General features: G+C 41.8%; 4 protein-coding genes across 4 annotated transcripts; 1 reads left to right on the top strand and 3 right to left on the bottom strand.

Annotated features, from left to right (window-relative positions):
- Positions 1-4,113: 4,113 nt before the first annotated feature.
- On the bottom strand, positions 4,114-5,053 carry FOXD4L3 (forkhead box D4 like 3). The gene has a single exon (XM_045020250.1). The coding sequence runs from the start codon at positions 5,029-5,031 to the stop codon at positions 4,114-4,116; it is 918 nt and encodes a 305-aa protein (XP_044876185.1). The 5' UTR covers positions 5,032-5,053.
- Positions 5,054-13,792: 8,739 nt separating this feature from the next.
- Positions 13,793-65,205, bottom strand: CBWD3 (COBW domain containing 3). The gene is given in 17 exon segments (XM_045020498.1): positions 13,793-14,871; positions 14,874-14,926; positions 16,245-16,374; positions 18,776-18,841; positions 18,944-19,012; positions 28,910-28,961; positions 39,568-39,624; positions 46,767-46,811; positions 47,636-47,722; positions 49,079-49,125; positions 53,114-53,151; positions 54,586-54,645; positions 58,089-58,180; positions 61,108-61,204; positions 62,401-62,487; positions 64,470-64,629; positions 65,097-65,205. Coding segments are annotated over 16 exon segments (1,197 nt in total). The 5' UTR covers positions 64,603-64,629; positions 65,097-65,205; the 3' UTR covers positions 13,793-14,787.
- A 2,259-nt stretch (positions 65,206-67,464) lies between these two features.
- On the top strand, positions 67,465-211,471 carry DOCK8 (dedicator of cytokinesis 8). The gene is made up of 51 exons (XM_045020497.1): positions 67,465-67,585; positions 74,658-74,764; positions 77,570-77,715; positions 79,106-79,961; positions 99,247-99,343; positions 105,734-105,909; positions 111,366-111,437; positions 121,303-121,426; positions 123,290-123,502; positions 124,565-124,650; positions 125,829-125,895; positions 126,759-126,908; positions 127,619-127,699; positions 129,491-129,650; positions 130,323-130,462; positions 130,695-130,788; positions 133,039-133,201; positions 154,930-155,047; positions 155,935-156,005; positions 157,724-157,862; positions 158,496-158,597; positions 159,311-159,406; positions 159,648-159,882; positions 160,725-160,889; positions 162,475-162,650; positions 164,247-164,342; positions 165,664-165,759; positions 167,553-167,702; positions 170,212-170,325; positions 171,664-171,819; positions 173,999-174,138; positions 175,352-175,521; positions 177,563-177,711; positions 179,155-179,337; positions 180,456-180,591; positions 182,261-182,348; positions 187,630-187,726; positions 188,782-188,916; positions 190,786-190,938; positions 191,635-191,793; positions 193,012-193,112; positions 193,436-193,628; positions 198,115-198,258; positions 199,012-199,143; positions 200,084-200,218; positions 201,497-201,586; positions 203,122-203,358; positions 204,831-204,974; positions 206,712-206,818; positions 208,092-208,262; positions 208,800-211,471. The coding sequence occupies exons 4-51, from the start codon at positions 79,909-79,911 to the stop codon at positions 208,858-208,860; spliced, it is 6,315 nt and encodes a 2,104-aa protein (XP_044876432.1). The 5' UTR covers positions 67,465-67,585; positions 74,658-74,764; positions 77,570-77,715; positions 79,106-79,908; the 3' UTR covers positions 208,861-211,471.
- LOC123372425 (angiopoietin-related protein 3-like) lies at positions 137,966-143,675 on the bottom strand. Its single transcript, XM_045020499.1, has 3 exons — positions 143,155-143,675; positions 142,465-142,575; positions 137,966-141,767 (listed from the first exon to the last, which is right to left on the bottom strand). Exons 1-3 carry the CDS (start codon positions 143,647-143,649, stop codon positions 141,654-141,656), a joined length of 720 nt encoding a protein of 239 aa, XP_044876434.1. The 5' UTR covers positions 143,650-143,675; the 3' UTR covers positions 137,966-141,653.
- Positions 211,472-236,850: the final 25,379 nt, after the last annotated feature.

Here is a 236,850-nt window from a genome sequence, read left to right as displayed (position 1 = left end):
TCTTGCAATTTCACGGCCCGATCCTGCAGTCCAAAGAGTTTGAGCGAGTTAGGACTGCAGGGTCGGGCTCAAACACCGCTGATGGCTACTTTGGCCTTTTATATTTTAAAAACACGAAACAAATGTTAATGATGACGAATTACAGTTTTAAAAACCGGTTACTTCCCTAGGCAGAGGTTTTGTCACGATACACCTACTCATACATAAGAGGAACACTGCAAACGTGTAATCCCAGTGTACGTGATCTTTATAATGTGGTATTATTGTCTCGTTCAGAATACGGCTCATATATGCCGGGATTGGGGATTAAAGAGACTATGAAAACCATGGTTTCTCTTGATTGGGTTCGTCGAACGTGAAAACCCTTACGTACTATATAGTTTTTCCGTTTATTTTTTTAAAGAAAAATGTTTGTATAAAGTCAAAGAAAAGTATTATGAGCAATAACACATACTTCTCTGTATGAACCCAACTAGTCATATAGTAAAAGCAATGAAATAAAAATTCGTTTCTGTTTCACCTGAGGAGATGCCATAAGTATCAAGTTAACAGTGTGAGGCGTTTTCCAGTGCCTGCGGACCATCCCGTAGAGGCACTTATCTTTACATTTTTACATGGCCTCATCTCAGAGCCGCCCCCGCGAAGTTTAAGCACATGGAGGTGGGTTAGAGATGAATTTTCAAGGGAAGTCAGAATGAACGCTGCCTTTTTGGATGTAATACATTAACTGCATAGCCTCCCGTGTGAGTTAACATTAGGAGGTTTCGGGGGAGGGGGGATATTTGATTTTAAAAAGGAAGAGAAAAATTATTTAGGTGAAACTTCAAATGTGTCCAGTTTGAGTGAGACGGTTCATCTGTTAACTGTAAACAAAAAAAAACGGACGGGTCAAAACGATTCACTGACTGTCCATTTACTAGTCACCGGGCAGCAAGGCGCAGGAGAAGAGCACTGTTGGGTGCCAGGCTGAAATAGCCAAAGCAAAGTAGTAACTGCTGATGGTTTCAAATTGCACAGCAAATTCTGAATCTCTTGTCAATTCCTCAGTGCCTCACCACTTCAGTGCGACCCACTTTCCTTTGCTATTTGCCCTCATCCACCACAGCCCACTGAAGTCTGCAGCAAGACTCCCATTGACTCATGGGTTTTGGGTCAGGCCTAGAGACCCGCTGTTTACTCCACAATTATCCGAGTCCAGAAGTGTAGGATCGTTCAGATTTCTCTGTGCATTTGACTGATTTAGAGGAAATGTCATTTTGATTGTTTTAAATAAATATGCAGCTTCCTCGTCGTTTATGTACATTGTATATATTTTTAATTCACGGATTAAAGTAAAAATGACCAGGACAAAGTGGAGTGTTTTATGCAATTATTGCCGATTGTCTAAACTGGTTTGAGATTTAAAATAAATTCCTCCCACTCCCCCCAGAAAAATCAATGGAAAAAGGAAAAAACTCAGATCAATGCTCTGATTAAGCCAAGGAGTTACCTGCTGGAAGAGTTTGTTCCGATTGACTTCCGAGGGGGAAGGAGGGAGCTAGCCCTATTTCAGAGAGGAAGAAACTTCCCTTTCCTTAGGCAGTTAGAAATTCTCTGAAATAGGACAGACCATTAACTAGGTTTGTTACACACTATGGGGCCGATCCTGCATCTAGTCCAAAGGCAAAATTCAAACGCTCAAATAAGATTCAAGGATCTAGCTCGTAAAGGGAACAGAGCCTAAACATCAACCTAAACTACCAAAAACCACTTCCACACGAAGTTTTTCCTTCCGGACACAGGACCTGCTCCAGCTCTTGCTATACTGAATGGGAGCAGAATCGGGTCCTTAGCAGATCACTACCTATTTTCTTCCTTTAAATCGTCTTGCTCCGTGCAGCCTGCCAGGCCGGATTATTAGCCACGTGGGGAGAAGCATATTAAGCATGGAGCAAAGGGAGGGTTGCACTGTGTGGGTCCTGTTTTAATAATCAGAGAACTGCAGCACGGAAAAAGAAAAAAGTTGCCGTGAACAGGCTCAGGAATCCTTAACTTTGTTTTCAGACAAAAGGTGACCACGCGTTACAAAGCGAATAAAACACCCCAGTGCCGCTCAGAGATGATCAGACAATTGCAGGCGGACTGTGACATACAGCTAGGCGCCTACGAAAAAAATGTCACTTTTCGCGAGCCTAGTAGAATTTTGTAACACTCCATCTCCCTCTTTAAATGGCAATCCCACTAAACAAACAACGCAGGTTGTGCGGGAGGGGAAAGCTACATTCATTTTTGATGAGGAGACCATACCTTTTTGAGCTCACCTCTCTACCGGCTCTCCTGTGACCGGCCAGCAGCCTGTACACGGGGGGCGCATTCGGGTTCTCAGGAGCAATGGGCATTTTTGCTGAAAAAGGCAAGAGGCAAGCACACTGCGCAGACCGCACTGGGATGGGATCATATAGTGTTTAATCTCCTCGCCGCCCGGTAACTAAACAAGTCTGAACGCGTATGAAGTGTTGGCTATAAGGAGTGAAAGGGAACAAGGGTTTTGCAATGTTCCAGGGGAGGTACTTTCCCTGGGAACTGTAATTAATAATACATGTACATATTGGTTGAGCGGGACCCGGTAACCCCTACCCAAGACCTTGGCTTCTACTGCACTCTTCCCTCCTTTTATACGTCAGCTCCATTCACCGAGTTCCTTTCAAGACACTGCTATTGGTTAAAAGAACAGGAGTACTTGTGGCACCTTAGAGACTAACAAATTTCAGCATGCGCTTTCGTGAGCTACAGCTCACTTCTTCGGATGCTATTGGTTAGACACCTAAAACAGCCGTGAGCTTCGCAAGAATGTTCTTTCTGGTGGTATCCCTCTTTGCGGGTTGAGAGGGGGAAATTACACATGTAAAGGTAGATTTAATACAAATACAGTTAATACATTCGCCTACCGCTAAGAATCAGAGAAACGAGTGACATTTCTTTTCCACCTCCTAATTTGTTCTCATTGCCCAGTGTGGGGAGGAAGATGACACCTATTATCCCAATGTACGGTTCCGATTCTGCTCCCAGTGACGCCACTGGCAATTCGGATCTCAATTTAAATCAGACCTCTGATTTTATGTGCAGTCAAATAACATAGAAATAAACCCTAAATCTAAATACGCGAAACACTCGGAAATACCTTAAATACTCACCATAGAGGGACTTCGAAATTATCCTTTTGTCCCCATTAAAACATAAAAGCGAAAAGGTCTCTTTGGAAAGTTAGCCAGCGGCATTTTATATACATTATGATGAGCATATGCTTAGCTGTGTTATTCTCTATAACTGACTTCAGAAAAAGGACAAGCACTATACTGCTTTTTTATTTAGCTATACACAAGTTTTTATGTTAACATTTGCCCACGGCAGCTGCACAGATCACAGGCAATAAATATTCAGCTGCATGTCTATTTATATTGCAAACCCGTTACAAGAGGAAACACAGGATACATAAGTATTGTACGCTTGGCATTTTGAAAAGTTTCTCGTTCAAAGGAGGAGAAAAGGAAACGTGTTATAGCGGAAGTTGTCCAGTGTTTGAAGTTATGTTTGAATCCCACAAGTTACCCACTTAGTTCATTTCTCACTCACATAATGCAGACCGGATGCGCTTTTGACGTTGCACAGGGAGAAAAACAGCAACACTCACGATAGCGCCCGGTGACCTGTTCCTTAAAAAAACAACCCTCATAAAGTCCTTCGCTTTGTAAACATCTTACAGACAACGCACATCCGTGAGGGGACTATTTGCTGCATGATCGCTACACGCCAGAAACGGGGAGAAAAACTCTCTGTCCCCCTGAGAGCCGGAGCCGCTGCAAACTTAGCAGGGTCGGTCAGTGTCAGCTCGCAGCATAAAGTCAGGCGCCCCTTGACAATCGCCACCCAGAGACGGATGGAAGGCCGGGTGGGGTTCAGAAGTCCCCCGCCGACGGCAAAGGCGGAGCAGTGCCGGGCCGGGCAGTGGCCGATCGGAGCATGACGTTGTTTGAGGCACTAACGCCACCCACCAGGGTGTCCGCGCAACGACCCCGGCAGGAGTGGCCGGAGGTTGGGACCGGGGTGGCGGTGCCAGGCCGGTCCCCTCTGGCGCTAGAAGGCGGCCGGCAATCCCCCCGCAGCCGCTCCAAGGGGCAGCAGCCTGGCGGGGCCCGGCCCGGGCTGGCAGCCCAGCACCGCCGCCGCCCCAGGGCTGGGCCGGAGGAGGCGGGCGCCCTTCCCGGCCCCCGGGGCGCAGCAGGCGGCGTCCCACGGCGAGGCCAGGCCGAGCAGGGCGGCGGGCAGCAGGCAGGGGGCGCGGGGCAGGAGCTGGGGCCCGCAAGGCCAGGCGGCGGCCGGCGGCGGCAGCGGGCTGGGGGCCGGCTCGCTGCCCATCAGGATGCTCTCGATGCTGAAGGAGCAGCCGCGGCCGGGGGGAGCGGCCGCCTGCTGCGCCCCGGCCGCCTCCTGCTCGCGCAGCAGCAGCACCCCCAGCTGCAGGGCGCGGCGCGGCAGGGGGCAGGCGGGGTGCAGCGGGAGCCCGGAGCGCAGGGGCTCGGCGGGCAGCAGGGCGCAGGGCGGGCAGAGCGGGGCCGGGGCCGGGGCGGGCGGCGGCGGCGGGGGGCGCTTGAAGCGCTTCCTGCGGCGGAGGAAGCTGCCGTTGTCGAACATGCCCTGCGAGGCCGGGTCCAGGCCCCAGTAGCTGCCCTTGCCCGGGCTGCCCGGCTCCCGCGGCAGCTTGACGAAGCAGTCGTTGAGCGAGAGGTTGTGGCGGATGCTGTTCTGCCAGGCGGGGAAGCGCCGCCGGTAGTAGGGGAAGCGGCCGCGGATGAAGGCGCAGATGCCGCTCAGCGGCAGCTTCTGCTGCGGGCTCTGCAGGATGGCCATGGTGATGAGCGCGATGTAGGAGTAAGGCGGCTTCCCCTCGGGCTCCCCCTGCCGGCGGGGCTGCCCCGGGACGCCCCTGCCCCCTTCCACCTCCTCCTCCTCGTCCTCCCCATCCGAGCCCCGCACGCCCAGCTGCCGGCTCATGGGGCCGCTCGCCCACGGACGCTGGTGCAGCCCTGGCCGCCGCCTCGCCGTGTGGCTGGGAAAGCCGCGTCCGAGCCCTTCTTATACCCCTCCCCACGGCAGCGCGGGGAGAGGGGCGGCTGGTCCCTGCTACAGCCCAATGGGTTCCCTGCTGCAGCGAGGTGCCTGGGTCCTGCCCACCACCGAGGGGGAGGACGCTGAGTCCTTGGGATGCGTTTGCCATTGATCGGGCAGTGGGCGAGCGCAGGACCCTGGCGGAGCCCCCAGGAAGCAGCTCGGGGTGGGGGGCATGGCCCCCTGGGCTACAACCCTCAGGCTCTTCGGCCATTTCTCCCTCCACTTGTAGCGGGTGAGAGGCAGGTGGCCATGGAGAAAGCGCATTTGCAGCCTTTAGCGACGGAAAGACACGTCTGGTGTTAGTCAAAATTTGAATGAGCAAGGTTATAATCATAGTAAGCTTCGCCCCGTCCGTCACTAAGCCGTGGACTAGAGTTACCAGCCCCTGCTCGGCGCTGCCTGCTGAAATGTGCTGCTTGTACAGCAAGGACACAAAGACTCTCCAGCGTCGCTTCTCAGCGCTACTGAACTGTAAGCAGGAGATTAACATCCTTACGGATTCGGGGATTTTAACGGGGCTGGCACTGGAAATCCGCGCGTGTGGTTCCGCTCCTTACAAAAACCAAACGCTTAGATACTCCAAAAATGAAACCTCACCACTATTTACGCCATAAAACGTCTGCAATCAAATAGTTACAATAATTATAGCTCCTCCCGATAAAAGGCACCTAACAGCACTACGAGCTGATCCACATGGCCCAGGGTTTGTACTGAATGACCATGTGCACATAACACAAAAGGTCAAATTTTCAAACTAGAGAGGAGAGAAAACGCTTTATTTGAGATTCTTGAAACTCATCACAGTTAAATTGAATCTGCATAGCAATGAGGCGCTATCTGCGGGCGACAGTCAGATCGGGCGTGGTAACTTAACGGCGTTAAAAGCTGAACTAATGAACAGCAATTTGGAGAATAAAATAAACTGATCACAGCGCAGAGCTACTTTGGGGAAAGGCGTTTCTGTGAGGTTTGGATGCTGGTGGGTTAGGAGAGGATTTCCTATTGCAGTTCTGAACGAATTCCCACTTCCCCTCCGCTATTACAGTGGTGAAGGCTAGACGCTACCTTCTGCTAATAGGCTAACTACGCCGGGCATTAAACAGCTGGGGCAAAAGGTCCGGACGACAGCTGGGCAGCTTGGCTTTTGTAAACTTCAGCTCGTTTGCAGGTGGATTTGGCCATGAAAATGGCAAGTGACACCGCACATGAGGTTACTATTTACCTCCCAGATCTCCACATGAACACAGTAGGAAATAGCACAGCGGCAGTGGGTTTAGAGAAGAAAAATCAGGAAGAACTGTACAATTCTCCTTCTGTGTATTTGTCTTCCGCTCTGAAGGCTGTTGCATGCTGATCCTAGTTTTTGAGATAGAGAATTCAGAATAAGGACATTTTCACCCTCTTCTCACATATCATCAGAGAAACCCTGGGCAAACTGAAGTTTACTTGGGGACACAGAAGCTAGCCTGCAGTTCAATGCTTTCTTCTTGCCAGCATTTCCATGAACAAACGCACACAGGATATCTATTCAAATGTTTACTTTCTTCCTTAATAGCTGCTACGTTTTATTTACACATATACAGCTTTATCTCTGTGTACTCGTTTGCAAGAACCTTAGCGCTTTTTCGTTGTACCTGAAGCAATGTCCCTAATATACAAAGACAACTCTGGAAAATACTCAAAATACAAAATGAAAATAAATTCATCCAGGCTCAGTGATTCATAAATATGAACGGAGTAATTTCTCTTCCGAGAAAATATAGACATGCAAGGAGGAACAATAGAATGAATTTACTATTAGGCTGCTGAGGCATGCCATAGCTTTTTCTTGATGTTAGCACGCCCAATAACATTACTTGTAAGAAATTTAAACAATATGGGGGAGAAATTTCCTCTTGTTCATTAGATCGCTATAAAAGGTCTCAAGACACGTACATCACTGCGCAATTGCTGTTATATCGGTAATAATTTTAAAGGTTAAATCAAACCGACTTTTCTTTAAAAAAACAACCGTTTGGGTTTCTTCTTTCTGCATACAACGGTCTGATTACCTTTCGATGGCTGGCTCGGACGTTTAAACCACCACGCTGGGGGTGCTGCACGGCCTCCACTAATGAAATGTAATTTGTTTTGTTTTCCAGCCAGGCAGTTTATCATCATCAGAAAATAAAGCTGCAATTTTAGCTTAAAGGGTAGGTCTCCCCCGTCTTCCCCTAACTTCGCAAAACAAAAGTAACACCCACCTCTACAAAGTTCAGCAGTTGTTAAATCAATGACAGTGGAAAATAGCATCGCTTTGCAGCGAAGCAGAAGCGGAACCAGACACTTCAGCCTGGGTTTTCTAGCTTTAAACAGTTTTGCCCATATCTTTTTATGATAATGTAGCAAACAAATGGAGTAGGATATAAAAGAGAGCAGGCAGCGCCTTGCTTTCCCTCCGGCGGGTATAATTAGCCACCCCTCTTCTGGGATCATCTTCATACCAATTAGAATTAGAAAAGGTATAGAACAGCTTCTCTAGGAGGAGAGATTACTAAGACTGGGACTTTTCAGCTCAGAAAAGAGGCAACTGGGGGGGATGTGATAGAGGTCTATAAAATCATGAGTGGTATAGAGAAAGTAAACAAGGCAGTGTTATTTACTCCTTCTCATAATACAAGAACAAGGGGCCACCAAATGAAATTAATAGGTAGCAGGTTTAAAACAAACCCAAGAAAGTATTTTTTTCACACAACACACAGTCAGCCTGTGGAACTCCTTGCCAGAGGGTGTTGTGAACACCAATACTATAACAGGATTCAAAAGGGAGCTAGACAGATTCATGGAAGATAGGTCTATCAATAAGCATAATGGTGTCCCTAGCCTCTGTTTGCCAGAAGCTGGGATTGGATGATAGGGCATGGATCACTTGATAACCTGTCTGTTCATTCCCTTGGGGGCACCTGCCATTGGCTACTGTCAGAGGACAGGATACTGGGCTTGATGAACCTTTGGTCTGACCAGGGTGGCCGTTCTTATGAATTGGACCCTCTAAGGAGAGCCCCAATGAACGGGATGCTGCTAATCCAGGCAGTGTCTAGGGGATGAGAACATTCAGCACCGTTGGGACCTGTGCACAAATTGATTCTAAAGGCTGCAGTGCAAATTTGTTCTCACTTAACAGGTACAGGCTCTGCCTCACCAATTTAGAGAGGCCAGACTCACATCAGAGTTTTAGCTCTCCAAAAACCTGAACATTTCCTTACCAGCTGATCATCAAAGTTAAACTCACATAGGTCTTCTGTGCCCTCCTGGGTTGTTTTTGGAAGAGGGGACAAGAAGTCAAAATCGATTCTTCTTTACCCATGGAATTTTTTCCAAGGTGAACAATGATAAGCAAATTCTGGCAGAATGAAATTTCCCCTATCACGATAGAAGACTCCATTTTGATCACCAGCTCTGGAACTTTTATCTATAGAGATACCGAACTTCCCCATCTTTGGGCTAGAAATAAGTTAACTATTTTTTTCCCCCTAAGGAAAGATGTCTGATCACTGGAGTGTGTCCTGGCAGGCAATCCTGCATTCCTTTCATACCTGCACAATTTGCTTTGACTCTGGCTGGAATCTGGGGTGAGTTCTAAAGGGAGATCACTGGCCAATAGCTGTTTCTTAATACTGCAGGATCCTTCCCAGAATCAAACTGTTCCAAGAAGAGTTGTGGTGGCAGCAGACGGGAACTAATATTTAAACACTTCCCCTTGTTTGTAACTACAGGGCTAACAAGTCATCTCTTCCTGATCCCTCTGCTAAATATCTTCACATTATACTGTACTAGCATAGTATTATGGCTACTCCATAAATCAGAGGATTATGTCACAAATGCTTGAAATGAAGTGGAGAGAAAATATCATGTGATCTTCACTTGAAATAGAAGATAACATCTTTTCAGTAATATTTGTGGTCCTGATCCTTATCCTCTCAAGGAAAACACCAATTAACTTCAATCAGTGCAGTAGAATCCCTGCTAAATTATCCCAGAATAAGGAGTGTGGGTTAAACGGGAGGTCAGTCTATTATAATCTTCTTTTGAACAATATACTGAATGAAAAAAAAAATCAACCCAACCCACTCTACATTATGACAAGTTAAGGTTGCACAGTTAAAGAATTAAAATGAATGCAAGATGCATGTCTTAATTCCCAAGGAGGCTTAGAAAACCTCAGCCAGGATTCTTTGAGCAGTAGTAGCATTCATCTTTATATGTACATTTTCTTCTCGTGCCTCCATCCTCCCCAACAGACAGATCCAGATGCTTAATACCTCAGTTTGATCCCAATTTATGCAGAGTGTGTTGCAAGATCAGGCACTTAAAGTGAATGTTAATGACATAAAATGTCTACCGAAAAATAGGGGTTGTGCAGTACATCAAGCCAACCCGGGGTCCTAACCTTCGCAATCCCTTTCCTTTTTGTTTCCACATAAGAGCAGGAGAGGCAGGAGTGAAGTGGCCCATAAAGCTGGATACATGGAAAGGACACCAAACAGTCTGTGAATAAATATCTCATTTAAATACAGTGGCACCTTGTTGCCTTACTTGGAAGCAAGAGTAAAAAGGGGGTATCACTAGCTGCTTCTGCCAAGGTCATATGGGCAAAGGTAGAAGGGTGCAGGGGATTGACAGGGGCTGAGAAAGGGAGACACAGAATAGAGCAACTGCTCCCTACCTTCTCCAATTCTTGGCATAAGACCTTAGCTGCAGCAACCTCAGGCCAGCTGATGGCAGGCCAGCAAAATCGCAGACCAGAGGAGCTGAGTACAATCACCCCAGAGAATGTAGATCCAGTCCAAGAGGGGTGGAGGAATATGGAAATAACTGCAAGTGGCGATCAGGCTGCACAAGCCACTTTACTGAATCTGGTGGTCCCTGCTGAAAAGTGCCTTCTGTGCCACTATTTCTGTGGAAGAAAGGGTACATAATAAGATGTGAGCAGCCAGCTGAGACAGATGGCATAGGGCTGATTGGTTGACACTAGCTTAGTTGCTCTAGAGAGACAGGCGCAAATGATGAGGAGAGTCCCAATAGCAGAGAACTAAAAACAAGCAAGGTTAGGGAGAACAGAGAGCAGGAGCACAGGCTGCAGCTCCTAGCTGTGGAGGTAGGAGATGGGGGGAGATTGTACCTAAAAAACCTGAAAAGGCTGGTGCTATGCATAAAAACAAGATTCTGCTTAGTCCTGACTCTTCAGCTTCAGTGGGCCACCAGCACCCAGGACTGACAAATGGACAGAGACTCATAGAACTCATAGAATATCAGGGTTGGAAGGGACCTCAGGAGGTCATCTAGTCCAACCCCCTGCTCAAAGCAGGACCAATCCCCAGACAGATTTTTGCCCCAGACACATTTAAGAATTGATGTAATTGTAGAGGTTAATTCTGTTATCTTCTCAGTAATCCGATTCAATCTAGTTGAAGTTGTATATGTAACTGGGCTCTGTGAAAGGAGGCATCTGAATAGGTAGGAGCTTCTCCTGCTAATATCTTGGATTTTTGTGGCTACTCTCCCCATTCAAAGAAGGGAAAGGATGACAGCGTAGTACAGGGAATGGACAGGGCACCCATCGGTTGACCTGTTCCTCAGGGACTGCTGTCTGAAGTAATATTGTATGTGCTTTTTGTTTGAACCCATATAGGTTTTTCCCAAATTGGAAAATGAATGATCCAGAATTGGGCAATTCAAGAACACTGATTGGCTCTGAAGGTATCAGTGTCTTCCTCAACCAGATGGAGTGTCTTTATAACATAAGGTAGCTGAAGGCAAAGAAAGCAAAGGGTAAAAACCAAGGCTGCAAGGAATAAGGGAAAAATGTGGACAATACTGTATACATCTTCTATTTCATTTGCACAATCAGGCACATCCCACTTAAATATTTGTATCATTCCATAAACTGCATCACAGGCAATCTCCCAACTAAGTATTTTTTTAAAAAAAAGTGTCCTCTACTGATGCCTCAGTTTGGTAAATACCATCTAAAAATGCAAATTGCACTGTCAATTTTCTCTACTGTCGAACAAAAATGTACACTCACATCAAATCTATCAATCCATTCCACTAATAACTCAGATGTGATCCAGTCAGATGCCACTTGCTGCCCACCAACAGGAAGCAGCAGCAGTTTAACTTCAGTTTAACTAAAGCAAGGTAAGAAAAAGTGTACCAAATATAAACAGTTCATAACCGGAAACTTAATATTTTATATTTTGTAGAAGGGATTTAGCAAAAGGGAACATGTCAGAGCTGATTACATCCCAACTGAAGCTACAAGGAGCTCTTACAAGACACACATTCTTCCATACTATCCTGAGTCAAACCAGATGAAGGCTACTGTGAAAGATTAATAAGCAATGCTTTCCTTACTGTACTTAATTCCTTGGAAATGAACTGTATTTCCTTAAAAATATTGTATTCCATTATACACAGAGAGAAGACATTTGTTTATCATCATAGGGCTGCTTCTCTCAATGGATAGTCTATTTTGTTTTTAACTGAGCATTAACACCTAACTTTCATTCTAAAATGAATGTAGTGTTCATGAAAGATGCCACATCCACAGTATTGAAAACTGAAATCCTATTTGTCCACAGGCAGATATAGCACAGGAAAATGCAGCACAAATTTCCCTATGGTGGTGTAGCGAGTCGGTGTGGCTTCCCTCCTGCCCAGCAGAGGGCGCTCCCTCCCAGAAGCCCAGCTGGGCTGAGCCACCACTTCCTGTCCCCGCCCCCCGGAAGTCAAGGGGCGGGACAGGAAGTAGAAAAGGAGGACGCCAAAGCTTAGTCAGGAGCCAGCCACCGCCGGGAGCAGACGTTCCGGCGGGGGCTCCAGACTGGGAGCCCTCTAGGACCCGAGGCAGCGATCCGGACTGGCCCCCACTACCCCGCGCCCGGTATGATGAGGAACCCGCGGAACTTCCCCGGGATCGGATCCCGGAGCAGCCGCTAGGACTTCCCCGCGCCCGGTACGAGGAGGAGCCGCTGCTGCCGCCCTGCTGTTATCCAGAGGAACCACCGGAGCCAGCCTGGCCGGACTTCCAGCAGGAGTTGCCTGACTTGCCCCCAAGCCCTGGTCCTGCAGATCCCATGCCGGTGGACTGGCCCGAACCCATGGTGACCGAGGAGCAGGTACCTATAGAGGGGGAAATGGAATGTAGCCCGGGGATAGCCGACCCCTGTCAGGCTATAGGCACCGAGGTGCCCATGTCAGTGTGTTTCGGTCAGGACCCCACTGACCAGCGGCAGTGCTAGCCGCTAATAGGGCCCCGGGCTGGGACACAGTGGAGTGGGTGGGCCTGTGTCCCCCCTGCCACCCCACTCACGGGTGGTAGTCTCCCCCTCACCCCAGCGCAGACAGAGACGCCTGCACTAAGCTGAGTTGCTGTCATTGCCCAGCTCCTGACCCCAGGACTTGAGTCCTGTGGACTATGGTTTGTTGCCCTGACCAGAGGGTCTGGGCTTACTGACTTTGTAGTTGCTCAGCTCCTGCTCCAGAGGGCCTGGGCCTATATAAACTGCTGTTGCCCAGCCCCCTGCTCCAGAGGGCCCGGGCCTATATAAACTGCTGTTGCCCAGCCCCCTGCTCCAGAGGGCCCAGCCCCCTGCTCCAGAGGGCCCAGCCCCCTGCTCCAGAGGGCCCAGCCCCCTGCTCCAGAGGGCCGGGGCTTCTATTGAACTGCTGTGGCCCCGCCCCTGCTCCAGAGGGCCGGGGTTTATATTGAACTGCTGTGGCCCCGCCCTGACCGAGGGCCTGGGCTTACACTAATTGACTGTGTGCCTTGTGGTCAGCCCCTGCCTGAGGGTCTGCACCTGTGAACCTTCATGAGACTGATCGCTGTAAAAATCTGAGACTGATTGTTGTTCAGCCCCCCTGATCTAGGGGGCCTGAAGGCGCTGAGACTGATTGTTGGTCAGCCCCCCTGATCCAGAGGGCCTGACTCCTGAGACGGTGCTAACCTTGACTTCTTGCCGCCCACCAGTTAGAGGGGACAAGGAGCGAGTCGGTGTGGCTCCCCTCCCGCCAGCTGGAGGGTTGAGCCCCGACCACCAGCTTACAGGTGACCATTCAACATATTTTAATACTGACATACAGGATGTATTTATTCAGGTCAGAGAGATGTTAAATTTCTATATCCATTCAGTCTCTGGACTTGGTGGCTCTCTGACAGTTTTGGCAACCTGTGAAGATAGTTGGAGGATATGAACAGCTGTCCATTAGGAAGTGGACTGAGATGACCAATTTGTTCCACATATACCACTGAACAACTGTCAGCCACCAAAACTTCCATATCTCATTACAAATCCTCTGAACTATCCAGTCTCAGAATTTGTCTTGGGGGAAATCAGATAAAAAGAATTGCATGGAATTTGAAAACAGATACAGTATAACAAGAATGGTAAAATTTTAGACTTACCAAAAGTCTTAATGCTCACTGCTAGGAAATTCAATGAACACTTTTCTTTACTGATAAAAAGAAGCATGTTGTTTTTGGAGTGTGAAGCATGAAAGTTTCCATTTCATTACTCTGTGAAAATCACAGAAGCTTTAACATTCATCCAAGCATCAATGATGCACTAAAGCAAAACCCTCAATTCTACAGACTATTTATTGGATGAGAAGTAACCTTTTGAAAATTAACAACCATTTTTAACATCTACACGTATTTTCTTTTGCATATTTATCTGCCCAATTATATTTTATAAATCCCACTGAAACTAATAAGTATAGTTCTTCTTAGGAGTCATACAAAGCTGGAGGAAGAATTTAATTTTGTGAAGATCATAGATAAAAACCTTATTTTAAGTTCCCCTCACAGCAACAATATGCACTGCCAGAAAAAAAAAGTAGTCATACAATCTCACAAAAAAAGGGAAGAAATTGCAGTGGACATCCTGGATAATACAACAGAAAATACCCTGTATAGAAGAATTCAATACTGACAGGGTCATAGCCTTGAAGATCTAAGAGGTCATTTACAGATCTCAACTCTATGAAAATGTGATTGATGGTGTAGTTATGTATGTGTCGATATTATCCTTTACCTAACTTTGTACATCTGTCATTAAGGTATTTTTAGTTTTACTTATACAATCATTTTAAAGCTATTTGAAAAGGTGACTGATCATCTTTACTTTAGATCTAAAAAAGGTACGAAAGAGAAAGGTAATATGGAGCTAAACAACATGATTACCTGACTCTCTCTTTACTATGATTGCCTCACTGGGAATAATCAATGATGTTTTTTAATTATTTTTTTATTAAAAGAACCAACAGGATGGAGCAGTAGCCTCAGAATTGTTTTGGGAAGCTCTAAATTTCTCTCGTGTGTGCACCAGATATCCTCAATCATAATACTACATGACCCATACACAAACATCAGAAAAAAACCTTATCCTTAACTATTTCTATGAATATATTTATTATTATTACATCATTTAAACACATGCCAAAATTTTAGGAACATGAATTTACTCTATTTTATTCTGTAACATAAATGCAAATATTTAAACAATAGATGATTTGGAATTCATAACAGGAGTAATGTCAAATTCAGAGTTTAACAATTGTATAAATTGCAAGAGCAAAATGAAGCTACTGTACTGCATGTCATCCATTATTATAAAAGTTTGCAGTGCTAAGGACAGATTTTTCTTCTTCTTTGTGGTGTGATGTCAACTGTTTTCCTGTTTCTCTGTCATGGTAGCTATAAATACTTGTTTAAGGATATCCTTATCCAAGTTCCTGCCTGTAAACAGACAAAAATTCATATTTTCCAGCATATCACAAAATAATCCATACATAAATGAAAACCAACAAGTATACAAACACCTATTACATACTAATGAGTTAAAACACAGGCTTATTATAATGACCGTAAGTAGCAACTTTAAGCTGTAGATTTCCAAATAGGCTACAATAAGTATAAAATAAGAGAAATGGGGAAGAAATGCTGGATTAATCTTCATTAAAACTGCAGAGTCAACCTGGAGTTTAGATAAAAAACAACTAAAAATCCTAAGAGGTGTGTAGTTTCAACATTAATTATGAACATTTCTGAAAGAAAACATGAGATCAGCCTTTAATATTACATATACCTAAAAGGTAATAACACCTTTTCCTTATGGAGACTTATCAAATCTTTTATTATAATAAATTCCCACAAGCATGTTTTTAATCCTAGATTTTTTTTAAGTTATATATACAACTCTACCCCGCTATAACATGACCCCATATAACATGGGTTTGCGTATAGCACGGTAGCAGCGGGGCTCTGGTGGCGCTATAAAGGGTCCGGGGCTCCAGCTGCTGCGGGGAGCCCCAGGCCCTTTAAATCTCACTGGAGTCCTGCCGCCTCACCCCAATATAACAGGGTTTCAGCTATAACATGGTAGGGATTTCTGGCTCCCCACAACCGCGTTATAGTGGGGTAGAGGTGTATATATAGGCTTGGAAGGATTAGATTTTTAAATCGGTAAATAGTCAGTAAACATCAATGTCACTGTACACACAAAAAACAAAATATTTCCATCAATCACAATTTATACATAGGCCAAAAAAAAAAAAAAGAGTGCCACTTGAGAACTTAAGAGTTTGATTTAAGGATATTTACTTGGGTACACTTTGACAGGTGATGTTGACAATTTGCGTTTTAACTGCTATGAAGCTTTAACTTTTTGAATATCAGTGTCTTCTACTGTCATTAAATACTGTCTGACCCCCTTATCTCCATAATGTCCCATAATTGTGAAAATTTAAAATTGATAAAAACTGAAAGGCTTAAAACCCATAATTTTGTGCCACTATGAAAATGTAAATAAGAAAAATGCTTAAAAATAAACTCATTATCCATCAAAATTATAAAAAACTGAATTCTGCTAATCCTACATATATAATAAATAAAACATACATACACATATTTTAATTACACACACTCCATATATACATACAATTTATGGACAGTTGTATTTTATTTACTTTGTTTTACCGTTGAAGAATTATAGTCTGACTTTGGTCAGCTGTTTCTCACAACAGGCAAAACTAAGAAACGTGTAATTTCCTCTTACCTATTAGAACCAATCTGTTTGTTCTTTCATCATCCTCTTTCCAGCTTACCATGGTGTCTTCTAGATCATACAGTTCATGGACACCTTGGACAATCACCTGGTGAGATTTGTCTTTAATAGATACCAACCCCTGATCAGGAGGACAGTTATTGTTAGTATCACAATAGAGCCTAGAGCAGTGGTTCTCAAACTTTTGTATTGGTGACCCCTTTCACGTAGCAAGTCTCTGAGTGTGACTTCCCTTATAAATTTAAAAACACATTTTTATATATTTAACATCATTATAAATGCTGGAGGCAAAGTGTGGTTTGGGGTGGAGGCTGACAGTTCGCGATCCCCCATGTAATAACCTCACGACCCCCCGAGAGGTCCCGACCCCCAGTTTGAGAACCTGGAGGCTGCAATCTGAATAGGAACCACATTGTGCTAGGCACTGTACAAACAGAATACAATAATTTGAATACAAGACAACACAACCCGTAGGCTTAACAAATAAGAGGAGAAAGGACAGATGAGAGAAATGCTGGTCAGATTATATTACATAGTCTAGCTAGTGCAATACATGTTTTCTGATTCAACTGGAAAGTTTCCAGGATTTTTAAATTTTCATTTTTCGCCTAGGCATTTCAATTTTTTAAAAAGCTAATTTATTTAATAGAATGTATGTGTGAATGAGAACACCACACCGTTGCCTATCACAGTAGGTAGACAGTACAACACACTGTTTTCTGGTTATAGATAATTATGATTAAGTTGTTGACACCCTTAGCTTTTTTACTATTCTAAAACAAAAAGATATATGAATGTGTGTGACTGTCAACATTTTAAAAAGGCTCAGCAGCATAATGAAGCGATTAGAGCCAACACAAAGAGACCAGCAACTAAGTGCCAAAAACTCCCGTTGGAAAGATCCATTAACACTTCATAGAAAACCTTGTAAAACTTTCTAGTTACATACAATTCTGATTATCCAATACATTCTGTATCTCTTCAGGAGGATGGGAGAGGTTTTAATTTAATTTTTTTTATTTACACACACACACACACACACACACACACAGTCATTTGCATTAAAGTAGGATCTTGTCAGTCAGTTCCTTTCTGCTTATTCCTCATCTGAAATCCTGAAGTCCTAATCCTCTGTTTGACAAATTAAATGGTGTTAAAATGACTAGTGTCAAACAGGATTATAACTTAAAGTGGGACATAAGCAAAAAAAGACAAAACTGTGCCACCCATCCTACAACTGACTGGGACACATCTGCATGGAGCCCCATGTATTTCAGTGAGGTTTAGTGCACAGACAGTCGCAGGACAGAGGCCTACCTTATAAATTTTGCTTTGATTCAAGTGCTCAGTATAGTAAAATGTGGGGAAAATGCAGAACATATATTGATACATATCAACATTATTTCCTCCCAGACTATATTTTTCAAGCAATATCAGTGGGTTTTTACATTTTAGGGAGGAGGAGGAGGATTGAAGACAAACAAAAGTGCCCTGATTTTCTTGTAGCAGGACCACACACATATATAACCACTACTGAAAGTTCAAGTAAAAATAATTATGTCACTCAACTGTGCACCATTGCAAATGCTGTTCTCATTAAGCAATAATAAACCTGAGCACATTTTTTCTCTTTACTGTACTCTGTTAAAGCACTGACAGAGTTTTGAATGTCCATATTTTCTGTATCACCTTTTTAACTGTTTGTTTGTAGGGGAGTAGGTAATATACACTGAAATAGAAGCTACTTATAAACTCTTTGCAAATACAGGACAATATTTTCCTGAGAAATTTCACTTATTATTTGCATATCCATTGATTGCTTCTTTAAAAATATCAATCTGAGGTTCGTAGAGAATGTTAAGTGTTGACTTTGACAGGTCTCCCCTTCCCGAATTGTATGGTGCATTTAAATTTCTGCAAGTTATGTTGAGAAGTATAATTACAACCCTAGGCAGATTTTCCAAGTGAATTGGCCATTTTGGATGTGGGTGGGATGGGATCTTTCAGAGGAATGACAACACACAGAAGTAAGATTTCAAGGACTATATAACATTAAAGAGCTGGCAACAAGGGCTTCTGCAAAGAAAACTCAACATTTATACAACTGATCATCATGGAATAGCTTGTGACTAGCCCTACAGTAGCAATACAGGGGAATAAGGATTCTCCCACCCTTGCACAGCGGGCTGACCGTAATTCCAGCCTTGGTGCTTGGGGCTTCCTCCCACTAAATCCAGAGCAAGTGGGCTGAGAGTAAAGGGAACAATGTATGGGTCTCCTCCCCCTATATGCTGGCCAGCAGAGCTCGCTAGCCACGTGGGAGGAGTGAAGCGGTGGGAAAGAACTGAATCCTGAAAATCAAGTTATTACTGCCTTTCCCCGAGCTCAAATGAAGTGATCCAGGAATGGGGCAACTATGAACATTCAAGGATGTAGCTAGACTGTTTTATCCTTAACAGGAGTAAAGGAGTTAAAAAACAGAAGTTTTTTTATAATAAGTTAGGTAAATTTAAAAGCTGAACCTTGAGTCTTATGACCTCCATGGGACGACCAGCCTTGTCTTTCACACTCCTCTCCCACAGAAGATTCTACAAATAGGAATATGTTTTAAAAAACAGAAGCTTTACACAAGTGATAATTTTCTCAAGTGGTGCAGTACACATTTTTCTGGTAAGTTATGCAGCACTCACCTGAATAAATTCATTTAGATTTTCTTCAGTTATGTTTCCTAATATTTCAAATGTAATCGTAACAATACTCTGCAAATAGAAAAATCTAAATATTAATATTCAGTTATTCTAAATTAATTAGAGACAAATAAACTAAACAGTTCAATACCTTATTTAAAACAAATGTTTGTGCACTTAACAGTATAAATCAGGAATTGTAACAAAAACCCCCAAAGGAAAAGATATCTACACTACTGGTTCTACTCTAATATAGTATATTACTCTGGTCAATTCAGTTGTTTTTATAATGTCAGTTTAAGGAATATATGATTCCCTACAGTCAATACTTTTGGGTATTTTGATGCCATAACATTTCATATTGTAGAACTCTTTGCACTAATTGATATTTAGTCCTTATCAACAATTGTTAATATGACTAGGCTGTTAATACTGGTATCTTTTAAAAGGTGTTTAATAAAGTTACTTCCCTTAGCTATTTTTTTTTTGTATCTTCATAGTTGTTCCCATTCACCAGCACAGTTTCACTGGGCTGATACACACGTGTCACAATAAGGGGGTTCTCTTTTAATGCACCAGACTTTATCCTGCCATTGCTGTACACTTTTTATGCTATGAAAAAATAAAGATTTATAAATAGATCCCTAAATAAAAACACAAAATGCTGTATTTTACCCAAAAGTGAACAGCAGATTATTTCTTAGAGTCTGATCATAGATAAGGGGAAAAAAAATCCATGTGCCAATGTCCTGTTTAGAACTGCTGAAATTAATTTCAAAATACATTAAGAACCATATTTTAAAGTTCAACATACAAAATTACCATCTCAGTGGGGTGAGATAAGGTGGGTGAGGTGATATTTTGTATTGGACCATCTTTTGTTGGTGAGAGAGACAAGCTTTCAAGCTTACACAGAGCTTACTTGAAAGCTTGTCTCTCTCACTAACAGAAGTTGGTCTAATAAAATATATTACCTCACCCACCTTGTCTCTCCAACTGGTCATAAATATTTGGAGAAAAATAAAATGATTAAAGCAGCAATTCTACGAGTTTACTCAATGACAGAGTAATTCACAAAATAAAATACAATAAACCAACCCTCAAAAGAGGGACCAATCCAAGTCTATTATGCTTCACACATATTGCAGCTATCCTTCTATCAACAATCGACATGAAGTCAATAAGCACCCTTTCTCCTCCAGAAGAACTTGTAGCCAACTGTGAGAAAACTTCCTGCTCTCATTTACACCTCATACATCTCAATAGTTTTTTGTTTTATAAACCATTGTTAAACAATGAACTCATACTGCTTCCTAGTGGGAAATGGGCTGCTGGTTAAACAGTACCACACTACATAAACAATAATCACTTCCTTAATAATATCAAGTTGCTACCTCCCACATAAAAGTCAGGAAGTATTACACTTCACCTCTTTCCACTAGGTATTCATTTAGGTTTTTATACAATTGTATTTTAAGAGAGACTTAACACACAGATTAGTATGAACATGAATCTGAATTATGAGAAAAATGTTGAACTCACTCTTAGGCAGTGGCCACAAAAATCAAATCTAAGTATAATGTAACTTAAGTTTAAGTATTAATTATCCATCACTCTCTGCTGAACAATTTTAATTATGGATGTGTCGATAGCAACTCCAATAATCAAGGTCACATTGAGATTTGAGCTAAAGCAGTGGTTCCCAATCTTTTTTCTGCAAAGGAGCCCTTTGGCATCTGACTAAATTTCTAAGGCCCCTTTCATTTTTACATTTAGTTTCCTGTTGCAGTTATTGTATTAGTTAGGTTACTTTATTATTAAAACAACACACACAAAGGAACCAAAAGTAAACAGTCTGCAATTATAACAAGTTTATTTATTATAGCAACCATTAAACTGTATATCAAAGTATAGGTAGGTATCAAAGAACATTATGGAAATACAGTCATCAAACATGGTATGACAATTAAGAAATCATAGGTACTGATATAAAATAACTATGGTAGTTTTGTTAAAACTCATTTAAATTTAAAACTGAAATCAAAGAAACGTATTGTGTTACTCGGTGTGATGGAGTGGGCCCGCCTTTGTGAACACAATCTTGATATATTTTGCACAATATTTGAAAGTTTCAGCCTAAAGATCTTGCTTTGTATCCAGTTTGTATCTATATCCTGATTTTAATGAGATGAGTGCTGAGAAATCACTTTCATGCAAATGCAGCAAAAAGAGTCTTGTGGCACCTTATAGACTAACAGACGTTTGGGAGCATGAGCTTTCGTGGGTGAATACCTACTTCGTCGGATGCATGCAAATGAGTAACAGCAAATGGAATTAAAAAAACACCACAGCTCTGTTTGACAGCGTTGGATACTTTGATTTCTGTTGCAGCCAAAACTGGATCAATGAATGCTTTGTAAAGTCCATCTTCAAATCTCCATCACACAACAATTCCATTAGTTCCTCCTGTCTTCAATATTCAAATCCTTTGATGGTTTTGCTTTTATAGCAAAGAGGTGTTGAATCCAATTGTTGGCTTCTTCACAGGAAAATATTCTTGGAAATTGCCCTTGAGGTTTATCAAATGCCAAAAAATGTTATGTTTTGCATTTTTCATCTAACATAAATCTAAAATATAATCAGAATTGTCATTTGTCACACACCACCACAACTGAAGCTTTATCATCATTGTTTCTCCTTAGTCTTGATCATCAAACATGGTTATTGATATTCCTTCCCTGGAGACCTAAATTCAGTTAAATTAACAGAGAAAATATGTCCTTCAAGTATGCCAGCTGTGATTGTCTACAAGGTAGAATTTGTCTCTCTGAAAATTCAAAAGGATAATCCATGGAAAACTACGTCTCTGAACAAACAGGCCAATATCTTCCCTCGGGGGAGAACCAATGGACTTCGGTTTGTAGAAGTAATGAAGAGTGTTCACTTCCCAGGTTACTGCAGAGTGCTAAATATGTACAAATTCATAGTACATGACAAAAAAAATCATGATTTTAACATCATTTAACACTGCCTTTAATTCTGCTGATTTTTTTGCCCCCAATGATTCACATCATATGCTAGAATGGTACCACTGCATTTTTGGTGACACGTGACATACTCGAGTGATAATTCCACTCAATATACACCCACCATAGCTTGAGCTTCATCAGTACACAGACCAACACAACGCTTCCGTAATAAAAGTTATTCAAAAACTATCTTCTGCTGTTATGCATGTGGGCAAAGGGTGATGACAAATCAAGTCTTCAGCCACCTCATCAAAAAAATACCAAAAATATGCAAGAAGATTAGCAACATCTGCTGATTTGCAAGGCAATATACAGACTCAACTGCAAGCGTAACACCAGTTTTTCCACATTATCACTCATATTCTGCTAGATATTGTATTGTTCAACAGGGGAATAATCTCTAATTGCTTTCCTTGCTTCTCTCCTAGCATTATGTTTAACATGTCCTTCACTGCTGGAAGAATCAGTTCTTCAGCAATTATGTGTGGTTTTCCAACTTTAGCAATTCTATAGCTAACTTTATATGAAACTCCAAGAGCTTTATGATTGACATGGTTTGTGTTAATAACACGCTGTTTTCCAGCCTATAAGTCGCTTAATGTTTGTTTGAAAAATTCTACAGGCTAATCTATGTACAGAACATGTTTTGTAACTAAATGTCAGCAGAGTTTGGCTAGTTTTAAACACTAATTAGAAAGCATTTTGTAACATAAAAAACTGTGTGGCAACTATATATCTTCATCTATGACGCAGGTAAAGCCAAATGTAATGTAAAGCTCATCATACTTTCTCCTCTTCTTTGTTCTAAAGTTTGTCACCTTCCATATTTTCACATTTCACACCAATGACATGTGTCAATGATGTTTCCTTATTACTAGTTACACTTCTGTTGTCACTTTGATCCTCGTTGATTTCATGTTTGTTCAATAGCAGATATCTTTTTTCTTCTTATTGGTTCCGTTTTTTAACACTTGTCCATTTTTGTAACAAAACAGTTATTTTCATTTTAACTAACATTATTTTCAGTAAGCTTAGCTATGGAGTGGTTTAAAGCCTCCGAAAATACACATATATACTAATATACAGAGTTTAGTTTAGTGGTCTCAGGATCCCCTGAAAACCTATACATGTCACTTTATCTGTATTTCTGTTTCCCCTAAATGGGGCTATTACTGTCTGAGGTTTGAGAGTCTTGAAATGCATGGCAGAAAGAGTACTTCTAAATGCTCACAAGGGGGTTTAGTCCTGAATGTGCAAAAATTGGTACTACCGGAATGCCCCACCAGCATGACCTCCCATACATTGTGCATATGACATCACAGTGTGTGGAGAACGCCATTTTGTTCTCACAGTGGCATCATCTGTGCAGCAAAAGTGCTGGAATGCAGTTTCAGTGAGTTCTGGCCCAGGTTCAAGGGATGGACCCGACATAACCCATGGCGGACCCCACTTTGGGAACCACTGAGTTAAAGTATTAAAGTCCCACTATTTCTCATTTTAATATTTTGAGTTTAGTTTCCAGGTTTAAGACAACTGGGTAGTGTCAAAATGCGACTAACTTTGCTGATCTCCCTTTTTAAAATTTAGGCCCAGTATAACCTTTTTGCAGAACTACCAGAGTCCACGAACTTCTCTCTCACTCACACACAGACACACGCTCTAACATATTCGCAAAAAGCACTTTCTGTTTAACTTGCAAAAACAACTATTCCTCTAGTTCATCACAGTGTCTTAATAACCACCAATGGAACAGTGCACCCAACACCTATTTCAACTATGTGATATAACCTCTTTGGTTCCGTTAACAGGCTGCCTCCATTTCACACAGCTATTGACTTTATGCCTCCCCTACATCCTGCCACTACTCTAATTTTCAGAACTTCTGGGGAAATGCTAACGTTCACCAGTGAAAGTCCTGATCTGACCAATCTTCCATGGTTTCATGGAACATGGCTTCCTCTGTGGTGAGCCATGGAAAATTAGACAGAAAAACTGCTTCAATAACAGAGGCAAGAGCTCTGCAAGGTTCCCCACTCCCTCTTAATACAATACACCGAATAACCAAAAAAGATGGTCTAATTAGACTCTCAGAACAAATGTGTAACAAGATGACCTGTTGCAGACACAGGAAAAAGAATGGGTAACACAATAATTCAGAACAGAATATAATCAAAATATTTTGAAATCTGTGGTCAGCAGAAGGGGATAGCAATAGTTTTATTAGAAAGATTTCTAGACTCTTGAAGTGATCATAAATAAGGGAGCTGTCTTTCATCAGGAGAGTGATGAACCCCCAACAGTCAAAAGCCATCTAGCATGAAAACCCCCATCCCTGCAGCCAGCTCTCATCCCATGGTTGCTTCCCCCTCCTCCCTTTAAATATATTTTCATGAAGTCCAAGTTGGGCCTTTCCTTCTCCACCTGCTGGGATTGTGGCCTCAGGTGAGGGAAGTGGCATGGAGTTCGTTTATGTGAGCCTTCCCTCATGCCCTGACATACAGCTACCGAGCACAAAGCAAGTATTTTTTGCCTTTTATGCACTACCCTACATTTCGATCAGCCCAGATTGCGAGATATGCAGACAACAGAGATCTGAATAAGGCTCTTTATATTAACCTGAAACATTTCTAAAACACTTTCTTAAACCATTTATACAATTTATTTACTGTATTTCACTCAGCTTAGAGAGAAAAATTGAATATTGGTTTTAGTTTCCAATAATCCATTTCACTCTCTGGTTCTCCAGAACTAGCACAATGTTGTTCTGTTGAAGTTTGCAACTATTCCGGGAAATGTTTATATCAAAGTTTTTCATTATATTAAAAAATTATTTAAAAAACTGTTGTAAGTTACAGGTTTTAGGAAGTTCCTTTCCCTCACTTCATCTAGCAGTGGTTGCCATTAAAGCACTGACTGCCAACAGTTACTAAACAGACCAGTTAACTTTATGCTTAGGTTTAGGAAACTTGTAATATCTGTTGGCAAATTATAACTTAATACAAATTATAACTTAATATAATTCAATTAACTTGACAGTGCCCCTTTAAAATGTATCTGTCACCCATATTACTGCTTATATTAGTTCAAAGTTTTTTGTTTTTATTTGAAGGTTACTTTAAAAAACCCTGGATAGTTTTGAATTGCTCACTGAAGACAAATTTGAGAAAGCATTCTCATTCAGTGTCTAATGAAGCATTCATATGTTAAAATCACAACTTCCACCACAATGTATTTACCCTCTCCCCCACCACCCTCACCAGTGCTTTCATTGTTCATTTACATTGCATGTTTGGGTTCTAAATAAAGTGTCAAACTACATACGGAGGAAGTCCCACTCTCCCCCTTTTAAGCAGCAAAACAAAATTAGTGCTCTTGAAATGAAAAGAGCAATTTAGAGTAGGGCAACAAGGGGTCTTGTAAGTTCCAAACAGAGAAAGAAGATGCCACAATTACAAGGCTCTCACATAGAAACAAATCTTCTCACTATTTAAATAAAAGAACGTTTTAAATACAGTGATCCCTATATGGCCAGCAGCATCTTACAAGAAACAGATAAAAATGGTCCAAGAGTGAATATTAAAGCAAAAATCTATTTAGAATCAGAGCATAAATTTTGAAATGCATTTATGAACTAATCCAAAAAAAGAAAAACATATGCAAGACATTTTATATAAGTGTCAGTGTCTTTAATCCTGTCAGAAAGAAATATTTTGTGCCTCACTAAACCGGAGGACACCAGAGTCAATATTTTTGAATAAATATATCCTTAGTACACATAATGTGATTTTGTTCCCTGGGTTTCAAGTAAATTTAATTTTGTAATCCACTAGTATTTTGTAACCCTGGTTACTCATACTGGTGGAATACCAGTATATTCATGTGATATGTCTGAATGAAGAAGCACCTGTTTTATGTCTCCCCACTCCATTAAATGTTGTAAACAGCACAATGGAAACAAGAACGTATTAGAACTAAAATACACAAATAATGTTTACACAGATTAATAGTTTTTCTTTTAAAATGCTAAAAATATGCTATGTATATTTTAGATGGTTACAATCCTCCAATTTTCCACATTTACCAGCATTAACAAATTGGACTGTAAAGCTTTCATATGAAAACAGGCACCTAAATACTACCTTTCCCCACATGGTATTTCATTGATGAACAGCATTTTATACCATTTGTGCTACACTTCTAGGTGAGAGGGACAGGGTGTACAGAAGTATTTGGGGGAAGATAAGTAGTAAATATTGAGAGGGGAGTATTACTTATGACAAGGGAATTTTAATGCCTATAGTGAAGTTATTTTTTTTAAACAAAGCTTTCAATAAGGTTTTTATATCAGACAATGATTAGTAGAGTCATGGAGCAGAAAGTAAATGGCAGGCTAGACAGAAAACTAGTTTGGAAACAGGAGGCAGAGGGGAATTACAGATGGGAACTTCATGTTGGAAAATGGTTGAAGGTGGGGTCCATAAGCATTACAGCAGAACCCCCTTTATCCAATTTAACTGGGACAGGGGCCAGATCAAATGATCAAAAATTCAGACAATTTGGAGAATGGGAAAGTATGAGGCTGCAGCTCCATTTAGCGGCCAAAGGAGAGATCGTCAACTTCTGGACCTGCGTGCACTGGTTGTTTGGTTAACGCACAGAGCTGTATAATGGCGGGTTGGATAAATGGGATTCTACTGTACTTTTAAGTTCTTTGCTGTTCATAATACATGGGTTAGATAAGAGTATTGATGACAAAAACTCCAAGCAAGATGGTACTGAAGTTGGAGTTCCATCAATCAGCCAGCCAGATTCCAAAGGATTTGACTGATGTAGGTGAAAGAACTGCATTTGCCATCTGCTGCCCAATGTAGAAAAAGGTAGAGCAATTAGTCTAAGGACAAAAGACCAATTTTATCAGCTTAATACAGGGGTGGGCAAACTACGCCCTGTGGGTCAGATCTGGCCCGCAAGCCATTTTAAGCTGCCCATGAACTCTAGCTGCGGCAGGGGCCGCACCACACGGCTTGGCCCCGCTCCAGCTGGGGCGCCGGGTCAGGGGCCGCACCATAGACTCCGAGGGTTGGGGGCCGCTCCATGCATAGGAGCTGGAGAAGGGACATGCCACTGCTTCTGGGAGCCGCTTGAGGTAAGCGCCACACGGAGCCTGCACCCCTGAGCCTCTCCCCACACCCCAACCCTCTACCCCAGCCCTGATCCCCCTCCCGTCCTCCGCACCCCTTGGTCCCAGCCCAGAGCACTCTCCTACACCCCAGACTCCTCATCCCCAACCAGAGCCCTCACTCCCTCCCAGACCCCAACCCCAATTTTGTGAGCATTCATGGCCCACCATACAATTTCTATTCCCCGATGTGGTCCTCAGACCAAAAAGTTTGCCCACTCCTGGCTTAATACGTGTTCTTCTGCTGATATGAAAAGAAAGCAGCCCTCTAGAAGAGTCTGCTGCCTCTGCTTCCTTATGCAACAAGCAGAGGATATGCAAATTAGGAGTTCTGGACTTGTTTTTCTATAAATTTTAGTGGATAATTTTGAGCACAGGCTCAAGGGTTATGCTTAGCTCAGAACCCTATTATATTTTATATGATCTTACTTGGATGTCTCCATGATATCCACAAGATTCTCTGGGGAACATGTCCACATACTCAACAAACAAAAAATTCTCAGCTTTCACTCTTCTCTGTGACTTCACACTGCAAGCTACTTTTGCGCTGTATAGCACCAAGCACATTGTCAGTGCTTATCAACATTACACATAGGTCTATTTCTGTAACAGTGATAAACTGGGCTTCTCCCCCATACCCCCCAATTTGATTTTTAGTTTAGGAATGTTTAAGAAAGAAAACAACACTATATTTTCCATTAATCAAGTAAAAGAAAAATTTAAGACAGTGGTTCTCAAACTGGGATCGGGACCCCTCAAGGGGTCTCAAGAATATTACATGGGGGGTCGCGAGCTGTCAGCCTCCACCCAAACCCCGCTTTGCCTCCAGCATTTATAATAGCGTTAAATACATAAATAGTGTTTTTAATTTATAAGGGGGTGGGTTGCAATCAGAAGCTTGCTATGTGAAAGGGGTCACCAGTACAAAAGTTTGAGAACCACTGATCTAAGAGGTAATAATGAACCACTTCCTATTGTTAAAAATGCAACAATGACAATTCTAACTGTGTACTAGACAGAGGGTCAAATTCTGCCCTGACTTACACGCCAAAAAGTAAAGCCTTGATCCTACAAACTCTATATGTGCTTAGTTTTACTAATGTGAATAGTCCATTAAGCACATGCTTAGTTTTACTACCATGAGCAATCCTATTAACTTCAATGGAAGTACTCATAATAGTTAAATAATCATGTACATAAGTGTTGGCAGGATGAAGACCTAAATTAGGGCAGATTCTAGTCCAGAGTTATAAATGCACAATTATACAGTTTTTCCTTGTAAAACAAATTGCAAGCATCTATGTAAGAAAATTTACACATATTGGGCTAATATGTCAGCTGTAACCAAGATTCTAAATGTATACGTGCATAACTTGGTGCCCAACTACCCCAATTTATACTGTTTGGGTGCACAAAATACGCATGTGAAAAATAATTACTACAACCTAGGGCCCAGTCCTGCACATGAGTAATTTTATTCATGAGTCATTTATTTCAATGAGGCTACTCATGTGAGTAAAAGTTATTTACATGATTGTTTGCAAGCCACTTTTGAAAATATGGCCCACTGTATATATTTAGTTCAATATAATAAAGCACATCCATGCAGAACAATGCATGTATATTCAAATTATTCCTTAATACATTATCACTTAGTTAATACCCACTATAGATCATTTGATTAGTATGCAATGCCTAACATGCAGCAATTACTCCAATGGATTTGGTTAGAAAGTTTAATGTAGCAGGTTTAGAAGTTACCTTATCTAGGTGTGGGTGTGTAGTCTGCACATGCTGCAGCTTTTTCTGCAAACTGAAAACAAGTAAACTTGAACCTTGCATTGTCTTAGAGTACCAGAGTCAAACACTTAGCTACTTTGTGTTACTAAAGTATCAAAAGGACTACAAGGAACATAAATGAAGCATTATCTAGTACAGACTGAATTTTACACTAACAAGTAGGACAAAATAGTAAAAATTATATTTAAAATATTGTCGTACTTAGTTTTACTTTGAGATATATATGCAATTCTACAGTAATGTGCACCTATAAAACTTATCTCAAAGTGTGTTTTGATCACCTATACATATACATAAACCCATACACACATTTTATAATACATAGCAGCAGGCATGGAAATTACTTTAATTACAGCACACTGAACAGATGTGATGAGAGTCATATGAGAATCAGGGAGACCAGAGAAGAAAAGGTAGTAGTAATCTATGCAAAAGATGGCCAGAGTATGGTCAAGCATGCTGGAGAAGCAACAATTGAATGAAAGAGACAATTTTTTGAGATACAGCATAGAAAAAGCCAGGGGGGAAAAAAAGTAACAGTCTTGCCATCACCATTCTGACTGAGAATTGGATCAGTGATCACTAATACAGATCATGTAAACAATGATTTGATGATATATACAGAATTTTTCATAGGCAAAAAATACTTCCTCCATCAAGTGCCTTCTTTATACATCTTGGCTTTCCTAAATCTTATTTTAAGAAAAATATTGCCTATATATTTATATCTACCTACACTTTCAGAATGCTTCACGTGGGGTGGAGGGAAATTGTAAAAGGCACTGCTGTTACGCTGTGAGACAGAATGCAGATAAACATTTTCCAGCAGATTATGTCTTCAACAATTGTAGCATATATATTCAACTACAGGGAGGCCAAGGACTTCAAAACAAAACATCTGCAAAGTTTTAAGAACAGTGAGGGGTAAATAGGTAAGAGTGAGTTTAAAAGAGGGGAGGGGGAAAGTTTGTGTGTAGACAAGCTGTTGGAGTGAATTAGTCACCCCAGGGGTCATGATATGGAGGGTGTCAAGTTTAATCCTTCCCAGCTGGTTAATCTTTGAAGGATTTTCTCTGTTTTGCAACTATACAATACATCTAATGTAAAAGGAGGAATCAAGTACCAATAATTCAATTTTACTTGTTTATAGCTATGAAATTATGTTTGGCAGTGTCGTTTCCATAACCCGAACACAGTAAATGGAAAGGATCTTTTGATTACTTGATGACATTTGCTACTGTAAATAAAAACAAAAGGGACAAAGACTAAAAAAGGGACTCATTCTTAAAATAAATCAAAGCATTAAACTACTATACAAGTTAAATTTATGCTCAAATGGCAAAATACATGGAGAGTTTACATATCTTAGTTCTAACATATGCACAGACAGCTAACAAAAATACAGTTATTTCAAAACCATTATTATTATTTGCAACAAGTGTTCACTTTAGTACTCTAAAAATGCAATAAATCAACTCTCAGCCAACTTTTATGTCAAAATGAAGGGCAAACTGAGTCATCCAAACAGTATCACTAAGAACACAAGGCAAAAAAATCAATGTAGTCCTTTCTCTACTTTAAATCATGTTTTTAAAGTTATTAGGGCACGGGGCAGGAGAAAGGACCTGTAGCATTTACTAAAACAAGATATACTATGTGCCAGCTCCCTTCCGGCTCTGCTAATCAAATTAATTCGTGTAGACGAGCCCTTCCTCACTTGTGGTACAACTTGTGGAGACCAGTCTTTTGCAAACTCCAGTGCCTTTTATTTCCCTGTGTGCATTTCCACCACCATCTATATGCAGTTATGTACACTTCAATACTACTCAGGTAGCCACCTGGGGGATAGCTAGCTCCTGTAGCTAGGTGGAAACAGTGATCCCTAACTCCTCCCTTTCCTGTCCCCCTTTCCTGTTTCTTCCTGCTAGCTTTATAGGCCTCCTCCCCATAAAGCTCACAGGTGATTACCTTGCAGCCCTTTAATGAGCCATACTCTGCCAGCTCCAATTACTCCCCTTAATGGGAGCTGAGGTAGCAGGAGCTGAGCTAACGGGGGCTGGTTCAGTGCCTCTTAGGCCAGCACCTTGTTACAATTCCTAACATGAGACACCTCTGTTACTTCAGTCCCAGTCCTTTCAAACACAGAACATCAAATTGTATGTTTTGTGGTGCAGGATAATCCAATAAGGACTAATGTAGGTTCAAATGTAGAGTCTTTGGCCATAGTAAAAATTTATGTTGTGGCCTCACATCTCCAGGAAAGATGGGTCAGAACAACCCCAAATTTTGGGGGGTTCAAAATTTGAATTGGACTTTTGTGGCTCAGACTCATTTCTAACCCAACAGAGAAAAGGCTTATGCAGTAATTTACTGTGCTTAGAGCCCTCAATGGTCTCTCACTTTAGATTTAAGTTTACCTGTAAAATCTATTCTCACTTGATTATAAATTATTTAAAGGAGGAGAAGTGCTGAATGGGGCAAAGAAGGTATAAGAAAACCATGTTAAATAAATAAAATATTTTTACACATCTTGCACTTTTGCTTTTCTTGTGTCATTTTTTCGTCTTCATCCACATTGTGTATTACAGGGGAAAGAGGTACAACTGTATTACTTGTCAACTCAGTGTATGAAAATAAAAACAAATGCTGATCACTCAGATGCATTACCAAATAACATGGCTTGTTAGAATTGTGACTTAAATGTCACAATTTTAATTGTAGAAGAAATATTCAAAATGAAGTACAGTATGATTTTAACACAAAGCCTTAGTTCGGGTTCAGGCTTATATCAGTAGTTTGAGTACACATTTTACTTTTCAAGAATGCTAGAGGTAAAAACACACTTTCAAACATTAGAAACTCAGGAAATTCAGAACGAATGTCTCAAATAAAGTAATCCATGCTCCCTCAACTCTGTCCCTATACAAATGTCAGTTTGCCATCACCTACTTTGCATGTAGCTTACCTAAAATGCACAACTCAGAAACTGGTTCTATGGTTTCATGCATATGTCTCCAATATAAAGTGTGGTAATTTGTCATTGTACACTTTTGTTCTTTGCGTGCAAGTGCTCTAATGTGTCTAATTATAGATTGTGTGCTTTACAAAAAAAATACAAATGTAAGAACACAAAGAAAGCTGTAACACAGCGTAACTCAATGGGCTCAATTCTGAGCCCAGCTATGAACCTTCAAAGAGTAAATGGGTGTAAGGATCTACACCCTGTATGGAAGGAGAGCAGCTGCCAGTGGGCTGCTATTCCTCCCTTCCATGCAGGTGCAAGGAATGGACTGAATCCTGGCTTCCACCCCCACAAGATGCTGGCCAGCTAAGCAGTGGTGGAGAGAGAGTAAGCTGTGTCAGGAAAAGGACTCTTGCAGTTTTACTTCCTCAATGGAGTAAGCAAGGGCAGCTCTAGGGATTTTGCCGCCCCAAGCACGGCAGGCAGGCTGCCTCCGGTGGTTTGCCTGCGGAGGGTCCACTGGTCCCGCGGCTTCGGTGAACCTCCCAAAGCCGCAGGACCAGCGGACCCTCCGCAGGCAAGCCGCCGAAGGCAACCTGCTTGCTGCCCTCACGGCGCCGGCAGAGCGCCCCCCCCACCCCGCGGCTTGCCGCCCCAAGCACACGCTTGGCATGCTGGGGCCTGGAGCCACCCCTGGGAACAAGTGGGTCGCAGGATCTTAATCATAACTCAGTATCACAGCTTGATCCCTGCCTTGTTCCTGGGGCAGCACAGGTATATGCTGTCTCTTACTTGGGCTGGGCTACACTGCAAGATGCCAATCCGACCTTATGATTAAGGCTATGTTTTTTTCCCACGGAGATTGCAGAAGTCATGGAATCTGTGACTTCAGACCTGGTCGCTGGGAGCTGCAGGGTCCCAACGCCTCCTGCAGCGGCAGGGAGCTGTGAGGTACCCCTGCCACCTGAGGTAGCAGTCCCTAAGCTAGTGGCCCCTAAGCTCTCAGCTGCCATGGGGAGCGGGAGTACCCTGCAGCTCCCAGCCGCCTCCCTGCTTCCACCACGTGAGGGGACCCCTGCAGCCCCCGGCCCACCCTATGGTGGCAGGAGGACCCTGCAGCTCCCCACTGCAGTGGTTGCAGTGGGTTTCCTGCAGCTCCCCGCCGCTGGGGGGGGGGTGAGGGGGAGGTAAGGGGATCCCGTAGCTTCCCTCTGTCACTGGTGACAGGGTGGGGACCCTGTAGCTCTCAGACCCCACAGATGGTGGGGCCCCAGAACCCCCAGCAATCCCGCAGCTGCCCAATCCCTACTCATTTTATCATGAATATTTTTAGTAAAAGTCAGGGACAGGTCACAGGCTTCCCTGAATTTTTCTTTATTGCCTGGGACCTGTGACTTTTTCTAAAAATATCCATGACAAAAATCTTAGCCTTAATTATATTCAGACAATCTAGTTAATTAAGACAACCTAATTGTGAGCACTGATAAAATTAAACTTTATTTTATGGATAGGTAAGGTAATATAGTCTGATTTTCTGTAGGCATTATTATGTGGGAGCAGAGTTAAGGTAATTTGAGAGCCTTATTTGAGAAGTACTTGTAACGCCTTAGAGACTAACATTTATTTGAGCATAAGCTTTTGTGGGCTAAAACCCAGTTCATCGGATGCATGCAGTGGAAAATACAGTAGGAAGATTATATATATATATATATATATATACATACACACACACACACACACACACACAGAGAGAGAACATGAAAAAATGGGTGTTGCCATACCAACTATAAAAAATGGTTACTCACCTTTCTGTAACTGTTGTTCTTCGAGATGTGTTGCTCATATCATATCCAGTTAGGTGTGTGCGCACGCCATGTGCACGGATGTCGGAAACTTTTTCCCTAGCAGATACCCGTCGGGCCGGCTGGGGAGCCCCCTGGAGTGGCGCCTGGCGTAGTGGGACGTGAAGGTGTGCACCGAGGCCCACGTGGCAGCCCTGCAGATTTCCTGGAGAGGAATGTTTGCTAGAAAGGCTGATGATGATGCCTGAGCTCTCATGGAGTGAGCCATGACAGCAGGCGGAGGGACGTTTGCCAAGTTGTAGCAGGTACGGATACGCGCAGTGAACCATGAAGATATCTGCCAGGAGGAGACCGGTGTGCCTTTCATCCGCTCCACAATGGCAAAGAACAACTGGGTTGTCTTACAGAATGGCTTTGTTCGGTCTATATAGAAGGTGAGCGCCCTCCTAACATCCAGCGAATGGAGGTGTTGTTCCCGAAGGTCGGCATGTGGTTTTGGGTAAAAAACAGCAGGAAAATATCCTGACTTACATGGAAACGGGACACCACTTTTGGCAGGAAAGCTGGGTGAGGTCTCAGCTGAACTTTATCTTTATGAAAAATGGTATAAGGTGGTTCACACGTGAGGGCCTGTAGCTCAGACACCCGACGTGCCGAAGTGATGGCCACTAGGAAGGCAACCTTCCAGGAAAGATAGAGACGTGAGCAGGAGGCCAGTGGCTCAAAAGGAGGGCCCATAGGGCAGGAAAGAACCAAGGTAAGGTCCCAGGCAGGCACAGACAGCTTCGTTGGAGGATGGATTTTTTCCCAAGCCTTTGAGGAAACGCTGCACAACCGGGTGTGCAAACACAGAGCGCCTAGACGCTCTGGGTGGAATGCAGAAATGGCTGCAAGGTGAACCTTAAGGGATCCAAAAGCTAGGTGCTGGTCCTTCAAGAACATGAGGTTGTCTAGGATGCATGGGATTGAAGCCTGGAGAGGGGACACCTGCCTCTGAGTGCACCAACTGGAAAACCTTTTCCATTTAGCTTTGTACGTAAGTCTAGTCGAAGGCGTGTGACTTTCCAGGAGCACCCATCTTACCGAGTCCGAACAGACATGCTCAGCCTGGTTCAATCATGAGGCCGTGAAGTGGAGCAACTGAAGGTCCGGGTGTAGGAGACGACCGTAGCTCCGCAAAATGAGGTCGGAGCTGAGAGGTAGACGTAGGGGAGCTCGGAATTGACAGGTCCAGCAGGATAAGGTACCAACACCGGCGTGGCCAGGCAGGGACCACCAGTATGACGTCCGCCTTGTCCTGGTGGACCTTGAGGAGCACCTTGTGGACCAGCAGAAATGGCGGGAAGGCGTAAAGCAGTTGGTCCAACCACGTGATCAGGAAGGCATCTGCAATTGAGCCCGGGCTGTGACCCTGGAAGGAGCAGAAGGCTGGGCACTTCCTGTTGGTCCATGAAGCAAACAAGTTGATTCGGGGAAACTCCCAAATGCGGAAAACAGAGTGAATGATGTCCAGGGGAATCGACCATTCATGCGTGAGAAAACGCCTGCTCAAGCTGTCCGTCATACGTTCTGGACACCCAGCAGGTATGAGGCCTGAAGGGTGATGGAGTGGGCTAAACAGAATTCCCACAGAAGGGGGGCTTCTTGGCAGGGCAGCGATGACCGGGCTCCGCCTTGTTTGTTTAGGCAGAACATGGCCGTGGTGATGTCTGTTAGGACTGCTACACAACAGTTTTGTAAGCGGGGAAGGAATGCTTGGCACGCAAGGTGAATCACCTTCAACTCCTTGATATTGATGTGCAGGGACAGCTCTTTTTCGTGCCATACACCCTGCGTTGTCAGACTCCCGAGGTGCACCCCCCATCCCAGAGCAGATGCGTCTGTAACCAGGGTCAGGGTGGGTTGAGGGGGACGAAACAGGACCCCGGCACCCACCATACGGGGATCCAGCCACCAACATAGGGGGTCGCGTATGCATCTTGGGACCGTGAGCACGATTATCCAGATTGTTGCGGTCTGGTCGATATACCGACGCCTGGAGAAGCCTAAGTCTTAGTCTGGCATGTTGCACTATGTAGGACAGGATGCCATGTGACCCAGCAACCTGAGACACTGCCTTGCTGTGGTGGTGGGAAACCTGCAGAGGCTGGTAACTATGCTTGCTATAGCCAGGCGCCAGGCCTCCGGGAGGAAAGCTTGCGCTTGGTTTGCGTCCAGGACTGCCCCGATGAACTCTACTGTCTGGGTAGGGAAGAGGACAGATTTGCTGACGTTTAGCATGATGCCCAAGCAACTGAACTTGTCCACGACCAGTTGCACTTGAGACCAGACTTGTTGGTGAGACCAGCCCCATATAAGCCAGTTGTCGAGGTACGGGAGACGTGCACGTGGTGTCGGCGAAGAAAGGCTGCCATGACCGCCATACACTTGATGAAGACGTGAGGGGTTGTGCACAAGCCCAAAAGGAGGGCTGTGAACTGATAGTGTGTCTTGTTCATCACGAAATGGAGAAAACATCTGTGGGGCTGGGTAATCGAAATGTGAAAGTAAGCGTCTTTCATATCATATCCTTTTGCCTTGGGGACGAGGAAGTAGCGGGAGTAGAATCCCTTGCCCCATTACTCGAGGCACTTCCTCTACTGCCCCTAGGGCAAGGAGGGGTTGTACCTCCTGGATGAGGAGTTGCTTGTGAGAAGGGTCCCTGAAGAGGGACGGGGAGGGGTCTGTGTGGAACAGAAATGGATAGAATATCCCGCCTGTACTGTGCGGAGGACCGAACGGTCCAATGTAATGAGGGACCAGGCATGCTAGAAATGGGACAGATGGTTCAGAAAGGGTTAATTGTCCGGGATGTGAGCTGGTAGTCCGTCCTCGAGTGTACCTTCAAAATGGATGCTTAGGGCCCAGAGGTGGCTTGGATTGCCCTTGACCCTGCCGGGGGGGGGGGGAGGGGGAGGGGGGCGGATGGGACGTGGGGACGTGATGGTCTATGCTGAGGGTACCTGCTTCTCCGACATGAGAAGTCCTGCCTGGGTCTAGGTGGGAAGGGGCACTGTTGCATGGTCTGGGGCTTAAACGGCTTTCTTTAAGTAGCCAGGATATGCATGCCCAAGGATTTAATAGTATTTCTTGTATCCTTCAGGGTATGCAGGTGGGAATCTGTTTGCTCTGCAAACAGGCCCTAGCCATCAAAGGGGAGATCTTGTATGGTGTGTTGCACCTCAGGCAGAAGACCTGAAGACTAGAGCCAGGCATACTGACGCATGGCGATGTCGTATGCCAGAGTGTGTGCAGCTGCGTCTGTAGCATCGAGGGAACCCTGAAGGGAGGTTCAAGCTACTAACTTGCCCTCCTCGGCAAAATGGCCCTCAGTTCTGTATGAGCCTCTGCAGGGAGAAAGTCTTGGAACTTAAAAGGACCACAGACCACGAGTTGAAATTATATCTACTGAGGATCGCAAGCTGGTTCGTGATCCGTAGTGAAAGGCCACCAGATCTTCCTGGTCGCCTGGGGTAGCCCCTACCACAGGTGCTGACTCCACGGGTTGCTCCAGGTCTGGAGGAGGGTGGCTAAGGGTCACCTCAGGAGGCCGGGCGTCTGATTGTGTTGAAGGGCGGGCCACGGGAGGGGCGCCATGGGCCTGATGATATGCCCAGGGGGTCCAAAATTGCTACTGGGGTTGCCAGTGGGTCATGACCAAGGCTTCTTGGGCCTGACTGGGGAATGTCCGAGGCCCCTGAAGCTACTGGAAGGGGATTGGGAGTGTGACGGCCAAGGGGGAGCGGTGTGTGAATGGAGCGAGGGGGGCACCGAGTCCCTTGACGGATGAGGGCCGTCCGGTGATCGGCGTCAATGCTGACTGTGACCACGACCGGTGCCATGTTGAAGAGCAGTGCCGTGTCGGGGAGCGGTGCTGTGAAGAGGATTGGTGCCGCGAGGTTGGCGAGCACGATCTGGACCTCGAGCGGGACCATGTTCTGGCAGTCGACGACAACCTTGAGCGTGAACGGTTCCGAAGGTCATGGCTGCGGGACAAGCGCCGCGAGTTTAACCGGTGTCTTGAATCAGACCGGTAGGTGGAGCGGTGCGGGGACTCAGAACGATGCCGGGAACTCAGGGTGGGGTGGAGATGCTGGTCTGAGAGCTAAAAGTCCGAACATCGCCGGTTTGCCCCCAAACAGTACCAGGACTCGGGCCGGAGCCAGTGCTTGAATCGGGAACACCGGTGCTGTCATTTCGATGAGCCCTCTGGCGGCCTCAAAAGTATCTGGAGTGGAAGGCAATATAACCTCTTCCACTTGTAAGGTCCCTTGTGGTGCGGGACTGGCATGAGCAGACTGAGGTCTAGTGGCTTTGTCAAGTATACAGGCCTGGTCCAAAGTTTGCTCGGCTGGGGCCGCAGCAACCGCTTCGGGCCCAATGGAGGGTCCTTCCAAGGCTTACTTTTTTCAAGCGACCGGGGAGTGGGAGTGGTGCCAGGGTGGATGTTTTTGGGGCCCAGAAGACCGTTGGTCCCGAGGCGGGCGCAGGATCTTTTGCGATGTGGCTGGTACCATTGGGGGAACACTGCGCAACGAGGCGCTTGGTCCCGTGTCTTGGGAGGGACGCAATGCAGACTCCATGAGGAGTTGCTTAGGCAGATTTCCCTCTTTTCTTTGTTTGGGGCTTGAATGCTTTCCAGATCTTATACTTGTCAGCCTTATAGCCCTCCCCCAGACACCTAAGGCAGGAGTCGTGGGGATTGCCCGTGGGCATTGGTTTGTTACAAGAACTGCTGGGTTTGAAGCCGTGGGACGGCATGCCCCAGAGCCCTGCAGGGCAGTTGTTGAAGGGTGGAACTGCCCCCAACTACTAAACTACACTTAACACTAAGATAGCTATCAACAATTAACTAACACAGGTAACTACTAAGAGAAAGCTAGGGATTAGTGGAACACTTGATAAACAAAAGGCCTCTGTTCCAACAACCATCAAGGGCGGTAAGAAGGAACTGAATGGGGGTCGGGCCGGCAGGGTCTTATATAGGGCCATATCGGCGCCACTCCAGGGGCTCCCCAGCCGGCCCAACGGGTAGCTGCTAGGGAAAAAGTTTCTGACATCCGTGCACATGGTGCATGCACACACCTAACTGGAATTGATATGAGCAAGCAGTCGAAGAAGAACAAGAGTAATCAATTACGGTGGGCTATTATCTGCAGGAGAAAAAAACCAAAAACTTTTGTAGTGATAATCAGGGTGGCCCATTTCCAACAATTGACAAGCAAGTGTGAGTAACAGTAGGGGGGAAATTTTAGCATGGGGAAATATTTTTACTGTGTGTAATGACCCATCCACACGCAGTCTTTATTCAAGCCTAATTTAATGGTGTCCAGTTTGCAAATTAATTCCAGTTCTGCAGTTTCTTCTTAGAGTCTGTTTTTGAAGTTTTTTTGTTGGAGTATTGCGACTTTGATGTCTGTAATTGAGTGACCAGGGAGGCTGACATGTTCTCTGAATGGTTTTTGAATGTTATAATTCTTGACGTCTGATTTGTGTCACTACGCAAATGAATAAATGGACACAAATCAGACGTCAAGAATTATAACATTTGGCTGTAGTTAACTTTTAGGTTCTCTAAATATAACATCTCCTTGTTCAATTCACTTCAAAATGTTTTTTTTTTTTAAAAAAATGTACCTCACTCCTAGGTTATTAAAGTGAAGATCAACTAAGCATTTTAGACAAGAGGCCAAAATCTGGTTTATAACGGAAACTCAGTTGCAACCTTAAAGTGATAGCATCTATTTAGTGCAACCATTTCTTATGATTTCCTGTGTAATCAATTGCTAAAATAAAGATTTTAAGTTATACTGTACCTTATCCCAGATAAGCTGTCAAAAGCATGCAGGTCTAAAACTTCACAGAGATCAACTCTAAAAGAAAAAAAATAAACCCATAAAAAACAGTCTTCATACTTTTCTCAACTTAAATATTTTATAGTAGTAAACAATAATGCAAAAAGTTCAACTACAACACAGGCTTGTGATGTTTGACAGACACAAAGCTATTTGAATGACTTCATTCACCAGATGTAAAGGTATTAGATAATTGTCTCAAAGCAGGCTATTGCTATGATTCTTTTGTTGCATTTTTAAATAGGTTTCCAGTGGAAAAAATAGTATTAAATCACGTAATTAAAGACTTATCATAATATAAATGAACAAGGGGCCTGACTTGACTTTTCAACCATAACATACTTTCCATATATTTTTTGCATGTTGTTTCCCAGATTTTTAAAAACACAAAGTGAAAACTAAAAACAAAACAATCTGCATCATGTGGAAACATAATCCCACATGGGTCAGCTGCTGGGCTGGAACCTTTAGATCTTCTATGTGCTCTAGTCACTAAAGGGAGATGAGGCAAACATTTTAACGAGTTTCACAGCTGTTTGCTGACAGCACAGGAATGCTGAAATTCAGGAATCCTCAAGTTCTATTCCAGGTTCTCAGAGGAGTTTATCTAGTGGTTTCAAACCCTTCAGCCCTTATTTTCCTCTACCCCCAAGATTGACAGACCCTTTCTGCCCCAGACTTCTCCAGCCTGTTCTTACCCCATGTCCCAGGACCTCAGGTCTTCGTTCCTGTCTCCAGCACATCAAGCCCTGGTGTGGAGCCAGGAAGAACAACTGTAGGGAAAGTCCTACTCAGACTCTGCAGCTATGGCCTAGAGCATACTCACTAGAATTGGATTCTGAAGAATTTAGTTGCCAAACTAACAAATCTGTCCTGAGCATGTGAAAACAGATTTTCAAAAGGTTCATAACTTGGCCAAATTTGGGTGGAATTTCATGAGGACAGCAAAAGGCACACCCCCAAGCCAAGGCAACTCCTCTTCCAAACTTGAGGTCCTGGCTTGAAAGTGTGGTGCTAGAGCTTCTCAACAACACAGCTGCAAAAGTGGTTTGTTTGTTTTGTTTGGTAAAAACAGGGGCAAATCTATGGATTATCCCTAACTTTGTTCTGAGAAATAGCTGAACAATTTTTGCAGAAATTCTTGATCTCCGCAACCCCCACCCTCCCAAATTCAGCCTGAGGCAGACACCTAGCATGGAAAATTTCAGCCCAAATAGTTCAAGTCTGGCAAAATAACAACTGCATACAGGGTCTTATAACAGATAGTGTTGGACAACCTTAACTATAAAAGTGTTTCTACCTAGGCCTCCTATCACACACACACCCCTTTTCAGAAAAGTACAATATACATTCCCTTACATTCCAGTTCAGGTGTCACTGCTAGGACAAAAGGTTGGCTTTACAGAACTGGTTATTTTGTTATTGAAAATATGAAAGCAAAGATATGGTTAAAAGGAAAAATCCACAGGCCTCTGGGTCTTGGCCAACTATTATTATTAAACATGCACCCACCAACAAGTATACAAAGCTGTTTCTAGGGTGAAAGATTTTTAAGGTACAATGCATAGCATACATACACTTCTTCTTTAGTTTATGACCAGCTGTGTCTGAATTGTCTGTTCTCAGTAGTACTCCATAAACTCATACTAAGGTCGCAGAAACACTCAGGCAGATTGTAAATGCTCCTACCTCTTGCATAATATTGACTGGGAATGGACAGAAAAAAATCTTATTTAAAGGATGTGCGCTCTCAAGTACCATGCTAATAAGCTAATTTTACTATTAATATAACTGTGTCACTATTTCAAGTTTTGGACAGACAGTGCAAGATAGAGAAACAGTGTCAATCTCTGAAGAGTATTTAACTAGGAACATAGGAGTTATAGATTCATAGACTTTAAGGTCAGAAGGGACCATTACGATCATTTAGTCTGACCTCCTGCACAATGCAGGCCACAGAATCTCACCCATCCACTTCAATAACAAACCTCTAACCTATGTCTGAGTTACTGAAGTCCTCAAATTGTGGTTTGAAGACCTCAAGATGCAGACTCTCCTCCAGCAAGTGACCCGTGACCCATGCTGCAGAGGAAGGCAAAAAACCTCCAGGGCCTCTGCCAATCTGCCCTGGAGGAAAATTCCTTCCCAACCCCAAATATGGGCAAGACTCACCAGCCAGCACCCAGGAAAGAATTCTCTGTAGTAACTCAGATCCCATCCCATCTAACATCCCATCACAGACCACTGGGCATACTTACCTGCTGATAATCAAAGATCAATTGCCAGATTAATTGCCAAAATTAGGCTATCCCATCATAGCATCCCCTCCATAAACGTATCGAGTTTAGTCTTAAAGCCAGATATGTCTTTTGCCCCCACTACTCCCCTTGGAAGGCTGTTCCAGAACTTCACTCCTCTAATGGTTAGAAACCTTCATCTAATTTCAAGTCTAAACTTCCTAGTGTCCAGTTTATATCCATTTGTTCTTGTGTCCACATTGGTACTAAGCTTAAATAAATTCCTCTCCCTCCCTAATATTTATCCCTCTGATATATTTATAAAGAGCAATCATATCCCCCCTCAACCTTCTTTTGGTTAGGCTAAACAAGCCAAGCGCTTTGTGTCTCCTTTCACAAGACAGGTTTTCCATTCCTCGGATCATCCTAGTAGCCCTTCTCTGTACCTGTTCCAGTTTGAATTCATCCTTCTTAAACATGGGAGCCCAGAACTGCACACAGTATTCCAGATGAGGTCTCACCAGTGCCTTGTATAACGGTACTAACACCTCCTTATCTTTGCTGGAAATACCTCACCTGATGCATCCTAAAACTGCATTAGCTTTTTTAAATGGCTATATCACATTGGCAGCTCATAGTCATCCTGTGATCAACCAATACTCTGAGGTCCTTCTCCTCCTCCGTTACTTCCAGCTGATGTGTCCCCAATTTATAACTAAAATTCTTTTATTAATCCCTAAATGAATGACCTTGCACTTTTCACTATTAAATTTCATCCTATTACTATTACTCCAGTTTACAAGGTCATCCAGATCTTCCTGAAGGATATCCCAGTCCTTCTCTGTGTTAGCAATACCTCCCAGCTTTGTGTCATCGGCAAACTTTATTAGCACATTCCCACTTTTTGTGCCAAAGTCAGTAATAAAAAGATTAAATAAGATTGGTCCCAAAACTGATCCCTGAGGAACTGCACTAGTAACCTCCTTCCAGCCTGACAGTTCACCTTTCAGTACGACCCGTTGTAGTCTCCCCTTTAACCAGTTCCTTATCCACCTTTCAATTTTCATATTGATCCCCATCTTTTCCAATTTAGCTAATAATTCCCCATGTGGAACCGTATCAAATGCCTTACTGAAATTGAGGTAAGTTATATCCACTGCACTTCCTTTGTCTAAAAAAATCTGTTACTTTCTCAAAGAAGATCAGGTTGGTTTGGCACGATTTCCCTCTTGTAAAACCATGTGGTATTTTGTCCCAATTACCGTTGACCTCAATGTTCTTAACTATTTTCTCCTTCAAAATTTTTTCCAAGACCTTACATACTACAGATGTCAAACTAACATGCCTATAGTTACCCGGATCTTCTTCGTTAGAAGACAAAGATGACAAAAGCTCCTGATCTACCATTACTATATATACTTTTATCGTGTCCCCTCTTATTTGTCTCCTTTCTAAGACAAGCAATCCCAACATTTTCAATATAATTTCATGAGTTTTTCCAGGTCCTAATCATTTCTGTGGCCCATCTCTGAACCCCCTCTAATTCAGCATTCGATTAAATTGAGGAAGACTGAAATATAGCTACACTTCCCTCTCCTAAAAGCTATTTAGCGGGCAATATGATCCATGTAATGTTTTAGATTATATATTACTCCTCTTCCCTGATATAACGCGACCCAATATAACACAGTAAAGCAGTGCTCCGGGGGGCGGGGCTGCGCACTCCGGTGGATCAAAGCAAGTTTAATATGATGCGCTTTCACCTATAACATGGTAAGATTTTTTGGCTCCTGAGGACAGCGTTATATCGAGGTAGAGGTGTATTATGTTTCCTTCTTCATAAAGGAATTTGAAGTTGAAAGATGTTGCAACAGTGACTGCAGAGCATCTCTTCCGCCACTATGCAACAAAGGGCTGATTGCTTTCTACTGCTTTTCCCTCTTATACCCTGCGTACAGGGTGTATGCATGGAATTTAGGATTTGTCTTATTGTATGGATGTCATGATAAGTATGACCAGATCAGCACAAACATAGATACCCAGACTTTAGTATTGTCCAGCTAATATGCCAAGTTTATCATCATCATCAAATCATGTACAAACTGTGAGAATAGTCTTCCCCCCCCCCCCAACACACACTTTTCCCCCCCCAACTGAACTTGGAGTCAAGATTGTATTCTCAGACATTTTTCTCCCTGTCTACATGGTCACCTGTTTCAATAAGAATCACATATGCCAACACACATACCATTACCAAGGTTACAGTCTCTAGATTCATGGTACTAGCAATAGTTAATGGAATCTATAGTTTTGCTGCAGAAGTCTACAAAATATTGCAGAAACTTTTAAAACCAAAGCTGCATAAGAACAAAGGAACTACTGTAAAGAGCCAGATTTATAAAAGCACTCAGCATCCATAAAAGGGGATGATTTTCAAAGAAGCTCAGCTCCCATTTAGACAAGTAAATGAAGTGGCCAGATTTTCAAGAGTGCTCAGCATCCAGCAACTCCCCCTGTTGCCTATGGTAACTGGTGGATGCAGAAGAATTTTGAAAATCTAGCCCTAAATGTTAAAAAGCCCACTGACTATTTTTTGTTATAAAGAGAGACATGCTGATTTAACAAAAATTATTTAGTTAAGATCACCAGAAAAAGCAATAAATGAGCAATCGGAAACACTCCATAATTGAGTTTATGATTAAGGGCCCTCTGTAGCATTGTTTATTCTTGTTCCAAGTATTCTTCAGCAGAATTTAAAAGTTAATAAGAAAGGAGTGTGAAGTTGTAGAAGCTTCTTAAACACATTTCACCTTCCTAGTTGAACAAAGAAACAAAAACAATATGAGGGTAATCCGTATAAACTAACATGACAGTCACTGCAGAGAAGACTTTTAATAGTACAACTGTTTAGCAGCAGGACAGAAAACTTCCAGCAAGGAGCAGCTTGCAAGCAGAATTTCAAATAAGTTAAATCAATGGACATGTTAACAAGATTAACATTATTGGAAATGTAAAGCATCCAAACACTGACCATCAGATAAACTCAGACACACTACCATCTGAAAATTTCTTTAATAAAATTCCATGGCGCTATCAAAAAAAAGCAGGCCTTTCTACCTATCTTCCTATATTGGCACCGGCCATAGTCTTATCGGAGCACCTCTCGTGAGTAAGAATGGCAACAACCTCTCTTCCCCTTCCCTGTTAGTAAGGGGCAAGCTTCGGGGTTTGTGTTTTGGTTTTAATAATTACTGAACACACAAGAGAAGACTGTTGGTGCAAGTAAGGGTACTATCGTGGGAGAGTGTGGGAAAAAGGTGTATGTTTTGTATTTAGTTCTGAATGCTGGGAGGTTAGCCATTCTTATTTCATCTGGCAATCTTGGGCCAGCTCCTGTCTGCTACACCCACAATTCTCCCCCTATCGAGCAACAGTTTCCTTGTTCCACTGACAAAAGTCATCACTATTAAATTTCATCCTATTACTATTACTCCAGTTTACAAGGTCATCCAGATCTTCCTGTAGAATATCCCAGTCCTTCTCTGTATTAGCAATACCTCCCAGCTTTGTGTCATCCGCAAACTTTATTAGCACATTCCCACTTTTTGTGCCAAAGTCAGTAATAAGAAGATTAAATAAGATTGGTCCCAAAACCGATCCCTGAGGAACTCCACTAGTAACCTCCTTCCAGCCTGACAGTTCACCTTTAAGTACTACTACCGTTGTAGTCTCCCCTTTAACCAGTTCCTTATCCACCTTTCAATTTTCATATTGATCCCCATCTTTTCCAATTTAGCTAATAATTCCCCACGTGGAACCGTATCAAATGCCTTACTGAAATCGAGGTAAATTAGATCCACTGTGTTTCCTTTGTCTAAAAAAAAATCTGTTACCTTCTCAAAGAAGGAAATCAGGTTGGTTTGGCACGATCTCCCTTTTGTAAAACCATGTTGTATTTTGTCCCAATTACCATTGACCTCAATGTCCTTAAATACTTGTTCCTTAAATTTTTTTTCCCCAAGACCTTGCATACTACAGATGTCAAACTAACAGGCTATAGTTATTTGGATCACTTTTTTTCCTTTCTTAAAAATAGGAACTATGTTAGCAATTCTCCAGTTGTATGGTAGAACCCGAGTTTACGGATTCATTAAAAATTCTTGCTAACGGGCTTGCAATTTCATGTGCCAAGTCCTTTAATATTCTTGGATGGAGATTATCCCCCCGATTTAGTCCCATTAAGCTGTTTGAGTTTGGCTTCTACCTCGGATGTGGTAATATCTACCTCCATACCCTCATTCCCATTTGTCATCCTACCATTATCCAACTGGTACCACATCACTGAAAAGCTATGTAAATGACCTAGAGATTTCTACATATAAGCCTCAATTACAGCAAGATTGCCAGCTGCTTCAATGTATCAGAGCCATCTTGGCTGTGTCTACCCTAGAACTTTTCCAACCAGTGATGCTCCTCCAATGGCACTGCTAGTGCAGACAGTCTCAATAACTGAAAGCCACTGTCAGGTCAAATTTAGCCCAAAAAAATTAATTAAGTTTTTGCAAAATCTAAACCCAATACAAGTATAATAAGGGATTTATTTTTTTAGTATTCCAGTGTTGATTAAAAACTCCTAATTTTCTTTGAATGTATGCATTTAAACCTTACTAAGTCTGGAAATGACTAACTGGAAACTGATAGTATATTTTCAATTTCTAAGCTGAAATGTAAAGAGAAAGCGAACAGCATAAGACTTCTTTTTAAAAGTGTTAGTTTTAATCTAAAGTGCTGATAGTAAAATAGGCAAGGAGTTATTTAATTAGTTTTCCTTTAAAATGAATAGAACTAAAAAAATATACAGCAATTTGTCACAACAGAAATAGGAAGTGGCAGCAAGTGATACTGCCCAATACTAAATATTACCTTGATCTCTGAGTTTCTAAAATTTTGACAAGTCCATTTATTGACCTGAAAAAGGGTGGGGAAAAAAAGGAGAAATTAGATGTGACTAAAAACTGAATTCTATAATGTAGTGAACTAAGCAGGGAAATGAGAACCAGGAACTCCCGAGTAATAATTCAACTCTGTTATTAAATTGTTGTACAACCCTATAGCAATCTCAGTTTTTATTTCTCTCTCAGCTTGCCAGGGGATTCATTATCCATGACAGAGGACTACTGTTACAGAGGACAGATTTTATTTAAGCAAAATTTCTCCCCTTAGTACATGTTGCTGGGCCTAAACATTTTTACTTTTATTTAGGACATTTTTTTAGTTAAAGTGGTGAAATGGGATAAGACTTTTTCAAACTCAGTTTTTGGTGTGTGTTTTTTCATTCCTCACACAGGATGTGGGGGTTTTGTGCTGGCAGCAGAAGACATTTTTGCCTACACCTATAACCACTAATCTTGTCCAGGTTATTTGTTTATTTACTCACAAATGATAATTATTCCTTGCCTCCACAGATATCTATTAATTATTTGTAAAGGTATCTTTAGAAATATTTCTAAGTATTTTACAAAAAATCTGAAGTCTGAAAAGTTAAAAAGGGGTTATACAGTTACTAGATAAGGATGGTGCACAGCAATCACCACATGAAAAACACCAAGATTTGTGGAAGTACGTAATTGTATTGGAACACTATTTAATCTCTCTCTCTCATGTGAGCAAATAATTTGTGTCATGGTAATCATGCAATCTCCAATCCCTGTGCCAGTCATAAGAAGCAGAAGTCTTTACATAAACAAAAAACTGTCAGTCAGTATAACTTATTCATACTATCAGTTTCATACCTGACAGCTGTTCTTATTTTATTCAGTTCTTCTTGTGAAATCAAATCTGTTTTATTGATGATTATTAGATCAGCTAGTGCAACCTGCCTACACAGGAAGACAAAATAAAAGAAGACTAAAATGTATACATTCATTTTCCACAATGCAAAGTTACCACACTTCCCATGCCCTCAAAAAAAAAAAAAGGGGGGGGGGCATATCATGACCAAAGCAAGAAAGTCTGTATTGAATTAGGAGACCAATCAATATATCAGTTGGACCATGTAGCACTTTCTGATATACTGCATTGTTGACAGGGTCAGGGAGTGTTCTGCTACTAAAAACATTTCTTGCAACTTCTTTGTAAAATTATTGCATTAAAACAATTCATTTTAGATTACAGTGTTAAGGACAAAGCTTTTTTCATTAAGACTGTACTCGTAAATTCTGTATATCTTACTCTTCATAAACTATGAATCCACTAGCATTTTTTCCCCAAATTTCCTACTGATGATATCACCAGCAAAGTCAGATCATCAGCATTTTAATAACCATGTTGTCTGACTCTGTGCAAAACAGGTCAAGATTAGATAGTGATTAAAATACCAGTGGCCTGTCTACACTAGTGATCCCACTGTTACCACCACTACTGGAGCTGCACTGGTATGTTACAAGAAAAAAGCAACGGCAGATGAGGCCATGCAAAATAACGCTCACTCCAGTGTAGAGGATTAAACTGAGATCTTTTAGATCTCTAGTACTTTGGGATAGGCAATCTATGAACCACTTAGTCCCTCTTACAGTCTGAATTCAAGATATTAAGCAACATAAAAAAATTCTAAAGCTGTTTTTAAAGTAAACCTCTTAAATTTATTTCTTTACTTTTCAGTTTACTTTGGGCATCTGACAAAACTTTGTACATAGCCTATTTAACTATATAGGCAGTTCCCCCTGCCATTTACACGGAACTTTTTTTTTTAAAAAAAGAAGAAGATAGGATTGTAAAATCCAGATGCTGGAAGGGGGACTAAAGTGCAAGTGCAGCACTTGAAACTACTTTTGTGTGTGGGGTGGGGGTGGTGTTTGGGTTTTTTAAACAAACTGACTAGATCTTAAGGTGTATGCAGTGTTTTTGTAGCCATGTTGGTCCTAGGATATTAGAGAGACAAGGTGGGTGAGGTATATCTTTCACTGACCAACTTCCATTGGTGAGAGACACAAGCTTTTGAGTTTACACAGAGCTCTTCTTCAAGATCTGGGAAATACTCTGTGTAAGCTCGAAAGCTTGTGTCTCTCACTACCAGAAGCTAGCCCAATAAAAGATATTGCCTCACCCACCTTGTCTCTAGATCCTAAGTCGACAGTGAACAAATGCACTGGGATAACTTTCACTTCCTATGAACATTTACACACTGAAGTTGCTAACTTTTACCAATTTTATATTAATAGTTTTTATACCGATACCTAGTTGCTTCATTGATAAGGCCATCAGGTTTTTCCTCTGTCAAATGCTGAACAAAGATTAAAAACAATTATTACATCAAGAGTATTCATGTAACAAATACCCACTTAAACATACATCAAAATCAAGGTAAAAATCAGTTTTAGATACATTATTAAAGAAATTAAGGGGGGGTGATATCTAGAGTATTAGAAAGCCCCAACTCATCTTTATTATTTATATAAACAAAGTGATGATAAAAACCAGACATCCACTCTTTCCTTAAGTTCAAATCTGTTTCTTTACCAACATTTTTCTTTTGTTTATTATCGCAGGATTGCTGTAGAATGCTGAGCTGTTAACAGTTTTTGTTTAAATGTTTAGGTTTATTGTGAGGTAAAAAAAGCATTAGAACCCATGTTGTGCATTAGTTTACAGAGAAAAATTAGGTATTTTAAGATCAAAAGCTAAATAAAAAGAGTAATGTATATTTCAAACAAATAGTAAGTTATTTATCGAGGTAACTGCAAGATGCCTAAGGGTTATTAAACTAGTTTGGGGGAAATCACGCATTAGAATCTACCACTTTACTTTTTTGTTTTAATTACATTTTGCTTATCAGGTGACAAGTTATATCTTTAACTTTTGCCCCAGGTCTGCATGGGTAGGCCACCATCACCCAGTAAACCTGTCATAATTTCTGTTTCAAAGGATTGGGGTGCACAAGAGTTCATGTCTGATGAGCCTATGATAGTTACACAGGATTGTGATTATCCCATTATCTGTGCTCTCCGCTGACCCAACAATCAACTATACTATTTTAAAATTGATTTGGTTTTAAAAAACCTGCTGATTTAAGGTGGAAATAAATTCCATGGCATGCACATCAATTTAAAAAAATATAGAAAACTACTCGTTCAAATAGATTGGTTAGACATCCAACATGACTTGGTCCTAAAAAAATCCTATTGCATAATGTCAGTCTATTTTTTTCCCTAGCTTTTAAAGTCAAAACTGTTTTCTAACTGAATTGTTTAAACAGGCTATGCAATAACAGGAGGACTAGAATGAAACCTCTCTTCTGACCTTTTCTCTGTAACTCGCTACTCATTGATTCTATTGCATTAAATGCTGTCAGATTTGTAGCTCTGAAAAGAACAATGTCAGTGGCCTGAGTGTCAGGTCCTGAGAGTAGAGAACTGTCATTTCAAGTTGTCCAATCGTTTGCCCATGATTAAAAAATGAATATTTCAGATTGCTGGGTGACAATCCCATTAGAGTGATAGCCCATGATATCAATTACCACTTCAGTTTCAATTTGGCTGGCTGGCCACAGGGTACTATTTCTTAGCTCTGCTTGTGATGGGTTGGGTCTGTGAAGCATGACACCCTTAAATTGCTGCCTATTATCCCAGTGTCATTACTTGTATTGCCTTCAGAATTCTTTGAATCACAAGTAGCTGCTGAGGTCAGGCTTTGCAACCAAAAGAAATGGACAAGTTAGCAAATTCTCTATACAAAGCAAAAGTTATTTATCTGGCGTATGACTGAGAAAATTTAAAGTTTCTATTATCCTGACAGTATGTCAGTTTTGCGCCGGTTTATTGATTTAATAATGTAAGAAGTTTCTTTGGGCTAGCACAGATGTTAAACATTTACTATGTATTATTTCAAAACTTCTTACTGTTGTTAGCCCTGTACTCAACAAATGTAAGAACATCCACTAAACCCAGAAATTAAACAATTATAGTATTCAGGTATACACGACTCTGCTCTGTGCAATTAAATTAGTTTTGCTTCAATATAAAGGAAAACGAAAAATCAGCATTTTGCAACTAACAAAACGTCCAGCATAATGGATTGAAAACAAGTGTGGGAATCAAAAGGTACTAATTCTTGCTCTGCCACTTCTTGTATGGCCTTGGGCAAATCATATAATCTCTCTGTCTCAGTTTCTTCTTTAGTAAAAAGACTAAAACTTATCTCATAGCAATGTTATAAAGATTAATTGGCTAGTGTGCGTAAAGGCTTTTGAAGATGTATAACATTTATAGTGCTTTACATCAGTGCTTCTCAAAGCTGGGCCCCCGCTTGTTCAGGGAAAGCTTTTGTGGTCCAGGCCAGTTTATTTACCTGCCGCGTCCGCAGGTTCGGCCAATCGTGGCTCCCACTGGCTGCTGTTCACCGCTCCAGGCCAATGTGGGCTGCGGGAAGTGGCGCAGGCCGAGGGATGTGCTGGCCACCCTTCCCGCAGCCCCCATTGGCCTGGAGCGGTGAACAGCAGCCAGTGGGAGCTGCAATCAGCCAAACCTGCGGACGCGGCAGGTAAACAAACCGGCCCAGACCACCAGGGGCTTTCCCTGAACAAGCGGCGGACAGACTTTGAGAAGGACTGCTTTACATTATTCTATTTGGATAATAAAACGCTTTTGCAATGCAAAGCAATGCAATCTAAAGATCGTGTCCTGAACACTGTGCCTTACTGAAACAGAATGTGATGTCCGAGCACTTCTGATCATCTAGAATTCTCTATCAGAATTATCAGAGAGATTATAAACTTCCACTCTGGGTACCTCTAACTCCCTTGCGTAAAATGTATCTAATGTTAGGAACGTTTAAAACAAGTTTTCAACTTCCCTCCTTCTGATGCCTCACTATTCTTGAAGCTATCCAGAAAACAGAACTAATGACAAATGGCATGCTTTAATTAATCCTTTACAGATAGTGTTAAACGTTTAAGTACTCTAGCTATTTTGCCAATTATTTGCAATTTTATTTTCATTTCACTGTTCTACATTTCTCCCTCACCAATTGTATTTTGAAAGCACTGAAAAAAACTTCCACAGAATTTTGTAAACTTTACAGCTAGTATATTTTATCACAGTTTTTTCCATTGTTTTACCTCAATGTTTCATATTTGTCTCCCTCACACATGCTTTGTCCATATTAGATCTTTTCTAACCAGATTTTGGAATATTAATAAAAACACTCAAAGGTCACAAAAATGTAGACATAACACCCTAAGGAGCATAGATCAAACAAGGATATCAATGAAAGAATTCTCTCTTAATATTTTTATTTCTCTTTATACACCATCCTTCAGTTTACCTAGAATATTAAGTATCTAGATGTTAAAATCAGGGAAACAAACATTTTCATAGTGTAGATCACATCTTAATTGCATCTGGTTTCATTTTATGATAATAGTGGGCCACCTCTCATTTCACTCAATCTCACAATATCCCTGTGACAATTACGCTAATTGTCTGAAATTGAAAACATGTATTTTTAGCTCTCTAATTTCAAAAAGGCTAAAACTTTTTGGATAGTCACAGCACCTACTGTTCTCATTTCAGTTCTCTTTCCTATCTCCTCTGGTCCTCTCTCCCGACACATACATGTTTTCCTGCCACCTGGTCCTCGCCTCCATTTTCTTGCTGTACAGTCCTCCATTAAACTGAATATATGCCTGGCATCCTGGCTCTCTTCACCTTTGTACATACTGTCTTGCTCCCTTCTTCCTAGCCCTCCTAGATACTCTTTTTCTAATAGCAGTTCTAATTCCACTGATGACTGCCTATTCCAGTTCCTGAGATCAGCTCCTCTTTCCTTTAAAAGTAGCACTGATTGTTGGTTGGGACCAAAGAGAATCTTCATCTTTCCAGCCAATTTTACAGTCATCTAAGCACCTGTTTGCAATGAAGAGCCTGGGTATCTGTATAAATTGCTAGAGACTAAGAGGAACAAGTACCACCTGACCTAACAGTTCTCAGCAGAGAAGTGCTCTGCAGACAACAGCTTGCGAACTACTGTATAACGCTATTTCTTCTTCACCTACAAAGCATTACATTCAAGGGAAAGAAGAGGCTTTTTAACACCTCGTGATTATCTGGATGAAACAATGCTGCAATTTGTTATGAAACTGCAATTGTAATATAGCTTCACACACCACAAGAATTAGCATATTAGAAGTTAGCCCATAAACAAAACATGTAAAAGACCATCACGTCTATCTACTGTTTTGGTTTACAGTATTTTTTTAAATATTACTATCTTACCTGCAATCCATACTTAGCATCAACAACAGACACAATACCTGGGGAAAAAAAGTTTGTAAGTGACATCTAGAATGAAGAGTACTGATTAAGAAATAAACTGAAAACTGCTAAGAGTATGTTAGCTTCTTGAATAATTACAGGGGCAGCAGCAACCTCAATAGTTAAGGTTACACAAGAGTTTTTATTCTAATCCCACTTTCAGTTACTTATAACCTCGCAAAACTCTCACCAATCTGGTTGAAAATATTGTAACTGATTCCTAATTATCTAGGTTCTTATATAGTGCTCATCTACTGTGGTATGTGAGTGCCTACCAAAATGGTGAGGTGTACACATAATACAGATGCATCTTTCTCCTTGTTCCAGTCCGCAGTGATGTGGGGAAAGGTGTTGTGGTGGTGTTATAGGAGTAGTATTCTGAAGGAACTGAGGAGCATGGTCATTCTGATCATTTCTGGGAGCAACTTCCAGATACACAGCCACTTGCCAAGAGAACCATCGCCTGCCACACACAAGCGTCACTCAAGTCTGGCGGTGGAACACAGCTGGCAAAGGAGGTAAACAAGAACAGAAGGTGTGGTGGTCCCTCATGTAACATGGACCAATCCCAAAGTGGACCAAAACTATGCATTTGAATCAGTATTCAATGAGAGAGCCAGTTAAGAGAAAAGACAATGGAAGGCACTGTCTTTTTGGTGGCTTATGTTATTGAGCAGACAGGCTCTCTCAGACCGCCTAAAAGAAATATATATTTTTAAGAAGAAAATAAGTAAAAATGTGAACAAAATAAGCCCAACTACAACACACTAAATATTTCTGAGAGGCTCACCAATTGGTGCAAGAGAAAGAAAGGGGTACAGAGAACAAGAGTGCTAAAGAAAGAGATTGAGAGGAGGAAAAAACCAAACCAACCAAAGATGGGATATATAGATAAGTAACAAGTTTCAGAATTTCCTACTCTATCCAGATCCAGAAATTCTTTAAGTGAAAAGTACTGTGGAATAGTTTCAATGATGCAATTGATACCAAAGAAAGTGAATTCCACCAATACAACCAGATTTTGTAATGGCAAGAAGAAATTCCATAAATCATATCGTTAGTGACTGTTTTACATGCTTCTATACAGTGTTACAGGTATCTGCTCACACACATTGTTTTCAGCTTACGGACAGTTTATCATGATGAAAAGTAGTGCCAATGTAATTAAGAGTCATCACTACCTTTGACTTCAGAATTTGGCGTGTTTGCACAAGTCCAGTAAAAAAAATTTCTAAGGTTTAAATATATTTCATTGAGAAAATAATGAACACGAGGTTACCCGTACATAAATAATAGCAAATAAGTTTTCACCATGCCTCTGCAATCAAGCTACTTGTTTATTTCTTGAAAAGAAATTGTCCTATTAACTCACACTAAAGTGAGAGAAAATCCCTCACAAGTATTATAGAAGATAAACACACACTTTTTCTTACCATCAAGATATATGTCACTTCCGAGTTCAGCATCAACCCAAAACATGGAGGCCACAGCACCTAACAAGCAAGACATTTAGTTGCAAGATGGATGATGTACCAGAAAACACTCATCTCTAAGCAGTTTTTAAATCACACCTGTTCACAGTTGCTAGTCTTCAACTTTCCAGTTGATGCCAGAAGAAAACGAAATCAAGTATTAAAAATGTTGGTTCTCCAACCATATATTTGATGCAATGATGCTGCTGTGAGTCCTGAAAGCAGTGATAGCAACACCTAAGATGTGTGAGCTCTAACAGGTGCATCATAAAAATAAAAAAATTCAAAACAAAAGAAACCCCTCAACATGACTCTACCACCATGTCAGCAACCGCATTTCTTAATTCCAAATTCTTTATAGTTCTCTTCTTGTGTGTTTTTTTTTCCCTCCCTTGGATCCCTGTCATTTCACTAAAACTGATCCATCCTTTTGTTCAAAGGGCCTGTGCTCATCCTCCACACTATTTTCTACACAGTCTCGCACTTCTTCCTCTTCTCCGCATATACTCCTGACTACACTTTCATGATTCTGCTCTCTTACCTCTCGCCAACCATGCATTTAGCATCAGCTTGCCTTGTTGCTCCTTTTCCCTGATCCATTATCTAGGGGAATGTCATTAGTTCCCCCTTCCTCTGCTCTCCCTGGGTGAGCTTATCTACTCCAAGTTTCCGGTACCCCTCTATGTAGTAGCAGAGAGAAAGGAGGGATTTACAGTGAGAGGAAAAAAGGTTGGATCATGACTTCTGAGAGGAGCTAGTTCCTAACGCAGTCTGCTAGGAACCTCTTTCTTCCCTAATACCCTGCCCAGTTCTTCACATGAGAAAGCAGCGTAGGACATAGATGAAGATAACCCAATACAGCACGCTGGGTTCCATACTAGAAAAGTGCAGCAGTTTAATAAAATCAATTTAGATGCATTTAAACCAGTGTAATACTAGTTCATAGCAACATATCTTAAATTGGTAACTGAAGCTTAATTGATACAAGCAAGACTAACTGGTTTAGTGCGTCTAGTAGAGGTTTGCAGAGGTTTCACTACATCCATTTTTAAACTGATTTCATTACACCAGTGCACTTTTCAGGTACAGACAAGGCCTGACCAAAAAAAATTCCAGAGGCTGACAGCACTTCAGAAAAGCTGCATCCATTTCTTCCTCAACCAACAGTATGTAAGTTAATAGAATAAGAATTTTTTGACACCATTAGTAATTTTTTAAAAATAATTAAATTTGGTATTATTTCTGAGCCTGGTACTGGAGCCAAATATCTTTCTGAAATGTCATTTGTAAAATAACTTTGGAAGAGAATGAACTGGTTTCCAAACTGATTTTATAACAGTTAATTATAAAAATCAATATTAAACAAAATGTTTAATTATTGAAGATTAAAGCTTTCCTTTGAACTAGTAATATTTTGTTGAGTTGATACCAAACACTATCTTTTTGAAGACTTCAGAAATTTCAATATTTAACAATGACATTTTACTTCATTACTGATGGTTAAACATTGAAATGAAAAAAACGCTGTATTAAACGTCTAAGGTACTTTTTGTAAGAGTAAAGGTGTTAGCACTAGTGGACTGGCCCAATTCTGACTCAGGTTTATATTTATATTCATTTGTATTCCCACAGCAGTTTATGTTGGCTATGGCATTTTTCATATTTCCTTTCACATACATGTGTGTACATCATGTCGCTGGAACTAATTAGCTGTTGCTATTTCCACCCCAGAAGAGGTTGCTCTTCAGTGATAGGTAGTGTTATACAGCTACAAGAGCTAGATTATCTACTGCCTTGCACCTTGTTTGGTCGCTTATACTCTGCAAAGCATACAATGGTGTCAGTGGAGAATTCTGACTTGGCAACATTTCACAATGCTATTTAATTACAAAGTATTTTCATTTCCTTGAAGGAAAAAATAAGCGTGGGAAGGTAGGCTTTATATGTGCCTCTGAAATAATATGTTCAACCTGTGCGTAAAAAGCAGTCCTGAAAACATGTAGACTAAGATCAGCCAATAAAAGTTAACAAGTCAAAGCCTTTGCAAAAGATATCTGCTCTGAGAGGAAAAAGGTAGAGGGGTATAATATTCATGGTTATTCCTGAAAAGCCCTAGTACAAAAAGGGGCCTAGTGTCTTCAGGATAAATGTTATACATTTATAAATAAGACATCATAATTTGTTTTGACATGAACTGATTTAACATGTAACAGTGCCACAACATGAAGAGGAGAAGCTGACAGCAATGAAAGTATTCTATTTTTCAAAGCATCATGGCTCTAGTTAGTGACAGGGCTGTCTAAAAGAATGAAACATATAGGGAAAAACAATGATAACCGAACTCATTCCAATGTCTAAAGCCATCCAACTGAACTGACAAGATGTGGTCCCCCAAGCATCACTTTGTGTCAACTCTGAAATACCTGTCAGATGTTTACAGTGATTACTCATGCAAGATATAGCAAGGGCCACAAGATCTAATGGTTTCCTGATATCTATTGATTTTTTCCCCTAAAATCTTAATAGTTTTCCAATTTGACTGAAATAGGATGTGTGTGTAACAGGGGCTGAATCAATGTCCTTTCTTTTAAAGAAAATTACTTTACCATGACAATTATTTAGCTTTGGACTGAAGAATGTCAGTCTCCTAAATGGGAAATAAGAATTTCCTTCACTTTCCTGGCTAACAACAGGTTTTTAATTAACAGAGGTCAGGGCAGACTGATTTTAAATAGTTTTCCTTAATTTTAAAATCAACATAAACATGTCATTTTTGTATAGTAAAATATAAACAGCACCCACTGAATCATTGACATCTTTTATTACTGGACTGGAAAAAATAAATAATTAACTATATATGTACATTCAGTATGAGAGATTGTCTACAAATTCAGCAATATTTAACTGTGTGCAACCAGCTGTGAACTGGAAGCTTCTGTATATTCATCTGATTCACACATTTAGATAATATATTTGCCTGTTTGACAGTATGCTCTGTGCCTTAACAAAATACAAGTCCATCATTGACAATCCCCATAATCCATGTACATAATATATATAATTAAAGCATAATAATAGTCCGAAAATGTTACATAAAAATAGCACCTCCTTACTCAGAGCCATCAGTTTTTATACCACACTTCTCACTGCCATGTCTAATATTTGCTGCCTGCATCTTCTGAGCCACACTGAAAAATATTTTATCATCATTTTTTACTCCTGTTAGCCTTCAGAGCTCATATTGCTGCAGGAGAGAATGCTGGATTCTATTCTGGCTTGTGCAACAAAATCTTTAACTGATCCAATTTCATAATTTGTACTGCAGTCAGGCATGTGAACACACACCACACTATCACACATTCAAAATAAAAATGCATACTATGCAAGCAAATAAAAAATGATTTCTAACCTTCTCACAAAAACAGGATATTCACCATGGCTATCATGAATATATAATTATCTACCTGGATCTGCCAATCCAGTGGTTTCTAGTAGTATGTAGTCAAACTTTCCCTTCTTCTGCATCAGGTTCTCAATAGCCTTCAAGCCATTGTCCCTGTTTAAAAAAAAAAAAAAAAAAAGTTTTCAACTAGAGCAGCCTTTACAAGAGCTACAATAGATATGAATATGTTTTATGTTTTTTATTCATATGGAAGGTAATGTGGTTTAATCCTTAAAGCAAGGGACTGGTAGTTAGAATTTGTAGTTTATACTCAGAACTGCCAACTCACTGGCCAACCTTAGACAAATCACTTAACCTCTATCTTATTTTAACTATCTGGTAATAATATATTTTATTGGACCAACTTCTGTTGGTGAGACAGACAAGCTTTGGAGCTACACAGAGCTCTTTTTCAGCTCTGGGAAACCTACTCAGAGTGTCACAGCTAAATACAAGGTGGAACACATTGTTTAGCACAGGGGTTCTCAGACTTTTGTACTGGTGACCCCTTTCACCCAGAAAGCCTCTGAGTGCGACCCCCCCTTACACATTAAAAACACTTTTGTATCTATTTAACACCATTATAAATGCTGGAGGCAAAGTGGGGCTTGGGATGGAGGCTGACAGCTCGTGACCCCCCATGTAATAACCTCACAACCCCCTGAGGGGTCCAGAACCCCAGTCTGAGAACCTCTGGTTTAGCATAACTAGATAATATATATGTCAAGGGACTTTCAAGGTGAAGTGGCCCATTAACACCCCTCCAGTTATAGGGAAAGGAAGGGAGGAGGGGAAGCAGCTTGGGGGAGGGGGAGCTTGTTAGTGGGTTATAAATTGTTGTAATAAGCCATAAATCCAGTGTCTGTATTCCCTCCATGATTTTTAGTATCTAGCAAAGTTATGAATTTAAGGTCCCAGGTTCATCTTTTGAAAGTGTTGTGCAGGTTTCCTTTGAGGATGAGAACTGATAGGTCAGATAGACAGTGATTCCTTTGTGAAAAGTATTCACCCACAGATAATGTGGTGGTTGTCTTTTATTGTTTTCCTGTGTGAGTTCATTTGAGAGCGTAGTGATTGTCTGATTTCACCCACACAGTTGTTGTTGGGGCACTTAGTTCACTAGATGAGGCGCACCACGCATTGTGACAGGCGTGCATATGACCTATGGATCTTGAAAGGTGTGTTGTGGGGAGTGTTGATCATTGTAGCAGTGGAAATGTGTCTGCAGGTTTTGCATCTGTTGTTCTGGCAGGGTTTGGTGCCGCTTTGAGTTGGTGTGGTATTATTAGTGACTCAACAAAAGTGTTACTGTACATCCCAATTAGTGTTATGAAAGGAATCCAACATGTTAATTACATGCATCAGCATTCATAGTGTGACATATTAAAAAAGGAAAAGACCTAGTAGGTTATCCAGTCTGTCTCCCTGTCAATACAAGATGTGACTTACAGTACCTTTTCTACTGCTTTGTCCAAGCAAGTTTAAAATGTTCCAAGTGTTAAACCTTATACAATTTCCACTGGGACACTACTCTACAGCCTAACAGGTCTCTCTGTCAGAAAGTTCTTACTAATTGGGGTCTATATTTCTGACCATAATTTTACCCCTTTATTTAATACTACCCTTAATTTCTCGCCCTTTACTTTACTCTCTTCAAATATTTGTAGAGTTATGTCTCCATCACAGTAATCTTCGGCAAGTTACACTAATATATTCTTCTCTCTTAAAACTCTCTTCAAATCAATCCCTCCAGCCCCTGATCATTTTCGTTCTCTTAACTCTCTCCAATAGGTTCCTCATGTTTCTGGACAGTAGATGCCCAAAACTGAACACAGTATTATTAGTATTGCAGTAGTGCCAACAATCCCCAGTCATGAGCCAGGGCCCCATTGTGCTAGATGCTGTAAACAGAACAAAAAGATGGGAATATTGCGGATGTGGTCACTATTCCTGCTACTTGATGTGATGTCTCCATATAGAAATGGCCAAAACTACGTTTAGGCAATGTAAACCAAAAATCCTCCACATTGCAAACTCACATATAATTTGCTGTCCACTATCATTCCTGTGTCTTTTTCAGGATTACTGATTTCCAGGTTTCTGCCTATCAAGTATCTGTATTTTGGATTCCCCAACCCTATTTCACATAGATTATCTTGTATTCCTCCCACATTGTATTAATTAGTTATTCTATTTTATATGTTATTGACCTCTGATAAACCACTGTGCTCAGTTTCTGTGATACTATCAGTAGAACATACATTCCTTTTGAGTGAGAGAGTTTGCCTTTCTGTAGTTGTTTATAGATATTCAACTATTCTTCCCCTCCAATAAGTCAGTCAACATTTGATGCAAGTATGTGAAACAATTATGATACAAAGTAATAAAATACCAAAATAGAAAACAAGTTAATTCAAGGATTCTGGCTTTAAAAAAATATATAGAACAGTAAGAAATTCAACATCATTTAGCTTTTTTTTTTTTTTTAAAAACACTGTAGATGATGCATCTAATGCCTATCAAATATCCAGGTATACATGATGGGACTGTGGAAAAAATGAAATTTAAAGAGAGCAAATCCCAAGCTTACTCCTAATGCAACGGTGGCCAACCTGAGCCTAAGAAGGAGCCAGAATTTACCAATATACATTGCCAAAGAGCCACAGTAATAAGTCAGCAGCCCCCCATCAGCTCCCCCCTCGCCCCCTGCTCCCAGTGCCTCCCGCCCACCGGCAGCCCCACCAATCAGTACTTCCCAACCAGCTGTTACGTGGCGTGCAGGAAGAGCACGGGCATGGCAGGCTCAGAGGAGGGGGTGCAAAGGGGTGGAGTGGGGGCAGGGCCTGTGGCAGAGCCAGGGGTTGAGCAGTGAGCACCTCCGGGACATTGGAAAGTTGGCACCTGTAGCTCCATCCCAGGAGTCGGTGCCTATACAAGGAGCTGCATATTAACTTCTGAAGAGCCACATGTGGCTCCAGACCCACAGGTTGGCCACCCATGTCCTAATGTTTATATAAACCACCCCACAAAATATTCCTTACTTTACTGAACAGCACAGGCAACCATTTCTGAGCTCTAGCCATTCTTCATAGAGTTCTCCACCTTGACTTATAGCCAAGGATTTTTCCAAGGCACTTCCTAGAAATACAGGAAGAGCATAAGTAACACATTTTAAACCTACAAACTTGCAACAATACCTGAAAAATAAGACGAGAAAAATTCAAATGGGGTAGATTTCTGAGCTTTATTTGTGTTCCATGTTCTCATCAAACCTTCCTGACAAATTCTTTAGACATTATACTTAGTTTAAGCAACCATTTTTATATTAGGCGAATTTAAGGTCTAAGGGCCAAATCACCCTATGAAAAACAAAAAATAATCTTGCAAAAGTCGAAGTATTACCCATTTATTTGAATGCGTAGGTGGAATGGATGTAAGGCATTCAAAGTGGTATGATAGTCATTTATGATGCAGACAAATTGAATTTATATACGAGACAAAGGAAAATGGTTTAATACTTAACTCTTACACATTTTTAAAACTGCAGACATTAACTGAGAGGTTGTGTGACTTGCTTAAGGCCAATTAGCAAGTCATTGGCAGTACTAAATTTAGAACTCAGTGCTTTGTCTACTACTCCTGGAAATAATCTTCTCTCGACTCCACTTACAGATTATGAATTGAGTTGTCCATAGCAAGAATTTTTATAATGAAGATGGAAACTTGCCAACATCATTATAGTAGGGTGGGGGACTGCACAGGTTCCCAATACTATATTTCTTCATCAACAGCCATATAAAAGCAGAGCAAAGTAATCAGTTAAAATTTAAAAAAAATTAGCACTAAGTTACTGGAAAAAGTGAAGGAATCTCATCGTCCAGCTTCAATAGTTGCAAGCTCTATTACAGTCATTTGACATACTTCTTGCTAGGGAAGCTTGATTTATTACACTAGTAATCTTCTCTTTAGTTTGGTCTTGTGCCAGTTCTTTATATTCAATGTTAGTTGAACAGCAATGTCTACTAGAATTCTTTTGAACAAAAGGGAACTGACACATCCCAAATCTATAAGCAAACTTTTGAATGTTTATTGTAGTGTTCATCTCACATGTACAAGCTTATTGAGGACATGGTCTCAATTTTACACTGCTGAGAAACTGCATAAACCACTCAGATAGCCTTAGCTTGGGGAACAATCAATTTAGATATCAATCCATGCACCATTATACCATTTGTCTGCTTTTAATAGTTTACTTTCCTAAAGCATTTCTTAACAAAACAGGAAAATGCTTATGTATTCCAATTTCTATGCAATATTTCTGTAGCATTACATACCTTCTCCAAACTCATTTAGAATAACTGCTATTCTTTTGCTGTGTTGTTCTGTCAAAATATAGTTAAGAAGAGTTGTCTTCCCAGCACCTAAAAAACAGCACAAATTTCAGCAGATGAAAAATAAAGTATAAGGAGAATTTTCAAATTCAATGTTACCACCATGCTCCTGAAATATACTTTTTAGCAATTAACACCCAATGGTGTGCTAGTACTCATTCTCTCATCTAATACCTTCAGAAGCATTACATTTTATTTTGATATTTGTAATTAAATTATGCCCCTCATTTTTTAAAAATTATTTGTAGTACTTGGAAGATAACCCAGGGGATTATTGTAGCACTTCACACAAATCTTAGAAGCCTTACTGAGTTCCCTCCATGCCCTACAAATCTTAAGGGGCTCACCAGTCTCTTCCCACCCATGGCAAATCTTCTGATATAAAATTCTCTCTTTCCCCATTTGATAAGCCTTCTTAACAATGAGATTACATTTATATCTATTTTTGCAATGAACTGGGCTGAAAACTTTTTTTTTTTTTCAAATGAAAGTTTAGGTTCCCAGCAATAATTTGTTATTCTATATCAATACTGCTGGAGTAGATGTTTTATAGCATTGTTTCTAAAGAAATGTTAATAATTTCATACTAATCAACTAAATGTTAGTCTTAGGCATGAGACAGCTAGGCAAGTTCAGTATAGTTTTGTCTTTTTTTGGGAGGGTGGGGGGCTATAAAGGTGTCAAAAATCTTCCATGGATTTTTGGAATTGTGATACCCATTGTCACTTCAATTTTACAGAAATATTTTACCTCAGCCCTGGATCTAATCTAAGTTTTGAGCCCTGTATGGATTTCTGTGAATCTGAGAGTGAGAGGCCAAAATTGGGCTTATAAACATAAACTGAGTTGTAACTTAACTATGGAGCAACTGTCACCTCTCTAGGTCACTATGCTTTGGGAAAAAAAACAAATATAATTATCATATTTAAGGTGGCTGGTGAAGAATTAGAGCAGCGGGGCATTCTGCCGCTTCTGCAGCTGGGCTGAAAGGCTGTCAGTTTCACTGACTCTGACAATACCCTTCTCTAAGAAAAAATTTTTGTACTGGCTCTCTTGAAACAGATTTTTTTTAAAATGTCCTTTCTGTGATTTTTATACCAATCTCAGTTTGTGGGGAACCTAACTCAGGATTTTTTTTAATGCTTTGGTTTGGCAATACTGCATTCATACAATTTTTCAGGGCACTTTTTCAAAGGGTGTCAAAAGCGTTTGGTCAGTTATACAATCAGTCATGCAAGACATCCATTTAAACACTAGCATCACATTTTGAGTGCTTACTCATGTAATCTTAGCACTCATCTTTTGATGGAAGAAAATGGACTGATTGCTATGGCTGGAAAACCAATTCAGGGTTTGCCTATATAGCAAATTACTGCACAGCAAGCCAGGATGTGCACCAGCTTGCAGCACAGTAATGTTGCATGTGGACACTCCTACACCACACTGAAAGTCCCAGAGGGCAGCTTGGCTGTAGATTCACACTCTGAGCTTGCGATACAGTGACTTGCTGTGTACACAAGCCCTAACTGTGCAGGTCAGGATTTATGAGCTATTTTATAGGAGAACCACAGAAGCTCATTTAACTCTCCAAAATGATTCTGCAAGCACATTGTGACAGAAGTATTTTCTATAGAGAGTGGTGTCATGAGACCAAGTTTGTACTGAAAACATGACAACAACAGCTAAGAGCATCATCAGAACTGATGTTAGATACGAAGTTATACACTCTTTTTGTCATGAAATATAGAATACTAGGAAGATGGCTGCATGGTTTGTTTGGAGTAGTGCTCCTCTAATTCCACAGATTGTTCTAGTCAAGAAGAATATGAACAGTCAAATTCCACCCCATACACCCAACTGAAGTCACTATGCAATGCATAAAACAAGGCAAATGGTGGTTTTGCATGGAACGCTGTTAGGGCAGCGGTAAAAAGCACAAAATGGGGCGGGTTTGCTTTGTAAAGACCCCGGAGAGGAAGCTCAAGGTAAGTGCTGCTAGGTGAGCTGGTTACCTAAATAGCCTGTGATGATAGTGACTGGGATCTTGGTGCCGCGGCTGAGTTCAGCCTCTTCTCCCACCACCTCCTGATCCTCTATGGGAATCAGCTCGGGGCACTCCTCCTCCTCCATGGGATTCTGGGCCATCGCCAGCCACTGCCAGCACGGAGCAGCCTGGAGAGAGAAACAACGTGCGGCAGGGGAGCCCGGGTGGGACCAAACTCACACACGCCCCCATACTACCCCCCCCATTTACCCCACGCCCCCATACGCACCTTCCCCCCACCCCCGCTGCGCGCCCCGGGCGGCGAGGGGGAGCGGCTCCCAGTCCCTCCCTCCTCCCCATTAGCGCAGGAGTCCCGGGGCCCCCCACTCACCTGCGGTCTCTCCGCCCCTCTCCCGGCGGCGTCACGCCCACGTGATGGCGGGCCGAAGCCGCAGCATCAGAACGCGCCACCAGTACCACTAACCGCGCCGACTCGGCGGCGCCCGGCACAGGAAGAGTTAAAGAAGAGAGCGTTTCTCTTGCACGCTCCCCCCCTCCTGCGACTCCAGATGCGCATGCGCAAGGTGGACCCCCTCCGCCCGATTCTAGATGCGCATGCGCAGCTCTGTGGCCTTTTTGTAGCACATGCGCCTACCCCACTATGCGGATTCCCGACACGCGTGCGCAACCCGTCGTTTCGGATGCCGTTTTCTCCGTCAGAGTCACGGGGTGAATGTCGGCTCGGCCGTTGGAGCGGGCACGTGTGTAGGGGTGTGGGGCGGAGTTAGCCACGCGCCCCGGGCGGGGGGGGGGGGGGCAGCGGCTTGTCCAGGTGCGGCTGCGTGTAACGCGAGGCGGGGCCAGTAGTGCGGCAGCCGTTGCTAGTAAGGGGTCGTGCTGAGCCGGCCGCCAGAGGCCCTGCCCTAGGGCGGGCCATGCGGCTACTGTACGGGCCAGTTTGCAGCCAGGCCTGGCCCGAAGGCGCGGCGGGCTGGAGCGACGTCAGCTACTAGGGGAGGGGGCGTTAGTGTCAACGAAGCACCGGGAAATCCACGCGCAGCTCTCAGCGCAGCTCTGTGTTCAGCCCTAGTCCCACGTGCAAAGGGCTCACTCCAGTCGGATGCTGGAAACACTTTGGCCTGGCTAATAAGTAGGGCTGGGGTGGGGGGCGGTTTATATTTTTGCGTATATGCTGATGGAGCATATTTTAGGGTGACCAGACAGTAAGTGTGAAAAATCGGGGTGGGGGGTAATAGGAGCCTATATAAGAAAAAGACCCAAAAATCAGGACTGACCCTATAAAATTGGGACATCTGGTCACCCTAGCATATTTTGGTCCAAGGAAATAATGACCACTTCAAGGCACAGTAGACTGAGTGTCCGTGAGAAGTATCAAAAATGCTGTATGCACTTAAAAGGCTGAGGATGAACCCTGCTTTTTAGTGGTATAATAATAATAATGATACCTGTTAGGGTTGCCAATTTTGTTTGGACTGTATTCCTGGAGGTTTCTTCACATGACATCTTTAATTAAAGATTAATATTTAATTCATGGAGATTCTAGGCCAATCCTGGAGGGTTGGTAGCCCTATAGCACCTTTCATCCTTGGATCTCAAAGTGCTTTCCAAAGGTGGATGACTCCTTTGCAGGTCGGAAAACTGAGGCACAAACTGGTGAAATGACTTGCCTAATGTCTCCTTGCAGGTTTGTGGCAGAGCTGCGAATAGAACCCAGATCTAGTCAGTGTTCTACTAGATGTCACTTCCTTTCATATAGCCCTTGGGTATAGATACTGTTTTTAGTCACAGAATGCTAATGATGACTAAAAAAGGTGCTGTGTCACAGGTCCATTCAGTCTCTTGTTCATGCATTCATTTATATGTGTACATATATAATCTTGAATCCTGTAAGGGATTTAGTTATACAGATAACTAAACTATGCAACCTTGTGTTCTTAATACTGTTAACCAGGTTATCCCTCTCGCACAATATTTGTATCTCACCCATTCCATTTTTATTTTATATAAACTATAAAATGAGGTCTCTGGGGCCAGGACTGTATTATATGTATTGTTACATAGCACCCAGCACAGTTATTTGATAAATAAAGCTGTTGGAAATCCATCATGCTCTCTCACAGTGCACCACTTTGTAACTCAAAATCCACTAATGATACCACCTCCTCTTGCTAGCCCTCCACTTAACACTGTTTGATTTTCAAAATGTTTTGTTATGCTGACAACTAGGATAGGACTCTGAATCCCGAGTGGTATAGGGCCATAGTCTGAGGATCATTGCCCTCTTGACTAAAAGAATTCAAAATTAAATTTGGGTTTATACAGTTAAATTTGGGCTTATACAAGTGTTCCTTTAATATCAATTATACTGTTAATCAGTGCTTCTAATTTGATTACAAAAGTTGTTTACATTTTAGTTACTGCTTTTATTAACAGGAACATATAGACAAATGTTATTCTGAAAATCTTCAAATACGGTGGGCTCTGTTATGATACTCGTATAGTTTATCCTAGAATAGATAACAGTTTGGATTTCAACATAAATATCTAAGATTACATGATTTTATAGGTACAAAGGGAAACTCTGTAAGAACGCCAAAGCTAATTATAAAATCCTTTATTTACTAACAGTTTTCTTTTTGGCTTTGGTTACTATTCAGCATTGATTAAGTTAAGTACTATCTAATGTTGTCCCACTCCATAAATCTTGTGCTCACTCCATTTGTGAAAGGCCAAAAGAGTTGCAAAGTGTATACTTTTTGCTTCTAACTGGATGCCAGACTCAGAGGTCTTGGATAAACAATCTGGAACAGTAGACAAGCCAGTTCCGGACCTGCAGTTCTTTGTGACCACAAAAAATAGTGAATCGAGTCCATTTATTGCACAGTAGACGTGCACAGTCTCTGCTATTTGAAGGATTTTTTGGTTGGTTCATGGTAAAACACAACTTTTAACATTCTTGTTTTCAGCAGACAAGACATCATATTGTGTGATATGGGTGTTGCCTTCATGCTGGTTACTTTTCTGAAGGAACATTTCTACTTCCAAACTAGAACGGCTGATGTGTCAATAAAATTTGATTATACAGATTCAGAAGGAAGGGTTGTCCCAAAACTGGTCTGTAGGGTAAGTACTAAAAGCTTCAGAAGGACCTATGAACTGCTTTTTGATACTCCAGCTCTCAAAGCTTTATACGGTACAACGCTTCAAATTAGAAGGCATTATTCCAGTACTAAGAGCCCGGTCCTGCAACTCTTATTCAGCCAAGTAGTCAATGGGACTACTCATGTGAGAAGTGATTGCAGAATCAGAAGCTATGTGGCACACCACTGGGATTCAAATCAGTAAGTCTATTTCTCCAAGAAGGAACCAATATGCCTGTGTTTTTATTATTATTATTATTATTATCATTATATTCCTTGTATTAATAACAGGCTTAAATGAGTGCCTGATTAAGAACAATTTTAAATTATTAGAAGAGATTTTTCTCAGTTTGTGCATAGTGAAAAGGGCTGGGGTGCTGGAACAATTTTTATAGTGGGGGTGCTGAGAGCCATTTAACCAGACTAAACCATGTACAAAATGGAAACCACTTCAACCCAGGGGGTGTGGTAGCATCCCTAGTTCCAGCGCCTATGGAAAAGGGGGAGGGTATGGGAAGCTGTTGGGAACTGCAGGCTAGAATAAATGAGTATGTGAAAGCCTATAAATCCTCTTTCAAAATCAGACTGGATATAATGCTGAAGTTTCTGCTTTATGGAGATGAGACACCTTGTATAAACCTTGCCCAGGTTAGATAAGGCAATGGACAGCCCACAGCTATTAGAAAGGAAGAAGGTGAAAATCCAATGTATTGGCTGTTTACACTATTTGTTTCCCATAAATAATAAATTAAAAATACTTCAGACCACACTGTTCATTATTTTTCATTAGGACAATAAAAACATTTGCTTTGGGGCTTTCTGCTGGCCTCTAAATTTAATACCCAAACATAAGAACCTTACTTTGTACTGAAAGTCTTTGACTTGGATTGTGCTGTACTGGCTGCTGCAGCTTTTGATACACCTAAACTGAAAAGTTGACAAGGTAGAGCATGAAAAAAATCCTCATTTTCCTGTGACTGTGCATTGTGAATACAGAGACTATTAAAGTTTCAAATGTATTGCATGATATTTACCCTAGCAAGCTAGAATGAACATAAATAAAACATGCATGTTTACTAGTGCAGATAATTAAAGCAAACATAGCAGAACTGAAGTCCTTTCCCCAAACAATACAGCTGAAGTATTTATTTTAGCATACTAGAAAGCCAGATACATCACACACACTTGATTTCAAAAGAACAGCAGGGTTGAAGATGCCAGAGTTCATTATTAATGGTTATTTATCTAGATTGTGGTAGCACTCAAACTGTGTTAGGAACTTTCTAAATGCAGAGACAGGGGCGGCTATAGGCATTTTGCCGCCCCAAGCATGGCAGGCAGGCTGCCTTCGGTAGCTTGCCTGTGGAGGGTCCACTGATCCCAGGACCAGCGCTCCCCATGGCTTGCCGCCCCAAGCATGCACTTGGCATGCTGGGGCCTGGAGCCGCCCCTGTGCAGAGAAGACATGATCCCTGCCCTGAAGATCATACAGTCTGGAAAAGACAAAAATACTGAAAGGATGGAGAAAACAGATAAAATGTACAAGCAAAGAGATTGGGGGTGGGGGAAAGAGAAGTCTAAGCAAAATCAAATAATATACAAGTTCTTTTTCATCATTCAACCTTCGTGGATCAGCTCAGAATGGGCAGTGGATGCATGGTGGCAACTTGGAAGAAAGTGTGTGGGACTGGGAGAGATAGACAAATGGGTTGTTGAGACTGGCACCATAGGTGGGGGAGAAAGGGATAATGGGGAAATAAGCAAGAGGTAGTTCAGAAGAGCTTTGAAAGTGATCACAAATTGCTTGACTGATGTGGTGGAGAATGGAGAGCCAGTGGAGGGATGACATGGATGGAACAATGGATGATATGGTTAGAACAATGGGAAAGAAAGATTAATTTAGCAGCTGAATTTAGTAGTGAAAAGGTTACTTCTTGTAATGGCTCTTGCTAGAAGACACAATATAATGAAGTTCAAAGTCATTGAGAGAGGAGTCAGACTAAAACCTACCACTGTAATGACAAACTTTTGAAAAGGGAACTTAAAAAACAAACTGAGGAAGCTAGTTGAAGAGATCCTACAGTAAAAGAACAAGGAAATTAAAATTGTTAGGCTCAGTCAATATAGAAGCTTTTAAAGCATATCATAATAGAATCACAGTAGGCAGGCCTACTAAACAAAAACTGGTTAAATGAGTAAGTTAATTATAATTTACATGCCTTATGCCAGAAAATTCTGACAATCATAACAATGGTCTTACAACTGCAATATATTTATTGCTCCTTTTTTCTGTTCCTGTTTTTTCTTTGTTTACTTAAATGTCTCTACAGTGTGAACTTCTCAGACCAGCAATTGTGTGTATTCTATATTTGGAAAGCACCCAGCACACACAATGTGGGTACTATTGGAAATAACAAATACATTGCCAGGCTCAAGAGTTGATTTGAGCCAAGTGGTTATCCTTCAGAAAATGGAATTCAACCCTCATTAAACCAATAGATAGGCAGGTGAACTCTAAAATGGAAATTACGGTCTAGATCCTGCAAACATATAAGCATATGCTTAATTTTACCCATGAGTAACCCCACTGAGGTTAAGGGAACTACTGACATATAAACTTAAGTATGTACATAGTGTTTGCAGCATCAAATAACGGACAACACGAAGGCTGAATTGTTTCAATTTTTTTACTTTAGTTTTCACTAAAAAGATTAACTGTGGTTAGGTATTTAATACAATTAATATTAACAACAAAGGAGAAGTATCTTGGACCAGAATAGGGAAAGAACAGAATAAAGAATACTTAGACAAGTTAGATGTATTCAAGTTGGTAAGGCCTGATGAAATACACCATAGGGTACTTAAGGAACTAGCTGAAGCAATACCTGAATCATTGGCAATTATCTTTGAGAACTCATGGAGGATGGGAGAGGTCCACCAGAGGACTGGAGAAGGGAAAACATAGTACCTATTTTTAAAAGGGGGGGGGGGAGGAGGACCTGTGGATTTATAGATAAGACAGTCTAACTTTGATACCTACAAAGATACTGGAACAAATTATTAAACAATCAATTTGTTCAAATCTGGAGGATAATAAGGTGATAAGTAATAGCCAACATGGAATTGTCAAGAACAAAACATGCCAAACCAATCTAATTTCCTTCTTTGAGAAGGTTACTGGCCTAGCCTATGAGGGGAAGATATGATATATCTTGATTTTAGTAAGGCTTTTGACACAGTCTGACATGACATTCTCATAAGCAAACTAGGGAAATAATAGTCTTGAGATTAAGTTACCATGAGGTGGGTACACAAATGATTGAAAGACGCTACTCAGAGCGTGCAATAATTCCCAGTCTTCCTGGGAGGAGTATCTTGGTGGGTGTGTTTTGGGTCTGATACTATTAAATATTTTCATTAGTTACTTGGATGATGGTATGCTTGTAAGATTTGTAGATGACAAAACACTTCAGAAGACAGGATTAGAATTTGAGTGATCTTGATAATTTGGAGAATTGGTCTGAAATCAATAAGATGAAATTCAATGAAGATAAGTGCAAAGTACTATACTCAAGATGGAAAAATCAAATGCACAAATACAACATGGAGAATAACTGACTAAGCAGCAGTACTGCTGAAACGGATTTGTAGGTTATAGTGGCTCACAAATTGAATGTGAGTCAACAGTGTAATGCTGCTGCAAAAAAGGCAAATGCCATTCTGGGATGTATTAGCAGGAATGTTGCAAGCAAGATACAAGAAGTAATACTTCCCCTCTACTCAGCATAGATAAAGCCTCAACTGGAGTTTTGTGTCCAGTTCTGGGTACAACACTTCAGGAAAGATGTGGACAAATTGGAAAAAGTCCAGAGGACAGCAACAAAAATGATAAAAGGTTTGGAAAACGTGACCGATGAAGAAAGATTGAAAGAGTTGAATATGTTTAGTCTATAGAAGAGAAGTTTGAGGGGGACACGTGTTTGCAAAATTGGAGCCTTGAACTCCATGGAACTACTTGTGAGTAAGGTTCATTGTGCGTAAGTGTTGGCCAGGATGAATACTTATATACTTTGAGGAAGAGGAGCATACAAAATTAGGTCTTACCTTGCAAACACTTATGCATAGACTATGACTGCATATGCTTAACCTTTGAACTCAGTAAGACTACTCCGTGCGTAAGGATGAGCATCAATGTTTGCAAGATCAGAGTCTAAGAGATTATTCACACATATTTTATTAAATATAGTACACAGATGGGAGAAGCATGGGAATAATATGTGTATAAAATGCAAACCCTAAAGGGGTCAGACATACCCACTGTATGATTTAATGATGTTGCTTTTTTATTATTTTTTTACCATTTTTATTTGCTTATTAATAGCTCTCTTATACTGTTTTATCATCTTTTATCTGTAGTGTCTTCAGTGCCTCAGCAGGGGGCACTTTAAAAAATAATTGTTTTTATTTATCAATGAAATACCTACTCAAATGATTAATGTGACCTGACTGAGCAGGTTGCTTATTTGTTATGTTTTAGGTTTTGGGTGTATGTGTGGGGTAGGAGATGATAGCAGGGAAGGAGTTGTTATTTTTTTAATATTTCCTTTGCTGAGTTTGTGTTTCTTATGAAGATAACCAAAGAAAGTTTTCAACAAACTATTATTTTTTGAAAGTAACAATCAAATGCTTTTACACTTCCCATCCTTCTCTCTTAAATTTGTGCAACTTCCCCCGAAGGCATGAAAATGCAACTAATTGTTAGTGTGACTATCCATAATGTCTACATACAAAGGAAAAAGGAAATCAGAGGGTTGTAAAATTAACTTAGTTTCCTTTCTGAAACTGCAATAGCACCAAAATGAAATTTTAAAAAGTGTATGGTTTTAAGTTTCACATGCTTGTCTAAGTATATTTCTTTACTACTCTATTTCCACTGATTTTAGTGCTTTGCTAGGGCTTTCAAGCAATTAAAAAAATTAATCTTGATTAATCACGTGATTAATCGCATTGTTAAATAATGAAATACCATGGATTTAAATATTTTTTGATGTTTTCTACATTTTCAAATATATTGATTTCAATTACAACACAGAATACAAAGTGTATAGTGCTCACTTTATATTTTTTATTACAAATATTTGCACTGTAAAAAACAAAAGAAATAGTATTTTTCAATTCACCTCATACAAGTACTGTAGTGCAATCTCTTTATCATGGAAGTTGAACTTACAAATATAGAATTATGTATAAAAAATAACTGCATTGAAAAATGAAACAAAGTAAAACTTTAGAGCCTACAAGTCCACTCAGTCCTACTTCAGCCAATCGCTCAGACAACCAAGGCCTTGTCTACATTGCCACTTTACAGTGCTGCAACTTTCTCACTCGGGGGTGTGAAAAAACACATCCGTGAGCGCTGCAAGTTTCAGCACTGTAAAGAGGCAGTGTAGATAGTGCACCAGTGCTGGCAGCTACTCCCCTTGTGTGGGGTGGGTTTTTTACAGTGCTGGGAGAGCTCTCTCCTAGTGCTGGTGCCGCAACTACACAGCCACGTTAAAGTGCTGTTGTGGCAGCACTTTAATGTTGCTAGTGAAGACATACCCCAAATCTGGTTACAATTTACAGGAGATAATGCTGCCTGCTTCTTGTTTACAATGTCATCTGAAAGTGAGACAGGTATTTGCATGGCACTGGTGTAGCCAGCGTGGCAAGATATTTACATGCCTGATTCACTAAAGATTCATATGTCCTTCATCTTCAACCACCGTTCCATAGGACATGCGTCCATGCTAATGATGGGTGCTGCTTGATAACAATCCAAAGCAGTGCTGATCGATGCATGTTCATTTTCATCATCTGAGCCAGATGCCACCAGCAGAAGGTTGATTTTCTTTTTTGGTGGTTTGGGTTCTGTAGTTTCTGCATCTGAGTGTTGCTCTTTTAAGACTTCTGAAAGCATCCTCCACACCTCGTACCTCTCAGATTTTGGAAGGCACTTCAGATTCTTAAACCTTGGGTCAAGTGTTGTAACTATTTTCTTTGTGTTTTGTCAAATCTGCTATGAAAGTGTTCTTAAAACGAACATGTGCTGGGTCATCATCCCAGACTGCTATAACATGAAATTTATGGCAGAATGCAGGCAAAACAGAGCCTAAGGCATACAGTTCTCCCCCAAGGAGTTCAGTCACAAATTTAATTAATGCATAATTTTTTAACAAGCATCGAATGGTGGCCGAAGTATGAAGGGGCATATGAATGTTTAGCATATCTCGCATGTAAATACCTTGCAACGCCGGCTACAAAAGTGCCATGTGAACATCTGTTCTCACTTCCAGGTGACATTGTAAATAAGAAGCAGGCAGCAGCATCTCACGTAAATGTAAACAAACTTGTTTGTCTTAGCGATTGGCTGAACAAGAAGTTGGACTGAGTGGACTTGTAGGCTCTAAAGTTTTACATTGTTTTGTTTTTGAGAGCAGTTATGTAACAAAAAAAATCTGCATTTGAAAGTTACACTTTTTGGATAAAGAGATTGCACTACAGTACTTGTACGAGGTTAATTGAAAAATACTATTTCTTTTGTTTTATCATTTTTACAGCACAAATATTTGTAATAAAATAATATAAAATGAGCACTGTATACTTTGTATTCTGTGTTGTAATAGAAATCAGTATATTTGAAAAAGTAGAAAAACATCCAAAAATATTTAATACATTTAAATTGGTATTCTATTGTTTAACAGTGCAATTAATCACGATTAATTTTTTTAATTGCTATTAATTTTTTTGAGTTAATTGTATGAGTTAACTGCAATTAATTGACAGCCCTACTTCCTACTGTTACTGATAAGGACTAGAAAAATACATATTTTCTGAAGTTCATGGGCTAAATTCTGCTCTATATAAGTCAGGAGTAAATATACTGACTTTCTGAAGTTAATTGGGATTTATATCAATGTAAATTGGAGCAAAATTTGACACTTTTCTATATTTATATCAAACAAGAGTGTCCATTTATACTGCCCACTCTATATTTCTCTGTCTTTTTCTTGCAGAAACATCACCAAATCCCTCAGACAGAGAGTTTGCTAGCAGTTGGACTGTTAGAGCAACTGGAAAATTAATCTTCCTATTGGCACAAATGCATCTTACAGGCTATCAGGTAATTATTGGAATCTGAAATTAAGCACTGTACCGTATATGCTAAGGACCCAAACTTTCTTCCATTAAAGTTATTGGCAAAACTTCCATTGACTTCAATGAGAGCAGGATTAAGCCCTAACACAGGATGAGATTAGCATGAGAATCCTTTCTTGCCTAAAGACATAGGGCACAAAAAAGTCTCCGCCCTCCCTTTTTATTTTGAGCGGCAAAGGCAAATGTAGTGATAAAATATTACACTGCTTTGTCTGTCATAAATATATCAATACTGTGCCACTCAGCAGTTTGCACAGTAACTGATTCTCTGCAGGTATATCACTGGTAATGAAGGAGTGATAATTGCCTGCTTACTGTGAGATTGTTGAAGGAAAAGGGGGGTATGGAAATGCCTGTCATTGTGTAAAATACCACCAGATGGCACCTTGAAATACAGATCATATAGTCTAAGGGTTGAATAGTTTTCTTCAGCTGTAGATGTTGCCTGTCTTCTAGTCAGCACTTTGATCCTTGGCATCTCGTTGGCACTTTCCAAATTGCTGCCTTAGGGCCAGATCCTGCTTCCATTGATTTCTATGGGATCATGATTAGGCCCTAAGGCCTTGTGTACACTGGGGACATTTTTCAGAATATTCAAACCAGTTTTAAAACCAGTTGGAACACTAGTATAGATAAGACTATAGACCAGTTTTAAATATGGGTCCATCGGCCTGTGCTTTGTCCATACTTTGGTGCTCCAACCAGTTCTAAAACTGTTTTGACATTTTTGGTAAATTTCCTCAATGCAGACAAGACCTAAGAATGCAGGAAAAGTAGACAAAAGAAACGTTTAGCAGCTTCTGCTGTTCACATGTACTTTGGGAATAAGTTGCTGATCACTCAGCATTTCCAAAAAAGAGAACACAGATTGCTGCGCTGTAATTATGTATGCTGTGTATTTGCTAAATATTCTAGTGGCTTGGAGACTTTTATTTTTATAGGTATTCTTTTTTTAATGTAATCAATAAAATACTTTTAACTCACAAAAACATTTCCCTGTGCTTCTCAAGGACCTAGCAATGTGCATTTGATTGTTGCAAAGAGTAAAACAGACACTTGCAATATAGATTGCAGGATATATACAAATGTATCTTTAATTATTACTGGTGGTACTGATTAGCTTAATCAGTTTACAGTGGATAGCTTTGAACTGCATCCTGCTGCAGCGCTGCAAATTTGTAAGTGTAGCCAAGCCCTCAGGGGACTCCATTAGACAAGCAAGGATGGTAGAGGTCCATGCTGCCATGCCACTTGAGCTGTTATGATAAAACACTTGCTGAACTTTGCTCAACAATTCCCTCCTTTTTGTAAGTAAAACAGTGTCTGAAGCATTTATTCAGCTGCTCTTGAACACTTAGCAATGCTGAAAATACATCTAGAAAAATACATAGCGTACCGAATAAAATAAACTTAATTTAACAGGAATTTTTAAATGGATTTTTAAAAAGAAAGAACAGCAAGGATCAATTCCCTCTGTTGGTCATGCAGAAGAAAAAAAGGAAAAACTAGAAAACATTTTTACGGTATAAAGTACTACAGCTAACACAGATGAATTAGGGAATGAATGGGGAATTGCCTGCTGTTCTTTCTGCTCCATTACATTGTATTTTCTTATCTCTGTGTCTTTAGATTGTGAGATTCTTGGAGTAGGGACTGATGCTTCTTGAAAGTGCCTAGCACATTCCCGGAAACCCAATAGATACAGTCTCATTTACATTAAGAAAACATACTAGTAAAATATAGTTATCAATTAACAGTGGAATTATATTGTTTAAAAAAAACCACTGTGAATGCTACCATAAACAAATAATGAAAGAGAGGGTTTTACAATACCCAGTATTACTAGTCTGTACAGTACTTTTTAGGAATATCAAGGGTTTGATTTTCCACTGTGCCCAAGCTGCATGTGGTCACAGTCAAGAGAGTGTGCTGTCAGGGAGCTGTTTGTAACTCCCTGATTCATAGCTCTCTGCCTCTGGCACAAATTAAAGCTGCAAGAAAGCAGCTGTACCTTATGCAATGACTCTATACCAGTGGAAAATTGGGCATAGTAGAATTGCACTCCCCCACAGCTCCTCCCTTTATAAATGATACAAAGTGAACTTGACACACCAGAGAATCCAACCTTGTGTGTAAGAGAGAACTGTAAAGCAATAACATCTCTTCCCTGGCCTGTAATTGGTGTCTTCACAATCTTCACAATGTAAAAAATAGATAAGTTCTAATTCTATTGCTTTCCATCTTAAGGTAAGTATGGCATGTGTTGTTTTTTAAAGTTATAATATTATAAGAACCTGATAGTGGAGAGGAAAGTAGACCCTATATCTCCATCAATTCCATGCAAGATCAACAGGGGCATGTGTCAGAGACAGGCCCCCATTTTCAAAAGCATAAAATAATTTGGGATGCCCAATTTTCAGTAGTGCTGAGGGCACAAAAATCCCATTAAAATCAGTGGGATCTGTAGATGTCCAGTGGTTCTGAAAATCAAGCCCTAGGTGTCTGAACTTAGGTACCCAAAATTATAGGACATTTTAAAAAATGTGGTTCTAACTTATAAAATTAGGGTGGATGAAATTTCTCTCATTTATTTCCATGTTTTTTATTGGAACACATTGCAATTGTCGATCGGAAGCTGAATGTTGTGTTTTTAATAAGAATTGTTTTGCGTAGTACACATACTGTAGTTGTAATAACACTGTGCATTGGAATAGCTCTACAGGATTACCAGTGTCGATTCTCTTTCTCTGTGTCTCCACACACATAACAGGTAAAGATAGGAAGGAGTGAGGTCCACCAAGGTCCAATATCCCTTGTCTTCATAAGAGATTAATCTTGAGAGACCCACCTGATCTTAACAGACTATTCCTTGCTCAGTGCTCCGGGAGAAGGGGAGCAAACCCCAATTGCCAACCAGTAAGCAACCTCAGTGCCAATGTTTTGTGGGAAAAACATCTTGTGCATATGCACAAGACTCACATGATAAAACATCCAATTCCATTTATACCTCGTGATGTAACTGGTTTCCAGTTAACATCCATTCTTTCCAATCTAACATATTCTCTTTTCTTCGTTCATTTTTTTAAGACCCTCCTCTTGGGTCTCCCTGATTCTGTAGATTCCTGATGTGTTTTGTTTACATATCCAGATTTGGTTCCATACTCAGTGATTCATTGGTTTTAGTTTTTCTGTTAAATCCCTCAGCTCTCCAGCTGCGCCTTTCTTTCCCCTGAGGCATATAGTAAGAACTCTGAAAAGACCATCTGTACAACCTTGATCTAGTGGTTTATATGTATGAAACTACCAAATTTCACTTTATCATCTTAAATGAGCCCTTCATTTAACAACCCTCTAAAGAACTTTTAAACAAGAAAGACAGATTCTGCCACCCTGAAAGCTACTAGCACCTTACTCTGCACGCAATCCTATTGAAATCTGTAGAAGCTGGAGAGGAAAGGGTGTAAGTCAGGGTATCAGAATCTGGCCCATAGTATGGCAACTCTGTTTCCAGCATTCCAGTACAGAGTATAGAATTAATGGGAGGTTGTCACAGTTTGGACGCCTAACATTGGACTTACTTTGATTCCCTCGTATCCATCTGTAGCAGCCATGGACTTGTATACATTTAAGGGGTTGTTGTTGTTGTTTTTTCATAATAGATGCACCAGTGTTTATCATCTTTACAAGCCGGTAAATCTGCAATAACATCATAAAATACCGGTAATCTTAATAAATAAAAAAAGCTGTAAAATGTCCTTTTCAGCTAACACCCCCCTCCCCAAATGAAGGGAAGGAAGGAGGAACAAGAAGTACAATAGTGAATATAATTACACCACTATACAGAACCAACTTCTGGTTACTGCACAGTGGTAACTAATATATGTCTCTGTCTCTCACGCTTTTGTTACACATAGTACAGCTTGATTCTGTAACATATATGTACACATTTATACCAGTAAAAATGCATTTTAAGTAAAGATCCATCATTGTCTCATCCAGTGGAAATTGGGACATACTGGAAGGAGAATAATGTTTCCTCCTCTATTTCTTGTGTTGATGTAATCCTGGCTCCAAGTCAGAATGAGAGTTCATCTTTCAGATGGTACCCGATTGGAAAGATCATCTTTGAGGATGTGTGTTGTACTGTACCCACCGCTCATTGGAGCCTCACATTTATTTAATAACAGGATCTATTTTATCATCCCGTATTACAGCTTTAAGTATTCACACCCAGAAAGGATTTTATTGGTTGTGTACAAAGAATGACGGAAACAACTTAGAAAATGGCCATAATTTTTCTTAACAGGCTGCATAGAAATATATTGTCCCCGGAAGAAGGATGGGATCAGAACTGAATCGCAGAGATCCTCACTGGAAGGGTCCCTTTAATCAAATAGTTTTCTTGCAAGCCCAGAGTCGCTGGAAATTGCTTTCAGTGCAAGCGAGAGTGACACCTATTGAGAAGCGTCAGCCTACTTCAGAGTCTGCAAAGTTCCTTTCTTCCAGTTGTGCAAGAGGAAGCCGAAATATTAGCAAACAAAGTTTCCAAACAGCATGGGAGATAGACGCTTTGATCTCTCCCTGGTTACAGTGGGGGAACTAGCCCATCCGTAGTGCCTATTTAAATTCCCGTCTTCCTGCGTGAACCCCCCTGGACCAGTCAAAAATACCGAAGCCGGCGGGATTTCTAACAAGGTGAAAAGCTATATTCAGAGTGAGGGCTGCATTTCCAGCCGCCTGTCGAGGGAGCATTAGAGTCCCTGTTATAAAATTGCAGCGGGCTTGGGTCCTGGTCAGAATTACAAAACGGGAGGGCTTGATGGGGAAGGATGCGCATCGCCCAGGCAGCTCCGGGGCATTTGGATGTTCAGCGCACGGGGAGCCCCGGAATTAGAGCTCAGGCTTTTCTCTGGAGGGTAAGTCAGTAGCTGAGCCCTCCCACTTGGCCAATTTCAGTGAGGAAGGTGAAATGCGGAAGTTTCCACCCAGAACTGACAGATGAAACTCATTCTTTAGCCCTTGGTATGTTACACATAATAAGCGCCCTCGGTGGAAATTACCAGCCTCTCCCCTCCTAGGGATCTTAAATTCCGAGGGACGCTGTCAAGCATGGCCACTTTACCCGCAGCTGACAGAAGGGCATTTGCCCTGAAACTCAACAGGTAAGAGACTTTTATTGACCTCTAAACTTTCCGGAGTGGGGGTGGGGAAGGCAGCAGCTCAGCATGCGAGAAGGTGGATGATCCGGGCGTGAGTTCCCGCTCCCCCCAGACTCCGGGCGTGGAGCCATCTGCACGCCCCTGATAGCTAAGGAGCTCTGCCAAAGGTTCCCTCCTATGGAGAGAGGCTCCCGCTCGGTGGGTTAAGTTTAAAGCATGTCTCTCGCATCGTGAATTTTGCTTTATAAAACAATTCAAACCCCACATTTTAAAGTCTCTCTCTTGTTTACACTTGGTACAGCAGTATCCTTGGCTAGACTCAACTTGTTTTGTTTTGTTTTTCTCCTAAAGAAGTTCGCTCTAGAAATCCCCTCCCCGGAAAAACTGATCATTTGTGTGTGTGATGGTTCTTTATTCACTCAGCATACTGGGTTTATTTTTCTGACAGGTGGGAAATGTCAAATGCCTCACGTGGTTTGTTACTAAGGTTTAATTGTTTTGTCAGGACAAGCCCTGAGTCTGCTTGAAAACTGTGCTCCTCACATAGTGAGTTGAGGTTTTATATATATGAGATTCCCCCCACCCCCCTTCAGATGTAATAGTTTAAATGTTTTTATGGCTGTGATGATACTTTTACAACACAAGGTTTTTCTTTATATGCAGTTAGTATTAATATGACACCTAGCAATTTTTCTCACATATTTTCCTTTTCTGCCTCTTATATTATAAATCACCATAGGATTTAAAATGAAAAATGTTATTCTAATTTTTCTATTCAAAACTAACATTAAACTCTACTATGCCATCCTTTTACTGCTAATCTTTCATTCTAATAGAGTTTAAACTGTGGCCTTTTCTCCTAGAAAAGCATTGACTGTTCAGCTGGTGTGTGTGTTATGGTAGCATTGAGAAATCAAGACATTTATTTTGGTGGTATTAGGCTAAGAGAAAATACAGGGTGTCTTTAGTACAGCCTAATTATCTCACTACAAAAGTCTCAGTTCCAGGTAGTTGGTTTTAAAAACAAATTAACTGAGTTTGCCAATATGTCTAAGAACAAACAGGATAATGATTTTATTACTGACAGTGAGCAAGACCATCTCTGTAACAGACCCCCCCAAAAAATGCATAGAACCCCTCTTCCTCAGCAACTTGTTGAAAGAGATGGAGTTTACAGCTATTAAGGAAAATAATTACATTATCATATATATGTCTTTCCCATGATAATTTCCCATCACAAATTGCACATCATTTTACCTTTCCAGACCCTTCAAGAGTTTGTTTCAAGTTGCTGGCAGAATATATTCTTCACAACCATGTGGGATTACATTGAAAGATTTTCCAAAGAATGATTTAATCCAACACTTTTTTCTCTGGCAAATTTCCCATTGATTTCAGCAGGAACTTTGTTTGAGTAAGGAGTGCAGGACTGGATCGTATTGCAGTTTCTCTACCTTTAGGGCCAGATTCACCAGTTACTCTGGATGCTTTTTGCTGCTCTGGTAATGTTTACAGTTACTTTGTATTGCCAAAGCTGCTGATGCATACCAGTGAAATTGGCCTTATGCGTTATCTATCGAAGCTTGGCTAAAGAGAAAAATTGTGAAGTTAGACCAAACATTTTGTTTTCCTTTGAAATTTGTCTTATGGTTTGCAGTGTCAATGCTGAATGTTTGTGTAGTGAAACAAAGAAAGATTGAAATCCATCATGTTCTGAATCTATGATTATAATTTAACCATAATTAGATTTAGTTTACAAGCATTATTCAGGAATGGTTCTGTTCTATAGGGCTGACATATGTGAAAAGGAAGGAGAATGGTAAAAGTTGTGTATATTTACTAGTAGAATTTATGCGTTAGTCCCCTCTTCAAAAGTTACAGATTGCTACTATATGGACCAAATCCTATGTGCCCTGTTCTTTTGAATTATTCCATTGACAGTAGCACTTGGCTGTATGTCTTCAACAAAAGCAAACTTCATACGCAGCAGCAATATTCACTTGTTTGTTTTTTGCAAGATAAGTCATTGTAAATCAATGGGCTAATTCATCAGCCCATGCACCATAGAACATGCTCCAGCTGTGGAATTCTAATCTCCTTTCTTCAGGGTTTTGGTTTTGGTTTTATTTCTTCAAAATGAAACTATTTAAACACCAATTCAATTTACCAGTCGTCTCCTTTCCCCTGGGGGGCTTCTGGAGGGGCCTATCTGCTCCCTATTGGATTACTCTCTACAGGGCTTCTGTCTGGGAGTTAGGAAAGCCCCTCCTCTCCCTTCTCATTCCTAGCCTGCTCCCTGCAGGATTACAGTCTACAGGACATCTGCCTGAGAATCCTATATAACCTGGGTTCTTTCCCTTGCCCCGGGGTCTCCTGTAGGAGCCTACCTATTTGCTGCATCTCTCCAGCAGAACTGAACTACTTGCTGGTACTTACTAATTATTTATTATATTATAATTATTTATTTGTATCACGGTAACACCTAGGAGCAGTGCTTAGCGTGTGCCTGCTTGCAACAGCTCTCAGGTGGAGGAAATATAATTTATATTAATCCTCCTCTGATTGGCTGTTTTCCCCACTTCCCTGCCTTCTGGACTAGAGCAGCCAATCTCCCCTCTGGAGGCAACACCATTCTCACAGGAGGGACATGCCAGAAGAAAAAGTCCAGCAGCTCAGAATGGCTCCACTCTCTCCTCTCCTCTGGCCTCTCCTTTCGTCCCCTTCTATGAGCAATAGGATGGCTGCTCTACTCCTCCCGCCTCTTCTTTCCCTCCCTGCAACACCAGCCCTGGGAAGAGAAAGAGGGGACCCTGCTACAGCCCTCCAGGCCTGGGAGAGGGGACTGGAGAACCCCAAGAGCTCAGGAGGAGCAGAGATGAGGCTGAGGGGGCAGAACTGATGGGTCTGGGGTTGGGGGAGAGAGGATTGGTGGAGCGCAGGAGGACAGGCAGATGTGATGTCACTTTCATTTCTCTAGAAAGTGATTGGCACCCCAGCTGCCACCATTATTTAAGCACTGCCAAGGAGCCCTAGTCAAGAACCAGGACCCAATTCCACTAGATGCTGTACAAACAGAACAAAAAGATGATCCTTGTCCCCAAAGAGTTTGATCCCAGCATCAGCTGTCCCCCAGATAATCAGTCACAGGTGGAGGTACGCCCAGTGGCCTTTTGTTTAAAGGGCCAGCCTCCTTCTTACTGTCATGTTAAAAGTATTCTTTACCTGTAAATATCACCTTTGATCATTAAAACTGAAAGCATACTAACATTTCATTTCACTTTACACTATTTATATTGTTTGTTAAATATTGCCTTCACTCAGCTTTTAATTTTTGCACTTGGTTCCTTTTTTACAGTGACAGTAGATGTGTCTATTTTATAGTCAATTTCACTTGTTGGTTTTCATGCACTAGGACAGTGCAAGACATTTGGGTTGCAAACACTGCAGGGGAACGGTTATCACATTACAAGCCATGTTAATTTAAAACATGTCTCATTTTTATTCATATCTTAAAATACCTTCAAACTTGCAAGATTTGCATGTAGTCTGTATATATAAGCATGCCTTCCTGTCACTGTTACCCTAATCTTCCCTCCCCCACTCCCTTTGTTTGCTTGTTACCAGTCAGTTGCATCCTGTGTGGTCTGATCCTCCAGCCACTTAAGCAAGTGTTTAACTATACTTATGCTAGTAGTCTCTTTGATTTTAATGGGACTACTCACATGCATAAAATTGCTCATGGCACATGCATGTTGCAGAACCAGGGCCTTCAATTGTAACTTTTCAGGCCAGGGACTGTCTCTTACTATGTGTTAGTTCACACATAGCAATACGACCCAGTCCTGCAATCACACCTTAATTTGTAGGGTAGGCATATCCAGGGGCGGCTCCAGGCCCCAGCACGCCAAGTGCGTGCTTGGGGCGGCACGCCACGGGGGGCGCTCTGCCAGTCGCCGGGAGGGCGGCAGGCGGCTCAGCTGGACCTCCCGCAGGCGTGCCTGCGGAGGGTCCGCTGGTTCCGTGGCTTCAGTGGAGCCGCGGGACCAGCGACCGGCAGAGCGCTCCCCGCGGCGTGCCGCCATGCTTGGGGCAGTGAAATGGCTAGAGCCGCCCCTGGGCATATCCAGCCCCACCAATGAAAATAAGGTGATCCAGTGACCTCCCCAGTTATACCAAGCTAACATCAAATAGCCGGGCTGACCAGGTACATCTTACATCACCTCCCAAAGTTTATCAAGCTTAAATCAAAGAGCAAAGATCTTTCTCTGCGAATGCCCTCAGTGAGTTAGTTCAAACTAATCAGAAGTTAGGGACATACTTCAAGAGCATGACAGCCTATCACAACTACAGAGATGGAGCATGCATGGTAAGATGGTCTCAGAGATGGGGCCGGCTCCAGCTTTTTTGCTGCCCCAAGCGGTGGAAAAAAAAAAAGAGAGAAAAAAATAATAATCCGATTGAGCTGCCACCAAAGTGCCGCCGAAGAGGAAGAGAGGGAGTGAAGGGCCCGCCGCCGAATTGATGCCAAAGTCTGAAGCGGAGCGATTGAGTTGCTGCCAAATTGCCGCCGCAGACCTGGACGTGCTGTCCCAATAACGGATGGAATGCCACCCCTTTCTATTGGCCGCTCCAGGCACCTGCTTCCTTCACTGGTGCCTGGAGCCAGCTCTGCTCAGAGACAAAACAGAATGCATCCAATGTGCTTTAATAGTTGTGCCCTACTTATGGTTCTTGGAATGGGCATTTTGAACAGGATTGCATAAAGCGATTTATTATATTGATAAACACAAGATATTAATTATTTGCAAGTCAAAAAGATATACATATGTGTTATTTCAGAACTTCTGATGCTTAGGCCAAGCTATTTTTTTTTCATAAATTTGTATGTTTGTAATGAGAATTCAGTTAACAAAATTACAAAAAGATTCTTTGCTTTTGGGCAGTGTACTAAAAATGTATCCTTCTGATCACATTTTATATTAAGGGTACCTTAATATATGTGTTTTAAAGAACTAAAAATTATTAATAGATGTTTTAATAAAGTGTTAGGTCAATAGGCTGGTTATATCCATGGCTTATAATCATCTTAATACCATCTACTGATGTTCTTATAGTAATCTATAATACATACTTCTCATATATGTAGCATACTTATAACATCAATTAATCATTTATTAATCCTTTATGAACATAAATGCACCCTTAATCTAAAGCATGATGATTTAGCCATTCTCTCAATTACTTATACTGGCATGGCAGTGATAGGATAAATGACCTTTTTTACGGTTTATCAAATCTATCTAATAAATTAGTTGCACGAACAAGTAAGAGTCGAATTTGACAAAAAGGTTGTGCAGGATTGAGCCTGCATCACATGAGTTTTCTCCAGTGGGACTAATCATGTAAGCAAGATTTCTCAAGTGAGTAAGGTTTTGCAAGATCATGCCTCTAGTTAGTTCATTTAAAGGCACTCAAATGTTAATACATTTGAATGCATTTGAAATCCATTTCTTAAATATACACTACACAGTGGCTTACAAATCATTATTGAACCTTTTTTTTAAACAGATTTTCCATTTTGTGAGCCTAATCTTTGCTGCTAGAAATGATGAAAAATACAGTCTAAAATTGCCTGTTGTTATGGGAACAGACTGCTTTTCACATACTACATCTGTGAGATAATAGCGTTTTTGTATTTGGCGTGTGCATCATCTACCACTAATAACAGATTAAGAATAAAATAGGATTTATATCAGTTTCATATTTCATATGCAACAGCCTTTCTATTAGTAGTTTCCTTCATTACAAAGGCCAATTTTGATTAGACTTATATTTACATAACATTAAATATTATGGGGCTGATTCTGTAAATCTTCCATGTGAATGACTTGGAATTCCATGTGAAGAGAGGCTGTAGAATAGACACGTATTCTGGTTGTTAAATGCTGAGTATGCTATTATTCTTGTTTTAGATCCTTTTGCCTCAGCCATAGGGGATTCTTGACAAACTATGCTAGGAATATCAGTTTAAAAGAATTGTATATTACTATTTCTTTTTCATTCATTTGTATTTTTCTTTCTTTTGTCACTAGGCATACTGGAACCTTTTCCCGAGAGGGGAAAATATGCATTTCCCTTTGCACATCACTGGTAGAGGTGCTGAACAGATCTTAATAGTAACTCACTTTTTCCAATTATTTATTGAGGACTAAATCTTACAAGCCTCATTCATGTGAACATCTTCATAAAAAGCCATATGTCTCCCCCTTCCTCATGGCAGGACTTCTCTTTGCTATCATGGCTTTCTTGTCCTGGAATCTTCTGGGCTTGTATTTAAACAGGGACCAGATTATGCCTGGCCTTTATGGAGATGTGCAGAAGGGAGAGAGCACAAGACATCAATAGGGGTTGGGTGCCTAAATATCTTTGAGGATCTGGGCCCAAGCCATTCTCCATCACACAGTATTCAGAAGACCACTTGCAGTTACATTCATTGCACATATACATATGTCCAGATTGCTCCCTCCCTACTCCCCCCGGGGATCATCGCATTGGTGGAGGCGCTGGGACCACAATTATACCCCCACTATACCCCAGGTAGAACCGCTGGAGTAAGTTCCACCCCATGACATGCCTCTGTGTGCCTGCACTTGCTGCTCCCTGAGGCAGACTCAACCTCTTGGGTCCTTCCTGGGGGCGAATGCATATTTACTCCTCTCCCACTGCAAGGGAGAGATGTGCCTTACAGGGACTACTGAGCTTTAAGTAATTTCACCACAGAGGGAGTTAGGAACATTATACTAGGTGAAGTGTTGGATCACGTCCAATGTCAATAGCTTTATAGATAATACAGCAAGCTTTTCAACTGTCTGTAAGGTTGTTGTTTCATCAGACCTACAGATAATAAATTTGCCTTTGCCAGTGTGTTTCTAATGACTAGGGAAATTAGTATGAGGCCCTAGTGCTTTTTAATATGTTTTAAAACCCTTCTTAAGCATACTTTACATTTGGTTTAGGCACTATTTGACTGGCCATTGTGGAGGGATCCAATCCATGTTTTATAAACAGGATTAAAAAATCATGTTTTGGCTTGGATCGCTACTTGGGCTAAAGCACATTTTAAACTCAAGGTTTGGCCCCATCCACATGGCACATCAAACCATGTTATTACCCAGTTCTACCACAACCAAATTAAAACTCTGTGTTTAAACAACGTTGTAAGCCTTATACCTACGAGCCTCGCGTACAGGAAAAGAACAGTGTTATAGCTTTTTTTTCTTAATCTCCAGTGTGGTTGGGAAACGACAGTTCTGTAACCATGTTAAGGAACAATCTTTTAGTCTGTGTTTTAGTCTCTAGCCTATTATATTTTATACACTGGCAATAAAATGAGTGATAATAAGGATGTCCCTAACCCCGACAAAGAACTGTGCTAGCCCATGTTTCTTCATGCAGTGTAGATGGGCTCCAAGTTAGCCATGGGAGCAAGCTATGGAACAGACACAGAGTTGTATTTCTAAATTATTCAAATATTATTTCAAGATTACGCCATCATCTTAATAGGTTAATTCAAATGATAACGTTTAAAGAACTCTGTAAATATCTTTCTTCTTGCCATAGATGTGCTTATTTGGGGCAAGTTTCTGGCTTTTATAGCCAAAAAGCATACTAGAGAGGTATCACATCATAGGAGGAAATTTGGTTGCATCTGTTGTTTTTGAAGACCAAAGCTCAAGTAGGTTTGTAAGCGAACACTGCAGAATGCATGTATATCACTGTGACAAGGTGTATAGGCACTCCTATGGCCCAATGTACAAGGGGTAAAAAGATTCCCTGCCTATCACATGGCTGATCTAGGGTGGGACTATAACAGGAACGCATAGGGACATCTCCTCCTCCAGCTTTCTGAAAGCTAAAAAGGTGGTTGTTGTTGCCAAGTTATTTGCATCTTTTTGAATTAATAAAGGGAGCCTTGAGGAAAAGAACTTAAACATTTTACCTTCTCTGGCTGGTGAATCTGCCCATTGGTTTACAACCATATCCAAACATGAAGATGTGAGAACAGCTACTGAAGTAAGTCAGTAATTAGGAGTAAGTGCCCACCCAGTCCAGTCATGTATCAGTGAAAAATACCAGGAGCAGCAAATGCAGGCTCCATAATGCAGATCCACTGTAGCAGCTGAATAAGCTACTGCAGAAAAAACTGTTTAGAATAAGAAGCAGCCATGGGATCAGAAAGCCACTGAGGTTCATTCAGTGACAGTCATAACTAATAGGTATTAAGTAAGCATCTGAATAATCGTCATCTGCCAGGGAGTCAGATAGTCCTAGATATCTCCATTCGTTTGTTATAGTAGTTATTTATGAATGATATCATGTTTAATTGTATTTGGAATTTTTTTTTTAAAGGAAGAGGTAATAGTACAACTAGAATCCCTGTTGTGTGATAGGAGTATTATTCTTTTTCGTGACCCATGGCAGATGACCAGGGACAGGAAATTAAATTTGGTCTCTGACCAACAAACTCTGTGTCACAGCATTATGGAAAGTGTCTATACCTTTTGATGACAGATTTCACACTTTAGTACTTTAAACATCTAAAGTACTTTAAGATGTTTATGCTGTAATTTATGGAGCAGTTCTTTTGTTTATGACACGGCAAACATTAATCTTACTCAGCAAAAATGCAATTGTGGAATGAGAAAAATGTTAATCCCATCTGATGCCAGGTGGGAAGGTTTGTATTCATCTTTCTAAACATTTACTTCTGTTTTTCTGTGAAAACAGGTGAGGAAGCAAAGTGTACATATTCCACATCCTCTGCCACTTTTAGGTTATATAGTAATCAAACATGAGTTTATTGGAACAGTTAGAATTATTTGCCATTTTTCCTCCTCAACTAGAAGTTTGCTGGTGTTAAAAAAACATACTTTAGACTATCATCATGAATGAAGAAAAAAACCCTGGAAAGAGTTCAATTGCTAATGTATCCACCTTCATGCTTGCCATCAAAAATGTAATTACAGTAAAATAGGCCCAAATCAAAACTTGGGATCCAATAACTTCAAACTTTGAACAAATTCAAATCCAAAATCTTCAGCTTCTTTTCATGGGCCTTTTGCAGAAAATTTAGAGTTGCTAATTTTGGTTGTATGTATTCCTGGAGATTTCATTACATGACATAATCTTTAATTAAAGATTAATCTTTAATTCCTGGAGACTCCAGGCCAATCCTGGAGGGTTGGCAACCCTAAGAAAAATACCAGTCTCATGTGAGAGCTTTGTTCTTATTTTGGGAGGCTGCTTGTACAGCACTTCTAGTGAGCAAGGAAACTATTCCACAATGCAATCCACAACTGCATAATGTAATGCAAAAGTGTTTCATCATCCCCTTCTGAAACCCCTGCAGGCTGGCTACTTCTCACATAGCAGGAGAGAGTGGCATGTTGGAGTGAGAGTCAGGGCAAAGGGCCAACTGGAGATACTCTGCATGTTTCCATTCTCAAGCCGGCTATTATGGAATCTTTGGGAGTCCGTCATTTACTTCATCAAAATTCATTACACAACTCTGCCAGAATTGCCAAGATTTATCCGGCTTGCCATGTAAAACCGCTGAATTTCATATGATTTCCATGCAAAATAACAAAAAACCTGGGCCAGGTTCACTTGAAATTCAGATGGGATTTGCCAGAAGATTAAAATATCTGGTTCAAGTTCTGTGTTTATTAAAAAAAAAAACCCCAGGTAAAGCCAGTTTCACCTGTTCTGGGGTTTGTTTCAGGTTTTATAACAAAGGTCTTTCTCTTCTTTAAGTCAAAATCTGCTCTTTTCTGTAATCATGTCTGATTTCAACAGATCTCACTTGCCATAGAAGTCCTTAACTAAGGCTGTAGGTTTAACTTTTACAACCACTGACTTGCAGCCAAGAACTGTGCTCTGGAGGAAATCCTTTCTCTGCTAAAATATAAAAGTAGGCACAGCACCACTTCTTCCTCTGTGGTCTTTTAATCATCAGCTGCTTGGCTGCTTGCATGAAATGTGTGCTTTTTAAATAACTTTTAAGAATAGGTTAGTAATTGAGGAACCACTCGTTCCTTCTAGACTTCAGTAATATGTCACACAGCCAAACTGGGTGCTAGTATTTTTCCTTAGAGTGCAGGTGAACCTGACTGGATAGAATATATTTTAGATCAATTACTGTATAATCTGTGTTTGGTAATAAACATAAGGACAACGGCAGCAAAACCCTTACCCAAAGTAAAATTAAACGAGTCCAAACTTTCCCAAAGCATGAAAGTGTTCACATTGGGGGTGAGGGTGGGGAGGTGGTGGTTTTATCTTTGTGTGGAAATATAATTAACTGCTAGTAAAAAAATGTGTGCAAACAATTTAATTTTCCATGTTCTAATGAAATTATTTCCAGAGTTGTTAGATAAAAATATATTACAGTATTGTTGTAACAATTTGCTTGTAAACTTAGGGCCAAATTCTGCATGCTTTCTTACTCACAGGAGCATTCCCAGTTACTCCAATTTGTGGATAAATTATAGGTGCTGCTTTGGCTCCTGAAATGTCAAAGTTAAAATTCACATAAACCACAATGGGAGAGAGATTGGGCTGTAACAGTGTGTGTGTTTGAAAAAAGTAGTGTCTCAGACACATATTATCTTCAGAAACAACAACAACAAACAAACCCCAACAATGTAAGACTTTATATTTATTAATGTTTAATGTTACTCTATTAGATTGTAAGCTCTTTGGGACAGGAGCTGTGTCTTTGTATACCCCAATCCTGACTGTGACCTTTGGAAACTACTGCAACACAATGATTAAATCATTATCAGTCATGCTCATCACAGGCAATACACAACCAACAGCGATTGTATAGTCCTTACATGTATTCAGATATCATGGTACTGGGCATGATGCAAATCACACATTTGACAAAATGACAATCAAGTTTTACTTTATATTCCAATTACACACCTGCTTCTCACTAATTTTTAATGAATCAGCAACAGGCTTTTACCCTCCTGTCTGCTTTTCAAATGACCAAACAACAATAATAAAAGCAACAGTCCAAATTTGAGGGAAATTATTTTGTTTACAATAGTAGCCAACCCTATTTCAATGTCACCCTCGGTTTAAAACCACAGAGGAACACAAACATAGTGGCAGTTGCACCTTCTAAACTAGAATTGATTAATGGCTAAGGAAGTAGTAGTAAAGCTATCAGCCACAGGAAAACTGTATAAAGACCAAAAATGTGTCAGCAGAAACATCACAACCAGGGATCCAATCTTGCCATTCTGAAAAAGATGAAAAGGCACTCCAAAAAAATGCCACAACTTTGAATACGCAAAATCCTGTCTCCTTGGGGAACAAGGGTCAAAGCATGGTAGAGTCAAAGCACACATAATGTTTTTCCAACTCCTATTGCTAATCTGTGTAATAGCTGATTTGTTTTAGCTGTCCCTGTGGCTTTTGAAGTGGCCTTGCTGTTATTACAGCCATTAAGATCCACCTGTTTCATTCACATGAATGGTATTGTGAACTCCTCCAAAGATGTCAGCTGTAAAAGAAACATGGTACAGAATGGGAGGAAAGGTCCCTTTCCCTCCAGAGAAAAATGTCCGGACACAGGTTTTTAGTTAGTAGCGAAAAAGAAGGACTTAATTCCATTGACCGATATTCATCGCCAGATTTAAGGTCTGATTCTTTTAGTCACTTCTACGCTTTGGTAGTAGTCACCTCTCTCCCCTCCCCTCTCCCCCACCCTCCGCCAAGGGTAAGATGGGGGGAAAGAGAGAGAAAAAGTTTCAAACTGTTAAGCTAATTGTAAATTTTACAAAGTTGCTTTTATTGCAGTAGCCTTTTGTTAATGCAGTCCTTGGATTTGCTTTGAAAAACTTTTTAATGGTATAGTTTTTGTATCTGGCTTGAAAATAAACATTGAGTGGAAATGCCTTGTGTTTCTGCTGGATGAAAGATTGAATAACAAGAGGAAGAAGTCCAAAACTATATTATCTGCACCAGTATGGAACTATATTTATTTTGAGCTCAGATGAAGTTGTCCTTGCACTCTCTTTATAATCATTTTGTTGGAATATGTTTCTAGATTGATAGGAAGCTGTAGACAGTACAAGTATCCAACAAATTAAAAAGGGGCATATTGTCATTTGCTTTATGGCATGCTAAATCAAAATATGAGCCTGGGTGTAAATGAAGGCACAAATGTTTGATAGAACAGTCGAGGACTCATCCTTTTGATTTGGTTAGACTATGCTGCTGACAATCCAAGATTTTTTACAGAAAGCAATTTAAACAGCCCAGGAACAAGCAGAGATGTGCCCTAGCTGCAAAGTTTAGCTTTGGATCCAGATCCACCTTTCCTATGGGATATGCATTTTTAGGGGTTTAGTTCAGAGTCTTATTTATTCAAAAGTGCATTACAAGAACTTTTGATCTAAGCTTTTTCGGTAAACCAGTATGAGAGAACCCAGAAGCAAGCACTGAATAATAAGACTAGATAAAATTGGATTAATTTCTCTGGTACAGGTGACCTATATATATAATGTTGTATGTTGTTTACATTTTTCAGCCATGTTAGGGTAACAGATGAGCTTTATTACTTGTATATCTCATTTTTTCAAAGAAAAATAATTTTCCATTCAAAATTAATCCTGTATGAAATCATTCATGAATGATCTAATGTGTCCAATTTCATTTTTACATCCACTGTTCCAAGTTAATTTTATGTATTTACAGGCAGTTTGAGCACAGAGGTGCATTGAACTGAATCTTCAAGTTTCATATAGCTCCTTGTTTTCCAGGAAGTGCAAGTGTACTGATCACATGAAAAACTATAGCTGAAAAAGTAAATACAGTAAATGCATTCCTTTGCTGTTTTCTCTCCTCTAAACTCAGCAAGTAATGACAAGATTGGGAGACAACGTAAAATGGTGTTCTGTACATTTAATACCTTAAACACAGAAGCCGCCACCACCGCATGCACGAACAAATCTCCTGTACTACCCCATATCCTTTGTACTTGATCCACAGAGTATGATTTTAAAAATACACAAGCACACGGACCAAGGTGACCTAATCCCGAGTCTTCAATTTGTTTATGTGGTATGGAAATGTGGCTGCCCTTCCCCCCCACTACCAGAAATGGTTTATTTAAAATTAATTTGTGTGTATGGTATATTCCTCTCTCTGAAGGACAAGCAAGAGTGCTTAAAAATCCTGAGTATCAGAGGGGTAGCCGTGTTAGTCTGGATCTGTAAAAGCAGCATAGAGTCCTGTGGCACCTTATAGACTAACAGACGTTTTGGAGCATGAGCTTTCGTGGGTGAATACCCACTTCGTCGGATGCACGAGGTTGATGGATTTCCACTCCATACAGCTAAATGCAGTGCCTTGCATGGTGTCAAGTATCAGAGGGGTAGCTGTCTTAGTCTGGATCTGTAAAAGCAGCAAAGAGTCCTGTGGCACCTTATAGACTAACAGACGTTTTGGAGCATGAGCTTTCGTGGGTGAATACCCACTTCATCGGATGCATATCATCCGACGAAGTGGGTATTCACCCACGAAAGCTCATGCTCCAAAACGTCTGTTAGTCTATAAGGTGCCACAGGACTCTTTGCTGCTAAAAATCCTGAGTGCATTGAATGACTGGCATGTCTAACCAGGGATGAAAATGAAAACTGGCCTCCTGCCTAAGTTTCCTACTAACTAACTGACAACAGAAAGATGAGGATGATGTTCTGTCCCAGAGTTCTTCACAGTCTGCTGCAGCCCATGCTGACTTTGGGAAGACACTGCATGACTGTCCAGCAATTAAAATTCAGTTGTCCAGTCTGAGATTGTTGTTCCCTTCCTAAGCAGGGTATTTCTTAAGCTGATAGACCCTAAATAAAGCCATGACAGAGTGCAGAGGCCCTACCTGAGCACCAGCAGACGAAGAGTTAACTGCTAGCCCAGGTCAACCACACCTGTAAAGAGGGAGGTAATGAAGCAGAGCTGTGGTACCTGAAGGCCAGATTAGAAATTTAGAAGAAAACCAGGGAACTCTGTTAAAAGAAAAATACTTCCATTGGTAGTGAGAAGGGAAAAGAATCTCTGAGATAGATTTCTATGCTTGGTAGCTAAAGAGGTGGGTTGGAGTCTGACCTGTTGTGGTTTTTTTTTCCTGTTTACTTTCTTCTCTAGCAGAATTTTTTGTTTGTTGCAACCAGAGAACTCTCAAACCTGAGAATAAAGGCACAGAAGAATTATTCTAGTAGATGATTTGCTTTGTCACTATTAGACCAGCGGGTCTATTCCTCAGACTAACAAAGGTTTAACATAAAGTTAAGTATAAGGCAACATGTTTGCTTTTTTACAGAAAATCCTAAATGGATGCATAATTCTGTTTAATTTGACTTTTCTTACAGAAAGTAGGAGAAGCCAAACCAGTCAATATATAATACTGAAGTTTTTTTCTGTTGTATCTTATGACCCCCTTCTATGTAAGTACATATGTACACCATCCTTTGAGAGACTCTTCCTTTCCCCCTTTTTAGTTAACCTCTCTGTTTTTTTGTAGCCAATGAAGACTGTATGCAGCTCTTTCAGAAGCCTGTTCTCAATTCTCTAAGTATTGGCTGGATGGATGACTTGAGTGATAAAAGTTTCCCTCACCAGCTCCTCCAACTAGATAGTTGCTGATTTCTTTTGAGTGGTGTCAGCTAGAAGGTGTATACAACAGACTCTGACCTTTAAGACCAGCTTTTCTCTATTTAAAAGTTTCCACTTTCCAGCTGCTGAAAGATTTCTGTGAAAACCATTCTCTAATGCTCTGTTTTATATTTACCCAAAGTTTTGTACTGTCCCTTTGACCACCATGGCACCACAGTGCCTGCTGTGTTCTTTCCAAATCTGTCTTTAGCAAATCCAGTTCAAAAGAGGAAAACTTTGATGGGTAGATCTTAGAGTGAAATCCTAAGAATCTGCTACATATGCAATGGTATCTTTACTTTAAAGACAATTTATTATATTACATCCTAATATTGATACAATGATTGTCCATATACAAAAGCATATTTCTTTTACATGTGATTAGTCTCCAGAACTTTTTTGTAGTGCAGACTAATGTGCCTCAGTGGGGGATCACTCAGCCTCTCTAATCTCATCCACAGTGCAATGAATTCCATTGTGGGCCTCGGAAGCTCATGGCATACGAATGTTTGACGTTTGAGAATGGTCTGTTCATTTCTAATACTTTTGTTTCTTTCTTGTTGAGATTGGTGAAATTTTTACCTCTCAATTGCTCATTAGTATTTTTGCTTTTGAGAGTGATTCAAGACATTGTTTTGCCTTGCAATTGAAATTGGCTTTCCATACAACTGTATATAGGTACAGTTATTGATGAGTAGTGATTTTTCTTTTGAATATCTTCTCTTGGACATCTTCATTAGAAGATTCTCCCTCTTCTGGGCACTTATAGCTGTGATTTGCCTCTCCCTCATCCTACTTACATGACTGGTACTATCCAATTTGGAGAGCCACTTGTTCTTACTGTGCTATGAGCCTGACCCAGAGGTCCTTGATCTTTTTGGGAATCTTTATATTGATTTCAGTGGGCTTTAGCTGTGGTTTTATGACATGAGCATAAGATCAAGAGACAAGCTATCACCATTTAAAATTATCGCTCAAGTGAACTAGGTCTATTAGGAGTGTGCAAGAGAGGGTCTAAAATATTCTAGAAAGTGAAGGTAAATTGTTTTTATTTTATTTTCTGTTCTATTATATAATTTAGGTCTAATCACTAACCTAAATCATATTCTATCTCTGATGCCCTAGTCCTGCAATGAACTCTGCAGTGGCAAACTCTCTGAATTTGGTCCATAAGCTTAATTATACTTTAATAACCTGCTGTCTGTAACTATGGTTGCACTGTTGGTTTAAGAGAATTATACAAACTGTACACTTTGTTTAGGAGAGGAGTTTGGGGTGGGGGGACTGTTAAGTCACAACTATAATGAGCTGTTTGGAAAAATTTCTGCAGGATTGCATATACTACTTGGAAGTCAATGGGCCCCCTGGGGAAATACACCTGGTGTAGGAGCAAGGACCAGGGGCGGCTCCAGGCCTCAGCACGCCAAGCGCGTGCTTGGGGCAGCAAGCTGCAGGGGACACTCTGCCGGCGCCGCGAGGGCGGCAGGCAGGCTGCCTTCCACGGCTTGCCTGTAGAGGGTCCGCTGGTCCCGCAGCTTCGGTGGACCTCCCGCAGGCAAACCGCCGGAGGCAGCCTGCCTGCCGTGCTTGGGGCGGCAAAATCCCTAGAGCCGCCCCTGGCAAGGACTGCTCCAACCCCCCAGTGCAGCCAAAAATGTGGGAGGCAGAAAGGTGGCATAAAGCTACCTTTGCTCCCCCCGCCTTCATTTTCTTGTGGGTTGTGCCTACTGATCAATGCAGCATGGAATCTGACCCAATGGGAATTTCACCAGTGAATTGTGTGACAGCCTTATGACTTTTTCTCTACAGTCAGTTGTCTCATTGAGTACTACATAAAACAAACAGGGACCAAATAAGAGCACTGCACTATTACTGCCACATCTATATGTTTGGGGGCCAATTCCGATCTCAGGAATGCTTGCTCAACTACTGGTGGCTGAAAGTGGTCATGCAAATGGTTCAACACGTGGACGCTTGCACCTGCATGGAGTCATTTCTATAGGATCAGGGCCCAATGGAAGTTGTTTGTGTATATCTAAGGGTAAAATCTGGCCCTTGTTTTCTCAGTGAGTGTCTTTGTAGATCTAGCTAGTGAGCAGAGTTTGTTTGCAAAACTCATGTAGTACAGATATCCTAGTGCACAATATTGTTAATTTAGCAGAAATAGTTAAATTAGTAAATGAAACAAGATATACTACCTACTTCAGTATCTAAAGTTTATTAAATTGAACCAGCCTTCTTTACTTTATCAATTTCCTGTAAATGTATGTCATCTTTTCGTCAATATTGTAGTGTTCCTTTTCAAACGTATTCCTTCTGTTAGATAGTGAAAAATCTGTGCGGTCAAATTCATTTCGGGTGACCGACCATGTGTCCCATTTTGGCCAGAACAGTCCATTTTTTAAGCCCTGTCCCTGCCGTCCCGCCTTTTTTGGAAAAAGTGGGCATTTGTCCCATTGGCTCTTTCCAACTTGCTCAGTTGGCAAGAGCCAATGGGACAAATGCCCACTGTTGTCAAAAACGTGGAGTGCGGAGGAATGTGCAGGGGACAGGCAGGGCTCGAGTGAGCAGTGATGCTAGCCCCAGCCTCATGGAGGGGGGGGTCAGACAGGGCTCAAGTGAGCAACAATGCCAGCCCCGGCCTCGCATGGGGGGCAGGCAGGGCTCGGATGAGCGGCTCGGGCCAGCCCCATGCACGGGGGGTGGGGGGAGGGATGGCTCAGGTAGGCTAGCCCCCCGCGGTGTCCTGTTTTTTCTATTGGGGAAATATGGTCACACTAAATTCATTGCATCTTATAAGGAGTGTAACTCCTCTGAAGGCCACGGAGTTGCATCTGCTTACGCCAAAAGGTGAATTGGGTTCCTGGTCTGTGTGCCTCTTCCCTTTTGTAGCTCAGAACAATGCCTTGTTCTAAGGGCCTGATCACCCCACAGCCTGTATAATTTAGAGACATGTTATTCCCTCATCTAGAGTGGAATCTGTTTTTTGGAAAACGTTTAGCCATAGTCTGCCAGCAGATGAATGTTGCTACAACTTTCATTAATGTCAATGAGACTCGTGTGATATGCTTCACAGGGCAGAATCTGGCCCATTCTCTTCAAAGGAAAATCCTGGGTTCAGTAAAACTGATACTTATTTTATGCTGTGAGAGACACATGATCAGAGGTTACTTGTAGTGGGAGATGAACTGGAAGAAAATCGACTTGGTATACAGTTTTGGTTCTCCTTTTAAAAGTCCCCCCATATTATCTTAAACACACCAGACATAAGAAAACCACGGATTTCCCCAGCGTGCCTTTTTACTGATTTAAAAACACCTATTTCTCTATTGAATCAGCTCAAGAATCCCTCAACATTTTGGCTTGTCAAAGCCTTGTGGTGCCAATACTGAGTAAGAACATATTTTTTCTGTGATGTCTCTTCTTCCTGTTCCATAGCAGTACTTTGGCTTTTCAGGGCTGCTTTTGCTCTGGCTGTAAACATTGTTGTTTTTAGAGTCAAGCAAAGTCTTGGTCACACTTGACAAGGACCCTGAATTATCAGCTGCTTCACAGGCAGCTGGGGACAGGAGAAGAGGGAGGAGAAGGTGCAAATTGAACAGGGAAGCCCCATCTTTTTGGGTCTGAAAACCCTGATTATCAGATGGCTGAAGAACCAAAAAAAGCTCACTAGCATTAGAGGAAGGAGTGCTGGGGAGAGAAGAGCCTTCTCAGTTCACCACATCATGATGTTTCCATAACCCCATGCAGCAAAGAACTTTTCTGATTCTCCTCCACTGGGCGACTGGACTACCTAATTTCCTTTAAACTTGAGACCTGTTCCGAAGCAATAATGCTGTCTGAAGTGAAGCCAAACCCTCCTTTAATACACTTAAATATAACCCTACCCCAAGGAAAGCCTTCTATAGCCTGACAAGGGAGAAGAGCCTGAGCCTGCATGAAGTCCACTGGGGACTATGCTATTTCCAACCTGTTTGACTTGGAAGAGGCTCACATACTCTAGTGATGGGTGGCAGCACAAAACTGTAAGATAGATAATGTAAACTGAAACACTGAGGATCAGCTTCATCCCTGATATAACTCCATTAACTTCAGACGAATTACACCAGAGATGAATGTGGTGTGAGGGAGATTAAGGGCCTGATTTTCAGAGGTGCTGAGCACTTGTAGCTCCCACTGATTTCATTTGGAGTGGTCAGCTCAGCGTCTTTTGAAGCTCCAGTTCTGAGCTCAGCATCATTCAGTGAGTCAGTTGCAGAGCTGGGAATAGATTCATGGACTCCCAATATCCTGCTTTTACCACTAGACACTCTGGACTAAGTGAAGGCTAAAACTTGCTACAAAGCAAGAGGAGAGCAGGGAATAATCAAAATATGGTTCCAAACATTAGAGTAAATAATTAAGCTTCTTAACTCTAGGAAAAATAGTTGATTATCTTATTTATACCTCAGATATTCATAAATGTAGAGTTGAAATTAACCAGTGTGCCCTTAACATTAGTTATTGGTTGGTTTTCAGTTGTGAACAACTACTGCACTACACTTAAGTTTTTCTGTTTTAATTAAAGGCATTCATCAGCAGAAGTAAGGAAGCAATTTACCCTCCAACCGAGCGTTGGACAGTTTTGTCAACGAAGTATAAGCGCCTCTGGCTCTATTCAGCTGGTAAGTACTGAGATTAGTTTTTTATGTATAGTTTTTACATCTAAATTGATTTATGTTTTTACACTGAGTTAACTGAACCCTTCTAGGGGGCTGATCTTGCTTTCTGCTGCCCTCTGCATAAGGCTGTAATAAAACTACTGCAATGTGAGCTGAGGCAACTGTTTGTTTGAAATGATTGTCACTGGTGCCCAGGGTCTGAGATAGGGTAGCATAAATCAAAGTAAATAAATGACTGTGCAGATTATGGCCTTTTGCTGGAATTGTTTGAGCCCTGCCCTGTAAGCACATATATGCACAGACGTGCATGTACTGTGTGCTGGCCAGCGATGCTCTGCAAAGACGGGTGTGTGCCCAGAATAAAGGGCATTACGTGACCCATATGGCATGGCTCAGTGCATGGTTCCCTACACCTTCCTAGCATGAAGCATTTGGCACTGGTCACTGTTGGAAAAAGGACTGTGCATTAGTTGGACTGCTGGGTAACAAATTTTGTCCACATACTTCAGTTTCAGGGCTTTTTTTCCCTTGTGATTGTCTGTGGGCAGGTGACCATTTTTCTTGTATTTATTCCTTATTGTAAATTATTTGCTAAACAACAACAGTTAACCTAATGTAGGTTGACTGACAGCACTGGGTTTGGTTGTGTTTTGGATGCACTGAGGTAACTGAATTACTCCAGGCTAGATTTCGAATACTTAGCCATAGAGAGCAAAGAGACATGACTGGATGTTTAGCTTTATACTATTCCATGTTAGAGCCTTTTCAGGAAGGTTTTCAATGCCAAATACTTAACATGGGAATGCCCTCCAGATTTGTCATCTTCCTACATGCGCTAACAACTGACGGGCCAAATTCTGGCCAGCTCTTCACAATGGGGTTCAGGTCTGGAGGCCAAAAGGTATCTCGCCTCATGCTCCTATGCAGGGACTGTCCAGCATCTTGAAGGGCAATGTGATCCCTGCTACCCGCAAGTGTGCTAGGTGCTTGAATGGGGAAGGGGTTAAGAGGGATCATGGCTCCTCCCTCTCCCCCATACCAGTCAGCAGAGCTGCTTGGACAGGGAAGAGGTAGGATGCCATGCCCTTTTCAAAGGTGGTGCAATAGGTGTGTTGGTATGCAGTGCTTGAAAGTCACTGGCCTAGTTCTGCTTGAGTCAGGTGCTGCATAGCCCCCTCAGCATCTTCTCCAACCTGCTGGATGTCACATAGGGAGGAACGTAGCCCCTGTTTATTGTAACAAGAGGAAATGTATTCCCATTAAATTCAAGATCTTTTAAAAGGCCCATCAAAAGCAGGGGAGATTTGGGAGTATCTCATGCTGTGAAATAAAACCAGAATGGGATTTTGACCCTTTTCTGAGTAGTAGTAGGAATAGGCAGAGTATTCGTGCCCCAGCGATTGAGAAAACTGGAAATACTGTTAAGCATTCACTTCCTGTGTGTCAGGGCTTACCACTAGTGTTTTGCTCGCTTCCTCAGTTTGAAATGCTGTGGTGAGGGCAGGGTTTTCTTTCTTCTTTTGCTCTCAGCAACCTGCTTCTGCTGTTAGGAAATTTGGTAACATTACATTTCACTTCCGGTAGCCGCCATTTTGTGAGCTGTCACAACTTACATGCCTCTAATCCATCATCTAAAAAGGTACGTCTGCTGTAGTGATTTATGGTTATTTCTGTAGGATGCTTAAATTGCTCTTCATTGGATAGAGTGTGCTCTGTGTGGGGTTGGGGTGGGGGGAGTACAACAGTATATCATAAAATGCAATGATGACTTTTCTTTTGAAAATCTGCATTTTTTTCTGTTTTAATCTATTACATTCCATCTCTATTTATTTAGCTTTATCCTTTTCATCCCTTTTTAAAATTCGTATCTAGAAAATGTGCAAAACTGCAAAAGTTAAAAGCACACAATTCAAATGATAAAGATTATTATTGCCAGCTAAACTAGACAAGTTAGAAGCCAAAATAAAATGTGATTGATTTGATTGATGAAAGTGGGTGGTGTGATGTTGGAAAGTAAATACAATGGTTGATTTTAAAACTGGATTTTAATAAGCAACATCATTTTGTTTGCAAAACTCTGTCTTCAGTAAAAAAAAAAGATTATAGATATACTTACATGAATTTTAAATTAGTTTACCTCATTTGTTTTTCATCTTTTGTAAACTAATACTATGGAACATTATAAAACATATCTGCAGATATGTCTTACTACTAGGGCTGTAAAATTATTTAAAAATTAATTGTCAGATTAAAACAATTAATTGTGACTAATCCAGTTTTAATCGCATTTGTTAAACAATAACAGAATACCAATTTAAATTTATGATAAATATTTTTGGATTTTTTTTCTACATTTTCAAATATATTGACTTCAGTTACAATGCAGAATACAAAATGTACAGTGCTCACTTTATTATTTTTTATTACAAATATTTGCACTGTAAAAAAAGATAAACAAAAGATAATGCAATCTACAAATCAAAGCATGAAGGGGCATATAAATGTTTAGCATATCTGGCACGTAAATGCCTTGCAACACCAGCTACAACAGTGCCAGGCAGTGCTGTTCTCACGTGTAAACAAATTGTAAATAAGTAGCAGGCAGCATTATCTCCCATAAATGTAAACAGACTTATTTGTCTGAACAAGAAGTAGGACTGAGTGGACTTATAGGCTCTAAAGCAGTGGTTCTCAAACTTTTGTGCTGGTGACCCCTTTCACATAGCAAGCCTCTGAGTGCGACCCCCCCCTTTATAAATTAAAAACACTTTTTAATATATTTAACACCATTGTAAACGCTGGATGCAAAGCGGGATTTGGGATGGAGGCTGACAGCTTGTAACCCTCCATGTAATAGCCTCACGACCCCCTGAGGGGACCCAACACCCAGTTTGAGAACACCTGCTCTAAATTTTTACATTGTTTTGTTTTTGAGTGCAGCTATGTAAAAAAATAATTCTACATTTGTAAATTGTACTTTCATGATAAAAAGATTGCACTACAGAAATGGTATGAGGTGAATTGAAAAATACTATTTCTTTTGTTTATCTTTTTTACAGTGCAGACATTGGTAATAAAAAATAATTTGTACACTTTGTATTCTGTGTTGTAACTGAAACCAATATATTTGAAAATGTGGAAAAACATATATTTTATTTATAATAAATATTTATAATTTCTATTATTGTTTAACAGTGCGATTAAAACTGCCATTAGTCGCAATTAATTTTTTAAATCGAGTTAATTTGTTTTGAGTTAATCACTTGAGTTAACTGCAATTAATTGACAGCCCTACTTACTAGATAATGCTTTACCTAGCAATTGTTCTCTAGGACTTTGAGGATATTTTTGAGGATATTTTGATTGCAGTGCCAGAGACTGCCTGAACTTAGTGACTATTGAGCATCATATGTAGATGTTGTGTTTCCTACTGTCCCACTGAGACAAAATTACTGAGTCCGTGAATGCAATGAGATTGATTACAGAGGATCTAGAGCAGGGATTGGCAACGTTTGGCATGCGGCCCGTCAGGGAAATCCGCTGGCGGGCTGGGACAGTTTGTTTACCTGCAGTGTCCGGAGGTTCAGCCAATCGCAGCTCCCACTGGCCGGGGTTTGCTGTTCCAGGCCAATGTGGGCTGCGGGAAGCAGCAGCCAGCACATCCCTCGGCCCGCACCACTTCCCGCAGCCCCCATTGGCCTGGAATGGCGGAGGCTGAAGGTAAACAAACCGTCCTAGCCTGCCAGGGGATTTCCCTGATGGGCCGCATTCCCTGATCTAGAGAGATGGGGTGAAATTCTTGCCCCACTGAAGTCAATGGGAGTTTTTGTTGTTTGCTTCAATTGGTCCAGGATTTCATGCATTGTAGCTTGTGTTTGTCAAAAATCAACCTGTTCATGGCTTGTCGTCCCCTTTAAAGAACTCGATTGGCCCAACAAGCTAGTAATGAGAAGGCAATTGGGGGAGATGGGTACTTCAGTAATAGCAACCCAAAGAACAAGCTCAAGTCCATATCAGTCTTGCTGAAGGTGATTCAGCATCAGCTAGCTCTGTGGTCTTTTAAGAGCAATTGCAAACTATCCAGTGATATGATTTGACAGTCCTGTAGTTGAAGATTTCTGCACACGTGGAAAGCACAGTCAAATGTCCAGTGCCAACGGTATATACATGATTTGTGTTCAATAGATGTACTTGTCAATATAACACTGGCAGCACATACAGTAAATATAATCAGAGTAATACCCTGAACATTTCTGACAGTCACCATACGGGGAATTTTTCCTCCTGGTTCTGTAAATGATGCAGCTGGGCATGGAGTTTCATGATGCACTTGATACAGTTACAAGCACTTGCTACTGAAAATACCCTCAAGTTCTTAAAAGTGGAACATGACTGATGGAGAAAAAGGAAGGATAAGAATAATATCTAACAAGATGCAAACAGGACAAAGCAAGAATTAATAAAAATTAATAAAAATTGGTAAAATAAATTAATAAAAATTACAGTGAAATGTAAAATACCTATATCCTAATTTTCTATAATGGGGGCTGGGAAACCCCTTTTTATAAGGCTTAATCCAAAGATCCGTACAAGTTAAAAAAAAAAAACCCAAAAAAACCCAAAAACAAAACCTGTCATGGACCCAAAACCTGAAGTTCTTATATTTTACTCAGTCTGTACACAGTTGAAATGTGAGTTATCTTCACTGAGAGTTTTGCCTGAATAAGGACTTCAAGATTTGGTCCATAGTTTTTATTTGTATGGAAGAACCTTGCAATGCAAATAGAATAAATCTCAGATGGAGTTGTTAGTAGTAGTAGTAATATTGAATATAGAGGGTGTAATGTTATAAGAAACATCAAATGCCTCATTTTTCTTAATAGCTGGATACATTTTATAATCCTCAGCTATAGCACAGTACGCATTGATTATGGGACCTACGTTTATCACAATTTTACAGTCATTTGCAATGTTTGGGCTACTGTTGTTACAGAGTCCTTGTTCTTGATAGTCAAGGATAGTTTAACAGACTGATTTGATAAATATACTCCAGTGGACTTCCCATTGGTACACTAGTTATTCTAATCCTGTAATTATCTTTCATGGGTCACACTGTGCTTAGTTTTCCTCAGAGCTCACAGAAAAGGAAAGATAGATTATCTTAAACTGTGACTTTTATACCACTTCATTACTTATAAGGAAAACCTTTAATAGGGTATAAATAGTCTTTGAATATGACTGGACAGCTGTTTCATTGTCTTCATACAAGCCTCTTATTTTGTATTAGTTACACAGTAAGGAAAAAGAAATAGCAGTACCCTCTACATTTGCAATAATCTGTACATTTACATAAAATAAAGTTATGTATAGTTCTAAGTGAAGAGGTTCTAAGATGCTGTTTCACAGTCTCTTTTCCATTCTGCAGTAGGAAATTCTGTCACTATTTTTGTGACTATGCAAGTAAAAAGAACCAGCCAGCTTGATAGTGTGTGCCATTGGAAGAGTTCACATGTTTTGAACTTTGTTCTGAAGAGGATGTACCACCTCAGAATGGCTAATTAGGCATGACTAAACATCCTTTGGCTTTATTAAGTTGCAGCATAATATACTGCAGAAGTGGCGATGCTTGAGGTTTCTGATGATGGGGACAGCAGTTCCATGTGTTTCTAAAGATTTACTGTGGTGGTAGTTGGAAAATATCATAAAATAAGTCATCTGTACTAGCAAGAGGTGGGAAAACAACCCTGTGTTTAGATTTTGGATGGTAATGTTATTGGGGTCCCATGGACTTAATTTGGAGTTGTGAGTGCTCAGCACTTCTGACAATCAGGATCAAAGTATTTCATGCAGGAATCAAATAGCCATTTTGATGATTTTGGCCTGGCTTGTTTGGGCTGGGTGTCAGGGTCTTCAGTACCTACCTTAGCTGCTGCTCCTGCTTCAGGGACTCAGCCATCATGGCCTGGATACTGCTGTTGCCTTTTACTGAGGATGTTAGGTGCCCTTTGGCTGCTGCCCGCATGCTGTCTGCTTCCTGACCTGCCTCTGGATCTCCTCATCAGCTGAATGGGCCTGTAGGGGGCCCCAGATGTGATTGAACCAGCCCTCACTTCCACCAGTCAGTGAAAGTTTTGAATGAAGAGGAGCTGCAAATTTGGGCCTAAACTTAGTATGTTGCGTTTCTTTTCTAATTAATTAACTGTTTTCCTCTTCTGTGCCTTCCATTTTTAGACAGATCCTTCTCTAACCATTTTCTTCGTTGAAGAATTTTATTTGCACTCCATCAAGGAATAGAGACATGCTTTTTAGGTTTAGTAGGGGAAATAAGCTTGAGTTATTTCTTTTAAAAGCCCACATTGCTATAAAACACCTATTTATTTTTATTCTCTACAGCCTCCGTTTTATGACGCAGTGGAGCCAGTGGATTTTGAAGGTTTCCTAATGACACAGCTGAACAACTTAGACTCAGAAACTGTGCAAGAACTTGGTGATTTTCCTGAAGATGATTTGGACATTGTCTTTACTCCAAAAGAATGCAGGACTTTGCAGCCTTCCTTGCCTGAAGAAGGGTAAGGAGAGCTTATTTAGAATAGTGTGTGATTAAAAAGGTATTGAAAAAGATGTGTGCAGGTTCATGTTTCCAATTCAGCAAGGCACTTACTCACATTCCTAACTTTAAGCAAGGAATAGTCCCATTGATTTCAATAGTGCTGCTCACATATTGAAGTTAGGTAAGTACCTTGCAGAATTGGGAGCCTATGAAAATGTTTATGCAAAGGCATGGATGACTATTGTGATCTAATTGGTGGAAGAGGGTTTTGTTTCTGAGACTGTCATTTTCTCCAATAAATGCACATGATGGGACTGCAAGGCCTCTTCACCATCCAGCTCATGAGCCGACTCCACAAATTATAGAGTTTTTAACCAAGGTATTTAATCAAACTGTATCCATTTAAAACTGTGTTTTTAAAGCTTGGTTTATTTAAATAAACTCATAGTAGAAAATGCCTGATTCAGCTCCCCCACTCCCACTGCACACACACTTCTTGCATGATTGCCTGAGCAGATGCTGCTGCCACTGCATGAGGCTAGAGCTCTCTCTGAGAGCCTAAATGTGAGAGCCACTTTCAGCCTAAACTTGTTCCCCTGAACTGTTCTCCTCTCCTTGTGTTCCTCCCTTGCCTGCCTGCTGCCCATCTCACCGCAATGCACAGAATTTTTTGGGCAATCACTCCAAGGGTCTGAACAATAGCCCACTGAAATCGGGGGGAATTTTCCAGTGCCTTCAATAGCCTTTGGACCAGGTAACAATTTGCCAAGCACTGCCACTGTGGCAGCAGAATTTCAGAAATATGTTTAAGCTATTCAGGGTAGCTCTGGTCTTTTTAAAAAAAAAAAAAAAAAAAAAAGCTAGAAGACTTAGGGCCCGCTTCTGGAGCCCTTATGTGTGTATTACTCCTGTTGAGACTAAGCGGGTATTTACATGCATATAAGGGCTGAAGAATCAAGCAGCTAGTGGCAAATTCTCCACTCACCTACAGTCTATCTCATGCAAGTCCTACAGGTATTGCGAAGTGGGGTGCGTGCAGTCAGGCCTAGAAGTCAGAACAGAAGTCAGAAAACAAAACCAAGGGTCAGAAGCTGGATGCCTCAGCCATGGATCCCAAAACTGTGTATCTGAGTCAGGGAAGGCAGAAGCATATCTGGGTCCAAAGCTGGAACAAGGCAGGCTCTGTCTCAGTAGCAGGCCAGGGATCTGCCTTGTTGTACAGACAGCCCTCCATGCTTCAATAGTGCATCTGAACCAATCAGCAGTAATGGAGGTGCTGCCAGTCAAATCTTCTGTGGGTGGCATTTCCTCTGGTGCCTAGTCTGCCTGGGTTTACAGAGCATTGGTCATGGCTTTGTCTTGGCTGCCAGTTGGCAAAGAGGAAATGGTGGTCATTCAGCACCCTGCAGACATGGGTTCTGGTCTAATAAGTCTGTGCAGAATTGGATCCTGAGTCATTAAAATAAATCATTTTATTTTGATGGCTGCCATTGGTGCAGCTGCATTGGTAGCAAAGGTCCCACTCCTGCTGCAGCAGCAGATATGCTGGAAGCTCAGACCAGACTAAGTGTTTTTGGAGCCAGAGTGCTTGCCCAAAATGTACAGGTGGGGGCAGGGGGGAAAGACCAAGACTTAGCAACTATGCAAGGACTCCAGGGAGATCTAATAATGCCACTTGCTGGAACTGTGAGGGAGCCGATTGTATCCTTGCTGGCCCATCTGTGATATAGGGCTTGGCTGTGTGGGGACAGTCATAATTGCTGACGTTTTAAAAAAATCCTAGAACGGGTCTAAGTAGGAGCTGAATCCATCTTGGCTTGATAGGGATTGTTGGCAGCTACAGGAGAAGTAGTGGCAGGGGTTACCTGGTAGCCATCCCCTGCAAAAAGCAGTGTGGGAGAGTGTGCAGCTTGTAGTCCCCTATACAGCCTGTAAGGGTGTTGAGGTCTGTGGGTTCTCCTTCAAAAAGACAGCAACAATGAGAGTAGACCCTGGGGGAAGGAAAGGGCCAGAGATTAATTTCTCTTTCTTATAGGTAAAATCATCCCTTTTTGTGTTTTGAATCTGGATCAAAACCAGCCCCAAAGTTCAGGTCATGTTTGGATTCAGAGTTCTAGTTGGGCCCATCTCTGCTCCTCTCCTTTATGATATTTCAGAGTTCAGAGAGAAACAGAAGAGATGCAGTTTTCTTCTAAAGGGCCGGTAATGACCACAGTTAAAAGAAAAATGAAGCAGTATACACACTTGCATTCTGTTTCTTTTAAGCCTAATGGAGGGTGTATAGAAAAGGGCACACCGCTAATTCTTAATGTAGCTCACTTTTGTTGTTAAAGTGTATTAAGAAGCTAAATGCGAACTTTAGAAAAATTACAGTTTCTTTCTTGGTGTCTAAACAATTTGATCACAACCAAATTGATTAGAGAGACAAAAGAACAGGCCAAAAAGAACCGCTGCAGCTGATCATCCGAATGGCTTGGCACTCGTTAATTTGTCTGTGGCTCTGAACACCTTGTGGTCATATAGGGATGAACTTTAAGATGCTGCAATGGGGTACTGCATGTTCCGTGCTCCAGATTAAATCCTGGAGCTGGGAGATGCAGGCTAATCAGAATCCCTTTCGTCTCAACCAGCTAATGGGTGCCAGAGACTCCAAGGGAGTGGGGAGGTACCTGGTGCCCTCAGTAACTGTCTTCCTCCTTCGCTCCTGCGGCTGTCCCCCTTTGCTGCTGGCCCCATCAAGTTCCTCCAGCTGTTGAGGGTGTGAGGCATTTGTGGCCACATATGGATAAAGCACCATGGACTAAGCGTGGAACTGGGTTCTGTTTCTTGCTCGGCCACTGACTTGCTATGTGATCTTGGGCCAGTCACTAAGCCCCCCTCTCTCAATGTCACTGTCAGTAACATGGAGATAATAATACTTACGTAGCTATCTACCTCACAGGGGTTTTGTGAGGATAAATTTGGCAATCTCTGGAAATCACTTTAACCATGTAAAGCCCAGTGGACCTGAGCTGGTACCCAATGAAACCATTAGGAGTCTTTCCATTGACTTTAATGGGCTTTAAATCCGATTAAATCTTGAATAAGTATTAAATATTGTTAGTGGTGCTCTCATACCTGAGGAAATACCTGAGGCAGCTAGAGAGAGAGAGAGAGAGAGAGACTAAAATTATGAGCAGTAGAATGTTTTAAACTGGAAAAAATGATGCCTTGGAGAATTTTTTTAATGGGTTTTAGCAGAGTCAAAAGCAAAATGTGTCATGGGTCAACTCTAATTATGAGTTGGAATAGGTGTGAAAAACTGTTCTGCAAATTGGTATCATGTTGGGTTGTTTCACTATACATACAAGTGTGTAACATACAGATGGAACCACACCAGTTGAATTTTGGTGTGCAAGCAGTCACATCTATATAAATTTGAAGTCAGCAACATTTCACTACAGATCTCCCATATTTCACAGAAAACTAACAATGCAAAACCTGTTCACTGGTTTTGTGCCTGAGTAAAAAGCATAAAAATTTAATTGCGGAAGAAATTCTATGTTTAGTTCATTCCAGAAATTCTACATCTGGAGAGATCTAGTTGCTTTCTAGCCTTTTGCACCAGTCAGGAAGTTCAAAGGGGCCAGAACAAAACTGAGAATCTGACCCCGGGGGTCAAATTCTGGCCTCATTTAAACTTGTGCAACCCCAGTCAGAAAATGGAAAAAATCTGGAGTTGCATAGGTGTCCCTAAAATCAGAATTGTCCTGGTATGTGTAAGTGCCCACAAATCATGAGGGAACTCCAAATGTGCTGCAGCAGTACCTTCAATAATACTCAGACCTGGGCAAGCTAAGGATAGATTTTCAGCCTCATCTGCTTTTGTTGGTTTAAGTCATATCCACACTAGTTATTTAACATAGATTTTGCATGATCTCCTAGTATTATACATTGAGATGGCAATTAAATCCAAGCATAAAGGGCCATATGCTGCTTTTGATCCAAGTGCACAACTGCCATTTGTGTCAGTGGAGGTTCTATGGATATGGCTCAAGAGTAGTATTTGGCCTTGTTAGTTACGTCCTTAGAAATCACTCAACCAAGCATCTTTTAAAATGTAGACCATGTGCTCAAAATCACGTATGATTGATCCAAGTTAAACATTTTCTTATGCAGTTGCTCTACATTTATTAATCATGAACTAAAATATAAGTATTTTCTTCCTATTTTTCCCCTCATTGTGGATAATATTTTTTTTTCCTTTTGGTTTTCACATGGAGAAAGAAATATCTAGTTTTGCAGCACCTAATGAATTACATGAAAAAGAGTGTTTAAAACTGTGTCACAGAATAATTCCAGTGCTTCTTCCAGCATATAAATCCTGGAATAGTCCGTAAAATTTTGCACAGAGGGTGCTTTTTGTTTAAAAATCATTTTATATAAAATAATCCATATAATAAGATAAAAATTGTTGTGACTTATAATAATAAACTCTTTTTTTCTGGGACAGATTAGAAGCCATTAATATACTCTGATGTTTGGAGCTCCTGCTTAGATAGATGATTAAAAATATTACTCTCTGTTTCATTCTGTAGCAAAATAATTTTTTAAAAATTTTTTTTGGTTTTAGATAGTAGGCCCCAGTGTTAGTGAAGAATATCGGTGTTCTCTTTTCATTGGAAGAATGTATAGATTCATGCTGGGTAAAGTCCTTATAGACCCTGTCTCCGGTACAGGGACAATCGTGTTTTTTGTAACTAGCTTGAGACAAGTTCAGCTAACCAGCTTCAACAAACATTGTTGATTTATGTGCACACAGCGGCTTTTAACGGAACCACATCTACCATGGTAGTATCTGTACCTGAGAAAATCTTCATAACTATCCCCCAGTGCCTGAGCAAGAGGTAGAGGGCCTGGAGGAAATGCACACACAGGAGCACGTAAGGCAGTACACTCTGAGGTGTCCTGCACAGAGAGCAGGGAGGACAGACCATCAGCCAAACCAATTGAAAGGATCTTATCTACACTACAAAATCAAAACCAAACAACAAAAAAATGCTGTACCAGTTACAGGAAATTTACTGTTTGCTAATTTAGAGTATGTTTGCACAGGAGCTGTAACATGTAATTTTCAGCATAAGGAGACATACCTGCATTAGTGCTGATAGAGTTAACCTGCTAAAAATAGCCATGTAGCTGCAGTGGCATGAGTGACAGGAGGGGCTCGCTGCCCTGACTATGATCCTGTCTGAGACCCTGCGTTCATGCCTGGACACTTTCTTTTGTTTTGCAGTATTTTATGGTTGCCATAAAACGTTGCATTAGTCTTGTAGTCATGAGCTACCTACAGTGGTAAATAGTTAATTCTGTTAAAACTAGAACAGCAGCAAAAATTCCAGCAAGATAACACATGCAGTACAGATTAATCGTCCCCTTCTCAGACATGACAATGTTTTTAAAGTATTAACATGTATTTTTTATTATCTTTCCCAGTGTTGAATTGGATCCACATATCAGGGATTGTGTTCAGACATATATTCGGGAGTGGCTGATTGTGAATCGAAAGTAAGTTACATATTTGCAAATTAAACAGCAAATACCTTGCTGTATTTTAACATAATACTTGTTGTTATAACTAATCCCACAGAAGAGGATTTTGAATTGCTGAAGGTAAGAGTGCATTTTCAGTGTGATTTTTAAATCTTTTTGTTTTGTTTGGGCAGATGCACTATAGTTAAAAATTCTTGCTGCTGCTTAGTTTTTTGATAGAATAATAATAAATCCAAAGGGAAGTATTTAATATTAAGTGATGAATGATTTCTGTGCAATATGAATAGTGTATTTATTATACTACTCATTTTTAATTTGCACACAATGAGCCATGTGACTATTTAAATAGAGTCACATATTCCACTTCTGGGAGGAGATGTGAAACGGAGGTCCTGATCACTAGTGGTCATTAAAATTCCCATGACACCATTCACAAAATCCTGACCAAATCCCAAACTGACTAATAACATTCTCTCTACTTAAATTCTGTCTTCCTTCTAAATATGACAAGGTACTCTTCATTTCCTGTCCTAAACTATATGTGGTGTTGCTGTCTGCTGTTAGACCATTTTTCTGTTTCACCCCAGGGATGTTTGTAATTCACTGGTGGATGAAGGGAATCCCTGTTAGTAGTTTAGATGTTATTTAAGTTTGTGAATTGCTTTGGGATCCGTCAGGGTAAAGATCTCTAGATAAATGTCATTTATATCATTATAAGTAAGATGGGGTACGGAAGTAAAAATATGTATTTCCATTGAGTTCAAAGATATATACACAAACTTAAGTGTTTATATAGACAACTAGTCACGGGCTCTGATTGCAACTCATGTGGAGATATCTAAACTAGTTTTAATCTAGTTGGTTGGGTACTGGACTGGAGCAGTCAAGCTGAAAGGGCATGGCTTTAATGTTTACTAGCTGCCCAAGTAATCACCAGGGTTCCAGCCAGGCTTGTACAGCCTGTGCTGAAGCTGGTGCTGTCACAACTTCACTGCTCTGGCACGTGAGCTAGCTAGACTAAAGCTAGTTCAGGTACGTCTATATGAGCAGCAGTCAAACTCTGTGAGTGCAATGTGGACATACCCTTAGATTAAAGACTTTTGTAGGCAATAGAGCTTTTTAGAGTCTTTATTTTTAAAACATTTTGTTTTTCAAAATGCTATTGAACCAGTATCTCTAAAGATTTGGGGAGAGGTGGAGAAAGAATTACATCTGTCCTGCTGGTTTAATTTCTAAAGCTCGGTCGCCTTTGTAGGTTTCGCCAAAGAACCAGGTTTCAGAGATTATTTCAGAATCTCTTATCAGATAACAGATTGAAATGTTTTTCTGGACCAAAGCCAGAAATATCATTTATGGGTGGACTTCCACTGCTGCCAGAACATGCCTGTGCACTAGAAACAGTTTCTTGTGGAGTGTGTCAAATAATCATCAGGATATACCAAGTGCAGTTTGTTCAAGAGCAGTATTAGTCAAGTAGGATTTCTGGATTTACCCCCTTCAGCAATAAAGCGGTTAGCGATCTGTTTTGTACTTAAACTAACTTATTTGATATCATCAAAATAACTGGAAGCAAAATGTGGATTGAAATTGTGCTGTGTGTGTCATTTCTTTAACCTCAATTTAGAATTTTCACATGAACTGATTTCCACTGGAGACTTGAAAGAGAAACATGTCAGTAGCCTAAGCATGAGTTCTGTGTGTCTGTCTCTCTCCCATGAGAATTGACTGCAGTCATATGATCATTAGCATACTGTCAGAGTCAGCTGCCTTGTTTCAGATAATACTTTGAGCAGTTGCAAAGCTATTTCCTCAGTTTATATTGGTCAATGCAATTCAAGGTGCAAAGTCAGTGACGTACCTTTTTAAGAGCCCCATTAGCAATGGCCTGAGAGTTGCTAAATGCTTCAACTCCCCTTAGCTATTTTGAGGAGTATTTTAAAAAACATTAAAGGGAGTCACAGGTAGGACCTGTGCTCTGCCTACTGTGGGTGTCCAGGCTGAAGTGCGTTGTTTGTTTGCAACTCCTTTTATAGCAATTGGTAAATTAATCCTATCATATAGATGGGCTTGGCTGAATTCCATTTTTATTTTTTTTGTCATTTCAAATTTTTTATTTTCAAGCATTTTAAAATTATTTTTATGGGTTTAAATTTTCTCAGTTGCACAAAACTATGGGTTTTAAGCATTCCCCCATCCCCAATTTTTATTGATCTGAATTTTCACAGTTGCAGGAAATTCAGGGCAGGATTAGGGGTAGGGCTGCCCTGACAGTGTGCCTGAGGGGGACTCCCCACGCTGACAGCAGGCCCGCAGGGCCTCCCAGCACAGGCGAGAGTAGGGTAACCACCTTTTCAAAATTCTAAACGGGACACATGCAGAAGCCCTGCCCCCTCCGTGGCCCCACCCTCTGTTTCTCCTCTTCCCTTTAGGCTTCCAGCGTGGCCATGAGGCGGGGCTCTAAAGTCTCTGCATGTGCCCCGCCCCCTGGCCATGCCAGGAGCTGAGCCGGGCAGTAATAAGAGTGGTAAGAGCTGCCCAGGGAGCCTGGGATGCTGAGGGGAGCCACAAACTCTCTACTTGCCTGTGGCAAGGGGTTGGGGGGCCCCAAATCCTGCCAAGCCTAAATATAATTTTTAAAAAAGGGGACGATGGGATATTGAAACTGGTTTGCTTGGGTGAGGAGCAGTAAATATTTGACATCTGTATAGAACCTGTCAACTCCCAAATGCCCCAGATTACACCCAAATAAAATAAAATAAAAAATAAAAATAACCCAGCCAAACCAACAGAAGAAAACATTAACAATGTTCAGGTTGCAGAGTGAAACATTCAGGAGTGTGGAAGGCCAGCTGAAATTCTGCAGACAGCCTTAATTCTGGCCTCTATGGCCCATCCCTCACTACAATACAGGCCCACACCTCTGGGTCCAGCCAGGCAGTGCATCCCTGATCCTGGGAGCAGCTGAAGGCCAGTTCTGTTCTATATGGTTCTGCAGTTCATACATAGACTATTCACTAAGGTTAATAGGAGTTTTAGGTACATAGGTGCTGGAGAAATGGGCTCTAAACTCTTATGAGCATTGGCGGATTCATTTACACATTGTCACACGAGTCACAGGTTGACAACTTCCTATTTGCAAAAAAACGAACACCCTTGCCCCACCCCCTGGTCCCCCTTCTCTGAGGCCACATCCCCATTCACTCCATCCCCTCCTCCCCCCGTTGCTCGCTCTCCCCCACCCTCGCTCACTTGCTCATTTTCACTGGGCTGGGGCAGGGGGTTGGGGTGCAAGAAGGCTCCAACTGCGGGCTGTAGGGTGGGGCCAGAGATGAGGAGTTTGGGGTGCAGGAGAGGGCTCCAGGCTGGGGCAGGAGGTTGAGGTGTTCCTGGCCAATGGGAGCTACTGAGCTGGCGCTGGGGGTGGGAGCAGCGTGCAGAACCCCAATGGCCATCCCTCCACCTAGGACCCAGAGGGACATGCTGACAGCTTCCTGGGAGTTGTGCAGAGCTGACTAGGGAGCCTGTCTGTGCTGCCAACTGGACTTTTAATGACCCAGTCAGTGGTGCTGATTGGAGCCTCCAGGGTCCCTTTTTGACCAGGTGTTCCATTCAAAAACCGGACATCTGGCAACCCTAGAGTTACTAATGATAATGCATTTCACTCTGAATATCTACACTACACAGAGCATCGATGCTAGCTAACTGTGACTCCCTTTACAAATTCTTTTTGGTAAATGCCCTGCAAGTTTATGCCTCATTTAATCAATAAAGGAACTACCTTGTAAAATTTGTCCGTGTGCACAAATGGACTAAGCTGTAAAGTAATAGAGACAGACAATAGCATATGTAGAATATTACAAAATGCTCTAATGAATTATGTACATATAGATGTAAATGAAGTCATACAAATACTGTACATGCATGCTCAGGCTTATGGTATGTTTTACTATCTTGGTCATCCAGGTAAAGGGAATAATGCATATGTGTTTTTAGAGAACAGTTGTATCAAAATATTTGAGGAATCAAAGTAAGAATTGGGAGCCAGAAAATATAGGTTCTGTTCTGTTCCTGATTTTGCTACTATCTTGCAGTGACCTTGAATAGGTTATTTAAACTATGCATTGGTCAATCTGTAAAAAGATAATAATAATACACAATTTGGAAAGGCATTGTAATATATAATATGGAGCGATACCTATCTCATAGAACTGGAAGGGACCTTGAAAGGTCATTGAGCCCAGTCCCCTGCCTTCACTAGCAGGACCAAGTACTGTCCCTGACAGATTTTTGCCCCACATCCCTAAGTGGCCCCCTCAAGGATTGAACTCACAACCCTGAGTTTAGCAGGCCAATGCTCAAACCAGGCTTACTTAATATTTATTAAGTGCTTTGAAATCCTCAGATGTACAAAAGTATTTTGCATGTGTATATATTTCTGCTGCATATATATAATATGTATATGTGCGTGGACACATGGTTGGCTCAATGCTGAGCTGAGAATGAGTTGAGATGTATGCCACTCAAAGGCTTCTCTAATTTATGCCTGGCCAACCACAGTTCCTTGGGCCCAATAAGTAGAGCAGCGGTTCTCAAACTTCATTACACTGCGACCCCCTTCTGACAACAAACATTACTACATGACCCCAGGAGGAGGGACCAAAGCCTGAGCCCCAGGCGTGGGGGGCCAAAGCCAAAGCCCATGGGCTTCAGACCCAGGTGGGAAGGCCTGTAACTTGAGCCCCGCAGCCCAGGGCTGAAGCTGAAGCCTGAGCTCCGCTGCCCAGGACTGAAGCCCTGGGGCTTTGGCTGCAGGCCGTGGGGCTCAGACTTTGGCTTTTGCCCCAGGCAGTGGGGCTTGGGCTAGGGCTCCAGCCCCAGTGAGTCTATTGCCAGCCATGGCGACACCATTAAAACAGGGTTGGGACCCACTTTGGGGTCCCAACCTACAGTTTGAGACCGCTGACATAGAGGACTGAGGAGCTCTCTTCACACCCACTTTTCCTCTAAACTGGAAGCTGCAGGGAGTGGTGATGTACAGCTGAAAGGAACGGAAGAGGGCAGGGGCGGCTCTACCTTTTTGGCCGCCCCAAGCAGTCATGCGCGGGAGATGCCCTGGAGCCGCGGGAGCAGCGGACCTCCCGTGGGCATGACTGTAGAGGGTCCGCTGGTTGCGTGGCTTGGCTGGACCTCCCGCAGCTGCGGACGGTTCGCAGGTCCGGCGGCTCCGCTTGAGCCGCCGCAGGCATGCCTGCGGGAGGTCCAGCCGAGCCGCGGGACCAGCGAACCGTCCGCAGTCATGCCTGCGGGAGGTCCACTAGAGCCGCGGGACAAGCGCCCCCTCCGCAGTCATGCCTGCAGCAGGTCCGGTCGTCCCGGGGCTCCGGTGGACCTCCCGCAGGCATGACTGCGGCAGGTCCGCCGGCCCAGCCTGCCGCCCCCCTGGAAAGGGCCGCCCCACGCGCGTGCTTGCCGCGCTGGGGTCTGGAGCCAGCCCTGGAAGAGGGTCAGAAGATCTAGGAAGCAGATAAAGGGGTGGTAGAAAAACACTCTTCAGGGATGTGGATTAATGAGGCAGCTAATGTCATTTGTCAACTTTCTCCTAAAAGAAATTGGAATGTTCCTGCGAAGAGAGACGAGGGTGGAGGGGGGGTTGAAGAAGAGAAAGAGATGTAGAAGAGGCAGCAGAAATTATCAGATCAGGATTCAATCAGGGAGGAAAAATGTACTTGCTTAGGTCTGGTCTACACTACAAACCTATGAATAGAGCTGCATCACTCAGTGGTGTGAAAAATCCACACCCCATAGCAACATAGTTATACTGACCACTTATTTCTGATGCTCCCCACTGCAAGTTTTTCCATAATTGTCCAGTGGAGGTTTCTTGCATGTTATTGAATACTGGCCACCATCCACGACTGGATAGCTGGTAGGTCCATAACTGCTGTCATTCCCCCACCATTGACTGGGAGTGTGGCGATGGCTCTGGGGGCTGTTCGGCCCAGAGGCTGCTATAGCAGTTGGGAAGGCTCTGCTTTTACTCCTTGGAGGGGGAGTGTCTTCTTCTGGGCCAGCAGTCTGGGCTGTTCACTGAAAATAGGGCTTGTCACTTTGTCAGTGTTAAGTGCCATCATGTGGTGATATTAGAAAAACTTTTCAAAATGAGTATTTTCCATGAAAATTTTGGAGAAGCAGGAGGAAAAAAAAAAAAGTAATTTCTGGTACCTTCAGTAGTTGACAAGAAAGTTAAGCACTTGAATAATTAAAACTGTTTGCTGAGGTTTTGATGGTTTCTTGCTTTACCTCCAGGAACAATAAAACCTCTTTTTGAATGTTAGGGGCTTTAAAATAAAACAGCTTAGAGTTCCTGTCTATCCTCCTGGGTGATTAAGGCAATTCCAGAACAAGGTCACACTCAAGGAGAGCAGGGATGTCAAGGAATGGTGCCTTCTCTTTTATGACTTCATTTTACATTCTCAGTGAACTGGTAAACAATTAAAATTAAAACACATTGGTGCATATAATTCAGTTACTCCCCAAATGTAATGGCAAAAAAAGTGTCTTCCTGATCCATAATTACTTATTATGACTTATGCAAGGCATCAAGGCATTAAGGTGCTTAGTTTTTGCTTTGGAAAGGTTATGGAAAGGAAGCTGAGCAAATCAGAATATTGTAACTGAGAGAAGGAGAATGGCTATAAAAAGTTAGTACAGAACATATCAAAATGTATGCATTCCTGAGATGGCACTAAAAATGTCACTCGGATACTTCATAAATATCATGCTGAATGTAGAAGACTTTACTGTTAAAATTATTCAACAGAGCTCTGAACTCATTGAATTTCTGTTTAAATGACTAATCCTGTTTCATGATATCTACTTCCTTATTCCTAATTTCTCTCTTGAACAATGTTATAAATGAAACCATGACATTGCTACAGTATTTGGCACAATTGCCAACAGCAGCAGGGAATAATTAGCACCACAGCAGCCTTCCCCAAATATAGTTGAGTTGTGCTATGGAATTTGTTGCCTGCTGAATTAGGGTTCAAACTTGCTGTGGTTTTACCCTTCTGATCTGCAGCATTTCATCATTTTATGCTCCCTTTTGCCTTCCATCCTACCTCTTTATATGCACTTCACCCAGAGATCCTGTTGCTTGTCAAAATTGTGATACTTAAGCTGGGAAGTGAATCTGGGAGAGCAGTAGTCTGTACTGTTCCTTTCTGGCAATTAGTTTGCAGTATGCCAGCAATGCCATTGTTAGACATTTCTGTTTGTTTTCCACAGCAAAAGGCCACTGAGTGAGCAAGCTGAGTGTAGATGAGACTGTGCCTGCCTTTTATCATATCAAATACAGAATGTATTGGGTGTGCTACATTAAATAAAATACAAGGGAGTGCCATTTGAAACAAACAAAAAAAGCAGCATGTGTCTTAGGATCAGCACATTTATCTATGCATAGTATTGGGAGATCATCTTTGTAGTATAATGGGTGGCTCTGGAGGAAGAGGGTCAGGACTCATGAGGTACCCAGTTTGATGTGCATGCAGGCCAGGCTGTTCCTGAACGCATATCTTTCAGCAAGTAATATTGGCCTCTCGGTATCCTCAATAAAGATCTCATTCTTACAGCTCTGAAGGTTACTAAATATCCCTTCAGAATTAAGAGGGAATTGTAATGTATAATAAGTCTTTGAATAAATTGTACTTCTTAAATCAACCAGACCAACCAAACAATATAGTAGAGTTGTGCTATGAAACTTGTGAACTGAAGAGGTCTCTTGGATTTTGGTCAGACTGCTTTATGAGGGTGCGGTCATTTTCAGTCCCTGATTAAACTAAGCACAGTTCCAGCTTCCGTATTATTTACTGCAAGACAACACGCTGTCCTAGATCTGGGATGCGTGCTGATTCTGACACCTGTGAGATGGCCTTTAAAAATAAAATAACAAGAGATGCCATCATCTCATCAATGTCATTGTAAGTCCTGAATTCATTTCTATGGCATATCTTAACCTTGTTGAGGCAGTTAGGATAATATTTTCATTGAGATGCACGGGAATGTAACTCATGATTCCTATAAATTTTAACATGGGCTATGCAGATGAAACCAAAACAAAAATACTAGGTTAGATCAGACCTAGATTAGACCTAATGGTCTGATTTAAACCCAAAAAGAGTACTAAATGTGACTTGTAAAGGTCAGTATGCAAGACCATTCCCCTAACTGCATTTGACTCACCAATTTGCAACATATAGGGTTCCAGTAACGAGAGAGCTTGGAGTCACACGGCTATCTGAGCTTGGACTCGGGGTGGGGCAGGCTTGAGCTGGTGCCACAATGTCCACACAGCTATTTTTAGCATGCTAGTGCAAGCCCCACTAGCACAAGTCTGTCTGCCTAGGCTGGGAGGCCTTTTGGTACTACAGTGATGATCATGGCAGAAGAACCTAGATAAAATTGAATGAATTCCAACAGCATACCTTACAAGTGGCATGTCACACACCTCAGCTGCTTATAGAGTATCTAACTTAAACTATTGTAACCATCTACACCAGTGGTTCTCAACTTTAGTTACCATCGTGGGCCACATATGTGACCCATGATGTGTTATGTGGGCTGCATCCAATACTACCTGTATGGCCCTGAAAGTGTCACATGGGCCGCAGCTGTGTGCTGATTGGGCTGCAAGCTAAGAACCACTGACCTACGCTATCATTGAATGTCATTAAACCTTGGATTTTAATGCTGTAATGTAAGTGTCAGTTCACTGAATGAGTCCACTTGCAATCCATAGTAAGTGAATGCTTTCTTCTACAAAGTATACTGCAGTCTTCTATAATAATATGCTGAATACTGCCGTGTCACTATTGTGAGACGTAGTGTTTGGAATCCTTACTGTAAAACACTCTTGTCATCAGGGTTTGCTGGATTTACAAATTATTGCACTCTAATATACTAGTATGGATTATGTCAGCACATGCTGTACCGTAGGATCTGCTTGACACCTAGCAGTGGTTCTTATTTAAAGTGCACATTCCAACACATCCACTAATATGTTTCTTTGTTTGACCTCTTCGGCATTTGACCATTGTGGTCATTAAAGTCATATTTTGTTGATAACATTCACAGATAGGATTTCTTATACAGACTTTTCTTCCATACCAAGTTTTGATGGTTTTGATACTAAATAATCACAATTTATTAAATTATGTTTTGGTTATTGGAGGTGCTACCACATGCTTGTTATTTTTCCTCTCTGCTTTTATCTGGCTTTTCAAAAATCAGAGTTAACGATATATTTCCTACTCTGTATAACTCTACAAGTGCACAGTTTGAAGATGCCAAATAGTGCTGGCTACTTGTGCTGGGTTGCCTTAGATGTGTCTTCTGACGCAGCAAATTGAAGCTGAGGTACCATAACAGCAGTTCAGAAGAGACCAGTTTCTAGTGTGTTCCCTATAATGTAACTGCACCAGCAGGGAACCAGCCAGAATGCAAATGTTCCTAATCAGGGTTCTGAACCTTCAAATCAAACCCTGTAGGAGCTGGAGCCTTTGAGGAGCCAGTTGTAGGAACTGTGCCCACATCAGGCTCTTCTGTTAACTACACTGGGTAAGAGCTGAGATGCAGTGCTCCTTTCTCTGCAAATAGTGATATAAACGTAGGATCCTTTTAAAAAACATTATGATGAAAAGAGCCTGCAAACAGAGTGGTACCCCAAATAAACATTGCATTCTTTAACCCATTAAAGCAGTGCCGCACTGCCCTCGTGCAATAATACTTCAAACGGAACCTTTTTTATTTACTTACTTTGTTTTTTATTTTATTTTCATTAACTCTCCTGACATCCTGACTGGCCGGCTTGTGTTGTTTAAAGAAACCAAGGAAATTCAGAAACTTGCACCTTTAAAAAAAAGGGATCCCGAAGGGATTTTCATAAGACCCTTCAAAAACAAACGTTCGAATCGGAAACATTGGATTGCAATGATGCCAGCTATCAGGTATTGTTCTTCGTCTATTTAAATTATCAGAGGGGTAGTTAGTCCGTGTTAGTCTGGATCTGTAAAAGCAGTAAAGAATCCTGTGGCATCTTATAGACTAACAGACGTTTTGGAGCATGAGCTTTCGTGGGTGAATACCCACTTTGTCGGATGCAAGACGACAAAGTGGGTATTCACCCACGAAAGCTCATGCTCTAAAACGTCTGTTAGTCTATAAGGTGCCACAGGATTCTTTGCTGTATTTCAGTTAGATTCTCAAATATCCTACCTTCCTTTAAAGAAGGCTCTCTAACCAATATAGTTATTTGTATGTTATGCTTTGTTTATGTTTTGCAGTATAACTCCAATGTGCACATTGTTTATGCATGTATGCCTTTAAGGCGAAGTTCTGTAACCACTGCTAGAGTGCAAGTATGTTGAGGCAAGCTCATGGCATTGATGAGTAAAAACCCCTCCTAGCACCAGCCAGGCCCACTGCACCTCAAGGGGTGTTGACCTCAATAGAGGGCAGGCAGTGTTGCATCTGCGACTGTCCCCCTGAGTTTTCAGCCCCCGTGTATGCATACACATGCAGCTTTGGAGCTTGATCTTGCACCATTGAAAACAGTAGAAGTTTTGCCACTGTCTTCAATAAAAGCAAGCCCCGCTGGTGGAGGAGGATGACGTGTACTGCTTCACTGTTTCCCTGGACTGCACTGACTGTGCTGGCATCCAGCTGGGGTGATGTAGAAGGGAAGGATTTAGTTCTTTTTGTTTGCCCCCCTCCTTGGAGAAATTATGTTGCAGAGGTGGCTTCTGCCAAGGTCAGGAGCAGCAACTGACACTGACCTGGGATAAATCTGGCCCAGTGTAGTTGAAGTAATGGAGTACAAACCATATTACTGTTATTGTTCTAACCTATGCGATTACCCGATTCCTTTCTGTTTTCAAAAGTGAGCACAGATAACTCTCTTCCACCATTTTTTACCATCCTGTCGTCCTTCTTGAGCACAGAGCCAAGTTAAAAAAGGAACTGCCTAGATCACTAGGCTTTTGGGTCCCATATAGTCTCAGCAACTCATGTCCTGACTTCCCTCACACCTCCAAACTTTTGAGTGGGACTGGAGGGGGAGGCAAACTGCAACTGGTTCTTCCCCTCCACTCCTAGCAGTGGGACTGAGGAGTGAGGCAGCTCCTATCCCATTACCCCCTCTCTTGAACTTTGGGACCAATGAGGAAGGTAACTCATGGCCCAATCCTCCCAACTCCCCTCCAGAAGCAGGCCTGGAGAAGAAGAGGCACACAGCCTAGCTTCTTCACCACTGCCCCAACTCTAGCAGCAAACGCAACTACACAACCAGAGTTTTTACTTGGGGTCCTTTTAAACAGTAGTGCCAGCTCATGAGTACTAGTGTCACCATACCCAGTACAGCTCCAATCTCACACTGTAACTCCCAGCCACAGTGCAAAGAAATCTAAATGATACAAAGTGGTCTAAAAGTCTTCAGTAATGCATAATAGAGCAATTTTACAAAGTAACTGTAATATATTATTATCTGTTATTTGTGGTAGGACCTAGAGGTCCCAGTCAAGAACTGAGGCCCTGTTGTGTTTGGCACCGTACAAACACATAACAGAATCACTGCCCCTTCCCCAAAGAGTTTATAATCTAAGCCTATTATGAGAGGCAGCAAGTGCAGAGTACAAGGAAACGGAGAGGACCGAGTCGTGTAATCAGCCATGGTCATAGCACACTGTCTGCCTATCTGTCGCCAAATGTTATACAGGCCTAGCAGCATGGGTGAGTTTGAGGAAATATTTGAAAGAGGATAACCCCAATCTCTTTTTTGTTAGAGATTTCAGTCTTGTGTCTCTCTTCAACAGGAAGCTCCCAGGCCCTTAAATGTACTTTGTGATGAGACCGGACGAACCACCCTCACATCGTGTGACTTTAATCTACGCAGCCTGCAGCCTGACCCACGGCTGGAGAATCTGCTGCAGCATGTCAGTGTGGAGGACTTTGAAAGGCAGAACGAAGAAGCACGGCGAGCCAATAGGCATGCAGAGCTCTTTGCCCTCTACCCAGCCATGGACGAGGTGAGCGCTGAGACTTTCAACATGTGCCTTTGAGTGTCACGTTTTTAGATAGAAAATCTTAAAAAGTATATTCATTTCTTCTGCCGCTAATAAATATGGGAATTAGAGCCCCCTGCCTCTGAGTCTGCTGATCCAAGGAAGCTCCACAGGCCTCTCTGGCTACACAGCTACAGCGTCTGCTCCTTATTCAGAGGGGGCGTTTTCCCTAGGGATGAGCTATGGACTGATATTCAGATGACATTTTGTATATGGCTGTTGGGGTCTGACTGTAAGTAAATATTTGGCTGTATTTAACATACTAATTAAGTCAAAATTTGATTCACCCATCCCTTAACTTCCACATGGGATAGGGTATGAGTGATACCAGTGGAAGCATTAAGGCCCAGTGAAATTCACCCCAGTGTAGAAGGCTACAAACATTCTTTACTCTAGGGGAACAAATGGGTGGGGAGTGTCCACTCTAGCCCTTTACAGAGGTGTTAGGTACCTCCCATTAATAGGCAAACAGTTAACAGGAGGTAAAAAAAAAAGTCCACTGAAGATTAGGTTGTGTCTTCAGAGCAAAAAGGTGTCAATCTTGATTAGCTTCATCTAGGTAAAAACTACCTGTGCCTTGTCTCCATTAGGATTTTTCATCGAGATAGCTCTCTTGATTTGAAAATCACATCCTGTTTTGCAGTGATGATAAAGTCTGCAACTCTCTTACAGCCATGGAAGGGGAATGTTTGGATGTGTATTGTGCTAGGATCAGGGTGGGAGTGCTACCATGTGGCCCCCTTTATTTTAAATGGTTTGTGTGGAAAATACAGGCATTGTGGTCAAAGGTCCAAATCTGTTTACATTTATTATTTTTGACTCCATTTTACTAGACACTGTACAAACACAGAATAGTCGTGGGGTCCAGCCCCAAATTAATTGTCAATTTTTACTTTCCTCCTTGTGAAGGAGAACACACTTCAATGAAGGCAATACATTGCAGTTTGTTTATAGTAATTGTCTGGTTACACTGAGTGAGGGTTCCATACGTAATTAATAAGTGCCTAATAATGTGGTTAATAATAGGAGGATGCAGTGGAGATACGACCCGTTCCAGACTGCCCAAAGGAACATCTGGGCAACAGGATTTTGGTGAAGCTGCAGTCACTGAAGTAAGTGTCTTTCTGTCTCTCTCAGGATTCATGTGACCATCACATGCTTATTCTTTTGCGGTGTAGAAAACTTGTATATCAGTTGGAATATATTTCATTAGCACCCATTATAAGACGTCTCTAATGTCAAAGGTCCGTTTGGATTCCTTGTTCTTTCTTTGGCTGATACTTGTAAAGAAATTGTCCATCTGCAGTTAAAGAAATGTTCAGATGGTCAAGGAGACAATGGGGTAAAAAACCACCCAAACCATGTAATAAGAGCAAATTCATTTGGTGTGTTGTTGGGTTTTTTTTAAATAGAGAAGCAGTCTGTGTCAGGAATGTGCTAATTTTTGTTATTCATGGCTATGATTGTTTTTCTGAAAACATGAGAAAGTACAAGCAGATAGCCAATTTCTCTCCTGCTCCTCTTGGAGTCATCTGTGTGTGCGCCTACATATTATTAAAGGACATTACTTCAGAAATGATTGTTAATTTCAAGAAATAGTGAATGTGAAAGTCCTGCCAAATGCCATTTCAGCATGACAAGAGTAATGTTTGCATCATCCCAGACCCTCTTATTTGAAGATGAACCAGATTTTCAGAGATGTGACTGATATCCATAGGGATTAAATTAATGACACTAGCCTAGGTGAAAATGCAACTTAACCACAGCTTCCCACAACATCAGACCAACAAGAATCAGTCCTGCATGCTTAACTGACAGCAACCTCAAAGCAGTTCTAAACTGTGCCAGCTGCTAACACCCCCCCCCCAAGTTGTTATGGCAGTCAGGGATCATTAGGGTGTAGGAATGCTCTGCCCACACCCCCTTTCTTCCAGGCATATCTCTCACACCAGAGGCTGGGAGTTGGGGTGGCATAGGAATCAATGTGCCACTGGAGGAGGAGTCTCCCACACAGGAAGAATCCTTCGCCAGGCAGAAAATGCCATCTGAGTGCAAAGCATATTTAACAGACAAGAGAACCAGGCACCTTGTCTCTCTAAAGGTTAAAACAAAAATCCCAGACCCATAAATCTCCCAAAGTTTGGAAGAGTTGGGATCTGGATCTAAACTTTGTGTCTCATGCCCATCTCTCCTTTCCTCATAAAGGAAACAGCAGGTAAAATAGAGCCTTTACTTTTTGAATATGCACAGTCACAAGAGTGATGTATTAATGCGTCTCTTTCCTCAACAGATTTGATATAGAAATAGAACCACTGTTTGCATGCATAGCCCTCTATGATGTAAAAGAAAGGAAAAAGGTAAGAGTGCAGTAGAGCAGAGCAAAGGACAATAATAAAACATTAATAATGTATTGGCTAATAACAGTCTGTTCTTTTTTCAGCTGAATTTCATTGAAATTTGAAAATGCTAGGACATTTGGCTCTGTACTTTTTGTGACTTGTCTTTTGAAGTTACAATTTATGGTATGTTGCCAAAAATGGGCAATTTACCCTGGTTTACTGGAAGTATGGTAAAAATCTGCTGTTGTGCTTGTTCAGCTGGAATTCACATGTATGAAATGCTTGCAGCAGATGATCTTCAGTTTACATGGAGCATGTTGCACAAAAATGTGTTGTGTGGCTATCTGTGATCCCCTCTTTACAGAACCCCTTTTTGCAAAACTGGTTTCACTGTGAAAAATTAAGGACCTAGTCCTGAAATGTATGGAGTCCGCTGTAAGGTGTTGAGTGATCTCAACTCCACTCAGGGCCAGTTCTAGGCACCAGTGTCCCAAGCACGTGCTTGGGGTGGCACTTTTCAAGGGGCAGCACTTCGGCCCTTTTTTTGTTTGTTTGTTTTGTTTGTTTTTGTTTGGGACGGCAAAAAACCTGGAGCCGGCCCTGACTCCACTGGGCCCATTAAGCTTAGGGGTGTTCAGCACTTTGTGGAATCAGACCATAATGGTCTAATCCTGTGTCCATTTAAATCAATGGGAATTTTACATGCGTGCAAACTTGCATTTCCATATTAATTTTGCAGTTCTGGCTACTGCTTTTCTAACTCTTTTTATATCTTATCTTATCTTCTTATGTTCCCATATTTTATCCTTTGATGCACCTTTGCTTTGCAATGGATAACAACAAATAACTATATGGGAGTTTTGTTTTTTGTGGTTTTAAAGATCTCTGAAAATTTTCATTGTGACCTGAATTCAGAACAGTTCAAAGGATTCTTACGATCTCACACCCCCTGCATTGACTCATCTAGTCAGGCAAGATCTGCAGTATTTTCCGTCACTTACCCGTCTTCTGATATCTACCTAGTAGTAAAGGTATGTAGCAATGGCAGTATCATTCTGTTGGTTTCTAATTAATGTTTTCTGACTATAGCTATGGTTTGGGTTCAAGAAGATGAAGTTTTCAGAGAGGGTAGTAATAATCAACAAGAATTTCTTGTTGCTTAGTTGTTTAGAGATATTCTGATAACACTGATATCACAGGAGTAGGAATCTATTGACATCTCTGTCACACAAATTGACAGTTATATTGCTGCTCAGTATACTACTCCTATAAATGTTAATAGATTTCTGTCACCGTCCAAGAGAAATTTTAAAAGCAAAATGAAATAAGCCATTTGATTTTGAATTACAGTTTGTGTTTTTGGTGAATTACCAGTTAGTGTTGATTTGGTGTGTTTAAGTATTTTTTCAACTCTCAAATGAGGTTGGTATGAGCTGTTTTTTTCATTTAGGATACACTAGCTTTTCCCTGATTCAATACAATGCAGTGACACTCTTTTTGCTTCCTTATGAAGCACTGATTTGGAGCTGGGAGAATTACTATGATGGATTATTCCACAGAGAAAATCACAGGCATTTTATATTATGTATTTGTTTAATTTATTAATAGTATTAGTACTGGGCTAACCTTGTGAAATAGACCAGCTCTTTCATGCTTACAGAGAAGCAAAAGCAAAAGATTGTATTTTTCTTCATATATGTTTTCCTTTTATGGCTTTCATACTTTTACTATATTTTGATAGATTGAAAAAGTCCTTCAGCAAGGAGAAATTGGAGACTGTGCTGAACCCTACATGGTTCTAAAAGAAAGTGAGGGTGGGAAGGTAAGTATTATACTGTCAAGATTGTTAAATGCTAACAAAGGATCGGGGGAAAGCAATTAGAATCTGCAAAACAGTTACTGGAAATATACTTTTGTTACATATGTAAGCGAATCCTGGCTCATGTGAATGACTGAAAAAGTCATGAGACCATGATATATGTTTTTATTGTTTGCTTCTTCTGAAATCAATAACTGGAAAGTTTTTTTGACCAATGTTAAACAACCAGGGGATGAATTTTCAAAGTTTGGCGGGCACAAATATTTGCACCTTGTGTGGACACAAATCACTGATTTGTGTGTGTAAATCATCTGTTTGTGTATGTGGGCACTTAGGCACCATCTCTTCAGATGTCTCTTTATTGGTTCAGTTAATCATTATTTACCTCTTAGGAGGGGAATGATAATGTTTCTTGGACTTCTAAAGGTATCTCACCTTTAGGCTATGTCTACATTGTGAGTAGGGTGCAAATATTTGTGTTAGCATGAATATAAATATAGTAGAACTTCAGAGTTACAAACTGACCAGTGAACCACACACCTCATTTGGAACCAGAAGTATGCAATCAGGCAGCAGCAGAGACCAAAAAGAAAAGAAAAGTAAATAAAGTGCAGCACTGTGTTAAACATAAACTACTAAAAAATAAAGAGAAAGTTTTAAAAAAATTTTTGACAAGGCAAGGAAACTGTTTCTGTGCTTGTTTCATTTAAATTAAGATGGTTAAAAGCTGCATTTTTCTTCTGCATAGTAAAGTTTCAAAGCTGTGTTAAGTCAATGTTCTGTTGTAAACTTTTGAAAAAGCAACAATGTTTTATTCAGAATTACGAACATTTCAGAGTTATGAACAACCTCCATTCCTGAGGTGTTCGTGACACTGAGGTTCTACTGTAACAGTGTATCTGCAGTAGCAGGGGTAGGGACAGCAGAGACATGGCCTGAAATTCGTGGGTATGTACACAGCACAGCTGGCCACTACCCCTGCTACCGCAGCTACGCTGCTATTTATACTTGCACTAGCTCAGTGAAAGCTTGCATGAGTAGGTGTACATGAGCAGGGGGTCACACCCCTAGCTAGCGTAGCCTTAGAATGTCAATTTCAGACAAAGAAGGGTTATAATTCTGATGGAACTGTTCAGAATATATATAATGACATCTATTGACTTGTTATGGTGAATATCAAGAATGCATATTATACACTCAACTGTAAATATATAATTACTGATTCTATATATAATGGGTACTATTTACTCAGCTTTATGGGGGGACTTTATCTTATACCTCTGGTCACTAGTTCAAATTTGGACCAGATCAGTAGTCACGTGACAGCTGTTATCTGACTACAGTTCAGTGACCTACTGTATGTGATGTGAGTTGCCTGCACCACACTGCCTCCCAGCTACCATGGAGGTGAGCTCTTCAGAGACAGAGGAGGAAGCTCACCCCTGTGCAGAGAGTCAGTAAAAGGCCCATGCAACAAGGAAGTCCCATTTTTGAGGATGTAAATTGACTTAAGTGATGTCTAAGTCTTCAGCTGGCTCTCTTCACAAAGGTGAATTTCACCCAGAAAGAGAGAAACCATCTTTGCAGTTGCATGTACTCAAGCTGACCTTGTATACCGGTAATATGTGCCTTGTACAATGACAAGGACTCCCATTGACTTCAGTAGTCATTGCATTGGGTCCTGTATAAACAGAATTGAAGGAGGCTGAGAATACACACTGAAAATTGCCTTCACATAGTCATAGTCAAATTTAGGCCTTTTTAATATGTTGTATTTTCCTTTCTTTATTTTAGAGCAAAGAAAAGGTTGAGAAACTGAAAGCCCAAGCTGAGTCCTTCTGTCAGCGTTTGGGGAAATACCGGATGCCTTTCGCCTGGGCTCCCATAAGCTTAACCAATTTCTTTAACTTTTCAACACTTGAAAGAGAAATGTCTGAAGCAGAAAGTTTAAATGGTAATAGTTTTATTATTCTAATCAATGCAATGTGAATCTTTAGTAGCAATGTTAATAGGGTACCAATGGGTCATTGGCTCAGAGCATTCTCTTGACAACAGTTTTGTAGTTAAGAACTGCTTAGCTTTCCCTTCCTTTCCCCCATAATACTCACAAGTTGCCACGCTTGTCAGTTGGAGTCCCCTAAATGTGATCTTATGCCCGATCTACAGATTCTCACTGCACGCAGTCTAGCCCTGACTTTTGACTCCACACAAGTTTTATGGCAGTGGAATCCCATTGACTTTAGTGGTGTTACTCTTGATTTATATTGCTGGAAGATTAGTCCTTTTAGTCTTCCACAATGAATAGAAGGCCCAATCCAACAATAGGACACACCAGATTGCCCCACCTCCTGTCATGCTATGGGCTAAAGAAACGAATAGCATTGTGCTGCAGCAGCAATGATGTTCTCTCAACAGAATAAATACTGCACTTACTACATTGTTTTACATAGCCTTACACTGAGTTAATGGAAAATACAAAGTTAAGGTTCTTTTGATGTTCCCTTGAGATCACAAGGTGCTTGTGGTGTTTTAGTACTAAATTCAGGCATATTTGCCATGCTTTATGATAGACTTTATACTGACACAAAATAAGATGAATTTTTTAAAACATAATTTACTCTTGAAGGGAAAGGAACTACTGGTGACAGAAGAACGATGATGCTACAAGCTAGAAGACTTTCTGAGAGGAGCCTCAATTCAGAGGACAATTATGCTGTGTCAAACTTCAAAGCAACCACTCTGACTGTCACCACCTTTATAAAACAGGTACAGTAAGCTCTTTATTTTAGGGTGTGTGGAGTTTTATATTGTGCTGGTAAACATGTACTAAAGTGAACTGAATTGAAAAAATACTGCTCAGTGGGGAACAAAAGGATAATTCATACCAAACACAGAGTTACCCACTCACTCTTTGTCTTGTAGACATATCTAATTCATGAAAGTAGGTAACAATACGATGTACCCTTATAGCAGTATTAATTTGTCTTTCTCCTGACAGGAAGGAGACCGACTTAGTGACGAAGACCTATTCAAATTTTTAACTGACTACAAGAGATCTTCCTCCTTGCAGAGAAGAGTGAAGTCCATCCCAGGTATGGAATGTGTTTAGGATGGGATGAGATATAAGCACCTAACTCCAGTAAACGCCAGTGAAAATCTCAGCACTCCTGTGCAATTATCCCCTTGGTTTTTAGGGTTATAAGTTGTGTTATGAGGGAACTGCCTTATGTTATTAATGACTTCATCAAGCCAGCCATTAATTTTTGACCTGCTAATTTGTTCACCCTGGCAGACAGAGATTTATAGTTAGTTTTATATTCTAAATTAGTTTGTTTTCATCAATAATTTACAAAGGGTTCATTCATTTTTTGGTTTTACCTGAAGTTTTTTAGGAGAATGGGATTAAAGCAGAATCTCAAGATCTTTACTGATTCCCTAATACCTTGTTAGAATGGGGATCCAGAGATTGGGTTGGGTGATTAAAATGTTTACTCTCTTTCCCTTTTAATTGACCCAGTGTTAATTAAGCAGAGGCAGAGACTGAATTTGGCTCACCCCTTTGGCGCCTCCTGCTGGTCTCTGTCGGGAATTAGCTCGTCCAGCTTCCAGAGCACCCTCTGCAGGCTGGTGATCCACCTTACCACTGGCCCCCATGTCCCTCCCAGGACCCCAGTGCCCCTTTCTCTGGGGTGCTGCCCCTCTGGCAGTAACCCCTTCAGTCTCAGGGTCTCCCCGCTTCAGGGAATCCCCACCTTGCCTCAGTGTAAGGCTACTGCCAGTCACTAACTAGCCCCCATTCCCTGGGGCAGACTGCAGTGTATGCCACTCATCACTGGCAAGCGGGGTTTGGACCTGTTGCCTCTGTTTAGCCTTGGGCTGTCCCCTACAACCCAAGTACCTGTTTGGCCTTATACTAGGCTGCAGCCTGGGGGGTTTCCGGGCTGGAGCTCCCCTGCTCCCTTGGCCTTCCCCCAGCCCTGCTCCACTCCAGGTACCTTATCTAGCTCCCCAGCAGCCAGGCCCGTCTCCCTCCACAGCTAGAGGAGATTGTCTGGGCTCCTGGCTTGTAGCCTCTTATAGGGGCCAGCTGGGCTCTGTTTGGGGCATGGCCGCAGCTCTGCCTGCTTCCCCCAATCATCCCAGTGGCTGCTTTCTCCTGCCACAGCCCTTTCCTAGAGCTGTTCTAAGCCTCTCAGAGCAGGAGCAGGTGCCCACCCCTCTACAGCCTCTCACAACAGCTTGACCAACTGGTGCTTTTTTGTGATGGCTTCCTTGTGCTCCAGATTCTAAGCTTTCATTTGCAATACATTATGTCTCTAGCCCTTGTGGTTGCTAAGAAAACCTCTAAAAAGTTAACTGAATGTAACCACTGCAGGGATGACTGCCTGGGTCTGCAGACAGCCTGAAAGAGCAGCTCTGGGAGGTGTGAACTCCCATTCATCTCAATAGAGTATTAAATCTTAAGTTTAATTATGACAGTTTAAATGTTACCATTGTTAACAATTTCACTGTTGGTCACAACAAGCAAGAAAAAATACGGAAAATCATATTCTGAAGATCTGCATCACATTTTACTATCTTAAGTAAGGCAGTGCTTGCTTTGCACACAAAGCTAGCGAGAACATCACTACTTTATTTTCAGTTCAAGCCCTTAACAAATGTTATCCTTTTTGAATGGACAAGACTAGAAAGTCAACTCAGCATATGGTTTCCCTTCCTTCCTGTCTACACGTGAATGTGCAAAGAGTCTTGTATCTTCATCAGCTGCTCCATATATTAAGTGTCAGGACAAGATTAGAAATGAGGATAATTGAAGCTGAACCCAGAAACCACCTCCATCAGAACTGGTTCAGTTTTGGTGGCTTTCTTGATATGGACATATTAAACTGGAAGACAAACAATTTCCAAAGTGTGTGCGCCAAGGAATGCCACTACTTGGATGGGGATAATGTAGGTGTCAAAAGCTTCAATGGCGTGATAAGGTCGCCAGTGATGGTCATAAACTGAATGAGATCATGAGATCACCTTTGGGACCTGCCCAGAGATGAATCTGGGAAGTGCTCAACCTGCAAGGAGGCCATGTTCCTTTTGGATTTACTGTGATGATGATGATGAAACCTGAAGAGTGATTTTATCTTGATGTGTAGGGATCTATGTGGGTTACTTCCCTGATAACAAAATACTTTCTCCAACCAAGATTTCTTTCTCCTGCAGTCCTCAAACTAAAAACCCAAATTCATATTTCCTGGTTACTTCTTTTGACCTTATGCATATTTGGTTTGGTTTTATTTTTCATTACTTATTTTTAATGGTGGGCTGAGCTTTCATATAATTTTTTTAAGGATCACTTAAATTGGAGATCTCCCCAGCTTCAGAAGTCCTCAGTTGCTGTCTCACCCCTGAGTTATTACAAGTGAAACCATTTCCTGAAAACCGCAGTCGTCCTCAGAAAGAGATTTTGGAGTTCCCAGTTCGAGAAGTGTATGTTCCCCACACTGTTTATAGGTAAGAAAAATGGATTTTTTTGAAAACTGTTAAACCCATATTCCAAAAGTAATTTATGCTATAATTTTTCTCCGATTCATAGAAACTAGAAATTGAAAAACATGTTAGGTTATCTAAGCCTGTAAAGTTACAACCATTCTTTAATCTCATTAGCCAATACAAGATAGGATCCCAACTGTATGTTCTGCAGTATATTTTCCAGTCCAATTGTAAATGTCCTGAGCAAAGTGTTTCAAAAGTGTTGAGGAACCAGCAGCTTTCATTGACTTTAGTAGATACTCAGACAACTTTACATAGCTGCTTGTCTATGAATTTTGGAACCTAACTTTAGGCACTCATGTTCAAAAATCTTAGCCTTGAAGTTCTGACTCCCAGTCTTTTTTTTTCTAACTATAAAATCCCATTGACATCCGTGGAAAACAGAGGCCTAGAATTTTAAACCACTCATGACACAAGATTAATTATATTTTCATTTGTGATTTTGTTGTATCCTTTATCTTGTCATATAATAGGAATAACATTCACAGAATTGGAGCATATTTGTACTGAACAGCTTTTGTAGTTACCATGTGTCATCTAACTACCAAAGATGCAGTTTATTGCTCTGTATACTCCATGAATAAGATCCCTTCTTATATCATATCACTTTGTAAAATGTATTAGTCTATTCTGACTGATTAAAAAAGGTAAAAGTTCTAAAAAGTACAAATCAAAATAGGTCCCATCATTTCTTACGAGCCTGGCAACACATTCATCCCAAATGAGCTATGAATATCAAGGGAATATTCTTCAACACACTGATGTACTATATGGTAATGCTAATAATACACAGGCTGGAGATTTGTGACTTGAGGTATGTTCTGGGATTATGTATAGATTTAGCTCTAATATTTGTATTTGTTTTTGAAATTTGATGAAAGGAAGAGAGAATGTATTGCAGATTTTTTTTTTAAATCAGCAGCTGAGTATACTGTACAGGACTGGGACTTGGACAGCAGGGCCAGTTTGATTAGCAGGGGAGATGTGACTATCACAAATGAGTCAGGGAGTGTGACGCTTCCTGGGGGTACCCAGGTGTAACAGGGTGCATCGTCACTCCTGCCTTCTTGCCCCAGAGATTCTGCCCAGAATCCACTAGTGTGCATTCACAGCATCATTTATTTTTAATGTCTTCCACCAGTACCACTATAGTCCCCGTGCAACGGTCTGTTTGAAATATCTTTAGCGCTTTTGGCCCTCTCCTCAGGACCTGAGGGAACAGAGGTCTCCCTTCCCTGAGGCCTCTGTGTGGCTGCGCTCAGCTAGCCCTGTTCCCCGCTCTCACTCCCCTCTGCATTCCCTTCCTGTGCCTCTTTCTCAGACTGGGGCTGATGGGCGGATTGGCTCTGTATCCCACCAGCCTGCTTCTCTAATTACCTCAGTCAGCTGTCTCTGGGGAACTAGTTGGCGTCTAAGTGATCCGAGTGCAGGCTCACCTGTTCACTTCCTGCACTCTGTCACACTAGGGTTGTGAGACACCTTGCTACCACCTCTTCTTAGCATGAGGAAGCCTTGTCTCTGCCTGCTGTGGGTCAGCTTTCTGACTCCATTGGTCACAGGCACTTCCTTCCAGGCTTCCACAGGCCCCACACTCTAGCTATTCCTATCAGTTCTTTTTCTTTTTCACTATTAAAAGTAAAGGATAGAGAAACATGTCACTTACTAACTATGAGTCACTTTTTGAATTTCATCAACGGTTTGAAGTAAACGTTGATTAAGAGATCAAGATGACTTTTCCTTAAAATTAAGCAATGTTGATTGTAATTGGAAATACACCCTTTTTAGTCACTTCCTTCATTCTTTCATATCAAAATCTACTACATTTTATTCTACCTTTAGAATATCCAATTATTGTTATTAATAAAATTTATAAAATTAGAATGGCGGGTACTCCATCATACAACAACAACTGACAATATCAATATGACAAATTTCAACAACCTACACACGCATATTCGCACATGATAAACATATACACTCAAATACCTAACATACACACACAATTGACACAAAGTATTAGCAAAATGATGCAGCAGCAATTGCCAGAGTCTTAGATCTGAAACAACTCAACAAAAATAGTGAGTCTCAGTCGACAACCTCCGAAAACTAGTAAACTTAGCATTATAAACAGCCTGTCAGAACAGGTAACGGCTGTGCGCGATGAGAAAAATGATGTCATTGCCACTTTGTACCGTAGTGAAGCAGTACGCTGTGCCTGCAACGCAGAGCTGGCGTAGGTAGGGTTACCATATTTTGATACAATGTGATTGTCAGAGAGGGATTTGGCCTATGAAACAATAACTGTATTAAGATACGGCCTGTGAAAAAGTTTGAGAAATCTTGACTTACATTTCTTTGGTGACATGATGTAATATTCAGTATTGCCAACCTCAAACATTCAGAACTCATGAGTTGGGCCCCCACAAAATCACTCGATACCTGTTAGTCCTCATCCTCAAAGGAAACCTGCAAAACACTTTTCAAAAGATGAGCCTGGGAGCTGGAATTCAAAACATTGCTAGACACTAAAAATCATGATCTTCATAAAGATACTGGATTTATGGTTAATTACAACAACCTGCAACCCACTAATCTCTCTTTTTGTCCTGGAATTACAAGGGAGTTAATGGGCTACTTCACCTTGAATGGTGCCCTTGAATATGTGCTAATTACTTGTGCTAAACTATCTGTTAGATCTAGTGTTTAGCTGGGACACTTTGTACCTTTTCAGACCTGAAGAACTCTGTGTAGATCGAAAACTTGTCCCTCTTAGGCCTTGGCTACACTTGCAAATTTGCAGCGCTGCAGCAGGGTGTGAAAACACACCCTCTCCAGCGCTGCAAATTGCGGTGCTGCAAAGCGCCAGTGTGGTCAAAGCCCCAGCGCTGGGAGCGCGGCTCCCAGCGCTGTACGTTATTCCCCACAGGGAGGTGGAGTACGGACAGCACTGGGAGAGCTCTCTCCCAGCGCTGGCGCTTTGACTACACTCAGCGCTTTGAAGTGCAAGTGTAGCCATAGCCTCACTAACAAAAGTTGGTCCAATAAAAGATATCACCTCATCTACTTTGTCTCTTTTAAATAATGTGACAGCACAAGGGATTGTATAAAATCATGTGTCCCTGTAGCTAAACCCCATCACCCTGGTCCTTTTCAAGTGTTCATAGTAATAAGTTCAATAACAGGTTTGCAGACCTTTGACATCTCTACTTAAAAATGACCTGACAACTTTCCAACAACTGCTGAAAAGTGCTTTTTTGAAATGTTATTTGTAAAATAGGCTCCTCCCATATGATTTCATATTGTAAAGTTTGTCTTTAAGTTTAAACTAATATTTACTGAAACTTCTGTTTCTATTTGACATTAATTCCGCTTATGCATAATACGTGTTTCTTACTTTACTAATCACTTCCTTATGTGGGAAGTGTGAAACCAACAGTCTTGGCATGATTTTCCTAGTTTTGTGGCTGTGTTTTATAATCAGTTGAATTACTTTTTAAAATGTTAGCTACATTAATTTCTTTGTATACTATGGCTTTCTGAACAGTTTAAAGAGCAGGAAACATCATTGCAGCTGGAATTGTTTTCTTGATTTAAACACTGCAAATAAAAAAAGTTGGGGCATATTTTTGAAAGTTAGGTTAATGCAAATATCAAGTATTTAATCATGTAACTTTTTAAATAGGTTGTTTTCTCATAGATATCCCAGATTAATCCATACAGGGAAATACAACTAGAAAGTCCAGGGTTTTTTTGAGCTGTAGAGGCTTGGCCCTTGCGACATGAGGGGAAGGGGCCCCGAGTGGCTGCAAATTACAACTCCCAGGTTCAGGTCACTGGGCATAGGGGTCGGCGCCACAAAGGTTTCCTGCCAAGCCAGCCAGACAGCGATGGTCAGGAACATTTCACAGGAAACCCCACACTGCCTGGTGGCCATGGTCCACAGCAGCATCCCTCCTAGTCCTGCGCTGCCTCCCGCTGCCGCTCCCAGGGCAGGAGCCAACACCGGGCTCTGGCGATCTGCGAGGGACAGAGGTGGCAGGCGGCATCCAAGTGTGCAGCCGTCTCCTCCCCAGGCTCCAACTTTCCCAGCTCCCTGAACCACGGGGCCCGAAGCAACTTCCTGCCCCGCTACCTCCGGCTGCTGCTGCGCGGGCGAAGTGCCTGGCCAGGGGCGCACGGGCTGGAGAGCGCGGGAGCCGGGGAAGTTGGAGCCCGGGGAGGAGGCGGCTGTGCACTCGGATGCCACCCGCTGCCTCTGTGCCCCCGCAGATCGCCAGAGCCCGGCATTGGCTCCTGCCCTGGGAGCGGCAGTGGGAGGCGGCGCAGGACTTGGAGGGATGCTGCAGTGGACCATGTAAAAAAATTTTTTGGGGCACCACTTATTGGCGCCCCCAAATCTTGGTGCCCTAGGTGGCTGCCTGGTTAGCCTAGTGGTTACACTGGCCCTGTAGCTACAGGTTAGCGATAGGCACACTCCAACCCCAAGCATCTCCCTGGAGTGCCCAGCCCCTGTTCCTCTGTATTTCCAAATTAGCTGCTCCCAAAGTACCAGTGCACCCTGGCTTACCAGTTGCAGCTCTGATCACTGCTCCACTTAACACACAGAACTTACATAAGAGTATAGTGAAAACAAACAGCAGTTTATTTAACAAAATACAGGGATTCGAGTAATAGCAAGTAGGAGTACTGGAAACAAAAGATTACATGTAAAATAAAAAGGTTCGTGCATTCTAGAGCCTAGATTTAATTAACTAGATATTTCTCTGTTTTATAGAGCAATGCTCACCCAAAGTCCTCCCAGCATCTTGCAGCCGGACTTGGCTGTGATCACCCTTTCATGAGGCAAGTTCTGCTGTCCGCTTGCCTCCTTGGTGAAAGATGCTTTAGGAGTGTCCTTATTCCAGTATAGTACTGTGTATTTGTGCTGTTCAGCCACTTGAGGGTGCAGTTTCTTCACTCTCTAGACCCAGACAAGTTTTAATAAGGAAAGTTGCAGTGTCTTAAGCATGTGTGAGAGAAGATGGAAATTCATTTCTTTCTCCATTTGCAGCATTTCGTTCAAATATTTCTATAACTCAAGTGGTTTATACAATTAGAAGGGCAAATACAAATTAGCACGAGTAACATCAAATCTTTAAACTCACAGATCCTAGCCAACAAAACAAACAAACAAAGAAACCAAAAAGCACTATGCCAGCTTTATACCCTAGTGATATGGACTCATATTGTAATAGAATATAATATTATGGGATAATTATTTGTATTCTTTATTAGCATGTTACCCTGGACAGAGGTGGAAATAGTTACACATACAGAATATTTATTTGGATAAAGTACATGACTGAATGGAAGTTTACAGTTATAGGCTGGTAAATTTGAAGTCTGACTGTACGTGTGCAGGATGGAACCATCAATGAAATACCTGCCTCTGATGGCTCAGTGGACTTTTTGCAGAGTTCTAAGTCAAGTAGTAGTCTCCCAACCTTAGGTTTATTTTTTATGACGTACTGTAAAAGAGTCCCCTTAGGTTTTTCTCCCAAATGGGGGAGGGCCTGGCCATGCCCAGTTATTGACACTGGGTGCCTCCTGCACAGGCTCAAGTGGGCCTGCCCTTTGTGGGCCTTCTTAAATCCCTTCTGATGGGGGATCTAAAGGAAAGTGAAATGCCCCAGTGCACCTGAGAATAACTTCTTCCCAGAGTCCCTCAAAGGGGAAAAAGGTCAACATTAGTGCCAACAATATAGCGTCTGTGTAGTGGTTTTCAAGGAATCCCTCTGGCTGGGCTGCTGAATCGGGTGCACTCTGTCAGGCTTTCCCTGGGAGTTCACTGCACTCCCCGTAGGGTCGGGGTGGAGATCTCCTCCCGGCTGAGAGTTCCCCCATGGCTCCAGGAGTTGCTCCTACAGTCTCCTACTCAAAGAGATCTCTTTCCCCAGGTGACAGCAGTTTCCTCCTTTTTAAAGGCCTCCTCCCTACCATACATGATTGACAAGGCCAGAGGGGCACGGCTAGCCCTGCACACAGGGTTCTTCTGGTGCCTTCTTCATCTAGTATGGGCCCTATTAATCTCATCACACATCCTGAAGGTCCTTTTCTACCAGCACACAAGCTTTCATAGATAACAAGAAATATCTGTTTTTTTCTGAAAAGTGGATTTTTCTTGTTTAACAGCAGAGGCAGAATCTTTGTTATAGATTCTGGATCTGACTTTGATTTTGCTTATGCTAGTTTTTATTCTGGCGGATTGCCATTCCTTTATTATTCCCGATTTACCCTAGTGAGATCACAGCACTGTGAAACAGAGTGTTCCCTTTCGTTGTATACCTATGTTTCCTTAATAAAAGTAGTTTCGCACTGAATGACAAAACAACTGAAGATTTATTTCAATAACTTTTTTCTGTTCCAAATAGCACCAAAAAAAAAGAAGCCTAAATCATGTTGAAATGTATAACTTTTCCCCCCCATGAAATGTAAATGAAAGTGATGCTGCACTCTGCCAGGGTAAAATTTTGGATCTAGAGCATAGTGATTTGCTTCAACAGTCACTGAGCTAAAACAGACACCGGGAGTTAATGTGTTTGATACGGGAAGTGTTAGGCTTTTGTTTTTAAGAGTTTGAAAGAAGCTCTCTTTTTTTTTTTTTTTTTTTTTTAAATTGAAGCTGCTAATTAGTGTTCTCGGGCATTTTGTGCTCGCCTGTGCTTGGGAGAGTGTTTCTAGACCCAGCTTCTGCTTGGCTTCTGCTTTTAGCAGTAATGGTTCTGTCTAGTCTGGAAGAAAAGGTAATTCATTCATAATGGTCCCCATTGCTCTCATGTTTTGAGGAAGGGGTGATAGCACATGCTAACCACTTATTTACTTTAACTGTGGAGAGGTAAGATTTTTCCTTGTGCTCATGCTACTCTTGAGACCCCGGGAGGGTGTCGGGGGGAAGTGTTGTACCTTCACAGCTTCCATTGTTTTGCTCACATTTTAGGTTGGTGATGCAATAGCTTTTGCTGATATGTGGCTCTGGGTGAACTTTTCTGTGCTCTGGCCCACACTCCAAGTTCCTGTATTAGAGGGATTTCTCTCAGACACTACATACATTGTTAGTATACTCGGAGAGGTTGGCGGGATGGGAGGAGGCTTTATGAGCACAGCTGCCCTAACTTGTGTCATACTCTTGGGGCAGGGCATCCCACCATGCTAACAGTTTCACAGTTGCTCTCTGGCATAGAGATTGCTCCCTTCCCATTCCTTTATTTGTGTACCAGTGGTGGGGATTCTAGCACTGCATTGGTTTGTTTCTCTTTCCGAGGGGTTTAAATTGCCCAACTTCATTTCTCTTTGTTTAAAAATGTGGGTCCCTGCTCATGTATTACCCTCAGAGTTCCTGCCATCAGAGGCCCCATTTATGTCTGTCTTGCTACCTCCCTGCTTCTTTATAGATCTCAGGAAAGAGCAGTGCTTAAGCCACTGCTATTGGCAGAGGGGATATGACACAATATCCCACTTCTTGTTTTTACTATCCAGGAGTAGTTCCAGCTAGTCCCCACTTGTGCTCAGTGTGTGTGTGTGTGACTGTGTGTGTTTGCGCGCACACACACCTGCTTGTAAGGTTTCCTGAAGTTACTGTGCTTTGTGTGTGTGCGCGCACTAAAATAAAAAAATAATGAATTCTGTTACATGTTACTTAGCATAACATAAACCATGAAAAAATGAAAGTCTAGCAAACAGCAGTCTAGTGTAGGGTGACCAGACAGCAAATGTGAAAAATCAGGACAGGGGTGGGGGGTAATAGGAGCCAATATAAGAAGAAGACCCCAAAAATCAGGACTGTCCCTTTAAAATCGGGACATCTGGTCACTCTAGTGTAGTGGCACAAGCATTTCTCCTGCATATAGCTTGTGTATCACAGTGCTTTCAACTGATGCATTACACCCAACGTGCCATAACAAATTGCATTAGTTATGTAATATACGATTGGTGAAATATATACCATATGGCATGATGATTACTGTGCAGTCAAGTCAATGAGCTGAGAAACTGAATAAAACATGGATTTCCATAATCTTCATGATAAACCATAGTTCTAAGATGTCTAAAAACATTTTTTTTTTAAATCAGATGCACTAATTTTTTTCAATACCTTAAAATATTTGCTTTGTAACTAGTGTTTACAGATCTACAACATTTCTGTTAGGAGCAAGCTAGTAGGTAACTGTCATATTCACGCTACAATAACAATATTTTTGCAAAACTTTTCAGCACCTTGGCCATGCAGTTTGTTAAAAGATAAAAACTATTGAACAAGACAGCCCCTAGCTTTCTTGCATGTTAGCCTTCTAAATCAAGATAGAAATCCTAATAGCATTTCTGCATTTACACTGCATAGATCACTGGTAAAATATTTTAATCCTGTGATTGTCTTTCATATACTCTCATGTACTGATAATGTTGTGTTCTGCATCTCAGAAGAATCTGCTATTTTCTTCCTGATTCCATTGGTCTTCAGCTGTCTGGCTAGTTTGCTTTTTGGCCTAACCTGTGTAGCAAAAAGTAACGACAAGAATGCAATGTGGTTAAAAATAAAAGAGAATTACAGAAACAAAGTTAATGCAAGTCATTTATAAAGTATACAGGGAAATCACAAGGTTTTCTTTCTATAGGTACTAAAGTGAGCATCAGTCTTCCAGAGATACATAGGAATCAAATGATTCCATTAATCAACAAGTATGCATCTCCATTCTTTTGGCAGGCAGAATGTTGAGACATTAGACTGTAGCCACTGAATTCTGAAACCAGCTCTGCTACTGACTCCCTGCATAGTCGTGGGCCAGTGGCTGTATCCCATTTGTAAAATTCCTGCCATGCAGGAATGTGACATGGGTTGATGATATTTATACAGTACTTAGAGGATTAGTGCCAGCTTTTGGTATTGGTGGTGGTTGAATTCCCAACTCCTGGTGCCAAGAATTTTGGCAGATCTCTTGTCTTTCATCTACCTTTTAGGAAAAAATGTATCATGACTGTTTCTCCCTATAACAGGAAAAGCCCTTGAGGCAGGGACCCTCTTTTTATAATGTTTGTACAGCACCTAGTGTGATGGGTTTCTAGGTGCTACCACAATACAAATAAATAATATTCATAATAATGTTACCAGTTCAGTGGATCACTGTATTCTTCCAAACTCAAAACAAAGGTCAGCAGTGAATGGGGAAGAAAAGTTATGAAGAGCCTACCTTTTTCAGTAACTTTTGAATGAGGGCATCTTGTATACTAATTTGGTCTTCCTGCAGCGCCACTTCAGTAAGCAACTCATCAATTCTTACGCTTTGAGTTTGCACAAAAGACTAAGAAAAGAGGTGGGGAGGGAAGAAAAGATTACTTTGAAGCTGCAGAAATCTTTGATGTGTTCCAAGGTTTGGTCACAAAATACTGGGGCGTCTTCAATGTGATTTTTTTGTTTGTTTTTTTTTAGCTGGAGGAATTATCAGAAATAGAATAGAACATTGTTTTTAGAGGCAAATCTTCTTGTCCCCATGCAGGCAAAATTCTCAGTGAAGTCAATAAGAGTTTTGCCTGAATAAGGACTGCAGGTTTTGTCCCACTTTTAATTGTATGTGGTAATTGAATTTACCACTACAGTTTTTGAATAATAATTAGTAATTATCAAGCTATACAATGCACAAAAAATAAAGATAGCTCATGCCTGGAAGAGCTTACACGTAACCACATAAATCTTAAATAAAGAAAAAAATGCAGAGCAAAACAGACAGGCCTGTTTTCAGCTCATATGGTAACAGATTTATGGATTTAAAAAAAAAGTCCTATGTCTAGTATCCACTTTCACTGAGAATCACTATAAGTGAATAAATAATCATGCGAAAAGATTATTAAGACGATCAGGTGTTAAAAACTCCAGTACTTACCATAATGTCAGTCATACTCACTGAAGTACTGGTGTTAGTCTTGTAATTTAGGGCATTCTCTATCTTCTCCTCTAAAAATTCCAGCTTGGTGTAGAAAGTCATTCTGTAGTGCATCACTTCACCAAGCTGGTTCTGGAGCTCTGCAGAGAGCCTGCCCAGAACTTGGTTCCTAGTTTCAAGTTGCTGAGTTTTTTCCATAAGACCGTTTCTCAGCCTCTTATTTAGGCTGACCTGCTCCAGTAATTCTATCAGGGAGTTGTTAAAAATGTTGAGCTGTTGACAGATGTAGGTAATTTTCTCTTTAGTATGGTCAACCTGCTCCTTTAATGCAGCTCCAAGCTTCAGGACACCCTGAGAGAGCACACGGATTTCCTCGCTGGAATAATGCAAGTGGGCCCCTGGCATTTCTTTCTTGCTTGATGCATAGTTTCCTTTGGTTACACTGTTTAGAGAATGTGCAATACTCAGGAGGACCAAAACAGATATTTTGTGCATTGCAACTTGTAAAGATTTTTAGCCTCCTACAGATCTGCCAGCCTGTTCTAAGAAAAGTTTCCAAATGGACCACTTTGAAGGTCCCAGCACAGTGGGAGAAAATGTGAATGCGATCAACAAAGTATTTTCAAATTCCACAGGTTAACCCCTAACTTCCTATTGCAGTTAAAGTGCAGCTGTTTAAATACTGGGTGCTGGAGGTTTAGTGATGAGTCTATGCTTTGAATTCCAAAATATTTTGCATTGAAATTATATAAATTGAAAACATCCTGGGGAAAAGAAGATATTGAAGCATGTGAGATGATGTATCATATCACGTAAAACATATGACTACACAGGAACATGTTATCAGTATTTTGGGAAGTACTAGATTACATTAAATGTCATGTACCTACAAGGATAGTGTTATTTATTAAAGTTACAAGGCCAAAATAATTTCATCATAATTATCAACAGTATCAGAAATTAGGGCTATTTAAGGAACATTTTCAAAAAACTTCTTTTGTTTCTTTGAGGCATATTGTCTGCTGTATGTTAAAGCCTAGAATTAATGATCATCAGAAATGTAACCATTTAGTTCATTAATAAAGATTTTATGCGATTAGATTTGGAAGTAGATAGGGTGACCAGATGTCCCAATTTTATAGGGACAGTCCTGATTTTTGGGTCTTTTTCTTATATAGGCTCCTATAACCCTCTACCCCTGTCCTGATTTTTCACATTTTCTGTCTGGTCACCCTAGAAGTAGATCAACCCTTCTGCTGGTGCAGTTGGAGAGAACCTAGATCCTAGGATCACAGAATGAACAGGAAAGTTGTGGTTCCATGAACATTGTCCCTGTATAAGTCCATGAAATTCCCCGTTCTCTTTTCTTCTAGTACTCACAGAAGGCCCTTAGGTCAACATACTTTGGGGTCGAGCCCGAGGGAAGGCCTTACTCCTGGCTTATCCTGTGGATATCAGAGTAAATATCAGGTTTTAATGGTGCTTGAAACATTATCATCTCCCATTGGGTCCCTTGCACAAGTGTGAATGGGCCTTCCCTCTGGATCTCCAGGATTCATGGGGGCTGGGAGGGTGAAACTGATTACCTCTTGTGCATCGCACAAAACACCCACTTGAGTGGATGGTTACTTGGAAACTCCATGAGATGGACCTCACAGAGTTATACCCAAACCCCAGCCTAAACCTAATCTGGATCTGAACACAGACTCCTGAACTGATCTCTAATTTTAAGTATAAGAAAACATCATCCAGGCTATTATCCATATTAAAAGTAAAATCATGTTTAAAAAACCCAAAGAACTATGGCTATCTTGAGAATTTATGCATGTACTTCCTTTTAAAATAATGCAGCATATTAAAATTCTGCTGGTGCACCATTTCTTCTGTGTTTTCCAAATGATTGAAAATGAGTTTATATAGTCAGTAAAATAACTGCAGTTTGGGATAAACTGCAGTTTGGGATTACAGCCATTTTTCTGAAGACCTAATAATGAGTGAAAATAATAGAACCAACAGATACTATGTTGACATATACTAAATAACTGCGTTATTTGTATCTGTTACCATCAGCAACAAATGCCAAGGTTAATTTAGTGATCACAGTATATTTGCATATCAGTCTGTGTTCTGTATTAATAGGGTCTACCTAGAGATATATTGAATTTTATTATGTGTGGTATTCATGTCCTAGTCATCCACAGACGTATCTCTTGTTGATTAAAATTTGGAACTCAGCCACACTGGGATGTAACTCACAAGTAGTCATGTAATTTAGTATGAAGAACTACCAACCAACACAACCAATAATTTTGAGTAATGGCATTTAAGCACAAGAGGGTCAAAGTCTTAAAGCCTGTGCATATATTTTATTTTGGTAGAGGATAGATCTGCTCTGCCCTGACCATTGAACATGGTCAAGTCAGTGCAGTAAAATTTCATGGAGATGTAGAACAGGACAGCGAGTTCAGACCACAGTGGAGTTGTACAGTGTGCAAGTCAGGGCAGGGTTTGACCCTATTGTGTTTAGACAGAGCAGTACATGAGCTGATCTCTCTTCAGAGGGTTCTCCAACCCCCAAGTCAGTGTTATGTGCACGGTAAGGGTTGTTTCTGTGAATCGGTGGTTTTACTGAGAGACTCTAAATTAGATTTGCATTAATTTTATGTTGTCATCTTTATTTTATTAATTATTGTCTTGTGGACTTGCATAAACATTGTTTTGTTATTATCTTAGCCAATGTTTTGCTCTTCCTTTGACATCAAAACGTCTTCTCCACAGTTAAGCATTTATATTGCTTTGACACTGACTTGCACAGAAATTTTTCTACTGTCATTTTTGACTTTGTAACATGGTGTCCAAACACTAGCACTAAAGGAACTCAACTTAAAAATCAGACGTCTATCTGAAAATGTTTTACCTGCTATAGTTACAAATCACAACTAAAATGACTAAAACTGCAAGACATTAGAGAAACATATGCTCTTCTGTTTTAACGGTATGTTTACCTTTTACATAGTCAGGCTTCACTATTCCCCTGGACAGTCAGTTGATTTTCCCAGGGTTTTGTTTTGGGTTTTTTTGTGCGTATTGAGGTTTTTGATGCAACAACTGAGGAGAGAAAAGCATTTACAAAAATAGACACATGCAGTTGAAAGTAACAAAACTTGGCAGAGAGACTTAGGAACAGAAGTACCTGAAACTACTTACATTTTTTTAAAAAAAGTTTTAGATCTCAAGATGGTGGTGTCCATTTAATACTAGCCTGAGAACAGTAACTGAATCATGCTATACCCCATTTATTTGTATGTGAAATTAGCATCATTGAAAAATACTTGAGAGTACCCATAAAGGATTTTTAAAGAAAACCAAATAGGCCTAAACTGGTGAAATCTGGGGTGGTAGGTGGTTGTTTTTAATTAAACTACATTGTACCTGAGGTTTGATGTCCGAAATCTGATGCAAGTCATCTTCAAATTATGTTGGTCTGTGTTCGAAAAAACAGTTTTACCTTTCAAAATTCTGGGAAGAAAGTTTGTAGTTGGACTGACATCATTTATGCTAAAGTTTACCCAGTATGAGTTCGAAATGCTGAGATTATTATTATTTGGTGTATGCAATCGTCCATGCCACAGCGTTCTTATCAACAGTGTTCAAGGCACAAAGACCTCCAGGAAGTTGAGTCATTTTGCAGTCCTCAGCAATGTGTGTCATAGTTTGTGGCTGCCCGCATTGACATAGTGGACATTGCTGAGATAGCAAACCCAAATAGGATGTTTATAATGGCAAAACTAACTCAGTCTTTAGCTGCAGTGATACTTGTATAATGCTGGCTAAATAAAGGAACAGTTTACAGTACAGCAGTGTGAAGATAACATTCCACAACTAGAAACAAGAATCAGTGGCTGCAGCTGACCAAATTCCAGAGTGTTTTGCCCAGCATAAGTGCTCCATCCTAGAGGTCGTAGGGTAAGGTATCCCTTACAAAAATTAATCTCCATAAAAAGCACTCTCAAAAAATAAAGAGAGGGGGAGAGAGAGAGGGTCAGAATGGGTCAGATCCTGAGCCCTGATGTGGCCCCTTTTCATCATCACTTTACATCCCACCCGGCTGTACTTCACCCTTACCTGTCTAATCTTACTGGCCGTTACAAGGAAGTGTAATTGAGAGCACTGAGGTTGCTCTAACTTGCACTAGGAGTCAAGTTGGGCCCTGACTGTTCTGAAAATTGGGGGAGCCAAAGATGATATATGAGCCACATTTACACAGGCACTGACTTTACAATGTGCTGGGGGACGAGGGGCTCTGCCCCAGGCCCTACCCCCACCCCACCTCTTCCTGCCTTTGCATTAGAGGAGCTAGATACAGCCTTTAATGGAAAGATTAACCATACTGGGATACCTTTGCTTTCCTAATGACCCTGTCCACCAGATACCAATGTCTAATGGTCCTGAAAGGGGATGTTTCAGCCTTGTGTATCAGTTACTTTTCTACTTTTATCGAACCCAAGAGTAGCTGTGACACATAGACCAGAATGTGTCCATTAGGCACAGCTGCACTGTCCCACTGGCATTACCAGGGGGCACTGATCCCCAGGGAGACACAGTGTCTCCTGGAGTTCCCCAGGCCTACAGGAGCATGCTGCTGTGCCACAATTTAGGAGAATGTTCTCCCTCCCATGCATGGCCTGCTCGCTGCTAATTGTTGCAGTAGGGAGGGTGTTCTGGGCATTGAGGGGGCAATCCAGACCAGTGAGAGGTAGTGTCACAACTTGCGCTGCCACTCTGGGTGTCTTACAGTGCTTTGCTGCTGAAGCTCCCAGCCCGGGATGCTCACAACCAGCCTACATGCATGTAGGTCCCACACTGAAGTGTCTGTGCTCGACAGCCCTGGTTCAGCAGCTCCAGCCCCAGCGGCCTGCCTACAGCCCCACTCTGGCTTCCACCAGATTTGGTTACTAGTTGCAGGGTGAGCCCAACACACTTCCAGTCCCAAATTTTCCCCAAACCATGTGCTCTGTAATGTCCTGTCCCCTCCTGAGCATTTTGGAGAAATAATAACGTTTGTTTGTTCCTCTAAATCAGGGGCCGGCAACCTTTCAGAAGTGGTGTGCCGAGTCTTCATTTATTCACTCTAATTTAAGGTTTTGCGTGCCAGTAATACATTTTAACATTCTTAGAAGGTCTCTTTCTATAAGTCTATAATATATAACTAAACTATTGGTGTATGTAAAGTAAATAAGGTTTTTAAATGAAGATTCTTAAACATTTTAAAATTAAATAAAATGCAGAGCCCCCCCCCCGACCAGTGGCCAGGACCCAGGCAGTGTGAGTGCCACTGAAAATCAGCTCGCATGCCGTCTTCGGCACCCGTGCCATAGGTTGCCTACCCCCTGCTCTAAATACACAAAAGCCACCACCTTGCCACGTTAACTGGAGTTAACATTCACTTTAATTCAAACACAGCACTGGTGATTTGGATTAATAGTAAAACAAATGTATTAACAAAAGAAAATAGGATTATAAGTGAGTTCAAGTATAAAAAATAAAGTTAGAAAGGGTTACAAGCAAATAAAAGTGAAAACATGCCTCTAAAAGGCTCAGTCTTAATCTAGCAAGGTACAGGTTTTGTTCAAAATGCTTTTTCTCACCTATATTCAGTTGCCAGAGAGTTCAACCCCTCTTTGGTGGAAGGACCCATCTTTCTCAGCATGCAAGAGCGCTGTTCCTTTGTGTATGTCTAGTGATGGATGCAAAGATGGCTTCTGTCTTTGCTTATATCTTCCAAAGTTCAGTGGCTTTGTTTCAAGAGGCAGGATGACCTCATGCTGCTCTTCCCTTCCTGTCTGTAAATGGGGCTTCCATTGTTTTGATTCCACCATGCATAATTTTTATAGTAGACAGGTAAATGGCTACTTTTCTCCTGTCTGGAAGGGAACCTGTTTCTCCCTGTTTGGCCACAGACTTTAAAACATAATATCATTTAGTATCCATATTTCCTCAGAGGGTGTCAATACATACATTTCACAGTGATATTAATCACCAGTATGTCATTAGCTTTCAGAAAAGACCTCACTCTATACACTTTTATAATACAGCAATATTGTATTCAATCAGTTGATTCAATTGCTTATCACTTGAGGTTCACCCCTACCCCTGTAATTATACACCAGTAAACCTTTGCAGTGTATTCTTCTGAAAAGTAAAACCCAGACCTAGCTTCTCTCTCCTGCTGGGGCGTAGAGGCCATGCTGTCTCCTTCCTGACTTGTTAGTGTGAGGTTTGCCTCCACCCCTTGTTAGCTTGATAGGTCTGTTTACTCAATATGTAAATACATTCTCATCGTCTTTCAGAGTACTTTGGAGGAGTGGGGGAGGTCTAGGTTAGATATTAGGAAAAACTTTTTCACTAGGAGGGTGGTGAAGCACTGGAATGGGTTACCTAGGGAGGTGGTGGAATCTCCTTCCTTAGAGGTTTTTAAGGTCAGGCTTGACAAAGCCCTGGCTGGGATGATTTAGTTGGGAATTGGTCCTGCTTTGAGCAGGGGGTTGGACTAGATGACCTCCTGAGGTCCCTTCCAACCCTGATAGTCTATGATTCTAAGTGACTCCCAGGAGAGGAAAACACATGCCTTTTTCTGGGGTAGACTTGTTTACCATCTCCCTCTGACATGCCTGGTTTAAACACACTTGAGTCATAATTCTAGCATATATCTGTAACTTTTATTACCCACTGCACAGATACTTCACAGAAGAATATAAAATAAATGATCAATGAGTTGTTAGTTTTCCAATGATACCTCACGAGGCATATTTTGTACAAAGATTATTATAGTAGTGTGTAGGGTATGAATACAATTGTGCTTAGTGTCCAAGAGGGCTATGCCTGACTCTCTGTTTTCTCTCCCTCTGTCAGGGTGGCTTGTTGTCCGTGTGACGCACCTCTGCTCAGGAGGGCTGCCAGTTGTATCTGGGTCATGCACAGTGGGAGGAAGCTCCATTTACCTTTATCCTCCTGACCTCACACAGACTAACCAGGACTTGCCACAATCTGGCCCTTTCTGAATGCAAGTGCCAGATGCTGCCCTTTACTGTCCCTAGTTGTGGTGGGGTTTGCAAATGTGAGACCAGTGGAGATACATGAGCATAAAGGGGGTCAGAATTTGGCCCTTATCTATGTACTTGCTGGATTAATTTGTACATTGGCGCCTCCTCATATGTGTAGTCACCAGAGAGCTCTCTGTTTACATGTGATTTTACACATCTTTCATCTTAAGTCACATCTAAATGTAAAATCCAGCACTCAGGGTCATTATGTGGATTTGTGACACCCTCTATAGAGCTGCAGATCCATAAACCAATGAACAGATTATACAATCTCTCCTATATGTGTTTTTTCGTCTCTGACAGGTATAATATTGATAATATCCTTTGTTTAATAAGTCATTCGGCCAAGTATAATTCAATAGAAGTTACCAATATATTTTGCACTTTCCTTAGCTGTTTCATAGCATCATGTTGAGAGAACCTAGCTGAATGGAAATTGCATATAAAAATGTAAATGGTAGATTGCATTACTCTGTGAGACTTGGCACACAGCAAAATGAAAGGCAAGTCATGCACTAGTTTGTCCGCTAAGAAATGCTGCAGTCCATCTAGCATGTCCTAGCTGATAAACCAACCTGGGATGTGTTTTTAATTTCACTGTTAAGTCTGCTACATCTCACAAAGTACTGCAACCCTAAACATTGCAGTACATGGTGATAAACAGATCTAAGTTTTCTACGTCTCCGTTTATTTGTACTAAAAGAATAATAATAATTAATAATAATACTAATAATACTTATCTCTTAGATATAGCACTTTTCATCAATCAGTCTCAAACAGCTTCCCAGTCTATAATATATTTATCCTCACAAAAACCTCTGTGATGTAGGAAAGTACCATCATCCCCATTGTAGACATGAGGAATTGAGGCACAAAGAGGCTAAAGCGATGTCTAAACTGCACGCTTTTTACAGCAGCATATAGAGTACAAACACTCCACCCACCACCCCAGCACATGTATAAATATTTCTTGTAGGTGGTGAGGTGCTGCTTAGGCAAGTAGGGGAAAGACACACCTGATCCCTGTGTGATGAACCCAGATACAGACCCTACTTGGCGCTCTACAGCCCAAGCAGTGCCTCCCCTATGTACACTGCAGTTCTGAGCGGTGCAATGTCCCACTGCCTCTCCACTGCTGGAGTCTTTCCCTGCTGCAGAGAAAGTCTCCAGCAGTGAGAAAAGTCTTGGGCAGAAGGGAGGAAGCAGACAAAGGCTCAGGCAGCTTCCTTCTGCTGGAGCCTTTACCCACCACAGTGAAAGACTGGCAGAAGGGAAAGGCTCTGGCAAGGAGGAGGCAACAGGGAAAGGCTTTGGCAACTCTGTGCTGCTGGAACCTTTCCCCACCGCCTCCCTCTGGCAGAGCCTTTCCTTGCCACAGTGACAGGCTTTGGCAGCAGGGAGCTGCCTCCCTTCCACTGGAGCCTTTCACAGATGTTTGTAGCTATACATACTCTACACACCGCTGCCAATGCTGTGCAGTATAGATGTAGCCTAAGGGTAGGTCTATACTTACCTGCCGGGTCGACGCGTAGCGTTCGACTTCTCAGAGTTCGAACTATCACGTCTAATCTAGACTCCGAACTCCGAACGCGCTCCCGTCGACTCCGGAACTCCACCACCGTGAACGGCGGTGGCGGAGTTGACGGGGGAGCCGCGGACTTCGATCCCGCAGCGTCTGGACAGGTAAGCAAGTTCAAACTAAGGTAGCTGAAGTCGCGTACCTTAGTTTGACCCCCCCCCAGTGTAGACCAGGCCTTAGTGACTTGCCCAGGGTCACACAGGTCACCATGGCAAAGCAGCATATTGAGCCCAGGGCTCCCATGTCTTAAACTAGTGCTGTAACCACGGGACCATTCTTTCATGAACATTTTCTCAGACAAAGCCATAGTGCCACAGATATATATGGTACTGCTGAGCTGTTTTATATGCAGTTTATGATTGCAACAGTTACAAGTAGGGTATGAGAAATGGTGACAGCTATTCTAAGCTTTATAGGATGCTTTCTGCTCAGACTGATGCTGGCTAAACTGTTCAGAGCCTGCAGTTTCAGCCAAAATTTTTGCCCTTGTTACCCAGTGCTAATTTTATTCCTACTGCGGTAGGTAGAGAACTGGTTAGGAAATCTGTTCTGCATTGGACAAGGCAAAATGAGATACGCAACAGACAAAATCATGTAAATCAAGGTCCTTGTACCAGGTGGTCATTAATCTATGTTAAACACTGACATTTGGCAGAATCCTAGCTAAGAAATCCACAGCTGTCAGACCATCATAAAAACAACTTTCATAACAAACAGCCATGTTTTCCTCCATTGGGGCTTTCCTCAGAGTGGGATTGCACCCGTATAACTGAATGGCAAATTTGGCCCAATGAGTTGTATGAAGTGAATATTGTGCTGCCGTTATAGTATGCAGAAATGCAACTTGTTGTTTGGAATTAACTCAGTATTGTGGCAGCCCCACTGAAGTCAACTGTAATTTTGCCATTGACTTCACTGGGGTCAGGGTTTTACCCTTGGATTTTGAAGCACAGGCACCGACTTTCCAAAGTGCCGGGGGTCAGGCCCCGCACCCACTCCACCCTTCGCCCCCAAATCCCACCCCTGCTCCACCCCACCCCGCCTCTTCCCACCTAGTTCCACTTCCTCCCCTGAGCGCGCCACATCATCACTCCACCCCCTCCCCACCAGAGCCTCCTGCACGCTCTAAAACAGCTGATTGCAGCAGGCGGTAGGCACTGGGGTAGGGGGAGGCGCTGATCTGTGGGGCCCATCACCGGGTGGGAGGCACTGAGGGGATGGGGGGGAGCTGATAGGGGGCTACTGGTGGGTGCCCAGTGCCCACTATTTTTTTCCCAGGGGTGCTCCAGCCCCAGAGCACCCACGGAGTCGGCACATATGTGAAGTACCCTTATGTATCCTTTGATCCTGCAGACTCTTCCACTCTGCTAGCCTATCCTCCACTCCGCAAAGTCAATTTGTGCAGGTGCAGTGATCTGTCCATGTAGAGAAGCTTGCAAGATTTGGGGCTTAGTTAATTGTAAAGGTATACTGCATTTCCAGGAGGGAGCTGCATTTAAAAAAATATATATATGTGTATAAACATTAGTAAAAATCAATCCCCAAACCAGACACCAAGAACTACAGGTTGAAAAACTATTTAAGTGCCATCGTTAACCTGCTATCACTACTGAGTTGTTATAACCTTGGCAAATGTAAAACAGAGTTGTTGAGTTTATTCGGTGAATATATATATCTAGATATATATATTGCATCTCTGAGCATATCCTTCGTTCAGAGCCAATTTCTATGTAGGTGAGAAGCAGCAGCCCTATCCAGCAATGCTCTCTATTTGTCTTGTGTTATTAAGACGTTCTTATAAGCTTTGTTTTTGCTCTTTAACATTTGCAGACAATGTAGGCTCATTTTCCTGAATAGAGATTTTTGCGTTTCATTGCATAAAGCAGGAATGTTAATTTATTATGGAATCAGCACATTTTATTGAATGAAAATGGTCTTCATTTGTTTCCGTATCACATTGCCTCATAATAAGCTATATCACTAGGTTCTGGAATGCTAGGGGAATGAAGGATTAGCTGAGACTCAATGTACCTTGAACTTTCCCTTCCTTGGCAAGGAAAGCTTTAAATGCTAGGTCTGTGTTACACGATTTTTTTTTTATTTGCCAGCAACTATAAAAGCAGACAGCTGCTGTCTAATGAAAGAATAAACTAAAACAAAGAAAAAAATCAGTGAAATACATCATTGCAGCTGGGGCATCCAGGCTGCTTTGTATTGATCTAAACAAAACATTAGGCAGACATGGATAAAAAAATGGATGTGTGTGTGTGTATATTGTTTGTTGGTTTGAACCAAATACCTAGTGAAACTCAAAGCCAAGTGATTTTTTTGTTTGTTCCTTCCCCACAAAAGGTACAGGCTCCTATTCTCCCCTGTTGGTCATCTACCCTCCTATCACCTTCTACCATCTTCAGTGAGCATCTGAGTGGCCCTTGGATGACCATCAGATGGCATATTGCTGTCCTTTATGGATAGATAATTATATATATATATATAGAGAGAGAGACATTTGTTTTAATTGTGGGCTGGTTGCTGGCTTGATGTCCCCCATCCCTCCATCATACATACCAGTTAAGGGTCTCCTGAGAAGAGTGATGGGAACAAGGGGCTTCCTTGGCCCTTATTCTCCAGCAGCGGGACTGGTAACAGTTGTTCTCTCTGTCTGTCTAGCAAGCTAACTAATGTAGGTGTATCTTTGCCATGGTATCTGAGTGGGAGCTGTATTTGTTCTCACATGGGAATGGAGATTTTCTTAGGCCCAAACACTCTAGCTTGTCTCACAGCCCTAGAGTAAAAGGGCTGGGCAACAGGGTACTTTGGAAGAATGGGGGAATGCCAGGTTGCCCTCTCAAAGGCATAGTTTATCATTAGGAATACCACAAAACATACACTCTGTATTGCGCAGCACCAGAATCTTACCCTTTTCCAGCAAGCTCTGTAGATAGGAAGAGCCCTTTCAAAGCCTTCAGTCTCTAGGTCGAATTACAGCATTGGGAGAAGAAGAACCGAGTCAGATGCGATGCCAAGTACTTTGTTCTTCAAAAGCAAATAATTGTTCCTTACTCATTTACTTTTCCTTTCTTTTGCTTCCAGAAATCTCCTTTACGTTTACCCACAGAGGTTGAATTTTGCTAATCGACTGGCCTCTGCAAGGAACATTACCATTAAGATTCAGTTTATGTGTGGAGAAGATGCTACCTGTGCAATGCCGGTAATATAGACTAAATAAGAGGATCAGACATCTGTGGAGCATACTCAGCTAGCTGTAGTACTGACAAAACCTGTGAAGGATTGACTTGTGACCTCATGCTTCACACACAGCTACGATTTTTTGTGGGCCTTGCACTGAAACCAGAATGGTTTCGATCGCAGTGCTCATGAAGCATGCCGTTCACATCAGGAAGCAGGGCTAAAGGATGGAGGAACGGCAGAAGAGACTTGTAATTAGTGTGGAACAGGAACATATCCTCCTGTATTCTCTAATGCTTCGTGTATTACATGAAAGAGTAAACATTCTGTAGCTTCTATTTAAAAAAGAATAAGATTGCCTTCTATGAGTGCCATGTTGGGAACTCTACCAGTAAATCCACAGAGGTTCAGAAACCTGTTAAGAATGTTATATTCTGTCCCCTACTGAACTAATCCTGGGCACTATAAATACACAAATATCAGGTCCACCCATGCATAACACTGAGGATAGAACCTGTGACCTTGACACTGGAACAGTAAACAGACCCACAGTCAGACAGAACTGGTAAACATCTTCATATGCAGATAGTTTTCCATTCAGCAGCCCAAGATATCTAGATATCTTTGTGTGTGTGAAACTGTGCAACCTTGATGTTCTTTTAACAAATTTTTGTTTTAGATAGATGTTTAAATATACAGTATTGAAAAAAGTATTTAAATCTGAGTGTTCTATTTTCTATCAGCATGTTGTCATGAATGGGATGTGTAATATATGTACGTCCCATTCATGACAACCTGCTGATAGAAAATAAAATGCTGTCATTTTTCAACATTTAAATCTTTCTGAAAGGTGATATAAAATTTGATAGCTATATGCCTGATCACTATTACTTTTATTTTTGAATACAGATCATTTTTGGAAAGTCTTCAGGTCCAGAATTTTTGCAAGAGATGTACACAGCTCTCACATATCATAACAAGTATGTGTACTATTATTAATATTCTTTTTATTATATATTAAATACCAGTCATTTGCTCAGGGATGCTTTTAACTGTACATAGCTTTTTAAAATACTTTAAAACCCCACACAGTTGATTAGTGAAATTCCATATTTTTCTGATTTCAAATACTGCTTTGAAGATTTGTCATATTCAGAACTGAAATAATCCCAATCATTGAAATCATGGAGACTGGGGTCTATTATTATTATTATTGATGATATTAAATTTATTTTTCAGAAGGAAATTCAAGGATTTTCCCTATTTGAAAGTTAAGAAGTATGTCCAGAAGTAAAAAGTAGTTCTGGGACTTTAGAATATTCCTCATTTGGGTGACTTAGCGGTTCCAAACAAAGCTAAATAGAAACACTCAGGTCAATTTGGACCCAGAATTTAGGTGTTGTTAAAACGAGTGTTTTCAAAACCAAAGATTAATAGAAGGCAGTTTCACAAGTGTGGAGAGAAGAGACATCTGAGGTGTCTCAGTGTGAGTCTCTCCATTTCTGCAGGGCAGCGAATTCATAGATTGATGTTTACGTATGAGTACATCATTGGCCTACTTGAGCAAATGTTATACCAATATAATAAAAACCAGCAGGATCTTATTAAGAGGGATAAGGCAAAGATGCCACATTTATTGTAAATACCATAACAAAACAAAAGACAAAAGCAAACAACGTTGTTTTACTACTTATTTTTATCACTACTTATTCCTTATACACACACACACACACACATTCATTTACACAATCATTCATTCAGGTTCTGTATAGATGTTATAGTTACCAGCCTAGATGTTGCTCATGCCAAGTTACTGGCCAGGTATCTTGGTCATGAGGATGGAGCCGAGTCTGTGTCAGATGCATCTGATGCTCCTGGAGGCTGGCAGCAGAACCATAGACTCAAAGTCCTCAGTCTTTAGAGTCCAGTTTTATAGGAATTTATTCCTATGTCAGTTTATGAGAGTTGCTTTATTTTGCTGTTGCTAAATCAATCAGCAGGTGGCTGGCTCCATGTTGTCAGATGCTTGTTTTTCCTTCCTTTGAGGGGGTGGGGGTCATCTGGTTGATCCCACTTGACACCTTCTTCAGCCGACACTGAATTCTTCAGGCTGGTAACTCCCTAACCATTTAGTCACATACATTCTTTATCTTAATCACATTTAGTTTACTGTCTCTTTACCTTTTGGGGTGTTACCAATTTATGTGAGACTCCTGTCTTTTAACAAGCAAAGATAAAGTGAGATGAAAACTTACAGAGGGTGGGGGTCTCTATCTATACACTATAACAGCTACTGTTTTGGCTTACTTAGAGTTAATTAATGTTTAGCAAGTTTTATACAAAGTATTTCTTTGAGCTTAACAAGTTTTATACTAAGTATCTCTTTGAGCAAGCTTCACACAGACACAGCTGGTGGCTTGCAGGTTAGAGGCTAAATGTTGGGAATCACAAATTTACTTCTAACATAAACCTTAAGTTATAAAGTATCAATTAACAATAAATCAATAAATCATTTCTCATATAAACCATGTTTAATATAAACCTTCTTTAATATCCCTACACTAATACACACCTTGATACATCTAGCTATTTGTCTAGAGACTTAGACAACTCATATCATAGTAGTATCTGGGCCCCTAAACGCAAGTTAGCCTTCCTGCCTATTTCATGATGTATGTGTTTGGTATTTTTAAAACAGGTCTCCTGACTTTTATGAAGAGGTGAAAATTAAACTGCCAGCTAAACTCACAGAAAAACACCACCTACTGTTCACATTCTACCATATCAGCTGTCAGCCAAAGCAAGGAGCGTGTGTAGAAACCCTCCTGGGATATTCAGTAAGTCACTTGTGATTTACACTTCAGCTCCCTGTGCACACAGGCCTTTTGTAGAAATAACTAACTCATTTCCTCACTTAGTCCCCAGCCGAAGTAGCAAAAACACTCTATCTTGTTATTAGAGAGACAAGGTGGGTGAGGCAATGTCTTTTATTGGACCAACTTGTGTCTGCCATCCTGGGACCAACATGGCTACAACAACACTGCATATATCCTGTTATAACAATTTCCAGACGTGAGTAATAGGGTCTTGATGTTAACATTTCCCAGCACCCACATCTGCATTCAAATGTTATGGCTTTTGTGGCTACATCAAAAGAATTAACAAGCACAGGTACAGATCACAGACTGGATCAGATGCCCTGATCCTGCAAAGAATTCTGCGGGTACTTAACTTTACACACTGAGAGTGGTCTCAGTGAAGTCTGACCTTATGTCATGCACTGGCTCTTATGTCATGCGGGGGCGTGATGACACTTCTGCAGATTTTGGCAGAAATTACTGTGGAGTCAAAAACAGTTCTGGTCGATATCTAATCATTGTTCAGTTGACTGTAATTATCACAAACTAGATAAATAGCCATACTCTCATGCAGTAATGAATATCACTTTGTTTTTGCCTCATCTATTTCAGTGGCTGCCAATTCTATTAAATGATCGTCTCCAGACTGGACATTATTGTCTTCCTGTTGCCTTGGATAAGTTGCCTCTAAACTATTCAATGCATTCTCCAGAGGTAACAAACAAAATAGCTAATAGATACTATTTCCCCAGTTAAAGGGGCACTGTCGGTATTTTAGGCTCCAACATTTGCCTAACTTGATTGGAGGAACCCTTCCCTATGCTTAAACAAATCAACCGACCAATCAACCAACAAAAAGATTTTAAAGAAAACCCCTAAACCAAGTGGCTGTGCAGTCATGCACTTGCTTGTGGGTGCCAAAATAATCACTTGCTTGCTGGTACAGGCCCTACAGACCTCCAACAAGCTCCATCCTTGGGGTTTGGGTAATATGACCCTTAATACTCTCCTGCTACTTAGTGGCTCAGAACATCCAACTATCCCACAGTGTATGGGAATGTCACCGCCTAGAGTTTTCAGAAAAAGTGTTGCCAAGGGTGGAGAAGCAGGTATCAGGCTCCCCCAAGAAGACAGTGAGGTGGAGGACAGAGCCCTCTAAGAAAATATTGCTAATGTAAAGGGGACCAGACAGATTCAAACTGCATCACTGACCCCAGTCTCTCTGGCAGAGCAAACCAGAACCCCACTCAGAATAGTGTAGAGTGAAAAGATGTGGAATAAAAAGGCGATACCTGAAGTACATCTAATTTGTAACTAAAAAACACCCTTAAAAGTTATGTGCACTCTGTGTAAACGGTATTTGCTATTAGGCTACTTACAGGAAAAAGTGCTAAGCTGATCATCTTGTTGTTTTATCTTCAACACAGAAAGTTCCATCACAGTCACCTCCAATTAAATGGGTCGAAGGGCACAAGGGGGTGTTTAACGTAGAAGTCCAGGCTGTTTCATCTATTCACACTCAGGTAAAGAATCTACAGCCAATCTTTTACATGCTACATAAGCTTCATTTGAAACAGACTGCTGGGGCTTGGATGGCTAAGGGGACACAAAGCTCTTCACCTCTTGGTTGCCTGTTCAAATTTTGGTGAATTTTTAATTCTTAGCCAACCATCTCTATTGCTCTGTGATTGCCTGTGGTTGCAGCAGTACAGAATATGCATAACTGTCCAGCGCCACATGCCGAATATTTGATTGTATTCACAGGACAACCACCTGGAGAAATTCTTCACTCTGTGTCATTCTCTGGAAAGCCAAGTCACCTTTCCAATTCGAGTGATGGAACAGAAGATCACAGAGGCTGCCCTGGAACATGAGTTGAAACTCAGCATTATTTGCCTGAATTCCTCCCGCCTTGAGCCCCTGGTCTTGTTTTTACACTTGGTGCTGGAGAAACTTTTCCAGCTGGCTGTGCAGCCCATGGTTATAGCTGGTCAGACAGGTACTTGTTGAAGCATGGCCATTGACTAACAGAATAGCAGTAGGGTTGGAAAGGGTCCACAAGCAAAGCGGGTAGGTGGATGAGAGACATTTTGCTAAATTGGCTGGCTTTAATTTGATATTAGCTGATTTAGCTTCTAAGGGGTATTTATGGGGATTTGAGATAGGAGAGTGTTCAACTTCCTGCAGTTTATTCGGGCAATCAGCATGTGCTCTGGACCCAGGTACAGTATCTGCTGACTGACATTTATATCAGTAACCGGATATCCAAAGTTATAATCTATGCCAACACAAATTTTGGAAGGGATATTAAACCTTGTGCTTCAGGGCTTAAGATGATGTCTGACTATTAGAGATCAGATTAGGAAAAGATCTATGTTGGGGGAGCAGATTAGTCCACATTTGCCAACTGCAGGGTTCTTACACCTTTATGTGAAGCAATTGGTGCTGGTCACTGCCAGAGAGAGGATACTGCTTGGATGGATGTTGGGCAGGGTTTCTCAAACAGGGGTCGCTGCTTGTGTAGGGAAAGCCCCTGGTGGGCTGGGCCGGTGTGTTGGCAGTGGGAGCCGCAATTGGCCGGACCTGCGGATGGGGCAGGTAAACACACCGGCCCGGCCCACCAGGGGCTTTCCCTACACAAGCAGCGACCCCTGTTTGAGAAACCCTGATGTTGGGTCTGATCCAGTCTAGCAATTATGATGTTTCTGCGTTTAGCTTTGAATTTGTTAAAGTCTAGATTAAATAGTGAATGGATTAGATGTTATCTGCTCAAAGAAAGCCCGGTCTTAATTGAATTATGCCCTTTAATGCTGAGACTAATTCTTTCCCTTTGGTTCACAGCCAATTTCTCCCAGTTTGCCTTTGAATCTGTGGTCGCAATAGTGAACAGTCTTCACAACAGTAAAGACCTGAGCAAGGACCAGCATGGGAGAAACTGTCTCTTGGCATCATACGTCTACTATGTGTTTCGCCTTCCAGAACCTCAAAGAGATATTGCCAGACTAGGTATTCTTGTTGCCTTCTCCCTAAAGTCATTCCCTTCTCCCTGACCTGCCCCAATCCCTCAGATTGTAGGTAGCAGGGGTGTGCATGGCTCCTGACATTTGGAGTCATTTGTATTCAGAAGGAGCAGGATTTAAAAGGTACTTTAATGTATAGTCCATGCAAGAAATAGGAGAGAGAGCAACAGTGCAGTGGGTGCTATAGGGCAAGATGGTGCCTTTAGGAGCAGCCTTGAGCAAGATGCACCACCTCAGAAGTAGTCTCAGGTGGCATTGTGCCCTGCTCATAGACTCATAGACTTTAAGGTCAGAAGGGACCATTATGATCGTCTAGTCTGACCTCCTGCACAACGCAGGCCGCAGAATCTCACCCACCCACTCCCACAACAAATCCCTAACCTATGTCTGAGCCATTGAAGTCCTCAAATCTTGATTTAAAGATTTCAAGGTGTGAATCCTCCAGCGGGTGATCAGTGCCCCACACTGCAGAGGAAAGCAAAAAAACCCCCAGGGCCTCTGCCAATCTGCCCTGGAGGAAAATTCCTTCCCGACCCCAAATATGGCGATCAGCTAAACCCTGAGCGAGGTCATCTAGTCCAACCTCCTGCTCAAAGCAGGACCTAATCTCCAACTAAATCATCCCAGCCAGGGCTTTGTCAAGCCTGACCTTAAAAACCTCTAAGGAAGGAGATTCCACCACCTCCTTAGGTAACCTATTCCAGTGCTTCACCACCCTCCTAGTGAAAAAGGGTTTTTTCCTAATATCCAACCTAAACCTCCCCCACTGATCTATACCAGTGACTCCCTTCTGATCTATACCAGCAGGAAATTACTTCCCTTCTCCCGCCCTCTGTGCTGGTTCAGCTATTCTGGAAAGAGAGTAGGGAGATGCGGCCAGGCTCACCCATTCCCCACCTACCTGCTCCAGGGAGGGAGTAAGCAGATGAATAACTCTTCGTTTTCCTACATGCCTGGACCCAAAGAGACGGGGGTGAGGAGTGATAGGGAGGGGTGTTTATTCCCCTGCTCAGGTGTGTAGTCTGAGCTCTTCTTGAATATTTGGCTGACATTGGGATGTGGTAAATCTCAGGGCTTATCCACATCTGGAAATTTACTGAAAACAGCTATTCTGGACTAATCATTCCTGATTAGGTATTCTGACACATTTCTGAGTGTAGACAAGCCCTCAGTGTCTATCACCTACATCAAGGGTGGAGATAGAGTTTTGAACCCAGATGTGTGTACATCTGTCTAATGTGCAGCAAGGGACTAATGGGTTGTCTCTGAAGTGGAGGGAGAAAGGAAGGAAAGAGAAGCTGGAGCTGCTGCTCTGATCTTCCTCTGGTGCTCTCTGTCTTGGTGCTGTGCTGGACAGCTCACCACCCTTCCCCTAACTCTGCATCCCCTGGCTCCGGGCCTAGTTAGGTTATCAAAGGTGAGGCTGGTGGAGAGGCTTTCAGAATCTACATGCTGTTCTTGCTCTGTTTGCTTTAGGAGCACAGAGTAAAACTGGCTTTCATGGGATCATAATGTTATGTTAATATGATATCCAATCCTGATAAAAAAAAAACACGTGTTCCTGTGACCAGGTGCAGCAGGAAGTGCCAATTTGCCAGAGTCTCGTTATTACACATTTGGGCGCACCACAGCTGTGTCTGTTGGGTCCAGACTTCTCCAGAGCCGGGTAATGAGCTGCAGCAATCCAGATATTCATGGTACACAGACTGCTACTGATGAGGAAGTCAAAAATATCATGTCATCGAAGGTAAGGGAGGAAAAGAAAGCTTGGTAGCTAGAGATGGGGTCTCACCCAAAACCCAGATGAAGGACCCAGATCCAGATTTTATGGGTGGACTCATCTCTACTCATATATGCTTCATATGCCACCAAGAAATCTTGCTGTTCACCTGGGAGCTAAAACAGCAAGCTAAAGCTCTGGTGCCAAATCTTTAAGTCCTTTCTCAGTGTCCCAGAGAAGTCAACAGTAGTTTGACATCAGTAAGGTCTTCAGAATTTTGTCTCTGGATGGATGGATTTTTGTCTCCACTGCAGGATGTGCATATTTTCAGAGCTCTAATAATTCTTTTTTTGTGTTCTGAAAGATCTATACATAACAATACCAAGAGTGTTTATGAGGGACTTGATCCAGCTCTTGTTCAAGTCAATGGAAAGAGACTGCTGTTGACCTCACTGGAGCTTGGATCAGGCGCTCATGAGGGTTAAACACATCTTACAAAGAAGAATTGCTCTTCTAATGCCGAGAGGGAAAATACTCCATTTCTTCACAGCCATTTTTTAAAATCACAGTGCCTGTTTAGTGCTGAATGTGTGCACTTCAAATGAGAGACTAGGTGGGATGTCCATCCTCAGCACAGTGCTTTTACATCAGCTAGTATGGGCACCAAAAGCATCTGCTTTGGTGATGAATTCTTCTTTTGTGAGTCCTTAATTTACCCATTGAATTAAAGTGAAACATAAACTGATGTTCTTCTTTTCCTTGTTCAGAATTACATAGATTGTTGATGTTAATTATGTGTAGCATAGTGCTTTTGCAGTGGTTTGTTTTCAAACTTCATTATAAGACACTTTCTAAATCTGTTCTCCATCCAATGTGCATGTGCATCTCCAGTTAAAGCGAATGAGACTTATGTGTCTAGCTTGAGGGAAATAAAACAAAATAAAAGAGAAGAACTAGTCATATTTGCAGGTTATGAATATTTGATTTGTTTATATGGATATATTTATTCATCCATATCAGTTTTTAATAGTGTAGACTTGTATTTAATTGTTTATGAATTTTACTCCTATTTCCTGTGTCCTAAAACATAACTCAGCTCTAGAATTTTTTAATTTACCCAAATTAAAACAAAGTTAACATGCAGGTTATTAAAGCTGCATCACATTAATAACAACATTGCAGGTTATTAAAGCGTGCATCACAGCAATTTACAATGCTTGGGTGAGTACTGCCATTTCACCACCTTTTAAATGGACATTGTTTTTAATGAAAGAAACTCCCAGCTGTCATTTTATTTGGTGGTTCTAAATACGAAATTTCTTTCAAGAACAGCTCTTGTTGAGTGGATGAATTAAGAGAGCTTTAAAGTCTAAATGCAATACTTGAGTAGGCCACGTGGTGGAGGTATTTCCATTACTTTTCTTTGAATTCCAAATCCTGGCACTGTTTCTCTTCTCCCCCGCTCCTTCCCCCATTACTGGGTATGTGTGTGAGAGAGGATGGTAGGGGAGATTTGTATTTATTTATTTATTTATTTATTTATTTTTTTACAACTAGCAGCTGACTCTCCTTTGTTAATTAATTAAAATCCCCCCCCCCCCGGCTTTTGGCCCTTTTCTCCAGGTTGCAGATCGCGGCTCCAGTCGAATGTCTTTCTATATTGAAGCCACCAACGACACATCAAATGCGTCTGTAAGCCCAAGACCATCCAATAAAAAGGTAGAGCTGCTAAAACAAACCTTGCAGTAAGGGAAAGAGGGAAAGAATTAATTTATCAGTTTTGGCAAATAAGCTTTGTGCCATAAAAGTGATGTTTATACCAGGGAGGTTGACCAGTAGATAAATTAATATATCTTCATTTTTGTATCAACTCCCTCAATCTCAGGCTCTTTAGATTCTGTTTCCCAAGTAGTTCTGGCAAGTAACCAAATGCCTCACAGGTCAATGTATATGAATGGAGACTCTTTACTTTGACTTGTAATGATCATAAATGGATCCGTGTTTCCCAAGGTAAAGGAAGGGGAGTGAAAGACTAGCTGTGGTCTGAATTCACCAAACTGGCTTTTCCCCTGCTCATAGTCTTTGAAACCAACCCAATCTGTCTCTCTGACCCAAAGTACATGTTCCAGGGTAGCAGTTATTAGGAACATAGGAACTCCCATACCAGATCAGACAAGTGATCCTTCTAGTCCAGTATGCTGTCTCTCACAGCGACCAGCAACAGCTGTTTTAGAAGAAAGTGCAAGATACCCTGCAGTAGGTAGTTAAGGAATAACTTGCCCAAAGGGGAAGTTCCTTCCTGACCTCTGTTAGAGTTTGAGTTACGTCCTGAAGCATGAAGGTTTATATCCATTCCTAATTCTTGAGGGATTAATTATCCTGTCTAATGTAACTGGAGATGTTCCCATTATCCATATAAATATCCGGTATTTCTACTTGTATACTTTTTGTATAGAGAATGGACCATGATGCAAAGTTTAAATCTGAATCTGAACTTCGTAAAAGTTTGGGGTGCTTGGATCTGGGTTTTCAGTTCAGAGTCATCTTTACACAGTATTGTTTTCAAGTAGGATCCAGTGCAAAGGTCTTGCTTTAAGGATTCCTTCATTCCCACCCTTTAGCATTCACCATCTTCCCCCCAACCTCAGAAACACTAATGCATTACATAGAAGTGCTCAGAATCAGCATAGGCTGAAATTCACTCCCTAAACACATTGCCCAAAGCCCATGAGTTATGGGCTTGAGTAATGGCTGCTTCCCATCTGTGCCTTCATTTGGTGATTCCTCAGCACTGGATGTGGCTACAGTGACCCCTCACCCCACCTGTCCCCATCAATCTCTCCAGCATATATGGAGCGCAGAGGCCTCCGTGCCCAGGAGTTCCTTCCACATCACCCCCCTCACACAAAAGGCCACTGTAGTATGGAGGGCCTTGCACACATGGAGTGAATTTCACCCACATAGTATTGGATTGAGGGGTCAGTGTTGGAGGATGAGTTGAGTTTAAATCATTTCTCACCATGCTGTGTTTGTTGCCTAGCATTTCCATGAAGAGCTAGCACTGCAGATGGTGGTCAGCACTGGCATGGTGAGAGAAACTGTCTTCAAGTACGCCTGGTTCTTCTTTGAGCTTCTGGTAAGATTTTGTTCACAGCATTATATAACAATTGAGAAAATAAATGCCATTTGTGCCCAAAGCCACAGATGCAGGTTTGTTGCTGTCTTAACCACCTATACCCCCTAGTGTATCACAACCCACAGTTTAGGAACATGCCCATACTCTGTGTGTCCGTGTCCGTCCATCTGTCTAGCTAATCTTCCCCATAAGAGTGGGCCTGAGGCACACAGTGCAGACTGTCCTCCAGATCTGAACTTCCCCAAAGTTTGGAGGTATCGGGCTAGGGGGTTTGGTTAAGATCCAACTCTCCATGGAGCCCTGATGACTCCAACACATAAACAGAAAAATCAGCCTTGCGGGAATTCTCTGAAATTGTTTATCCTAACTGTAGCCAGCAGCATCTGCCCAGGGTTGAGGATTCAAAGAACCCTGCTTATGTTGTGCACTCGTTGGTCCACAGCTGGCAAAGCACTGCAAGACAACAGTCAAGCTAGTGTCTTTCCTTCATTTCAGATGTATACCAGCTGCCATTTTCTCCACTCTGCTAATAGCATGGGCCACTGCCCGCAGTGCCTGAACTCCACAGACTGAGATTTTCCCGTGCAGGCCTGAGGTGACTGACGTCACTGAAAAATGGTCTGACTTATTGGTGAACGCTGGCAGCAAATAAACCGTCCAAAAGCCAGCCAAGAAGTAGGAACTCATTCAAAGAGTGATACCCCAGGCCTGTCATCATGAGGGGTCAGAGCAGCAAGAACCCTTCGTGAGCACAACAAGGACCCACATCCTGCATTCTCTCCGATCTCAAACTCCTGACGAATGATCTTCTCTTTCTTTCTTATTATTGAAGCTATGACTTAACTGTGAGCTTTGGATGTGTGAGGGAATGCAGGATGGAGACTAGAAAGTGAGTGGGTCAGTAATGGAAAGGTTTTTCGAAAACTGATTTGACCTTTCGCTGCTGGCTTCTCGCACCCCGTCTATGTGGTGGCTGAATGTAACGCTTTCCTTCTAAGTACCAATGTTCTGTTAGAATGTCAGCACCTACATGAGAACATGGCGGTCCAGCGGAGGTGGTGTGCTTTGCCACATATATTTGGTAAAATAGGCATTTCTAGTCCAGAACTTGAGCAGAGACAGGGTCTGGAGTCTGTTGTACTTTAAGAAATAAAAAATAAATAGGTGGCATGTAGGCAGAAATTGAATCTTTTCTAAGTGTATGTAGCACCTCAAGAGTGGAGAGTGTGTCTGATGCCTGGAACAGTCTCCTTCTCCTGGTATGCTAAATGACCATCTGCTCTTCTTTCAAATCCCTCCTTGAAACATCTTTCTTCTATTAAGCTTTTCAGAGGTAATCCACCATAAAAAAGCATTTAATAAATAACACACATTTTTGATCTTGAAACTTAGTATAGGTAACAGCTGTATTGTCAGTCTGTTCTAAATCCTAAACCTTTTGGTTCAGGGACTGTGCATTCCTCTGTATATTATGTACAGCACCAAGCACAATGATGAAGGATGAAATCCTTATGTTTGCATATAATAAGTGCAGCAGAAATATCAGGAATGCAAAACTCTCTGTGCTGTCCTGCCAACTTGCATCAACCCTGACCTACAGGGGCAACTTCTAGGAGTGAGACAATAGTTCAGCCTCCATTCTCACTCAGTCCTTGGGCCCTCTGCTGACACTGACAACAAGTATGCTAGTTGTGAGGGTAGTTTTGTGCAGGTGAAATTGACGCTTGTGGGAAATCAGGCCCAAGTGCCACTGTTAAAGCAATCGTTTGATAGTAATGGGTTTTGTTTTGCAGATAAAGAGCATGGCTCAGTATGTTCATAACATGGACAAGCAAGATACTCCACGAAGAAGTCGATTTTCAGATCGTTTCAAAGATGACATCACCACTATCGTCAACGTGGTCACCTCAGAGATCGCAGCACTTTTAGTTAAAGCACAGAAGGTAAATGTGGGATACAAAGAAATAAATGTAACATTTCCTAGCACTCTTTTTGTGGTTATTTCCCACAAGACCTACTGAGCCAAATTCAACCCTGGTGTAACTTCACTGACATCACTGAAGTTACGCCAAAGATGAATTTGACCCAATATTTTTATTTTATCTCACTTGTGTCAATCATTTTGGGGTAGAGTCTAACATCCTTATTCATGTTGCATAGCACCTTATTCCATGAGTGGGCCATTGATTACCCTGGGAATATTGAAGAATGAAGGTACCACTCAGCCTGGGGAAGGTTTACAGAATCTGGTTCCAAATGATCTCATCACCAGCTTCAAATGCTGTTAATATGAAATTCACAGATCAAAAACAAAATCCTTACCTCACTGTAACTCTCTCCTCTAATATTTGGTTATAAAAATGGAAGAATTAAAAAACCTAACTTACTTTTCACCATTTATGCCATTTGTTTACATTATGAATTTCAGTCCTCTTGGACAATGGAACTAGATTAGTCAGTTTCATTCTCTGGTTTTCATGCACTAGCAAAATGCTACGGGAATGTTTAAATAAAAAACTGGGTCACTGTGATCTTTAAAAGCATTTCATGAAAATACTTCTGTTCACTTAAGTAAAACACTTTTTAACAAAATTTTCATTTATGCCCTCAGTGCATTCAACCATGGCCTGTTTATGGCTTTTTTACAGAGAAGACACAAATAGTCTTATATAGGCAGTACAGTTAATTAAATCACATTCTGATAGGGTGAGGACAGAGGGTCTAATCGTGAAAGTTCTCCATGTGTGAAAATGCCACTGAAGTGCCTAGAGGGTTTAGAGAACTGGACATATACATTAATTATACTCAGAAGCCATAGATGGCACTTGTATGATTCTTACAGACAATGCAAAAGCAGCCTACTTGTCTTAACACAATATTGAGTATGTTTTTAACAGCTTGTTGCTGTGATGAAGCGTATCCCCCTGGCTTGCTTTGCCCAGGCTAGCAAACTGCTTGTACCATGATAGTAAGAGAATATTTAACAGCATGAGATCACAGAAAATAGCTGTATATATCTGAACAGAAAAGACAAAAACATGAAAAAGTGACTCTCTGAATACTGTAAAGCCACTCTCTCTAACATGAGACCCTGAAGGCTATACAATTCCCTCAGTCTCACTTCCTGAAACTGCTCTATCAGTCATGAATAAGCAACCTCTGTGGGACTTGAACACAGGCTAATTAAAACACACCCACATATGTACACACCAGCAACAGTCACACACACAATCAGGCACTTCTTTGCACTGAACTACACATAGAACTAAGATTTTACATTCAAATTAGTAAATTTCAAATAACTCGGGCCTTATTTTCAGAGTTGCTGAGCATGCAGAGCTCCCAGTGATTTTAGTGGGAGCTGTGGGTCCCTGAAAATCAAACCATTAGTAAATATTCAGAACTGAGCTGCTAAATCATAAAACCTAGAGATGTATCTTGCTGCAATTTTTTTTAAGCATCTCAGATTTACGGTTTCTAAATAAAATATTTGTAAAAAGTGACTAACACAGCGACCCCTCTGATATTTAAATAAAATATTTGATGTTCAGTAAATAGAGTAAAAGAAACATTTTGTCAAATCTGTGTTAAGTATTTTAGTTTTCTGTAAATAGTAAGCATTCAATTATTTTTTAAGAAAATGGAAGTAGAAATGATTGCAGCTGTAGGAAATGCAGACAGGACTTCAATTCCATTTCAGTGTTGTCTTTTGCAAGGTTTGCATAACTAAAACTATTTTGCCTTACTGTGATACCCATCTCTGTGAATAACAGCAGAAATAACCTTATAGGAGCAACTCTGTAGATTTTCATAATATCATATACATTAGAGCAGGAGAAAGACAGGTCTAGCCATGCCCTCATAAGCAGAAGGGCTATTCCAGGGGTGGCCAACCTGTGGCTCCGGAGCCACATGCAGCTCTTCAGAAGTTAATATGTGGCTCCTTTTATAGGCACCAACTCTGGGGCTGGAGCTGCAGGCGCCAACTTTCCAATGTGCCGGAGGTGCTCACTGCTCAACCCCTGGCTCTGCCACAGGCCCTGCCCCCACTCCACCCCTTCCCGCCCCCTCCCACGTGCCTGCACTGCCCTCCCCACCCAGCCTCCTGCACGCCACGAAACAGCTCATCAGGAGGTGCGGGGAAGGAGCGGGAGGCGCTGATCGGCGGGACTGCTGGTGGGTGGAAGGCGCTGGGGAGTAGGGGTGTGGGGGAAGCTATTTGGGGGCTGCTGACGTGTTACTGTGGCTCTTTGACAATGTACATTGGTAAATTCTGGCTCCTTCTCAGTCTCAGGTTGGCCACCCCTGGGCTATTCCCTACAGTGTATTTTCCTATATTGTGTCAAATCTATTTTTAAATTATTCCAGCAATGGAGCTTCCACAACTTCACTTGATTGAATGAGTCTGGTGATTTTATATATTATAAACCACAAATTCTTTATTTTTTAAAGGAAACTGAACAAGCAGAAAAGATCAACATTAGCTTGGCATTTTTCCTGTACGATCTGCTTTCTCTAATGGACCGTGGGTTCGTGTTTAACCTCATCAGACATTACTGTAATCAGGTATGCATCGTTCAGGACAGTATCTGAATGAAGTTTGGTAATCTGTTCAGTTCTGCTTCTGACTTGTTTTTCCATCAAGAGGCTGGCATTAGTAATAGTGCCCAAAAGGCAGGATACATTCCCTGCTTAGTGGAGCCTGGGAATAGGCAGTGAATGCTGTCTGCAACCATGTGGATCCCAGTGGATCTGCAGAAAGTGGGAGCCCCTCCCTGCTATTTCCTGACTCCCGTACCCCATTAGCAGTAGCCACTTAGTGGACATACTGCTTTCAGGCCCCCTGCCATTCCCGTGATCTGTATCTCTGCCAGTGGGACTCAGTGCACAAAGTGGAATGCTGTTATGAGCAGTATTAACTTTTTCATAATTTACCAGTGGAAAAGTCCCTGTATTTGGAGGCTCGCTTGCTGTATAGAACAGATACCCCCTTCTTCTAGGCATACACCCCAACCTTATGAAGTCACAAATGTACTGTGTTTGAACAGAGGAGCTTGGAGGAGTAAGTGGGAGAAAATGTTTGTGCTGACCCAGCTCCTCCTCTGACATACACTGGCTACATTTCTGCAGATTTTTCATGCCTCTGCTTCCCTCTGGACCATGCCACATGGTCTTAGATTTAAAAAAATCCATCTCGAGCTCTAACCTCTTGTGTTCTTTGTGAATGGCTCTGCTTCAAAATCCTCCTGGAAAAACACAGTATAAAAATGCATGACGTCTCCATTATTTTCATACAAGTTATTTGGTGCTTCTTTATTTTTTTCTAAGCATTTTGATCTTGTGATCCATATAGCCTTTCATGTTTACTAAAAAAAGGCCAAATTCTGCCACTGAACACATGCACAACTTCCATTGAAGTTCACAACTGTTTTGCCACAGTTTTTGCTATGGCATTGCACTGGTGAAGGGATCTGACAGTACTCTTGGAGCAGTATGGTGCACCATGTAGGAGCAGATTCCTTTGTTTAGTTTGCCACAGGCACAAAAGAGTTTTTAAAAGTTAATATTAGTATGCACAAAGGTGTGTGTGTTGGGGGAGAATCCTTCAAAATTACTTTCGAGACAAGCTTGCTAAGGCAATTGCATTTTTTCTGGAAGGAAAGAATAACTGATCCTCTCTTGGGAGGTCAGCCAAGTACAAAACCACCCCCACTAAACAGCGAATGCCTAATGTCTGGAATCTTGTTAAACACAAGAATCCAGTGAGCTTTTTACTGTCTGTTATTCTGCTCAGTTACTTTTATTAAATTGGCTGATTCTGTTTTAGGAAGAGGATATTTCTCTATGTGTACATCTAAATTACCCGTGCTTGTCACATGATATTTTTGTTTGTTTGTTTTCTAGCTGTCAAACAAGCTTAATACCCTCCCCACCCTAATTTCCATGAGGCTGGAGTTCCTAAGGATTCTCTGCAGCCATGAACATTACCTCAATCTGAATCTCTTCTTCATGACTGCAGTGTCTGCGCCAGCGTCCCCCTCTCCCTCTCTGTCATCACAGGTAGGCATCACTCAGTCTGTATCACATGTCTGACTTCCTGATGTGAAGTATGTATGTGGAGAACTGATGGTCTTTCCACTGCTACTGTATTCAGCTACTTAAGTCAGGATTCATCAGTCTATAATCATCAAGAGTTATGAGCTCCCTTTTGTAGAAAAGGGGCAGAAAGGACTAATATCAGCAAGATGTTACTGTGAAGGTGAATTGCACAAGTTCATACATATCATGCCATGCAAACGTGGGGGAAATTTTCAGTAGGCGCGGCTAGAAACGCCTATTGAAAAAAGCTATGCACACCCAATGTATAGCAACAACTGTTCTTGTGAAGATGCAGCACACGGTACTATCAGATATATGGCAACATCTGTTTGTGAGGGTGATAGCATATGGAAATATGCAGCAGACTTTGCATTCTGAGCTTTTGCACACGCTCTCACTGCTCATCTTAAGTGTACAGACAAGTCAATATTCATTAAGGCAACAGGTTTTTTTAAGATCCTTTCTGATCATTAAAATAAATCTTGAGGCTCTAAGAGTCAGGATTTCCCAGAGTTGTTGCTTGAGGCTCATTCTTGACACCGAACAGTTGGAAATGAGATTCCCCTACTAAAAATACCAAGGAACTCTGCATAGCTATCAAAACCAGTTACTGCAAAGCAGAGCCAGGAAGCTACCACTTAGAATCGATCTTTTCCTTAGGCAATATCATCAACTCTTTCCTCCCTTAGGAGTCACCCACAAAGTACAACCTCGAGCCATTGGGCTTTTTGCTGCTTTTGCATGATTTGCTACAGGAGCTGGCCACCAATTTAGTAACTCTGCTCTGTCTACAGGATAGTTGCTAACTTGAGTGAGATTTTTCAATAAGAAATGTTGCCTTGGGGATAAATCTTGTAGAATTTTTGTTGAGAGCTCATATATGAAATTCATTTAACCGGATGCTCCATGCCTCTGTATTACTGCAAACAAACAGCTATGCCAGCATCTATATGGCAGCTGAGATAGGACCACTCTGTAGCGGTTTCATCCAAATTCAAGCCTGCACTGTCCCAAAGTTTAGGGGGGCGGGGTTCAGAGGTGGGGTTTTGATTCAGCCCATTATGGAGCTAGGGGTCAGCCATAAAGTTGGGATCTGGTTTTTACATGTTTGTTTTCCGGGAATATTCAAGCAAATTAGTTTATTGGCAGAAATATTTTCAAGTGAATATTGAAGAATATTAATGAAAAGCAAATTCTGAACTTGTAAACCTAAGTATTTGCACTGGAAATAGATTCTAAGAGTTATGCTCACCCAGTTGGGAAGAGAAATGTACCAAGTGACCTATGGTTCAGATCCATGGTTACAGTTGTGGAGCTGATAGCACAAACTCAGCAGCAACTCTACTGATCCTGGTGTGGCTCTGCATCAGCCCCAACCATATGTTACAGCAGATTGAAGGCTGCTCTAAATTACACTTGCTGCCAGCAACCCCAGACAGAGACTCCTAGGATACAGGAAAAGCATGTTCATACTTCCTTCTTGCTGGCCACATTTCTGTACCAGCCATGGAAAAAGGGGGTGCATGTGGCCAAGAAGTCACTATGCAGACTCTGCACTGGGATGATCGTCCCACGGTTGGCTATGCCAGCTTTAGGGCTGGTTTTTGCCAGCACAATGGCACAGACTCTTCAGAGCAATCTGAACACAGGGTTGATTCTGGCTTTGTGTCCTATTCAAACTAACAAACACAGCTTGTTTGCATATCAAACACTCGCATCGAGCTGCTCATGCATAATTAACACAGGGGGTTAATCATAGAAAGTATTCACTGAATAATTCCTCAAATCAGATTTGAGAAAATTGTAAGCAGACAACTGCAAACAGTAAAAGAGGCTAAATTCATTGAACAAATTCCTCTCTTATAATCACACACTCTGCTCTAGCTTTAAATCGTTCAGCATAGCTCTCTATATTCATGGGGAAATTTTGCTTCAGAGAGATTTTGCTCAATTTGATTGAAAAGCTTGACATTTTTATTATACATTCCAATATTTCCCTCAGATGATTACCTTGTTCCCATGTTGTATTCAGTCGTTTACAGTAGAACAGGCTGTTAGCTGTATTCTCAGTGAGTAGCACTATTACAGTATACTAGTATACTTTTGATCATCCGCTAAAACACCTAGTATACTTTTGCAGAATTCAAGCTCCTGCTCTAGTTTCCAGGATCAGAAAATTGCCAGCATGTTTGACCTTTCGGCAGATTATCGTCAGCAGCACTTTTTGGCTGGACTGCTTTTCACTGAATTGGCAGCTGCACTGGACACGGAGGCCGAAGGGTAGGTTTCTCAGTTTTTAAGAGGATTTTCTCTGATGGCCCGGTGATCAGTACTCAGTACAGTCATGCGAGAGATGTGGGTTTGATTTTTAGGTCCAGACTCTTGCTTTCCATTATGAAGATGCTACAAAGGCAGTATGGTCAGCATAGCAAGAGAGAACACCACTTATTGCTCCCTCTGCCTTTGGAGTAGAATTGATAGCGTTTCACTGGTCTTGTGTTCCTGGAGAATGTTGGTATGTAACCTTCCACGTGCATGCTTGTAACAAACCACATGTTAACCTCCATGTGTATGCTTGTAACAAACATCCACTGCAGAATTGCTTCCATGGAGCCCAGGCAACCACCCCACCATTTGGAATAGACTTATTTTGAGTAAGGTGAACTATCAAGTTCTCTGTCTAGGAGGGCAGCTGTGGTGATATAAAACCATAGGAAAAATAGGGGCTAATGTATGGTACAAGAAACATATGGGGCAACTTCTTGAAGAGGAAAAAAAAAGTTCTGTTGGAAAGGATAATCTCTCTTAAAGATGACAGCTCTTTATGCAGAGTGTGATGAACACTAGACCTCCAACATCTTGGAACGAGCCAGTTATGTCCAGCTCTTACTGCTTCAATCAAATAAACATAGTACTTTCACCCTGTGGGTAGTTACTTAGGGGTCACTTTGTAATAAGGCAATAGTACGATTGCTTTGTAGGCAAAATGTTCTCCTCCCGGTGAATGCATGTGTATTATTTATATGCGATAGCGCTAAATAAATATGGAGCAAAATGTCATTGGGAATTTCACATCACATCAGTGTGAATTTCACTTGCTCTTAGCAAGGCGAAGGCCTTGAAAACACTGCTGCCGCCTTCCATCAGGCTGAAGGATTTGGTTAGACAATTGCCGTACTTGGCCATTGCAAGGGTGTGACATGTTTCTTTAAATCCGTCCGTCCCCACCCCCCATTGAAATTGCCTGGGACAGTTTTCCCTATTGGATTACTAGTTACCAGTGATCATTGCTTTGCAGGTGTGAAGTCTGTTGTCTGGATCAGGATTTATGTAGGGAATGCAGGCTGAGATGTTACTCTCTGGTTATAGCATAAGCGATTATCCACAGAATATTTATTAACTTCCTCCGCCTCAGTCATCTCTCATAGCCTCTTTGATCCATATAACCTGCACGTGTCTCAGTAACAGAGCTAGTCCTTGTTTGTGCTGACAGAATCAGTAAAGTGCAGAGGAAAGCGATCAGTGCTGTGCACAGCCTGCTGAGTTCCCATGACCTAGACCAGCGCTGCTTAAAACCAGAGGTGAAGGTCAAAATTGCTGCCCTTTACCTCCCTTTGGTTGGGATCATTTTGGATGCACTGCCACAGCTGTATGACTTTACAGGTAAGACCTTCTTTTCTTCCCTTCTTTGACCTCTCAAGGTGACTTCATTAAGTGAGCTGACAAAATGTATAAGAGATTGCCTTAACTACTCTTAACTCCAAATGTGCTTGCGAGTGCAAACGTTTCTTTAATTAAAAGTAAGTTGGATTTTCAAGTACAGAAAAATGTTTATTCAAATACTGTGATTTAGAAATAATTACAGAAATAATTAGGTGAGCAAATGATAGAGCAGTGCTTTATTTATGCCTAATGCTTTATCACTGTATAATTAATAATTATTCTGATAGATGGCTAACATATAAACATGGTCCTTGCTGTGGAAGGTTTACAGTCTAATATTAAGATATAAATGGGTGTAACAGACAATGGCAAGAAGAATAAGGGTAACAATGTTATGTTGTTACATTATTTAGCTAGTGCGCACCTAGATGCATTGGATTCTGTTCGATTATTTTGCTTGCTCATTTTTATGTTATTTGTTTAATTAGGAAGTATTAACAGGTTTACAAACTGGCTTGCTCATTTTATGTTCTCATTTTTCTATTACTTAATAGTACTGTTATTATTGTATTGTAGTTAAAAGGAGCATTTGCAGGCAAATGTAACCAGCAGGCTCAAGAGTCTAGAATAGAATTTTTATCCAAAATCATGAAACTACAAATACTGTTCTAAATCTTTAATCCTTTTAAGAAACGATTCTCTACGCTGTCTAATTCTGTCATATTTGACTTCAATGAGTTCTTATGAATTTGTCCCAGGCAGCAGTTTGCCTTTTTTTTTTTTAGAGAAACCAGCTATTTATGTTCTATTGAAAGGACAATGCTGTGCTACTTGCAGAGCTACCATTTGTTTTCATGAAAAATTCAAGGCGGCAAAGAAAAATGTATAGCTGTTTTGAGAAATACAATTTTTCACCAGTTATGAAAACTTTTTGTACATGTCTGGAATAGAACAATGACATTTGGAACGTCTGTTACCACCTGCCACCCAAGAGTGTTGAAACACTTGACACACACTGGTTAAACCTTACCATACTCTGTTAATCTAGGTTTTATCCCTATTTTGTAGATGAGAAGACTGAGGGATAGCAAGGATAAGGCCTAAACATTCAAATGTGTCCACTAGTTTGGGGTGCCTCTGTTTTGGGGTATCTAAATCGAGATGCCATGGGCTTAGTTTTCAGAGGTACTGAGCACATTGAAATCAGTTGGAGTTGCTTAGCACTTCTAAAAACCCGACCTTTGGTATCTCGAGTTGAGCACTCAGTCTTAAAAGACCTTGTAAAAATTAGTTTAAATAACTTATTTGCTCAAGGTAACTCAGAAAGTCTGTGTCAAAACTGGGAATAGAAGTGAGGAGTCTTGAATCCTAAACCTGTCTTTTAACCAGTAGGCGACGTCTCCTCTGTCAGCAGTTGCCAGATTTGTACTGTATTGTATGTGTGAGAAAGGCAGTTGACAGGCAAAGATGGCAAATGTGGGTAGCCCAATGTGCAGCAAAGCATGGGATGGACTAAGGTCTAAGGTATTGTATGTGTATTTCTGTGAGAATCCGCCACCCAAGCACAGCTTTGGTGATAATGCTTAGTAATGTAATGTCATTGAACCTGGCATTGGTGATTTAATCCAAGCAGTGCAAAGCACTGGGTTTGACGCTACAGTTCAGGGCCATCTGAGATCCTTTAGTGGCTTTGCCTCTGAAGCATAAATCAACTTTACCAGACAGCAGGAAAATGTCAGACAATTAGCCCTACCTGTGATAAAGCTTTCTGTTACATTCTTCTATCCTTCTATCCTTGTGTTTATTTGTATAACCTGGCAGTCTGCTGGTGGTTGCAAACTGTCCCGCTAATCCTATACCTCTTTCACCCCTACCCCCCGCTTCCGCTTTCCCCTTCAACATAACAAGCAGTGGCTCTCATGGAAATGCCAGCTGTTTCATTAGCCAACAGGAATACAAGACTGTGGAACTTTATAATATTGAGACAACATAATAATGTTGGATTATTCTGTGCAGAGTCAATGGGGCATTTCAAATCTAGTTTCAGAAGCCCGCAGTGGGAAAGGTCGTACAGGGAGTCCAGATGAAGACCAAGAATCTTCAAACCCAATCAATCAGTCTGTTGCCTGGGCCATTGCGGGGAATCAGTTCAACCTCTTAAGGACTTCAGGTGCACCTCTGTCTTCACTGGTATGTCTGCATTGCTTTGCCAGCCTTTCTTTCTGGCTGTGTCTGGCTTGGAACAGCCGGGAGCAGCCACTACAGGGAAAGACCAGCTTTGCCCCCATATCTATGGGCTGGAGGGAGAACAATCAACAGCCCTCTGGAAATGGAACATGTATAGTCTGGTCAGCACTTAGGAGCTGTGAGAGGTTTGAGCATTCTTAGTGAGGATGGAATCTTTGGAGATTTTAGCTCTAGCAAGTTTCTGCTGTGCATGTTCAAAGTGCAGTTTTTCAAAGGCTTATAAAAATTGGGCATATTTGGGTGGATTTTGACAGGGATGGCAAAAAGTCATACGCTGCAGCCCTGCCAAATTTCAAGTCCCTGCTCCAAACCATGGGGGAATAGAGCATTTCAAAGGAAAGGTTGCCAGAATTTTTTCAGATGGGTAAAACAATTTATTTTCCCCAGGCCTCATTCTTGGAATTGGCGGAACCATTTTGGCTAGAAAATAATAATAACAACAATAAATAAATAATAAAAAGCCTGAATCAGACACCCATCAGCCCAAATGGTTAAAGTTTTGCCAAAGTTATAAGCAGCTGAAAACAGGCCTTATAATGGAAAATGTCAGACAATTAGCCCTACCTGTGATAAAGCTTTCTGTTACATTCTTCATGCATTTGCACAGGTTTACCTTTTGTTGCTGTTTACTGTTGGTCTCACTTTTGTAAGCCAGCATAAACAAAAAATGGTTTCTATTTGCATTCAAATGTTCCTAAATCCTTTTAGTATCAAAATAGCAACCTTTTATACATCCATATAGGGCAATATTTTCAAAAATAATCATTCAAGTAACTGCCACAAAATATATGCACACTCATAAAAGGGTCATTACACCTATACATTGGTAAATGTGTGCCTAGTATGCACTTAGGTATTTAAAATGTATTCTGTGTGCTCAGTTACCCTGACTGCAATCATTCCTTTATACAGGCATGGAAATATTTTTGGGGCACAACTTGCGGTAATTGCTTTTAAAATGTGGCCTATACTTTATGGCCCAGATTTCCAGAATTTCATGGATGTATCTGTGTGCACTAATGACCACTGAGATGTGTGTATCTGTGTAAACATGTAACACTACAAAAACAGTAGGAAACACAACAGGAAAGTCCTTAACTATTAGAGAATTCTATCTCTACACTACATGCTAACAAATCTGATGTACAGATAACTACCAACCAGTGCCCCTTTCTCTCTCTCTCTCTTTTTTTACACACATGCACTTCCTGTCTACACAACCTCAGCTGTATATTATAAATACTGAATATGGAATAGATGAAGCACTCTCAGCATGAACTATGGTTTTGATACAAAACTCCACCAGTATTTAAATAATATTATTGAACCAGTGTGACTTCTCTCTTTTTTCTCCCTCTATGGAACATGCTTTTTATCTGTTTCTAGCCCTACAAACAGTACAGCACATTAAGTCCTGATACTACTCGCAACCTTTTGATCTGTTTCCTCTGGATCATGAAAAATGCTGAACAGAGTCTTATTCGGAAATGGATTGCAGACCTTCCATCCATGCAGCTGAACAGAATTTTAGATCTTCTTTTCATTTGCGTTTCATGCTTTGAGTACAAGGTAAATGGAACTTTTCACTGATGCTTTGTCACAATGTTTTAGCAAACTCTAGTGCAATCCTTCCCCGGCAACCCATAATTCTGTGATTGGAAGAGGTTACACTGGCTCTCTTGTCATCTGATCTTCACTGTTGTTAGGGATGAGCAAACCGATTCAGATAAAATAATTGACCCAAGCTTTTGAACAAAGCTCAGGTTAAACTTTTTATGAGATCCTATAATGTTGTTTAAATTATTTATTGATTTCCTTTTTGTGTGGCTCTGAGCTTCTTACTTCTGCATAGAAGCAGGAGAGCCAACAGTTGTGCAAATGGATCTGTTTTACCAACATTGCTCTGCAGAGATAGTCGGATAAGGAGTCAGGCTTTTGAATATATATATATAGAGAGAGAGTAAACCTCCAGTCTTTGGAGTTTCACCACCATACATTTTTACATATTTCTACATTCCAATTCCTTTCCTCTTTCTCTCTGGAATATAAGTAGCCTGTGGGAAGGTGAGTTGGGGTAGCTTCTTTCCACGCACTCTTTCTTCTACCCTTTATAGGAAGCCATGGGAATTGAAGAATGGTCTTGTGGTTCAGGCAAGGGTCTGAAAGTCAAGGCTCTTGTCTAAGCCACAGATTGCCTGCCTGAACCTGGTCAAGTAATTTATGTGAGGAGCCTGTTTCTTCATCTGTAAAATTGGAATAATAATACCTACCTACTTCACAAGGGAGTTGTGAGGCTAAATACATTAACACATGCAAAGCCCATTGCATAGAAAATGCTACAGAAGTACAATCTATAATGGTAGCATAACAACAATGGGGCCATTTGAAATGTTGGAGTGTCTTAAACAATCTATCCAATTCCACCTTTCTCCTTACTTCCAGCTATCCCTGTGTGCTTAGAAACAGTACACACACTACCCCTTTGACAGTGTGCAAGTTGCTATTGTACTTTGATTGTGTGTGTCCTATGCCCCTTTGATAGTGTTCAGTGCCCTCTGCCTGATTTGGGGACTGTAGCGACAGCTTTGGTAGAACAATTTGGACTAAGAGTTAATTTGACTATATGTACTTTAAGAGGGCTGCTCAGAAACTGATCACTGAAACTTTGCTTTCTCATGTATATCCAGGGCAAACAAAGCTCTGACAAAGTCAGCACCCAAGTGCTTCAGAAATCAAGAGATGTAAAAGCCAGGTTAGAAGAGGCTTTACTGAGAGGCGAAGGAGCCAGGGGTGAAATGATGAAACGCTGCAGGACACCAGCTGGTACTTTCCCCTCCCAATTTTTAATTTATTTTTTTATCAAAAGACTTCAAGCATGCTGTGGATATAAATGTTCTTCCCTTGGAAGGCAATAAAAGCACCAAAAACCCCACTCTTGTATTTCTCTCCCTTTCCTGCCCTTGCAGACTTTTCTGTGCTTTGCTGTGGATAAAAATGTTTTTTAGCTTTCAACATATATAATATGTGAGCTCCTCTTATGCTAGAAATATGCAGGCAACTTATCTCAAAAAAATCACATGTAATGTTTCTTTGATTCTATTTTAAGTTATGCATAGTCTGTTAATAAAGAGTGAGAGACTGTCAGTTGCCTTAGGCCCAAAAATATATGGAGAGGCATTTTATGCAATTGGAGACTGAGTTTCAGCCAGACCTCTGTCCACCCTCTAGTTTTGTGGACATATGATTCATGTTCATTGCCTCTCAGTGTCCTTATATGTGATGTATTCCATCTATAAATTAAAAAAATGTTTGTTCTAACTGCTAGAACTGAGGGGATCTGAGAGTCAAGCTGGGTTATGTTGACTTGTGCATCATTGCCAGTAAATATATTTTTTGTCTGCAATGAGGATCCACTTAAAAATTCTATGGATGATGACTAAGCCAGAATAGATTCTAAGTCTCTCTTCCATAGTTGTATTGGCTCTTCAGAGCTAACAGGAATGAAAAAAATAGTTAAAATATAGGACTGTGCAGGTGGGGATGTTTAATAGAGGGATGCTGGCTCCATGGTACATTCACCCCACTTCCAAATCCTATGTTCTCTTCGCCATGAGGATAGTATTTCTTATGGATGTATGGATCAGAGGAGTGGGTGGAGCCAGAGAGCAGCTGTTCTCCAGCAGATTTCTAAGAGTTGTGAGTTGTTATTGTTCCAAGCAACATTAATTTCTACTGGGCCTCACCTGCATCTGCTACAATGCAGTCACATGGGGAGGCTGTCAGGAGAGAGGAAGACTATCTGGGTAGGTCTGTGAGGCCACTGGGCCTTCATGAGTGTTCTGAGATTGGCATCTCTGTGAGTCTAGGGATTGCACTCCCTACCTGCTCCATACAGAGCAAATCCTGCCCCTCTGATGGATTGATGAGGAGCATGAGTTGAAACTCAATGTTTCCTGCCCCTTATATGGGTTTTCCTGTTTAGGGGATTACATGGCCCTTTATTTGATCAGAATCAAAAGCAGATCAGATCCAGAACATGTAAGAAGAGCAGATCTGTAAGGACATTCCTTTTTATATAGTTGCTTTTCTGACCATAGCTTTCTTGTAGGAGCAGAAGGAAAAAAGTGTGTATGCTTCCACAAGTAGTCTGTGTGCACAGTGATGTCATTATATTAGTGCCCTCGTACAAGGAAGAAACATGGCAATGGTTTTGAAAATATTAAAAATGAACCGTTGCTTACACAGAGAGGCAGTCAATTCGATTCAAAATGGATTTTTAATTTTCTAAGGCATGTGTAACAAACATAAATGTATAAACACAGATTTAAAAAAAATGATTGACAATGTGCATTTACTCGCGTCCAGGAGACTTAAAGCTGGGAGATTTGAAAACTGTCTGTTGCAGAAATGTAGATCCTCCTGTACGATTTGATATCAAAATCCAGATCACCCCTCTGTGCTTTAATCTTGCTGACATATGTTGCACTCTTAGGGAATGACAGATTCCCAGGGTTAAATGAAAACCTACGATGGAGAAAAGAGCAGACTCAATGGCGGCAGGCAAACGAGAGGCTAGATAAGTAAGTCGTTTAATAAATTTATATCTCTTTTACCAGAACTAAGCTTATTTTTCCCAGGATGATTTTATTACAAAATCCGCAGCTTCAGTCCAGCCCCAGTCTTCAGAGGAGAAAAGAAATCAAAAGTGATTACCTAGCACAGTGGTTTTCAGCTGTGGTCTATTGACCCCTGGGGGTCCGCAGACTATGTCTAAGGGGTCCGCGAAAGATTATTGTTACCATAGAACAGTGGTTTTCAACCTGTGGCCTGCGGTCCTGTTGGGGTCTGCAGACTATGTTTAAGATTTCTAAAGGGCTCCGCACTCCATTCAAAATTTTTTAGAGGTCTGCAAATGAAAAAAGGATGAAAACCACTGATCTAGCACAAGGATGCTGGATGTTGCTGTTACACAATAAGGAGATTGTAAATGCTTGAATAAGATGTTTACCCTGTTATCTAGCGTTAATTAACTGCATGAGTGACACTGGGTCTCTGATGCATATACTGAAAACCCATAAGAGGGTTTATGTGACTTATGTGGTGGTGTAGCTATAGCCTATAGCTACTTTATATATACAGCATGCTAGTGCATGCTTAGTCTCATTAAATGGAGAGCAGTCTGGATCACTTGTTAAGCTAGGTGCAAGCAAACAATAGGCATTTTAATACAGCTAAATGTAAATGTATACATCTAGGAACAAAGAATGTGTAGGCCATACTTGAAAGATGGGGGACTCTTATCCTGAGAACCAGTGACTCTGAAAAAGGTTTGGGGGTCACGGTGGATAATCAGGTGAACATGAGCTCCCAGTATGTCACTGTGGCCAAAAGGGCTAGTACAATTCTTGGATGTGTAAAGAGGGGAAGTCTCAGGTAGGAGTAGAGAGGTTATTTTACCTCAGGATTTGGCACTAGTGTGACCACTGCTGGAATGCTGTATCCAGTTCCGGTGCCCACAATTCCAGAAGAATGTTGATAAATTGGAGAGGATTTCAGAGAAGACCCACAAGAATGACTGAAGGATTAGAAAACATGCCTTATAATGCTAGACTGAAGGAGCTCAACTATTTAGCTTAACAAAGAGAAGGTTAAAAGGGGTGACCTGATCAGTCTGTAAATACCTACATGAGGAACAAATGTTTCATAACAGGCTCTTCAATCTAGCAGACAAAGGTATAACAAATTCTAGTGTTTGGAAGTTGAAACTACCCAAATTCAGACTGAAAATGAGGTATAAATTTTTAACAGTGAAGATAGTTAACTTGTGGAATAATTTACCAAGGGTCATGGTTGATTCTCCATCGTCAGTAGTTTTAAAATCAAGATTGGATTTTCTTTAAAGATATGCTGTAGTTCTAAAGGAATTATTTTGGGGAAGTTCTGTGGCTGTATTATATAGAAGGCCAGACTATATGATCACAGTGGTCCTTTCTGGCTTTAGAACTTATGAAATCAGGTGAGAAAAATTTGACCTTTTGTGTTCTATTTTAGTTGACTTATTTGCAAAGGGGAAAAGGGTGACATGTTTTTCCTGTTGCAAGTTGTAAATTGTGATTTGTGGATACAAATTTCTGTCACTCTCCAAAGTATGAATGCACAGGTAAAATAGATCAACTTAATCAACTGACTGCAGTGATAAATAATTGAATGTTTATAGTTATAGAAAATTGGCTTTTCATTAATCAGTTATGCTACTAACAGTACCTGCATACTGTATGTGCCAAGCTTATATAAATATAGCCATTTGGAGAGATGTCATTTTTCCATAGCTTCTCGTCCATTCTGAACCTGAATTAGATTAGTTGAAAGGATTGCCTTTCATTCTGGCAGTGCAGTAGTCTCCCTATATTAAAATTGTAGTGACTTTCCATGATAATAACGTTTAGCTCCCTTGTTAATTTTGGCTTAGATAATTGGTTTGGCTCTGTTTTACTGTGCCTGGGTTTTGTAAATGCTGTGAAGGGTAACTACGTTGTTATCAGTAATCATAGCTGGTTTTTTAAAATAGGTTTTTGGTTTTGGTATTCATTGGAATTTTAAAAAATGACAAATCTTTGTCCATTCTGCCTTTTGTTCATGTATCTCTCATTTCCTCACGAAAATCAATTTGATGCAGTCTCTTACTGCAGTATTTGTACAGTCCAGAGGTTGCCAGTACAACCTAGAAATATTGGGCTAAATAATGTAGCAGTTGTAACTATGGAATGAAATGCTGATTAATATAATCCCCTTTTTGAAAACAGAAGTTAAAACGTTGGGACCAAATTTTGTGGTCCTTTTCAATCTTTCATAAGTAAAATTCCTGTAAAAGTAAATGGGTTTTCTCCTTACTAAGGCAATAGGATTAGATCCTTAGTTATCCAATTGCCATGCTAAGCAGGAGTGGACCAAGGAAGAGCAGAGCTGGGGCTTATATATCAGACACTATCCCTGCTCTGTAGCACAGGAATGGGATAGAGGCAACTTTAGCCTTGGGGCTGCAAAAGCACGCTTGGGATAATTAGGGATGAGGATTCTGTTTGTCAATGAGATCGTTTATACACAAATTCGCACTGGTTGAGCTAAAAAGTGGTGGAAACCCCTGTGTGGGAACTCTTCTTTTGGTTTAAAAGTAGCTTATTATGGTTTAGCTTACTACCGTTCCTAATTGATTTAAGCTAAACCAAAATAAACCTGGCTTACCCTGAAAGAAGTGTTCAATACAGCCTTTTGCACTGGTGCAACTAAATCAGTTTAAAATCACATCTTTAGTTAAACCTGTGCAACTCTGCACGTACACAAGGCTTTTATGTTTATATGACTGTGTCTACACTACCACCTATGTCGGCAAAACTTATATCACTCAGGAGTGTGAATATTCCACCCCCTGAGTGACAAATGTTACACCGACATAAGCACTGTTGGCAGGAGAGCGTCTCCTGCTGACATAGCTTATGCCGCTCGCAGGGGTGGGGTTTTTTATGTCGACGGGAGAACTCTCTCCCATCAGCATAGAGCATCTTTACCACATGCGCTGCAGCCGCACTGGTACAGCTGAGTTGCTGCAGCACTGTAAGCATAGACATGGCCTATGGCACTCATCACTGAGTGTCTTGCTTGTCCCTAATAATTTAACCAGGGTTTTAACACTTAGTGCATTTTCCATTGGAAAACTATTTGCACATTGTCATTTTTGTACCCCACAAGGCATTCGGGAGGCGGTTGGTGGGCCACATGTTCAGGTTCACATATGCTGACACTTGTCCTCACTTCTCCTTGCCCCACCTGTCTTGAAGTAGATTGTAGTCACTGTTATAGCCTAAGTGGAATGTCAAGAGAGGAATCAACAAATCGGAGCGGCTAATGTCTAGGGAGTGAATTATCCAGTGGTTGCTGGAAATGGTTCAAAAGAATGTGTTGTTTATTTAATTTGTGCAGACTTCACCGTTATTTAGCAATACATGGCCTGATTATTGCAATCGCCTCCTGGCAGGGCTTCTCCATCATTCTCGGCTTTGAATAAATGTGATCAGTCATGTTACACCTGCCCTTACTTCCCTACCCTGGTAGTCTATAACACTCTCAAGATGACTTGGAGATGCCCATGCTGGTCTTTACTAGCTGAGATTTCCAGCCTCATCCCAATATAAATTTTGAAGCAGATGTAGTAGAACATTCACAGAAAGCAAATTGTGAATTCACACCAGATACCAGATGGTAAGAGTCACTCATCCAGCCAGGGGACAGAAACATACCACATGAGTGATGAGTCCTGTCAAAACAGCTCTGATTTCACATACTGAATGCTCTCAACTGAGAGCTTGCAAACTTACTGGAGCCCAGGAGTAATAATGAATACAGCTGAGCAAACCACCTCGTGTTCCTGGGTAACTCAGGGTCAGCAAGTAGATGAACTTTGTCATTTTTCTGGTTACAAATAATTCATCAGGTTCAAGTCATCATCCTGCTGAGAGATCTAGAGGGGCTATGTTCCAGACCTCCTCCCTGAGCCTTGTCCTGTTACAAGCTTTGTTTGCTCTTTGCCCCATCATTCCCTCGTCTCCTTTTAGGGATGCCACCATCCCTTCTTAAATCAACTGATGATGGCGCCTTTTGCTATAGTGGCCTCAAGGGTATGGAACTTGCCGCCTGTTCTCATCACCTCAGTCCATCCCTCCCTGGGGTGGGGCATGGCATCATTTTATAAATATTGCTCATTATTATTATGTTGTGGTGCCAAAGGAAACTGCATCCTCCATTTTAAAATATCCATTGGCCTAGTTGTAGGGCTTTTCTTGAGGATCAATGGTATAGATCAGTGGTTTTCAAACTGCGGGTCATGACCCAGTACTGGGTCGCAGAATGTAAGGCACTGGGTCACGGCGGCTCTGGTCAGCACCACCGACCAGGCCATTAAAAGTCCCATCGGTGGTGCTACCCAGCTAAAGCAGGTTAGTCCCTACCTGTTCTGACACTGCGCTGCTCCCCGGAAGCTGCCAGCAGCAGGTCCAGCTCCTAGGTAGAGGGGCCACAGGGCTCCGCACGCTGCCCTCGCCCCAAGCACTGGCTCTGAACTCCCATTGGTTCCTGACCAATAGGAGCTGGGGGCGGTGTCTGTGGGTGAGAGCAGCACAGAACCACTTGCACACCTCCACTCAGGAACCAGACCTGCTGCTGGCCACTTACGGGGTGCAATGCAGTCCACAGTGCCAAGACAGGCAGGAAGCCCACCTTAGCACCCCCACTGCGCTGCTGACCAAGAGCCACCTGAGGTAAGCCCATGCCCCAATCCCCTGCCCCAGCCCTGAGCAACCCCCCAAACCCTGAGCCCCCCCTGCATCCCAAACCCCTCATCTCTGATCCCACCCCAGAGCCTGCACCCCCAGCCCAGAGCCCTGACCCCCTCCTGCACCTCAAGCCCCTGTCCCAACTCTGAGCCCCCCACAACCTGGAGCCCCCTCCTGCACCCCAAACCCCTCATTCCCGCAGCCCTCACCCCCACACCCCAACCCTCTGCCCCAGCCCTGAGCCTCTCCCAAACCCCAACCCCCTCATCCCCAGCTCCATTGGGTCATGGGCAACAACAGTTTTCTTCAACTGTGTCGCCGGAAAAAAAGTTTGAAAACCACTGGTCTAAAGTACCAACTCCTCCTAATTACCCAATAGTCCTTAGGAAATGCCCTTCAACAAGGTGGTTGTTGCTTGTCCCTATGGGAATATTCAAAATGCTGTCATTTTTATTTCACACTGGTTTATACAGTAGGTTATTATCCAAATAATGGGGTGCTTACTGTATGCTTTAATAAGAGCTTCTTTTTGTAGAACAAAAGCTGAGCTAGATCAAGAAGCTCTGATCAGTGGAAACCTGGCTACGGAAGCTAATTTGATCATCCTAGATATGCAGGAGAATATCATCCAGGTGAGAAACTGCCCGGCTCGCTGTAGGCCAGTCCCGGCACCTTGGATGCCAAAGTGAGCAGGATTCATTTCTCTCAGGCCGTACATTTTAATTAAAAAGACCTTGGAAACATTTACAATCTGAAATAAATAGAAAATGATCCTTAGTTATCACAGCATGTGGGGTTGCAGCATGTAACTGAGAAGAGACTTTGGCCCCGGTTATTTATAACAGTACTTGAAATCCAGTTTCAGTGGGCTTTAGAGGGCACTGGGGTTTCTCAGCTCTAACTGAGGAGGGTGGAGGAGAGAAGGATCTTTATTTATTTCAGGAATTTGTCTGAGGATCTTAAACATTTGGGACTGGGCTGGCCTGATGGACTTGTGGCATTGCTCTGCGTTGTCATGTGAGATCTTGGTATTTAGTCCCCAATCCTACAAAGTGCTCTGCACAGGAGAACCCTTATGCTTGCTTAGAGCCCCTCTGGCCCAAGGATCTGCCCATTTGAAGCAACTTGCCAGATCAGGGCCTTAACATCCAGAGGACAGGTGCTCAGCTGGCATACAACATTACAGCTCCACTGAAGTCAGTGGAACAATGACAATTTATGCCATCTGAGGATCTGCCTGCTGGGATGTGAGCATGTGGAGGCAGTGCAGAACACCTTGTATTCCTCTGTAACCCCTGGCATTAGAAGAGTGACGCCCTTCAAACGGAGTGCCATGTAGGCCTTTAAAGCCACGTAAAAAAGACTCATCCAGAAGCAAGATTGTGAAAACTTGAGGCTCTGAGGGCGGGTATAGAAATGTGCTGAGTTCACAATGGATAGGAAGGATCCTTGGAACACTAAGAGGCACAGGGAGGACTCCTCTTTACCTTTCTACCCCCGATCCATGAGAAGCGACTTCCCCATTCCTATTTCGTAGGATAAAACAGTGTGGTGAAGCATTTTATTTGCAGCCTGCCAGGGATTCCAGTCTTGGTCTCCTGGACAATAGAAGAGAACTTTGGTCCCTATGCTTCTGTTTCCTGTTAGCTTGCCTAGTTACATGAATACTGTTCTTCTCTGTGTGTAGGCAAGCTCGGCTGTAGACTGCAAAGATAACCTTTTGGGAGGTGTGCTGAAGGTCCTGGTAAATTCTCTCAGCTGTGATCAGAGCACCACATACCTGACTCATTGCTTTGCCACACTCAGAGCGCTCATTGCCAAGGTAAACTCTTAACATACTTGTTTCCGTCCTTCTGGTTAAGACATTAGGGCCACATTTTCAGAGTGGAGACCCAATTGCACTTTTGCACCCATCAGAACAGGTGTTGTGTACAGACACGCTGGTGCATGCATGGCTGTTCATGACTGCACAGGGCTGTCTGTTTCCACTCTTTGGAAATATTGTTGATAACATGGATGGAAAAACTCAGGTGGAATAAAAGTATTGCATTGTTTTTGCTTCCAGCAATGTATCAATGAACACAGAAAATGATACTGATAAAAATGCATAGCAAAATTCCACCCAAAAGAATTGGTCACTTCAATTAAAATAGTTATTTTAATTTTCAGGAATTTGATTGTGCTGTATTCATGAATATAGTGGAAATCAGATTATTACAGCCTCAAGACTAAATTCTGATCAGTTACACTGATGTCAATCACCTGAACTAAGTGAATTCTTCCACGTTTAAGCACGTGTAATTGAGATGAGAATCTGAGTCTGTTCGTATATTTTATAATATTATTTTTTCTAAATACTAACCCAAATTATCCCCACACTTTCCCCAGTGAATCCCCGCTGAAGTTAATACAGTTTCACAGGAGTAAATAAGGGCAGATTTTGGCCTACTGTCTTTATAACATGAATCATACCAGATTTGTTATCTTTTAATATAGAGTCCTAAGAGAAGAGCCTCGTTCAGAATATTTTAGCATTTTGCAAAGGAGTCATTCTCCTCTGAAAAAGAATTTCCAAAAAGGATTTGTGAAGATCCTAAATGTAAAAAACAAAAAAACAGGATAATCATGCCCAAATTAGTGTCTGTCTTCCATTGAATATGGATAGGCAGACAAGCTTAATGATAGGGTAGTTTTCTGAGTAGTTATGAAACTCATAAAGTACAATAGAAATTTAATTATCCTTAGAATCATCCAGTTAAAGTGACTTATGACAGATTTCAGTAATAATAACGAGTGTATCTTCCAATTAACATGACTTGGTACTGTAATTTATGAAGCAACCATTCTAATTCTTTATAATGAACTATAGGTGTGTGCATGTTGCTTTATAAACAAAGAAAAATGATGGGACCCTGTGCCAAAGAGTTTGCAATGTAGATTAGACATAACACAGCCAGATAAGACAATGAACCAAGGGTGGAGGCTCAGAAAGAGGCACACAAGGGTTGCAACAATGAGAGATAATGGGATGTGTTTATTGTTACATGCACACCTTCTAAGTTCCTATCTATGCACAAACAGTGTATGTGTATCCATCTGTATTCTGTTTAGAATGTGAGCTCTTCAGGGATTTTGCCTTCTTTGTATTTCACCGTGCCAAGCACATTGTGGGGCTACCAGAACCAATAGCAAACTGTGTGTCTCAAACCTATCATAAATCAAAAGTTTGGAGAAGGGTCTGGGATGGAGGTTAGTGCTGGAAGTTTTGGGGAGAATGAAATTGTGTGGTGCCAGGGGTTAGGGTGCCAGCAGTATGTGAAAAGATCCAATCAACGATTGTTTCATATTCTCAATGCACTGTCGGCATATTTCTTCATCCCTTTGTGTTGGCGTGCTTAAAGTCTGGAAATACCAACTCTCACAATCTTACTGCAAATCTTGCCATATTTAGTGTTTTGCTTAAAGCTCCTGGAGTCATGAGATCATCTGAGAATCGTAGCTTTTGTTTATTTTTTTAAAGAGTAAATTTCTAGCCCTCCTAGGTCTGGAGGAAAGGCTGAGAAACTAGAAGCCAAATCAAAAGAACTTCAAACAATATTGTCTTTAAATCTCATGATTTTTTAAGCCTGACCTGTGACATTTGAATGCTTGGGGTCAAATGCCCTGATGATGTCTTCTCTGCCTCTCTTAGTTTGGAGACTTGCTGTTCGAAGAGGAGATGGAGCAGTGTGCTGACCTATGTCAAAGAGTTCTACATCACTGCAGCAGCAGCATAGACATCACCCGAATTCAAGCCTGTGCTACCCTTTATCTTCTCATGAGACACAGTTTCAGCTCCATCAGTGTAAGTTATTAGATACAGCAAAGAATTTGATGCCACTCTTTTGCATTAGAGTTTAAAACCAATCCTAAAAATGATAATAAATTGAAAAGATTTGTATGTAAGGAGGAGGTGCTGTGCTTTTGCAGGCACACCTCTGGGGCACAATTCCCACCCTGCTTGCCTCCTGCTCTGCGGGTGCAAATGATAGTTGTTTGTTTGCTGGCCTATATCAGCAGCAAATTACAACATTCCCACTCCCCCAACATCTCCCACAAGCTCAGCTGCACAGGCTGGCTCATTGAGGGAAGGGAGCCAGGACTCCACCTACTCATTATCCAGCTGTTCTGATGGGGTGTAGCAGGTGCACATAGCTCTCATACACCTATGTGCCTGGACCTAAGGTCCAGGTGGCATGTGCAATCATGTGACAAAGGGGATTCTTGCTTCCTCTTACAGTCTGCATAGATGCATAGCCTAAGACACCATGTAGCCCTAAGGTATTGACATGTAAAGTACTGGGCCAAAATGACAGATGGCATAAGCTGGTACACTTGGCCCATTGTATTTAAATAAGTAGAAAAGATGTGGGTTTACATCCCAAGAGCACACAAATGAATAAAAACGTCTGGTGCCTGTGGCAAATTAATACATTTGAATCCGTACACCTTGTAGCTATTGCATTGCCTTTTTTTTTCTTTCTACCCCCTACCTATAAAGAATTTTGCAAGAGTGAAGATGCAGGTAACAATGTCCCTGGCATCTCTGGTTGGTAAATCATCTGATTTCAATGAGGAGTACCTCAGAAGATCCTTACGAACCATCTTAGCGTATGCAGAAGAAGATATGGACATGCAGCCAACCATGTTTCCAGTCCAGGTTAGGCCTTTTGTGACTTCTGATGCTTTTTTTCAGGACCTCTCATCTTGAGATGGGCTGGAATGAGATCTCCACACCTAAGCATTCCTAAATCAGAAATATTGAAAATTTGGGTGCAAATGTTGCTGCTTGGGCCCGTCTCTAATTTAATCAAGGGCCACACTTTGAAAATTAGAACAATCTTGACAATACCTAGGATGTCTGGGATAAAGGCTGAGCATAATTCCATGGGACAACCTTGCAGTGATCCAAGTAGAACTTACTGTAGGCTAGATTCTTCTCTTAGCTATGTATACATGATTCCCCTTGAATCCAGTAGGAGCTACATCCATGTACAGTATCTGAAACTGGAATTTGTGTCATTACCACAGTACTGCCAATCTGAAAACATAACTTACCTCCATTCCTCCAAATCCCAAAGCTGTCAGTGAAAAATGACATAAACCTTATTTTAAAGGAAACTGCCTAAAAGGTATGCAATTAGGGTATTTGCACTTCTTTGTGTGTTTTGAGTTATGAAACTGAAAGCTAAGTTCTTCCAGCTATCCAAACAGTTCCTGTATAAAAGGAATATATTATTTTTAAATAAAATATACAGGTAGCATCTCTAATTATTCCTGGTCACTTGAGTTACCCTGCTTTCACTAACAGTTTGGCACACATGTTGGCTAATCAAATTTCCCCTTTTATGCATCCCGCTTTATAAATTATGATGATTTCAAAACCATCACGAGAAATGGGAACCTGTCATTTTCCACATTATCAGAGTAAGACAGCTGTATATGGAAACCTTAGTTTAAAAAAAAATCCCACTCTTTTCAGTTCATAAGGAAGTGACTGCATTACTAGCAACCACCATGTCTAACTGTGAGATAATGAAACATCTGGTGCTAAGAATTGCAAAAACATCTGTTTAACAATATATTGCAATTTTCCTGAACCAGAAGTTGCACTCCATTTAGGAATACGTATTATAGAGTTCATGAACAAAAGGAGATGGACTTGTTTTATTTGATTTGATAAACAGTGTGTGTGTGAGAGAGCGTGTGTGTCTTTTGCCATGTCATTGATCTGTTAGTTGACTGGTAAAGTCTGCACTGTCACGATCCTGCATTGTGACTTTTCTTTGTGCCAACAGTTAATAGAGTAAGCAATAACTCATCTTGTGTTGATGCTGAACTTTTAATCAAACCCTGAAACATGTGTGTGTATCTCCAGGTGAAGGAGCTGCTACGTAATCTGAACAGTATATTGTCAGACACGGTGAAAATGAGGGAGTTTCAGGAAGATCCAGAGATGCTCATGGATCTCATGTACAGGTGAAACCTTCTCATGCTGCTGTTGAATGAATTAAAATGAAGCAAATACAAAGGGCCTGTGGGGTTTTGAGAGAGATCCCCAAGTATTTCTTACCGACAAGCTCTCCAGGTGTAGTGTTTAGACAAAAGGAGCTTTTTCCTTGTGATATAACATACAAAGTGCACCAGTCAATTCTCTACATTTTTAAAGATTTTTGTTAGCCAATTTTCAATTTCATTTGTGATGCAATATGCACATTGTAAGCAGTTATGAAGATAGATATGTATTTTTTAAAGAAAGAAAAGAAACCAATTCAAATCTATTTCTTGACCTGTATTGCTAGAATTGCCAAAGGGTATCAGACATCACCTGACTTGAGGCTGACTTGGCTACAGAACATGGCAGAGAAACACGCCAAGAAGAAGTGCTACACTGAGGCAGCCATGTGCCTGGTCCATGCTGCTGCTCTGGTTGCGGAATACCTCAGCATGCTAGAGGATCACAAGTACCTGCCAGTGGGCAGCGTCAGCTTTCAGGTGGAAAGAATATGCGTTTTTTCTGTGTCTGTGTACTCTTCTAGTGACTTTGGGGAGGTGTCGCCTGGCACTAATCAGAGCCAGTTAACCGAATCCACATATGGGCTATCTAGAAGGCAACATTCAACAGTTGTATAATGTACCCCTTTTCCCAAGACCTTAGTTTGCGGCCAGACCTCATGGCTTAACACTGAGTTGGGACCAACTGTCGCTAGACTGCTGGAGTAGCTGAAACTGTTTCATAGTTTTGCCGTAGGCTGTCAGACAATGCTTCCATCCCAGAAGTAGCTGAAAATCTGGTAGATATCTAACTTCTGAAGCACTTTTGAATACTTTAGAATGAAAATTAATATTATTACTGAATGGGTAGCTCCAATTTTAGGTATATTCAATGTCTAAGATGTAGTCTGTAGCTGAATGACATAGCAGCCACAAAATATAGCAAGTAAGCCTCTCCTTTGTAGGCAACTCATGCCTATTAATTGAATCAGATGCACAGAAAACATTCTAAACATAAAGGGCTAATCTCTCACCAACATGTGGCTTTTCTTAACATGTAACTAGCATTCATTTAAATGAATTATCTACCTGTGCACCAATAGGAGAGAGGCCTCCTTAAAAGTGTCAGTCCAACCTAGGATTTCTACAGTTGTCTTGCGCTTTTGAGCTTACATGGAGGTGAAGAAGAGTGCTGTGTAAGCTCAAAAGCCTGTCACTCTCCCCAGCTGAAGTTGAGCCAATAAAAGAAATTACCTCACTCACCTTCTCTCTAACTAATTTGTGAAATTCCTAGATATAGAAGGTGGGGAGACACACCAAAGGTATTCCATATCCTCATTTGGTAGGAAATCTTGTCTCATTTACTCAGCTAGAATCCACTGATCTTATCAACAGCAAATAGTGTCTAGAAGCATCCCAGGTGGATCTGCTCTTCATCAAAATACATGTCTGGAGAAAGGACAGTTGAGCCATAGTGCTCTGTAGTAGAGAGGTAATGAAAAATATTCTTGCTTAAGGATCTAGAAACCTCTCAGTGACACTGCCATTTATCTGAGCAGAATTGAGGTTTCAGTTTGCTCTGGAAAAAAGCAAAGTGGTGGGTATTATTACTGAGCTTTCATGTGAGGATCTCCAAGCGTTTTACAAACATTACTTAAGCCTCGCAGTGCCTCTGAGGTAAGGCTGAGAGTAGAAGGGATGATCTTGTGGCTAAAGCACAAGATTAGTGAGACCATCTGGATTTCATTCAGAGCCTGGGCTCAGACTTATTATGTAATCTTGGGTAAGTCACCCACTGGATCGCTCTCTGTTTCCTTATCTATAAAACAAGAAAGATGAGAATACTTGTCAGCTCAGAGTGCTTTATTATTGTTATTATTTGTATTACTGGAGCATCTAGGAACCCTAGTCATGGACCAGGACCCCACTGTGCTTGGTGTTGTACAAATACAAAAGCAAAAAAGACGCTTCCTATGCCAAAGAGTTTACAATCTAAGGAATGTTTGTGATGTACTTTGAGCTGTTGAATGGCAGGTGCTATAAAAATGTAAAATATTAGTATATAAATATTATGTTAGGTCAGCAGTAGTATTATCCCAATTTTACAGATGGGTAAACGGAGGCAGAGAGAGATTGAATGACTTTCCCTAGGTCCCTCACACAATCATTAAAGTCTTGAATTCCAATTCCCAGCCCCTTATATGAACCAGTAGCATCACATTTACTCTTTATGCTATGCAAGACAGAACAGTCTATTGTCAGAATGCACATACATAGCTCATTAGCATTATGGGCCCTAAAATCTTTCCTTCAACAGAATTCATCTTGGGCCTGATTGTCAGTTACACTGAGTAAAGGGGACTCAAAGGGAGTGTAAATTATATTTACATCTACTTTAAGGCCACTTTATACTCCCTGAACCAGGATGTTTGTAGCATAAATGAAAATCAAGCCCCTTGAGTTTGTGCTATTTAGAAATGTTGGCTTTTCTTAAGGAAAACTGAAGTATATGTGACTGAAAAAGATTGTAGATTATTCAGAACTGAAACTTTTCTGTTGGTCTGTAAGCTTCACTAAACATCCAGAAGGGTACAGCAAGGGTTAAATAAACTGCTGTTAGGGTCATGCAAGTTCAGGAGCTTTGGAATTCTGCAGCTTATGTGAGTGTGGAACTGGATACAGCTACCCAAAGTGTTGCCTGAATGCTAAAATATTCAGGATCATCAGGCCCTGAATCAGTAACTTATTTGTTGTATGCAGTGCTGTTGTAGCCATGTTGGTCCCATTGGAATTAGAGAGACAAGGTGGGTGAGGTGATATCTTTTATTGGACCGATTTCTGTTGGTGAGAGGGACAAGCTTTTGAGCTTACATGGAGGTGAAGAAGAGTGTTGTGTAAGCTCAAAAGCCTGTCTCTGTCCTTAGCTGAAGTTGAGGCATTAAAAGAAATTACCTCACCCACTTTCTCTCTAACTTATTTGTGAAATTCCTAGATATAGAAGGTAGGGAGACACACCAAAGTCTAGCAGATCAAGACAAAAGCTGCAGACCAAAGTTAATGGAATGTTGTCCTGCATACATTTCTCAAAAGATAACGCAAATCACAGAAGTGTATAGAAGAGGTGCTCAGATACTACAGTTCCTAGCTAATAGAAAGGGGCTGTGGGAAAATATTTAGAGCCAATGAACAGATAATTTGATGGCTGCAATTTCCTTGGCTTCCCCTTTCTAATAAATCACTGCTCCGAGTGCTTTTAAATTTCCCATGAAAGTGCTCATAAAGGACAGTAGAACTCCAAGCACTAAACAGCCTGTGAAAACACATTGGGATACTGGGATGAAAAGTGCAGTACATTTGTTAGCTAGATTGTAAACTCGTTAGCTCAGGGATTGGCTTTTGCTTTGTGTGGCTAGTACAGTGAGGCCCTGAACCTCGATTGAGGCCTCTAACGGCTATCCTGAGATAAATTAATTAATAACAAAGTGCAAAGTGCTGAAAAAAGTTTATCCATATCTTCCAAATTCCCATTATTTTTGAATCCTTGCAGTTTAAATAAATGTGTATAAGAACAACAAATTCTAGTGCTGATGAATGTTTGATATGAATCATATAGAATGAAGTTCCCCTTTGTGCTAAGGAAAGCACAGGCTCTGTGTGTCACTGAAGTCCCATTTCGGCCACTCTGTTCTTTGGACTCCCTGTTATAGTTTAAATGGGACTAAAGTTACGCACAGGCCTTGTATGGGTGCTCTGCACAGAGTGAATTTCTCCCACAGAGAAGGAAAAATGATCACAGATGAGATGATCACAGTGGTCCCTTCTTACCTCAGACTCTATGAAAATGTGCCCATAAAGCTGCAGTGGAGATGAGTATCCCCATGCAGTGACTAATATGAGCTATCAGAACTTTAAGTCAGATCAACAGCAGTGGCACTTGGTGTTTGCCATTTTAGAAAAAGGCCTTCCCAAATTCAAATTGCCAGCTAGCTGGCATTTCTCCTCAGCTGAGACGGAGTTCAAATGTCACTTTCTGTTAAAACATGAGACTACATGATCTCAGTTTACCTTTCTTTTTTTTTCAATTAAAAACAAATCAAAAGCTAGAAATTGTTGCAGCTATTGAAAGCTACTGATGCTGGGGTGTCTTTATGTTTGTGTATTTACATATAATTTAACAATGCTAATATTATGATGATATTGCATTTATATGTTGCTTTTCATTCAAATGGATGCCAAAGCATTTTCCAGACTTTACTAAGTGGCCTAAAAACTTAAATGCTTGATCCTGCAGGCTTTATTCAGTACATCTTCCATTAAGAAATTGACTTCAGTGGGAAACTTACCTTCAGGATCAGGCTCTAATATATTACCTGCGGTAAAATACCATTAAGGAGCATTGAGATTGAGAAATCAAACATGTATAAGTAAAAAAAGAATTCAAATATTATGGTTTCTAAAGCAACATCCTATGCATTGCACTTTCCCGCACTTGCATAAGTGGAGTCAAAACCCATTTAGCAAACTTTGGGCTGATATGAAGCATGGAAAATGTAAGCTTGGAAGGATGTATGGAGGAGGCAATTATGCTCAGCTGACAAGGGGGAAGAGTTGTTAGAGTGAAAATGAGCACAACACCATGGAAACCTTTAGCGCCCCTCTCCCCGAAATGCAGCTGCCTAGAAGTCTCTCCCCTGCAGAGGGAATTTTGGGACTGGTGGGGAGTTTGGTTTCAAAATAGTGAGGTGGGAGGGAAACGTTGGGATTCTGGTGACAATCCCCTTGATCTCTAGTGCTGGGGTTTATGATGTGATAAGAGCTTCTTGATGGAAGGTAGCTTTGTATCCAGCAGCGGGACTTCTATTATTTTATTTCTGTTGTGTTAAGGCTCTTGTCAGTGAAGAATCTCTGTTGCAGGGTATGCCTCTGTGATAGTCTGTTGGTTTTGGTTTCCAAGCCCTATGGGGGTCTCTGATGTGATCTATTTCAGAATATTTCCTCCAACGTGCTGGAGGAATCTGCTGTCTCGGATGATATTTTGTCTCCAGATGAGGATGGGATATGTTCTGGGAGGTATTTCTCTGAGAGCGGCCTGGTAGGGCTGCTGGAACAAGCTGCAGAGCTCTTCAGCACGGTGAGTGAATAGACAGGGCGGGCCAAATTCATCCCTGTATGACTGCACTGAAGATAATGGAGTTACCCCAGGGATGATTTTGGCCATTGGGTCAGACTCGCTCCTGTAAGTGCAAGAGAGTGCAGTTTTCACTTCTTGTGCCCTCAGGGGTAGATGCGTGGGGTGGGACTCATCCCTGGGGATTGGCAAGTTTAACATTCTGCCAAGGCTCCTGTAGGACCGACCCCCACCAGTATTGGCTCCCAGGCTGGCCATGCCCACTTCTGGAGGGGGGATTGCTGTGCCCCAACTCAGGCAGACTGATCACTGCTTGGAGCTTGCAATTTGGTTTGCACCAGGAGTGAACTGAGCCCTCATTAATATGAATTAATACTGCATAGACTGTAGACCCTAAGAGTTACCCATATACTTTCATATAGAGCACAGTCAGAGTTTAGCCTCACAGTTCTCATTTACTTTAAAGAGAGTCATGCAGTTAAACTCCATCCAGCTCAGCACATGTATACATCACTAAGGAGCTTTGTGGATGTTTGATAAGACATTTTACTAAATTAATACATGGTAATATAATTATACTCGCATAGGCTCATAATCACTTTACTGATTTTTTTTAAAAGGTAAAACAGGCATCGTATCAGAAATATGAGCTTATAAAATAACTTGTCCTACAATGCCTGTAGTGAAGAACCAATCTCTTTATATAGTGTATGAAAAATCAATTTCTTTCCTTTTTTTTTAATTCCTTCTTACAAGGGGGGATTGTACGAAACTGTGAACGAGGTCTACAAAATTGTCATCCCCATCCTGGAAGCACATCGAGACTTCAGGAAGCTTACCTCTACTCACAGCAAGCTTCAAAAAGCCTTCGACAGCATTATTAACAAGGTACCTGCTGCTGCGGGTTCTCTATGAGCAAGTTGTGTGTTGCTGCGCTGCAGTGTTTGCTTATGGGATGGTGAAGATAAGACCATACAACCAAACAGGAGGACTTCCTTCCTCTCATCAGAGTTTCCATCTGTTTTGGACTACATGTTGTTGTAATTTAGATCTTGCCTGTTAAGGACAGTCTACACTGAAGAGAAACATAATGACTCAGAGAAACATGAAGAGATGGGAGAGGATTATAAACAGCATGTATAAAAAGAGATTAATAGAACATTCAAAATATTTTAAAGGGACACAGAGTTAAAAAAAAAATCACAGATAAAATTTAGACCAGGTGAAAGCAGGCATGATTTCATTTGGCCACACACATTCAAAAAGAAAAACAGTTTTCTTGCCAGTGTTACTAGTCCCGTAGATTACAAAAACAGAATTGTAAAACCTAATTTACTTTTCAGTATTCATACTGTTTCTGTATTTCTCCTGGTTTGGACAATGAAAATAGATCAGTCAGTTTAGTTTCTAGTCACTTTCAAGTGCTCGTGGATTTTTACAATACTACAAAGTTTTGTGAGTTGCAAATACTTGAATGTTGATTAATATTTGTTTTTAAAATGTTTCCACTGGAATTTTTTTTAAAGAAATATTTCTGTTGTTTTAGATTTGCAAAAGTGAGTTCATACAACACCTAAACTTTGAGCCAAATTTGAATCAACAGTGCCCCTTTTAACTTGTATAGTTGTTTTTTTTTCTAATAGGAAATTGAACTGTGCTATGTTAAACAAGGTGATATTACATAGTGTCATATTTTGCTCTGAAATCTGGACAAACCTAAGGTTCATGGGGTTCCTCATGTATAAATCAGATGAATAAGGCATCAACATTGGATTATATTTAAGGGAAGAAAAGCTAAATGTAATTTTTCCCCCTCTTTATCAATCAGGGTCAAAAGCGAATGTTTGGAACTTACTTCCGTGTTGGTTTCTATGGATCCAAATTTGGGGACTTAGATGAACAGGAATTTGTTTATAAAGAGCCTGCAATTACTAAACTTCCTGAGATTTCTCACAGACTTGAGGTAAAGAGATCATAGTTGTATAACTTCCTGCTTTGTGTTATGCTTTCTAAGAAAATAGTAGGGTGAATAAAGAAGTCACAGCACAGCAGCTGTAGGTGGTGGTAATGTACAAAAGTCAATCAAGTTGATTTATATTTCAGATCATTGTGTCTGTGTATCTGATACCTTGGATTGCAGCCCCTTTAACAACAGGATGACATAATGTTAGGATTTTCATTACCCTGTGGTCCCATGTCTTGAGGTGGTTGGCCTCCCTCCCTGTATAAGGAATTCAGGGACTTAACCTGAGGGGATGCAAGTTTTGTTTTGAATCCTTTTGAACTTTTGCTTAGGGCAGCAATGACAGATTCTTTGCTTTTTTCCCCTCCTTTGCTGGACTCTGCCTTTTATGGTATGTCTACACTTACCATTTAAAGTGCAAAAAATCCCTTTTTTGTGCTAAAACCGCAGGAGCGTCTACACTTGTTAATGACTTTTTGTGGGGAAACTCAGAAGTTTCCCCGCAAAAAGAAAACCACCTTAATGAGAGGCATACAGCTCTTACCGCTGTTCTTTTTGCACTGCTGTGAATGTGAAGACATGTTCTAGCAGTGTCAACACCTTTTGGCCTCCGGAGGATATCTCACAGTTCCAAAAGTGGCCGCTCTGGCCAGCATCTCCGCTGCTCTGACGCACGGAAGTCCGCCTCTCCCCCTGTAAGCCCTGGGAAGTTTGAAACTCCCTTTCCCTTTGTTTGTAGATGTGGTGGGGAAAGCAGCCAGACAGCAGAAGGTTTTTTTAAAAATGCCACGGAAGAAACCAGGAAGTAATGAGGCTGCTGGGACATGAAGCAGGGCAGCATGGGGCACTGAGCAGGGACCCAGAATGCCTTCCGCTCACTGCCCCCTTCCCACAAGACCTATCAAGAGAGCTGCACTGTGGGATAGCTGCCCTACGGTGCTGCTCTCATTGGCGATGGAAGTGCTGCTAGTGTAAACACTCTCTGACGCCTGAGGAATTGAGTGAGTACACAAACCAGCGCTTTACTTTCACCGGTTCCCTGTCACCGATGAAACTTACAGCGCAAAAACTCTGTAAGTGTAGACATACCCTACTTAACAATTCAGTGTTGGGACTTCATGAGTAAGGGTCTAGCCCTCTGCAGACTTTAACCCTTTCTGTAGCATACTTACTGCATTACATCCAGAACTCCTGGTCTTGATCAGAGCAGCACAGATGACTTGCATTGCATTACAGATGGGTAAAATCACCTCTGAATAATTATTTTTTCCTTTTCAGGGGTTTTATGGTCAGTGCTTTGGGGAGGATGCTGTGGAGGTGATTAAAGACTCCACTCCTGTAGACAGAAGCAAGCTGCATCCCAATAAGGTACGGAAGATATTAGCCCAGCTTTTCGTGTGCTTTGAACTGAACTGAGCACTGAGTGATTGAAAAAAAGGAGAGCGCGGAGCTGCCTGTGAGACCTCAATGCTGACTCAGACAAGTAAAGCTGAGATGTGTGTGTGTCAGTAAACAAACTGGGGAGGCAACGTGGTCCAGTGAATAGAGCACTGGACTGTAAATCAGACACCCTGATCTCTGTCCCTCCTTGCTCTACAGCTGACCTGCTGTGTGACTCTGGGCAAGTCACTTCACCCCTCGGTGCTTCAGTTTCTCCAAATATAAAAAGCACTAGCACTTGTGAGGTCTAGATGGACAGTGCTACATAAGAGCTACTGTGAGCAGACTAATAGACTTCAGAATGCAGTATGAAGAGAGTCATCACAAGAGGACAGGAAGGATGGTCCAATGGCATGGGGCACTAGCCTAGGACTTTGGAGATCTCGATTCAAGTCCCTGCTGTACCGCAGACTTCCTAGGTGACTGTGGGCAAGTCACTTAGCTTCATGGTGCCTCAGTTCCCTATCTGTACCATGGGGATGATAGCATTACATGGAGTGTGGTGTTGATAAATACATTAAAGATTGTTAGGTGCTGTACAGTGATGGGGGTCAGATAAGTACCTAAGGTACATAGACAAGGCTTGAGCTTGGAGTGAGAGGCAGTCTCTGAGACAGCCAGATCCTTATCTGTTTATCACTATAAAGACTAAGACACTGAAGTTCACGTGGAATTGGATCTGCAGCCAGTGCAGAGTTCAGAGTAAGCATATTGTGATAGGAAATCCTGATCACTTTCCAGGGCTTAGTGGAAAACTATATCTATCTCCACTCTACATTTTTGTTTAATATTTGTGGTTTCCATATTTCTTTTTTTCTCTTCTTTCTATGCTTGTTTTCCTTAGTTTATATTGAGCTGACATTAGTAAAAAAGGTACATGAGTGAAAAAATAAGACTTGTGTTATCTGTTCTGAATTTTGGTTTCTTTAGGACTTCTCCCCCGCCCCAGCCCCAAAATAAAGTCCATGGGCAGTCTTGATTGGAAAACATATAGTCACTGCCTAGAGGCAACATGTTAGTTTTCTTTGGTACGTTTCAATCAAATGATTAAACCCACAATGGGCCAAATTCTCCTCTCACACCATTGCAACTTCATTTAAGTCAGCAGGGTTTCACAAGTGTATATTCAGCACCTAGGTAGTCCAGTCCTGCACCTCTGAGGTCAGTAACAAATTACTTTAAGGGGAGTGGTACAGATGCAAAGTGAGGAAAGGAAAGTGGAGGTACAGAACACTGAGGCCTCTGAGTAGGTTCTGGACAACATGAGGTCATTGCAGCTGTGGTAGAATCAGAGAGGTCCTGCTGTGTGTGAGAGCAAATTAATAATAAACAAAACATAGCCTGTGTGCTCTTCTAGCACATGCCATCTCACTGGGAGCTCTGTGATATTTCATGCATTCCATTTATTTCATAGTCATTTGTCTTGGCACTAAAACAAAGATTCTTCCTTCTCCCTCCTCCAGGCCTACATACAAATTACATTTGTGGAGCCCTATTTCGATGAGTATGAAATGAAAGACAGGGTGACCTACTTTGAGAAGAACTTCAGCCTCCGGCGTTTCATGTACACCACCCCTTTCACCCTGGATGGACGCCCCAGGGGTGATCTGAGTGAACAGTACAAGAGGAATACAATCCTGACCACAATGCATGCTTTCCCCTATGTCAAAACCAGAATCAATGTCATTCAAAAGGAAGAGGTAATGGACATCTTTGTGAGAGCTGTGAATATGAGTATGGAGCTCAGCCATTAGATAGGGATTGAGGGTGTTGGCGGAAGGGGATGATTTCAAGCTCTGTGCTAGGTGAGGAAAGTTTACATTTCTGTTAAATTGTACACTTACTGGCACTATAGAAATGCCATAGATTAGGTCAACGGATGCATGAATGCATGCTCCTGCAGGCTTCTGGAGCATTGGGGAGACAGGTGTTCCGCATAGCATCCCATTGTAAGGATAATAGCAGAAGAGGTGTGACGGGAACGAGAGGATAGCAGTTTTGTAAAAGTAGGAAGCACAGTGACCATGTTAGCCAGGAAGCCAATAACCTAGAATAAAAATAAATGCAGATATAGGACTTGATCCTAAGCCCGTTGATGTCTTTCCATTGACTTTACTGGTGTATGGATTTGACTCAGAATTTACAGGAGGTTAAATCTGGCTGGTTTGAGTGATACTGGAGGGATAGGAGAGCCTGGGTTGAAGGTGGGGGTTGGCTCTGGGAGGTGACGGCCCTAGGGTGAAAGTGGGAGGGAGTGGCCTGTAGCAGGGAGATTCAGGAGAGCCTTTGTGTGAGGGTGGGGACAGTAGGAGGTATGGGGGAGAGCCCAGGTGTGAAGGTTGGGGTAGGGGCTCGAGGCTGGATTGTGGTAGCCTTTGTGGTAAAGTGTGTGTGTGTGTCTCAGTGGCCCTTTCTCCCTGCAAAAGATGGGCACCAGCAATTTTCCTCCCCACACTCCTCCCCAGTAACTTTACTGGTTCACTTGCAGTCATAAGGGGTGGCGAGGCAAAGGGAGAAATAGGCTAAAGAAACTAACTTTTAAAAAGCTTTTGTAAACATTATTGTACCAAAGTAGAAAATGCAGCTTTCAAAAAATGTATTTACGAAACATAACTTTGGGTGGTGGTGGGGAGATGCAGGTGCAACACCACTGACTGCTACATCCGGGCTTATTATGGCTCATAAGTGAGCTAATTAAGCACTTGTGTTCAGGGCCCCAGGTCCTGAGTGTTTAGACAAAAAGGATAAAACTAACAAATAGCCCCCTCCCACACAAACCAAATCAAGGGTATTCCAGGTACATTGATGTTAGCCCAATTTGTTCTCTATGGGCTGAGTGGAGGTCACAATCAAATGTGGCTTCAAATATCTTATTTTGTTTTTGAATAAATGTTTTCATCCCCATCCTGGCAGTAGCACATTTTCTATGGCACCAATGGCACCGTCACACCGGGCCCACACTCGGAAGGGGCCCATAAAAACTACATGGGAGCCCACAAATATGTTTGATGCTGGGTCCACAAAAGATTAATCTGGCCCTGTCCTGGTTTTGACCACCCTGGCTGTGATCCAGCACAAAAACAGCTTCACTCAGCTGCATTGCCTGTAACAACTGTAATACCGGTACAAGTATTACTCGGACAATAATGCATCTATCCTTACGTTGTATTAGTTCATTTTAACCCCAATTGAAGTTGCTATTGAAGACATGCAGAAGAAGACACTAGAACTGGCTGTTGCAACCAACCAGGAGCCACCAGATGCCAAAATGCTCCAGATGGTGCTGCAGGGTTCTGTTGGAGCCACAGTAAATCAGGTAAAGGTCAAGCTCAGCAAAATAATGTATCTTCTGCACAGCCTTTGGCGTGTTTCTTTTTTTCCCCAGTGTGCTTTCTTCTACCTCTTTTTGTCTTGCATTGGTGAGAGTACTTCCAATCAGACTGATTACTTGCAGATACCCCTTTGAACTCTGCCCATTGTTGCTCATCTTTATGGACTAACCACTAGGGATGGGAAAGCTTTTTTTCTGACGTTCAGAACAATCAGGATAACTTTTTGCCCACCGTGATTTATTTTTGTAAATCTTTGCATTTCCTTGTTCTGACCAAAGACAGAAGTGCTAAAATGTTGAGACAGGGATTTTTTACCCCCACTGGAAGCAAGAAATATTGGCTCTCTCACACCAGCCTGTTCCCATTACATGTACAGCCCAATTTCGCAGTTACAGTGGATTCAGAGAGTGCAGCTAATGTATGGATATGCATTTGAACCTCTAAGCAGTTACTCATACTGAGTTGACTCATCTTTAGAGAGATTTTTCCTTCACAAGAGCACTAACCATCCCATCAACTTCAGTCATTTAAGGGAATACTCAAAGAGTAAATCTCTCTGCTGGGGGGCCACCAGAATCCCAGAACTCTTAGCATGTAAGAAAGTACCAAAAAAACCTACAACCCTCAACTGTAGTTTATTACAACACACACTCCTTAACAAAAACCAAACATTATGAAGACAAACTAAGAGGAAAAAAGCAAGGCCCTAAGCATGCCTCAGCAGAGCTTGGTTCCCTTAATCCAGGGTAGTCAATAGGTGGACTGTGGACCAAATCCGGACCACCAGACGCTTTGAATGGACCATAAAATCTTTTTATTTACTCATTATTATCATTATTGTTATTATTTTTGTATTATTTTCTCTGGAGTCTGGACCTTGACTATATCTTGATCAAGAAATTTTGATCTTGATAAAAAATAATTGTAAAAGCAGCAAAGAGTCTTGTGGCACCTTATAGACTAACGGACGTTTTGGAGCATGAGCTTTCGTGGGTGAATACCCACTTCGTCAGATGCATGCCATGGGTATTCACCCACGAAAGCTCATGCTCCAAAACGTCCATTAGTCTATAAGGTGCCACAAGACTCTTTGCTGCTTTTACAGATCCAGACTAACAGGGCTACCCCTCTGATAAAAAATAATTGATTACCCCTGCTAATTAGACCTACTCCCTTCATTTCCTATGGATTCTTCTTCCACCAAAACCGCCACCAGATTGAACTGCTTATAGGAACACGCTGTTTTGTACTGTGAAAAAAACATTCTTTTCATGTTCTTAACCGTCTATGTTAGGAGTTTTGTATTGCCACCCATCACTGTAGTAGCTGTGCATCTTCCATGTAAAATAGTTTGGCAGTAGGAAAGTCCCTGTTCACTCCTTTCCAGATGGAGATAATCCATTTTCTTTTCATAGAGGAATCAATGGCAATAGGGGATGATGGACAAAAGTAGAACAGAACAGAATATGTTGGCCTAACCCTGGATTGGCAAAGAAAAGAAAGGGAGGCAAAGAAGTAGTATTTCATGCAACACAGTCAGGGAAAAGCCTTAAAAGGGCAGGTTCCTGCTACAATGTCAACATATGATTTTTTTTGTCACTCCAGCACTGACATAAAAAAACCCAAACACACTCTAACCAAATAAATCAGTTTTGTGCTTCCTTTTCAGTTAATGCAGGAACTATGTTCTTTGTAATATTATACTGTGTTATTCCTATAAGGGACCACTAGAGGTAGCCCAGGTGTTCCTGGCAGAAATTCCAGCAGACCCAAAACTTTACCGACATCACAACAAGCTGAGATTATGCTTCAAAGAATTTATAATGAGGTGAGTGAAAGGAAAACTAATTGAAGATCTGTTGAAGCTGGAGTGTGGAACTGTAACCATGTTAATGTCATTCATAATACAAATCAATGCAGTAAACATCAGGAGCTAGATTTTCACCTCATATAGAGGCAGTGGTGCTGGAACACTTTTTAGAGTGAGGATTCTGTGCCCCCACCCCTTACCCTTGTCTATGCCCCCTGCAGGGCCGTGACTCTGGGAGAGGGAGGCATGGATAAGGGGGCTGAGGCTGGGGCCTAGGTTGCAGAGTTGTGGGTGCAGGGTTGGCAGCAGAGACCCTGCATGTGGGGATGGGAGTGGAGCCTTGTGTAAAACCTGGGGATGCTGCAGAACCCCCCACACCCATAGTTCCTGTGCCTATGTATACATGTATTAGTCAATGGAAACTCAGAATTCCCATTCAGTGGGAAAATCCAACATTTTCATAGACTCATAGACTATCAGGGTTAGAAGGGACCTTCAGGGGGTCATCTAGTGCAACCCCCTGCTCAAAGCAGGACCAATCCCCAGACAGATTTTTGCCCCAATCCCTAAATGGCCCCCTCAAGGATTGAACTCACAACCCTGGGTTTAGGCCAATGCTCAAACCACTGAGCTATCCCTCCCCCGGTTCAGTTTCCTTTCTGCCCAAATCAGAATGAAAAGTTGAAATTTCCCAGCAAACAAGAATTCCAAAGAACTTTGTTTTGGAAATGTCAAAACAAAGCACTTTGTTATCTTTTTGTCAAATTTTGTTTAAATTGAGACATTCCTGTCTCAGTTTTGTTGACTCGGTGTTTTCTGGCAGAAAACTGTTCCATGACAAACTTTTCAACCAGCCCTGGGAGGCAGGAACATTTGCATGGATGCAGATGTGTGTGCTTGCTTTGAGAGTGTACTGCCCGATATGCATAGAAATCTTATTCTGCATGCTCACAGAGTCAAATATTGAACCATCTAGTCGTGTGTGCATGCACATTGGGGTGCAAGTTACGTATAAGGGCAACTTCACTGACTTCCAGTGGAGCTGCGTCCATTTACTCCAGTACAAATTTAATCTGGTGTCACAATGGTCATTGAAATGTGTTTATTTCTTTCATGTATTTTTAATATCTAATAAACGGTAAACTCATAATCAGAGGACTGTATGAGTCTGGCAGCAAATAATTGGACAGGCTGAAATTTTGCTTTATTTAACACAAACTCACCATAATACAATTTTAAAGTGTTTGTTGGAATTAACCGATGTGTTTTTAAATCTTTATTTTGAGAACAGATGTGGTGAAGCAGTGGAGAAAAACAAGCGCCTTATTACTGCAGATCAGCGGGAGTATCAGCTGGAACTCAAAAAGAACTATAGCAAGCTGAAAGAGAACCTTCGGCCGATGATTGAGAGGAAAATCCCAGAGCTGTATAAGCCTATAGTGAAAGTCCACAGTACAACAAGGTACAGTTAGGGCAATGGATGCCGTTTGTATGCTAACAAAAAGAGTGCCTCTTTATTTGTGAGATGTGAGACAGTTCTTCCCTCTGCTTCTGAGGTACAGCCCCAAAATTAAATAGAATAAAGTATTAATTGTGCTGCTCAAGCTGCTGTACCACAAGGTGAAGAAGGATGGATAGAATTTTTACACTAATATAAGAATCAGTTTAGAGACAGGTAATTAAATGTCCCGCCAGCTCCTCATTATTTGAAGCCTTTGGCGTTTCCCATGGTACATGAGAAAAATATATATATATTCCAGCACCTCGTGTTTATTGATCATGAAATAAGTGTGATCATTTCACTTCAGGACTGCGTGTTGCAAACCCAGGATCCAGATATATAAACTGTGGGATGCTTTATACTTACTAATATGTTGTTCTTTCCAACACCACTTATTTGCGTCAAGGAAAAAGAGTCAAATATGTCTATCAGGTATTAAAATATCCCATTGTGTGATTGACAATCCCATGTTTTATTTATGAATTTATTTCATTTCAGGGATTCTTTTCGTAACTCTAGTTTTAAGAAATACGAAGCCCAGTCTTCGCAGAACATCTAAGGACTGTCTGCTTCAGAAAAGAAAGATCCATTTGCTGTGGATCAGCTATGAGAGGATACTCCAATGCTATGCAAACTGGGAAACTCTTCTCACAATGTAACATGTACACATTCTCAGCCGTTCGCACTGAGCGTTCAACTAAATGTACAGGACCAAAGAAAAATGGGGATTGGGTGGGAAAGAGGGTGAAAAGGGGGTTGACTTAGGCTGCTTTTATATTTATTGTAAAATATTGTTCAGAGAATTATGAGGGATAGATAATTGAATAATTGACTTTATTGTGCAGGGGCCAATCACTGTTTACAAAGAGACAACTTCCTGGGGTTTGAGTGAAGTGTCAAGACAATCAATCCAGTATGCCTTATGGGCACTGGAGAATGTTACCCATATAGGTTCCTGTTCTGGACAGCACTTAAGCATGACCCACAGGACTGCCACGCAGTCTGAATGTTGAATGCGTACTTAAATGTTGTTCTAAACAGGAAAGAATTGAAATGTGTGTAAATGCTTTACTGAATTGAGGCCCTAGGAAAGATGTATAATGTTTACAGTAAACTTTGCTCACTTATACTCCCTGTATCACAGCAATCTATGTACATTTTTTAAAATAGAAAGGACTTTTTCTTACAAGGCTTCTCACAGTGAAGCTTGAAAGGCAAGAAACAGCAAGCAGTAATTTCTGCATAACTTGCCTATCCTCAAAGATAGATCTTTTTAAAAATGGTTTTAGTTAAATATGTGAGCTACTTCTCTGTGAGACTAAGATTTTTTTAACCAGTGTCATGTTCAGTAAAATTGACATTAACAGTACAGAGCTAAACTATACGTGATGCAACTCTTAAGTACACAGTGCTCTTTTAGAGAGCTCTCTGAAAAGAGACGAGCTACAGGAGTGCACGGTGAGGATCGCCCACAACGCATTTCATCTTTGTGAAGTTTTAAGACATAATCATAATTAGCACTTAAATATTTATAATAAATGAATAGTGCTTTGCACATTCAGAGCCCTGTACAAACATTAACTATTGATCCTCACAACACCTCTGTGAAATAAGCAAGTATTATTATTCTTGGGTAAGACAGAGAGAGAGAACAATATGCAGTGACTTGTCCAAGGCACCTAGTGAGACAGTGTCAAAACCAAGATTTGAAAGCAGGAACTTCCATCTCCCAAATCCACACACTCAGTCCTGCTGACCACACGGATTCCCTTAATTCTTATTCTTTTAAATTAAGTTCTATGGAAACAGTAGTGCTGCTTTTTAAAACATCAGGATTTAATGGTATAATTCAGTTTTACATCATCTTGGTAATTTTTTAGTAAAAGATTAACATGATTATGTGAAATAGAAAAATACTTTGAATAAAAGGCTGTCTGTTCTGTGAATAAAATACGAGCTTTTAAAAATAATAAACCAAGGTTTCTCCCTCGTACTTTGTTTTCAGAGTCGCACCCAGCCAAAGCATTTCAGAAGGGACAGTGGAATTTCTTTAAAACTTATGGAGCATGATTCTCATTTACACAAGGACTCTGCACACTGCTTTGCAGTGTAAGCATAAATGATAGTCAGGCTGATGGATTGCTGGTTCCTTTGTTTTTAATTTCATAGAAGAACTGAAAGCATTTTGACCCTTCATGGGCATCTCCAATCTTCCCATTCTGAAATGTGTACATTCCCCCAGCACTTACATCAACAGCAGAGCACAAATATATAAAAGTTTAAGGAGTGTTTCTGAAGTTATTTGTGGCAAATCCAGAGATTCACACCAGGATAGGAAAAGGAATGGGTTAAATAAACACTGGTATTTGTACTGATGTATAAAAACAAACTATTTGGCTGTAAGACTATTTCCCCGCCCCACCCCCACTCCCGGCAAAATTCAGTATTTCAGGAGTAGGTGCTCTGTGCATCTTGAAGCCAAAGCATCTGAAGTACGTAAGTAAACAGTCTATTAAATTAAAAGCCAACAGATGCCTCCTGAGAGTGGCTTTCCTTTAATTAAATTGCTTTGAAACATTTACAAACTAAACAGAAGGTTAATTTCCCACAGCCTGGTAACTATGGATTCTTGGCATGCCACAGCATTGTGCTTTTTATTATTGTTTTTAACACCCTTTTCTGAAAGATGATCAAAGTATCTTCAAGATCACAATCCACTGACCCCCCTCCCCCTCCTCCACCCCACAATCCAGCTTCACTGTTCTCAAGATGTTTATCATTTACAGCTAGCTAACAAAAACCTCAGGCAATCAAAACATGGGAACCCTACAAATATGCTGCATACTGCTTGAGTTGTATGCACTGTGTTTTGAGTGTCTAAGTGTTCCATATTGTGTGGTCCTGTACAATAGGTCTATTAGTCGAAGAAATACTTCAGAAAATCTACAATAGTTAATAAGGGCTAGATTTTGAATCCCTTGCTCACATTGGTGAGCTGTTAAGTCCACACATAATCTGATTGCTCACCAGTCAGTAAGGGTACGTCATCCCTTGCAAAAATGAAACACGATGTGCATATTTAAGAGCTGAACTGTGTAAATTGTAAAAGTACTGAGTTCTGATATTCCATTTTGCAATAAAGTGTAAGTTTCAGTAAAACCTGAGAGTTGTCTTAGCGTGCCTTGTATTTTATTCGTGTCCCCTTGAAACAAAGCTTGACTAGTAACTAACTTTTCATTCTCTTTAAACAAAATCATTTAGGGTAAAATCCTGACCCCAGTGAAGTCAAAGGGGAGTTCTGCCATTGACTTCAATGGGGCAGGGATTTACTCTTGGGGTGGGTGGGTACCTGTACTCTATAGAATCAGAGAGTCCATTACATGGTTTTCATGGCTGTTATACACCTGATGCTTAGAAGAGTGACTTGCTTCAGGCTTCCTTTTTAAAACTGTGCTTTAGTGCCCATGAAAAGAGCTGGACTGAAAGCCCTGGAAACTACAGTTCCTGCTCCACTGAATATATTGCGGGGGGAAGCAGCATCCCGGCTTCCGCACTTTGGCCCATCAATGCAGCTCAACATTGTTCTGGGGATCGTCGCAAGGGTGGGGAGTGGAGAGAATGTAGCCCAGTTTCCATGTTCATTCAAACAAAGACTGCAGCACAATGACATCTGAGTTAAGGCCAGGTTTATGTGCTGAATGCATCCCACTTACCAGGCTGCATGTGGCATTCCATACCAAAATAAGAGTTAATTTACCTTAAGAGAGACTGGAAAGAAAAAAATGCCCTTTATGATGTGTGAAGAAAGCCTCTCATTAAAATAAATTGGAAATAGCAGGTCCTGGCTTCCCTGATTTGCTGGAAGATTCCTTAAAGACTGCAGAACTGACATGCAAAAGCAACAGCAAAATAGGAAATCTACCCGCAGGATATCAGCCTATCATTCCATTGTGGGAGGCGTGGACATTGAGTCTATGAGCCCGAATCTCTAGTCTGTTACCCCAAGTGTATGAAGTTTCTGGGTAGCACAGAGCCAATGAAATGTCTTTGCATCACTCCCATTTGAAGCCACTGAGGTAGTGAATTTACTGGGGATGTGGCCAGGTGGAGACAGCATGACCAGAGCACTGCTGCGCTCTGTTTATTTTTCGCTGCTGGAACAGCCCGTTGGGCATCTCTAATGTACACTAGATACCAGACAAACACCCCAGTGGGTCCAAAACAAGAAGTATGAAGTTGACTTCAAGCCACCATTGCATCCTTTCCCCTTTGTTTTTAAGCTGAGTGGTGTGGAGCTCATGTGAAACAGAGAACTGGAACCCATAACTGATACTTTGTCTCAGTCTCTCTCCCTCACTCCACTTCTCTGCCTCTCAAATGAGGGCTGGGAAACCTGCAGCGCAGAGTTTCAGCTTACTGTGTTTTCATCCTCCCATATAAGTTCTCACGCTGCCCAAGGAGTCCTCTACCAAAAAACAGGGAAGGAAGGACCTGATATTCCTGCTGTTTCCACTTTTAGTTTACTTTCAAACTTCTCTCCTCCTGGCAGGTGCTGCTGTGCTGGTGACGTTCCAGATTGCAGCCATCTGTGGTGGCAGGGGTACCAGAACTCTAATCACAGCTCATGATGTCACAGACGGATTCATTGTGCCATGTTGTCAGTAACCCAATTGCTCGGAGTATTTCAGGGAGGGAGGGAATTGTTTTAGAAAGGTAAGCTAATCCTTATTTCATTGCTGACTGGCCCCCTCAACCCGGTGAATAGGACTAATAAACACACCCTATTACTGTTGTTATGAAGTTGATCTTAGCTCAGTTCTCAATGTAGCTTTGCAGTTCACCTTTCAGTCCAGCTTGTCTCCGTCTGGGGTTAGAGAGCTCTACATTCCTCTTACCAACAGCATGTTCCCCACTTGCATTCACCTGCTCCCCAATTTACACCCTGCTACTGTACACTGCTGTACTGACATTACCCTCAGACCAGGGCATGGTAGTCACTTACCCTCTGTAAATCTACACTGAAGGGGAAGTAGAAAGGCTGAGGAAAAGACTCCTTAAGGAATGATAAACATAGGAGCGACAGCTTCCATTGATGATCCCCTGGCACAGAGTGTTTAGCAGCACTGCAAGCCAGTGAACTCAGTGCCTTGGAGGGTGTAGGTAGAGTGTCCTGCCTCACATGGCTTAATAGTGATCCAGCTGGGCTGGGCAGTAGTGTCCTTTGGTTTGCTGGAAGGCTGGCCATTGTGTGTAAGGGCTTTGGGGAGGGGATGTAGACTAGGGAGGAAACAAGGACGTTTTCAAACCCTCTATGGGACAGAGTAGAACTCTGGGGAGTATCTACAATTAGGAAAACATCTCTTCCTAGCAGCACCATTTAAATAATGAAGAACATTGAGATTCACTCATGAGTCCCAAAGAGGACCAGAGAGGATTGTGCAATAGCACATAGAGGAGAAACAATAAATAATGTGCACACTTCAGTGATTTACTGGAATGGTAATAGAGAATCTGCAGATACTCAGTACCACTGCATCTGGGGCTCCATTCATTCCCATGGCATAAAGAGGTGCAAGGGGCATCTCCCTAGGCCAGACTGACACTGACGGAAAGATTCACTCCTACTGCCTGCTCTCCTTCCTTCAGCTAGTGTGAGGCATCCTTAGGTTCCGCTGGGAGACCCAAAGGATTGCTCCCTGTAGAAACTCCTGAGGGAACATGGCAAATTGGACCTTTCCCACTAGCCTTGGCCATACCATCTGCCAAGGCATTCCATCTGCCTTTATTTGCGTGGGGCTGGTCCCTGGCAGATTTCCAGCAGGACAGAGGAGGTTGTGGCAATTTTCTACCAGTGTAATCGTCCCCCATGCAGACTATCTGCTGCTGGGGGCTTCCATCAGGATTTGTCAGCTCTTAAGAACGTAAGACTTGCCAGACTGGTTCATTCCCATGATCCATCTAGTGCAGTTCCTGTCTCTGAGGGTGACCATTAGCAGATGCTTCACAGGAAAGTGCAGGAACCCCACATGAGGCAAATGTGGCCTAATCTGCCCCTTCTCACCCTCATCCACACAATGTTGCGATAGATCTCAGAGTGATCTGTGGGGCACATGCTTCTTGTACTGCAGAGCTAATCTTGCGGCAGCTTCTTCCAGGGCAGAGTCCCACAGATCTATGGAAAAAAGGAAATGAGGAATCTGTTTTTTTTTTTTTTGGTTTGGACTTTGGTCAGAGGCTAGAACTGAATATTCATTATTGAATCCCAAATAACCAATACAGGGTTCCTTATTTGTTGATATCAGAGTCCACTTGTGGATCTAAAGCTGGGATAAAGTTTGGGAAATCCTGTTCTAGAAAGATGAACAACAGCTTGATGAGCATGATGAATTAAGTTGGCTTCACTAAGGATGATTATCAGTTATACAAACTCAACATGTCTGTGCACAAAGATACCTGTCAGCTTGGGGTCTGGGTGAAAATGTACATTTTAATCTGAGAATTCCAAAATACCAATATTTGTTAAAGAGCAAGAATGGTAGGAAAAAGATCAAGGTGATGGTGAACTTTTTCACAGCTTGATAGTGAAAAGAAACAGTGAATGTAAAGATGGGAATAAAATACTGGAAAAAAAACACAAATCCTGTGAAGATTCTAACCATTGTTAGAGTTAATTCCTGGGAATAAGAACTCATTGTACATTCAGAGCAAATGCAGAGTTCTTCTTAAAATGTTCCAAAACAATTTAAAGAGAAAGAATACATGGCCATCTTAATTTCCAGAGTCCAGTGAATATACACATCGTTTTAGAAATAACTGCATCCCTACTAAATCAAACCGTCTACAAGTCACAGTCTGGGTTTTAATAGGATTCCTTAAAATCACATTGTCCTGTGCACACTAAAACAAAAAATGTTAGAATGTAGATGCTCCTATTGTCAGACAACTGACAAGAGATGACAAGCAAAAGTGGAACTTTATGTAGGGACTGAACCTTTCCATGCAGTTAAATAATGCACATGGATTATAAAGTTCAGTGTTTGATGGGTTTTTCACCCTTCTAGGGGCTTGGAGCACCGGGAAGTGAAATTTTCTCTTCAGTGTTTCAATAGTGAGTTGTAGATTAAATCTAGATCATAAGAATCTGGAGGACTTTCCTCCAGAACTTTATAGTAGTCAAACTTTTTTTTGCAGGGTGGGGGAGGGAAGCTAAAATATTGACAGTACTCCTTTAAAGATAGGAAGACTGACAGGAATTACATTCCACTTAGTAAATAATTTCTGGAGTTGCATTCCTGTGCACTCATGCAAAAATCAAGTACAATGTAGAGCCACGAATATGCATAAGCTTAATGGTGAGATCTGAGATAGGATCTGGCAAACTGCACAATTTACCCTCAAGCACTGAAAACCCAGATACTAGAAAGCCAGCCATATACTAAATTTCACATCCTTTTGGATCGAATGACAGGCACATACATGCAGCTATTTAAAGCTAGCCACAGATACAAACATTGAAACAGTGTTCAGGGAATGCATTGGCTTCTTTTGTGCTTGTAAAATCCCTCCTATTAAATTTACATGTAGAAACATGAACCTTGCAATGTACTTTGCCAGTGGAGTGTTGTACTGAGGCTGGAATATAAAAGAAGATTAAGTATACTTTCAGAAATTAGTGCATCCTTAAAAAGAAAGTAAGCACAATAGGAAAATGACCAAAACTGGGCTTGGAGGCTCTGGGTGTGGGGGAAAAGTATTTTAGCTTTGGAACTATCCTGTTGTTAAGGTTCTCCACTGCCCTACACATTGCACAGTCATTTACACCTGTGCAAAGTGAATGTAAAATGTGCCACCTCCTTTGCACAGGTGCAAATGCCTACACCTCATGCAGGGTGATGAAGAGCCAGCCCCTTAGCTTAGCTGCTGTCATTAACAGAACACTTCAACCTCTCTAACCACTCAGTGACAGACTTGAAGGTGGCAGTTTTGCAACAGGAAAACTAATATAAGGCCATACCTTCCCCTGGTGCTAATGTTGCTACAGCCATTTCCTGCAGCTGAAGATTTCCAAAGTGCATCTCCTGCCTACTTCCTCCATAGGCACAGAAAACCCAATAAGCAGCAAAACAGGTAGAAGCAGTACACACAAGGCAACTGTGATTAGGAGATCTGTGACTAAATGGAACCTTGGGCCAAATCCCTGTATAGGGGATGATGCAAGTGCAACCTGAGGCTGCAATCGCAGCCACAGAGCACTGCAGCTTGTGGTGGTGAAGTGTAATGTACTATTATATTAATATTTTGCAAGCCTGATAGATATTTCTTATCAGCAGAAGATACTTAGGGACCCATTCCCACTCACCCTTCCCTGTGCTTGTGGCACAGGCTAAGAAGGCTTCAAGCAGACTTTTTATTCCCTGAGACAGGCTCTCAGCCCCAGTTACAGCTGCTTAGCACAGCAAAGCAATCACAAAGCTGCCATAAGGAGCATCTGAGGATTCTCCTGACCAAAGCAACAGGCTGGTAGTATAGCCCTGTCCCCACATAGCGGGAGTGCTATGGCAGGAGAGGGTGGGGGTGGAGTGGACTGCAATCTGCTTCACCTGATCCCTGGCAGCTGCAGTGATCTCTGTAGCACTGTTTCAGCTGGTGGAACTTAGAGTAGGCCAGGACTGGGAGAGAAAAAAGATGGTTTGGACTCTCCTTTACTTTCCTCAACTGCCCTGGGGATCTGCCCAGCCAACTGTTACTACGGTGCCTTTGGAGGCCAGAGAGGCACTCCCTTGGTGTAAGTTAGAGAAGCCTTAAGGCTGCTGTAAATTATGTGTTGTTTCTCTTGGTCCCTTAGGGTTTTTTAAATCAAAGAATAGCGAGAGCACCATGTGCTCTCGCTCTACTCCAGCCCTGACTGTGCCCCACCCCTCACTCCTACTCTTTGCCCTTAGGCTATTCCGAACATGCCCCCCTGCTATTGGCTGGGAGCAGGGCCCTTCTACCACCTCTATGCTAGCCAAGGAGGTCTTTTGCACAGGGGCCATTTCCACTCCTTTATGTTGCCACATTGGCATAAAAAGGCCCGAGGGTGACTACGACTCAGGCCCTCACACTTCAGCAGCATCACTTAACAATGCCCTCATGTAAACTGTATGGACTATACAGATGCAAGAAATTGCATTCAAATCAAGTTAACTTTTGAACATAAAGCAACAGATGCCTGGAAAGTGCTAAAGACACAAGAACTAGGAAATTATCGGTAACTCCTGCAGTCCCATTTTTATAGCTAATCTCATCTGTCTCTGTCACTTTCATCAGTAAAACAACACACCAAAAGGTAAATAAAAGTAAATAAGTCTTTCATAGCGATCATAAAACACATGATTTATCTAACATCATCTCTAGTTTCTAAGATAAACACTGTGTGTGTTTAGCCTTTTATGTGTATTGTTTGTAACTTACACTTTAAAACTAACACAAAACTTTGCCAAACCATACATAATATTTACAGGGATCTGATCCAGTTTATGGGGAACTATATAGTCTCTTTTTTCAGCATTACATTCACTTACTTCTGCAGCTGCATGGAATATCAATTACTGTCATTGATTATCTGGTCTACCCAGCTGTCTAGTGTCTACCCATATTTTGCATGAGGGGAAAAAGGACTAAGCTTGCTCTCAGGACAGGCTAGGAGACATAGGTGCATGTGTGTGTGTGCCGTCTAGCTGTTTGAACCCTGAATGGGTCATTGAAAAGGACTGGTCAAGGCTGACCCCCTATCAATGGCAAAGTGGAGAAGACAATGGAAAATCCAGTCACCAGGATATTGACACCTACCAGCCAATGACCCAGAGGGACATGGATTTCCCCTCCTCTCCTCAGGGAAAGACCCCATCTTGAGAACAAAGGACTGGAAGATGTGAGCTGGGAGCGGGTAAGTGTTGGCTTCTGGAGGAAGCTGGGAGCTCTCGCATCTAAGAACTAAGGCAGTGAGATTAAGGCCTGGTCTACTCTAGAAATTATCATCTTGATTACATTGCTCAGTGGTGTGCAAAATCCCCACCCCTGAGTGGTGTAGTTAAGATGACCTAACCCCCGATGTAGACAATGCTAGGTTGATGAAAGAACTCTTCCAACGACCTAGCTACCGCCTCAGAGAGGTGAATTACCTGTGCTGATGGGAGACCCTCTCCTGTGGCCACAGGTAGTGTCTATGTTGAAGTGCTACAGCAGCACAACTGCAACGGTGCGGCTGTACTGATGTAGCATTTTAAGTGTAGACATACCTGAGAGAGAGACACAGCGCCTGCAAATGAGGTTCACTACAGCTTGGCTGGGGCTCTGGGCTGACCAGAATGGAGTACGTTTTAACCTTCATTTCTCTATGCTAACCTAAGACTTCCAAAACTATGCTCCAGCTGATTAATAACCCAACTGTTTTGAAAACACTGCCTGAGTGTCACTGTAAATGCTTGGTGAGGTGCTTTAATCCCCAGAGAGTGTACAAGTCTTTCCAGTTGGATTTGCTGAACAGAGCTCATAGTGTGAAGCAGGCGTGCTGAAGCCCAGAGATTCAGTCACAGGAGGCAGTGAGGCCATGTGACCTACCCTGAAGGAAGAGTGAGACCCCTTGGGGGTCTGGTACATCAAAGGGTTCCTCCAAAGAGACTTCTCCAATGCTCTGATCATGTGGAGCTGTGACACCAGCATCCTGGGCTATAGGGGAAATCTATATTATCTTTCTTTCTTGCATGCCAGTGGTGTGCTCAGTCCTGTAAAGATTAGAGAGGAAGAGAGGGTCCCAGCCCCAATGAGTGTATGTGCTCTAAAGGCCTGATCCAACTCTTGCTGGAGTCAGCGGACACATTTCCATTAACTGCAGTGGGACTTAGCTGGAGCCCCAAATTAGCCACATAAAACAGTGCAGACACACAAGCACCAGGTGCAAAGCCTGCTGGTCTTGCTCATACAAGCAGTGATTGCTGAACGATGACAGGATTTGACCTTACAAGACCAAATGCACTTTAGTGCAACCTAAATGGGACACCTGAAGGTCAAACAAGACTAAATGAACAAGTACTTCTTTCTTTGGGCGATCACAGAAAGGCGCCCAGGCGAAGGGAGGTTTTTAAGAAGTAATTTGGAGAGACAGCAATGGTTTGTATAGCGAGACTATGACTAGTGTCTGTCAGTGGTCCTTAGTTCTCAAAATAAGCAGTGTGGGGCTGCAGGTAGCAACTCCTTGGACCATATTTTACAACTAAAAGCTGGGACCCTGTGGCGAGGGTGTTGTAGGAGAGTGTTTGCCTGGGGAATAAGGGCGATTGGTGTGAAGAAAAGGTTCCTTTTTCCCTCTCCTGCACACTTTCAGTATGAAAAAGTAGAACACTCCCCAGTAAAAGTGCAGGGAGGAGAAATAAGTATCCCTGTCACCTCTTTGCTGTTCTCTCCAAGTCCCAACCTCTACCAGCTACTCCCCCCACACGCCCCCAACCAATGTGCCCACCTACTCTTTCACCAATTGATTGTTCCCCCTTGACAAGCCAACGTATTCCCCCCTCTTAGCTCAGAAGGTGCCCAGACCTTATCATTTCCCTTCAACCCAATCTGTCATCTTAGATCTCTTTCTCTCCCTACATCTGCTGAGACCCTCCCTCTTCCTATCTATCCCCCCACAACAGAGAACTCCCCCTCAGCTCTGAACCCCTCTCACCCAACACTCCTAGTCCAGGAACATCTCTCCCCCTATGTACATGCCACGTGCAAGCCAGGCTCTGAGACCATGTTTATACGTTGTTAAATGAGCAAATAGAACAAAACAAATGCAGGTGCAATAGAGACTCTCACAAATAATTCATAGTAAGGTAGTTCATCTTTTCCACCACGCCCACCTGCCAGTGGTCTGGAACAGAGGCAGCACGTTCATATGATCTGAAATAGGCCCTCCCCACCTCTTCAGGCTGCTTGCAGACCAGGAGTCCCCCGCTGGCCCTTAGATGAATTGCAACTTGTAGTTCCAGCCCCTCCCCTCACCCAGAGTCTCCCAGTGCCAACAGGTAACTCAGCCACATTACTCTGCTGTGATATGGGTGACACTTAGCCTCATTAGCTTCTAATAACTAGCTCCTCCCTGATATGCCTCAATGATTTAAGAATACATATTGTCCCTAATGCTTGGGGCTAGCCTTGTTCTGTAGGACCTTGTGGCTGGGAACTAAAGTAGCTGCATTGCCCTCCTCCCCAGAGGCCAGTTCAGGCCCAGGTGTAAATTAGATCAGCTTCACAGCTGCTCCATGCTGGTAAGGAATCACTAGTGTAGGGTGCTCTTACCAAACTCCCCCTCATGTCTCTGCTACCCCCCACATATCCCCTACACCCAGGGGCTTGGATGAGTGGAATAGAGGGGGCTCTGCTATACTGGTGGTGTGATTCCTCAGATGCAGATTCCCCCACGTCAGGGAAATCCTCAGCTTCCAGTTTCATGCACTTTACAAGCCCTGGATGCTGCCAGAGTAGTGCAAAGGGGCTCAGGGGAGGGCCAGAATCTGGTCCATTATACTCAGATGCAAAAACAGAACAGCGCTGCCTATTGCATGGACATGTGAAGTCTGTTCCTGAGCTCTTCTGAAGGCAATGCTCCAACTGACTTTTTTTCTTAAATTTCATTCATTTAAACTGTCACCTGCTGGCAGCTTCTGAAAGAAAAGATTGAGCAGCAGCAGGAGGAGGAGGATGTAATATCTGCCTGCTCTGCTCCTTGCTCCAACAAAGGGTAGAATTAGATTGCGAAGTCTTTGGGGGCAGGGACTGTAGGTTTGTTCTGTGTACAGTCAGGGCCGGCTCCAGACCCCAGCGCGCCAAGCGCACGCTTGGGGCGGCATTTTGCCGGCAGGGCGGCAGGCGGCTCCGGTGGACCTCCCGCAGGCATGACTGCGGAGGGTCCGCTGGCCGCGGGACCAGCGGACCCTCCGCAGGCATGTCTGCAAGAGGTCCCCCGGAGCCGCAGGACCGGCGACCGCCAGAGCGTGCCCCGCAGCGCGCCGCTCTGCTTGGGGCGGCGGAATTCCTAGAGCCGCCCCTGTGTACAGTTCCTAGCAAAATGGGGGTCCTGCTCCATGACTGGGGCTACCATCATACAAATAGTAATGTTAAGATTCAGTTAATTCATTAAACTTAAGGCCTAACCCTGTCATTCTTACTCATGTGAGTAGTCCTTTAACAGGTGAATAGTCCATTGACTTCTTCTGAGTTACGTGAGTAAGGCCTGGAGGAGGAGGCCTGTGTTTAACTACTATTTGGGTTGAACAGTTGATGATAAGGAGCTGTCTGATGCTTGGGTATATGTTTCTGTTAGCAGTGCATTTGCAATGCAGGTTGATCACACTTGTGTCAGCATTTCTTTCCTTAAGCCCCAGTTTTTCAGGGGGTTGATAACTCATCCTTAAGAATGTGCCCTGGGCTGAAGCTTGGCACAGAGATTACGCATGTAAGTTAGAACTGCAGGATCTGAACAAAGTATCAGCCTGGAAGTGTTATAAAAATAGGTGCTGCTGATTTAAAATATATAATGTATTTAAGTAGTTGTTTTGGGGTATTTTTTTAAATAAAAGCTTACTGGTTTGTGAGATGACTTGTGCCTGTACAACTTCACAACAGCTTTATTTACAAAAAATAAATACTGGTATGTTGTTTAATTTCTAAAAATAGTGTAATGGTTTTGGGGAGTTTGGAAACAAAACTGAAAATGGTTTAAATAGAAATACTTTCATTTAGGTTCGGTAAAGCCCCCCTTTTATAAAACCAACAACCAACATAACTTTGGAGCCTAAATTGCAGGGTTCCTAGAGAATCCTCAGAAGAAAGGTAGAAATAAAATAGAGAGCAAGAGAATGAAACTATCAGGGATGGTCATGAGGTGTCAAACACTGACACTGAAGCAGAGAGAGAAGCCCAGGAAGCCCAAAGAGATTATATGTGCAGTGCAACAGCAGTGTCTTTGTGTGTTGTGAAATAACATGCCATGGCTGATCAACGAGCAACATTATGCATCCAAATCTGGAAGGAAAGACCAAGCATCATCAAACTGTTGGCATTTGTTGAGTCTATTGTGTGCCACTTGTTCCAGGCCTGTGCATTTACTTGTTAATCACTCCTTAATTCAAAGGTGCTCTGAAACTATTGCTCTTAGGAGCTGAGAGGCACAGGGCACTCAGAATGGAACCTGACATAATGTAGAAGCAGTGACATTTCAGGTTGGCTACCAAAACACTGAAGCATACAATATAAGTGAATGCTTTTAAAACTGTGGCCTTGTTAGCTGAAAAGGGTTTTAAAGACAGTTTAAAGCCAACAGAGTTTGGGCACAACAGTTTTAAGACCATAGTTTTAAGAGGTGTTATAGATTGAGATTTTCAAAGCAGTGCAGGGGATATTGCCACACATTTGCTCTACTTTGAAAATGTAAGCTAAATACTCTATCTACTCCCTGCTGAAAGGGAAATACCAAATACTGTTGTCAACAGCTAGTCCTAGCTGGGAGGCACTTTGCTTCTGATCTCCAAACCCTTGCACTTCACAGTGGGGCCACCACAGCCTGCAGTGAGGAATCCTGGCCTGGCTGACAAGACTCCCTTGGCACAGGGCATGTCCTTGCTGTGCCAGCCATTTCAGGATTTGGAACTTGATCCAAACTAAACCCACTGAAGTTATTAATTTCAAAAGACTTTGGATCCATCTTTTAGCCCTTTAATGGACGGAAGACTTCCTTATTTAGATTAAAAATATGTTTTAGGCAATTTTTCAAGGATACTGTAGTTTTATTACAAAGATCAATTTGAACACTCCTTTTCCCCCTGGCCCCAAGTTTTAATTTTTAAATCCAAATGATCTCTCTACATCCAGTCCATACAACAGGGAGTCCTAAATCTGATGTGCTGTGATTCAGATTCTCCTTGTTGCAAGGGGAGAGTGAGTTGTGCTAGGCATTTTAGCCATGATGGCAGGTCAGTCTAGTTAGAATTGTCTCAAGTTAGCACCCCCACAAACTCCAGCATGCTTTATCTGCTCAGCAAAATGCAAAATTATTTCCAACCTACCCTTAAAAACAGAGAAAAAGAGATAAATTATCCGTACAGATGAATGCTTCCCTGGTCACTGGCAGAGGCAAACACATCAGCACAGATGGGAAATAGTTGTTAAACAGTCTCTTTTAAGCCTTATGATTGAAAGATCGCTACAAAGGAATGATCAGTAAAAAACGAAACCTACTTCATGTGCCGCTAATGATAACAGGTTGTAATACCACTTGACACTTGTATAGCAGCATTTCTTTCTAGGATCTCAAAGCACTTGACACACATTCCCAAACTAAGTCCCACAACGCAGCTCAGTACGTGCAGCGCAGAAGCTCGTGACTGGAAATCCTGTACGTCTATACTGCAAAATGTAAATTGCAAAACATTTTATTTAAAATGATTGAAAGAGGCCGAGCACTGGGCATGCTCTAAATAGATATAAACAATACATCAACTAAACTGCCCTCTCTCCTATCCTAGCAGGTATTATTATCCCCACGTTACAGATGGGAACACCAAGGCACAGAGAGAGTGATTTGTCCAAAGTCACACAGAAAGTCAGTGGCAGGTCTATATAACTGAGCTGACCTATCAAATTTACCCAAGCAACATCCTGAAGTTCAGTCCTTTGCTTTGCTTTAACCTCTTGGTACCAACATATCGCCCTCTCGCTCTTGTTCCTGATTTCCCTTGGTATGAGCTAGCTCTCCCGCTGAGAGCTCTGCTGCCCCTAAGCCAGCCACCCTGGCTAGGCAGCCTGGTCTCTGCCCCTGCGCGCAGGCTGCGCGGGCCATGCTCAGCCCCAGAGCCCGGCTTACCCCGCTGCTCCCCCGCCTCTCCGGAGCCCCGGCAGGGGAGGAGGGTTGCATTGTTGATTTTGGGCAGCGCGCAGCCGCAGTGCGGCCGGCCGGCTGGTGTGCCTGCTCGCTGGTACAAAGAGACCCGAGAGGGGAGTTTGGAGGCTCCCGGGAGGTGGGTGTCGCTGCGGGGCCGGGTGGCGCGCCCCTGATGCGTCCCCTCCTCTCTCCCGTCCCGTCCCGTCCCGCCTGGGTAAGGGCCCTGGGAGCCGCCTGCCCCCCGGCGCGAGGGATGCGAGCGGAGAGGTGAGCGGAGCGGAGCGGCTCTCTGGGGATCGCTTGTGCCCGCGGGGCTGGGGGGGATCCAGGCTCAGCCGGGCAGCGCTGGGAAGGGGGAGGAAACTTTGTTAGGACCCTGGTCAGTGTAAAGTCTGCTCTGCTCTGCTCTCCCCTCCCCGGCCGGGCGCCCGGCGCTCGGATCCCCCTGGCAAGCTCCCTGCCGCGGGGCTGGGGGCGCGTGCAGCCCCCGCGGCTGCTTTGGGGCAGCTTCTCTTTCCCTGGCCCCGGGGCTGGACGAGGCGGTGGTGTGTGGTGCAGCCAGCCGGCTTCCCCTGCCTGTGCCCTGGCTTGGAAGCAGGAGGAGGGGCGGCGCGGTGTGTCTGAACTATCGCCCCGGGGACATTTCCTTGGGAGGGGGAGGGTGGAGCAGGGCCGGGGCTTTAGTTGTGCAGCTGCATGCCCGGCCCCCGGCCACAGCACGTTGCTTCGGGTTCCCCTTCACTTGACATTGCAATGGCCAGGGCTTCCCTCTCCCTCCACTTGCTGGCGGCTTTCCCCTCCCCAGCGGATGGGGGAGGCTTTTGGTCCTGAAACATCAATGGTATTTGGGGTGGAGGAGCACATCGTTGTGAGGCCAAGGTGATGGTCTGTCAGCGCTCCAGTCTGTTCACCCTGCGGGGGGGGGGGGGGCAGGATCTAACTTCCCTGCTGGCTCCAGTGTCTGCTGTTCAGCCCCTCCTTAGCACACGTGAACCAGCTCTTTAGGCATAGTTAGAAGCTGATAATGGAATAACTAATGCCAGATCACTCACACATTAGCTTGGGAAGGGCTGTTGGTTGCAGGGAGTCTTGCTTGAATAAAAGCAGCAAAGAATCCTGTGGCACCTTATAGACTAACAGACGTTTTGGAGCATGAGCTTTCGTGGGTGAATACCCACTTCGTCAACATGCATCCGAAGAAGTGGGTATTCACCCACGAAAGCTCTGCTCCAAATCATCTGTTAGTCTATAAGGTGCCACAGGATTCTTTGCTGCTTTTACAGATCCAGACTAACACGGCTGCCCCTCTGATACTTGCTTAAATAAGTATACTGAGGTGGGCCTGGATGCTGAGTTTGAAGCAGAGCTTTGTTCTAAGACCACATCCACCTGGAAGTCCCTGTCAGGGGACTCCTTTATAACGTGGCCCTTGTTGTAGAGTTGATAGGGCATTCAGGTCATAGCTGTATTAGACTCTTATCCGCTCCCTCCCCCCTCTCAAAAAATGCTGCCATTGCTACCACCAATGACATGTTCTAGTGGAGACAGGCCACTGGTGTATGCCAGCAGTCAGCACTATGGGCCAGATTTTCAAATTAGTTTAGCTCCCATTTAGGCACCTAAATAAGAGCCAGCTCTTCAGAAGAGCTCAACACCCTGCAGATTCTATTGTGACAGTTACGGATGAATTTCAGATGAACATAGCTGAGAGCACTTTTGAAAAGTTAGTTCTGCTTATGGCTGCTGAGCACCCTTGAAAAGTGTGTCCTCCATCCTCTAGTCCAGTGGTTTTCAAACTTTTTTTCTGGTGGACTCAATTGAAGAAAATTGTTGATGCCCATGACCCAACGGAGCTGGGGATGAGGGCTTTGGGGTGTGGGAGGGGCTGAGGGCTCGGCTTTGGGGGTGAGGGCTGCAGAGTGGGGCTGGGAATGAGGGGTTCAGGTTGTGGGAGGGGGCTCTGAGCTGGGGCAGGGGGTTGGTGTGTGGGAGGGGATCAGGGCTCTGGGCTGGGGGTGCAGGCTCTGGGGTGGGGCTGGGGATGAGGGGTTTGGGGTGCAGGAGTGGGCTCTGGGTTTTGGGGGGGCTCAGGGCTGGGGTTGGGGTGTGGGAGGGGGTCAGTGCTCTGGGCTGGGGGTGCAGGCTCTGGGTTGGGGCCAGGGATGAAGGTCTTGGGGTGCAGGAAGGGGCTCTGAGTTGGGGGGGGGGAGCTCAGGGCTGGAATCCCGGTTCCCAGCCAATGGGAGTGCGGAGTCGGTGCTCAGGGTGGGGTCAGCGTGCAGAGCTCCCTGCCCTCCTGCCTAGGTGCTGGACCTGCTGCTGGCCGCTTCCAGTGTCAGAACAGGTAGGGACTAGCCTGCCTTAGCTGGACAGCACCACGGATGGGACTTTTAACAGCCCAGTCGGCAGTGCTGACCAGAGCCGCCGTGACCCAGTGCCTTACATTCCACGACCCAGTACTGGGTCGCGACCCACAGTTTGAAAACCACTGCTCTAGTCCTGCACTGAGCATAGTTAGGTGATGTGGAGTTTGGTCTCTACATTATTATTATTTATTACAGTAGCTCATCGAGGCCAGAATCCTGTTGTGCCATTCACTGTATAAACTTAAAACAAAGACAGACCGTACCTCAGTGAGCCCTGTTACCACTGCAGCAGCTCCACGGGTGGGAAATTTAGGGGGAAATGGCTGGTCTCCAATAGCCTATGGTTGCTGAAAATTAACTTAAAGCTCCATCCTCAGAGGGTGTTTAATTGCACTTAAACTGAAGTCTGAGTTGTTAAATCTTGATTCCAACACAATTAGACCTGTTCAATGGGATGTGTGTGTAAATATGAGGTTTTGCCCAGGTAGGCCTAGACTAGAATACTGTTCCTCTTCAGAACTGACTTGCTGAAACAGAAATTAACACTCACAGTGTCCTAGCCACACTCAGAGAGACCATCTCTGTTCTGAAGCGCTGGCAAAGACAAACATCAGTCAAAGGGAGCGTAGGGGAAGGATACAACATAAAAATGAAAATTATGTATTTAAAAATCAACAAGTCCCAAGTGCCCCTCAACTTACCAGTGCTAATTGATTTCTTGGAGGATTCATGACAGCAGTGACTCTTGAGGGGGAGAGGATAGTGGCGTTATGTATCTCTTCAGGAAGGGCATTCCATGTGTAAGGGGATGGGGGAAGAAGGTGTGATGCAAGTGAACAAATGGGAGTGCTTGGTCCCACCTACACAGGCTAGTGTGTCCGTCAGCACGGGTATGCTTAAGCCACAGTTAAGCTTGTAGGTCCACGTTTTCAAAAGTGACGAGTAACTTTGCCCTCATTTTTGGGTACCCACCTGAGACATCTTAAATGGGCTTGACTTTTGGAGAGTGGGTGCAAGCTAAAAATCAGGCCCCTTTTTAGGCACTCAGGATCACGAGACACTTTTGAACATAGTGCGTGGGGCTACAGTGTTGCAAGTATATTTTTAAAAAAGTGTTTCAGGTGAGCTTTAAAGCTCTAGTGTAGACGGGGCTTTACTGTGACTGCCCTGTTAACAGAAGTTTGACTTTAGATAAAAGCTAACAGTTTCATTTTTCTCTTGTAAAGCTAAGGCCTGTTACATTGTGATTTTTATTTAAAAATGAGAGCTCTCTTTACATGTTTTTAATTAAGAGAATAGCTTGTCTGGCTTAGCCAGTCATCTTGGGCCTTGGCTAGCTGAGAAAGGTGGCATGCCAATTTGCTAATTGAGAAATCAGATTTATCTTTGCCTCTGTAACTCTTATTTCAGCCTCTTCTGACAGGGTGACTTTGGGTGAGAAGAAGGGATTGGAGGTGTATGTATGTGAGGAAGGGAATAAGTACAGAGATAGAGGAAAAGATGATGCAGTGTAAAGTGCAGAAGACCAAGCTACAATAATTTAATATGCATGAAAGACATGCAAAGAAGATCATTCTTGCCAGGATGGGGATGTCCTCCGGTGCCCTGGTCCAAAGACCCGATGACTACTTATGTGGGTCTGTGATGCCTCCAGTAGGTCATCTAGTTCAGGTGTTCTCAAACTTCATTGCACTACGGCCCCCTTCTAAGAACAAAATTACGACATGACCCCAGGAGCGGGGACTGAAGCTTGAACCCAGCAGTGGGCTTTTTCCCAGGCAGTGGTACTTGGGGTCCCAACCCACAGTTTGAGAACCGCTGATCTAGTTCCTTCCCTGCATCAGGACAGGCTTTGCCAAGTTACCCCTCTCCACTCTGTAAATTGTGTTACACTGCTTAGGCCTGAGGATGGCTGGGACTCAACTGGAAAACGTCGAAGTTGTCACCAATTTGATGATGACTCCAGACTAAGCATATTGCTTCTGTAGCACTCCAAGCTAAAGTAAGAGACATGGGACTGAATTCCATTTTAGTCTAGACATATGTGACTCTGTTAACTTCCATGGAGTTCTTCTGGACTTATCCTAGGGTAACTGAGAATAGAATCAGGCCCTTGGATTGGAAATTAAATCTAGGTCTCTCAGGTGGCATGTCAGCAAGTGTGGCCTAGACAGATTACTGTAAATGTTTATTGGCACAGATGGAAATGGAAACTGCCTTGTTTTTCATATCCAGGAGTGTCCTCTAAATGAGACTAATCCATTACACAACTTCCTTCCCCTCACCCACTTTCTGGCTTCTAAACTCTGATACCTATGTGTGTCTCAATTCCTGATGTGCATTATATATCTAAATAATAGATGTGGGAAGTGACATTAAAACTCTCTAATGAAAAATCTGTTTTGTAACTGATGCGGGGTCTCTCTTTGCAGCCTAGGAGAAGCTGTCAAAAATAGGCAGTAGCTTATGCTTCTTGGTTACAAATGCACAATCTGTTAAGTGGGAACAGTTGCAAATTTGTTATGGTGTCAGCGCCTACTGTGGCTGTGGAGTAGGGAAGAGGAGCCTTCTAGTCAGTTAGTAGAACTGAGTAATAGTGAAAGTTTCAAGCATCAACACTGTTCTGATCAGAAGCTGTTTATAGAAAAACAGACAGTCCCTTGTAGATTGCCCTTGTAAGTTTGTAAGGCAGTGTGTGTATAAATGGTAAACTTCTATATAATACACAAATTAGTGTAAATTGTAAATGTATTTGTAAATACTTGTGGATTGTGGTAAGGCAATCCAGCACATTAAATAAATAAGTTATTCATTAGGACATGGTAAATAATTAGCATACTGGTGGTTGTGATTCCATGGGTGAACTTAACAAAGATTTGTGAGAAGCTTTGGCTATTTACCCTCTCTATCAGCCAATAAATGTTTCCATGTTACTTAAAATAAAAATGTTTACAATACTGTATAAATTGATGGAGGGCTTCTTGGCTGAAAATTTAACTTGTTTTTATTTTGTAAGTAAACCCTGTGAAACTATGACTAATCAAATATTCCTTTTTTTTTTATAAATCTCACTTAGCCTTTGAAACTAAAATTTGCCTTAAATAACCATTTAGATTTGTGATCAGACTTGCAATGTAATTGACTCTAATGGGACATAATTCATTTAAAGTATCTTTAATAGTGTCTTTTTGTGTCTGAGTAACTGGCAGTGATGTAGAAGAGCATTTTAGATTTCTTGTGGAATAATCAAGGCAACAACTTAGAGTTGTCAGCATTGGGACTCCACCTCTTACTCCCATTAGAGATGTTATATATTGAGGTGTGATAGCATGCAAATTATATTGTGCCAGCTGTGAGAAAGCCAGGGCCTGAAAAGGAGGGTGATAGTACATGTCAGGAACGAATAATTAACGGAATTCATTACTATAAGCCAGGGGTTGGCATCCTTTCATAAGTGTTGTGCGTAGTCTTCATTTATTCACTCTAATTTAAGGTTTCGTGTGCCGGTAATACATGTTTACATTTTTAGAAGGTCTCTTTCTATAAGTCTATAATATATAACTAAGCTATTGTTGTGTGTAAAGTAAATAAGGTTTGTAAAATGTTTAAGAAGCTTCATTTAAAATTAAATTAAAATGCGGACTCCCTCGGACTGGTGGCCAGAGCCGGGCAGCATGAGTGCCACTGAAAATCAGCTTGTGTGCCGCCTTTGGCACACGTGCCATAGGTTGCCTACCCCTGCTATAAGCGATTGATGTATACTTATGCAGATTACCTCGAAAATGTTCCTTTCCTGTTGCCTATGTGAATTGTATCTTAACTTCCAACTGTTTCTAACAAACTGTAGCACTTAATGTCATGCAAAAATGTACTTCCTTGGGAGAGCTCTACTTGGATTCATGACAATATTGAGATTAAGGCAATGTCAAGTAGCTAAACTCCGAATTCAGATGTTGTGCATTTCAGATTTCTACACTAGGTGGGACTAACAAACTCTCAGTTTTTTTTTTAAAAAAAAGCGAATCCCTTCTGCAATGTCAGAAAAAACAACAGGACTGGGGTAGTCATTAGAACCAGAAAGTGAAAATAACTATTCTAGTGTTGCAGTACAAGCCTAGTGAAAGGTGAGAGAATGTCGCTGAGCTTTGCTAGTGAGTCATAGGCCAGAGTTATAGGATCATCTAATCTTACCTCCTGTATATCACAGGCAATTAAATTTCCCCCAGTGACCCTTGTGTTGAGACCAGTAACTTGTGTTTGGCTACAGCATCTCTTCCAGAAAGGCATCCAGTCTAGATCTGAAGACCGCAAGAGAAGGAGAATCCGCTCCTTCCCTTGGTTGTTTGTTCCAATGGTTACTCATCCTTAGTTGGTGGCGAGGAAGGGAAATTGTGGCTATTTTTAAATTTGAATTTGTTTGGCTTCAGCTTCCAACCACTGGCTCTTGTTACATCTTTCTCCACTCTGTTACAGGTCATGTAATTGGGATTCAGTTGTACCTTTTAATTCCTTGCATACGTGAGCAGATTAAATGAGAAGTGACTAGACAAAATTGAACTAACTCTGTGTAGGAGCTATTAAAACAAAATTAGCCTTTGATATTTTGCTCAAACTCCCTACCCCTGGAGATTATTTACTCCGTATAATAGACAGTTTTAAGAATGACTGCTCTGTGACAGCTCATACGGTACCAAGAGAATTCTCACTTTGCTATGTAAAGAGGGAAGGGAAGGAGAGGTTGGCATCTTGCAACTTTTTCAGACTTTGCTAGTAAGCTTGTCTGAAGATGGTGGGGTGGGGGCGGGAAAGAAGTAGGTAAAGTATAGAGTAAATGATTCATTTCACCTACTTAATACTCGGAGCTAGTCTGGAAACCTATGCTTTTTTATTTTTTTAAAATATTTTCCACTTCCTTCAACATTAGGCTTAGATAATTAACCCTATTGACCTATCATGCCCTGCTCAGTGAGAATTATACAGGTGCGGCCTGCAGGCTGTCTCTAGTGTTGGGGCTAGTTTTGAATAGCTGTTGTGATGTGTTGAGAGTTACAGTAGGATTGTTTCTCATGCTGATGTGAGGTTTCTCTTAATAAAGTATCCCTGTGAAAGTGGGCACATGACAGTGGGATTGAGCGAATATCATTGCTCTCTGTTCTTATAGTGTCTCACATGAGGGTGGTAGTGGCTGAACATTTGAATGGAGCCTGGTTATTACCCACAGGGAGAGGTAATTCCATTGAAAAGTGTATTTGATCGTTAATAGTGTTACAGAGGCAATAATCGGAGGGAGATGTGAGAATCTCTGTTACAGGCACCTTCTCAGAGCTGGGACTGTCCCTTGATATTTGGTCAAGTCCGCTGCTCTTTGCACAAAATATCTTCCCCTGACTTCAGTGACTGGAAGTACAGAAGTAGACCCTAAAGCCAGATCCTCCAGCAGTCTATGTTGGGGGGAGAGCTTCTCCCGCTGACATAGCTACCACCGCTTGTTGGGGGTTGATTAATTAAGTTGACAGGAGAGCTCTCTCCCGTTGGCGTAGAGCGTCTGCACTAGCACGAGCATTGATGCAGCTGCGCCGCTGTAAGCTCTGTAGTGTAGCCATAGCCTTCGTCTCTGGGCCAAATTCTGGCCCTTGGATGGCCACATTATGCTGAACTGATGATGCAAAGCAGCCTTAAAGCTGACTTAAGCAACTTCCTAGGAATTCTTCTGTCGTGTGGGGGAGGGAAATCCAGGGCTGGCATAAGAACGTAGCTGGCTCTGTGCACTTCAGCCATGACCTCCACCCCCAACATGGGCATGGTCAGAGAACCAAAACGTCTGGCTGATCTGTCTCTCTGCTATGGAGCCACAGTCATCTGAGCATAATAGAGAGTGACCCTGAGACAACTCTGTTGTGTAAGAGACAAGCCTACTGGCCTATGAAATAGGACAGTGCAAAAATGGTTTATAGGCAAAGCCAGCTTTTGCCCCCCTTCCCCAGTTCATAAGAATAGTCATGCTGGATCAGACCTGTGTCACATTGTCTCCAGTATCCTGTCTCTGACAGTGGCCAACACCAGATGCTTAAGAGGAAGATGTAAGAACCTTGCTGTAGGCAGATGTGGGATAATTTTTCCCTTACCATTGGTCTCATACTGATCTCTAATGAGTAGATGTTGACTTAAGCCCTGAAATGTGAGGCGTCGTTCCATTCAACCTTTTTGTTAGCATTAAGTCTAGGTTTTCTTGTTATCCATGTAAATGGCTAATCCCTTTTTGAATCTTGCTAAATCCTTGGCCTCAATGATTTAATGTGGCAATGAGTTCCACAGTCTGTCTGTCTGTGGAGGGGAAATCCCTATTTCCTCTTAGTCAGTTTTGAATTTCCCACCTCTAATTTAATTGACTGTCCCTTGTTTTTGGGTTCCGAGATCTCCCTTTTTTATACCATTACTTATTTCATATGCTTTTATCATGTCCCCTCTCTTTTTGTCTCCTAAAATAACAATCCCAAAGTTTTCAATCTCTCTCTTCATACAAAAGTTTTCCTATGTCCTGGATCATTCTTGTTGCCTTTGTCTGAACTCCCTTCTAGTTCCACAATATCCTTTCATAGATGGGGTAGCTAATGCTGCACACGCAATTCCAGATAAGGCTGCACCATTGACTTTTATGATGGCATTATAATTGTTTCAATTTTATTCTTCATTGCATCCTTTATGAATCTCATTTATTCTTTTTGACCACAGCTGCACATTGAGCTGTCTACAACTCCTCCACCCCCTTGAGCTGTGGGAACCCACGGTTGATCCAGGATTTGGAAACAGTGACCAAAACCACTGTCCTGTGGTTAGAGTTGTGAAAATCTCTCTCCTTTAAACTTTGTTCTATATATATATTCATTAAGTTTGACATAGCTTCTTGTTCATGTCAAACTCTGGAGTTTGTGGTAGGTTGTGAAGGGAGAGGATAGTTTAAAATTCAATTCTCCTTGCTCAGTGTGTTCTATTTATTTTAAACTGCAATTGTTTACCTACTTAGGGGTTTCTTATTCTTTCCACCCACCCCTGGAGTGATGAGGTATTAAAGGTTGGATGTGTTTGTTTAGGTGCATAAACATGGCTATATGACTCCACAGCTTCTGTCAAAGTTCTTTGCCTTCATTTCATGAATTCTTAAATAGGAAAGAAAGATGGAGGCAGAGGACTTCTGTTTTGGGCCAGCTGTGACCAAAAACCCTCCAGCAGACAATAGTTAACTATCTATAAATATTAGCTTTTCTGCTCTGTGTCAGCATATGATAATGCAGAGGCTCTCTAGAAAGAACTCCAAACTCCTCTCTCTGACTGTAAATAGGAGGAAGGCATTTTGGCTGCCCTTGCTCTTCCAGGTGGGAGTTCTCTTCAGAGCCTTTCAGTGCTGCTCCAAAGAGCGCTACAGTCTCATAGGAGAATGTGTGGGAATCCCTACCTACAAAGAGTATTTATTTTCTCATTTATGTGGCTGTTTTTTAAATAACACGTTCTCAGATATAATATGAAAATACTAAAGGACAATGAAACGGGTATCTGGATGGTCTGACAATAAGAACATGGACTCAGTTACAGTTAAAAATAATGGCATTGTGAAATTCCATTTTGTGTCTCAATTATTTCCAGGTTTGTGTGTGTGTGTGTGTGTTTTTTTGTTTTGTTTTGTTTTTTAAATGAAACTGAGGAAAAGAGGTTTGGTAGGTCTGTATTGCTGTCTCCCAGCTCTGACAACTCACCTGGGATTCTGAAGTCCACAATATGTTCTTTCTCATTTATGCCTCATTACCAGTCTTGATATTCTGCACTCTGTTCCATCTCATTCTCTTCAGTGTCCCTGTAAAGAAAACATCTGTTGACTTGTAAACCAGGTTACAGTGCACTTCACACAGCTGTGTTTGCTCTGCAGTGCCAATCTGGAATAGAGGTTTGCTCTTCCCTAAGCAGATATAACAGAGTAGACACAAGCAGAAGATCTGTTGAGAAAGAAGGTGCTTAATTTAACTTATTTTCTACTCTGAAGAGAGGTTGCATGCTGAGGTAAAGCCTAGTGCATTGTTTGAGCAGAGTGAATAACTGATAAAGACTCATTGACTGGAATCTGGCATCTTTCTGAGTTCAGATTATCCCCAAATAAACAAAGATTTGTCATTTTGAAATTTATAGCCTCAGGAGTTTTTTGTTCAGGTTTGATATCTTAACTCTGAAATTTGAGCTCTGCTTTGTTTTGACTTGTCACATAGTTGCACGTAGGGTGTGCACACAAGTGTATGGTGTACTTACTCTGGCTTCCCTTAGGATGAGCTTGCTTTGTAGTTAGGTTTCTGGTGCCAATGTTCACAGACAGTGAATGTAATTTTAACAGGATGAACTTCTAAACAGACTTAGCTTTTGGTTTTGTAGTAGCACAACACAATTACACGAATGTATGCAGAAAGGTTGCCACAATGGTACAAAAATGGCTGGGGTAATTAACAAAATCTTGAATACATTTTAACTTCTGTTTTGCATTATTAGTCCTGCTCTAATCATTAGACACTTCACATTGATTTATTGTGAATTTTTTTTTTCAACTTCCCTCTCCCTGCCTCCAAAAGAACTTCTAAGACAACTCTACATTCTCCAGCTTCTTATTCATCTGCTAAGTAGCATTTGTTTTTCCAGAAACTGTGGGCAAACTGGGCTTCCTCCCAGGACTACCTGTAACTAGGCCATAGGATTGTTTCTGATGTCAGATAAGAGGAACTAAAATACTTATGTATTTTATAATAGTTACAATATGATTATTATAAAACTCAGCAACCTATGTTTTTTGTTGTCATGGTGTCATCAGTACACCACAGTTGGCTAGTGTTTCTTTTCTCTGATTTTTAAGAGGACCTAATATGGACCAGGTTCTGGAGTGGAAACTTTTTCAGCCTTCAACTGAAGGCTGGTGGTGTCAGAATCTTTCACAAATATTTGTCTGCCATGAGCTTATTTCTCTTCAAGTGTTCCACCATTGGTTCATTTCCCCCTGTGGTAGCAATGGTGGGAGTGCTAGTATAGCCCAGATGCTGACAGCCCCTGGCATTTTTAGTACCATGTTGGATAGGTGGCTCTGCTTGAAACATCCGTGGCTGCTAGGGTTGCCACCTCAGAGATACAGAAAAAATCGGCCACTAGCCACCCCATCATTAAAACCCGGCCATGGTCCACCCTTCCCCCCGCACCAGAAATGGTGCTAGTGTTGACTTCTAGCTAATTATTACTGAAATATTAGAGTCATTTTACATGCCTACAAAACCTCCACAATACTTTATCCTAACATGGCACCACAGTCCAGACTAGCAGGGGTATGAATTGTAGAGCACTCTAACGTGTCTCAAGTGGGGATACTCCCCGGTCCCCATCACGTTCCGGCAAGGCAGTACAAAGTGACTCTCTGTTGTCCTCTCCATTCTAGCAACAGTGAAGAAACTTAAAAACCAAAGACAATCTGTGTGTACGCACTGGGATTGATTTTTATCATGAAATTGTGGAAATAAGGGTACGTCTTCACTACCCGCCGTATCGGCAGGTAGCAATTGATTTCTCGGGGATCGATATATCGCGTCTCATCTAGATGCGATATATCGGTCCCCGAACGCGCTCATGTCGACTCCATAACTCCACCAACGCGAACGGCGGTAGCGGAGTCGACATGGGGAGCCGCGGACGTCGATCCCGCGCCGTGAGGACGGTAAGTAATTCGATATCAGATACTTCGACTTCAACTACGTTATTCACGTAGCTGAAGTTGCGTATCTTATATCGATTTTCCCCCATAGTGTAGACCTGCCCTAAGTGTTCACAAGCAATCCGTGCCTCACAGACAGTCTGGGTTAAGGAATGACCACAACAGCCATAGTTCTGCAGTACATAGCCATGATCGTCCCCCGGTGGACACAGGGCTTGATCCTGGTCCCATTCAGTGACACCCATTGGCTAGAATAGTGCAGGATCAAGCTGCCTGAGACCACAACATCCTAGGAGTGAGAGGAGTTTCTTTGAGAGCAGTTCTCTTTTTCCTTTTATTTCCAGGATTGTCCCTTTCCCCTCCTCCTTTCTCTTGAGATGCTGGTGACTGCACAGACTCCATTTGGCGTAGAGAATCCTCTTTTGTATGAAAAAAGAAAAATATCTTTAATCGCCTTCAAATATAAGTGCTCTCTGTTAGCTGGAGGCTGAAAGGACAGCAGGAGCTGAACAGTAAAACTCTTGGCACCTAAGCTGTGACAAATGGGCA

The sequence above is a fragment of the Mauremys mutica genome, chromosome 6 (genome assembly GCF_020497125.1).
Source record: "Mauremys mutica isolate MM-2020 ecotype Southern chromosome 6, ASM2049712v1, whole genome shotgun sequence".
NCBI classification, from domain to species: domain Eukaryota; kingdom Metazoa; phylum Chordata; order Testudines; family Geoemydidae; genus Mauremys; species Mauremys mutica.
Note: the sequence above shows the minus strand (reverse complement) of the source record. Positions and strands in the feature narration are given on the sequence as shown.

Bases quoted from the DNA above. Each gene is read 5' to 3' on its own strand.
- FOXD4L3 (XM_045020250.1), bottom strand. From the start codon at position 5,031: ATGAGCCGGCAGCTGGGCGTGCGGGGCTCGGATGGGGAGGACGAGGAG.
- DOCK8 (XM_045020497.1), top strand. From the start codon at position 79,909: ATGGCCACTTTACCCGCAGCTGACAGAAGGGCATTTGCCCTGAAACTC. The intron at 187,727-188,781 runs GTGAGAAACTGC...CTCTGTGTGTAG, and splicing joins TGCAGGAGAATATCATCCAG to GCAAGCTCGGCTGTAGACTG. The intron at 188,917-190,785 runs GTAAACTCTTAA...TGCCTCTCTTAG, and splicing joins TCAGAGCGCTCATTGCCAAG to TTTGGAGACTTGCTGTTCGA.
- LOC123372425 (XM_045020499.1), bottom strand. From the start codon at position 143,649: ATGCACAAAATATCTGTTTTGGTCCTCCTGAGTATTGCACATTCTCTA. The intron at 142,576-143,154 runs GTAAGTACTGGA...CTCTTTTCTTAG, and splicing joins TGAGTATGACTGACATTATG to TCTTTTGTGCAAACTCAAAG. The intron at 141,768-142,464 runs GTAGGCTCTTCA...TTTGCTACACAG, and splicing joins TTCAAAAGTTACTGAAAAAG to GTTAGGCCAAAAAGCAAACT.